This window comes from Oncorhynchus nerka, linkage group LG9b, assembly GCF_034236695.1.
Source record: "Oncorhynchus nerka isolate Pitt River linkage group LG9b, Oner_Uvic_2.0, whole genome shotgun sequence".
NCBI lineage: Eukaryota > Metazoa > Chordata > Actinopteri > Salmoniformes > Salmonidae > Oncorhynchus > Oncorhynchus nerka.
This window is the reverse complement of record NC_088424.1, coordinates 21,793,949-22,053,979: the sequence shown is the minus strand read 5'-3', so window position 1 is coordinate 22,053,979 and position 260,031 is coordinate 21,793,949. Positions and strand designations below refer to the sequence as shown.

The 260,031-nt window shown below is 43.6% G+C and overlaps 6 protein-coding genes across 14 annotated transcripts; 4 read left to right on the top strand and 2 right to left on the bottom strand.

The window, feature by feature from the left end:
- Positions 1-2,917: 2,917 nt before the first annotated feature.
- On the top strand, positions 2,918-76,737 carry LOC115114437 (XK-related protein 4-like). The gene is made up of 3 exons (XM_029642669.2): positions 2,918-3,747; positions 62,006-62,205; positions 73,599-76,737. Exons 1-3 carry the CDS (start codon positions 3,062-3,064, stop codon positions 74,555-74,557), a joined length of 1,845 nt encoding a protein of 614 aa, XP_029498529.1. The 5' UTR covers positions 2,918-3,061; the 3' UTR covers positions 74,558-76,737.
- Positions 76,738-84,571: 7,834 nt separating this feature from the next.
- On the bottom strand, positions 84,572-88,224 carry LOC115114434 (DGAT1/2-independent enzyme synthesizing storage lipids-like). The gene is made up of 8 exons (XM_029642667.2): positions 88,126-88,224; positions 87,621-87,675; positions 86,944-87,344; positions 86,442-86,609; positions 86,078-86,271; positions 85,801-85,861; positions 85,564-85,703; positions 84,572-85,447 (listed from the first exon to the last, which is right to left on the bottom strand). The coding sequence occupies exons 3-8, from the start codon at positions 87,266-87,268 to the stop codon at positions 85,343-85,345; spliced, it is 993 nt and encodes a 330-aa protein (XP_029498527.1). The 5' UTR covers positions 87,269-87,344; positions 87,621-87,675; positions 88,126-88,224; the 3' UTR covers positions 84,572-85,342.
- Positions 88,225-88,260: 36 nt separating this feature from the next.
- On the top strand, positions 88,261-106,524 carry LOC115114435 (trimethylguanosine synthase-like). Of its 5 annotated transcripts, none has more exons than XM_065013430.1 (10): positions 88,261-88,464; positions 88,699-89,685; positions 90,058-90,426; positions 91,365-91,534; positions 92,937-93,156; positions 93,296-93,453; positions 101,232-101,344; positions 101,558-101,751; positions 106,081-106,159; positions 106,343-106,524. In XM_065013430.1, the coding sequence occupies exons 6-9, from the start codon at positions 93,431-93,433 to the stop codon at positions 106,084-106,086; spliced, it is 336 nt and encodes a 111-aa protein (XP_064869502.1). In that variant the 5' UTR covers positions 88,261-88,464; positions 88,699-89,685; positions 90,058-90,426; positions 91,365-91,534; positions 92,937-93,156; positions 93,296-93,430; the 3' UTR covers positions 106,087-106,159; positions 106,343-106,524. The 5 variants fall into 5 exon arrangements, with proteins under 5 accessions (XP_064869502.1, XP_064869503.1, XP_064869500.1 ...); XM_065013431.1 differs by having other exon boundaries at positions 88,261-88,468; XM_065013428.1 differs by lacking the exons at positions 106,081-106,159; positions 106,343-106,524 and having other exon boundaries at positions 88,376-88,464; positions 88,699-88,841; positions 88,946-89,685; ... (1 more) ...; positions 90,317-90,426; positions 101,558-101,746.
- Positions 106,525-111,111: 4,587 nt separating this feature from the next.
- LOC115114431 (tyrosine-protein kinase Lyn-like) lies at positions 111,112-123,121 on the top strand. The gene is made up of 13 exons (XM_029642665.2): positions 111,112-111,267; positions 114,161-114,297; positions 114,803-114,857; positions 115,023-115,128; positions 115,309-115,407; positions 115,577-115,680; positions 115,801-115,950; positions 116,365-116,517; positions 118,132-118,314; positions 118,480-118,556; positions 120,648-120,801; positions 121,634-121,765; positions 122,203-123,121. Exons 2-13 carry the CDS (start codon positions 114,166-114,168, stop codon positions 122,403-122,405), a joined length of 1,548 nt encoding a protein of 515 aa, XP_029498525.1. The 5' UTR covers positions 111,112-111,267; positions 114,161-114,165; the 3' UTR covers positions 122,406-123,121.
- Positions 123,122-123,457: 336 nt separating this feature from the next.
- LOC115114433 (uroporphyrinogen decarboxylase-like) lies at positions 123,458-129,061 on the top strand. The gene is made up of 10 exons (XM_029642666.2): positions 123,458-123,637; positions 124,375-124,487; positions 124,641-124,720; positions 124,813-124,875; positions 125,084-125,281; positions 125,488-125,649; positions 126,744-126,878; positions 127,436-127,536; positions 127,774-127,840; positions 128,466-129,061. The coding sequence occupies exons 1-10, from the start codon at positions 123,615-123,617 to the stop codon at positions 128,625-128,627; spliced, it is 1,104 nt and encodes a 367-aa protein (XP_029498526.1). The 5' UTR covers positions 123,458-123,614; the 3' UTR covers positions 128,628-129,061.
- Positions 129,062-133,858: 4,797 nt separating this feature from the next.
- Positions 133,859-200,189, bottom strand: LOC115114430 (zinc finger SWIM domain-containing protein 5-like). Of its 5 annotated transcripts, none has more exons than XM_029642660.2 (13): positions 199,627-200,189; positions 148,633-148,989; positions 147,596-147,744; positions 146,892-147,042; positions 145,024-145,233; positions 144,629-144,805; positions 143,980-144,171; positions 143,623-143,760; positions 140,944-141,201; positions 139,459-139,594; positions 138,206-138,363; positions 137,862-138,025; positions 133,859-137,741 (listed from the first exon to the last, which is right to left on the bottom strand). In XM_029642660.2, the coding sequence occupies exons 1-13, from the start codon at positions 200,123-200,125 to the stop codon at positions 136,797-136,799; spliced, it is 3,534 nt and encodes a 1,177-aa protein (XP_029498520.1). In that variant the 5' UTR covers positions 200,126-200,189; the 3' UTR covers positions 133,859-136,796. The 5 variants fall into 5 exon arrangements, with proteins under 5 accessions (XP_029498520.1, XP_029498522.1, XP_029498521.1 ...); XM_029642662.2 differs by having other exon boundaries at positions 144,025-144,171; XM_029642661.2 differs by having other exon boundaries at positions 145,057-145,233.
- Positions 200,190-260,031: the final 59,842 nt, after the last annotated feature.

Sequence of the window (260,031 nt, the reverse complement as noted above, 5' to 3'; positions counted from 1 at the left end):
ATAAACATGAATATGTGTGAGAATTCATTGCTGCAGACAGCTATGAATAATGTACCTTTTCAGTTACTTCAAATCAAGAGGTGAGGGCTAAAGGTAGGAAGCACAGCTATAAAACATGGGTGAGATAATGTGGGGGCTGTCCCTAGTTCTGTGAGGTGGCCCTTATTTCATCATGGCAAAAGTTAAACAGCTCACAGCAGCCCTCCTATTTAATGAGTTCCATCTAATGAGAAGAAATACATTGTTGAGGTTCTCTACTACAGTAGTGTTGGTACCCGGGACCAGAAACCATCCCGGGCATTGCAAACACACCGGCCCATTTTTCCCTTGTGGCCACCAAACAGGCAATTGTTTTCTAGAGGCCCCCGTTGTTATCCAAATAAACATTATGCGCAAAAAAAGCTGCAATTCAGACAGGCCCACTGGGCCAAAGATGGACCAACTTATCTGACATTTGTCCAAACTGCATTTAGGAAAGTCTGTTTCTGGTTGGTACGGAGTGAGCCATTCCTCCACAGTGTGTTGTGTTTATGATGTGACAGGTGAGCTAGGAGAGGATCCAGCACCAGGTGACAGCTAGCCTGACAACTCACACTAAATTCTCTCGCTACTCTGTCGTTCGCTACATACTTTAGTCTGAGACTGCCATCATTGAAGTTCTTTATGGTGATGAGGTGCACGAAAGGCATTGTCAGGGATTGGATCGTCTCTAACCAATCAGAGTATCAAAGCCAATGACTCATTGTATAACCCATCGAAGCAGGCTTGAAAATAAACGCCTGAAACTAGATCCCCTACATCTTGACAAGATGGGAAGAAAACTTGCACAGGAGATTTTCTTCTGCACTGTTCAACCAATCCAGTAAATGTGGAGGAGGAGTTAAGATGGAGTGTTGCCTTCTTAATGTCCAAAAGAGGAAGCCACGCCACAGGCTCTCTTTCATTTCCCCTGAAAACCAGAACATCTAGTTGTTGTGGACTTGGCAGAGGCTACGCATTTCCAAACCGCTGCTTTACCTACGTGTGTTCTGGCTCTGGCCCAACCCATCGGTTTCTGGACCTATCAGACGGCCCCGAATGTGTTCACATTCGGTGAAGGGTTGGGGAGGTACTCAGATCCAGACTCATTGCGGAGAAGAAACTAACGTCTGTGGGTGTGGCGTAGCGTTTGGCCAGAGCAAGGAGTCTGGGTTGCCAGGCAAGGTGACAGCACCATCATTCTGGCCTATTCACCCATAAGTGGTGTGGCTGTGGCAGTCAGAGAGATAGAGAGAGAGAGAGAGAGATGGCCACAGGTACAGCAACACGGCACAACACTGGCCAGTGGTGGAAGGAGATGTGTGACGCTCATCTTCACGTCAGTGGGGCTTGAAATGGGATCTGCCAAACACTAGCAGTTCGAGTCACGCCAAGGTATTTATCCTCCCCTGCACCACTAATGACAAATGGTCACATCTTTGAAGATTTACCATGCGTCGCAGATTGGCTGCCTGGGAGGGAGGCTACGGTTGTCATTCGGGGCCCCTAGGTGCCGCAGTGCCACTGTATAAGCCATTATGAGTGTGTTATAGTGTTTAGGAATATAGAGCTATAGAGTTGTCCTCTTTCCCCCATCTCCTCATTCTCACTCCTCTGTAGCATCACCTGTCTGTCAATCAGTCATGGCATGGATAGATGTTTCTTTGTGACAGGGTCCATATTTATATCTGGATGCTCTCCACCTCTCACACAGGCACACAATTTATTAACTATTTCCCTCATTTTAGACAGCTAATACAATCAATCTCTCAGTTTTAAATCGCAAATAATAATATTTTCGTGTCACTGTTCAGCATTTCAACAAAATACCATTGAATTAAGGTTGTGGTCGTGTTTTGAGGTTGTGCAGTTATATAGCGTGGTCGTCCTCTGGCCATGCGTGCAGCCAAGCTGCGAGGAGGGCGTGTCAAAATCACAGCGGTTGTGCGGCTGTGCTTCAAATAGCCTATGGTGCGGTCAAGGCATAGCCTGTTATAACTGCGGAGATCATTCATTAAAATCGCAGTCAATGACAGTGTCGGGACCCTCTAGTAATAAATTACGGGACTTGATTGCTTACCGACGTATTCTGTATGAGGGTAGCAGTAGGCTACAGTATGAAAGTGAGTTGACGGGGAGCTGTCCATGGTGCTGAACCGTTGTACGCACTGTACCAGAATACCCAGATGAGAAATAGGCTACATATGTGAATAGTGGGATAATTGACTTAACCACAAATCAACACTTTCTATTGGGTGCGTGCGTCACTGCTCCAGTTATTTATAGCTATTGTATTATTTCATATTGGCAGCAGGAGAGCCCTATTCCCTCCCCACTGGGCACAGACGTCAGTTCAACGTCTAGTTTTTATTTACATTTGGTTGAGTTGTCAACTAACATGAATTCAACGTGATTTAGGTTCAAGGTTGGGTGAAAAAATACAAAATTCTCTGAAGTTGATGACTTTTTGCAAATCCAATCAGTTTTCCACATTGATTCAACGTTTAAATTATGTGGATTCGACGTTGATTCAACCAGTTTTTGCCTAGTGGGTCTGGATTAGGTTAATAGCCTATTATATTTTGCTCATCGTTGGTCAAGTATAACCTACCTGAAATATTGGCAAAGGCCTTCGATTCATTTTATTGAAGTGCTTTGGAATATATATATATAGCCTATTTATATATATTTTTTAAAATTAGCCTATACATTTGGTTTAATTAGGCCTATCAAGAGTGAATTGCAATATGCTGTAGCTCTATTGTGGCTATTGGGGAGAAATGTGAGGTGAGGAGCGACTGAGGAAGAGTTGCGAAGCAATGATGTCATAGTTTCAAGTATGTGCCATGGGAGAGCATATGGTTCGTACCCGCTGCCGAGCGGTAGGGTTGCTTTGTTATGAACAGGCGGCGCTGTAGCTGGCGGAAGAGGAGGTCGCCCAGCCCAGTATCTCTTCGCCTGGAACACAGAAGCCGAGGGGGAGACAAGAAAACGGGAGGAGAAAAGACGGTGTTGGCTGGAGGAGAAAGAAAAAGCTACGATAATGGCCGCTAAATCTGATGGGGTATTGAAAATTAGAAAGAGCGATGTAGCGTTCACGCCTTTGCAGAATTCGGACCACTCAGGCTCAGTACAAGGACTCGTTCCAGGATCGCAGCCGGATTCGGGAACCGGGGATGGGGAATTCGTGAATGGGGAATCGCGGTGCTGTGGTTCTAATTCGACATGTCTTCGCCTTGGCAGAGAGCAGCAAACAAAATACACGATATGGGACTGTCTATGGATTCTCGCTGCAGTGGTTGTGTATTTCGCCGATGTAGGCACCGACATTTGGCTTTCTGTCGACTATTACCTCCGTCGCGACTACTGGTGGTTCGGGCTCACGCTATTTTTTGTTGTGCTAGGGTCGTTCTCCGTCCAAGTCTTTAGTTTTCGGTGGTTCGTCCACGATTTCAGCACCGACGAGGGCTCCAATGCCGCCGGTGCGGCAAACTGCTCATCCCACATGGACGGGAAGCTGCTGAGCGGTTCGGCTTCTCATGGAGATGTGGGCGCCCAACCGTCCACACCTCAAAGACAGGCGTCCACCGCGAGCAAGAGCAACACCACAACCAACAGCAACAGCAGCACGGCAACCCCGACTAATAAGAAACGGTCGGCGTCCTGTTCAGTATTCATATGGTCTGCGCAATCCGTCACGCACATCTTGCAGCTTGGACAGATATGGAGGTAAGTGTTAAATATGCTCTTTGGAATGAAGAGAGTTGCAGCCCATTAGCCTACGTGTGTTAACTTCTGACTGCACGTACCTCATAGCCTACACTTAGCTCCCATCATGCCCAAGAGGGTCTACTGTTATTAATTATTAGGCACCAACTGCTATAGAACGTACACCATTTCAGGTTTTACGCTCACTGCAAAGCATTTTGAGTAGCATACCCTGAGTAGTTTCTTGGTGGGTTATAGGTGTTACATCTTAAATAAGCAATCATACGGATAGAAAATAATCTGTCGCAAAACAAAATGGTATCATGTTTCATGATGTGATATCCTTGTGAATGTGTTTGGTCCAATGGCGAGCTCGACGTTGTGCATGTTCAATTGAATTCCTCACACCATACAGTATAGGGCTAGATGTATGTAGCCCAGTTTAGCATACAAATGGGAAACTCTTTATAACTAGGCCTATTATTTACAAACAAGTACATTATGTGTGAGGAAAGAAACAGTAATAAACCACATTGTTCTCCCTAAATTAAGAATATATCAAATATGTATCGGAGACATTTGGGTTCTGAACATTGTGTGTGTGTGTGTGTGTGCGTGTGTGTGTGTGTGGTCGGTCCAGGGCGTCAATACACAGTCTTTTTTGCAAAAAGCATGTCATGTCAGAAGAAATGGATTGTAAATTCACCCACATCAAGTTCAAAATCTATTGATAGAAACATATACTGAGGCATGATCGAATAAAATCACATTGCAAATCCATTATTAATGACATTGAGCTTTTAACTTCAAGAATTTCTTGAATTAAATACAGGGGGCGTAACAAGCTATTAATGGATATTGCTTCCATTCTCAATTCAATTTCTCTCTGGTGCCATCCTATTTTTGTATCCATTCTGTTCCAGTCACACACATGTTATCTGCCACTGGGCTAATTTAATGTGGGTGTGTTCGCACATGCATTATTATTTGCATGTGATACTATGTTTTATTGATTTCCTGTTTATCTCCTGGCCATGCATGATAAGGGCATCACATCATCTACGATAATGTACATTCATGACTCCTTATGTAACTCCTTGACACTGCCACACTTCAGCACTTGAGCATTTAGGGAAAGAGGAAATTCAGTAGTACAACTGAATGCCTTCAACTGAAATGTGTCTTCCGCATTTAACCCAACCCCTCTGAATCAGAGAGGTGCGGGAGGGCTGCCTTAATTGACATCCACGGCGCCCGGGGAACAGTGGGTTAACTCCCTTGCTCAGGGGCAGAACGACATGTTTGTTCTACCTTGTCAGCTCAGGGATTTGATCCAGCAACCTTTCGGTTACTGGCCCAACGCTCTAACCGCTAGGCAACCTGCCGCCCCATTTAGTTTCATCATTGTTATGTCACATTGTCTGGTGCATTGAGAATACTGTAGATCTGACTCCACCAGGGTGTGTATCCTCAGAGAGTAGACAGGGTATTGTTGAGACACGGCAGTGAGCACAGTAGTCTGGGGAAATCAGGCAAAGTTGAGGGTGGCATCCCAAATGGCACCCTATTCTTTATGTAGTGCACTACTTTGGACCAGAAGCCCTGGTCAAAGTAGTGCCGTATATAGGTAATAGGGTGCCATTTGAGACACAGACAAGGTTTTATAAATGGCTGAGTGTTAATGAAGTTCATCAGACCCCATGTGAGCCATGTTGGTTCCTGACAACGGTTATGACATGACATCATCACCATGTATATTATTAGCACGATGACTCTGTAATTGTTTGTCCAAAACAGGTTTCCATCAGATATTTCTCCAAACACTCACATTGGAAATGGTTTATGGTTTGAATAATTCAGTTATTTCTGAATTATGAGTAACCTTTTTTTAAATGCATTTTCTGTATTAGTTTCCTCTTATTTCACACACACAATGTAAAGTTGTCAGTAAAGTTTTGCCCTTTCAATTGCAGCTGTGGGGTTAATAATATGTCTGTCAAACCTCCCCCTAAGTGTTTGTATTTATTATGGATCCCCATTAACTGCTGACAAGGCAGCAGCTACTCTTCCTGGGGTCCAGCAAAATGAAGGCAGTTTTATACAATTTTAAAAACATTACGATACATTCACAGATTTCACAACACACTGTGTGCCCTCAGGCCCCTACTTCACCACTAGCACATATCAACAGTACTAAGTGTGTGTGTGTGTGTGTGTGTGTGTGTGTGTGTGTGTGTGTGTGTGTGTGTGTGTGTGTGTGTGTGTGTGTATAGTGCATATGTTATCGTGTGTGTGTGCAGGTGTCTGTGCCTATGCTTGTGTTGCTTCACAGTCGCTGCTGTTCCATGAGGTGTTTTTTATCTATTTTTTAAATATTATTTTACTGCTTGCATCAGTTACTTGATGTGGAATAGAGTTCCATGTAGTCATGGCTCTATATAGTACTGTGCGCCTCCCATAGTCTGTTCTGGACTTGGGGACTGTGAAGAGACCTGTTGTAGCATGTTTTGTGGGGTATGCATGGGTGTCTGAGCTGTGTGACAGTAGTTTAGACAGACAGCTCGGTGCATTCAACATGTCAATATTGCTCATAAAACAAGTAGCGATGAAGTCAATCTCTCCTCCACTTTGAGCCAGGAAAGATTGACATGCATATCATTAACATTAGCTCTTTGTGTACATCCAAGCGCCAGCTATGCTGTCCGTTTTTGTGGCACCTGACCACACGACTGAAAAGTAGTCAAGGTGCGACAAAACTAGTGCCTGTAGGACCTGCCTTGTTGATAGTGTTGTTTAGAAGGCAGAACAGCCTTATTATGGACAGACGTCTCCCCATTTTAGCTACTACTGTATCAATATGTTTTGACCATGATAGTTTACAATCTAGGGTTATTCTAAGCAGTTGAGTCAATTCCACATTATTTATTACAAGATTTAGTTGAGGTTTAGTGAATGGTTTGTCCCAAATACAATTCTTTTAGTTTTTAGAAATATTTAGGGCTAACTTATTCCTTGCCACCCACTCTGAAACTAACTGCAGCTCTTTGTTAAGTGTTGCAGTCATTTCAGTCGCTGTAGTAGCTGACGTGTATAGTGTTGAGTCATCCGCATACATAGACACTCTGGCTTTACTCAAAGTCAGTGGCATGTTGTTAGTAAAAAAATAAAAAATAAAGCAAGGGGCCAAAAACAGCTGTCCTGGGGAATTCCTGGTTCAACCTGGATTATGTTTGAGAGGCTTCCATTAAAGAACACCCTCTGTGTTCTGTTAGACAAGTAACTATTCATCCACATTATAGTAGGGGGTGTAAAGCCATAACACATGCGTTTTTCCAGCAGCAGACTATGACCGATAATGTAAAAAGCTACACTGAAGTCTAACACGACAGCCCCCACAATCATTATCATAAATTTATCATCAGTAGTCCAGATGTTTGTTGTATACGTCACATCTTTGGATTGACACTTACAGTACCAGTCAAAAGTTTGGATACACCTACTCATTCAAGGGTTTTTCTTTATTTTGACTATTTTCTACACTGTAAAATAATAGTGAAGACATTAATACCATGAAATATCATATGGAATCATGTAGTAACCAAAATGTTTTTACACAAATCAAAATGTATTTTATATTTGAGATTCTTCAAAGTAGCCACCATTTGCCTTGACAGCTTTGCATTCTTGGCATTTTCTCAACCAGCTTCACCTGGAATGCTTTTCCAACAGGAGTTTACGAACATGCTGTGCACTTGTTGGCTGCTTTTCCTTCACTTTGCGGTCCAACTAATCTCAAACCATCTCAATTGGGTTGAGGTCGGTGATTGTGGAGACCAGGTCACCTGATGCAGCACTCCATCACTCTCCTTCTTGGTCAAATAGCTCTTACACTGCCTGGAGGTGTGTTGGGTTATTGTCCTGTTGAAAAAAAAATGATAGTCCCACTAAGCGCAAACCAGATGGGATGGCGTATCACTGCAGAATGCTGTGGTAGCCATGCTGGTAAATAAATCACTGGCAGTGTCACCAGCAAAGCAACCCCACACCATCACACCTCCTCCTCCATGGTTTACGGTGGGAACTACACAGCCGTTCTACTCTGTCTCACAAAGACAGGGCGGTTGGAACCAAAAATCTCAAATTCAGACTCATCAGACCACAGGACAGATTTCCACCGGTCTAATGTCCATTGTTCGTGTTTCGTGGCCCAAGCAAGTCTCTTCTTATTATTGTTGTCTTTTAGTAGTGGTTTCTTTGCAGCAATTTGACCATGAAGGCCTGATTCACGCAGTCTCCTCTGAACAGTTGATGTTGAGATGTGTCTGTTACTTGAACTCTGAAGCATTTATTTGGGCTGCAATTTCTGAGGTGCAGTTAACTCGAATGAACTTATCCTCTGCAGGTAACTCTGGGTCTTCCTTTCCTGTGGTGGTCCTCATGAGAGCCAGTTTGATCATAGCGCTTGATGGTTTTTGCAACTGCACTTGAAGAAACTTTCAAAGTTCTTTGAACTTGGTATTTGGATTTGGTCTTTTACCAAATAGGGCTATCTTCTGTATACCAACCCTACCTTGTAACAACACAATGATTGGCTCAAATGCATTAAGAAGGAAAAAATTCCACAAATTAGTTTTTAGCAAAGCACACCTGTTAATTGAAATGCATTCCAGGTGACTACCTCACGAAGCTGGTTGAAGGAATGCAAAGAGTGTGCAAAGCTGTCATCAAGGCAAAGGGTGGCTACTTCAAAGAATCTCAAATATAAAATATATTTTGATTTGTTTAACACTTTTTTGGTTACACATAATTCCATATGTGTTATTTCATAGTTTTGATATCTTCACTATTATTCTACTATGTAGAAAATAGTAAAAATAAAGAAACCCAGGAATGAATGTGTGTACTGTATTTAACAATGGAATACACCTGATTGCATTTCAAATGAGCAGCCAGGCAGCCTCAGTGTATACAGTATATACAGTGCATTCGGGAAGTATTTAGACCCCTTGACCTTTTCCACATTTTGTTACTTTATGGTCTTGTTCTAAAATTGATTACATATTTTTTTCCTCATCAATCCACACACTATAATGACAAAGTGAAAACAGATTTATAGAGATTTTTGCAAATGTTTTAAAAATAAACAGCTACCTTTTTTACATAAGTATTCAGACCCTCTGCTATGAGACTCGTAATAGAGCCCGGGTGCATTCTGTTTCCATTGATCATCCTTGATGTTTCTACAACTTGATTGGAGTCCACATGTGGCAAATTCAATTGATTGGACATGATTTGGAAAGGCTCAAACCTGTCTATATAAGGTCCCACAGTTGACAGTGTATGTCAGAGCAAAAACCAAGATGTGAGGTCAAATGAATTGTCCATAGAGCTCCGAGACAGGATTGTGTCGAGGCACAGATCTGGGGAAGGGTACCAAAACATTTCTGCAGCTTTAAAGGTCCCCAGGAACACATTTGCCTCCATCATTCTTAAATGGAAGAAGTTTGGAACCACCAAGACTCTTCCTAGAGCTGGCCGGCCGGCCAAACTGAGCAAGCGAGGGAGAAGGGCCTTGGTCAGGGAGTTGACCAAAAACCTGATGTTCACTGACAGCTCCAGAGTTCCTCTATGGAGATGGGAGAATCTTCCAGATGGACAACCATTTCTGTAGCACTCCACCAATCAGGCCTTTATTCCAGATGGAAGCCCCTCCTTAAAGGAACATGAAGCCCACTTGGAGTTTGCCAAAAGGCAGCTAAAGACTCTCAGACCACCAGAAAAAAAGATTCTCTGGTCTGATGAAACCAAGATTGAATTCTTTGGCCTGAATGCCAAGCGTCACGTCTGGAAGAAACCTGTCGCCATCCCTATGGTGAAGCATGGTGGTGGCAGCATCATGCTGTGGGGATGTTTTTCAGCGGCAGGCACTGGGAGACTAGTCAGGATCGAGGGAAAGATGAACGTAGCAAAGTACAGAGAGGTACTTGATGAAAACCTGCCCCAGAGCTCTCAGGACCTCAGACTGGGGCGATGGTTCTACTTCCAACAGGAAAATGACCCTAAGCACACAGCCAAGACACCGCAGGAGTGGCTTCGAGTCACTGAAGGTCCTTGAGTGGCCCAGCCAGAGCCCAGACTTAAACCCGATCGAACATCTCTGGAGGGACCTGAATATAGCTGTGCAGCAACACTCCCCATCCAACCTGACAGAGCTTGAGTTGATCTGCAGAGAAGAATGAGAGAAACTCCCCAAATACAGGTGTGCCAAGCTTGTAGCGTCATACCCAAGAAGACTCGAGACTGTAATCGCTGCCAAACCTGTTTTTGCATCATCATTATAGGGTATTGTGTGTAGATGGATGAGAAGTAAAAAAGATTGAATACATTTTAGAATAAGGCTAGAACGTAACAATATGGAATAAGTCAAGGATTCTGAATACTTTCCGAATGCACTGTGTCGTTTTTTAGTGTCGTTTTTTAGTGTATCTGTACTTTACTATTTCTATTTTTGATGACTTTGTTTTACTCCACTACATTCCTAAAGAAAATAGTCTACTACATACATTTCCCCTGACACCCAAAAGTACTCGTTACATTTCCAATGCTTAGCAGGACACGAAAATGGTCCAATTCACACACTTATCAAGAGAAAATCCCTGGTCATCCATGCTACCTCTGATCTGGCCGATTCACTAAACACGTGCTTCTTTTGTAAATGATTGTGGAAGTGTTGGAATGTTGGAGTCTGCCCCTGGCTATCCGTCAATTAAAACAACAAGTAAATCATGGCGTCTGGTTTGCTTAATATAAGGAATGTGAAATGATTTTTTACTTTTGATACTTATGTACATTTAAAGCCAAATACTGTTTTTCTTTTTACTCGAGTAGTATTTTACTGGGTGACTTTTACTTTTACTTGAGTCATTTTCGATTAAGGTATCTTTACTTTTACTCAAGTGTGACATTTGGGTACTTTTTCGACCACTGTCTACCAGCTGGACCAAACCGTTGAGGTTTTGCTCCAGATCCTCTTGTGCCACCACCCACCTTCTTCTACGATAGCTCACTGGCAATTGGATTCGGAACACAGAATTCACTGGCGCTGGAAGAAAACATCTAGAGTTCTGCTTTCTGGTCACGCCCAGTGTCCATGTTCTCTCTCACTACTGTAGAAGTACACTATCTCTGGAAGATTGATCATCATCAGAGTGATCATATAACGGTTGTATAGTTTAACGAGTCAATGGGCCAGGCTTCTGCTATACAACTAACTTCATGAGTCAGTCCCTTATGTATAGAGCTTGTAGAGAGCTATTATATACATTGCAATGTATACAGTACAACACTCTTTATTGAATCCAATGCATTCTCTAGCTGCATCCTCATTTTGTCAACCGTTGTGTTCATACTGAATCCTGTCATGGAGATGATGCCTTTCCTTCGATACGTCCCAAATATCACCATATACCTTATGTAGTGCACTACTACCCTATGAGCAAAAGTAGTGCAGTATAGTAATAGGGAGCCATTTGGGACGCAGACCTTGTCTTGTGTGTGAAGTATCATTCTTAGGACGCCATGTATAAGTGATTTATGGTAGCATCAGTGCATCTTCAATCTGTACTAATGACTACATTTTGTGTAGGATGATGCTGGTAGGCTATTTTGTATTTGGAAGACTGTCATATTTCTAATCTGTGCATAGTATGCATCACAGGTTGTAGTTTCAAGTTCTGGTCACAGAGAATGAGGCATATTTGCTGTTGATTTATTTTTGGAGTACAATTGTCAACACTTTCACAGAGTTCTGAATTAAAACACGTACATAGTCTTCAATGGTAATAGTTTTCATGTTTTGATTGGTTAACAGTCCCCTGTTCGTCAGGGGCGCTGTGAGAGTTATTTAAGAACTATTCAAAGAGGTAGGGTTTCAGACTTTTCTGAAGATGGGCAGGAACTCTGTCATCTTGACTTTAAGGGGGAAGCTTGTTCCATCATTGGGGTGCCAGGAAAAAGAAGAGCTGTGACTGGGTTGGGAGCTGCCCTCCTGTAGAGGTGAGAGGGCTAAGAGACCAGATGTGGCGGAACAGAGTGCACGTGTTGGGATGTAGGGTTTGAGCATACCCTGAAGGTAAGGAGGGGCAGTTCCCCTTGCTGATCCATAGGCAAGCACCAGGGTCTTGAAGATGATGCGAGCTTTGGCTGGAAGCCAGTGGAGTGTGCAGAGGAGCGGAGTGACATCAGAGAATATAGGAAGGTTGAAAACCAGGCGGGCTGTGGCATTCTGGATAAATTGCAGGGCTTTGATGGCACAAGCGGGGAGTCCAGCCAACAGAGTTGAAGTAGTCTAGACGGGAAATTACAAGTGCCTGGATTAAGACCTTCGCCGCTTCCTGTGTGAGGAAAGGTCGTACTCTACGGATATTGTAGACTATGATCCTGCAGGAGTGAGTCACTTTTTAAAATGTTTGCAGAGAACGACAGGGTGTTGTCCAGGGTCACGCCAAGGTTCATTGCACTCTGGAAGGAGGACACTGTGGAGTTGTCAACAATGATTGAGAGATCTTGGAGCGAGCAGGCCTTCCCAGGGAGGCAGAGCAGCTCTGTTTTGTCGAGGTTGAGCTTGAGGTGGTGGGCCGACATCCAAGCTGAGATGTATGCAAGGCACGCATAGATGTGTGTCCCCACCTGGGTGTCAGAAGGGGGAGGGAGAAGGGTAGTTGAGTGTAATCCGCAAAGCAATGATGGGAGAGACCATGTGAGGATCTGGCAGAGCCGAGTGACTTAAAAAAAACATTAGGGGGTAGATCAACTTTAATATTGCAGAAAGACTATAGCTTCCACCAATGTAATTGTCTGCATCACTTCCAATCCCCCATATATTGTTTTTGCAAATACACATACATCCGCACACACATATCTTAAAAAATATATATTTCCTTTATTACCCTCCAACCTTACCACCCCTCCCCCAATTGGAGTAAACTAGTGAACAACAACGTTTAGGCCTGTATTTCCAGCTTATACATCCTATATACATTTTATGGACACAGTCTATTTTACAATAGTTTCATTTAGTTTGTTTTTAACTCTTGTCCTTCCTCTAACCTCAACCTCTCCCATATATTTCTGATGTTCATCCGGTTTGATTTCTATTTGCCATATCTTTCAAACTGCTCTTTTCACCAAAGTTCTGAACCCATGTACATTTTACAGACACAGTATGTTTTACATTAGGTATCTTGTTGTTCTTAGTTGTTATTAGTCCCAACCTTCAGCTCCATTCAATCCCTCCCATCTGTCTCTTAACACCATCCATATTGGATTTCTATTTGACATAACTGTGCTGTGATGTTTCACAAAAGTTCTGAACCTTTCTATTCTCGTTGTTTCTACACATTGTAAATTGAAAGTATTATTATATTATTAATCGATTGACTATTACTTTTCAGATCGCCCAGTAGTGCTCCAGGTAAATATTGCAAGTCTTCAGCCATTCCTGGACATGTGACCAAAAATAAGCTTCATATGGACAGTACCAAAACAAACGATCTAATGGTTCTGCCTCTTCGCAGAGGCAGAGCTGGGAAGGTTGTATCCCCCATATAAATAACATTCTATTGGTTGAAAGAATTCTGTATAATAAAAAATAAAAAAATCCAAGTTTTGCGCATCAGTTCATAAACCACGTGCCATGGAATCGGTACCTCAAAAATCTCTTCCCAACTATTTTGCAATCTATATGTCACAGCTGTCAATATTTTGGTCCTTAAATGAAACTGGTATACTTTTTTATTCATCACAATTTTCTTGAACCAATTATGTTCTTTAATGCAGGGCCGACAGACAAGTTCCTTACTTGTATGACACCTCCACCAGTCCTATTCATGATTACGACAGAGCCTGGGCGCGAACCAAGAGTCTCTGATGGCACAGCTGGCGCTGCAGTAAAGCGCCCTTAACCACTGCGCCACCCGGGAGGCCTTTATTCATGATTTAATTTACAAAGATTATACCTTTTTAAAACATTTAAAAAATGTATATCTGAGTTTTTGTTTGTTCTGTCTTTTCTGGTGGATTAAATTGAAATTGAAACCAACTTTCTATGGCTTAAAAATAGCGAGTGACTTGGTGAAAAGAGAAAAAAGGAGAGGACCTAGAACCGAACCCTAGGGGACACCAGTAGCGAGAGCACATGGTGCAGACACAGATCCTCTCCACGCCACCTAGTAGGAGTGACCTGCCAGGTAGGATGCAATCCAGGAGTGTGCAGAGCCTGAGACATCCAACCCTGAGAGGGTGGACAGGAGGATCTGATAGTAAACTGTGTTGAAGGCAGCGGATAGATCTAGGGGGATGACAACAGAGGAGAGAGAGTCAGCTTTGGCAGAACAGAGAGCCTCTGTAACACAGAGGAGAGCGGTCTCAGTTGAGTGAGCTGCCTTGAAGCCTGACCGGTTAGGGTCAAGAAGATAAGTCTGAGAGAGATAGCGAGAGAGTTGGTCAGACAGCAGGCTCAAGTGTTTTGGAAATAAAATAAATAAGGGAAATATATATATTTTTAATTACCCCCCTTTTCCTCCCAAATTTCAACCTTGTCACATCGCTGCATCTCCCCACCGGGCTCGGGAGGCGAATGTCGAGTCATGCATCCTCCGAAACATGACCCACCAAACCGTGCTTCTTAACACCCGCTCGCTTAACCCGGAAGGCAGCCGCACCAATGTGTCGGAGGAAACACTGTTCACCTGGCCAGCCGGACATCACTAGTCACAGGATTTAATCTGTCAAGAGAGGGGAGAAAGAGGTCAAGGTGTAGGGTAGTTCTGTGTGAGTGGGATTAGTGGGCTCAGTAGGCTGAGTGAATGAGAAGCGGATGCCGTCAACCTTTTTTTTTCATTAGTGGTTGACAAAGTTGTTCGCAGAGAGTGAGGGAGGGGGGGGAGGAGGTGGAGGATTAAGGAGGGAAGAGAAAGTGGAGAAGAGTTTCACAGGGCTGGAGGCAGAAGCTTTTAGAGTGATAGAAAGCAGCTTTAGCAGCAGATACTGAGAAAGAGAAGGTGGAGAGGAGGGAGTGGAAGGATGATAGGTCCTCCAGAAGTTTAGTTTTCCTCCATTTCCGCTCAGCTGCCAGGAGCCCTGTTCTGTTAGCACGCAGTGAGTCATTTGGCCATAGAGCAGGAGGGGAAGGTCGAGCCGGCCGGGAGGATATGGGACACTGAGATGCAGACAGGGAGGAAAGTATGGTCGAAGAGCCAGAATCAGGAGACAGGAGGGAGAAGGATTTAGCAGACAGAGGATAGGATAGAAGAGGAGAGAATAGTGGGAGAGAGACCGCAAAGATTGCAGTGGCGCATCTGGGTAGGGATGGAGGAGAGAAAAGGAAACAAAGTAGGAATCAGAGACACGGAGGGGGGTTACAGTGAGATTAGTAGGCAAACAGCCTCTAGTGAAGATGAGGTACAACATATTGCCTGCGTTGTGAGTATGAGGTGACTGGGAAAGAGTGAGATCAAAAGAGGCAAGGAGGGGAAAGAAAATAATTGAAGTCAGGCGTCGGGGGGTCGAAGCCGCCTAGTACAATGAGTGGTGAGCCATCATCAGGAAATGAGTTTATCAAGGTGTCAAGCTCATTGAGGAACTTTCCAAGGGCACCTGGTGGGCAATAGTTGACAACACTGTTAGGCTTGAGTGGACAAGTGACAGTGACTGCATGGAATTCAAATTAGGAGATGATCAGGTGTGTGAGGGAGAAAATAGAAAATCTCCAGAAATGAGTAGCACGGTGTCACCACCATGACGACCAGATGCTCTCGGACTATGAGAGAACACCTAGTCAGATGACGAGAGAGCAGCTGGAATAGCAGCGTTCTCTGGGGTGACCCATGTCTCTGTCGGTGCCAAAGTGTAGGGACTGAAGGGCAATATAGGCTGAGATTAACTCCGCTTTATTGAACGCAGATTGGCAGTTCCAAATGCTGCCGGAGACAAAAAATGATAAGGGTTGCAGTCACCGGGTCGTGAGCATCTTTAAAACCTACAGAGAGAGGAGCGAACTGGGATAGAAATCACACACATACTTGCCAAAGCTACAAAAGAGCTAAATGAGAACAGAAAATAACTAGGTAAGATACTCAAGTGAGAGAGTGATGTGGAGCCTTCCTCTCTTTACTTCCTCAAACAACTCGGCAGAACAACTCGGGAAGAACGTCTTTGTTTCGGCGACAACATTGTCGTTTGACAATACCACCGTTTACAGCTGCCACTGAAAAATGAGGGGGAACTAAAAGTACTAACACAAATTCCTAGCAAAGGTGAAAGACATACCTCCCAGAACTGATGCTGATTGCCTAGTAGAGGTGAAGAAAACACCCCCTAACATACAATACACCCACAAATTAGCAAGACTGTTAGACAAATAGGCCTGAGACTAGTCCACAGCAAGTCACAAGTACCGAGCAATGATTTAAGTAGGCTACTATGTAAAAGACAGCAATTAAATTAAATTGCCCTAGCAAGACAATACCAACAGCTAAAAATGCCGCTGGAGAAGAAGGCATGTGCCCAACCGATTGTGTTTTTTTGTTTGTTTATTTGTAACTTATTTTGTACATAATGTTGCCGCTACCGACTCTTATAACCAAAAATAACTTCTGGACATTACTCACCACGCGATTATTCACCACAGACTGGCAGAATCCTTTTTTTCCTTTAACGAGTCAGACGAGCCCAACGATAACAATCTACTGCTTTCTCGGGAACAGGCCCAATCCCCGTGATTTGTGTGAAGAGGAGGCAGAGAAAAAGGGGCCAAAGGGAGGTCTGCTTTCTGGGAATTTGTAGGCAATCAAATAAACCCCCACTTCCTTCCATTCTGCTAGCAAACGCTCCATCGTTGGAGAATAAAATGGATGACCTACGAGCAAGATTAAACTACCAACAGGACATTCAAAACTGTAATATCTTATGCATCACGTAGTCGTGGCTGAACAACGACACTATCAACATACAGCTGGCTGGTTATACGCTGTACTGGCAGGATAGAACAGCGGCGTCTGGTAAGACAAGGGGCGACGGGCTATGTATTTTTATAAATAACTATGGAATATCTAAGTAAGTCTTGAGCTATTGCTCGCCTGAGGTATAGTATCTCATGATAAGCTGTAGACCACACTATCTACCTAGGGAATTTATCTGTATTTTTCATAGCTGTTTTACATACCACCACAGTCAGAGGCTGGCACTAAGACAGCATTGAATGAGCTGAATTCCACCATAAGCGAACAAGAAAACGCTCACCCAGAGGAGGCGCTCCTAGTAGCCGGGGACTTTAATGCATGGAAACTTAAATCAGTTTTACCTAATTTCAATCAGCATGTTAAATGTGCAACCAGAGGGGGAAAAAATCTCTGGACCACCTTTACTCCACACTCAGAGACGCATACTAAGCTCTCCCTCGCCCTCCATTTGGCAAATCTGACCATAATTCTATTCTACTGATTCCTGCTTACAAGCAAAAATTAAAGCTGGAAGCACCCGTGACTAGATCAATAAAAAAATTGGTCAGATGAAGCAGATGCTAAACTACAGGACTGTTTTGCTAGCACAGACTGGAATATGTTCCGGGATTATTCCAATGATTTGAGGAGTACACCACATCAGTCACTGGCTTCATCAATAAGTGCATTGAGGAGTACACCACATCAGTCACTGGCTTCATCAATAAGTGCATCGATGACGTTGTCCCAACAGTGACCATACCCCAACCAGAAGCCATAGATTACGGGTAGCATCCGCACTGAGCTTAAGGAGCAGGTTGACACCTTCACGTTCCTTGGTGTCCACATCAACAACAAACTAACATGGTCCAAGCACACCAAGACAGTTGTGAAGAGCGCACAACAAAACCTATTCCAGCCACCCTAGTCATAGACTGTTGTCTCTTCTACCTACATGTACATATTACCTCAACTAACCGGTGCCCCAGTACCCCCCTGTACAGTGCCTTGCAAAAGTATTCATCCCGCTTGGCATTTTTACTATTTTGTGGCATTACAACCTGTTATTTAAAATGATTTTTATTTCAATTTCATGTAATGGACATAGACAAAATAGTCCAAATTGGTGAAGTGAAATGAAAAAAAGAACTTGTTTCATAAAATAAAAATGTAAACGTAAAAATGGTGCATTGCTATGAAGCCCACAAATAAGATCTGGTGCAACCAATTACCTTCAGAAGTCACATAATTAGTTAAATAACGGACCACCTGTGTGCATTCTAAGTGTCACATGATCTGTCACATGATCTCAATACACCTGTTCTGAAAGGCCCCAGAGTCTGCAACACAACTAAGCAAGGGGCACCACCAAGCAAGAAGACCAAGGGGCTCTCCAAACAGGTCAGCGACAAAGTTGTGGAGAAGTACAGATCAGGGTTGGGTTATAAAAAAATATCAGAAACTTTGAACATCCCACAGAGCACCATTAAATCCATTATTAAAAATTGGAAAGAATATGGAACCACAACAAACCTGCTAAGAGAGGGCTGCCCACCTAAACTCATAGACCAGGCAAGGAGTGCATTAATCATAGAGGCATAAAAGAGACCAAAGATAACCCTGAAGGAGCAGCAAAACTCCACAGTGCAGATTGGATTATCTGTCCATAGTACCACTATAAACTGTACACTCCACGGAAGAGTGGCCAGAAAAAAGTAATTGCTCAAAGAAAAAAATAGGAAAACACGTTTGGTCTTTGCCAAAAGGCATGTGGGAGATTCCCCAAACATATGGAAGAAGGTACTCTGATCAGATGAGGCTAAAATTGAGCATTTTGGCCATCAAGGAAAACGCAATGTCTGGTGCAAACACAACACATCCCATCACCCCAAGAACACCATCCCCACAGTGAAGCATGGTGGTAGCAGCATTATGCTGTGAGGATGTTTTTCATCAGCAGGGACTGGGAAACTGGTCAGAATTGAAGGAATGATGGATGGCACTAAATACAGGGAAATTCTTCAGGGAAACCTGTTTCAGTCTTCCAGAGATTTGAGACTGGGACAGAGGTTCACCTTTGAGCAGGACAATGACCGTAAGCGTACTGCTAAAGCAACACTCGAGTGGTTTAAGAGGAAACATTTAAATGTCTTGGAATGGCTGAGTCAAAGCCCAGACCTCATTCCAATTGAGAATCTGTGGTACATTTACATTTAAGTCATTTAGCAGACGCTCTTATCCAGAGCGACTTACAAATTGGTGCATTCACCTTATGACATCCAGTGGAACAGTAGTGCATCTAAATCTTTTAAGGGGGTGAGAGGGATTACTTTATCCTATCCTAGGTATTCCTTAAAGAGGTGGGATTTCAGGTGTCTCCGGAAGGTGGTGATTGACTCCGCTGTCCTGGCGTCGTGAGGGAGTTTGTTCCACCATTGGGGGGCCAGAGCAGCGAACAGTTTTGACTGGGCTGAGCGGGAACTGTACTTCCTCAGTGGTAGGGAGGCGAGCAGGCCAGAGGTGGATGAACGCAGTGCCCTTGTTTGGGTGTAGGGCCTGACCAGAGCCTGGAGGTACTGAGGTGCCGTTCCCCTCACAGCTCCGTAGGCAAGCACCATGGTCTTGTAGCGGATGCGAGCTTCAACTGGAAGCCAGTGGAGAGAGCGGAGGAGCGGGGTGACGTGAGAGAACTTGGGAAGGTTGAACACCAGACGGGCTGCGGCGTTCTGGATGAGTTGTAGGGGTTTAATGGCACAGGCAGGGAGCCCAGCCAACAGCGAGTTGCAGTAATCCAGACGGGAGATGACAAGTGCCTGGATTAGGACCTGCGCCGCTTCCTGTGTGAGGCAGGGTCGTACTCTGCGGATGTTGTAGAGCATGAACCTACAGGAATGGGCCACCGCCTTGATGTTAGTTGAGAACGACAGGGTGTTGTCCAGGATCACGCCAAGGTTCTTAGCGCTCTGGGAGGAGGACACAATGGAGTTGTCAACCGTGATGGCGAGATCATGGAACGGGCAGTCCTTCCCGGGAGGAAGAGCAGCTCCGTCTTGCCGAGGTTCAGCTTGAGGTGGTGATCCGTCATCCACACTGATATGTCTGCCAGACATGCAGAGATGCGATTCGCCACCTGGTCATCAGAAGGGGGAAAGGAGAAGATTAATTGTGTGTCGTCTGCATAGCAATGATAGGAGAGACCATGTGAGGTTATGACAGAGCCAAGTGACTTGGTGTATAGCGAGAATAGGAGAGGGCCTAGAACAGAGCCCTGGGGGACACCAGTGGTGAGAGCACGTGGTGTGGAGACGGATTCTCGCCACGCCACCTGGTAGGAGCGACCTGTCAGGTAGGACGCAATCCAAGCGTGGGCCGCGCCGGAGATGCCCAACTCGGAGAGGGTGGAGAGGAGGATCTGATGGTTCACAGTATCGAAGGCAGCCGATAGGTCTAGAAGGATGAGAGCAGAGGAGAGAGAGTTAGCTTTAGCAGTGCGGAGCGCCTCCGTGATACAGAGAAGAGCAGTCTCAGTTGAATGACTAGTCTTGAAACCTGACTGATTTGGATCAAGAAGGTCATTCTGAGAGAGATAGCGGGAGAGCTGGCCAAGGACGGCACGTTCAAGAGTTTTGGAGAGAAAAGAAAGAAGGGATACTGGTCTGTAGTTGTTGACATCGGAGGGATCGAGTGTAGGTTTTTCAGAAGGGGTGCAACTCTCGCTCTCTTGAAGACGGAAGGGACGTAGCCAGCGGTCAGGGATGAGTTGATGAGCGAGGTGAGGTAAGGGAGAAGGTCTCCGGAAATGGTCTGGAGAAGAGAGGAGGGGATAGGGTCAAGCGGGCAGGTTGTTGGGCGGCCGGCCGTCACAAGACGCGAGATTTCATCTGGAGAGAGAGGGGAGAAAGAGGTCAGAGCACAGGGTAGGGCAGTGTGAGCAGAACCAGCGGTGTCGTTTGACTTAGCAAACGAGGATCGGATGTCGTCGACCTGCTTTTCAAAATGGTTGACGAAGTCATCTGCAGAGAGGGAGGAGGGGGAGGGGGAGGAGGATTCAGGAGGGAGGAGAAGGTTGCAAAGAGCTTCCTAGGGTCAGAGGCAGATGCTTGGAATTTAGAGTGGTAGAAAGTGGCTTTAGCAGCAGAGAGAGAAGAGGAAAATGTAGAGAGGAGGGAGTGAAAGGATGTCAGGTCCGCAGGGAGGCGAGTTTTCCTCCATTTCCGCTCGGCTGCCCGGAGCCCTGTTCTGTGAGCTTGCAATGAGTCGTCGAGCCACGGAGCGGGAGGGAGGACCGAGCCGGCCTGGAGGATAGGGGACATAGAGAGTCAAAGGATGCAGAAAGGGAGGAGAGGAGGGTTGAGGAGGCAGAATCAGGAGATAGGTTGGAGAAGGTTTGAGCAGAGGGAAGAGATGATAGGATGGAAGAGGAGAGAGTAGCGGGGGAGAGAGAGCGAAGGTTGGGACGGCGCGATACCATCCGAGTAGGGGCAGTGTGGGAAGTGTTGGATGAGAGCGAGAGGGAAAAGGATACAAGGTAGTGGTCGGAGACTTGGAGGGGAGTTGCAATGAGGTTAGTGGAAGAACAGCATCTAGTAAAGATGAGGTCGAGCGTATTTCCTGCCTTGTGAGTAGGGGGGAAGGTGAGAGGGTGAGGTCAAAAGAGGAGAGGAGTGGAAAGAAGGAGGCAGAGAGGAATGAGTCAAAGGTAGACGTGGGGAGGTTAAAGTCGCCCAGAACTGTGAGAGGTGAGCCGTCCTCAGGAAAGGAGCTTATCAAGGCATCAAGCTCATTGATGAACTCTCCGAGGGAACCTGGAGGGCGATAAATGATAAGGATGTTAAGCTTGAAAGGGCTGGTAACTGTGACAGCATGGAATTCAAAGGAGGCGATAGACAGATGGGTAAGGGGAGAAAAGAGAATGACCACTTGGGAGAGATGAGGATCCCGGTGCCACCACCCCGCTGACCAGAAGCTCTCGGGGTGTGCGAGAACACGTGGGCAGACGAAGAGAGAGCAGTAGGAGTAGCGGTGTTGTCTGTGGTGATCCATGTTTCCGTCAGTGCCAAGAAGTCGAGGGACTGGAGGGAGGCATAGGCTGAGATGAACTCTGCCTTGTTGGCCGCAGATCGGCAGTTCCAGAGGCTACCGGAGACCTGGAACTCCACGTGGGTCGTGCGCGCTGGGACCACCAGATTAGGGTGGCCGCGGCCACGCGGTGTGGAGCGTTTGTATGGTCTGTGCAGAGAGGAGAGAACAGGGATAGACAGATATGGTATGACTTAAAGATTGCTGTACACCAGCAGAACCCATACAACTCAGTTTTGCCTTGAAGAATGGGCAAAAATCCCAGTGCCAAGCTTATAGAGACATACCCCAAGAGACTTGCAGCTGTAACTGCTGAAAAATGTGGCTCTACAAAGTATTGACTTTCTGGGGGGAATAGTTATACACGCTCAAGTTCTGTTTTTTTGTTTATTTCTTGTTTGTTTCACAATAAAATAAAATAAATTGCATTGCCAAAGTGGTTGACATGTTGTGTAAATCAAATGATACAACCCCCCCCCCAAAAAAAATCAATTTTAATTCCAGGTTAAAAATGCCAAGGGGGTGAATACTTTCTCAAGCCACTGCATATAGTCTCGCTATTGTTATTTTACTGCTGCTCTTTAATTACTTGTTACTTTTATTCTTATCCATATTTTTTTAAACTGCATTGTTGGTTAGGGGCTCGTAAATAAGCATTTCACTAAGGTCTAACTACACCTGTTGTATTTGGCCCATGTGACTAATAAAATGTGATTTTATTTTATTGAATCATATGATGCTACATAAGCTACTTATCATATGATGATCATATGATGCCCTCCCACATACTGAAGTATACCTAAAGGTGCACAAACTGTATTTTTTTGTGTAAAATACAGTGTGTACTGTGTCAAACCTACTTCCTCTCACTTACACATTGCAGTATATTAGTACTTGCCCACTCAATCCCAGTAGACCATGTATTTATTTATCTAGTGTGGGACAAGCTGTTGCTATAACATCAGAACACCATTCTAGAGGATAACTCAGCAATGCAATGCTGTTGAGGCAGCTGAAAATAAACCACAGCAATTACACTTTTAATTAGTAGTTTTCCGATTACCTCATACTATATGCTTACCTGTTGACACCTGCTGTTAGTCTGGATGAGTAGACTGCCTACCTGTATCGTATTGTGGTGTGATGTTGGATGGTGCTGGGAGGGAGGGAGAGAAGGAGGGAGGGGGAGGGAGAGGCCACACACACCAGATGGTCTCACACTGCCCACCCAGCATCAGGAAACAAACACCCCAACAACTGGTGTCGCTCTCTCCTAATTGCCCCATAGTGAAACAGGATGTTTCCGCTCCCTTCCAGTACTGCAGTTTGAGTGCCTTTCTTTTAATTAATGTTGCAACATGCCTCATTTAACAAACAAACAACTTCAAAGTGAATCAGTGCTGCCATGGTGCGCTGTGTACATCATGTGTATTTATTCACTGCAGACCCCCATCCTTCCAAACGGATGTCTTACTAGGAAACACCCTGTGAAATGCATGTTGTTGTTGTTTTTGTTTTTTACAGTTTCCTGCACGTATGTCCTGTCTGCTTTGGGATGGTCAGCCTTTGGACAAAACAATGATGACAAACCTACTTAGCTACCACTTTTTTATTAAATTCACTGTGAGGCTAATACATTTAATGACCGACTGACGTAGTGGGGGCGACTTAATGACACAGCAGTATAACCCTGTGCATTCCATATTGATCTTCATTAAGAATCCCGACTTAAAGAGCAACTTGATCCTGAATGTTTGTGATGCATTTACAGCCCTCTTTAGTGGGTCTTGATGCTCCTGATGGTTTATTGGCAGTTTAATATTTCATTTCTGTATGGCTTGATTGCGTCTTACAAGGTGGACTATAAAGTATGATTGCGTCTTACAAGGTGGACTATAAAGTATGATTGCGTCTTACAAGGTGGACTATAAAGGATGATTGCGTCTTACAAGGTGGACTATAAAGGATGATTGCGTCTTACAAGGTGGACTATAAAGTATGATTGCGTCTTACAAGGTGGACTATAAAGGATGATTGCGTCTTACAAGGTGGACTATAAAGTATGATTGCGTCTTACAAGGTGGACTATAAAGTATGATTGCGTCTTACACGGTGGACTATAAAGTATGATTGCGTCTTACAAGGTGGACTATAAAGTATGATTGCGTCTTACAAGGTGGACTATAAAGTATGATTGCGTGATTGACCGTAACATCCCCTGTGAGAGTCATCAAACCATAGATTGTGTAGAAATTAAACAGATAATAGTTATTCTGTATAATGCCGTTTGTAAGTTAGCTGTGGGAAATAGTGAAAACAATATTATACCTCTGACTCAATGTGCAAAATAAGGTGTGACAAATTTAAACCTCTGTTTTATAACCATATTTGTTTGAATATGGTGTATTGAATATTAACTTGAGGAATTACAAAGCAACTGGAAGTTGATTCAATTTATATCCCGGTGAACAGAGGAAAATTCCTAAGCGCTACGTACCTCAGAGGAAAGCTGTTTCCTTAAACTGCCACATTTCAGAGAGACTGCTTCTTATACCAGTGAATGGCCCAACAAGTAAGCCTCCTAAATGTATTGCTGTGGTCATGAGTGGAGCAGCTTGCTTCCATTGAGCTCTTCCATTACAGAGAAGGCATTCTGTAGGCTTTAGCAGCATGGGGGACTTAAAGCTGATACATACTCCCCATTCAAGGAGTAGAAGGATTGTATAGGATTGGAACCCACTGCTCCAGTCAATACAGAGCGAGAGCAAGCAACACACTCTAAGTCCCATAATGCACAAGGCTCCCAGGGGGATACCTGGCTGGAGTGTTCCATCAACAACACTGCTCCAACACCCCTCTACCACTTTCATCCATGTCAGTTTTTTAAATGATCTCCCTACCAGCCAATGACACACAAGGTTCCATAAAGACTATGACCTGTGCTTCTTTTTCCTCTATTTCCTATAATCAGAACACCAGAGGAAGTATTTGCTCTCCCACTGACGACATAACACAGAACTTCTTGTTCATGAAGGAGTCACAGAGAGAGTAGAGGAGAGCAGTGTCTCCATCAGGGAGGGATGTCCACCTTGGATGAACATTTAACCAGATGCTCAGCCTATCGAATCGCTCTTTCTCCGTTTTCCCCTCTCAACCCACCCCCTCCAGTTTTGGATGGACCTGTCACTGTCCATTTGTTCTCTGGATTAAAATGAAGACCCCCCCCCCCACACACACACACACAGTGGAGGTGCAGTGTGATGAGGCCCATCCGTGAAGCCCAGGGGGGCCTGCTTCTGCTCCAGGTGGCTCCAAAGCTGCAAAGATTCCAGACCCTCCATTTACCATCCCCATTATATACAAACCTTTGTTTGTTTTTTTGCGTTGTTCTTAACTTGTTTTGTATATACAGTTGAAGTCGGAAGTTTACATACAATTAGGTTGGAGTCATTAAAATTCATTTTTCAACCACTCCACAAATTTCTTGTTAACAAACTAAAGTTTTGGCAGGTCGGTTAGGACATCTACTTTGTGCATGACACAAGTCATTTTTCCAACAATTGTTTACAGACAGATTATTTCACTTATAATTCACTGTGTCACAATTCCAGTGGGTCAGAAATGTACATACACTAAGTTGACTGTGCCTTTAAAGAGCTTTGAAAATTCCAGAAAATGGTGTCATGGCTTTAGAAGCTTCTGTTTGGCTAATTGACATCATTTGAGTCAATTGGAGGTGTACCTGTGGCTGTATTCCAAGGCCTACCTTCAAACTCAGTGCCTCTGCTTGACATCATGGGAAAATCAAAATATTTTTAAATCTATACAAACAATCGTATGCAAGTATGCAAGCGACGAGAGGCTAATCTGCCCTTGCCTTCTGTTCTGATAGCTAACGTTGAATCGCTGGAAAATAAATGGGATGAACTGAAAGCACGTATATCCTACCAACGGGACATTAAAAACTGTAATATCTTATTTTTCACGAAGTCGTGGCTGAACGACGACATTAAGAACATACAGCTAGCTGGTTATACACTCTATCGGCAGGACAGAACAGCATTCTCTGGTAAGACACAGGGCGGGGGCCTATGCATATTTGTAAACAATAGCTGGTGTACGATATCGAAGGAAGTCTCAGGGTTTTGCTCGCCTGAGGTAGAGTATCTCATGATAAGCGGTAGACCACACTATCTACCTAAGAGAGTTTATCTGTATTTTTTGTAGCGGTCTACATACCACCATAGACCGAGGCTGGCACTAAAACCGCACTCAATGAGCTGTATTCCGCCATAAGCAACAGGAAAACACTCATCCACTCATCCAGAGGCGGCGCACCTAGTGCACAGGGACTTTAATGCAGGGAAACTTAAATCAGTTTTACCTAATTTCTACCAGCATATTAAATGTGCAACCAGAGGTTAAAAAAGTCCACCTTTACTCCACACACAGAGATGCGTGCAAAACTCTCCCTTGCCCTCCATTTGGCAAATCTGACCATAACTCGTATACTCCTGATTCCTGCATACAAGCAAAAATGAAAGCAGGAAGCACCAGTGTCTCGGTCAATAAAAAAGTGGTCAGATGAAGCAGATGCTAAACTACAGGACTGTTTTGCTATCACAGACTGGAATATGTTCCGGGATTCTTCCGATGGCTTTGAGGAGTACACCACATCAGTCACTGGCTTTATCAATAAGTGCATTGAGGACGTAGTATCCACAGTGACTGTACGTACATACCCCAATCAAAAGCCATGGATTACAGGAAACATTCGCACTGAGCTAAAGGGTAGAGCTGACACTTTCAAGGAGCGGGACTCTAACCCGGAAGCTTATAAGAAATCCCGCTATGCCCTCCGACGAACCATCAAACAGGCAGCCACCCTAGTCATAGTCTAGTGCCAAGTCTATGTCCAAGATGCTTCTAAACAGCTCCTACCCCCAAGCCATAAGACTCCTGAACAGCTAATCAAATGGCTAGGGATTTTTAGGGATTTGCTTAGAACTGCATTGTTGGTTAAGGGCTTGTAAGTAAGCATTTCACTGTAAGGTCTACACCTGTTGTATTCGGCGCATGTGACAAAATTTGATTTGAAACTACTACAGCTACTTCTCCGAAATGGCCTCCCAGAGTAGAGCCAATAATAGAGCAGTCATGGTGCCAACAAGCTCTTCAGGCTGGCCAGCAGGTTGCATATCTTTCAAAGATGCGCACCCGCCCTCCCAGGCTCCATGTCGGTGTGAGTGTGCGTGAGTGTGTGTGCCAGAGTCTTGAATTGGCACATAGAGGCTCCATTTGAAAACATCTGTCTCACGTGTGCACGCGTGCGTGCGTGCATTATAGAATTATAGGATCTCTATGGTGTGTGAGGCTTGGGTATCGGCCAACGTGCCAGGCAGTCCTGGGTCCATTCCTCTACAATCTGCCCACCACGTGACGGGACGTTAGGATCTTTCTCCACCACCTTGATGTTGAATATACCCCTGGCTTAGAGCTGACACAAGATAGTCAGGATGACGTATTTCAGGAGCTTCTTTATCTATTAATAAATGCAGTAACTTCTGATTATGGGCCATCACAGAATAGATCCACTTCATAGTATTGTAGCGACCCGCACAGACAGCTGTGTGTTATGTGCTAGGCTAGGAGGTGGTTGTGTTGTACTGACCAGTACCCGGTGTTCGCGGGGTCCGACATGTCAATCAACCTGCTATCTGCCAATCACGGGAATGCCTGGAATGTTCTGATGCCGGGCATCCTGGTGGTTGGCGGAGTGGCGTGGAGGGGGGTTGGGCAGGGGGGTGGAGCCTTGGAAGTTAAGACCAGGTTCAGCCTTTGTTCTCTCTCTCTTACGTCTGGGCTTCACAAGAGAAGGTCACGATTGGCTTGTGGGTTATCTGTCATCTATTTGGCGTGTGCTACGGCCCAAACAGTAGCCTGTGTAAAGTTGGTTTAATAAACCGTCAATTCGCAAACTCAAGCCTCTGTCTGGACAATTGTTCATTTATGATCTAGTCAGGTCATTACAGTATATTAACCCTTGTAGAGATGAAACGGTATGAACATTTCACATGACGATTATAGTGACCAAAATTATCACGGCTATCAGTATTTTCACAGTATTATTCAAATGTGCTGAACATTTTCAAAAAGTACTGATAGACACACTGAAATCATTTCACCAAGTTTTATATTGAAAACCAATAAACAACAAATAAAACTAGCAGCACTATGAAATGTGTGTGTGCATAAACATTCAAATAATAATGTTAACATTAAAGATGCCACCATGTGGCCATGAGAGGTAAAAGATTCCCTAGTGCAGATTTAAATGAACACAACCTTAAGTAAGCAAATCAAATAAACAAACAACAAATACAATTAGCAGCGCTGACTTTGTATTGAGGCACGTCAACCTTCATCAGCCTCAGAAAGCCAGGCCTCTCAACAAATTGAAATTGCATCATGTCCTTTGCAATGAGGTCTTGAGCATTTTTGACGTGGGTGCATAAGCAGCCTGCCTTATAAATGTTTGCTCAAGTGTCTGTCACAACTGTAGATGAGGGACCAGTAGCATCACAGGGTTTGCCTGCTGCTCGCCCACTCTGTAAACAAGGGAATAGCAAATGTATTATTATTATGTTACATTATTATTAACACACACAATTTACATAAATACCAAATGAGTCTTAAGAAGACAGTGATAGTAATTGCAATGAGCCCGACAATTTACATAAATACAGGAGTCTTTTATAGGAGTCTATAGTGTTCCTCCTGTTGAAACACTTTTACAACCAAGTCGACGTCAGCCGGATTTTAAATGAACAAATTATGTTGGTTGGGTATCGTGTGCATCGTGTGCAATGGACGAATAGAGTCTGCAGACACCCAATCATACAGCAGCATAACAACGTGTAGTGCTTTTACAAGACTAGGTAACACTGAACGCTTCAGTTTACATTATTGACAAGCTATTAGCAAGTCAGACAGACAAACCATGACATTTTCCCCCATTCCGAAGTCCCCACATCATGCATTGAGCTAAAAGTTAACTTACCTTGTGTAGGCTATAACGTAGTGGGTGGTGATCACGAATATGACTCAAGAGATTTTAAGTGTTGCCCCCTTTCGCAGCGATTGTTTTTGCATGTTCTGCAGACAGGGTGACCATCTTCGATTTAAGTTTCCCTCGGCACTCTTGTAAAACCAGAAATACGACCACACTTCACATTTGGTCCTCTTAGAAGGCTGAAAAATCTCCCGGCGCTATCACTGCCTTCCGCCATGTTTTCACACAAAACAAAACACACGTTTCATTACCACGGTTTTAATGATCATTCAAATTTGAAACGGTAATATTAATCATTTCATCCCTGCATTATTGCTCACAGTTTACGAATGTAGTGATAATAGTGTTCTTTGGAAAAAATCTGACCGACTAAAATATTTCAAACACATGAATGACTTCAGAATCGTATTACATTATGATGAACTGCCTACATTAAGACTTCAGATCTCTATATTATTTTATTATTATTACAGGGGTGCGGTTGGCAGGCTTCTGTCCTGCGCATCTCAGATTATGCTCTTTAACATAGGCTCCTGCCGAGTTGATTGGTCTCCATGGCAATAGAGGTGGAGACTAATGGCTTTTTCTTTGTCTTTCTTTCATTTCTGATGTTGTTGAGAAATTAACCTGGCAGTGAACAGCTAGCTACCTGTCTGTCTGTATGTCTGTCTATCTGTCTGTCCGTGTCTTTCTGATGCAAAAATGTACTTTCTATGCCTGTGATATGTGGTTGTCCCACCTAGCAATCTTAAAATGAATGTACTAACTGTATGTCGCTCTGGATAAGAGTGTCTGCTAAATGACTAAAATGTAAAAAATAATGTCTGATATGTAAGAATGTGCTTCATTAGTGGTCTTTTGTGGTGATAGAATTACATCAGCAGTGATTGTCATCACACACTCTCTGTTGTTTGATGGTAACAGGCAGAAATTTGAAGAAAAAAAAATGTTTTCACAGAAACAGAGTACAATCACCTACATACTGCTATCAAACACCCACACTACTTTCAAGCTCACAATATTAAGGCTCTTCCTCTGATATATGAAATGGCCTAAAGCAAAGCAGTTGTTGTATTGCATGTTTTACATATTATATTTTGTACCGAAAATAGATACTAGATTTTACATGGCCATTTCATAAGCAGACACTTTCTGTCATTCCATCCTTTACCTGTACTAACATATGAGGTGTTTGTGTATGTGTGACAGAGATACTCTCTAAAGAGGCCCTGTGCTTTGTGCGTTTTGAAGATTGTCACTCCCTGAGTCCTCAGTCAGAGCAAGGCTGCTGTGTGTGTGTGTGTGACTATGGCTGTGTGCAGGCCAGGTCAGGGAACAGTGCGTTGTCAGCAGGACAGCTGCAGCGTGAGCCATGATGTGCAGGCAGTCAGTCCTCTCCTCAGAACCAGGATACTGCTGTTTGCTGCTATCCAAACACGGGCCTGGGGGGCCATTTTAGTGTCAGGGGTCCCGGCACCTTAGGCTCACTAGTCAACCCTACACTCACAGGACACCATCCCCCTGACCTTGAGTGTGTTGTGTGTGTGATCGTGAATGCACACTTTTCCAATATTATATCAAACTGTTAAATACAAAATAGTTCTCATTTCTAAAAATAGAAATGTAAGATTGGACCACTGTAAAGAAAGAAACTAGCACACCACACTTTTTCCATTATCAACCAATAGCAGGCGAGTGACAGGGGCTCTGTCGCTGCTGCAGTAGTCTAGTTTGCTGCTGTCACTTCTCGTTGATTGTGTTCTCTGAGTTTGTCTCCAGGCGGTGTAGAGGCATGCCGAATCTCACCATGACAGTTCTACAGAGGTAACTCTGGGTTTGATTATTCAGGCCAAGGCTCTGGTGTTGATGCATTCACTTCCTGCTAATCCTACTGCTGCAGTCCCCACTGTCAAGTCAAACCATTCTGACCTCATCATGCCTGCCTTAAAACCACTCACCCCTACTGTCACAGTAAACTATAACGACACAAGGCGAGACCCAGATACAGACACGGGAGGCAGATGGTTTGAGCTCTTATATATTTATTATAGTCCAAGAGGTAGGCAAAAGGCAAGTCGGGGACAGGCAAGAGTTCATAACCAGTTCAGAGTCCAAAACGGCACAGGGCGGCAGCAGGCAGGCTCGAGGTCAGGGGCAGGCAGAATGGTCAGGCAGGCGGGCTCAGAGTCACGACAGGCAAGGGTCAGAACCAGGAGGACGAGGAAAAACAGGGACTGGGAAAAACAGGAGCTAGGAGAAAAATGCTGGTTGACTTGGCAAACAAGATGAACTGGCACAGACAGACAGAAAACACAGGTATAAATACACGGGATAATGGGGAAGATGGGCGACACCTGGAGGGGGATGGAGACAAGCACAAGGACAGGTGAAACAGATCAGGGTGTGACAGTAAACATTACTAAGGACATGCGCATGAAGTAAATCGATAGGCCCTCGTGCTTATTTGATGGATGAGAAAGAGTTTTCATTGTGAACATGGTGCTAAACACACTAAAAAAAGGGTTATTTGGCTTGTAATCATAGTGGATCCCTTTTTGGTGCTATATACAGTGCATTCGGGAAGTTTTCACACCATGAACCTTTTTCCACATTTTGTTGCGTTAAAGCCTTATTCTAAAGGGGATTAAATAAAACATTTTCCTCATCAATCTACACACAATAACACATAATTACAAAGCGAACACAGGTTTTTAGATTTTTTTGCAAATGTAATAAAATAAATAATAATAATACCATTTTTACATTAGTATTCAGACCCGTTGCTATAAGACTCTAAATTGAACTCGGGTGCATCCTGTTTCAATTGATCATCCTTGAGATGCTTCTACAACTTAATTGGAGTTCACCTGTGGTAAAAATTGATTGGACATGATTTTGAAAGGCACACACCTGTCTATATAAGGTCCCACAGTTCACAGTGCATGTCAGAGTAGAAACCAAGCCATGAGGTTGAAGGAATTGTCTGTAGAGCTCTGAGATCTGGGGAAGGGCACAGATCTGGGGAAGGGTACCAAAAATATTCTGCAGCATTATAGGTCCCCAAGAACGCGGGCCATCCTTCAATCGAAGAAGTTTGGAACCAAGAAGACTCTTCCTAGTCCTGGCCACCCTACCAAATTGAGCAATCAGGGGAGAAGGGCCTTGGTCAGGGAGGGGACCAAGAACCTGATGGTCACTCTGACAGAACTCCAGAGTTCCTCTGTGGAGATGGGAGAACCTTCCAGAAGGACAACCATCTCTGCAGCACTCAACCAATCAGGCCTTCATGGTAGAGTGGACAGACGGAAGCCACTCCTCAGGAAAAGGCACATGACAGCCCGCTCTGAGTTTGCCATGAGGCACTTAAAGGACACTCAGACCATGAGAAACAAGATTCTTTGGTCTGATGAAACCAAGATGGAACTCTTTGGCTTGAATTACAAGCATTACATCAGGAGGAAATCTGTCACCATCCCTATGGTGAAGCATGTTGGTGGCAGCATCATGCTGTGGGGATGTTTTTCAGCGGCAGGTCCTGGGAGACAAGTCAGGATCAAGGGAAAGATGAAAGGAGCAAAGTACAGAGAGATCCTTGATGAAAACCTGCTCCAGAGCAAAGGTTCACCTTCCAACAGGACAATGAACCCTAAGCACACAGCCAAGACAATGCAGGAGTGGCTTCGAGACAATTTTCTGAATTTCCTTGAGTGGCCCAGCCAGAGCCTGGACTTGAACCCAATCGAGCATCTTTGGAGAGACCTGAAAATAACTGTGCAGTGACGCCCCATCCAACCTGACAGAGCTTGAGAGGATCTGCAGAGAAGAATGGGAGAAACTCCCAAAATACAGGTGTGCCAAGCTTGACTTGCCTAGTTAAATAAAGGTTACATGAAACAATAGAATGGTGTGTGCGTATACAAGTCATTAAAAATATTAACACAAGTAGATTGATGATTGGCCAGCTCATCCTCCTCTAGACCGCGGATTGGCTAGCTGCTCCTCAGGGAGATGACATGTTCTATAAGGAAATAGCAAGCATTTTTTAAATGGTCTGTTTGAGATACAAGTTTAAGTGTTTTTTTTCTTCTCCAATTCATGCTTTGGCCACATACAACTATAGGACAAGTCAACAACATCATTTGGATATGAGTTGAAGGGATTCTCCGGTACTTTTCTATACTTTTTAGCCAGTAGTTCTGAAAGTAGCATTCAGGAGCCAAAAGTGGTCCCTGAAAATTGCGTACTACGTCACATATGTGCACCATGTAATAGCGCTCTCTCTCGCTCTTCTGTGTGTGGATGATTTGCGTCTTGCTAGCTGTCACTCGTATGGTGAGGTGCTGAAGCTCATTGTTTGAACTCAAATTGCAATGGTGCTGGACCAGGTGGGGAAAATGTAGGGAAAGGGCACAGCACGTTTCCCAGAAAAACGTTGCTTTCAAACTAGTGATTTCATGGCTAATTGAGGTAAGACAGTAATTCTGCTCATAGATGATGCATGTATGAATTACACATTGGCACATCCAGCCCAAAATGGAAGGTTTAAAAAATACTTAGTAGTCGCCTAAGTTCCATAGCATGTCTTTAACAGTATATATATATATAGAAAGTGAGATGTTCACTGGTCAGTTACTTTCATTCACAAGTTGAATCCAGTGTACTGGAACGAGATCTGGAATGGCTGGGGCTCACTGAGCATAGAATTGAGAACCACTGATTTAGTCGTTTCTCAAAACACCATTACTGGCCATAGTGATGTTTAACATGTAATGACATAACACAACAGATTAGGTCAACTGGAATCAAATTCTCACTCACGGTTGCACAAAAAGAGCTGTGAGCAGACTAAGCCCCAAAATATTTGTATGTCCCTACATTTTAGTTATCACTAAAAGATGAAAGAAACCTTTTATGATCTGCAAAGAACTGTTGAAGGGCTCAAAGGGTCATTTGCGTCATTATGGTTCCACATAGAACCATCACCCTGACCAAATAACCAAATAGGGGACAAAGCTCTTTATCTAACAATGAAACAGCTGTAGCAAATTACTCAGACAGAGTGCTGAGTCAGTGAAGAGAGAAGGCTTATTCCTTAATCTTGGAACTACCCATCCCGGATCCGGGAGAATTGTCATCAACTACACTAATTAGCATAGCGCAACGGTCAAAAGATATTACTAGAAAATATTCATATTCATGAAATCACAAGTGAAATATAGTGAAACACAGCTTAGCCTTTTGTTTAATCACCCTGTCATCTCAGATTTAGAAATTATGCTTTACATTATGCTTTATAGCCAAAGGAAGACAAGCGTTTGTGTAAGTTTATCGATAGCCTAGCATAGCATTATGTCCAGCTAGCAGCAGGAAGCTTGGTCACGAAAATCAGAAAAGCAATCAAATTAACCGTTTACCTTTGATGATCTTCGGATGTTTTCACTGACGAGACTCCCAGTTAGACAGCAAATGTTCCTTTTGTTCCATAAAGATTATTTTTATACCCAAAATTCACCGGAAATAGCGGTCACGACAACGCAGAAACATGGCAAACGTTTTTTATAATCAATCCTCAAGGTGTTTTTCAAATATCTATTCGATAATATATCAACCGGGACAATTGGCTTTTCAGCAGGAGCGAGAGGAAAAATTACGACCTCTGTCTTTTACGCAAGAATCACTCTGAGAGCCCTCAGCTGGCCACTTACGCAATGTAGTCGTTTACGCTCATTCTTCAACATAAAGGCGTGAAACTAAGTCACAATGTTGTAGACACCTTAGGGAATACGTAGAAAAAGGAATCTGGTTGATATCCCTTTCAGTGGCCAATAGGGGTGCATAGGACCACAACGGTTTCAAAACATGAGTCACTTCCTGATTGGATTTTCCTTAGGCTTTCGCCTGCAATATCAGTTCTGTTATACTCACAGACAATATTTTGACAGTTTTGGAAATATTAGAGTGTTTTCTATCCTAAGCTGTCAATTATATGCATATTCTAGCATCTGGTCCTAAGAAATAGGTGGTTTACTTTGGGAACGTTATTTTTCCAAAAATAAAAATAGTTCCCCCTAGTTTCAAGAGTTAACTAGCTGAGCCTTATTCCCATACTTAATGACAAGACATGATGACTAGACTTACAGTGGGGTGAGGTTGCCAGAAATAGTACTTTTTATTCAACTTTTGAAGTAGAATAAAGTTGTTTACTACCCTCCTTCCTGTGGATAAAATTGTTCTATGTGATCATGAGCGGCAAATGGCTGTCAGCAAACAATGCATAGTTTCTCTCACAACTATTTTCTCCCATGCTCCTTATGGCTTAGGGGGGACGCAGCGTTTATTAGCCGGTGTGCGGCGAGGCGGTGACAAACTTTGAGGGATACGAATGCATCTCAAGTCAGGGATTAGACTTGGGCTAGGAGGAATCCCAAACACCAGATTTCCTTTTGATGTCATAGAGAGCTATTTATGTTGCCTTTGATGATATGTAAACGTCCTTGCATTTGACAATGGATATCAAAGGGTTTTGGTCAAGGGGACTGTTGGACGTATTAAATGACAGACAGTGTTTCATACATTGCTTGGAGAAATATGAGGGACAGCTGAGGTATGTGGAATGTAATTTCTGAATAAAGTTTGTTAGGATATAATACATGTCTCTTATGCCTCAAATGTTCAGTGGTTTACTACTGAAAAGAACATTGCATATTTCAGTATATGACGAACATCTATAGAAATGTTTACTCTCTCTATTTCTATCTCTCTATGGAATTGTGAATGGCTTGCCTTGAACGTCTTTACCTACCGCTATAGCTACAGCTAAAAAAAAACTCAGTTAACCTTCAGTAATATTCTGAATAGAACTGAATCCTGAAGAGAAGTGGTTAGGTTGCAAGCTTGCTTTTTGTCGTAGAGTATTATCCAAATGTAACATTCAGGTTTAATTCCAAAATAACTCAATCAATGTTTAGAATGTTTTCTTCACTTACTAAAAATCACTATTTTCTATGTGTTGGTAGCACCATTGGTCATCTCCGGTCTGGGTGTGTAGTAAGCGTTGGTTAGAGAGGTGGTGAATGTTCCCTAACAATCCTGGGCTGTAAACAGATATTGACTGATGCCCTCACAGTGTTCCAGCCAAGTCAATGGGAAATCTGTTCTTCAACTTGATCTGTAGCTGGAGACAAGCTGCATTTAATGGCAACCTGGGGCACAATTATATTTCTTCCTGTCAGGATGGGGCTTAGCTGACTGTAGCTGTGGCCCTTTATCTGAGTCTGTAGTACTCCTAATCACTGTATACTGTTTACCTAACCGCAACGGTCCACCACTGATCTCAGATCATCTGACCCACATCTATTCATCTTGATCCAGAAAGTGTCGCCGCTCGCTACATATGCCCAATTTATGTTCTGTTTTGTATCTTTGTTCCAAAGCAAACACCAAACACGTCACTATAACCTACACTCATATATCATGCACATACTGTATATATGTAAGCTGTCTGGCGAAACTGGCAACCAACTGCAAGTGTTTGTAGTGTTGTCACAGTGCCAAGCCTGCCCACGGAAATGATCCCATGGTGATAGCACATTTTTATCAATGCACTGCTGAAGGGCACTTAGTGTTAGGCTGGGCATAATCAACCCAGGGAAAGGGCTTCCAAGGACGTAATACCAAGTGCCTTATGTCCAGCTAAAGGACATCTCCTTCCTTTTCGCAGATTTAACTTTCAAATACTTTGTCGAGAATGAAGTGTATGGATGATATTTCGAAAAGTAACCTTACATTGCTTTGGAACTGAAAGAGCTCTGCTGCAAGGGATCTCTGCTGCAAGGGAGAAAAAGTCGGTAGTTAAAGGCCCAGTGAAGTCAAAACTTGATTTCTTGTGTTATAAACTCAGCAAAAAAGAAACGTCCCTTTTTCAGGACCCTGTCTTTCAAAGATAATTTGTTAAAATCACCAAAACTTCACAGATCTTCATTAAACACTGTTTCCCATGCTTGTTCAATGACCCATAAACAATTAATGAACAGTCGTTAAAACGACTGACTGGAACGGTCGTTAAGACACTAACAGCTTACAGACAGTAGGCAATTAAGGTCACAGTTATGAAAAGTTAGGACACTAAAGAGGCCTGTCTACTGACTCTGATAAATACCAAAAGAAAGATGCCCAGGGTCCCTGCTCATCTGCGTGAATGTGTCTTTGGCATGCTGCAAGGAGGCATGAGGACTGTAGATGTGGCCAGGGCAATACATTGCAATGTCCGTACTGTGAGACGTCTAAGACAGCGCCACTGTAGGCCTGTTGTAAGGCAGGTCCTCACCAGACACCACCGGCAACAACGTCGCCTATGGGCACAAACCCACCGTTGCTGGACCAGACAGGACTGGCAAAAAATGGTCTTCACTGACGAGTCACGGTTTTGTCTCACCAGGGGTGATGGTCGGATTTGAGTTTATCGTCAAAGGAATGAGCGTTACACTAAGGCCTGTACTCTGGATTGGGATCGATTTGGAGGGGGAGGGTCTGGGGCGGTGTGTCACAGCATCATCGGACTGAGCTTGTCATTGCAGGCAATCTCAACGCTGTGCGTTACAGGGAAGACATCCTCTTCCCTCAAGTGGTATCCTTCCTGCAGGCTCATCCTGACATGACCCTCCAGCATGACAATGCCACCACTGCAAGACAGGAATGTCAGTATTCTGCCATGGCCAGCGAAGAGCACGGATCTCAATCCCATTGAGCACGTCTGGGACCTGTTGGATCGGAGGGTGAGGGCGCGGGCCATTCGCCCCAGAAATGTCCGGGAACTTGCAGGTGCCTTAGTGGAAGAGTGAGGTAACATCCCACAGCAAGAACTGGCAAATCTGGTGCAGTCCATGAGGAGGAGATGCACTGCAGTACTTAATGCAGCTGGTGGCCACACCAGATACTGACTGTTACTTTTGATTTTGACCCCCCCTTTGTTTAGGGAGACATTATTCCATTTCTGTTAGTCACATGTCTGTGAAACTTGTTCAGTTTATGTCTCAGTTGTTGAATTTTATGTTCATACAAATATTTACACCTGTTAAGTTTGCTGAAAATAAACGCAGTTGATAGTTTCTTGACGTTTCTTCTTTTACTGAGTTTATGTATATATATATATATATATCCACACTATGAGGTTGTAATAATACTGTGAAATTGTGAAAATGATGCTAATGCTTTTTTAGCGTAAGAGGTGCTTGAAAAAAGAGCCTGAAATTTCAGGCTTTGGTGGGATGGAGTTTTGGCCTGCCTGGTGACATCATTAAATTAGTTAGTAGACCAATAAGAGTGTTCCAAACCTTTCGGCCAATAACAGATCGTTTTCAGTTTCCCCCTCCCCACTCAGACCACTCCCAGACAGTCCTAGCAAAATTAATGCTTGAGAAATTGCTCTTTGCTAAGAAGCTATTTTTGTTTGTTTCAATTAAAATGGTAAAAATAATCAGAGTAAGGCACTTTAAGTGAGACACTAGTCTCCTTTTCACCTCATGTATCATCTGATTTACTTAACAAAAGGTACACCTCAATAGGTGGTCCAGGTAAGTCATGACATAGCACAAGCCTATCCACTTTTGTTCTCTATTGCTCCTTTATTGTTCCTCAAGAAAGGGGGAGGCCAATGACATTACGACTTCCCATCAGACCAACTCCTTGAATGCCCTATTCCTTAAACTTTGCAGTTGTGTGTAAAAAAACATTATTTTGTGCAAAAATATTTTTTGACCCTTAAGTGTGTGTACTTTACTGTATTTATACTTGGGATATCGCTTTTCAACAGTAAAAGATTTTTAAAAATGCTGGAGGACGTATCTAATTGTTACGATTGTTGTTTGTTATTGAAATGATTTGAAGTTAGATAAACATGGCTGCAATGGACCTTTTTTAAAGCAAAATCTTAACGTTCAATTTGCCAAATGTTTAATTCCCTTTGTCTTTGTCTCAACAAAATGTCCAGTATCCTTTATTATTACATGACTGATAGTCAAATTACAAATTAGACAGAAATTCAGCATTTGAACAACAGGCATAATGAACAGAAAGGGACCAATTAGGAAAATTACAAAAAGTCTTAATCTAGTAATTTATCACTTAGTATCAGAATGTTTCACCCTGATAATGTTTTTCATCTATATTCTTATAAGACAGATCTAGTTGGCATGCTATATGCTTATCATTGTTGTGTAAATTATGTATCAATCAAACCATAGTTTCAATGATCAAATGGGACTAAGCTGCTGTGTCCAATGTCACTTTGTGATGGATGGACCTTGTGGAGTAGCACTGGGCATGGGGACCAGGCAGTGATGGGCCTCCTGTGCCCAGACTGGGACATTATCGTCTGGGATCCATGGTTGCAGACAGCTGTTGTAATGTCCCCCTGAGGAGGGCCTCAGCCCAGCCTGTGTGCCGGAAAGGGCCGGGGAGGGGAGACAGAGGGGGAAGGGAGATGGAAGGGTGGAAGAGGGAACAATGGTGTGCAACTGCAGCCTGCAATTCGGGGCATTTCTGCATGTGGGAATTCTCCCATTGGTTCCTTTTTGAACACTCCCCTTCTATCATCCCATTGGTTTACAAGCATTTTGCTACACTCGCAATAAGATCTGCTAAACACTTGTATGTGACCAATAACATTTGATTTGATTTGCATGAACACATCCCTCCTTGAGCATGACATCCTCATGCTTGTGACACTTTTGAATGTGGGTCAAAAGGGAAATAATTATTATCTGAGTGTCTTTCGCTTACACCTACTGAACACCTGCCCTTACCATCGTTAACAGAACTGCGGGAAAACATTGCCCGACAGGCAGGGGCGGAAGGACACTGTCTTGGTGTCACTCCTGCCTACCGCTAGCACAGCAGGTGGGAGGCTGGGGCGACATTGTGTGCTAGCTAACTAGCTAGCTTGCTAGTTAGCGACACCGAGTGTCAGCTTACAAGTTAGCTAGCACATGGTGTTGCCCCCGCCTCCCACCTGCTGTTATCTGGAGAAAACCGTGCCAGACATGTGGGTGAGAAGGACACTGTCACCCCCTACTACCGCTAGCACAGCAGGCGGGAGGATGGGGCGACACTGTGTGTTAGCTAACTAGCTAGCTTGCTAGTTAGGGACACCACGTACTAGCTAGCATGCTAGTTATCTAGTTAGCACACGGTGTCATCCCCACCTCCTGTGTACCGGACTAGCTGGCTAAGCTAGCACACAGTGTCTACGCTCCGGCCTGCCGAACACCTGCCCTCGCTGTCCTTAACAGAACTGCAGGAAAACAGTGCCCGACAGGCGGGGACGATGCACACTGTCTACCATTGTCGCCCCTGCCCCTGCTTCTGTGGGGTTTATCGACGGCTGGCATTCAATGTTATTGTGCATTAACACCATCTACTGTACTAGAGCGTCCCCGCCTCCTGCCTGTCATAGCTTTAAAAATGTATCAATAGAAGTATAAAGAGGGGTTCCTGCAGATGCAAGAATGCCCACATGCAGGAACACCCCGAATTGCAGACCGCAATTGCACCCTTCTCAAAGGGAAGGGTCGGTGGGGGAGGGGCAGTGAAATGACCAAATGGGTCAGACGGACCAGCATCCTCCAGGGGGATCACTCCCTCCCATCCTCTTGAGTGAGCTACTCCAACACACAGGCGAAACCACACATATTATGACCACAGTAATGACAATGACGTTCAGGTGAGATCAGCCCTCGTGGGTGACCCTACCCCGATCACATCTTCTGTCACAGCTGATGGATGGACATACACCACACCCTGATGTATGCAAATACACTCTATTGTTGATTTCAAGGTGTCATTGTCAGTGTGTTACCGGTTGAAATCACGCAGACAGTATTGCATTTGTGTCAACCTTTGTTGTCCCAGGACAGGAGAAATAATACAATGTATTAGAAATGTTTTATCTTTCAACAATTAATGGAATTTCTTTGTCTCTGGATAGATGATATAGTAGATTAGCCACACAGCAAGTACAGTATGTACTTTAGCTTGTTCTTTGTCTAGGGTTGCATTTCGTCAGCCCTTTTTAAGATGAATTATACTTAACAATACATATTCCAATTATGATTTCTGCTATTTCACCTTATAGTCGGCACCCTGCATGACGTCTATGAAGACCAGTGTTCCTTCCCAAGATATATTGTACATCAATACTTAATGTTTAAAGGGCAGCACTGCATCTTATGTTATGACAGTACTGGTTCAATGAAAGTCCTCCTCAGCCAGCCAAAGCAGCGCAAGCACCAAAAGGTGTTCTCATGTCTTTAATCTCTATCATTACCCCCCTGAGGAAATGAATTGGCCTGATATCTCATATTTGGGATTACAAAGAGTGTTAAGGCAGATTTGCAGAGGAATCCGGTCCATCCATCTGGGTTTAATAAGTGTTTTTTTTATTCCGTTGACCATCCATAAACACGCACACAAAACCCCCTGCATCCATAGTCATACATCACTAAATGTTAAATGCAGCGTACCAAGCATGAAGATATTATACTGTAGGCCCTATGTGGTTTGTATTTATATCTCACATCCATGTGTTTTATGTGTAGTTCAAACACTGGTGTTCTATGCATAATTATTGTTATTATTATTGAGTTAACAAATGTTAATGCGATGAATTTGGATAATTAAGGGTCAGATGTTTTTGATATATGTACTGCTGCACGAAACGCATGCTCTCAGTGATGATCAACTTTCAACTCTTGAGTCCAGTAGCTACTCATAAGCCACATGGGATGCAGAGGAGTTAGTCTATGCGATAGTGTTTAATGTAGTACCATCGGAAGCTATTCAAATGAACTTTAAGCAGTATTAAGTTAGTGGCAAAGGGGAAGAAGATGGAAGAAACAAGGATTTTTCTTTTTGTTTTCAAACTAAGATTCTGCAGGTTGCCCCAAAAGATCTCAATACCCCAGCTATTTGTCATAGAGCCAATATCACAGTTACAAATTTGGGCCATCTGTTACATTGCTTTAGTGACAAATTGCCCTCTGGTCTTAGGAATCATTGCTTGCACAGCAAAAAAAAGTGCTTTTCAGGGAGGCCTGTTTGCCATAAATGCTTTGGAAACTGTGGGTGTCTATGCGTAACCCTGTGTATTGTACCTACTATAATATGATGTTATACTTAATGGCTGTACAGGACCATAGGCATTATACACCTCTATTTGCTAGCCTCAGTATAGATTCCATCTCTGCATGAATTTCAACTTGGAACTTTGCTTATCTTCACCGATCTTCTAATCCTAATCTTTACTGACGATAAAATGGTCTCAAATCCACTCCGCTATAACCAAGAAAATATGAACAAGACCAAACGGCCACAGGAGAGAGAGAGAGGGAACATCTTTGGCACCTTGAGGGTGAATCTCAGAGGAACCATGGGAGAGAGAGGCTTACGGCTGCTGGACATGCCTGGATGTCACTACTGGCTGAATGTAATCTTCTAGGTTACTCATGTGTGCACTGCTCTGGGTGCATATGCCATGTGCACGCTGCACCTCACACACTCAGCCATTTTGTTTCAGGGATTTTAATTGGGATGATAACATGGAGGGAGAGGGGAGGGTATTGGAGGGAAATTTGCAGGTGTAAGAGTACAGTATCTGTACTGTCTGGTAATGTGGCCCATACAGTATGACGATTGTGCTGAAGCACCCATAGTCCACACTCAGCACTATGAGCAGTCTGACCTGAGGGGACAGGCTCTCCATGTGCCTAATGAGGGACACATTAACTGGAAAGGAGGATGCCTTGTACAGCTGTGTGTGTGTGTGTGTGTGTGTGTGTGTGTGTGTGTGTGTGTGTGTGTGTGTGTGCGTGTGCGTGTGCGTGTGTGTGTGTGTGTGTGGACTCAATGTGTCCAGGAGGCAAAGCACTGACAGCAGAGCCCCTTTATGCCGGCTGATTCTCAGGCTAGGAGGGGCTGTGCTAGGCTAGGCTGGGCTTCTATCTGCCTCACTGGAGAGTGTAACAGTTACATGCCACTCTCTCTGAATAGGGCTCAGTGTAGACTGAAGTTTATGCGCTGTGACATAGCAGTGATAAAATCTGTGGGTCCTGGCATGCAGAGCAGTCTGACAGAGGCCCAGGCAGCCCAGCCAGCTCTCTGACTGACAACATGGCTCTCTGTGGCTTCATGGTTAGTGCCTCCTCCTTCTTGTCCTCCTCCTTGTCCTCGTCCTCCTCCTCCTGAACACATACTGCGATGGCTGTCCTTCTGTCTATAGATAAGACACATTTGGACGAAACATGAAAACGCTACAGTCTATCGATCTGGAATACTGGTGGGAATAGTGTTGAGAACTATGAGGTCCAGTCCACAGAACTGCAGGATTTATTTATCTTATATGCATCCACTGATAAAGTGAATGAGATTTTAAATGACAGAATGGCATACAGTGCCACCAAGTGAACCCATTATTAGGTGAGGAAAACAATTGAAGGTGACGTACTGTGTTATTTTAATGGATTGCATTTAAAGACTGGAGTGACAAGCCATCTGGTTCCACCGTCCAGTTTATGCTTCAGGTACATCCTTAACATCAAGTGTGGCTGTCAATCACTCAAGGTTTTCTCTGTGACATTCTACCTCCAGACCGCCAATGGCTATAAGCCTGGAACCTATGTGTCTGCTGTGACTGGTAAATGCAGGAAATATGGCCGTGTCAAGAATTTAGTGCACAATAATATCCCGGCGAGAGTTTTATTTATGGCGGTGAATCCCATTGACCTTTTTCATTGGGCATCATGCAGAAAAAGTGCTCCTTTTGATAATTGCTGAATAACAAGGTTCAATTGATTGGGTTCCTCTTGGCAGCGGCACAGGATGCATTCATCATGTATGGTAAGGAGGTAGGACTGGACTGGGCTGAGCTGCAGGCTGGGGAGACGCTGGCTCCGGCTCCATGTGGCATTGATTGAGCCATGAAGGACACACACACACACACACACACCATCAACCAAAAATGGATGTAGAACCTAAGGATTTTAGCTTTAAAGGTTTATTAGTATTAGAGGTGCAGTATTTCTGTGTTGTGATCTCACCCTGGTCTTCTAATTGACTTCAGCGAGCACGGTTGTAGTGTGCAGTGTGTCTCGTTGTAGTGTGTCTTTCTCTGATGTTCTCTGATTGACAATGAGAAGCAGGAAAAGGCAGTAATTAGCAGACTTAGTTGGTCAACAGTGGTGTGGCGGTGAAGCTTTGATTTACTGTGAGAGATGGAAATTCCCTCCACACTTCTCCTCCTGGGTGTATCGAAATCCTCATGAATACGATGGTAGAGGTAAAGTGGTTGCTGTGTTTACCAGTCAAAATGGCATTCAGATCGATAGGGAAATAGTCCTTGCAAACCATTCGACTCAAGCCCATGTTGGTAATTACGATGAGTGTTTGCTGTCTCTGCGTTACCCCAAGGATCCTGAGTGGATGCATGAAATCGTGCCACTATACGGTATAATTCACTATAGAAACACAGACCTCTACAGAGGATTGCATACATGCAGCTGATGGTGATGGTGGTGCTTAGCAACGGAGGGAGCGCTTAAAGATCAGGTGTGTTCCGGCACTACAGCCTCAGCCTGTGGCTGCGTCCCAAATGGAATCATAGTCCCTCCATAGTGCACTACTTTGGACATGGGTCCATAGGGCTTTGGTCAAAAGTACTGTACTATATAGCGAATAGGGTGCCATTTGGGACATTGCCTGTTCTGTTCCTTTCTTCCATGGTGTTTCTGTCTCCCAGGGCTTGTAGCCTGTCTCTGCCAGTCAACCTCAGAGCCTGGCTCTTACCACCTCAGTCTCCCTCATAAAAGCAAAGGCTTGTTCCACTGACCAGTTACCATTCTCCAGCAACCATTAGCAGGTCAAGTGCTCTCCAACTGTGAAGGATGAGTGTCACTCAATACTTGAGACTGTCTGAACTAGATATTTGACTATACAGTGCTGTATAGATGGGATCACCAGTTGAAATGTTTGAGTGGCTTGATTTGACAGACAGACAGACAGACAGACAGACAGTATAAAGTTTTAAAAGATAGTGTAGTCTGGTCTGGCTCTTTTGGAGGTGATTGACAGGACCCAGAGCTTGGGGAATAGATGAGGCTTTGGCAGCAGAGAGATATATTGGTGGGGAGAAAGTGTGCGTGCCTGTGTGTGTTTCTGGAGCTGTGAGTGGGAGTGTGTATGTGCGGGGGAACGTGGGTGATAACAACACTGGGCCACTGATGGTTGGGGAGGGATTGATTAAAATTAGACAGTGACGAAGGGGACGAGGCTGGACGCTACAGTATGATGCAAGAACCAGTGAGACATGAAGGATAGAGCCATCGGGAGAACAGCTCAGTCACACAGAGAGAGAACAGAATAGCCACTGCCACCGGCCCCAGAACCCACAGAGAAACAGCAAACAGAACAGAGCCAGAGGCCCAGGCCAGCAGCATGAGAAGTAACAAACAGGACGAACTAACCTGGGTCGTGTTCATTAGAACAGAGCCAGAAGCCCAGGCCAGCAGCATGAGAAGTAACAAACAGGACGAACTAACCTGGGTCGTGTTCATTAGAACAGAGCCAGAAGCCCAGGCCAGCAGCATGAGAAGTAACAAACAGGACGAACTAACCTGGGTCGTGTTCATTAGAACAGAGCCAGAAGCCCAGGCCAGCAGCATGAAAAGTAACAAACAGGACGAACTAACCTGGGTTGTGTTCATTAGAACAGAGCCAGAAGCCCAGGCCAGCAGCATGAGAAGTAACAAACAGGACGAACTAACCTGGGTCGTGTTCATTAGAACAGAGCCAGAAGCCCAGGCCAGCAGCATGAGAAGTAACAAACAGGACAAATTAACCTGGGTCGTGTTCATTAGAACAGAGCCAGAAGCCCAGGCCAGCAGCATGAAAAGTAACAAACAGGACGAACTAACCTGGGTCGTGTTCATTAGAACAGAGCCAGAAGCCCAGGCCAGCAGCATGAGAAGTAACAAACAGGACGAACTAACCTGGGTCGTGTTCATTAGAACAGAGCCAGAAGCCCAGGCCAGCAGCATGAGAAGTAACAAACAGGACGAACTAACCTGGGTCGTGTTCATTAGAACAGAGCCAGAAGCCCAGGCCAGCAGCATGAGAAGTAACAAACAGGACGAATTAACCTGGGTCGTGTTCATTAGAACAGAGCCAGAAGCCCAGGCCAGCAGCATGAGAAGTAACAAACAGGACGAATTAACCTGGGTCGTGTTCATTAGAACAGAGCCAGAAGCCCAGGCCAGCAGCATGAGAAGTAACAAACAGGACGAACTAACCTGGGTCGTGTTCATTAGAACAGAGCCAGAAGCCCAGGCCAGCAGCATGAAAAGTAACAAACAGGACGAACTAACCTGGGTCGTATTCATTAGAACAGAGCCAGAGGCCCAGGCCAGTAGCATGAGAAGTAACAAACAGGACGCACCAATCTTGGGTCGTGTTCATTAGAACAGAGCCAGAAGCCCAGGCCAGCAGCATGAGAAGTAACAAACAGGACGAACTAACCTGGGTCGTGTTCATTAGAACAGAGCCAGAGGCCCAGGCCAGTAGCATGAGAAGTAACAAACAGGACGAACTAACCTGGGTCGTGTTCATTAGAACAGAGCCAGAGGCCCAGGCCAGCAGCATGAAAAGTAACAAACAGGATGCACCAATCTTGGGTCGTGTTCATTAGGCATTGAGCTTTCTTGTTAGACAAGTAGCTCCTCCTCGGTTTAGAAATGTTTCCTCCTTTGTGGTGCCTAATGAGCACGACCACGGTTATTAAAAGCCGATGAGAGACCTGGAACGACTAGACAAGTATTTGATTAAGCATTTGTGCTGTTATGTTTGAGAATTGTATATGTGTTTTGTGACATTGTTTAGTTTGTTTCAAGGACTGATAGAAACATTGAACAGACAATGACTTGATTGTTTTGTATTGTGTCACAGCAAGGAGTCATATCTAAGACATATATACAGTATCTAGAAATGAATCAAACAAATAACTGCCTATTTTGCAGTGAGTGGGAGTATACTTTACAATACTCTTCTTGATCCTTAAGAGGAGCAAACAGACGTTTTTAGGAGAGTCTTAGGAATAGTGATTTGTGATACGGTGGTCAAAGGTCCGAGCTGGTGGAGCTATCAGAGCTCGGTCTCCACTGATCCTGTGAGTTGGCATGCATGGCCTGTGAGGATGCTTCCCTGTCCTGCACGCCTCACACAGTCAGTCAGTCACACAGCCCTGTGTGGAGCCTGTCATCATCAAGTTTCTCAGTCTGGTGCTATTTAGACAATGTCAGTGTTTCTTAGCTCAGCCCTCAAACATAGACGCAGGCCTGCTTTGTGTGTATTGTATTATGGGTGTCTACTCAGGCAGGCGTGTTGTGTGTACACTGTACAGTAAGCTATGGGCCCATCCACAGGCATTGTTGCTCTATGCACGTCTCTTGAGCCACTCTTCAGACTGGCATTGGCTGAGTGGTAGAAATAATCCCATTTCAGGGAAGGATGCACAACAACATTTGGCTAATCCCATTTAGAATGGCAATTTATCAGCACACCATGCAAAGCCCCCCTCTCCGCAGCAGGAATAACATCATCCAGAGGCCAGTTACCCGTCCAGTTATCCAGCCACACCCAGCTTTTCACATACTGGGGGGCTTGGTGCTGGGGACGATATGAAATGGGTAGTTACCATGAGCGGGATATGTTTTCAAAGGAAATAGCAAACGAATGGGCCTACTGATGTCCACTAATTCAGTACTGCAGTACTATTCGCTTCTATGGTATTGCACAGTATTTCATCATGGTAGTGTCCTGGATCAACCTGGAAGATTAGCTTTGTTTTTCATCGAGAGAACATGTGAGCAGTAATCTGTTGAGACAATCTCCAGATTAGCCTTGACAATGTGGAGAAGCAGTGAGTGAGGAGGGCTAGTGTTCGTTCGGTCTTCATGGCAGTGTTAAGGGGATGGGGTGGAGTGTATCATTATGCTGTTCAGGGCCTGGAGCCCATTCATTGAGAAGGTCAGGAGGAAGATTTCACTGAGACTCCCAAGTGCAGACCTGGGCCTTGACTAACACACACACCAGTAAGACTATTCCTGTTTTGATTGATAAATCATGAATAGGTCATTGGATCATTGACAGGGCAGGAGGGAAGTATTCTTGTAGTTTGCACAATACTTTACCTCTATAATAATCATGCATGTATGTAGATTTTGTAGAGCTTCCATGCCAGACATTGTTATACTAAAGTATAATGTATCAGCAGAGGACTAATATACAGCTTATCATTTCAATTAATGTACATCATAGGCTCCTATTTAAAATTCCCTCATCCTATCGTCTCTCTCTTTAAGTCTAATTAATTATCCATTACCATAACAGAAACTGCTTCATTTGACCCAAAGATACTATTCAGCAAATTGCTCAGTAAAAAAATTATCTAAATTTCCGTGCAAGATTCGACTCATCTAAAAATAGGTCAGGATTCAAAATAATATATATTTATCCTGGCACTTCTAGAACACACTTAATGCAAATTAGAGGCATAAATGCAAGAGCAATGGAGGGTTGTAATAATTCTGTATGACACAGAGGTTCTCTTCTCCATACATCTCTGCAATAAGAACGTTTGTGGAAGAAGCCATTTAGTTATTCTATAAAATATTTGCCGACTGGACGAAGGAAGTTCGATGCTTGGCTTGTACCTAAAGCAATGGTTGGACCACTTGAATTCTAGGTTATTTATAACGCAACAGTATATCTTTTGATGATGCTCCAATTAGAGAGAACCCAAAGCAAGTACTGATTCCATCGCCATCATTTGACTGTCCTTACTGTACAGTAGTACAGGCCAGGGGTTATGATGAGTGGCTTCCTAAAGGGAGAGGCACGCAGTTCTTGACGGGGAAAAAGGCCTCCTTCCTCATGATCAAATCAATTGATGAAATGAACTAGCATGATGTCACTAAGAGGAGTGATGCATTTCCCCAGATTCAGAAGATGTTTCGCCTTAGCACATTGAGAAAGGCAAAAGAGAACTTAATATGCATATGTCTGGGTTTTAAGATAACTCATCATGGGTTCGCTTGGTGGAGATATTTGTCATGAGTTTAGATATTACAAAAGACTTGTTTAGTTGTGAGGAATGATGTGACGCTCAGTTGTGAAACATAATCCTTTCATTTTCATCATTGTAGTTAGAATACCTCATGGTAGGCCTCCCGAGTGGTGCAGCGGTCTAAGGCACTGCATCGCAGTGATAGAGGTGTTACTACAGACCCGGGTTCAATCCCAGGCTGTGCCACAACCAGCCATGGCTGGGAGTCCCATAGGACAGTGCACAATTAGCCCAGCATCGTCCGGATTAGGGGAGGGTTTGACCTGTGGGGCTTTACTTGGCTCATTGTGCTCTAGCAACTCCTTGTGGCGGACCGAGTGCCTGCGGGCTGACACCGGTCGCCAGTTGAACAGTGTTTCCTTCAACACATTGATGTAGCTGGATTCTGGGTTAAGTTTGGGTTAAGTTTGTGGGTATTCAGCAATGAGATAAGATTGAAAGTTGGAGAGAAAAAGGGGGTAAAAAATATATACAGCACCAGTCAAAAGTTTGGACACACCTACTCATTCAAGGGTGTTTCTTTATTTGTACTATTTTCTGTATTGTAGAATAATAGTGAAGACATCAAAACTATGAAATAACACACATTTAATCATGTAGTAACCAAAAATAATATTCAAAGTAGCCACCCTTTGCCCTGGTGAAAGCTTTGCACACTTCTGGCATTCTCTCAACAAGCTTCGTGAGGTAGTCACCTGGAATGTATTTCAATTAACAAGTGTGCCTTGTTAAAAGTTAATTTGTGGAATTTCTTTCCTTCTTAATGCGTTTGAGCCAATCAGTTGCGTTGTGACAAGGTAGGGGTGGTATACAGAATATAGCCCTATTTGGGAAAAGACCAAGTCCATATTATGTCAAGAACAGCTCAAATAAGCAAAGTGAAACAACAGTCCATATTTACTTTAAGATATGAAGGTTAGTCAATTTGGAAAATTTCAAGAACTTTGAAAGTTTCTTCAAGTGCAATCACAAAAACCATCAAGCGCTATGCTGAAACTGGCTCTCATGAGGACTGCCACAGGACTAGAAGACCCTGAGTTACCTCTGCTACAGAGGATAAGTTCATTAGAGTTACTAGCCTTAGAAATTGCAGCCTCAATAAATGCTGCCCAGAGTTCAAGTAACAGACACATCTCAACATCAACTGTTCAGAGGATACTGTGTGAATCAGGCCTTCATGATCAAATTGCTGCAAAGAAACCACAACTAAATGACACCAATAATAAGAAGAGACTTGTTTGGGCCAAGAAACATGAGCAATGTATATTAGACCGGTAGAAATCTGTCCTTTGGTCTCATGAGTCCAAATTTGATATTTTTGGTTCCAACTGCCATGTTTTTGCGAGATACAGAATACAGAATGGGTGAACGGATGATCTTTGCATGTGTGGTACCCACCGTGAAGCATGGAGGAGGAGGTGTGATGGTGTGGGGGTGCTTTGCTGGTGACATTGTCAGTGATTGATTTAGAATTCAATGCACACTTAACTAACATCGCTACCACCGCATTCTGCAGCTATACGCCATCCCATCTGGTTTGCGCTTAGCGGGACTATAATTTGTTTTTCAACAGGACAATGACCCAACACACCTCCAGGCTGTGTAAGGGCTATTTGACCAATAAGGAGAGTGATGGAGTGCTGCATCAGTTGAACTGGCCTCCACAATGACCCTACCTCAACCCAATTGAGATGGTTTTGGATGATTTGGACCACAGAGTGAAGGAAAAGCAACCAACAAGTGCTCAGCATACAGTGGAGCAAAAAAGTATTTAGTCAGCCACCAAGTTCTCCCACTTAAAAAGATGAGAGAGGCCTGTAATTTTCATCATAGGTACACTTCAACTATGACAGACAAAATGAGTAGAAAGAAATCCAGAAAATCACATTGTAGGATTTTTAATGAATTTATTTGCAAATTATGGTGGAAAATAAGTATTTGTTCACCTATAAACAAGCAAGATTTCTGGCTCTCACAGACCCGCGCTTCGGTCTCATTCGGTCTGCAGGTTGTATAACTTTTTCATTACATTTCATTACATTTCATTATAGTACAACGGTCTGATTTGTCTAATCTTAGCAATTTCTTCTTAGCTAGCTACATAGCCGTCGTTGTATCAAAGATAATTGCGTAATTATCGTATTTCGTCGTCCTCCTATCTGCCCAACACGTTAACCGTCTACCGTAGCACTGTAGTAACTATCACACTCAACTGAACGACTTGATTAGTGTAGTGTTAGCTAGCTACATAGTTGTCTTTGCTGTCTTCGTATCCAAGATAATTGTGTAGTTTAGAGCGTGGAGTCTTAGAGTGATAATTGCGTTATTATCGTATTTCGTCGTCCTCCTATCTGCCTAGCAGCTAGCCAGCTAGCATACGTTCACCGGCTACCGTAGCACTGTAGTAACTATCACACTCAACTGAACGACTTGATTAGTGTAGTATTAGCTAGCTACATAGTTGTCTTTGCTGTCTTCGTATCCAAGATAATTGTGTAGTTTAGAGTGTGTAGTCTTAGAGTGATTATCTTAATTTACCGAGGTTAGCTAGCCAGCTATTTTGTCGTCCTTAACGTAGGAGACACTCCTAGCTAGCCAACAGCCAGCCAACGTCTACTGAATAGAACTTTCGCATTCCGGTCGCATTCCGCTTCGCTCCACAGGTAGTATCACATTTTCATTTCATTTCATTACAGTCCCAACGGTGTGATTTGTTTGATCGTAGCTAGCTACATAGCTAGCTACATAGCCGTCTTTGTTTCAAAGATAATTGTGTAGTCTAGAGCGATTTTCTAGGTTAGCTAGCCAGCTATTGTCGTTCTCCTAACGCAACGTAACGTAACCAACACTGCTAGCTAGCCAGCTAGCCCCCGAATAGCAGCATTGTAGAAACTTCACACTCAACGGAACGACTTGATTAGGGTAGTGTCAACAACGCAGCTAGCCTACCTCAGCAGTACTGTATCATTTTAATAATTTTAGTCAATTAGATTCTTGCTACGTAAGCTTAACTTTCTGAACATTCGAGATGTGTAGTCCACTTGTCATTCCAATCTCCTCTGCATTAGCGTAGCCTCTTCTCTAGCCTGTCAACTATGTGTCTGTCTATCCCTGTTCTCTCCTCTCTGCACAGACCATACAAACGCTCCACACCGCATGGCCGCGGCCACCCTAATCTGGTGGTCCCAGCGCGCACGACCCACGTGGAGTTCCAGGTCTCCGGTAGCCTCTGGAACTGCCGATCTGCGGCCAACAAGGCAGAGTTCATCTCAGCCTATGTCTCCCTCCAGTCCCTCGACTTCTTGGCACTGACGGAAACATGGATCACCACAGACAACACCACTACTCCTACTGCTCTCTCTTCGTCCGCCCACGTGCTCTCGCACACCCCGAGAGCTTCTGGTCAGCGGGGTGGTGGCACCGGGATCCTCATCTCTCCCAAGTGGTCATTCTCTCTTTCTCCCCTTACCCATCTGTCTATCGCCTCCTTTGAATTCCATGCTGTCACAGTTACCAGCCCTTTCAAGCTTAACATCCTTATCATTTATCGCCCTCCAGGTTCCCTCGGAGAGTTCATCAATGAGCTTGATGCCTTGATAAGCTCCTTTCCTGAGGACGGCTCACCTCTCACAGTTCTGGGCGACTTTAACCTCCCCACGTCTACCTTTGACTCATTCCTCTCTGCCTCCTTCTTTCCACTCCTCTCCTCTTTTGACCTCACCCTCTCACCTTCCCCCTACTCACAAGGCAGGCAATACGCTCGACCTCATCTTTACTAGATGCTGTTCTTCCACTAACCTCATTGCAACTCCCCTCCAAGTCTCCGACCACTACCTTGTATCCTTTTCCCTCTCGCTCTCATCCAACACTTCCCACACTGCCCCTACTCGGATGGTATCGCGCCGTCCCAACCTTCGCTCTCTCTCCCCCGCTACTCTCTCCTCTTCCATCCTATCATCTCTTCCCTCTGCTCAAACCTTCTCCAACCTATCTCCTGATTCTGCCTCCTCAACCCTCCTCTCCTCCCTTTCTGCATCCTTTGACTCTCTATGTCCCCTATCCTCCAGGCCGGCTCGGACCTCCCCTCCCGCTCCGTGGCTCGACGACTCATTGCGAGCTCACAGAACAGGGCTCCGGGCAGCCGAGCGGAAATGGAGGAAAACTCGCCTCCCTGCGGACCTGGCATCCTTTCACTCCCTCCTCTCTACATTTTCCTCCTCTGTCTCTGCTGCTAAAGCCACTTTCTACCACTCTAAATTCCAAGCATCTGCCTCTAACCCTAGGAAGCTCTTTGCCACCTTCTCCTCCCTCTTGAATCCTCCTCCCCCTCCCGCCCCCTCCTCCCTCTCTGCAGATGACTTCGTCAACCATTTTGAAAAGAAGGTCGACGACATCCGATCCTCGTTTGCTAAGTCAAACAACACCGCTGGTTCTGCTCACATTGCCCTACCCTGTGCTCTGACCTCTTTCTCCCCTCTCTCTCTAGATGACATCTCGCGTCTTGTGACGGCCGGCCGCCCAACAACCTGCCCGCTTGACCCTATCCCCTCCTCTCTTCTCCAGACCATCTCCGGTGACCTTCTCCCTTACCTCACCTCGCTCATCAACTCATCCCTGACCGCTGGCTACGTCCCTCCCGTCTTCAAGAGAGCGAGAGTTGCACCCCTTCTGAAAAACCTACACTCGATCCCTCCGATGTCAACAACTACAGACCAGTATCCCTTCTTTCTTTTCTCTCCAAAACTCTTGAACGTGCCGTCCTTGGCCAGCTCTCCCGCTATCTCTCTCAGAATGACCTTCTTGATCCAAATCAGTCAGGTTTCAAGACTAGTCATTCAACTGAGACTGCTCTTCTCTGTATCACGGAGGCACTCCGCACTGCTAAAGCTAACTCTCTCTCCTCTGCTCTCATCCTTCTAGACCTATCGGCTGCCTTCGATACTGTGAACCATCAGATCCTCCTCTCCACCCTCTCCGAGTTGGGCATCTCCGGCGCGGCCCATGCTTGGATTGCGTCCTACCTGACAGGTCGCTCCTACCAGGTGGCGTGGCGAGAATCTGTCTCCTCACCACGCGCTCTCACCACTGGTGTCCCCCAGGGCTCTGTTCTAGGCCCTCTCCTATTCTCGCTATACACCAAGTCACTTGGCTCTGTCATAACCTCACATGGTCTCTCCTATCATTGCTATGCAGACGACACACAATTAATCTTCTCCTTTCCCCCCTCTGATGACCAGGTGGCGAATCGCATCTCTGCATGTCTGGCAGACATATCAGTGTGGATGACGGATCACCACCTCAAGCTGAACCTCGGCAAGACGGAGCTGCTCTTCCTCCCGGGGAAGGACTGCCCGTTCCATGATCTCGCCATCACGGTTGACAACTCCATCGTGTCCTCCTCCCAGAGCGCTAAGAACCTTGGCGTGATCCTGGACAACACCCTGTCGTTCTCAACTAACATCAAGGCGGTGGCCCGTTCCTGTAGGTTCATGCTCTACAACATCCGCAGAGTACGACCCTGCCTCACACAGGAAGCGGCGCAGGTCCTAATCCAGGCACTTGTCATCTCCGTCTGGATTACTGCAACTCGCTGTTGGCTGGGCTCCCTGCCTGTGCCATTAAACCCCTACAACTCATCCAGAACGCCGCAGCCAGTCTGGTGTTCAACCTTCCCAAGTTCTCTCACGTCACCCCGCTCCTCCGCTCTCTCCACTGGCTTCCAGTTGAAGCTCGCATCCGCTACAAGACCATGGTGCTTGCCTACGGAGCTGTGAGGGGAACGGCACCTCAGTACCTCCAGGCTCTGATCAGGCCCTACACCCAAACAAGGGCACTGCGTTCATCCACCTCTGGCCTGCTCGCCTCCCTACCACTGAGGAAGTACAGTTCCCGCTCAGCCCAGTCAAAACTGTTCGCTGCTCTGGCCCCCCAATGGTGGAACAAACTCCCTCACGACGCCAGGACAGCGGAGTCAATCACCACCTTCCGGAGACACCTGAAACCCCACCTCTTTAAGGAATACCTAGGATAGGATAAAGTAATCCTTCTCACCCCCCTTAAAAGACCTAGATGCACTATTGTAAAGTGGCTGTTCCACTGGATGTCATAAGGTGAAAGCACCAATTTGTAAGTCGCTCTGGATAAGAGTGTCTGCTAAATGACTTAAATGTAAAAATGATGTAAATGTCTGTAACTTCTTCTTTAAGAGGCTCCTCTGTCCTCCACTCGTTACCTGTATTAATGGCACCTGTTTGAACTTGTTATCTGTATAAAAGACACCTGTCCACAACCTCAAACAGTCACACTCCAAACTCCACTATGGCCAAGACCAAAGAGCTGTCAAAGGACACCAGAAATACAATTGTAGACCTGCACCAGGCTGGGAAAACTGAATCTGCAATAGGTAAGCAGCTTGGTTTGAAGAAATCAACTGTGGGAGCAATTATTAGGAAATGGAAGACATACAAGACCACTGATAATCTCCCTCGATCTGGGGCTCCACGCAAGATCTCACCCTGTGGGGTCAAAATGATCACAAGAACGGTGAGCAAAAATCCCAGAACCACACGGGGGGACCTAGTGGATGACCTGCAGAGAGCTGGGACCAAAGTAACAAAGTCTACCATCAGTAACACACTACGCCGCCAGGGACTCAAATCCTGCAGTGCCAGACGTGTCCCCCTGCTTAAGCCAGTACATGTCCAGGCCCATCTGAAGTTAGCTAGAGAGCATTTGGATGATCCAGAAGAAGATTGGGAGAATGTCATATGGTCAGATGAAACCAAAATATAACTTTTTGGTAAAAACTCAACTCGTCGTGTTTGGAGGACAAAGAATGCTGAGTTGCATCCAAAGAACACCATACCTACTGTGAAGCATGGGGTGGAAACATCATGCTTTGGGGCTGTTTTTCTGCTAAGGGACCAGGTAGACTGATCCGTGTAAAGGAAAGAATGAATGGGGCCATGTATCGTGAGATTTTAAGTGAAAACCTCCTTCCATCAGCAAGGGCATTGAAGATGAAACGTGGCTGGGTCTTTCAGCATGACAATGATCCAAAACCCACCGCCCGGGCAACGAAGGAGTGGCTTCGTAAGAAGCATTTCAAGGTCCTGGAGTGGCTAGCCAGTCTCCAGATCTCAACCCCATAGAACATCTTTGGAGGGAGTTGAAAGTCCATGTTGCCCAGCAACAGCCCCAAAACATCACTGCTCTAGAGGAGATCTGCATGGAGGAATGGGCCAAAATACTAGCAACAGTGTGTGAAAACCTTGTGAAGACTTACAGAAAACTTTTGACCTCTGTCATTGCCAACAAAGGGTATATAACAAAGTATCGAGATAAACTTTTGTTATTGACCAAATACTTATTTTCCACCATAATATGCAAATAAATTCATTAAAAATCCTACAATGTGATTTTCAGGATTTTTTTTCTCATTTTGTCTGTCATAGTTGAAGTGTACCTATGATGAAAATTACAGGCTCTCTCATCTTTTTAAGTGGGAGAACTTGCACAATTGGTGGCTGACTAAATACTTTTTTGCCCCACTGTATGTGTGAACTCCTTCAAGACTGCTGGAAAGGCATTCCAGGTGACGCTGGTTGAGAGAATGCCAAGAGTGTGCAACGCTGTCATCAAGGCAAAGTGTGGCTACTTTGAAGATTCTATAATATAAAATAAATGTTGATTCGTTTAACACTTTTTTGGTTACTACATGATTTCATATGTGTTATTTCATAGTTTATGTCTTCACTATTATTCTACAATATAGAAAAACCCTTGAATGAGTAGGTGTGTCCAAACTTTTGACTGGTAATGTATATATATATTTTTAACAAATACAAAGAATACCTCATGATAAGCTGTAGACCATACTATTTACAGAGAGAGATTTAATCTATATTTCTTGTAGCTGTCTATTTTCCACAGACCGATGCTGGCACTAAGACCACACTCAACGATCTGTATAGAGCCATAAGCAAACTAGAAAATGTTCATCTAGATGCGATGCTCCTAGTGTTCAGTGATTTTAATGTCTTATCTAATTTCACCCAGCATGTCACTTGTGCACCTAGAGGCGAAACAACTCTTGATCAACTTTACGTCACACAGAAATGCATACAAAGCTCTCCCTCGCCCTCCATATGTCAAATCTGACCATAACTCTATCCTCCTGATTCCTGCTTACAAGCAAAACTCAAGCAGGAAGTACCATTACCATGGCTAATACGGAAGTGGGATATAGCCAAGTTACTATTACTGATTGTGTCACGGTTGTCGTAAGAACGGTACCAAGGCGCAACGGATATTGAGTTCCACATATTTATTCCAGTGAAACAATAAATCAAATAAACGAACAACGGAACGTGACTACGTAGTGCACAAACACAAAATAATATCCCAGAAACACAGGTGGGAAAAATATCTACTTAAATATGATCCCCAATTAGAGACAACGATTACCAGCTGCCTTTAATTGGGAATCATACAAAACACCAACATAGAAAATATAAACTAGAATAACCCCTAGTCACGCCCTGACCTACTACACCATAGAGAAACAAAGGCTCTCTCTGGTCAGGGCGTGACAGATTGTGTATTTATTATTACTTTTATTATTATGTGTTATTACTTTTGTAGTATTTCTCTATTTTCTTTCTCTCTGCATTGTTGGGAAGTGCCTGTAAGTAAGAATTTCACTGTGTCTACACCTGTTGTTTACGAAGCATGTGACAAATAACATTTGATTTGATTGTACAAACATCAAAATAAAATCATTAGTGCCAAAAACCATACTTGGGAATATTTTGACTTAGTTAAAAACAAAGACTTATGGTAGCTGAAGACTGAGACTAAGTATTTGGGTTTGAAGTGCATTCATGTCATAATACAGGGGACGGTTGAGCTAACGTAGGCTAATGCGATCAGCATGAGGTTGTGAGTAACAAGAACATTTTCCAGGACATAGACATATCTGATATTGGCAGAAAGGTTCAATTATTGTTAATCTAACTGCACTCTCCAATTTACAGTAGCTATTACGGTGAAATAATTTTTTTATTTTTTTATTTCACCTTTATTTAACCAGGTAGGCTAGTTGAGAACAGGTTCTCATTTGCAACTGCGACCTGGCCAAGATAAAGCATAGCAGAGTGATCAGACAACACAGAGTTACACATGGAGTAAACCATTAACAAGTCAATAACACAGTAGAGAAAAAAAAGGGGGGGTCTATATACAATGTGTGCAAAAGGCATGAGGAGGTAGGCGAATAATTACAATATTGCAGATTAACACTGGAGTGATAAATGATCAGATGATCATGTACAGGTAGAGATATTTGTGTGCAAAAGAGCAGAAAAGTAAATAAATAAAAACTGTGGGGATGAGGTAGGTGAAAATGGGTGGGCTATTTACCAATAGATTATGTACAGCTGCAGCGATCGGTTAGCTGCTCAGATAGCTGATGTTTGAAGTTGGTGAGGGAGATAAAAGTCTTCAACTTCAGCGATTTTTGCAATTCGTTCCAGTCACAGGCAGCAGAATACTGGAACGAAAGGCGGCCGAATGAGGTGTTGGCTTTGGGGATGCTCAATGAGATACACCTGCTGGAGCGCGTGCTACGGATGGGTGTTGCCATCGTGACCAGTGAGCTGAGATAAGGCGGAGCTTTGCCTAGCATGGCCTTGTAGATGACCTGGAGCCAGTGGGTCTGGCGACGAATATGTAGCGAGGGCCAGCCGACTAGAGCATACAAGTCGCAGTGGTGGGTAGTATAAGGTGCTTTAGTGACAAAACGGATGGCACTGTGATAAACTGCATCCAGTTTGCTGAGAAGAGTGTTGGAAGCCATTTTGTAGATGACATCGCCGAAGTCGAGGATCGGTAGGATAGTCAGTTTTACTAGGGTAAGCTTGGCAGCGTGAGTGAAGGAGGCTTTGTTGCGGAATAGAAAGCCGACTCTTGATTTGATTTTCGATTGGAGATGTTTGATATGGGTCTGGAAGGAGAGTTTGCAGTCTAGCCAGACACCTAGGTACTTATAGTAATACTATGATACTATAATACTATGCTATTGTTTGAGAAGGGAGCACAATTTTGAACATAAAAAGTTATTAATAAACAAATTAAGCATTTGGGCAGTCTTGATACAACATTTTGAACAGAAATACAATGGTTCATTGGATCAGACTAAAAGTTTGCACATACACTGCTGCCATATAGTGGCCAAAATGTATATTGCACCTGGGCTGGAATAATACATTATGGTCTTTCTCTTGCATTTCAAAGATGACGGTACAAAAAAATACAAAAGAACGGTAGGTTTTTTCTTTGTATTATTTGTATTTGTATTTGTATTTACCAGTTCTATTGTGTTATATTCTTCTACATTCCTTTCACATTTCCGCAAACTTCAAAGTGTTTCCTTTTAAATGGTACCAAGAATATGCATATTCTTGCTTCAGGGCCTGAGCTACAAGCAGTTAGATTTGGGTATGTCATTTCAGGCAAAAATTGAGAAAAAGGGGCAGATCCTATTGGTTTACCTCTGTTGCCTGTGAGCGTGAGTATTTTGGCTGTGTGCCTAGGTGGGTCAAGGGGATAATGTGTCTGCGTGAGGACCCCAGACACTCTATGGGAATAGGGCATCTGGCACCGCGGGGCAGGACTGGTGCTGGGATACATTAGGGCACAGCTAGCAATTTTTAAAAAAAAGCGTTCATCAATTGAAAAAAGAAAACAAGTGCTTCTTATTGTACAAGTTTAGGAAGTTGCTCCCTGTTCCAGTCCTTTTCTTTCTTCGTTTGGGACCAAATTAATACAACTCAGGTGCCAGTAGGCAGGGCCTCTGTTGGAGACAAATTCAGGGCTCCTCCAGTAGCTGCGTCCTGGAAAAACAGGAGTTGGATCAGTCGGTGTATCAATTAACAGTCTGGCTACGTTTCATTAGGGCCATATTCAGTCATTAGACCTTTAGCAATGACCGTAACCCAAGTCAGAATTTCATAAGGACCCTGTCTACTGTGTTCTGTTTTAAAGCAGAAATGTGATTCTTAGAAACCTCTGAAGTGCAGTTACCCTAATAATCACTAGCTAACCCTGGAGACTTGAAGGCCTACACAGAGTCATAGAAAGTTGAACTCATCTTAAGAAACCGTTAATTCATATGACTTAAATGTGCAACACTGACTGTTCAGATGTGGTCGTATTTCTGCTAGGGAAATATAAATGTGGTACAATCACAGATGAGATGTTGTGATAAGTACAAATGTATAAACAAAATCTACATGTTCAACCTCAGTCCTTTCAAAATGTTGTCGCATATAATCCACATTTAATGAGGCACTGACGGAAAGTATTATCAGTCAAAGCTTACACCTACACTAAGTTTGAAAGCAGCAGTTTGGCGAATACATCCAACTGCAGTTCCATAATTTCCACATTAACTTTACAGATGTGGCACTTGTATGTGGTTATTTGTGACAAAATGAGTTTAATATCAGTGCTCTTAATGTAGAGAGCTACAAAAATGATAGGGGCACCAAAACACAGACACTAATTGGTCACCATGTTGGCCTCCCCTGAACATGTTCCCAGGTAATGGAGTAGTAGAAGCAGTGTACAGTGCTGTACTCAAATAGCCCTGTGGTGAGCAGGTAGATTCTGGACGGTTATGTTTGGACGGTTTCCCAGACTGTCAGTGGAGCATATTATTTTTGTGTGTGTGAGGATTTCATAGATTGGTGGAGCTGTAGTCAATAGCTAGCCTCATCTTAATTCTGCGCATGTCTCTCTCTGACAGTAAAAGTGTATGTTTGAGAAATAAGCTCTTTCAAGCCTTTATGTTTAAATGGCTAGATTAGCATTGTCAATATAGATGTAGTTAATTCGCTGGGAATAGCTAGCAGCTTAAAAGTGATGTTCCATCTACTTGAAGCTTCTGAGTCTCAAATGTCACCATATTCCCTATAGTTCACTACTTTTGACCAGAGCCCTATGGGTAGTAGGGCTATAAATGAAATAGGGTGCCATTTGGAACTCAGCCTAGAACAAGCAAGCAGATAGCTGTTTCTGCCAATGCTGAGGTTAACTAATCTTAAGTGCCACTTGAGACATTTTCACTGTGTAACAATTAAGTCCACTTTTAGAAAACAATTGGTCTTTAATTGTTTAATAATTTGCAATGACAGGTTAAATGTACTTGTAAAATTGGAGGTTCGAGCCCTGAATGCTGATTGGCTGATACCACGCGTATGACGAAACGTGTATTTTAACTGCTCTAATTACATTGGTAGCCAGTTTATAATAATACGGCACCTCGGGGGTTTGTGATATATGGCCAATATACCACGGCTAAGGACTTTGTCCAGTCACTCTGCATTGCTTTGTGCCTAAGAACAGCCCTTAGCCGTAGTATATTTGCCATACACAGTACCACATCCCCCTGCGACTTAAATGTATCATAATCATTATTCTAGCTACAATACCAAGCTGAAGTGATGTAACAATGACATCACTTTCTCTGTGTTTATTGTTTCTAGCCACACTATGTCTGTATTCACAGAATCAACTGCAACAGCACTAAATAATTCACATCAAATTCATGTGCATCCTTAGGCATAGCTAACACACAGGATAACCCAACACAACATCAGAAACCCTCTTACTACTGAATGCAGTTTGTTGGATAGGAGCTGTAAGACACAATTTTAGAAGTTCGACTTGGTGAAATGCATTCTAGATAGGATTATATGGAAATGAATGAAAAACATTTGAGTGGGACATATAAACACACATATAATATGACTCTCTATGTACATGCATAACCAAAGGGAGTCGACTGTGGAGTCGAGTGGCAGCGCATTAGCTGCGAAGCCAAGGGATCCAAGCTTTTTGACAAGGTCACTAGGTGTCCTGTAATTTGATGTATTGTGGATGTATTGTTTCCTTTTGTTCCAGGTATTTCCACGCCATCTACCTGGGCATCCGGAGCCGGCGCAGTGGGGACCATGACCGCTGGAGGTTCTACTGGAGGATGGTGTATGAGTTTGCTGACGTCAGCATGCTGCACCTCCTGGCCACCTTCCTGGAGAGCGCTCCTCAGCTGGTCCTGCAGCTCTGCATCATCATCCAGACCCACAAACTGCAGGCCGTCCAAGGTACTGGCTGGAACCACACCCTGTATTAACACTCTCCCACCTCATCTATCTGCCACTGTACACATACTGTAAATACACAGGCCATCCAATGTACTTCCTGAAACCACACTTTCACATACTCTCTCCATCCCCCACTATTCCCATTCATTGCCTCTGTCTGTTGTAAATCAGTCACATTGCACTGTTAGGGTTTCCCAAGTTGGGATACGGCTGTTTAAAAGAACACCACCACCCAAGTGTTCTATTGTGGCCCGGGCCTGTGTGGAATACTTCTTTGTTAGTGTGAACAGAAGCACATCAATGTAAAGTCTGCTCTTAGAAATGCAGGCCTAATGTAATGTTAAGTACAGAAAGAGTGTGGTCCTCTCTCCGGGGCAATGAATCATGTTTAATTACACTGGCTGGGCTGGCACACACACACCTTGCATGCCTCACACACACAGACACACAGACAGACACACACAAGCAAACGCACGCAGGGGGGAAGAAGGCTGGCCACATTTAGGCCAGTGGAAAGCTTCCAGGTCTGCTGTGGGCTTGAACACTCACAAGTCTTCCCCTTGTCCATCGTCCCCACAACTCCATAGCCTTGCTTTGCTCTACCTTCTCCTCTGCTGTGCTGAGCCGCGGAAAGCAGAGTATTTGCTGCACTTTAGAGGCACTTATGCTCTTTCTGCAGTGCTTAAGAAGATTGGACCTCCTCTGACGTTAGCGGTGAGGAGGGTTTCGAAAAATGTGTGATGCGCTTGAGAGGGAGAGAAAACAATGGAGAGGATGCTGACGAGTCTGTGGATGTAGTCACTCGGTTGTATTTCCTCTTGTCAGTTTCTCTCCAGCCATCATTTCAAAACAATTATATTCATACGGTGGGAGTTGCATAAGATTTACAAGTGGAAAATGCACATAATGCAGGATGTTAATCACTGTAGCTACTCTGAGTCTAGGAGCCTTGGGAGAAGAAGAGAGAGTGTATTTATAGGTTCCTCTTCTTCCATTTGATATTCACAGGCTGCTATAGTACAATGGGACAGAGAAATGTGGATGGATTGATGGGGAAAGTTAATTGCTCTGAAAATCCCATCCTCGGCTCACCAAGACTTGAGGACATTATGGCGGATTTATAGAGCACCTAAAACCCATGGCATCGCTAACCTTGGCTTGACCTAACCATTTTAGTCCCCCATTCAGTTTAGCTCATTAACAATTTTCTATAAAAATACATGAAAATATGGTTGTTCAATATCGGGATGGGTTTTGACGAATAAACAAGTTGTGGGTGTGTCTAGGCTTTGCCCCTTACTGGCCAAACAGAACGTGTAATTACGGTATTTTATGTATTGTCTTGGGATCAACTTCAATTCCAATGTTAGTTTGTTAAATTACTTACACAAATGAAATAACAAAATGTAGACCTATCTTTGCTAAATATGTTAACTTGAACCCATTTTCAGTCCACATTGTTCTAAATAATTGCATGGCTTCAATAGCATTCACACTGATATTTTATTTATTTCACCTTTATTTAACCAGGTTGGCAAGTTGAGAACAAGTTCTCATTTACAATTGCGACCTGGCCAAGATAAAGCAAAGCAGTTCGACACATACAACGACACAGAGTTACACATGGAGTAAAACAAACTTACAGTCAATAATACAATAGAAAAATAAGTCTATATACAATGTGAGCAAGTGAGGTGAGATAAGGGAGGCAAAGGCAAAAAAAGGCCATGGTGGCGAAGTAAATACAATATAGCAAGTAATACACTGGAATGGTTGATTTGCAGTGGAAGAATATGCAAAGGAGAGATAGAAATAATGGGGTGCAAAGGAGAAAAATAAATAAATACAGTAGGGAAAGAGGTAGTTGTTTGGGCTAAATTATAGATGGGCTATGTTACAGGTGCAGTAATCTGTGAGCTGCTCTGACAGCTGGTGCTTAAAGCTAGTGAGGGAGATAAGTGTTTCCAGTTTCAGAGATTTTTGTAGTTCGTTCCAGTCATTGGCAGCAGAGAATTGGAAGGAGAGGCGACCAAAGGAAGAATTGGTTATAGGGGCTAGGCCTACCGTAAATTACATTATGGCTGAGCGTGGACATACCAAACATTGTCAATAAGCAAGATTAAATTAATTATTGATAAGGCGTAAAAAGAGGTGAATAATTCTAATCAAATTCTAAACAAAACAACAACTTGTTTTAATAGGCTATGTCACACTTACAGGCACCATCATTTCTCCGTGTCGGCATGTAATATTAAAACAACGCAGACTATGGAGGGTTTCACACACATCCAAAACGGGACCTGCATGGTTAAAATAATGTGGGCCTGACTACAATGCTTAGATAAAAAGAGAATGCCGGTGATTTGCTTTGGTGATTTAAGATTTATTTTCCAGGAGCCAAACCTTTTATCGACAGTCTCGACTACTTCAAAATGGCAATGGGCAGACCAAAAAAAGCCTTGTTCTTTTAATGTTTCTAAAAAGGAAGTATACAGGCACCAAAAGCACATTAGGTCACTCTTGTTCAGTGGTGGAAAAAGTTCCCAATTGTCATACTTGAGTAAAAGTAAAGATACCTTAATAGAAAATTACTCAAGTAAAAGTCACCCAGTAAAATACTACTTCAGTAAAAGTTTACAAGTATTTGGTTTTAAATATACTTAAATATAATTAAATAAACAAAAGTAAATGTAATTGCTAAAATATTCTTAAGTATCAAAAGTAAAAGTATGAATCATTTCAGATTCCTCATATTAAGCAAACCAGATGCCACAATTTGTGTTTAAAAAAATGTATTTACAGATAGTCATGGGAAACCTAACACTCAGACATAATTTGCATACAAAGCATTTGTGTTTAGTGAGTCCACCAGATCAGAGACAGAGATAACCAGGGATGTTCTCTTGATAAGTGTGTGAATTGGACCAATTTCCTGTCCTGCTAAGCATTCAAAATGCAAAGAGTACTTTTGTGTGTCAGGGAAAATGTATGGAATAAAAAGTACATTATTTTCTGTAGGAATGTGGTGAAGTAAAAGTAACATTTGTCAAAAATATCAATAGTAAAGTATAGATACCCCGAAAAAACAACTTATGTAGAATTTGAAAGTATTTTTACTTAAGTACTTTACACCACTGATCTTGTTCCATGTGCAGTGTACGTCACGGCTGGATAGGATGCGTTTCCGCTGTCAAAATTCATGCCATAACCAACTGTGTTACTGCTAAAACCAGCATTAGGTTGGTCTTAAATATCCCTGTCAGCGCTGCCTGAAATTAGCACTTTGGATCACGTTTTCAAGGACACACCTCAAATATTTCCACACTGCCCATCTGAGCGCAAGCTAGCTCATGTAAGACAGGTATATTGAGGAACCTGGCGTTAGGGCTGGAAAATGCCAGTGTGCAAGTTTTTACATGACAAAATTGCAAACTAATGTGCGTTTGACACTAGTGCCGTCCTTAACGCCAGCCAAAAATAGAGCCCTCTATCTCTTCCTCTCCACCTCTCTCTCTTCCTCTCCACCTCTGTCTCTTCCTCTCCACCTCTCTCTCTTCCTCTCCACCTCTCTCTCTTCCTCTCCACCTCTCTCTTCCTCCACCTCATCTCTTCCTCTCCACCTCTCTCTCTTCCTCTCCACCTCTGTCTCTTCCTCTCCACCTCTCTCTCTTCCTCTCCACCTCTCTCTCTTCCTCTCCACCTCTCTCTCTTCCTCTCCACCTCTATCTCTTCCTCTCCACCTCTCTCTCTTCCTCTCCACCTCTCTCTTCCTCTCCACCTCTCTCTTCCTCTCCACCTCTCTCTTCCTCTCCATCTCTTCCTCTCCACCTCTCTCTCTTCCTCTCCACCTCTCTTCCTCTCCACCTCTCTCTCTTCCTCTCCACCTCTCTCTCTTCCTCTCCACCTCTCTCTCTTTCTCTCCACCTCTCTCTCTTCCTCTCCACCTCTATCTCTTGCTCTCTCTCATATTCTCACTCACTCTCTCATTCGTTCTCATTATATTTCCCTACCACTCTCTCTCTCTCTAAGTGAAGTTGCCATAGCTACTGTGGTTTTAGCCCACACAAGCAGTGAGCCAGACTCCATCAGTCGTCAGCCTTTTTTCCTCTCTTACACTCTGTCAGAGTGACACACTTCCTTCCTGGGAAAAGGATTATTCTCCAGGAGGCCTATCTAACCAGCACCTGTAAGTGAGCGATTCTTCAGCTTGACTGTATTTCTTGCAGCACTTTTCCTGAATTATATCTATCCCAGGTGAAAAATAAGTGGTATTCAGCAATCCCTCTCGGGTCATAAGTCAAGGGTACATCACTGTTGGTTACCTATTGCTTGAATATGCAGTCACATTTGACTTGGTGACTCTCGTGTTGAAAAGAACAAGAGAAATGAGAGATTGTTTGCATCAACACACTGCGCTATCACAGGGAGCTAATATGGAGAGCTTTATGAAATGCAAGTCAAGTCATGCATTCTGTGTGGATTTAAGAAACCATTTAACCCAGTGGCATATCACACACCATTCATTTGTCTGAACTATTTAGGTAAAACAATACATCCTATAATCTGATGAACTGGGCAATGTATTTAAAAACCCACCATGGTTGGGAAGAGCTTGCTTTCTCCTTTTCCAAATAAGCTTGTGTTAATGGTTTGATACGGCTGCTTCAGACCTGTCCCAGGCCCTCTCTGTGTGCTCTTCAAATCACTTGTCTTCATTCCTCTCTCTGCTAGATACGTTAATTGAGGTAATGTCTTCTTCCTTACCACAACAGTATGTCTGACTCTCTCCCCTTGTTCTGGATTTATTTTAGAAGGCCAATCCTGGCAGTTTTTTTTAAATCCCCGAAGTTAAGAAAAGTTATATTTTGATCATGCGGCCATGGCCACAGACATTCACCTCTCACTCACCCACTCACTCACTGACTTAAAGTATCACTGAGAGAGTTATCCAGATAGTTAGTTATCCAGCTCTGTTGCTTGCAGTGAGAATACCATAGGTTGCCTTCTTATAAAAGCAGTGACAAATCAGTGAAAGAAACTGTCAGCAACTCAGTGACAATGCCAAAGGCATGAGTCTATGAGGAGAAAACCACTCGCACTGAAAAATCTCAACTGTACAGTATACCAGGAAGCAGACACTCATCAACGTTTTATTTCCACAATATCCATTTCCCAGTACTGCCGACAGTAATGACCCTGCTGCTTCTGAAGCAGGTATTTCCACACAGGCTACATCTGAAATTTAAACCTATTCCCTACTTAGTGCCTATACTATATAGTACCCTGTTAGTACTTTTGGCCAAAGCCTTTGCTGTCTGAAATGGCCCCCAATTCCCTTTAATATAGTGCACTAGTCTGGCTAAAGGTAGTGCACTACATAGGGGATAGGGTGCCATTTGGTACATTGCAGCCCCAGTGCTGCAGTGATGCTGCTGTGGTTTATGTAACCCTGCCCCTCCCTGGTCCCCAGCCCGCCTCCTTTCCCAAATTACTGAAGCTTCTGTGAGAGGAGAGGAGGAGCATTACATCACCAGTTAAATCACACTACCCAGTAGCCAGGCAGCACGCTGCTGGACTGTGGCAGCCCGGCAGATTCCTCTAGCTTCCCTCCCCTCCTCCTTCTCCTCGAGGGTGTGTGTGTGTGTGTGTGTGTGTGTGTGTGTGTGTGTGTGTGTGTGTGTGTGTGTGTGTGTGTGTGTGTGGGCAGAGGAATGGCTTTGCTTCCTTCCTCAGACACACACCCACACACTCACGTGCATGCACTAAACTAAATGTGCACAAACACACACGCGCAGGGCCTAGCTCCAGAATAAGAATGGCATCCCCCTCCCAGTCCCCTGCCACTCCTGGCCTCAGCCTGTTAATCAGCCCACTCCACACAGTAGTCATTAAACCCTTTCATCACGCCCCAACACCTAATGGCCTGGCCTGCATCTAACTGGGTTAAAGACTGTTATTAATCAATGACAAACAAATACAAATGTGTAAATAGATAGGCCAATCAATATAGTAGATAGATACAGTTGATTAAAAAAACTCTGCTCAGGGCATAGCTATATTATTGATAGGCATACAAAGAGAAGGAGACAGACATACCTGATTCTCTCAGCTCAATGTATTGTATACACTCTTAGAAAAAAGTAGGAACATGACAGAACATCATTGTGTTCTTCCACTTCTGTCTACGCAGAAACATGCTATCTAGAACCTAAAAGGGTTATTCAGCTGTCCCCATAGGAGAGCCCTTTGGAAAAACTAGTTTTGGTTCCAGATAGAACCCTTTCCACAACCAAAAGGCTTCTACTTGAAACCAAAAAGGGTTCTACCTGGAACCAAAACTAGTTTTTCGAAGGGCTCTCCTATGGGGACAGCTGGTTCTAGATAGCATGTTTTTGTGTAGACAGAAGTAGAAGGACACAATGAATTTCTGTCATATTTCTACTGTATACATCACGCCATCCAGTTCTGACATCCTGGAAAAGAGAGAGTGGACGTCTCTCTCAACAAACTGACTCGGTTTGACTTTGAAGTGAAAATCATTTAGAAACCACAGGAGTCAGCCATATGTTAACGCCTGATTACAAAATGCAATTGACTGTAATGGTCCTGGGTGTTAAAAGCCAGGAACAGGGAGATAAGTAATGCATATACTGCAGTTACACTTAAGCCCATAGGGACTATTTGGGAGACATTACACAAAGGGTATCTACAGAAAGGGTAATTGGGTAACACTTTGCTGTACTGCAAGACTCCTTGAGTGAGGTGACAGGATTGACATTGGTTCCAGATACATATCCATACACAAGGAGCCATAGAGTTTTGAGTGAGGTTCTAAATAAGATATTGATGCTTTGATATGCACATGCATTGAAGTTGTCCTATATTTTCTCTATCATCTCAAATCTTCATTTACATTTGAAAGGGTGTTTGGATGGCTTTCATTTTCAACTTTTGAAGCTGGATTTATTCATCCAGCTCCAGGATAATGAATTGGTTTATGTATAAGGTTGTTGCTACATGGACAACAATGTCCATAGCAGCCAGTCACATCATCATCCATGATCTAGATTAGACAGACAAGTATCCTGCCCACAACAGTCTTTGGTCTAGAGAATGTCAAGTATGGATTTCGTTTTGTGCCCCATCATCAAAGCCATCTCTGGTAAAAGTCAAACGGAAATATCCGGGACAGCTCTACCACCAGACAGAGCACAGCTTGTTGCCAGATGTTTTTGTGGGTAATTCACAGTAGTAACTCTTTGTTATGAGGAGCCAAGGGAGCTGCGTTGCAATGAATAGTGATCATCTCCATTTTAAATGTGGTCTGATCTATTATAACCTTTAAAGCCACAATATGATTACAGGTTGACCAAGAGCTAGTCCACCCAGCCAGGCCGCTAGACTATTGGTTAAACTGGGGTCATGAGGCACAGCTCGACCAGTATTAATTTCCCAGTTTGCTTCACTCTCTCTTTGCTCTTGCGGATGTAATAAAACAATGGAGCAAGTGTGTTTTCTGAGTGGACTCTGGCTCACTTTATGGGAAACAGTAAGTAGCTGTCATGCCCCGTAATAACGACTGTTCCTCACTTTTCATTTGCACATGATTGAATAGCGTGGTTTATTAGTGGTCGGATGGTGACATCCCGTTCTGCTGCTCGTTGTGTTAATAGGAAGCAGTCTTCATTATGTATCAACCAACCGCACTATTGTATATTCACCGTTCCCTATATTGTGGGCTGCTCTTTTTTTATTTAACTTTATTTAACCAGGCAGGCCAGTTTAGAACAAGTTCTCATTTATAACTGCGACCTGGCCAAGATAAAGCAAAGCAGTGCGACAAAAACAACAACACAGAGTTACACATACAGTAAACAAATGTACAGTCAATAACACAATAGAAAAATCTGTATACAGTGTGTGCAAACGAAGTAAGGAGGTAAGGCAATAAATAGGCCATAGTGGCGAAGTAATTACAATTTAGTAATTAACACTGGAGTGATAGATGTGCAAATGAGGATGTGCAAGTAGAAATACTGGTGTGCAAAGAGCAGAAATAAACAAAAAACAAATATGGGGATGAGGTAGGTAGTTGGTTGTATGAATGGGCTATATACAGATGGGCTGTGTACAGCTGCAGCGATTGGTAGGCTGCTCTGACAGCCGATAAGTCTTCAACTTCAGTGATTTTTGCAATTCGTTCCAGTCATTGGCAGCAGAGAGCTCAATAGGGCTTTGGTCAAAAGTAGTGCACTATATAGGACAGGGGTATTCAATTCTTACCCTAAAAGGTCCGGAGCCTGCTGGTTTTCTGTTCTACATGATAATGAATTGCACACACCTGGTGTCCCACGTCAAAATCAGTCCCTGATTAGAGGGGAACAATGAAAGAACACAGTGGAACTGGCTTCCAGGTCCAGAGTTGAGTTGGAGGGCTATAGGGAATAGGGTACCATTTTGGATGTATCCCAGGATATTCATGGGGTCCTCCTCCATGTGATTAAGGGGTCGCATGAACTTGGATGGCTGCCAATGAACCTCCGTATTGCTCCTACTTTCAGTGTTTACAGTCAGATTGTAGTGTAAAGAGTTTCCATTGAATCCCTAGGGCAGGGGTAGGCAACCCTTGCACTTCATGCTTTTGATTTAACCGACCTGGAAGACCAGGCGTGTTGAATTTAGGCCCTGAACTGATCAATTAGCTCAGTTGGTTAGGTGTGGTGCCTAGTTGGAACAAAATCCTGCAGTACCTGCAGTTACGGAGAAATAATAAACAGTAGATACAGTATATTCAATAGGATTTAACAAAGATAGTAAAATGCAGTCAATTCAGTCTGTCCACTTGTGCTCTTTGCCTCTTGCACTTGTCAGTCAGACCTAGGGTATTGTGTGTGTGTGTGTGTGTGTGTGTGTGTGTGTGTGTGTGTGTGTGTGTGTGTGTGTGTGTGTGTGTGTACATGCAAGTGCGTGTGTAGGCTGTTGTCTCCCTCTGGTATCGAGTCCAGGAGAGTGAGAGTCTCCTCTCACTCTTGATAGAGGACGATCACTCCAGCGCCATGAGCACTTGGCACTTGAAGCATGGCACCCAGCTCCTTAGAGAAACCCAGTGTCAAACCCAGTGTCATACAGCCAGGGATCCCTGGACCACAGCCATCTTTACTGGATTTTACTGAGTACAAAGCAACAATACAGTCCCTCAGTTCAGATATTTCAGAGCTAAACGCCACCAGTGGGCCTTGTGAATTGCTGTATTTTACAGGCAGCTTGGATAAGAATGGGTTTCATATTGAGCTAATTGCGCTGCAGAGAGTCACTGAGTGGAGGAATATATAATGTTATGCCGTTCCTCCTGAAGGGTTGTTTGTCTCCCAAATGTGCTTGTGTTTGTGTTTTGGTGTAAAAAAAACTTTTGTTTGGCTCCCGGTTCTGTTTGGTGTTGCGTTGCTCTTTGAAAAGTGTTCTTCTTTAAATACTTCCTGGGAATATCTTTTTTCTTCACACATTTCTTGTGACTCATCCATTTGAGACATTATACATACCGGTACAGTATCTATTAAAGAGTCATCACATCATGGCAGACTTACAGGAACAAAAAACTCCACACATTACTCCCATGTAGTTAAAAAAAAATGTATTTAAAAAAATTAATAAAAACTTTATTTAACCAGGTAGGCCAGGTGAGAACAAGTTCTCATTTACAACTGTGACCTGGCCAAGATAAAGCAAAGCAGTGCGACAAAAACAACAACACAGAGTTACACATGGGATAAACAAACGTATAGTCAATAACACGATAGAAAATCTTTATACAGTGTGTGCAAATGTAGTAAGAGGGAGGTAAGGCAATAAAAAGGCCATAGTGGCAAAATAATTACAATTTAGCAATAACACTGGAGTGATAGATGTGCAGATGATGATGTGCAAGTAGAGATACTGGGGTGCAAAGAGCAAAAATAAATAACAATACGGGGATGAGGTAGTTTGGTGGGCTATTTACAGATGGGCTGTGTACAGGTGCAGTGATCGGTAAGCTGCTCTGACAACTGATGCTTAAAGTTAGTGTGGGAGATATAAGTCTCCAGCTTCAGTGATTTTTGCAATTCGTTCCAGTCATTGGCAGCAGAGAACTGGAAGGAAAGGCAGCTAATGGGGGAGTTGGCTTTGGGGATGGCCAGTAAAATATACCTGCTGGAGCGCGTGCTACGGGTGGGTGTTATGGGTGCTATGGTGACCAGAGATAAGGCGGGGCTTTACCTAGCAAAGACTTATAGATGACCTGGAGCCAGTGGGTTTGGCGACGAATATTAAGTGAGGGCCAGCCAACGTGAGCATACAGATCGCAGTGGTAGGTAGTATATGGGGCTTTGGTGACAAAACGGATGGCACTGTGATAGACTACATCCAATTTGCTGAGTAGAGTGTTGGAGGCTATTTTGTAAATGACATCGCCGAAGTCCAGGATTGGTAGGATAGTCAGTTTTACAAGGGTATGTTTGGCAGCATGAGTGATGGAGGCTTTGTTGCAAAATAGGAAGCCAATTCTAAATTTAATTTTGTACTGGAGATGCTTAATGTGAGTCTAGAAGGAGAGTGTACAGTCTAACCAGATACCTAGCTATTTGTAGTTGTCCACATATTCTAACTCAGAACTGTCCAGAGTAGTGATGTTAGTCAGGCGGGCGGGTGCGGGCAGCAATCGGTTAAAAGACATGCATTTAGTTTTACTAGCATTTAAGAGCAGTTGGAGGCCACGGAAGGAGTGTTGTATGGCATTGAAGCCCGTCTGTAGGTTTGTTAAGTGTCCAAAGAAGGGCCAGAAGTATACAGAATGGTGTCGTCTGCATAGAAGTGGATCAGAGAATCACCAGCAGCAAGAGCGACATCATTGATACACGGAGAAAAGAGTCGGCCCGAGAATTGAACCCTGTGGCACCCCCATAGAGACTGCCAAAGGTCCTGACACCAGGCCCTCCGATTTGACACACTGAACTCTATCTGATGAGTAGTTAGTGAACCAGGCGAGTCAGTAATTTGAGAAACCAAGGCTGTTGAGTCTGCCAATAAGAATGCGGTGATTGACAGAGTCGAAAGCCTTGGCCAGGTCGATGAAGAAGGCTGCACAGTAATGTCTTTTATCGATGGCGGTTATGATATCGTTTAGGACCTTGATCGTGGCTGAGGTGCACCCATGACCAGCTTGGAAACCAGATTGTATAGCGGAGAAGGTACAGTGGGATTCGAAATGGTCGGTGATCTGTTTGTTAACTTGGCTTTCAAAGATTTTAGAAAGGCAGGGCAGGATGGATATAGGTCTATAACAATTTGAGTTACCATACTCTCTGATTATGTTATACCTGTGAATGAGTTTTTTTGTCCTTTCTGTGTCTCCATAGGAATGACAGCGGCTGCCTCCCTGGTGTCTCTGGCCTGGGCCTTGGCATCCTATCAGAAAGCCCTACGAGACTCCCGGGATGATAAGAAGCCAATCAGCTACCTGGCCGTCATCATCCAGTTCTGCTGGCACTTCTTCACCATTGCCGCCCGGGTCATCACCTTCGCCCTGTTCGCCTCCGTGTTCCAGCTCTACTTTGGTATCTTCATCGTCCTCCACTGGTGCATTATGACCTTCTGGATAGTCCACTGTGAGACCGAGTTCTGCATCACCAAGTGGGAGGAGATTGTCTTCGACATGGTCGTGGGGATCATCTACATCTTCAGTTGGTTTAATGTAAAGGAGGGTCGTACTCGGTGTCGGCTCTTCATCTACTACTTTGTGATCCTGCTGGAGAACACTGCTCTGAGTGCCCTGTGGTACCTGTACCGCGTCCCTCAGAGCACCGATGCCTTCGCCGTCCCCGCCCTCTGTGTCATCTTCAGCAGCTTCCTCACCGGCATCGTCTTCATGCTCATGTACTACGCCTTCTTTCACCCCAACGGGCCCCGATTCGGACGCTCACCCAGCCTCGTGCTGGACGACCCCACGGCTGCCTTCATGCTGCCCGCTGAGGGGGCCACCAACTCGTTGAGGTCCAACCGTGGTGTGCCTCTTATCTCGGGGGACGGCACCATTGGCAGGGACAGCAAATACACAGAGAGGGACGGCTGCATGCCCGTGTTTCAGGTGAGACCCACCGCCCCCTCCACGCCGTCCTCCCGTGCCCCACGCATCGATGAGACAGTCATCAAAATAGACCTGTGTCGGAACCGCTATCCGGCCTGGGAGAGGCACGTATTGGACAGGAGTATACGCAAGGCCATCCTGGCCATCGACTGCTCCCCTACGCCGCCCAGACTCCAGTACAAAGATGACACTACAGTTCAGGAGCGCCTGGAGTATGAGACCACGTTGTAGCCCTACACTGCTGCCTGGATGTTGGATGCTTGGATGTTGGATCCTTGGAAATGCAAAACCGTAACAAAGGATGACCATCAACTTGGATTTACAGCAGGACTGTGGCAATAATAAGTTATTAGCTCTCTCTCACTCTAGATACTAGCATTGAACCATGATGTTGATTGTCGTGGGCAAGAATAGACACAATTTATTAGTTGATGTGACGGAGGGATATATTCATGTTTTCTAAACAGAGTTCCTCTTTTTGGGTTTATTTGGTTGATGTTGATGTTGTTGTTATTGTATTTTTTATTTATTTTACTTACGTCCGTCAGGGAATTTCTTATTTGATAAAAGGCCATTGCGCACACACACACACAAAGAAAATGTAGCCCAATAGTCTATCAGAATAAAAGCAGTGTTCTAATGAATGATATCATGCCCTTTCATAACAGATCCTTATGAAGGTTCGTAACAGGTTACAACAGGTTATTAATGTTTACCTACGATATCTCATATTTACATTAATTTCTATTACCAACATCTTAGACCTGCAAATATGTACTTTACATTTATAGGATACAAGTAATATCCCCTGATATAGTGGACGTGTTGATTAACAAAAATAAGAATAAAAAGGTCAGTTAATGGTCCTGATTCATATTTAGGATGGTTCTAGTTATTTCTAATTCAAAGTAAACAGGTGACAAAGTAGTACACGCATAGTCCGTGATGTAATTAGCGACATGAGTAGGGCGTTGTGTCTGTCATACTTTACATGTGTACTGGCCCATGACTTCTGATCTGATTTCATCAGCCATGTTGTCCTAGTGCCAAAAGGTCTGAAACTACTGGATTTTGTGGCTGTGACTGCCAGTAACTGGATATTAGTAGATTCAGGCAGGGCAGAACTGCTATTTACTTTGAAGAAGCTTAGTACTGTACCTGTTAATCATGCTGTTTATATGCTAAATAAAACCGGAATGTTCGTGTATTGTGGAGAGACTGAAGGACAAACCTCATCTTTGTTCTCGCCTGGTTAAAAGGCGGCATGCCAAGAAAACCTTCCTGGCAGCTCCTATTTACAGTCCAGCCTCGTCCAGCTGTGGTCTGGGCTGCCATGCGTCCATATGGCTGATAAGGATCAGTCTGCTGGGCCACATAGTGCTGTTCTGTACGGAGAGGAGGAGAGGATAAGAGACAAACGAGCAGCCACTTCAGCCAAACTACTCTCATAACTGAAGCACCTGCAGGATCTACTGTCATCATAGATGCCGCATTCTTTTTTACGTTTTACCTAACTGATGTAAAAGTGTATTGCCATCCGTGTGTGTGGGAGGAAGTGTGTGTGTGTGTGTATGCGTGCGCGCTCATGCGTGCTTGTAAGAGAGGAAAAGCATGGCGCAGGATGGTATGTGTAGATGCTACAATCAGTGGTCAGTTTGTCTGCAGCTATATATTGTAGTGCAATGAACTAGAGACATGCACTTCAGCACTATGGTGTGAAAGGCTGCTGTAGCCTATACTCAACACAAGATCAGTACCGATTCTAGGGTGTATACCACTATCATTGTAGCTGTCAACATCCAACATCAATGGTGTCAAGATGGTCTTTTGAGCAGGAAACAACAAGTATTTCACCTTTTATGCTCTGACTTAAGCCCCAGGCACTATGACTGTGGATGTGATATCTAAAAATATCTTCAAATATCTTGCAAAGGTGTCTTCACAAAAAAGAAGTGTGTAGCTTCTCTTTCAGTTCTAGGTCACAAGCGCTTCTTTTTTATGTCTTGTTCGTTTGAACTATGGAGAGAAGAGGGTGACAAGGAGGAGGGGAAAAAAACAAGCACAAAACTTCTGTGGAATTAATCAGAGCACATTGAGGGAAGGAAACCATGATATTCAATGTGAGAGTGAGAAAAGGCCATTGATCAGTCCAGAAAGATGTGCCTGTTGTTTTCGACTAGAGCTAGATTTTAAATCTCTACTGAATGGCTCAGATTTATTTTTGTTGAATTGTTTTTGTTGAAATGTCTTATTTGAATTATTCATATCCGTTCGAATGTGGGAAATTCTTAGTTTAATTTGCTTTCACATCATTTGCCTTGTTGTTGCGACATCACACAAATTGTCTTAGTTATGTCTGTTCCCTTCTGTTCTGTGGCATGTTTTACTCAACTCCATTAAATATTCAGAAGTGAATGCCGCTACACATTCAAGAAACTCTCTAAAAAGTTTTTGGGGGTAATACATGCAGAAGCACTGGGTAAAATCATGTCCACAGCTCTTCTTCTGAGTTGAATTCAGTGTGGATGAGCATAAATGGTGCAACATGTTTTATTACAACTTATCTTTTCAGTTTCTCTCATTAACCCAGGGCTGTCATATGGATCCGGCCCGCGAGCCCCTTCAATCCGGGCCTGTTTGTGTGTTTTTTTATTTATTTTTATTAATAACATTTTTTGAATTATTTCTGAGGAAAAACAATCTCAATCGACATAGAAATGGCAACAACAACAACAAATATGAAACTGTAGAAATGATAATGGACTTACATTTATAGTCTCTTTATGCTGCTCTACACTGAATTCAACTCCAAGAAAACAGAGCTGTGAACATGATTTTACCCAGTGCTTCTGCATGTATTACCAAAAAGAAAGTTTTTTAGAGAGTCTCTTGAACATGTAGCGGCATTCACTTCTGAATATTTAATGGAGTTGAGTAAAACATGCCACAGATCAGCCACCGAAAAGCTAGACAGTCAGGAAGCATAAAAAATTCCAAAAGCGATGGATAGACAGCAATTTTCAGCAAACTTTGACGGTGAGGAAATATAACCAATTTTAAGTGTGGCTCTCCGGACCTTGGTGAAGACTGAATGCAGCCTGTGGGGCAAAATGAGTTTAACACCCCTGCATTAACCTGTCTGTGTTTTAAGGTTCATTTTTAAAAAAGCAGATTTTTATTTATTTACAATGAAGACAGAAACCAAATGGCACAGGGGGAAATCAAGAAAGCACAGGCTTAGAAATGAGCAAATTATCGTGAATGGCACAACACTGGTGCTTTTGTTCTATTTTATCTTGGGATCTCTTATTTAGGTCTGCTATTGATGATACACTTAAAGAGGTCAAATGAATTGCTCATCATTAACTAGTGAATCATTGAAGGTCACTTGGCCTGGTTCCATCTCCTCATCAATAAAACATGTAGTAAATTATTCTCTCAATGTCACCTTGCACATCTTTAGCTTGTGTTGCTTTCCTTTAGTCAATCTGATCCATGTTAACATGAGATTTGATCATGTTTTGTTCATATCCCATTATTTGCTTTCAACTGCTATTTTCATTTTCAGTGGGAGTCCCAGTGTTTATGATTTATTGGGGTCACTGCCACAAATAGACAACGCGAGTCTTGTTTTTCAGAATAGTGGTGTGTCTGACTGTGTCCTCATACAGTGATATCCACATAGGTTTCCTCAGTATTCATGTACATTGCTAAAAATGTACAGATACAACAACTACTGTCAGTCCCGTCCAAATGAACACCCACTGGACTCACCTAGTACACCACCTCTACAGTGGCTTGTGAAATTATTCATATTTTGTTGCCTTACAACCTGGAATTAAAATAGTTTTTTGGGACGTTTGTATCATTTGATTTACACAACATGCCTACCACTTTGACGATGCAAAATATGTTTATTGTGAAACAAACAAATAAAACAGAAAACTGGAGTGTGCATAACTATTGCAGCAATTACAGGTGCAAGTCTCTTGGGGTATGTCTCTATACATTTGGCACATCTAGCTACTGGGATTATTTTTGCCCATTCTTCAAGAAAACTACTCCAGCTCCTTCAAGTTGGATGTATTCTGCTGGTGTACAGCAATCTTTAAGTCATACCACATATTCTCAATTGGATTGAGGTCTGGGCTTTGATTAGGCCATTCCAAGACAGTTAAATGTTTCCCCTTAAACCACTCGAGTGTTGCTTTAGCAGTATGCTTAGGGTCATTGTCTTGCTGGAAGGTGAACCTCTGTCCCAGTCTCAAATCTCTGGAAGACTGAAACAGGTTTCCCTGAAGAATTTCCCTGTATTTAGCGCCATCCATCATTCCTTCAATTCTGAGAAGTTTCCCAGTCCCTGGTGATGAAAAACATCCCACAGCATGATACTGCCACCACCATGTTTCACTGTGGGGATGGTGTTCTCAGAGTGATGAAAGGTGTTGTGTTTGCGCCAGACATTGCGTTTTCCTTAATGGCCAAAATGCTAAATTTGAGTCTCATCTGACCAGCGTAGCTTCTTCCATATGTTTGGGGAGTTTCCCACATGCCTTTTGACGAACACCAAACTGTGTTTGCTTATTTGTTTCTTTAAGCAATGGCTTTTTTTCTGGCCACACTTCCATAAAGTCCAGCTCTGTGGAGTGTACAGCTTAAAGTCGTCCTATGGATAAATACTCCAATCTCCGCTGTGGAGCTTTGCAATTCCTTCAGGGTTATCTTTGGTCTTTGTTGCCTCTCTGATTAATGCCCTCCTTGCCTGGTCTGTGAGTTTTGGTGTGCGGCCCTCTCTTGGCAGGTTTGTTTTGGTGCCATATTCTTTCCATTTTTTAATAATGGATTTAATGGTGCTCCGTGGGATGTTCAAAGTTTCAGATATTTATTTTCTAACCCAACCCTGATCTGTACTTCACCCCCACTTTGTCCCTGACCTGTTTGGAGAGCTCCTTGGTCTTCATGGTACCCCTTGCTTAGTGGTGTTGCAGACTCTGAGGCCTTTCAGAATAGGTGTGTGTATATATACTGAGATCATGTGACACTTAGATTGCACACAGGTGGACTTTATTTATCTAATTATGTGGGCAAAGGGGGTGAATATATACGCACACACCACTTTTCAGTTTTTTAAAATTTTATAATTTTTTTAAACAAGTAATTTTTTTCATTTCACTTCACCAATTTGGACTATTTTGTGTATGTCCATTACATGAAATCCAAATAAAAATCATTTAAATTACAGGTTGTAATATAACAAAATAGGAAAAATGCCAAGGGAGATGAATACACTGGCACTGTAAAAATACGAGACTTGTGCGAGACTTACAATCTAGCCAATGTTCTACGATTTCTATCTTTAGAAAAAAGCAGTGTTGAGCTTAGGGTCAAATGTGAACATGTGTCAGTCACTTTTATAGGGCAGAGGGTCAGGAAAGGTCAAAAGAGTCATTATTAGTACATCAGAAATACATTCCCTGTTGTCACAACGGAGTGGGAAAATCTCCTTTGGTCTTGTGGTTGATAATGATGAAATTATTATTACACCATCTGTAAAACCCATCTATACAGAACACTTTTCAGGAAGGCGTATTATTCTTTAATAAAAATAAATAAATGTTTTAGCACATCCAGGGATTAATCTCAGACTACCATTGTTCATCATCATCTCTGAAAAAGTGTGTAAATTGTACATATACCTACCTCAACTTGGTTTCTGAACAGAATACCCTCCTCTGACATCATTGATACATGATACTGTACTGATCTTCTTACCAAGAGCATAAATCCAAATGTGAAACAAATGATAAGGCGTTCAGTGTTTTGATGGTGGATGGTATTCTGTTTACCACTGTAAGTGCATCAGCAAGCAGACTGAGACAACAAGAAAATGCACTTGTCAACAAACCCGCTTCATTGTTTAAGAGGAATTCATGGTTGTGACTATTTAAGCTGCTTAGGCCTATATCTGTTTCGTTTGCCTTAAGAAAATATTTCTATGCTTTTGTTTAATTTATTTCAATCTCATAAGGAATTGTTTTTGTCCTCTGGTTTTGTGGTTATGATGATCAAAGTGGTGTGAGGTCTCTAGGTTTATCAAAGTTCTCTGTTCACGACCCAATAGCAATGTGTTTCTATACAGTTACTGTGCTTATACTATTATATAATGATCCACAATGCAAGATAGACCTATTAAACTCACAGTTTAAATGAGAACCCTTGACCCAGGAAATGGAATTGTCCTTCTTGTAGTACTAATATTATGTATTGATTTGGATCCATTATTGGGGGTTGAGTTTTGTTCTGAGGTATTCATCAACATTAGATACTAGTAATGTAGACAAATAGCAGTGATGTATTGTATCATACTATTCCAGCCCTACTGTAGCCAATATAACATTAGTACAAGCACAGTAACAAATGAACATAGGAATGTCATTCCATTTTGTTAACTTCTTACGCATAGTGTACAGATGTCCTTAGTGTCTCAGTTGCAAATGGAAGATCACAATAGTAATTGAAAAACAAAACTATATAACTGTAAATAAATGTATGCAAATGTACATGTTAAAAGAACATTCCTCTCAGAGTCCTGATTGTGAAGGGTGTCTGTTGACTGGAGGTCGCCGCCACAAGACGGCAGTTACATATGATGTAATACAGATTAAAATAGTGTGGTGTATGTGATGTATTAAATGACAAAAATGCAAAAAAACTAAAAAACTGCTAATTATTGGTATTTTAAGTAAGTTGCATTGTGTAATGAAAGTCTGAAGTGCTTGAACTGCATTCAATCAGAATTAAACTAATGTTATTATAAATTGAACAGTAAAAACAGAACATGACATTTTTGTATATATTGAATTTTTGTACATTTTTATTTGATTCTAATGCAACACAAAGTACCAAAATTAATTTAATAAAGTACACTGTGGCCATTTCTTCAGCCTCCACTTAGATAATTTGTGTTTTGGTAACACAGGTTGTCACATTATGTGCATGCAACTCTAAAGATATGGGTATAATGGTAATGTATTATCCCATGATTCATATATGTTCACTAGAGCCACTGGTTATACAGCATTCCAACAGCATTGTTATTGATATAATGCAGTGTTTGCAGAATGGGCAGTGAATGAACAAAAGATCAGCACATTTACACACCAATACATTTAAGTGCATTGAGTTCTTGGCTTTGAATACTGTGTGTATACAGTATGCAAATAGGTATGTGTGGGTAAAATGTACATTCTGCATGATGACATACTAGATAATAGGTGCAATTTACCTCTTCATTCATTATTGAAGAGGCTGTATCCACTGACAATGTATGTGTCCCAAATAGCACCTTATTCCCTATTTAGTGTACTACTTTTGACCAGACCCTATAACCCTATGGGCCCTAGCCAAAAGTACTGCACTACATGGATGAGGGTGCCATTTGGGACACAACCAGTGGCTACTGCAGCCCACCAGAGGTGAATAGGTGAACAGGATATCAGGACAGACAGGGAGAGCTGTACAGGTGTCAAAGCCTCATAACTAGACAGTACTGGACTGAAATAAGCTGTACAATATGTGATGTGGATACCAACAATGTTCCATAAGTCAGATCTCTGCAGGCCTGAGTTTGTGGTGTTGCTCATCACTGTGAGATGTTAAGTGTTATGGAGTTTGTCTGCTGAGAAATATCCCCAAAAGCCATTGAAGAAATCCCATCATTCTTTATTGGAAATATTAGGTCATTCTCACCTTTGGATTGGCATCAGTGGGCCGTGTTCTTATTCGACATGTTAGTACAGAAAAATACACTAAGTGGGTTTTAGCATAGGCTACACATTACAGTGAACTTAAACATTAGTTACATTTGACTTACAGTATATCACAAAAGTGAGTACACCACTCAAATTTTTGTAAATATTTGAGTACATCTTTTCATGTGACAACACTGAAGAAATGACACTTTGCTACAATGTAAAGTAGTGAGGGTACAGCTTGTATAACAGTGTAAATTTGCTGTCCCCTCAAAATAACTCAACACACAGCCGTTTAATGTCTAAACCGCTGGCAACAAAAGTGAGTACACCCCTAAGTGAAAATGTCCAAATTGTGCCTAAAGTGTCAATATTTTGTGTGGCCACCATCATTTTCCAGCCCTGCCTTAACCCTCTTGGGCATGAAGTTCACAAGAGCTTCACAGGTTGCCACTGGAGTCCTCTTCCACTCCTCCATGACGACATCACGGAGCTGGTGGATGTTAAGAGACCTTGCACTCCTCCACCTTCCGTTTGAGGATGCCCCACATATGCTCAATAGGGTTTAGGTCTGGAGACATGCTTGGCCAGTCCATCACCTTTACTCTCAGCTTCTTTAGCAAGGCAGTGGTCGTCTTGCCCTGCGGCCCAGTCTCCGAAGGGAGGGGATCATGTTCTGCTTCAGTATGTCACAGTACATGTTGGCATTCATGGTTCCCTCGATGAACTGTAGCTCCCCAGTGCCGGCAGCACTCATGCAACCCCAGACCATGACACTCCCACCACCATGCTTGACTGTAGGCAAGACACACTTGTCTTTGTACTCCTCACCTGGTTGCCACCACACACACTTGACACCATCTGAACCAAATAAGTTTATCTTGATCTCATCAGACCACAGGACATGGTTCCAGTAATCCATGTCCTTAGTCTGCTTGTCTTCAGCAAACTGTTTGAGGGCTTTCTTGTGCATCATCTTTAGAAGAGGCTTCCTTCTGGGACGATAGCCATGCAGACCAATTTTATGCAGTGTACAACGTATGGTCTGAGCACTGACAGGCTGACCCCCCACCCCTTCAACCTCTGCAACAATGCTGGCAGCACTCATACATCCATTTCCCAAATACAACCTCTGGATATGACGCTGAGCACGTGCACTCAACTTCTTTGGTCGACCATGGCGAGGCTTGTTCTGAGTGGAACCTGTTCAGTTAAACCACAGCTCAGTTTCAGGGTCTTGGCAATCTTCTTATAGCCCAGGCCATCTTAATGAAGAGCAACAATTCTTTTTTCAGATCCTCATAGAGTTCTTTGCCATGAGGTGCCATGTTGAACTTCCAGTGACCAGTCAGTATGAGGGAGTGTGAGAGCGATGACACCGAATTTAACACACCTGCTCCCCATTCACACCTGAGACCTTGTAACACTAATGAGTCACATGACACCGGGGAGGGAAAATGGCTAATTGGGCCCAATTTGGACATTTTCACTTAGGGGTGTACTCACTTTTGTTGCCAGCGGTTTAGACATTAATGGCTGTGTGTTGAGATATTTTGAGGGGACAGCAAATTTACACTGTTATACAAGCTGTACACTCACTACTTTACATTGTAGCAAAGTGTCATTTCTCAGTGTTGTCACATGAAAAGATATACTCAAATATTTACAAAAATGTGAGGGGTGTACTCACTTTTGTGATTTACTGTATATGCCAGAAATAGTTACTTGATCAGTCTTATTGAAACATTACAATCCTGAAAAACACTAGCGCAGAAAAGTTACCCAGAGGTTTTATTAAAGAAAAATGTATATTGTTTGAAACCACTTCCCAAATACTGTATCTTGGAATGGCTGTCTGTGGCTCCATTTGCATATAAGAGTACTGAACAAAAATATAAAACGCAACATGCAAGAATTTCAAAGATTTTACTGAGTTACAGGAAATGTCAATTGAAATAAATAAATTAGTTCCTAATCAATGGATTTCACATGACTGGAAATACAGATATGCATCTGTTGGTCAGACACCTTAAAAAATGGGCCTCACAATGGGCTTCAGGATCTCATCATGGTATTTCTGTGCATTAAAATGCAATTGTGTTTGTTGTCCGTAGCTTATGCCTGCTCATACCATAACCACACCACCACCGGGCACTCTGTTCACGTTGACATCAGCAAACCGCTGACCCACACACCACTATACATGTGGTCTGCGGTTGTGAGGTTAGTTGGATGAACTGCCAAACTCTAAAAGACGTTGGAGGCAGCTTATGGTAGAGAAATTAAGTTCTGGTGGACATTCCTGCAGTCAGCATGCCAATTGCACACTCCCTCAAAACTTGAGACACCTGAGGCATTGGGTTTTGTGACAAAACAGCACATTTTAGAGTGGCCTTTAGGTGCATCTGTGTAATGACCATGCTATTTAATCAGCTTCTTGGTATGCCACACCTGTCAGGTGGATAGATTGCCTTGGCAAATAAGAAATGCTCACTAACAGGGTTGTACCTTTTTTATTTTATTTGTACATATAGAACATTTGTTTTATTTTATTGCAGTTCATGGGACCAACACTTCATATGTTGTTAAATTTGTTCAGTGTATAAAGAGTATTTTTAAAGGAATTACTTGTAACCAGCAAAACTCATTAAAACATGTTTATTGAAACATTACAAATAACTTCCGTCTTGAATCACACTGACAATGGACCTCAATAGGTTTTAAAAGTGCATAGGCTACAGTACATACCTACTACATAATACAATGTACAAAATCCCCAAATTAAAGAAATGATAGAATTATTTCAATCAAAAGGCAAACATTGTACACAGATGAAAGAAAATAAAACGGCCTAGTCTCCATACCTATATTGTTCCATGTATATCAATTGCTATATTGTTCCAATATTTACAGTTGTTAAGCAAAAGAAAGGCCTCTTAAATTGAAATTGTTGCCAGTGGAACTTTGAACAATTTGTGCAAATCAATTGTGGGATCATACAACAATGCACAAATGTCTTCAATTTGCACATTTGACATTAACCATTATAATTACAGTTGTAGGCTATATGACACCTTTACAATTTACCTTATTTTCTGTACTTGGTTTGTGACAAATTGAGTGTAAAAAGTACTAATATAGTGAAATAACAGAAACTGGGAATCAGTTAAACATTCAATTGATCACCTGATAATACTCTTAACAGTTTGTCTTAAAAACAAGGAACTGCTTCATTTAACTAACAAAAGGCTATTCAAAAGGATATTTATTTGTCTTTATGCCTGCTGTGGAATCGCTCTAGTAATGCTCGAAGGACATTCCCAGGAATTATTTGGTGTCTGTCAATGAGTGCTTGAACTGCTTGCTGTGTCTGCAAATCAGAAAAGGAAAATTCTCTGACCCCGTCTTTCCCAATCATTTGACTTTTGTGTGCACTACATGTCAGACAGTAAGTAACCATTAAATTACAGTTGCATAATGACTTACCTTTTCTGCTAATTCTGCTGCACTAATGTTATGGTCGTATGGGATGGGGTTGCCTAGGTATGTACGAAACTTCACAGGAAAACCCCCATAGACAGGGGCCATCGGCACGCGGAACTTTTCATATGACCATCTGAAAATGCCTGAGAAATATAAAGTGTTCATGTTAATTTGAGCTATAATAAAGTTCAAATAAAATAAGTTACACTGCAATTAAAATTAATAGTTAAGCATACATACTTAATCCTCCAAGAGATCGAAATCCTTCCCTGACGTTTTGAGTAAACATCGGAATTATTGGCTGAAAAATGTAAAGAAGATATTAAATATCTAAGAGGATTTCAGATAAAGTTATGCTCCTGTGTGAGAGTAAGAAGTGACATGTACTGTCTGTCCCCAAATGGCATTCTATTCCCTGTAGGGCTCCAGTCAAAAGTAGTGCACTATATAGGGAATAGGGTACCATTTGGGACACATCCTGTGAGAACAAAGACAGAAGACAAAAACCCATATGTACCACTTTGGAATCGATAGCCACTTGTGCAAAGCCCTTTCTCTTCCCCCAGAGCAGTGGATAGGTCTCGTCACTGAGGAGGGCTTCCCTCACGCCTCCAGGTGAGATGCCCAGGAGGTGACCACGTTTTAGGGCCTTCACACACTCCTTCTGGGGCCCGTGGATGACACTGAACACCTCCAACAGCAGCTTGAACCCTACAGAGAACAATAAAAAGGTCCTGCTTTTAGGGTCTAAGTGGCTCATGTAGTAAGAATGGACTACAGCAGCTATAGGCTATACACTTTACTGATCAACTACAGAGGGCTGAATGTAACATCTCACTTTTATATTTAGATACTGGGAAATGGAACTGTGAAGATCTTACCTGGAACTTTGAACAGAAAGTAATCAGCGACTGAGTGAACAATCCGTCCCTTTTGAATGAGGACCTTTGCCAGAAAGTAATAATAGTCAATGGGAATAGCCCCATGATAATAGACTATAAGAGCTGCTCCTTCATCGGGAATCTTCTCCATACCATGGATTTCATATCCTGTTTTGAAAAAGACACATTTATATAAGCATTGGCAATAGTCATTGTCATGGTAAAGCGGAAGTAAACAAGCAATAAACAAACACCCTGCAACATCCCCTGACATAAACACAAATTATACGTGTGTGTATTTATTTAACTAGGCAATTCAGTTAAGAACACATTCTTATTTAACAATGACGGCCTACCCCGGCCAAATCCTAACCCGGACGACGCTGGGCCAATTGTGCGCCGCCCTTTGGGACTCCAAATCACGGCAGGTTGTGATACAGCCTGGAATCGAACCAGGGTCTGTTAGTGATGCCTTAGACCACTTCGCCACTTGTATAAATACCGTGCCAGATGAACCCGTGGCCATCCCATAACGTTGCCAGCGTTTTTCTAGCACCATCCCACAGGTTGTTGGAGTAGGCCTCCCTGAGCTGGTTCTTGTGTTTGTACACATGGAGGAAGAGGATGGAAAGGTAGAGGAAGATCACAATGAGGAAGGGTAAGATGAAAACGACAACCAGAGGGGTGAAAACCCAGGCCAGGTACTCCAGATAGCTCAGATAGTCTTCCAGTGGTCCTAGTCCTGACCATTCCTCAAATGTGTGAAAGAGGCAGGCTAGAAAATCATCTCTATCACCAAACATGCAGGACTCGTTCCCATTTGACATACTGCCTGCCTGCCACAGTTAGCCTCTCCCAAAGGAAGCCAAGTCAAAAGAGGACACCATCTGCCAATGGGCAGGCCTGGAGTATAGAATGGAGAGAAGAGGACTAATGTAAAATAGCAATACATTAAAGTAAACCAAAATACAATGAGAGCATGTTTTACACATGCTGGTTAATATGCAAATAATGAAATCAGCATGCATAAATTAACAATTAGCTAGATGAAGTTCAGCTATTTGATAAACAACCCAAATAGCAAGTAATCAAATGGTATTTTACAGAATCACTGAATGAAAAATTATAAAAATGTAGCTAGCTAGCTATAAGTTCTTCAAAGGGTAATACGTCACAAACCTTTTATTCTTCCAGCGTAAATAATACTGGGGACAGATCATTCCAGGGCCAGACTCTAAAGAGAAATGAAAGTAAATGCCATTCATTCACCCCTTGTGACAGCTGAGTTAGCTAGCTACGTTAGCCGTGTACTGTCTTGACGCCACTCGTTAATTAACGCGCTGTAATAACTAGCTAGCGAATAGCATACTAGCTAGTGAGCTACAACTTTAAAGTCCAATTTAAAACTAGACATCTTAGCAAACTAGACACAGTAATGAAAAAGCTGCTCGTTATGAATCGCATTTCCCTCGATTACCTAGCAAACGTTTAATTTACACAGTAGGTACAAAGATATACATCTGTCTGTGGTAACGTTAGCTAGTTCTTGAGACTGAATGACCTCAATTACGTTAGCATTGACATCAATGCATAACGAGCTAACGTTAGTACAGCTACTGCATGGACACCTATACTAGTTATTGCATAAATAACAATACCATATTTTAATGAAATAATTACATACTTTTTTTAGCACTGGTTTGATCCCTTTGGAAAGTCGATAGCAGGAAAATTACAGATTATTTTCTTCTTTGTTCAACCGGTTCCTTATTCATGTGACACAAGCAGGAACGAATGTCATCGAGGCAAAACAACTTGCGTGGAATGAACTGCAGTAGAATAGGCTTTATGTTAGCTAGCTTGTATATTTTATGTCTGGATTTGATCGGATAGCAAGTGTGAACCACATGATGATTGATAATGGAAGATCGAATGTGGTTGTCGACATTATTTTTTGCCAAATGAGCTTGGCTGGAGATGATCATGGGACGATACACTGATTGTGCTCAAGAGCTTTTGTACAGTAAGTAAGTTAGCTCACAACAAGTACAACACTCAATGTCAACTGTGTTGCACTGTTTTCACTTTTCACTATCTTCTATTTCTCCCGGTGTGTAGGGATCGTAAATTGGTATAGATCATTGGACATACCTCACACATTTTAATGATTGACATTGACATGCATTTTGATGACTTTTTCACAAGCTTTGAAAACTGAAGATTTTGTCTGTAACTCTGCCTATTGTTGCACTCTCAGAGGCAGAGGATGAGCATGGAGAAGAGCTGTCAGAAGATGAAGAGGCTGAAGAGGAGGATGGACCGATCGATGAAGAAGCCCAACTTAAGGCAAGCATAGGACTGCCTGTGGAGTTCATAAGTTCCTCTGCACAGAAAAGAGCTGTACGTAGTAGCAAGTAAACATTGCCTATGTCTGTCCGTCACCATAGAGTCCACCTAAAAGAAAGAAAAAAGATCATGTTGCTCCGATGCTCTCTCTCTTGAAGGGGAGAAAGTTGATGAGGAAGAATGCCATCCACTGGGAAGCAGCTCCTGAGAATTTGGATAAAGAAGATCCACCTTCACTCCAGGTGGAGAAGAATGATTTCACTGTTGAAAGCACCAAGGTTGCATTTGATTTGATCTCAGTGAGGGGCCAGGAGGAAAAGCAGAACCTCCACCCTCCCAGGCAAAAGTAGTGCACTATATAGGGAATAGGGTGCTATTTGGGACACATCCTGTGAGAACAAAGACAGAAGACAAAAACCCATATGTACCACTTTGGAATCGATAGCCACTTGTGCAAAGCCCTTTCTCTTCCCCCAGAGCAGTGGATAGGTCTCGTCACTGAGGAGGGTTTCCCTCACGCCTCCAGGTGAGATGCCCAGGAGGTGACCACTTTTTAGGGCCTTCACACACTCCTTCTGGGGCCCGTGGATGAGATAGACATAGACACATTTATATAAGCATTGGCAATAGTCATTGACTAGTCAAGCAGCGCCGATGGAGAGCCGACTCCCTGTCGTGACCCAGGGGAGTCAGAGTTTGGAGGAAGGCTGAAGTGAAGTCAGACGGGCACTAGTGAAGTGATCGATCTGATTGGGCAGACTTTTGTCAGTGGTAGCTGACCAGTGTGATTAGGGCCAACAGCAAGCAGACCATGTCAGTGGAAATGATGATAAACCTTGTGATGGTGGTAATCGCAAAAGAGCTTCCTCCTCAAACACCAAGCCCACTGAGTCAAGAGGTGAGTCCCCCCACCAACCTATATACATGCCTTTTCTGTTTCTCAGTTTAGTCAACCATTCTGTATCGTTGAGGAGTCTGAAACTATATTGACATAGCAATGATTTCTATCTCCCGAATGATTATATCAAGAACCTAACAATGTCATTAGAGTAGCCAGGCAGCCCAATGTTCTACTCAAAATGACTTTATGTCCAACAGACCTCGTTTTTAAAAACGTATTTTAGTCCTTGTAATTCTGGGCTTTTTCCAAACTGTGCATTGATTCTGTCAGAGTACTTAATGCGTCATACTATCAAAAGATGTGTTCCTTTTGAATGAAAGGACCATGTGACACAGGCTCATGCATTTTTAATGGCTCTTCTTGTCATAGAGAACAGTGGCGCGCACCACTGCCTGACTCAACGTCTCCCTCTCCTCTGGGATTTTCCATCCTGTCCGTGACTGATCCCATACAACACGACACTGCCCTCATTTATATGGCATAGTATATCTGTTTTATCCGGCTTTGTAGCAATGTTTTATACCACATGCCGACTTCCTTTTCCCTGTTTTATCCTTTTGATCAGAAAACATGAATGTAGAATGTAATGTTGAAGGGATAAATGAATGTACACGTTTCTTCCCTCCAGACACAGGATGGGTGTTCCCGGAAAAATAACAATGGATCAAGTGAGAGAAGAGCATCTAATAGTGAAGGTGATGAAACGCCACATAGAAGAATTGCAAAAGTAAAGTGGAGGTAAGCTACATGACATCATTTATCCATATATCCATACCTTGCTGCATTTTTCAGTATTGTCCTCTATTGCTCAACCAATAAAGTATTACTGAATATCACTGCTTCAATTGACTGCCATATGCTGACAGTGATTGACATATTTTTTCCTATGGGTTTGAATTGGACTATGGTTCAAGCTGTAAAGGTTTGAAATATTGACTATGATGCATTGAATGTAAAAGTGTCAGCCCGGGGAAGGAATGAAAGTGCTTATCCACTGTCTTTTTCAATTTCAGTTTGATCTAAGGAGATGTTTATGTCCAATGATAAACACTCCATCGTGTTTCAATTAACCAAGGATTCTGTAAATAGATTCTGTAGAATCTGTATAGATGTAAATCAGTAAGAATCACATGGTCCATTCCAACCCAAAGGCTGGTATTGGGGACTGATATATGATTAAGCCTACACAATTATTTGTGAGATTTAACAAAATTGTTCTGCATGAATCGCACCCCCGAATGGCACCCCATAGGGCTCTGGTCAAAAGTAGTACATTATATAGGGAATAGGGTGCCATTTGGGATGTAGCCTTGTTCAATCATTGTGATTGTTTGTTAGGCTAATGATGTCTACTGATCTATTGATTGACACCGTCATGAACTGGATGTGGAGGAGAACCCTCAGATGTCTGTAGAGGAAGCCTGGGATAAACTGTGATTAAAGTGCAGCCACGACCCCATGTTAGTGAGCATTACTACATGAGACTTGGGCTACATCCCAAATGGCACCCTATTCTCTATATAGTGCACAACCTTTGACCAGCCTGGTCAAAAGGTAGTGCACTTTTACAGTATGTGGGAATAGGGTGCCATTTCGAACAGAGACCAGTTATCTGTATGACATTCTAAGAGGACAGTCTCACATAATCAATCTCTTTTCATGTTTTGGTGTATTAGGTTTGAGAGTGTGCTGAAGTTTAAGCCCCAGTCACCACCAGGGTGGGAAGGCTGGGAGGAATAGGAAGCTACATGGCGATAGGAGAGCATCCTGCCACATCAACAAGCACACTTTCTTTACTGAAGAGGGAGATGCCACAGAGCCCAAGCTGAGCAAGACCTTTCAAAAAGTAAGCCTTGTAAACATTTGACCAATTATTCTGAAATGATTTTTGACAGCAATACCAATTGTCAGCCTCCCTTTTAATCAAATCAAATCAAATTGTATTGGTCACATACACATATTTAGCAGATGTTATTGTGGGTGTAGCAAAATGCTTGTGTTCCTAGCTCCAACACTGCAGCAGTATCTAACAATTCACAACAATGCTCACAAATCTGAAGTAAAATAACCTAGTTAAGAAATATATTAATATTAGGACGAGCAATGTCAGAGTGGCATTGACTAAAATACAGTAGAATAGAATAGAGTATATACATATGAAATGAGTAAATCAGTATGTAAACATTAAAGTGACCAGTGATTCCATGTATATAGGGCCGCAGGGTTGAGTAACCAGGTGGTAGCTGGGTAGTTATAGCACACACCCACAGTTCATAGCAGCTTCTGACTAGCAAGTGGATGAGTGTGGTGAGGAGGAGGATGTGCTGTGGTTGACACCGGGGGAAGCTTTGTCAGAGAGGTCCGCATCATGTCTAACTCAGCTGCCTGTAGCCTCAGCCTTAGTGTTCACTCAGTGTCCGCTGGCAGAGGAGAGAATGGGAGAGCAGCCAAGACTCCACAGGAGCCCCTCCTATCCCCCCCAACCCCTCCCTGTCAGTGCTGCCCTCCTCTGACACACTGCATCTCTTTAAACGTGCAGCCACTGTTTTCGTCCGACTGAATTTATTTACAATGCGCCGGCACACTGCACTGGTTCAAGGGTAGCCGTGCTGTTTAAAGTTCATGTATCATCCGCGTATTTGAGTCAGTCACATTTCATTGGTAAGACTACCTTTGGACGGCTGATGTAGAGGAAGTTCACATCACTGGCTGACCTTCAGAGGGTTCAGTTAGTTGCTATAAACTCAGATGCTTATTCACACCATAATAGAGAAGCTAGGAAATGCTGCTTTTCTCTGTTTGCTGACTGTGCTGGATTTGTTTTATCCCAAAGAAATTGAAACTTGTCAAAGTACTTGAGTGTGCACAAACAGCACTTCAAACAAGGAGAAACTTAATGACTCTCTTTACCTACAGTTATAGGTTCCCCCACCATTGAAGAAGATATCCGTGTGTTTCTACTGAGTTGGCACTGAGTTGAGACATTATAAAGTAGTGTCACACTGTGGGAGGTCTTAAATGCAGTGCTTTTCCACTTCTCTCTCTGTATGAGCTCACTGAATTGATCTTCTGGGCAAGACTTGCTGTTTTTACTGTCTGCAGCAAATGGCTCCATCATCCAGCAGGCCCAGTAGAAATGACTTCAGCACGAATTAAGCCGATTGTAAAGTATTATTTTGTTGTCAAACTTGTCATGCTTCTCTGTTGATGTAGTGTTTATTGCTCATGTTTGTGTCTTGTACTTGCAGATCACATGTCCTGATCTGTCTTCAGGTTCAGAGGTTCCTCCAGAAAGTTCAGAGAGGAATACCCCTCTGGAGTTGGATAGTACTGAGCAACCCTCTCATCAGAACCTCTTCACCAGAATAGAAGATGAAGAGGATGATGAGATTCAATTCAGAAGAGAGGTGTACTCACTGGACATACCAGACTACTTAGTTCCCGGAGCACCTGAACACAATAACACAGGTGAGTTTGCGTCAACAGCCGGTTTAGACCTTTTTCTAACCCGGGGTTTCTTCATAAACAATTCATGTCAGATCTACGTTAGTTTATTTCTTGTTTGATTGTAGAAGTTTTGTACAACTTTTGCACAACCTATTTCCAGAGGCTACCGGGAAGAAAAAGAAGAACAATAATACCAAGAAAACAGAGAAATGTGGAGTGATGCCAGCTGAGATTGCAGTGGAGCCTGAGCTGGCTAAGTACTGGGCCCAGCGCTACCGGCTCTTCTCCTGGTTCGATGAGGGCATCAAATTGGAACAAGTTGAGTCACAGAGCAAACCGAACACACACACACACTTCAGGAAACACAACCGATTTCTTCATACAGGCTCAGGCAGAAAGGGTTAGTGGTATTTTGGAATGACTTTACGTTATTATTGTTGTTACCGTGTTAATATTTCTCTAGTTTGAGAACAACTATTGTGGTCTTCCAACCACTTCTATTCGTGCAGCCCAAATGGAGTGTTGTCAAATGTGATTCAGGAATGCACTTTATTCTGAAAAGAAAAGGATTTGCCTCAAGGTGACTGAATGTTATCTTTCTCTCCAGTTGAGAAACAAATGGCTGTTATGTCCAAGGTAAAAGCTACAGTTTGGCTGCTCTTGAAGTTTAACATCATGTTGTTTTCAGAGAAGCAGAGGGAAAGAGAGGCAGGGAGGTTGAGATGGTGGTGTAGTGAGTGCATGGATTTGCTGGCTGGCAGACAGGGCACTCCGCTTCCTGTCTGTAGGGAGAAGTGCTGACGCCGGTGAAGCACACCTCACCCTGTGTCACATGACATGACAGCATCAGGCTCTCTCCCTGTCTCCCAGCAGAGCAACTCTTTCATGACTCTCGAGTCTCTCCTTTCCTTTACTTAGTTTACTGCAGCTGAAACAGGTGTCACAGGTTCTGTTCCGAGTGCATCTGCCCACCTGTCAGTTTCTCCTCCCTGGGAGCTGTGCTCGATTTGGCTCTTCTCTCCATTGGTTTGCAGGAACTGTTCCATATAACAGTCCTAGTGAATACACAATCGTATTTTTTTTTTTGGGGGGGGTGTATCTGCCGACGGCCTGTACAGATCCAGAAAGATACATGGTTGTTTTATTCTTCCTGTAAACACGCTGGATGATTGAGAATCCATTGAAGAGCTTGAACGATTCATTGACGAGAGATACTTATGCACTCAAAGAAAAATTGTCGCTGGTTTCGGAGGATTCAAACACTGTTAAGGACAACAAACCCAATCAACAAACCAAAGCCAAGTTGGCCAAGCGGTATCAACGATGGCATAAAACCATCCACAAGCAAGAGGGCGTGAGTGGGGAGTGGTTTACAGATATGGATGTTGACTTGTTGAAATTCATCAATAAAAGGCTTGCCAAACTTGATATGTTACGAGAGGACATCAATGCATTATGTGCCGGTCTATAATTCAGCTAATGTCAGATTGATGATCTAAGGAAAGAGAACACTGCGCTGAAAGGTACTGTAGACTCTATTCATAGCAAGGTGGAGCTGAAAGGTACTGTAGACTCTATTCATAGCAAGGTGGAGCTGAAAGGTACTGTAGACTCTAATCATAGCAAGGTGGAGCTGAAAGGTACTGTAGACTCTATTCATAGCAAGGTGGAGCTGAAAGGTACTGTAGACTCTATTCATAGCAAGGTGGAGCTGAAAGGTACTGTAGACTATTCATAGCAAGGTGGAGCTGAAAGGTACTGTAGACTCTATTCATAGCAAGGTGGAGCTGAAAGGTACTGTAGACTCTTCATAGCAAGGTGGAGCTGAAAGGTACTGTAGACTCTATTCATAGCAAGGTGGAGGTGAAAGGTACTGTAGACTCTATTCATAGCAAGGTGGAGCTGAAAGGTACTGTAGACTCTATTCATAGCAAGGTGGAGCTGAAAGGTACTGTAGACTCTATTCATAGCAAGGTGGAGGTGGTGCAAAGGGAGAACAAACAACTTAAAGAAACATTGCTTGATGTACAGTGTCAATCAATATGGGGAAACTAATATGTTCAGGGATGCCAGAGAATGACAACAGCAAAAGCTGTGAGGACACTGTCTGAGACTTTATGTCAACTCAACTAAAACTGCCCACAGATGTCGTGCGTAAAGTCACTGTCTCCAGAGTCCATAGAATGAGTAAGGCCTCTGGGAAAAGGCCCAGGGCTGTTGCATGTTGTGAACATTGTAAGCAAATGGTGAAGAGCTGGGGCAGAAAACTCAGACACACTGATTTTGGAATGAATGATCACTTCCCCACGGATATCCCATCATGAAGGGAAAGCGTTCCCGGAATCAACGAGTCTCCTTGGTGATGGATAAACATTATATCAACAGGCAACTGTATCAGGACTCTAGAGTAACTCCCTGGCTATTTTAATCCAACTGTATTGGGACTCTAGAGTAACTCCCTGGCTATTTTAATCCATTATTTAAATCAGAGTTTGTGTGTTATAGTGTATCATTACAACTTCAACTATAATGAATACATGCTCTATTGATCTCCACTTGACAAGGAAAGGGCTGCATATAGCTCAGGTTAATGTATGTGGCCTACCTAACAAAATACACTAGGTTTTTAACTTGGTCAACATAAATAATATTCATATTATAGCTTTGACCGAAACACATTTGGATGCATCTGTACATGATGGGAAAATGAACATCTATGGATATAGTCTACGGAGAAGGGACAGGAATCATGGATATAGTCTACTGAGAAGAGACAGGAATCATGGATATAGTCTACTGAGAAGGGACAGGAATCATGGATATAGTCTACTGAGAAGGGACAGGAATCATGGATATAGTCTACTGAGAAGAGACAGGAATCATGGATAATGAGAAGGGACAGGAATCATGGATATAGTCTACTGAGAAGGGACAGGAATCATGGATATAGTCTACTGAGAAGAGACAGGAATCATGGATATAGTCTACTGAGAAGAGACAGGAATCATGGATATAGTCTACTGAGAAGGGACAGGAATCATGGATATAGTCTACTGAGAAGGGACAGGAATCATAGATATAGTCTACTGAGAAGGGACAGGAATCATGGATATAGTCTACTGAGAAGGGACAGGAATCATGGATATAGTCTACTGAGAAGAGACAGGAATCATGGATATAGTCTACTGAGAAGGGACAGGAATCATGGATATAGTCTACTGAGAAGGGACAGGAATCATAGATATAGTCTGAGAAGGGACAGGAATCATAGATATAGAAGAAGGGACAGGAATCATAGATATAGTCTACTGAGAAGGGACAGGAATCATAGATATAGTCTACTGAGAAGGGACAGGAATCATGGATATAGTCTACTGAGAAGGGACAGGAATCATGGATATAGTCTATGGAGAAGGGACAGGAATCATGGATATAGTCTACTGAGAAGGGACAGGAATCATAGATATAGTCTACTGAGAAGGGACAGGAATCATAGATATAGTCTACTGAGAAGGGACAGGAATCATAGATATAGTCTACTGAGAAGGGACAGGAATCATGGATATAGTCTACTGAGAAGGGACAGGAATCATGGATATAGTCTACTGAGAAGGGACAGGAATCATGGATATAGTCTACTGAGAAGGGACAGGAATCATGGATATAGTCTACTGAGAAGGGACAGGAATCATGGATATAGTCTACGGAGAAGGGACAGGAATAGGAATGGCGGGGGTGTAGCACTGTACATTCAGAATCATATACCCTTTAAGAGAAGGGATGACCTTAATGTAGGTCAAATAGAGGCACTATGGGCTCAAGTACATCTGCCTCACCAGGCACCCATATTAGTAGGATGTGTGTATAGACCTCCGAGCTCTAAGGTGTCCTATCTGGATGACTTATGCACTGTGTTTGACCAGGCCACAAATAGTAACAGAGATGTATTTATATTGGGTGATTTTAATATACATTGGAAGGATCATAATAATTCAAATATAACTAAATTAATGATATATTCCGAGAGCTGTGGTTTGAAACAAATGATTCATTATACTACTAGATCATCAACTAAGTTGGGTCATCGTTCAGACACATGCATTGATCTGATATTCTGTAATATACTATTGCAATGCTTAAAAGCCAGATCAATGCCAGTGGGCTGGACAGACCATAATATTGTGACCATAACTATGGTCAAGAGAAATTTTAAAACATTTAATCATGAGCTATTTCAAAAATGATTTGGCCGCTGTACCCTGGGAGCTGAGTTATCTAGAGGATGATTTAAATCACGCTAAAGAATGTTTTATTGATTTGCTCACTGAGGTAATGGATCATCATGCCCCAGTAAGAAAGAGTACAGTTGGGGCTCGTCTATCTCCATGGATTGATGATTAACTGCCTGAGGCATTTTCTCAAATAATATGGCAAGAGTCTTAGCAGCCAAATCTAAACTGGAAATTGATTAACAGAATTATAGAATACTACATAATTATGCAGTTAAATTCAATCGTAAGAAAAAAACATTATTTTACAAAAAATATTTTATTGATTGTAAAAAATGATTGTAGAAAGGTATGGAATACAGTTAAGGGCCTACTTGGAACATCTATCTCATCATGTCCATCTAGTGTGGAGGTTGACGGGAGAATAATAACAAAACCAGCTGACATTGCCAATCATTTTGCAGATTTATTTATTTTTTACAAAGAAAATGAATTTACTGAGCGATAATGTAAACACCCATTCTCCCAAACAAGCAACTGTCCAATGGATTGATGATCATATCATGAGCAAAAACACCTGCTATTTTAGTCTACAAATGGTATCAGTAGAGGTGTTAAAGTCATTGCCCGATGGTAAATCTATAGGTTATGATCTTTTGGACAATTTTTTACTTCGCTATGCTGCGCCCCAGATTGCAGCTCCACTGAAATATATATTTAATTGGTAACTGGAAAAGGGGACATTTACAAATGTATGGAAGCATGCTAAACTGTGTCCTATTCCGAAAGACAGCAAAGAACCCATTACTCCTGCCAATAGTCGACCAATTAGTCTACTCCCTTCACCCAGTAAGATATTGGAGGGTATTGTGAGTAGACAAATATGGGAGTACATGGAAAAGAATGATCTGATTACAGCCAATAAGCATGCTTATCGCAAAAAAAGTTCCACTACCACTGCATTGGTTGACATGACTGACCAGTGGCTTAATGCTATGAATAATGGCAGGTTTGTGGGTGTACTATTTTTAGATTTTAGTGCAGCATTTGATTTAGTGGATCATGAAATACTTTTGACAGAATTATCGCATTATGTTTTTAAGGAGGCAGCATGGAATTGGGTACAGTAATATCTAACTGTCAGGAAACAGTCCTCCTATATCAATGGGTTGTTTTCTTCCCCTCATGCTTTTAACTGTGGAATACTGCAGGGCAGCTGCCTTGGGACAATTCTTTACTCAATATATACCAACGACCTTGCTTATGCCTTATCTGAAACTCAACCTACTATATTTCCAGATAATGCTACAATTTTATACAGCAAGACAATTAATTCAACAGGTTCAGCAAGCTCTACAAGTAGATCTGGGAAATATCAGGGAGTGGGTAAACTACTGTTCTGTGGTCTGGGGAAAATGCATCAGCAAGTGAAATTAGGAGGCTGCAGATTGAACAGAACAAAGCAGCAAGGATTGTTTAAAGGTGGATATATGGTTATTCTGTTGGAGTCATGCTCAATGCTCTTGGTTGGTCATCAATCAACAAGATAATTGAGAAAAAAAACATGCTTATTTTATTTCACAATGTACACCATTTAAAACAGCCAAACTCTATTCACAACAGTAATCAGTTGGTAAGAGACAGACATTAAGTAAATACTAGGAATATAGTGTCCATCATCTGTGTTATCCAGACAGAAAAGAGAAATAGGCAAAATAACATTTCAATTTAGAGCAATAAAGAGATTTAATCATTTATCGGAGAAAACCAGAAACATTTCAACATATAAATTCATAGAATACTGTAGAACCATTTAAAATATAATACATTGGAAGGTTGTGCGGAACTAGGGTCGATGAAGGAATCACTCTATATTTTCAGAATGTTAGAGTATTTATCTGGTCAATATGTCAGTGTATTATGTATGTTTGTAACAGTGTGTTATATGTGAAAATCAGATCGTATTATAAATTGTATTTGAATGTTTAAGGACTCTTGGAAGATTAGTCCAAATGAGGATTAAAAGAGATAATAAATTCTAAATCAAATCTCTCTCCCAACAAAAAGAGCAGAGACTATAGCAGAAATAAAAGCAACCTTGTACTCTAGAATGACAAATATTCATACTGTTAGTTAGGGTTGGGCGGTATCAGATTTTCATACCATTTCTGTACCATACCAGGGAATACGGCATTACCGGAAAAAACCAGGGGCACTATTTCACCAAAACAAAAAAAAACAATTATGTCTATTGTAACCAAGGAGCTTTATCTTGACATTTAGCTAGAAGGTTAGCAAACCAAATGCATAGCTGGAGCCCTGAGCTGGATATAAGTTATTTTAGATGTCTTATATTTATACTTATAGTTCTAAGCAGAGGCATAGCATCCCCACCTACTGTTAGTAGGGTTATAAAAGTTTTTTTTTTTAAAGCTCAGTTTATACCTCACTGACGGCCTTCTCCAACCTATCTGGGAAAGAGTTTATCGGTTATCAGAGAGCCTATCTCATCCTTCCGAATCTCCCTATTCTCCAAAGTATTATGACTAATATGTCTTTAGTCTACCTAGCTCAAATAAGAAGTCTTTCACAGAGCATTCTGAATTCTGTTTGAAAACGAGATCAGAGCCTTCATAACTATTCAATTATTCATGTCAACAGAGAAGAGCCTGGACACATACCGTAGCATGGCTGAAACCCACTGCAGATTACAACCTACTCCTATCAGATTCCTATGGTGTCTATTGCTCAATTAGTCATAGGGGTAAAGTCTGAGAAAGTGCCTGTACAGCTTCATCATGTGTAGCAGTGCCTGGCTAATGATAGATAGCAGATTGTGAAGAGGGGTAGTCTAGTCTTCTGGGACTGAAGTGATGTAGCTCGGTTTTAAAACTTCCGACGTGATGTTGTCTTCCCTTCAAGATCTGTTTGAGAATACAACGCTAACTAGTCGCCCATAGACATAGTTGCCAATAGACATTAGGGGAATGCATGAGCTCAATATTTTGTTTGGACCCTCCCTTGAGCCCCAGTAAAGTTAGTCCTCTCCTCAGTCACTTTTCTCAGGATGGATGGGAAGGAAGGCATAATAAAAGAGTGAGAGACGTGAAGCGCTAAAAACAAGTAGAGACCACTCCCATCATTGTTTGGCTTAACAGGTGTTTATTCTCTGAGGAGGCTGTGAAAACAAGCAGCGGAACAGAGAACAGCAATGACTGCTAGACTCAGTTAGAGAACGATGGCAGATGGTCTAGGGGTCTCCGAGGGGAGACAGGAGGACGTGGTCTATGAAGCATCCCAGTCTCTCCACATAGTCTAATATATCTCAATATCCACAGCATACTTCTTGAATACTTTTTGTGTTGTCTTGTATAGTATAATCATAACTAGGCTTTTCCTGTTGTGATGGCAAATCCACATCCACTTTATATTCCAGCAGGCCTAATATTAGTATTTTGCCTGCAGTAAAATGTTGTGAATGACAGCTGTTTTGAAATGTAACTCTCACTGATAGTGTTTTGGTTCTTTTGGTGAAGTTGCGCATGGCACTAGCATGACTTCATGAGCTCACAAAATAAATCAACTAGATTATATATTATATTTCTGGACTTGGCTTGAATATCAGAATGGCAGTTTGAACAAAACCATTTGACACTTGTCTGACCCCTGGTGGCTATGCTGGGCAATGGGGACACCTACAGGATTTCTCTTTGCAAAACCCCCCAAATTCTGATTTATTAAAATGCACTTAATTTGCCTTGTATTATAGTAAAATTACAGAAATTAGAATATATATTAATTGTCTCTGTCTGTCTGTCCGTCCATGTGAAAATGTGTCCGCCCGTCTGTCTGTCTGTGTATGTACAGAGGCCTGGTTCTCCGTCACCCCAGAGAAGATAGCCGACCACAGTTTCCACTCATAGACACCTTCTGTGGAGTGGGAGGCAATGCCATCCAGTTTGCCCTCACTGTGAAGAGAGGTACATCAATGTTTGATATAAACTTTAGATATTTTTGCTTATACTGTATCTGCATTTGTCTTTATAGATAGGGCGAGAGTTTTTCCTGACCCTGTGATGTGACCAGGAAAATATCTGGGCCCTTGTTATATCCTATAGGTTAAAAGTTATTGTCCTGAGTGGTACTCCCTGTGTGTCTGACTCTCTGTCCTCCCTGTCCCTTCCACCTTGTAGTGCTAGCCATTGACATCGACCCAGTGCGTCTGGCCCTGGCCCAGCACAACGCCCAGGTCTATGAGGTGGCCGAGCACATCGACGTTGTGCAGGGAGACTTCCTAAAGCTGGCACCACGTCTTAGTGGGGATGTGGTGTTCAGACTACCTCAGCGCAGACGTCTTCGATATCAAGAGCATGATGGCTCCAGATGGATATCCTTTTTTCCTCTCGTTGTAGCTGCTCTCAGGCTTTTATAGTCAGGCAACGGGCCAGACTCCAGCACTCCGGGCATTGCAGGGTAGAGGTAGAGGCAGAGGGGTAGAGGTAGAGGCAGAGCGGTAGAGACCGAGGCAGGGCTTTTGAGAACAGGGCAGAGTGGTTGAGGCCAGGGCAGAGCGGTAGAAACCCGGGCAGATGAAGAGCAAGACATGCCTCTGTATTCTGGGTCAGCTGCAGCTTAACTAGGTATTTTTTTGCAGAACCTGACAATAGTACTGGACAATAATCAAGATAAGATAAAACAGGAGCCTGCAGGACTTGCTTTGTGGAGTGTGGTTTCAAAAAAGCAGAGCATCTCTTAATTACGGACAGACTACTCCCCCACCATTGAATCTATATGTTTTCACCATGACAGTTTACAATCTAACGTTACACCAAGTTATTTAGTCTCTTCAACTTGTTTAACAGCCACACCATTCATTACCAGATTAAGCTGAGGTCTAAAACTTATGGAAATATCTGTACCAAATACAATGCTCTTAGTTTTAGAGATGTTCAGGACCAGTTTATTACTGGCCACCCATTCCAAAACTACATGCAACATTTTGTTAATGGTTTCAGTGACTTCATTAGCTGTGGTTGCTGATGCGTATATTGTTGAATCATCAGCATACATGGACACACATGCTTTGTTTAATGCCAGTGGCAGGTCATTGGTAAAAATAGAAAAGAGTAGAGGGCCAACAGAGCTGCCCTGCGGTACACCCCACTTTGCATGTTTGACATTTCAAGAAGCTTACATTAAAGAAAGCTCTGAATCCATGATATGGCTGAGGTTGAGAAAACTAACTAACACATTTTCTCAACAACCGGTTATGGTAAATAATATCGAAGGCTGCTCTGAAATCTAACAGTACAGCTAGTGCCCACAATCATCTTATTATCAATTTGTTTCAGCCAATCATCAGTCATTTGTGTCAGTGCAGCACATGTTGAATGCCCTACTCTATAAGCATGCTGAAAGTCTGGTATTAATTTGTTTACAGAGAAATAGCATAGTATTTGGTCAAACACAGTTTTTTCCAACTGTTTGCCAAGAGCTGGCACCAAGCTGATAGGTCTGCTGTTAGAACCAGTGAAGGGAGCTTTACCACTCTTGGGTAAGTGGAATGACTTTTGGTTTCCCTCGAGGCCTGAGGACAAATACTTTCCTCTAGACTCAGATTAAAGATATGACAGAAAGGAGTGGGTATAGGAGTAGGTAACCCTACCATCCCAAGTAGCTTTCCATCGAAGTTGTCAATTCCAGGAGGTTTGTCATTTATTCATAATTTTTCCACCTCTCCCACACTAACTTTACAAAATTCAAACTTACAATGCTTTTCTTTTGATTATATGTTTTTTTATGCATGAGTACGATGGCTCACTGTTTGTTGGCATTTTCTGCTTAGGTTTGCCCACTTTGCCAATTAAGTTATCGTTAAAATAATTGGCAACATCAAATGATTTTGATGAGTAAGTCATCTGATTCGATGAAAGATGGAATTGAATTTGTCTTTGTGCCCATAATTTAATTTAAAGTACTCCAATGTTTTTTTTCCCATCAATTTTTATATCATTGATCTTGGCTTCATAATACAGTTTTTTCTTCTTTTTGTTGAGTTCAGACACATTATTTCTCCATTTGCAGTAAGTCAGCCAGTCAGATGTGCAGACAGACTTACTAGCCACTCCTTTTGCCCCATCTCTTTCAACCGTACATTTTTTCAATTCCTCGTCAATCCATGAAGCCTTAACAGTTCTAACAGTCAGTTTCTTAACAGGTGCATGTTTATCAATAATTGGAAGAAGTAATTCCATAACTTCATTCAGTGCAGCGTCTGGGTGCTCCTTATTAATCACATCAGACCAACAAATATCATCCACATAAGAGTCACAGCTAATTATTTTGTACTATCTCTTATACACTATTTTAGGCCCAGCTTTTGGATCGTTGGCTCTCCTGGATATAGGCACTATATTGTGATCACTGCATCCAATGGGTATGCTACAGTATTAGTAAAAATGTGATCAATACATGTGGATGATCTTGTTCCTGTAGTGTTTGTAAACACCCTGGTACGTTGCTTAATAACCTGAACCAGGTTACAGGCACTGGTTACAGATGAAAACCAGTCAATATTCAGGTCCCCATGAAAGTAGACCTTTCTGTTTACATCGCATACACGATCAAGCATTTCACACACATTATTTAGATACTGAATGTGAGCACTGGCCTATAGCAACACCACAAAATAAAAAGCTTTAGATGTGCCAGGTGAACCTGCAACCACAACACTTCAATAACACTTGACATAAGATCTTCTCCAAGCATTACAGGGATATGGCTCTGAATATATACAGCAACTCCTCCCCCATAAGCATTACAGGGATATGGCTCTGAATATTTTCAGCAACACCTCCCACGTAAGCATTCCTGTATTTTCTATAGATGTTATATCCTTGTATTGCTGCTGCTTTGTCATCAAATTAAATATCGAAATGAGTCTCAGAAGTGGCTAATATACACTATATATACAAAGGTATGTGGACAGCTCTTCAGATTAGTGGATTCAGCTATTTCAGCCACACCTGTTGCAGACAGGTGTATAAATCGAGCACACGGCCATGCAATCTCCATAGACAAACATTGGCAGTAGAATGGCCCGTCCTGAAGAGCTCAGTGACTTTCACCCGGGCACTGTCATAGGATGGCACCTTTCCAACAAGTCAGTTTGTCAAATTTCTGCCCTGCTAGAGCTGCCCCGTCAATGGTAAGTGCTGTTATTGTGAAGTGGAAATGTCTAGGAGCAACAACGGCTCAGCTTCAAAGTGGTAGGCCACACAAACTCACAGAACGTGTCCGCCGAGTGCACAAGCGCATAGTGCGTAAAAATTGTCTGACCTCGGTTGCAACACTCACTACCGAATTCCAAACTGCCTCTGGAAGCAACGTCAGCACAAGAACTGTTCATGGGAGCTTCATGATATAGGTTTCCATGGCAGAGCAGCCGCACACAAGCCTAAGATCACCATACACAATGCCAAATGTCGGCTATAGTGGTGTAAAGCTCACCTCCATTGGACTCTGGAGCAGTAGAAATGCGTTCTCGAGAGGGATGAATCAGTTTGGCGGATGCCAGGAGAACAGGAATAATGGTCTGGGGCTGTTTTTCATTGTTTGGGCTGGCCCCTTAGTTCCAGTGAAGGGGAATCTTAACACTACATTCTAGACAGTTCTTAGCTTTCAACTTTGTAGCGACAGTTTGGAGAAGACCCTTTCCTGTTTCAGCATGACAATGCCCCCGTGCAGAAAGTGGTCCATACAGAAATGGTTTGTCGAGATTGGTGTGGAAGAACTTGACTAGCCTGCACACTGACCTTTACCCCATCGAACAACTTTGGGATGAATTGGAACGCCGACTGCGAGCCAGGCCTAATTGCCCAACATCAGTGTCCGACCTCACTAATGCTCTTGTGGCTGAATAGAAGGAAGTCCCTGTAGCAATATTTCAACATGCAGTGTAAAGCCTTTCCAGAAGAGTGGAGGCTGTTCTAGCAGCACAGCGGGGTGGGGCTACTCCATAATAATGCTCATGATTTTGGAATGAGATTTTCGACAAGCATGTGTCCACATACTTTTGACCATGTAGTGTATGAATGTTAGTGAGTTATTGATTTCATTAACCTTATTTCTAAGGCTAAATATATGAATATGGGCTATTTCCAGCCCTTTCCTGAGTAGCTTATCTGAGAAAGATATAATGTGGAAAAGAGCAGTCAAAGCAAGAGAAAAAAGTATACATTCAACAGTTCATGAATCAGTTGGTGTGTGTGTTAAGAGTGTGCTGCAGGGTTGAAGCTACGAACCCATAGGCTTGGCTCTCATCCACTCCAGGCTTTTTGGTAGGGAGGGTGGACAATGAGCCTGTCATAGCGTATGTAAGAAATGCCCCCTCTTGCTCTGGCCGCTTTCATGGCTGGGATAAGTTCTTTCCTCTTCTGGCACGCAGAGGCGCAGAGAGGCAGAGAGGCAGAGACAGACAGTGACAGGGCAAGCAGTATGATGGCTAACTAGCTAGGAGTGAATGTAAAGGCAGGAACTTGGGATGCACTGTTGGTTTTGTTGGTGGGCTGTTCTTTGCTGGACAAAGTAAGTTAGCTATCTTTTATATTTCACTAGTATTTAACTATTTACACGCATTGTAGCATTCTATTATATTGTTGTGGAAGACTTGAAATGCCCTCTAACAGACACAGTTGTTTTCCTTAACTGTTAATACTTTTGACATTTTCAGGTTGTCCAAAATGATATCCGATAATATTGTGTACTTCCTGCCACTTAATGCAGACATGTATCAGGTAGGTTATATGAACAAGTGTCACTTGTCCTTGATTGTCCACCCCCTTCAGGTGTCACTTTTTTCCCCCTAGTGTATTTATCCCTGTGTTTCCTGTCTCCCTGTGCCAGTTTGTCTTGTGTGTCCAAGTCAACCACTGTGTTTTTCCCGTGCTCCTGCCTTCTCTATTCTCTTTTTGCTATAGTTTTGACCCGTGCGTGTTTCTCGGACTCTGTACCTGCCTGCCCAACCATTCAGCCTGCCTTGACTTCGAGCCCGCCTGCCACACTGTACCTACTGGACGCTGAACTGGTTGTGACCTTTTGCCTGTCCACGACCATTCTCTTGCCGAGCCCTTTTTGGATCAATAAACATCTAAGAGTCCAACCAACTGCCTCCTGTGTCTGCATCTGGGTCTCGCCTTGTGCCCTGATAGACAAGTAGAGGAGTATTGGTTGTTTGCATCTTATTTTGATTTACAGTCTTTGTGCATGCTAGTCTTGCTTGGCTAATCGTCTACCATTGAGTCAAGATGTACAGTGCATTCGAAAGTATTCAGAAATGCACATTTCTAAAAACCTGTTTTTGCTTTGTCATTATGGGGTGTTGGGTGTAGATTGATGAGGATGTTTGTTGTTTAATCCATCCAAAATAAGGCTGCAACGTAACAAAATGTGGAAAAATTGAAGGGGTCTGAATACTTTCCGAATGCACTATATTTGTTGATATTTCAGTGTAAATGACATAACAGTAATAGTCTGAAGGCCTTTAGAGGTGTGAGGTTTCTGCAGGGCCTCTTATCTGGAGGAGGATAAAGGCTACGTCCCAACTCTCCACCCTTCTCCTAAAGTGTGCACTTGCACACTTCCCATTTAACAATGGTGGGAAGTCCCTCCAGACAATGCTTAACACCAATCCATTGCTTTTAAATCCATGACAGTGGATAAGTGCAAGTGCATAGTTTGGCTGAAGTGTGGAGAAATGGGACTTAGCTGTAGTCAGAGCTGATGATGCCAGGCGTCAGCCTGCCCTGCTGAGCCTGTACTGAACGTGTTCTTGGGAATAACCATACTTCTCCTTTTTATTTAGATCCCATTACTGTGCTCTGCTATCCAGTGGCCTGGGGCTGTATGTGTTCACACTGTCAGATCACAGGCTCCCAGAGCAGGAACAGGCCTCATACTGTAGACCTCGTTGATATTGTATTCTGCCACCATCATGTATTTTATCAGCAGTGTAACAAAGCAGACCATCACCTATTTGGTAACACATTGACCTGGTTACTTAGCAGTGGGAGATCTAGCGATAGCCTTTTATTGCATATCTACTACTATAAAAAGCTACGTCCGTGTTTGCTGTTATTAGAAGATAAGAAGTATACTGAGTATAGAAAAAGTATGTGAACCCTTTGGAAGTACCTGGATTTCTGCATAAATTGGTCATAAAATTTGATCTGATCTTCATTAGCTTTTGGAGAAGTCATTCGCCTCGGGGTTCACCTACTTTTTTATTAGTTTAAGCACACTGTGTTTGCCTATTGTTGTGACTTAGTCACAACAATAGGCAAACACAGTGTGCTTAAACTAATAAAAAAGTAGGTGAACCCGAGGCGAATGACTTCTCCAAAAGCTAATTGGAGTCAGGAGTCAGCTAACCTGGAGTCCAATCAATGAGACGAGATTGGAGATGTTGGTTAGAGCTGTCCTGCTCTCTAAAAAACATTCACAAAATTTGAATTTGCTGTTCACAAGAAGCATTGCCTGATGTGAACCATGCCTCAAACAAAATAGATCTCAGAAGACATGCATAAAGTTGGGAAGGGATACAAAAGTATCTCTAAAATCCTTGATGTTCATCAGTCCACGGTAAGACAAATTGTCTAAAAATGGAGAAAGTTCAGCACTGTTGCTACTCTCCCTAGGAGTCGAGGTCCTGCAAAGATGACTGCAAGAGCACAGTGCAGAATGCTCAATGAGGTGTCAGCTAGACTTACAGAAATCTCTGGAACATGCTAACGTCTCTGTTGACGAGTCTACGATACGTAAAACACTAAACAACACTTCAACTGAAGAAAATACACCTGACCTCAACCCAATTGAGATGCTGTGGCATGACCTCGAGAGCAGTTCACACCAGACATCCCAAGAATATTGATGAACTGAAACAGTTTTGTAAAGAGGAGTGGTTCAAAATTCCTCCTGACCGTTGTACAGGTCTGAATCCGCAACTACAGAAAGCGTTTGGTTGAGGTTATTGCTGCCAAAGGATGGTCAACCAGTTATTTAACGCTAATAAAACTAAATGCATGCTTTTCAAACGATCGCTGCACGCACCTGCCCGCCCTACTAGCATCACTACTCTGGACGGTTCTGACTTAGAATATGTGGACAACTACAAATACCTAGGTGTCTGGCTAGACTATAAACTCTCCTTCCAGACTCATTAAACATCTCCAATCCAAAATTAAATCTAGATTCGACTTCCCATTTTGCAACAAAGTTGTATACCCTCGTAAAACGGACTATCCTACCGATCCTCAACTTTGCCAGGTCATCCATAAGTCTTTGCTAGGTAATGCTCTGCCTTATCTCAGCTCATGATAACAACACCCACCCATAGCACACACTCCAGCAGGTATATCTCACTGGTCATCCCCAAAGCCAACACCTCCTTTGGCTGCCTTTCCTTCCAGTTTATTTATTTAATTAGGCAAGTCAGTTAAGAACAAATTCTTATTTTCAATGACGGCCTAGGAACAGGGGCAGAACGACAGATTTGTACCTTGTCAGCTCGGGGATTCGAACTTGTAACCTTTCAGTTACTAGTCCAACACTCTAACCGCCCCAGTTCTCTGCTGCCAATGACTGGAGCAAATTGCTGAAGTTGGAGACTTATATTTCCCTCACTAACTTTAAACAACAGCTACAGTATCTGAGCAGCTAACCGATCGCTGCAGCTGTACACGGCCCATCTGTAAATAGCCCATCCAATCTACCTACCTCATCCCCATATTGTTTTTATTTACTTTTTTGCTATTTTGCACACCAGTATTTCTACTTGCACATCATCTGCTGCACATCTATCACTCCAGTGTTAATTTCTATTTTTCTATTGTGTTATACGTTTCTTTATTCCATGTGTAACTCTGTGTTGTTGTTTGTGTCGCTTTGCTTTATCTTGGCCAGGTCGCAGTTGTTAATGAGAACTTGTTCTTAACTGGCCTACCTGGCTAAATAAAGGTGAAATAAAAAAAATATTAAATCCAAGGGTTCACATACTTTTTGCACTGTGAATGTTTACACGGTGTGTTCAATAAAGACATGAAAATGTATAATTGTTTGTGTGTTATTAGTTTAAGCAGACTGTGTTTGTCTATTGTTGTGACTTAGATGAAGATAAGATCACATTTTATGACCAATTTAGGCCGAACTATACTTTTTCTTGCCACTGTATTTAGAGCTAGCTACATTAGCCCAAGTCATCAGTTGATCAATTGATACTACTTGACATTAGATAATGGCACTAGGCCCCTATTTATTTTATATTAGAGTTAGTGAGTCTAGTTCTTTGTATGTTTCATTCTCTATAACCAGAGTCTAGGGGAGTCTGGCTCTGTGTGTGGCCTCAACTGTTACTGTCAGACCAGTGTGGTCTAGCCAAATGGAAGCTTACATGTCAATGCACAGAATAGTTCTTCTATTTTGAAGACGTGCTGGCTACTCTGTCAAGAATAGCCTTGGCAGTTTTGCAGTGATACATGTTTTACTCTTTATTTTGATTAAAGAACACATTTTCTTGGATGATCTATTGTATTAAAGCTAACCATGCCATCTTACTTTGCCCTGTTCTCAACATTGGCTTTTTTTGTGTGTGGACATTTTCGTTTACATGTTAGCTACACACTGGATATACATTTGAGTCATTTAGCAGACACTCGTATCCAGAGTGATTTACAATTTGTGCATTCATCTTAAGATAGCTAGATGAGGCAACACATAAAAATTGTATCAAGTACATTTTCCCTCAACAAAGTATTTATCCGCATAGTCAGTGCTTGGAAAATATGACATGGTCATCAGGCTTCAGCAAATAGACAGTCAGCTGAGGGAGGACGTGTTGAAGTTGGCCTCGGTGATGCTTGGGTCAACATATGTGTCTCTCTCTCTCTTAATGAGCTCAGCACCTGCTGGGCAGGCACCCTGCATCACAGCAGTGACCAGACCTGCTGTTTGCAGCCTGGCCAACAGTTAAACCCTATTGATTCTGCATCAGTTGAGCTGATGTGTTGATAGCTATTAAGATATCTCTATGACACTGAAGCCTCCCACTGGGCATAGATGTCAATTCAACATCTAGTCCATGTTGGTTCAATGTAATTTAATTGAAATGACGTGGAAATAACGTTGATTCAACCAGTGTGGGCCCAGTGGTCTGGGCCTGCCTACCGAAGAAGAGTGCATGCGTATCTAAGCAGACAATAAAAATCACATATCACACTATCATGTTTTTCAGACAGCTATTATATTATTTAGTATGTCTTATGATGTCACTAGATTGTTTGTTTTTTTGTCTATTTTTTTAGCTTGAAAAAGAATATTGGCCCCTGCAGAATTGCAAGAGAAACATGGCCACATCCTTATTTCTAGTATCTTTTGGGGAAATTAATATATTGTTTTGGCTGACTCTTCGTCATACTGCTTCTCACTAATAACAACACACAGGCAGTAGTTCCACAATGTCCCCTCTGTCCACTTCATACATTGTAGTGCCTTTGACTTTATAAAACAAATAACCAAGTGTAAGGTAAAGGGTATGTAGTAAATATATGACTTTGACCTCAAACGACCTGCGTAATTAGCATGATGTTTGAAGATGTTGGACACTCAAATGTGTTCAGTTGTGCGCTATTATGCAAATACTTTGGACGAATGAACATTGTACCAGGAAGTTACAGTAACAAAAAAAAATCCCGACAATTTAACATGAATTTCCTCATTGTGTTCGGTGAATGTAACAGTCTATGACAGTCCATTCTCGGCTCTAATGAAGAGCAAGACATACGAAAGTTACGGATTACAACTATTTTCTTTATTTGGCCAAAACGCATCTATAACTAGTGACATTTGACAGGTAAGTCTAGCCTACATTATGGCATTGCACCTCTGTTCTATAGCCTAGCTGTTTAAAAAAAAGTTATCAGCAGTTTAAAAAGAAAATCAAGCATGACTTCATTTTTATTTCTATAGACACTAGGCTAGTCCGTTTATTTGGCAAAATAGTCCACCTTTTCTGTTAAAAAAAATCGTGATACGATCCACATAGTTTAGTGCGCAAGTTTAAATTGTTCTGAAACCTTTGTCTAAAGAAATTGGTGTGTGTACAAACTTGGCGTAGCCTGTATTTTCAAGTTGGGATGTTTTAAGCGTGGACATATTATTACCTCAAAGTATGTGTTTTAAAGAAAGAATTTCAACTGTAGACTGCACTGTGCAGCTTGCCTCGTAAACCTGATCCCAGTAGCGGTGATACATTGTCCGAGGCAACAAGTCTGCGGTGGGAGACTTCTATGCAATAGGTTCCTATCACCACCCCGCTCACACTTCACAATGGTGTGATGGACATTCCTGTCGTGTGCACGCCCACACGGGCTGTGCCCTCTAAAGTGTATGAGGCATGGTCTAAGTGTGTTTTTATGTATTCAACATTATTAAATGGAATTGCATTTTCTGCACTGTTTAACCAACTTAACTCATATAGAAAATGGAATATTCCTTGACCTAAATAACACCAGACAGAAATACATGCAGAGGGTTTTTCACTTTTCTGACAAAAGACAGTGGCTGGTCAAATGAGGAAGTGTACCGAAGCCACAGTAGCACATATCCTCTGTATTTGTCTTCTTCTACGCTGTCTGCAGCCATTTCCTGGCTGTCGTATAAATAACCAGGCAAGATCAGCCTCAACACTTGTGACAGCCAGAGCCCGAGACCCGAAGGACCCAACAGGGTTGTTTTCTTATCACAGATATCTTGCTTAATGGTCTAATGCATTGCCCATATCATCCAACAACAGTGCATTAGTACAACCAAATGCTACGGTTCACAATCAGACGTCCATTATATAAACGCAACATGTAAAGTGTTGGTCCCATGTTTCCTGAGCTGAAATAAAAGATCCTAGAAATGTTCCACATGCACAAAAAGCTTATTTCTCTCAACCCAGACCACGTGTAACCACGTCAGCCCAGGACCTCCACATCCGGCTTCTTCACCTGCGGTGTAGTCTGAGGGGGTGCTGAGGATTATTTCTGTCTGTAATAAAGCTCTTTTGTGGGGGAAAACTCATTCTGATTGGCTGGGCCTGGCTCCCAAGTGGGTGGGCCTATGCCCTCCCAGGCCCACCCATGGCTGTGCCCTTGCCAAGTCACGTGAAATCCATAGATTAGGGCCTAATGAGTTTATTTAAATATACTGATTTCCTTCTATGAATTGTAACTCAGTCAAATCTGTGAAATTGTTGCATGTTGCATTTATATTTTTGTTCAGTATAGTTTCTGACCTGGTTTCCATTTGGGGTAAATGAAATACAAGACTAAGACAAATGAATGGTGTGCCTTTAAGCTGTTAGTTGGCCAGAAAGAAAAACGGATAAATATTTTTTTAGGGATCCGAAGTTTGAGGAAACAGCAAAGGAAGAAAACACCTCACACTCTGATAAAATCAATTTGAATTTTGACTGGAATAGTTCATAACAAATAAATGTTTTCCCTCCCTCAGTTTCAGTGACCCACTGGTTTGAGATCAAACGATAGGCCTACTGTGTTAATCATATTATTTTGTAGCTCTTGATATAAGACGATATCTGTAACTTATAACTGAAATCATTGGAGAATTCTCCTGGACACTGAGCATTGGAGTGTCATGGGAGTGTCATTGGAGTAAATGTGTTTTGACACAGGAAATCATGTGTTGCCCCTGATATCAGTGAACCAGCTGTACAACCCTGTTTCCTTCCGGTAGGATACAAACTGCGGCTTGTATCGTATGTCTATGGTATTAATGTACTGTACATAGAAAAGCATGTACACATCTAAGATCGTTACCTTCACAGTATTGTTGTTACACTCAACCACTGCTGCTCCAAACTCCACGCACATGTGTGTGTGTGTGTGTGTGTGTGTGTGTGTGTGTGTGTGAAAGAGCGTGTGTGAGAGAGAGAGAGAAAGATACTGATTTACAACCACTGCTGGTTGTATATATATATAAAAACCCACTCTTCTATTTTGAGATGTAACTTAATTTTCAATCCCCGCTGAATCAAGTGGTGTTGTAGTGTAGTACAGTAAAGACCTCAACTCCCCTGAGCTATCATGTCTAACTGATCCCAGCTGTTGAGACAGAAAGAGCCTAACTCAAATATCCCTAGTTAGTGCCTACAGGCTTGTTTCTCAGATATGTGTACATGGTCTGAATATGAAACCCTTTTTAATTTCCAAGCCGAACAAATCAGGACTTAAATCAGGACTTATCAGGACTTGACCATGTACAAACACTGTTAATGTTTGTGAATATATAAACGTTAAATTAGCGAGTGAGGTTTGATCTGTGTTAGGTTGCAGTGCTGTTAATGTTAAGGCAAATAAATAGGCACAGTTGAATCCTGATCAGTGCACTTTGATTAATTGTCAACTCTGTTGTGCACTGTCATTATGACATAGACCCAAGCCATTACATTTATCAGGACTTCTCTCAGCTACTGTATGTATTAATAAGTCATTTGTGTTTATGAACAGTGGTCATGTGTACAGTAGGTCTCACACACACAGCCACACTGTCAATGTTTATCTATGTTTGATTTTGTTTCTTGATAATCATCTGGGTTAGGTTTCTCGCCACTCATTCCTTCATGGGCATTTTGTTGGAATATTGAAATGATGAATAGCAAGCTTTGCTCAAAATTCTATGTGCCCATCTGTGGTTTTAACCAATGGAAAAAAAGTTAACTTCTGTGTCTTTCCCAACAGACACCATGGGTTGTAAAAAATCCAAGCTAAATGACGGTCTGAATGGAGGTGTGCTTGATGGCAAGAACCAACGGCCAGTACGTCCTGACCAAACTGTATATGTGAGAGATCCCACCTCCAGTAAACCAAATGCTACAGTAAGTAGTACTGTCAGTGGAAACAGTATTTCGTAGTGATTATTCTTGTAGTGATTACTAATGTAATCACTGCAAAAAAATCCCTGACCTGGAAACAATTGACACAAATGGTTCAAGTGTGTTATTAATGAATCTTTGAAAATTGAAAAAGTTACCAAATTATCAATGTTTTTATTTAAATGGACCCAATAGCACAAATGTAAATTTCCAGCCCTCTCTCTCTCTCTCTCTTTCTCTCTCTCTCTCTCTCTCTCTCTCTCTCTCTCTTTCTCTCTCTCTCTCTCTCTCTCTCTCTCTAACTCTCTCTCTCTCTCTCTCTAACTCTCTCTCTCTCTCTCTCTCTCTCTCTCTCTCTAACTCTCTCTCTCTCTCTTTCTATTTCATCTGTTCACTTTAGATTATCCTTTGATCCAAACTACTGTTCGTAGATTAGCACAATGAAACCATAACAACATTTGGAAAACTACTGTTCAGAGTAGTGATTTGAAATCATCTCTTGATACAGAGTAACTCACCTCCTGGAGGTCTCCTGCCTGGTCAGGTGTTCATGAAAATGGAAGGTATGCTTGTTGTATTTCTTTATTGCACATTATTACAGTAATATTTGATGCAGAGCAAATATTGTATGGTGGTTCCATTTCTTCTGCAGTGCATTGTGCAGTGCATTATTCCAATACTATTTGATTGCAGACAAATGTTCCCACTGTCCCTCTTATCTCACACAGAGCAATCTGAGTCTGGTAAAATAGTTATTGCACTATACCCATATGATGCAAAACACAAAGACGATTTGGGATTCAAGAAGGGGGAAAGGCTTAAGGTTCTTGAAGAGTAAGTGCCTGTTCTCCATATTTGAGTGTGTTGGATTTTATACATAAACCAATCCAATGTAGGACTAAGAGGAATATTGCTTGTTCAAGCATTTTATAAAAAGATAATAGTGTCATCATTGAATAGGTATATTCTTGTTGTGCCCTTTATTGACATCATATGAATCAAAACTGTTCTCAGGCATGGTGAATGGTGGAAGGCTCAGTCTCTGACCTCTAAGAAGGAAGGGTTCATACCCTCCAATTATGTTGCTGAGGCCAATACCATGGAGACAGAGGAGTGAGTGTCGACATCACAATTACTTTTACACATTCCTCTCAGAGCCAACAAGGTTTTCTATTCACTCTTAATAGATGCACATCCTGTAGCTGTTATTTTCCGTTCATTTCAGGGGAAGATTGGATTTCTAATTTGTGTCACTATAGTATTGTTTTTCTGTTCTGTGTAGATGGTTTTTTAAGGATATTACAAGGAAGGACGCAGAGAGACAACTTTTGGCGCCTGCAAACAAAGCAGGATCTTACCTCATTCGTGAGAGTGAGACATCAAAGGGTAAGGACCCACTGGAGAAACTATGTCTTTCTAAGGAAAATAGATGGTCCATGAATCACTCTATTGTATTTGGATGTCTGAATATGAGTATAATTGCGATGTTGTGTTTCTCTTCGCCAGGAAGTTATTCCATGTCTATCAGAGATGTGGATGCCCAAGGGACCGACGCTGTGAAACATTATAAGATCCGCACGCTGGATAACGGAGGCTTCTACATCTCTCCTAAAATCACATTCCCTGACATTGGCAGCATGATAAAACATTATCACAGTGAGTACCACTGTATTGGAGCCCACCTGTAATATGACACAAACTTAAACATTTTTATTTTACTAGGCAAGTCAGTTAAGAACAAAATCTTATTTTCAATGACGGCCTAGGAACAGTGGGTTAACTGCCTGTTCAGGGGCAGAACGACAGATTTGTACCTTGCCAGCTCGGGGGTTTGAACTTGCAACCTTCCGGTTACTAGTCCAACGCTCTAACCACTAGGCTACCCTAGTGGTATCTTGCTTGATTACTCTTCACTTAGACCAATTATGTCCATAAACTCTTCTTGGCTTCTTTCAGATTTAAACTTTCAACTTCTCTATTCACTAAAAGTAAATAAAGAATATCTTGTCTAAAGAATATAGTAATGTCACTCTGCTATGTCTCAACATTGGTTTGTTGTGTGCTTGCCAGAACAATCGGATGGTCTCTGTCGAAAGCTGGAGAAGGCCTGTGATAAACCCAAAGCTCAGAAGCCATGGGACAAAGATGCCTGGGAGATCTCCAAGGAGTCCATCAAGATGGTGAAGAAACTAGGAGCCGGACAATTTGGTGAAGTGTGGATGGGTGAGTCAACGAAAGATGCTCCCTGTCTGTTGGAGGAGTGTGTTATGTATGTGTGTGTAAGTGTACAGCAGTGGTTCCCAACCTTTTTCGGTTACTGTACCACCAACGTGATTTTGCTCTGCCTGGAGTACCCCTGAGGTACCCCCTCATGTACATTTTATCAGTAGGCCTATGGTCTCTTGAGTCTTCCTAAGTACCCCCTGTGGATAGGCCAAGTACCCCCAGGGGTCCTAGTACCACTGGTTAGGAACCACTGTTGTACAGTATGTGACTGTGTGTCATTTCACCAAGAACATAGTAGTGGTGATTATCAGATATCCCAAATTAGTAAGTCATCTTTATTGTAATGTAAGTGGATGCATGAGTCATGGCAGACCTTTGGTCAGAATTCTCCATAGTTTTTGAATGGTATCACTTTATTGTGGTGTAATTGTATCAGGGTTAGGGCAGCTGAGACAGACAGACAGTCAAATGTTGATCCTACTGTCTCTATGAGATTGTGAGCAGCCGTAGAGAGTGGAGGGATGGGACTGGTACAAGGAACTGTTGGTGCTGTTATCAGAGGCATCTATAGAGGAAATGTGAGTATGTCTGACTTCGAATTTGCATTGGATTTTGTTATTATTCAAGTCCTCCCTTCCCGCACCTCAGCCTTGATGAATTGCAGGAAGTTGTCATCTTTGCAAATATCCAAATGGACTGTGGGGCTCCTGTACGGCGCTCAAGATGTTTCCTTTGTTTTCTCTGAACTCATTGGCTTTAAGGGCTTTTCCTATGGCACAGTGAGCCAGCCAGCCAGATGGAGCTGTCGACAGTCCTGTTTCCTCTCATTCACCTCTTTGCATTTGTTATGTCTCTGTAGAGTTTAGTCCCCTCTTCTCTATGAAAACGAGGAATTAAGAGGCTTAGATTAGGATGAAGTTCAGTGCTTGTTCAGCTAGCACCGTGGAAACAATAAAATTGTTGGAGACTTATGTGATAAAGGAATGCTATTCTGGACGGAGGGTTCAAAATGCTCAAACTTGTACTGAAACTCCCCTTGTTAATCAGTAATATATACAGAGAAACTCCCTAGCTTGTATTTTATTATGTGCATTCCAAATAGCACCCTATTCCCTACATAGTGCACTACTTTTGACCAAATCTCTATGGGCCCTGGTCAAAAGTAATACACTATATTGGGAATATGCTGTCATTTGGGACGTACACTTAGAGTTATTGTTTTGAATCAATGGTCTCTCTAGCAGTTCTATCATCATTCCCCTGAGGCGTCTTACAGTTGATGTTTGTTCAGAGTGCAGTGAAGCTGAAACATGAAAATGTATCTGTCTCAAGGCTCCTGCTGTCTACTTTTAGCTCTCTCAAACAAACAGTTTTTTTCTGAACTGTTACAGCTTAATTCCTTCGTTCTATTTATTGAGTATGAACTGCGCTTCACTACTCGATGTCACTGCCATTGGTTCCCTTGTTGCTTAATCGTGTGAAACTGTTTATGTGAAATCTTCCAATCAAAATGTCATTCAAATAAAAAGACAAACAAATACAGTAGATAGCCCTAGAGGTCAGAAGACATTTTTATATACTTCATACTGTGTAAATCCCTCCTTGTTGCAGCGTTCTACAACAACACGACTAAGGTGGCAGTGAAGACACTGAAGCCAGGCACCATGTCAGCTGAGGCCTTCATGGAGGAGGCTAACCTGATGAAGACCCTGCAACACGACAGACTGGTGCGTCTCTACGCCGTCGTCACCAAGGTCGAGCCCATCTACATCATCACAGAGTACATGTCCAATGGTAAAACACCCTTCATGTCCAATTCCTAATCATTTTGCCGACATGTTTTCATCAATACACACCATTTGATGTTACATAAGTTATATAAGTGTTCTGTAAGTCACCTTTGCACATTTTCATTGGTTTGATTTCTATTCCTCCATTTTGTTTCTTTCCTTTTTTTAGGTAGCCTCTTAGATTTCCTAAAAAGTGAGGTAGGCTGCAAAGTTCAGCTACCTAAGCTCATCGATTTCTCTGCACAGGTAATGCATGTTCTTCTTTACATCTCTATATGTCACAAGGATTGAGATTATTGCTCAACTTTACAGACATTTCCACTTAAGAAATAGATGATGATGTCAGTTTTTCCATTGGTAAACCAGAAAGAGGAATAGCAACTAAATACTATTTGGTGAAGTACTTTCCAAATGAGTTGCAACAAACTAAGAACATAGAAGTGACAAGTGAAGACCATCCTGTGGTGCCTCACACACGCCTATTAAAGTATGCGCCTCATGGAAGTATAAGAAATGTGATTCAACCAAACAGTCAATACACAAAATGATGATCCATAAGGTACCATTGATAACATGCCTCCCCAAAGAAGTAAACTACCTAAAAAAAGGTCACACATTTTGAAAGGAATATACCTCATTCCATGTAGATCAGTACACTTGAGATACTAATTAGTTCAATAGAAATTCCTAATGAACTTTAATCAAGTCTTTGTGGATTGACTGAGAGGTGTGGTCAGTTCAGGATTGGGAAAACTGCATCTAGCCACAGTTGCACAACGTGTTAGACAAAGTGAAAGAGGATGCAGTTGGGGAAATGAAACAATTGTCTGATTACCAGATCAACCCTTTCCCAGAATGGACTCAGCCAGCTCACTTAAACCTGTTGAGTAATAACCAAGTCAAATGGTTGGTAGCTAATTCAATTCTACCAAGAGGTAAAATACAAACATTAACTACTCTATGTATACAAAGGTATGTGGACATCCCTTCAAATGAGTGGATTCGGCTATTTCAGCCACACTAGTTGCTGACAGGTGTATAAAATCGAGCACACAGCCATACAATCTCCATAGACAAACATTAGCAGTAGAATGGCCTTACTGAAGAGCTCAGAGACTTTCAACATGGCACCGTCATAGGATGCCACCTTTCCAACAAGTCAGTCATCAAAATTCTGCCCTGCTAGAGCTGCCCCGGTCAACTGTAAGTGCTGTTATTGTGAAGTGGAAACGTCTAAGAGCAACAACGGCTCAGACGCGAAGTGGTAGGCCACACAAGCTCACGGAACGGGACCACAGAGTGCTGAAGTTTGTAGCGTGTAAAAATCACCTGTCCTCGGTTGTAACACACACTACCGAGTTCCAAACTGCCAGCTTCATGAAATAGGTTTCCATGGCCGAGCAGCCACACACAAGCCTAAGATCACCATATACAATGTCTAGCATCGGCTGGTGGCTTAATGGAAGCAAGTCCCCGCAGAAATGTTCCAACATCTAGCGGAAAGCCTTCCCAGAAGAGTGGAGAATGTTATAGAAAAAAATAAAACCATTATTTAACTAGGCAAGTCAGTTAAGAACAAATTATTATGTACAATGGTGGTCTACCAAGAGGCAAAAAGCCTCTTGCGTGGACAGGGATTCATAAAAAAAAAATAAAAAAAAACATAGGACAAAACACACATCACGACAAGAGAGACACCACAACACTACATAAAGAGAGACCTAAGACAACAACATAGCATGGCAGCAACACATGAAAACACAGCATGGTAGCAACCCAACATGGCAGCAGAACAACATGGTAGCAGCAGAAAACATGGTAGAAACATTATTGGGCAGAGACAACAGCACAAATGGCAAGAAGGTAGAGACAACAATACATCACGCGAAGCAGCTACAACAGTCAGTAAGAGTGTCCATGATTGAGTCTTTGAATGAAGAGATGGAGATAAAACGGTCCAGTTTGAGTGTTTTTTGCAGCTCGTGCCAGTCACTAGTTGCAGCGAACTGAAAAGAGGAGCGACCCAGGGATGTGTGTGCTTTGGGGAACTTTAAGAGAGTGTGACTGGCAGAACGGGGAATGAGATGTTTGACGAGCAGGTGTCCACAGACCTTTGGTCATGTGGTGCATGTTGTGCAGCATTGCACATTTGCCATACTGAATTTTTGTCAGAAGAGAAGTCTAGTTATTAACCATTTTCAGTACTGTTTTATGGGAACGAAACGACACAAGTCAGTCGGAAGGTTTGACTAATTTGGGTCGAATGCTGAATTGAGTTTCATCTCAGATAGATAGGTACTTTATTAATCTCTGAGGGGAACTTTCATCAATTTTCAGATTGCGGAGGGAATGGCTTACATTGAGAAGAAGAACTACATCCACCGTGACCTGAGAACAGCCAATGTCCTGGTGTCTGAGAGTTTGCTGTGTAAAATAGCTGACTTTGGCCTTGCTAGAGTTATAGAAGATGACCAGTACACAGCCAGAGAGGGTGAGCCTTCCGTCTGTGCATGCTAGAATTAGATAGTACAATATTAATACTGTACTTTGGCCATACTGTTATACATATGTGTGATTCATGTGATAACATTCATGACTGATTAATTATGCATCATGAGTTTTTCCCAAAATGATTTGTCTAGTGTCACATCTTTGGCTGAGCAAGACAGTATAGAGAAATTCCCTGTTGCTCTCTAGAGTTATTACAGTAGTGTAATTGTGTATATTTTGTAAGATCGTATCTGTAGAGACTAGTACCGCTGAGGGACATGATGTTGATGTTTATCTAAGGGACTTGGATCAGGCTTTGCATAGTGTGTTTGTTTTTTGTTATGCCAATGAGGAAGTAGAGGTACATATCAGCAATGTAAACATGCTAGAAGCAAACTGGTTATCATTGCATATTGGTTTGTACAAGTAACAGTAACAGTATAAGTAACAGTATAACTTTAGACCGTCCCCTCGCCCATACCCGGGCGCAAACCAGGGACCCTCTGCACACATCAACAACAGTCACCCACGAAGCATCGTTACCCATCGCTCCACAAAAGCCGTGGCCCTTGCAGAGCAAGGGGAACCACTACTTCAAGGTCTCAGAGCAAGTGACGTCACCGATAACTAGCTAGCCGTTTCACATCCGTTACACAAGAATGCTTCTGTCAGCAGTCCAAACATGTACTAGTGTATATAATTTACATTTACATTTAAGTCATTTAGCAGACGCTCTTATCCAGAGCGACTTAATTGTACCTTGGTTGGTTGGTTAGGCAGATAAGTGTCAAACTATTCCGTCCTCTGAATATGTGAGTGTTTGCCCATTACAGGTGCAAAGTTTCCCATCAAGTGGACAGCACCAGAGGCCATCAACTATGGATCCTTCACTATCAAATCAGACATGTGGTCCTTTGGAGTCCTCCTGTATGAAATCATTACCTATGGAAAAATACCTTACCCAGGTAATTACATGCAACCTTATACACATAAACACACACGATACTTTCATATTTAAGACTAGCTACTCAAGCCTGATTTCCCCACGATATGCTGCCAAATATAGAGTTTGAATTAACGGAATAATAGGCGTTAACATATATTTATCGCCATCTGCTGGCTAATGACAGATATTGCATGAGATCATTGAGTGGTATTCTCCAGAGAAGGACCCTGTATTTGGTTTGATGTTATTTATTGTGATGCGTTAGGAAATACCAAATACCTGCTGACTTTATTTGTATTTTTTATTTGTATTTTTTTCCGCTATTGATCAACCATTTTCCCCACAGAAATAAGAATTGGTCACATTTGCTTTTTTTTCTCAATTTGGGTCGACCTGCATTTCAGAGTATCTGCTTCGTCTCACTGAATCTTTCTGTTCCCTTTTTCCTTTTTCAAGGGATGAGTAATGGTGAGGTGATGACTTCAGTGCAGAGAGGTTATAGAATGCCCCGCCCTGAGAACTGTCCCAACGAGCTCTATGACATCATGACCAGTTGTTGGAAGAGCAAGCCAGACGACAGGCCTACATTTGACTACATCCAGAGTGTCCTAGATGACTTTTACACCGCCACAGAGGGCCAGTACCAACAGCAGCCCTAGGAAGTCAATGTTTGAGTCCCAATAGGGCTCTGGCCAAAAGTAGTGCACTATGTAGGGGATAGGGTGTCCTTTGGGATGTACATGCATCTGCCAATGTGCATACATCTACCAATGTGCTAGTTTCATTATGAAATAGTCAATCCACCAGCAACAATATCAGCTATTCAGCGGAAGTAGAGATATTGTCGGACAAGTTGACTGCTTGTTTATTTGTTAGGCAAGCCAAAGATGAATCTATGAACTCAACTTCATATTGAAGTATAGACCTGCTTGTGCATTTCAGCATTTCACAGAAAATGATTGAATAACAAATGGCTTACTGTTGACTGACTCTGATCAAACCTGTAGAATAATTATCACATTCAACAGCACAAAATAGACATTCTACCACATATTTATTATCACTTTAGCCATATCTGTTTGCCATGTTGAATTCAATCATACATTTTACCAGCACAGATGCTTACCTTTTCATCTATTACATTTCTATTTTTCTTTGTATTTCAAGGTACATTGATTTATTTTAGCAGCTGATCTTTTGGGTTATTTTCTGAATTACAGAAATAATGAGACTAATGATTTATTTCATGTATATTTGTTGTATTTTCGTTTTTTTTAAATGAGATATTGATGTGTGACATCACGTGATTGTATTAACCTGAATAAATGCAAATGATCTGTATCAATAAAAATACTTATTTGCAGATGTTTTATAATTTTGGCCTATTTTAAGTTATTTGAAAAGTGTCATCAGCACTAGAAATTATATTATATGCTATCAACTATTTATCGTCAGACAAGACAAGTGGCGTTCCATGTCCTCTTTTTGTACTAGCGCTTTTCAATTAATTCACTTCTCCATGCGATGTGAGATCTGATTTAAAATCAGATCACTTGAGTCAGTGAATTGACTTACAAAACATGAAAAGTATCAATCAAAAGATCTTATAAACGGACAACTACCGATAGATATCACAGTGCGCAATATACAAAATTCGGGGTTCGCGAGGCAAAAAGTTTAAACGTAACCATATTGGTCACATGACTTTCTAAAGATGGCCGCGCCCTGTAGCCGAGGGGTGTGACATAATTTTAGTTGTACAACATTCTGGATGATAGTTAAGAAGCAGGCAGCATTGTGCCACTGACATCTAGGACACGTAAACATAATTTATACACTTTCTCAACCATTGTATCATCTGTCCCATCATGGAAAATGACGATCTAATACTGTACGTATATTCTGTATACCTAGCTACTCTAAAGCAAGCAATCGTTAGCCGACTAGCTTACCATTTAGCTTGTATAGAATAATATACATTTTATTGGAAGCGTTACAAAACACTGAACCATTAGCTATCTATCTATTACTTCGACATTCAAGTGCATGCAGTGTTGTTTGTGTTCTTCTCATGCTTGATTGTAGCTAGCTAGTTCTTTTTTTAATTGTGTGCTAAGAAGCTAGCTAGTTAGCTACCCACCATTAACAGCTAACTGATCCAGCCAACTTTGCCTCAGTCACTAAAGGAACACGATGAAGACTTGCAGCATGTCACATTGAAGTATTGTCAGGGGTTAGGCTTGGTACGTAAAGCATTTGTGACAGTGTCACTATGAAGTTGCATGAGAAAGAGAGAACCTGCATAATTTCATTCAACCGTTTCACAATGTGCAGCTGATAACAGAGAGGGGGGACTTATCTTTTCAGATCACATGCTTCTACAGCACTCTATAGTGGGTGTGGCCAACACGATAGCTAGGATAAGGGGAGGAGTAGGCCTTGCCTCTGATAAGAATATGACCTCATTGTTAAAGTGGTGAAGAATATTACTAACTAAATGTGTCTGTACCTACCATCTACCTGTTTGAGTGAATGGGTGGGTTGGGAGGAGAAAAACTTCATGTTCTGTTTACATTGCTTTGACAATGTCTCATTCCATCTTTGACTTGATATTTTGTTTTTTTTTAGCCCCAAAGACTTCCCTAAGTTGAAGAATGATGCATTCCTCCGTGCATGCCATGGCCAGGAGACCAATCATGTGCCTGTGTGGTGTATGAGACAGGCTGGACGCTACCTGCCAGGTGGGCCTCACGACACCCTCATATTCACTTCACTGACATAAGAGACTAACATTAACAAGCACTAGGCTAAATAAAATATGAGTAGGTTGTTATTGTTTGAGGGGACCCATCCATCCTTTAATGAGTTGCTGGTATTGACATGTCTGTTTGTAGAGTTCCGTGAGTTCAGAGCTGGGAAGGACTTCTTTGAAACTTGTCGGTCACCTGCAGCCTGCTGCGAACTCACTCTCCAGGTAGCTATGCAGTACAGGTATAAAACGATCTACAAAACATCTTAGCCTTGATTAATAACGTTCACCTATTATTTTTTGGGGTCTTCTCACAGCCATTGAGACGTTTCCCATTTGATGCTGCCATCATCTTCTCAGATATCCTGGTTATCCCACAGGTAAGACTAGTCCTTGTCTGACAAAGATTTTTATTTGCCATTACTTTACTCACTTCAATTACAAGTGTTCTTCCTCCTTTTCCTCCTCAGTAAGAAGGTCATCTCTTTGTGTAGTATGTGGAGAGGAGGAAGCACATAACTCAGATACAGTATGAGGAATGGGAACTGCCCAATGAATGTCTGGGTGTATGTGTGTTCCTGCTTCCAGGCCATGGGTATGGATGTCCAGATGGTGGCAGGAAAGGGCCCTACGTTCCCAGAGCCCCTAAAGGAGCCAGAAGACCTGCTGCTCCTGCAGCCCAAGGTGGACGTCAACAAGGAGCTGGGCTATGTCTTCAAGGCCATCACATTGACACGCCACAAACTGGATGGCAAGGTCCCTCTGATCGGCTTCACTGGTGCCCCGGTGAGATCGCACGCACACACACACACACACACACACACACACACACACACACACACACACACACACACAGACGAAGAGAATACTTTTCAATAAATAATCTATTGGTTGCTTCAATCGTCAGAAGAAAAAAATGTGTTGTATTTTGGTGTTCTTAGACTAGTGGCTTCGGTAAAGTGGCCCATATCATCATCTGTTTTCCCTTGTAGTGGACCCTAATGGCCTATATGATTGAGGGGGGAGGTTCAACAACCCACTCCAAGGCTAAGCGCTGGCTGTACCGCCACCCTGAGGCCAGCCACAAGCTGCTAAAGATGCTGACAGATGTCATCGTAGAGTACCTTCTGGGACAAGTGGCTGCTGGGGCACAGGTAAGCTAGGCATCATGGGAGATTGAGTTCCAGCTGTATCTTACTACAGTTTATCCTCAGGTGCACTGCTAGCTCAGAGTTCTTGCAGATGGGAAAATTTACATTTACATTTAAGTCATTTAGCAGACGCTCTTATCCAGAGCGACTTACAAATTGGTGCATTCACCTTATGACCTCCAGTGGAACAGTAGTGCATCTAAATCTTTTCAGGGGGAGGGGGGGTGAGAGGGATTACTTTATCCTATCCTAGGTATTCCTTAAAGAGGTGGGGTTTCAGGTGTCTCCGGAAGGTGGTGATTGACTCTATTCAGGTGAATAGAGGGTAGATCATTTTATTTACAGCACTTAACTGGACAAGGAGAAGATGTTACACTTGCCAGATGACCATTAATTATTTGATAGCTCAATATCTAGGAACTGATAGAATGTTGATTTTATTCATGCAGGTCTCTTATAGGGCCCCTGGCATAGGCACATTATACAAAAGACATACACTGAGTGTACCAACCATTATGAACACCTTCCTATTGCGTTGAGCCCCCCAGCCTCAGTTCGTTAGGGCATGGACTGAACATGGTGTTGAAAGCGTTCCACAGGGATGCTGGCCCATGTTGACTCCAATGCTTCCAACAGTTGTGTCAAGTTGGCTGGATGTCCTTTGGGTGGTGGACCAGGAAGCTGTTGATTGTGAAAAACCCAGCAGCGTGGCACTTTTTAACACACTCAAACCGGTGCGCCTGGCACCTACTACCATACCCCGTTCAAAGGCCCCTACTACCATACCCCGTTCAAAGGCCCCTACTACCATACCCCGTTCAAAGGCAGTCACATATTTTGTCTTGGCCTTTCACCTTCGGAATGGCACACAATCCATGTCTGTCGTCTCAAGGCTTAAAAATCCTTCTTTGACCTGTCTCCTCCTCTTCATTTACACTGATTGATGTGGATATAACAAGTGACATCAAAAAGAGATCATAGCTTTCACCTGGATTCACCTGGTCAGTCTGTCATGGAAAGAGCAGATGTTCCTAATGTTTTGTACACTCAGTGTAGTGCTATGTAGATACATCCCCCCCATCCCTGTGTTTCCCCAGGCCTTGCAGGTGTTTGAGTCCCATGCTGGCTGTCTGGGCCCAGTGGAGTTCCAGGAGTTCTCCCTGCCCTACCTCAGAGACATCGCCCGTAAGGTCAAGGACCAGCTGAAGGAGTCAGGCCAGGATGTCCCCATGGTGAGCCCACACAGACTGTCATTCACACATCAACACAGACCTCCATTTTGTGGATTTTATGTCACTAGATTTTCAAGACAATCTTTTGTTTATCATCTCCTACGTTATAAAAGGCTTGCCGTTATTGCAGTGAGATATGTTGGCCAGTGTGATGTGATATTTCACCAGTAGATGGCACTATATGGTCAGATTTGTCTCTACAGGCGGCATCTTAAATAGTCAGAAATACATTAGAGTTTTTTTTTTATGCCTTGAATCATTATATAGCATGTCGTAGGTCTCAGAATCAGCAGTGTAGTGGCGGGTAAATGCAAGTTAACACAGTTCACCCAACTTTTTCTTGCCCAACAGTTAACCCACTTTTTTGCTGAAAAACGCAATGAAACGGTTACTTTTCTTTTCATGCCGACCTGAAGTCTTCGTTTTACCTGTACAACACTGCTCATAATTAAATATTTCACAATTGTTTTGTAATTTTAGTTTTTCACGGGTGTGTCTTTAAAGTTCCCTGGACCATTCTGTAACCCCCCCACCGTGTCCTGTATGTTCTGTTCCAGATTGTGTTTGCCAAGGACGGCCACTATGGTCTGGAGGACCTCTCTCAGTCCCACTATGAGGTTGTTGGTTTGGATTGGACCATCGATCCACGCTCAGCACGGTAATGGACATGAACCCTTTTCACAGAAAGCAATTGATGATTATGAATCATTCCCAGAGAGTTAGCTTCCTAGACAGTCAATGGGCGAGCCAACGTTTGCAAAAGACATTTTGTGTCATACGTTTAAATTGTATTGGATTCACAAGTTTATCCTGTCAACAGGGATGCCTGGCTTTGTCCACTGAACAGCTTGTAAATGAACTCTTCCTAACGAGCCTATTGTCTCTGTGATTTCAGAGAGCGGACGGGAGGAAAGGTTAGTCTCCAGGGGAACATGGACCCCTGTGCACTCTATGCCCCCAAGGTAAGCACTGGGTTTTTTCTGGATCAAAATGGGGCTTAGGTGGTGGGCGTGGCCAATGGTGCAGTCTCCAACTGAACATTTAAGGGCCCTCTTTGCCGCAGACAAACTTTTTGCTTTTTTAAAGCTAATTTCCTGCAATTTGACACTTTTTGCCATGGGGCGAAGAGAACATTTGACAGTTTTAAAGCAATATGAGTGACTCAAAATCAATGGGGGGCCCCATGACAAAAATACTCCTGAATGCATCATTTTTTTTGAATGCTTGATTCTCCCTGACTGTCTAGTTTTGGAGATGGTTAGTTCTCAAAGATTATCTTATTTAAAAATATACAAGTCCATTATCCTTTCTACATACTTCATATCTGGTTTTAGTCGTTTAAGTTTACACTGAAAACGTTTGACCATCCCGAAAATGATTTTATTATATTATTTAAAAAATAAATCTTGAATATTGACACGAGAAAACACATGGTACAGAGAGATGTTTTAGTACAAAGGTACTGTACAGTACAAGCACATGACCCAGCAACCATTGTGTTCTTGAGCCAGGCACTTGCTAACCCTGCTGCTCTTACTTATACGGCACACTTTCAAAAGCGATGCTCATTTGTCTCTGTTTCTACAGGAGCGTATATCAGAGATAGTGAAGAAGATGCTGGAAGGCTTTGGGACCAGAGGGTACATAGCCAACCTGGGCCACGGGCTGTACCCTGACATGGACCCAGAGAATGTGGGTGCCTTTGTAGAAGCTGTCCACACTCACTCTCGCCACCTCAATCTCAAGTAACACCCCCGTCACCAGGCAACATTGACCACAGTCATCATACTAGCAGAGAGCAGCGCCCAAAGAACTAAGCAACATTGCATTGGTTTATAGAGACAATGTATCATGTATTCACAGAAATCCAATCTACCAACAGGTCTTATCAAGTATGTTATCCCAGGACAAATCCAGACTATTCCACAAACAATCGGCCGTTTCCAGCTACAATAGTCATTTACAACATTAACAATGTCTACACTGTATTTCTGATCAATTTGCTGTTATTTTAATGGGCAAAAAATGTGCTTTTCTTTCAAAAACGAGGACATTTAAGTGACCCCAAACTTTTGAACGGTAGTGTGTGATTTTTCTTTTCTAAATAATATTTTGGTTATATTCTATAGATAATCCTTGGACAAAAGAAAAACATTAAAGTAGTGCACGACCTTGTAATATTTCCTATGTGTACCTCTGCTCCGTTTTTTCATCAGGTAGTTCATCTTACAACAACATGAAGGGTTTGTGATTATCTTGAAAGGTTGTGTGTTGGTCTCATGGCCAACACTGTTGTTTGACTGTGACAAATGTACTAAAGCATAAGCACTAGTGTTTATTTCGCTCTTTGTTTTTATTCAGTCAAAAGCCTTCATCCAGGACTGTTGGTTCAGCTTGTTGTGCTCCATAGATTTGGACCTCTGCAGTTCACCAAAGCTCTCAAGGGAAGCTCCCAATTTGAGATGAATTTGCAATCCTATGTCCACACATCTACCACTATACCACTGGTGCTTGAAATTATCAGGGGAAACTCTTAAATGACAAATGAGATGTAGAGTCGTGGCCAAAAGTTTTGAGAATGACACAAATATAAATTTTCAGTCTGCTGCCTCAGTTTGTATGATGGCAATTTGCATATACTCCAGAATGTTATGAAGAATGATCAGATGAATTGCAAGTCCCTCTTTGCCATGCAAATGAACTGAATCCTCAAAAAAACATTTCCACTGCATTTCAGCCCTGCCACAAAAATACCAGCTGACATCATGTCAGTGATTTTCTTGTTAACACAGGTGTGAGTGTTGATGAGGACAAGGCTGGAGATCACTCTGTCATGCTGATTGAGTTCGAATAACAGACTGGAAGCTTCAAAAGGAGGGTGGTGCTTGGAATCATTGTTCTTCCTCTGTCAACCATGGTTACCTGCAAGGAGACGTGCCGTCATCATTGCTTTGCACAAAAAGGGCTTCACAGGCAAGGATATTGCTGCCAGTAAGATTGCACCTAAATCAACCATTTATCGGATCATCAAGAACCTCAAGAAGAGCGGTTCAATTGTTGTGAAGAAGGCTTCAGGGCACCCAAGAAAGTCCCGCAAGCGCAAGGACCGCCTCCTAAAGTTGATTCAGCTGCGGGATCGGAGCACCACCAGTACAGAGCTTGCTCAGGAATGGCAGCAGGCAGGTGTGAGTGCATCTGCACGCACAGTGAGGCAAAGACTTTTGGAGGATGGCCTGGTGTCAAGAAGGGCAGCAAAGAAGCCACATCTCTCCAGGAAAAACATCAGGGACAGACTGATATTCTGCAAAAGGTACAGGGATTGGACTGCTGAGGACTGGGGTAAAGTCATTTTGTTTGAATCCCCTTTCCGATTGTTTGGGGCATCTGGAAAAAAGCTTGTCCGGAGAAGAGTGCTACCATCAGTCCTGTGTTTTGCCAACAGTAAAGCATCCTGAGACCATTCATGTGTGGGGTTGCTTCTCAGCCAAGGGAGTGGGCTCACTCACAATTTTGCCTAAGAACACAGCCATGAATAAAGAATGGTACCAACACATCCTCCGAGAGCAACTTCTCCCAACCATCCAGGAACAGTTTGGTGAAGAACAATGCCGTTTCCAGCATAATGGAGCACCTTGCCATAAGGCAAAAGTGGGGAACAAAACATCAACATTTTGGGTCCATGGCCAGGAAACTCCCCAGACCTTAATCCCATTGATAACTTGTGGTCAATCCTCAAGAGGCGGGTGGACAAACAAAAACCCACAAATTCTGACAAACTCCAAGCATTGATTATGCAAGAATGGACTGCCATTAGTCAGGATGTGGCCCAGAAGTTAATTGACAGCATGCCAGGGCAGATTGCAGAGGTCTTGAAAAAGTAGGGTCAACACTGCAAATATTGACTCTTTGCATTAAATTCATGTAATTGTCCAAATCTTTTGACACTTGTGTAATGCTTGTAATTATACTTCACTATTCCATAGTAACATCTGACAAAAATATCTGAAGACACTGAGGCAGCAGACTTTGTGAAAATGTATATTTGTGTCGTTCTCAAAACTTTTGGCCACGACTGTAGTGAGGGGCTGGGAGTCGGGAATGTAGTGGGGGACTGGGAGTCGGGGATGGGTATGGTTGGCACGCTGTACATGATTTTGTTTCACCATTTCCAGAACAAATCTATCCAGACTTAATTTGTTTCCATTTTGAACAGGCATATAAAAAATGGCTAAATTTTATTACTTATTTTGGTTTAAAAGGAAATGATTATCATTACAGACTGATATTTACACGAGGAATAAATACAGTTAATCCCAATGGGTGTTTTTCTCTGAAAGGAAGCTAAGCACTAGAGATAAGTAGAGTGGTACAAATCCAGTTGTTTTTGTTGTTGGAATTGTGGGCATAGGATTCCACAGAAATGCATCACGTTTTGGTTAGTTGTCCTTTACGGATGCTCCTTGATTTGCTGTGTGAAACATTGATAGAGGAAGTAGCTCTGCCTAGGAGTCTCCTGATTGGCTTGATGTCTGACCCTCAAGCCGCGGCGGTGGCACACTCCTTTTCAGCTGGACCCAAACGGCAAGTTGTTGTGACAATGCAGGATTATCCCGACTTTGTGTTGTGAGGTGCTGTTCTCTGTCAGCCGATGTGAAGAAAAAAATAATAATTTGCTGATCAGTGCTATCATTTTACACTTCGCTGTTTAAGGACCAAGTAGAGCAAGGCTATGTTTTCTTGTTTCTCCCCATGTGCATGCGTTACATCATGGGCTTTTCAGGCATTATTTTTTAAATGCAACAAAGAATCTGGTGCTTAAAAAAAAACTCAAGGCCTCCTTACAAAGAGGACCAAGGGGATGGATTGTGGGTGTCTCAGGCACAATCTCTCAGCAAATCAGCAGGCCTGAAAATCCAATCTGCTCCTGGAGACAGCAGGCTGTACATCATTTGTCAGGGACTGGCACCATCAGTGCTTTATCGTATGGGCTGCCGTAGACTGCGATTGATTTGAAATATTAACATAGGCCAATGGAGAAGCCCACATCAGACTTCTCAGTGAGGAGTCGCTGGCTGGCTCCAATGTTTCATACTGTAGCCGCTATGGAAAAAGTGAAGACAATATTTTGTGGGAATGTGATATTGGCACTGTCAGTACGCAGTCTTTGTGTGGATTCCATCTTGTGACCTGTGCTTTAGAAAGCCACTGACATGTCAGTGTTAAGGTCACTGTCCCTTGTAAACCTTAATCTTTGTAATATATTCACACTGTATGAGTTGTGCCATTACACAAAGTGGGCGTTGAAAGAAATATGCTTGTCAGTCCCCAACTTGGACAGAGAGTAATGTGCTGTTTGTTCCTGTCACCTTATCACTAGTTGACATGGAGCCAAATGATGGTGGAGCTGGATGACACAGATACTATCAGAGGGAGCCTAACTCCCTGTGGTCCAGCCTTGACTCATCCATCACCATCATCTCTATTGTTCCACAGCTAAGACCACAGTCATTCATCTCCCCAGTCCCCACACCCAAGCATTTCTCAATAAAGGATTCAATTCAATCCAAAATGATCCAAAGAAAGAATCATTTGGGATGGATAGAATCATAAGGCCACTGCAGTTACTCCTTTTCATTAGCTCTCCCCCAAGCGCCTTCCTCCCTGATCCCTCCTTCACCCCACCCAGCCTCTCACACACCCCAATTACTGAGGGATGTTAGAAAGCCAGAGCGGCAGGACAAAGCTCTCCAAATCAGCTCCCTGAAGAACGAGATGTTTGTTAATGCTGACAGCACAACCTACCATCCAAGAGAGAGAGAGAACTTAAGACTCACCTGCCAAACAGTTCGTAGTCAGAGTGCTCTCGGAGCATGAGTTTGTGCCAATTTGGAGGTGGACTTGGCCACCGGAGGAATTTCCTCCACCTGTTGGTCCTTGCTGGGGTTCGACTGACCAATTGTTTACTAATAAACATACAGCGCAACCCTAGTGTTCGAACGAAGCACCTGCCTTCAGGACCACATAAGCAATCTGGTGCATCCCAGCATTCGTCTCACATCGATGCCTGTTCTCTCCACTCTTTCCCCCAGCTGACAGCCTCAGCAGCCGACACAGGAACCACACAGCAAGGTGGGGGAGCCAATTACTCGTCTGTCTCTTCCCTACATGTCACTTCAGCTAAATCACCCCCCTCTACAGGAGCACAAACACTCCCCAGTGGAGCAGGGGGGGGCGGCCCAGCCGCCATCCATATTTCAGCAGGCAAACTCTGTGCTCCCTGTCCAAAACACAATGACAGAGCCCATCTGTGAAGCACTCCCCCATGGATAGGCCAGGGGAGAAGCCGTGTAGTTTGTACAAGCAGGTCCGAAGAGTATTGGGCTTGTTGACAGCATCACCACCCAGCGTACCAATCACTCTGACATTTGGTTTTCATGGTGTTTACAGTTGTAACAGATTGGCTCGTACAGCAGCAGCAAAAAAAACACCCCTACCTTTAACCCAGGATAAAATTAGAGCTAAACCAACCTGTCAGTCAACAAGCACGTGCAGCACATTCAATATCAGCCAACATATATTCCGGTTTTTGGTCACCACTGAATCCCAAAACCGATTCATAGAATTCACTGTCAGTCAAATCCCATGTGTAGGAGGTAACAGAACAAATTGAGGTGGTGTTATATTAAGAACAGAATGGGAATCGGACAGTTGTGAGCTGTCTGCTGCGATAATTAATAAGCTCATTTAGAGAGGCAATCAATCTGGGCTGGAGACGTGCTGCCTGCCTCTCACACACACTTAGGATTCTTTATGACCTGATTCACAGGTTTGGCTCCATGAATGCCCTAATGAATGAGAATTGCAATGAGATAGATGAGATCGAGAGTCTTATTAGAGGAGAAATCACAACTACACCGACAGGAATAGAGTGGCACCTAAAGTGAGAGAAGACCGTTTTTAGAAAGTAGCAGGAGTCCATATACGTGTTTCACACTTTATTCATAGAAAAGCACTGAGATTCCAACACAAATGATATAAAATGGTAGTAGCGTTACATAAATAGTAATAAATTGTTTTATAGACATTAGCTCAAGAGGTTGCACAAACAAACTGTTGATAAACTATACTTCTGTGGCAACAAATACTGGATACCTTTTTTTATTTTTTTTATAAATCAGTAGCACAAAGAGGCAACAAACACTTTCCCTTAAATTTAAAAAAAAAAATCAAACCGTAGATGAACTAGTGAACAATCTACCAGTGATTATTACTTCCTTGTAAATTCTAGTGCCAGGTCAAAACACTGGTACAGTTAACACAGACACAGAGTATGGGAGAGAGAAATGAAAAGCCAGAGGAGGTCCCCCCCCCCATTTTTTTTGCAATGCTGTAGAACCAACTACTTCAGCGACAGAAAATGCTTGTTGTTTGACGTTTGTGTGTGTATATAACAGGCAGGTTTACATTAAACTGCAATCTTGTTTTGTCCACTCGTTGTAACTCACAAATCTCAGATTCAAGTAGTGGTTCATATTTGTGGCAGCTAAGTGAATGACAAAAACAGAGGAGGCTGCCGTAGGTTGGTTTAGAAAGCAGGTGTTATGTCGTGGTGCATATGGCACTGGTACAGGCAGCGCTGCAGTCTTACTGAATCCTGTGACTAACGTTTGGGAGGAAGTTAACATCATCTTTTTAAAAGAGAAGGAATAAAGACCAGCGATGGAAGGAAGGAGCAGAATAACTCAACTGCTCCGTAGGGGTTGTAGGTTAAGAGCCATGGCCGTTCAGGTGAAGTGAACTGAATAGGCTTAAAAGCATGAAATACAAGGGAGGACGATAGGGGTTGTTAAAACAGACTCCCCCACTCATATTCTCTGCCAGTTCCTTATTTTGCGTGGGGCATGCAGGGTTTTTATTTTCATTTATTTTGGACCATTGTTCTCCTTAAACTCTCGTTGCCATGTCAGGCGCTGACACGGGTTCTTTGAGAAGACACTAAAGGCTTAAGTCTAAAGAGAGTCAGGCGCTGACACGGGTTCTTCGAGAAGACACTAAAGGCTTAAGTCCAAAGAGAGAAATTGTACATTAAAATTGGTCAAAGGCAACGTCCGTCCCAATTTGCAGCATGTGCAGGCTACTTACGAATACAAACATGCCGTGTCTTGCCTCGTCTGTTCTCTTTAGGATAGTGACTCCAGAGAAGGGGACCAAACCACCAAGTGGTTTCTGCATAGTCGGGTTGCTTTCTTTTCATAATGGTATGCCTGCTTTTCTAATTTCGAAAATAACATGCTTCCTCTTAGAAAACACTGCAAAAACTAAACAAAACATACAAATAAAATTTAAAGACGACTCAAAATTCAGAGAAATGTACACAGGAGCACCTGAGAAATGTATTTTCATCTAACTGCCCTCACATTCCCAGCCCACAACACATTCAAGTATCCCACAAAAACAAAAAAACACACAGTTATCATAAATAATTATAACTTTACAATTTTCTTAATTGACACTTTCATATTTACAATATCTTAAATGCTTATGCTACTACTTTTTGTGGTTGTTTTTGTTTCTTTAAGTGATTCCCTGAGAACTGAGTTGAGCATCTCTTTTCTCTTTTCTGTCGTCGTTTCTTTACTGCACTACTACGCCAGACAGACGGTGGACTTCTGTGGCCCTAGGTCACCTGGAATGTGGAAGCTGACATGGAACGCTTTTCATAGCCTCAACATTTATCCTCAAATGTTTGTGTCTAATATTCCTATTTTTGCATGTTAAATATAGTTATGCTGTTTGTATTCCTAGTATTCATTCACACACAGATGATTCTAATGATCGATAAATAATTGCTCAAGCAGACAGAATGGTGTCGAGAGTACATGACATTTATGAAGTGCTTGTATAACAATAATACTATGGCTAATATAAAACTTTCCCCACAGGGTCTGAGAGGTTGATAGTTATATTTAGGCTTGTATCTGGAATACTAACCCCAACCGGCTACACCAAGGCATGTTGTCAAAAAGTACACGTTCATACACGTTTTGCTTTGAAGGATACAAGATGTTTTTCAGCAATGGTATTTCCACATGTTATAAACCTAAACTCTGACAACACAAGCCACCCCTCACAGACCCAAACCCACAGTGGCAGTATCACTCTCAGGCCAGTCAATCCATCTTTCCGTGATCTGATCCAAATACCAATCTGCCGCAACCTGTCTCTCTCTCTCTCTCTGTACATCGGTCTCTTTTTGAAAGGTACCTTCACTAGAAATAGGAGATACCAGACAAATGGATCAGGCTACACTCAGGAAAGGTGGTAGAGAATATGTGAGAGATATGTGAGGAGGACTCTGTATGTACCTGATGAGTCTGGCATATTTAGGCTTGGCTCCTGGACCTGACAGATCCAAGTTCAGCATTCCACCTCCTCCACACATAATGCCTTGAAACGAGGCCTTTTAACAGGAAAAGTTTGACCCTTGGAATACGATCGAGGTATAACAGTAAGTCAACACTATGTGCGTCAGTGTTTTTGGAATGACAGGTTTTCTTTCCTTCAAAAACCACTCGTATCTCACCACAGCAGACATCATTCCCTGGCTCAAAATACCCTATACATCATTTGGTTTTTCATTATTTGCCACCTCAATGTTTTTTCATCATTATCATAATCTTTTTCAAACGTTTTTGTATTCAGACCCCCCTCTGCAGTCTTTACCTAGCAGAGTAACATTGCGAACAAACATTGGTTGTCGCTCACAAGAAGAAGACAGAACTGACAACCCCCCCCAGACAAATATAGTATTTGACACGTAAATGACAAAAGAAATGGAAATGAAAACTTAAATAAATGATTAAATGGAAATAAAAGGAGCTCCCCATATTGCCTGTCCTGTTGGGGGAACCCCAGGGGTCAGCCGAAGCGTTCCCGTACCAACATCATGAGTTTCTTCTTGCCCTTGTAGATCTGTTTGAGGTTGTCTATAAACTGGGCAAACTGGATGTGTCCGTCCTGGGCCAGTAGGAAGGTCTCTCTGGCCTTACTGAGGAACTCTATGAACTCTCCGTAGTGTCTGGGGCTGATGTGAGTGAGCCGGGAGTGGGTTGTGTTGATGTAGGCGCTGATAGTGGCGTCCAGCAGCTGCCGGAGCGGAGCCTTGTCCGTGGACATGAGCTTCCCAGAGTTCCGTCGCCCGGGGATACCGGCCAGGCCCGGGGCAGTCATGGTGCAGCGACGCAGGATGTCCGAGAGCACAGTGGCGCAGTGCACGCTCTTCACCACCAGGGGGATGATGGCGGCCAGCTCGTTCTTGCCCAGCGAGTGGGACAGGGCGCAGGCCCAGAGCACGTCGTTGATGGCTGGGTGGGTGTCCTGGTTGTAGGCCAGGTTGAGGTGGGTCATGGCCAGCGAGGCCAGCTTGAAGGCTCGAAGCGGGTAGCCGCGGTGCTCCATGTAGCGGGCGATGGTGAACAGCTGAGAGTACGTCATGCCTGTTGATGCTGCGTCGATGACGATCTGGTAGGCCGTCTCGAAGGCGATGTGGTCCTTCTCGCAGAGCGTGAGGGCAGAGAGGGCGCAGTTCTGGGGGTCCTTCATGGCACACTGCAGAGCCAGCGTCCGGGCGCAGCTAGCCAACTCCTCTCTCTGGGGGTAGTCCAGGCTGAGGCGCAGGATGGTGTTGTGGGACATGACGGTGGCTGCAACGATGCTGGTGGCCTCGGTGGGGGTGAACAGGGTGTACCAGCTCTGGAGGATGCTCACCAGCGCTCGCAGACCCACCTCTGTGGCACAGGTGACCAGCCAGCGCACCATCTCCCTGCGTCTCCAGTTCAGAGTAGACAGAGTCATCCTCATTACCTGCAGAGAGAGAGACATGTTGAAACACTTCAGACAAGGCAGGATGCACAGTAATTCAACACCCACCAGCACATTTTTTCAATGTCACACACTGCTTACTATCCATCTAGCCATCAGTACCTGCAGGCCCAGCTCCAGAGCTACATTGAGCAGGGTGATGTCTGGGGGGTTGTCAGCCGGAGTGGCGATCTTGAAAGCATCCTGGGCCAGTTTGAAGATGAGGGAGGAGGAGTGGATGTTCTTCTGGATGGCCTCCAGCACCGTCCGCAATCTCAACATATCTCCTGGAGGTACAAACAACAGAGTATTAGATTGAAAAACAATATTTGTCATCCAACAGTTTGTATGTGTACTGTGGTGTTCTGTAGTGGTGGACAAGTCCTTGGGAGTGTTTATCTGGTAGTGGCGTGGTTAAATGTTTTGGGTGTGTGTGTGCGCATTGTTGTAACTAGAGCTGAGCTGACCTTTGGCTGCGGTGAGCATGGTGGAGGCCAGCTCACACTGCTGAGACTCCAGGTGGCCCAGGGTGAACCAGCGCGGGTAGCGGCTGGGCACCATGCTGATGCCATGGTGGGGGTGACCCAAGTCTCCAGAGGGACCAGTCGACTCTAACACAGGGAGCCTAGAGGACACACACAGAGAGACAGAGAGTGATGAGATGAGTTATTATGATAAAGAAAAAGTTTCCTATTCAAAATTGAACTGTAAAAAGGTTTCCAAGCCTACAGCATTATTACACTGCCTCGTCCCATCTCAAGTCTGTATAGCTGCATTAGAGGTCTCTGAAACACACACCAGTCTGTATAGCTGCATTAGAGGTCCCCCCCCCCCCCCTGTCTACATATGCACGAATGTGTGTACATCCGAGCTTGCACGTGTGTGCTTGTGTGCAGCCCTAAGCCCCGTTATGGATTGTGTATTAGCCAGGACCCTGAGGAATCTCAGCAGGATAATCATACCGCAGTACAGATGGGGATAATTCAGTCATAGGGATTCATCATCCAGCCTCTCAATATATAGATACAAGTAGAGGGAGGGAGCCCCCAGTGTCCGGTCTGGTGTGTGAAGTCATGAGCTCGGCTGGTCGGCTAATGCATAGCAACCTAGCAGTGCCAAAAGCCCTGGTCTGCCATAAAAAGACTATATAAATGATGATCGCCAGAACGGCCCAAATAAAATCATTTTGACAGCAGTTTTGGGCTCTAAAATATATTATGAAGTTTGATGCCCACAGTGAAGTTGCTTCAAATGGAGATATTTCATTAAATAGTTATCCTCTCTGACTACTACATTTGTCGTCACACAGGACCACGTGCTGTGACACAGACCAATCACGGGCCAGGCAGGCTACGAGGAGGCTCTCAGTCGACTCCGGCAGGATTAAAACGACCACGTCGACAATGACTCTTTGCTAGTTACGGTCTAATCGTTCCGACTTCAGGCTGGAGTTTTCCTCGGGAGTTCATGTGGATGACGTCAGCACTATCATTTATCTACTGGTTTGAATGTCTAGGACTCTGACACTGACGCAGCCAGATAGACGCATCACATTATGTTGACAATAAAACATGATACGTTTCTAAGTGTTAATAGTCAAATGGTGTGTTCTTTTTGTAATAGCTAAATGGTTTTGAATGCCAGAGACACATACAGGTGCTTGAAACAGAGCAATGAGCCTGAATAGGGTTGGATATGAATGTAGGTTGGGGGATCTTACCTCATGGCCCGCAGTGCTAGTTTGTAGGCCAGGTCTGTGTCATGGGGAAGCAGGGCTGAGAACAGGTACTTGGCAAAGGTGTGCATGGGAACGCTTTCCCTGTGGATGACTTCACCCAGGCCACTGAACGGACCCCCTGAACACACAGACAGAGAGTTATCAGAATTGTCTTGAATTGAATTGATATCTTGGAGTCCAGCCACACACACTTATGATTTGGCTCAGTTTTTTGATGAATATTCAAAGTATACCAGTATAAACAGCTAATGGCTCAAAGTAGAGCAGTGAATAAAAGCAATATTAGGTTATACCTCTCCCAACCTGATGGGGGCGACAGAGCAGACAGCAAACCATACACTCACTGCCCATTGGGTATTAACCAAATCTCTCCTCCCTAGCAGCGACAGATGTCTGCTCTAGGATTACACCGCTAACATTCCCTAAAGCCCCAGATGGGGGAGGGCTATAGCATAGCTAGCATGGGGAAGCAGGAGAAAGGGGGTTAGACCGTGTTAAAAGGCCAGGGTTGAGATCCATTTTCAGCTGGGTGTTGCGAGGCAGGACCAGTGGAGGGGAGCCAGGTGGGAGAGAGGGATGGGACAGCTAAAGAGAAAGGGTGACATGAGATAGAGGCAGGGAGGGAGAGGCAGAAGGAGAGAGAGAGAGAGAGAGAGAGAGAGGGGAAGGAAGAAATAGAGTGAGAGCAGCAAGCAGGGCAGATAGAGAGATATGGAGGGTGAAAGAATAGAACGAGACCGCGAGGGAGGATAAGTGAGACCGCGGGGGAGGATAAGTGAGACAGCGAGGGAGGATAAGTGAGACAGCGAGGGAGGATAAGTGAGACAGCGAGGGAGGATAAGTGAGACAGCGAGGGAGGATAAGTGAGACCGCGAGGGAGGATAAGTGAGACCGCGAGGGAGGATAAGTGAGACCGCGAGGGAGGATAAGTGAGACCGCGAGGGAGGATAAGTGAGACCGCGAGGGAGGATAAGTGAGACCGCGAGGAAGGATAAGTGAGACCGCGAGGGAGGATAAGTGAGACCGCGAGGAAGGATAAGTGAGACCGCGAGGGAGGATAAGTGAGACCGCGAGGGAGGATAAGTGAGACCGCGAGGGAGGATAAGTGAGACCGCGAGGGAGGATTAGTGAGACCGCGAGGGAGGATTAGTGAGACAGCGAGGGAGGATAAGTGAGACAGCGAGGGAGGATAAGTGAGACAGCGAGGGAGGATAAGTGAGACAGCGAGGGAGGATAAGTGAGACAGCGAGGGAGGATAAGTGAGACAGCGAGGGAGGATAAGTGAGACAGCGAGGGAGGATAAGTGAGACAGCGAGGGAGGATAAGTGAGACAGCGAGGGAGGATAAGTGAGACAGCGAGGGAGGATAAGTGAGACAAAGAGTGAGGGAGATTGAAGGCAACAGAGAAGATAGACAATGAAATGAGACAAGTGGAGGACAATAATATAATAGAAATAGCCGTCATACCTTCCAGTAGGAGGATAGCCTGTTTCCTCAGCGTCTGGACCAGCAGATCATCCAGCTCCATCTCCTGCAGCTTGGCCACGATCTGCTCCTCGTTCCGACACACCTTGTCCTGGGCATAGAGACCTTCAGGCATCACACGCTGCTGCCCCATGCCCATCAGCGCCACCTCCAGGGCCAGTGCCAGGTAGGACTCCCCGCCATCCGGGCAACCCCACACGGGCACATGATGGTACACAGGCGGCTTGGGCTCTCCAGAGTCTGAAGAGACAAAAAGAGGTTTTTAGTTTACACGGATGGTCATGGAAGTGAGACTTCACTCTACTAAACCTTTATTCAAACGTTTAGGTCAATTAGAACCAATTGTCAATTGCAACAATGATCTAGCAGGGTTATGAGACATTGCTAGAAGCTAACACTAATCCAAAACGGCTGTCTGGTTTCATTTTTTTTTTTTGCCTGAAAGGTGCTGGGTGTGGAAAGCAGCTGCCACAGACAGGAACCTCTCTCTAGCTCCACATCTACAGGAACCTCTCTCTAGCTCCACATCTACAGGAACCTCTCTCTAGCTCCACATCTACAGGAACCTCTCTCTAGCTCCACATCTACAGGAACCTCTCTCTAGCTCCACATCTACAGGAACCTCTCTCTAGCTCCACATCTACAGGAACCTCTCTCTAGCTCCACATCTGCAGGAACCTCTCTCTAGCTCCACATCTACAGGAACCTCTCTCTAGCTCCACATCTACAGGAACCTCTCTCTGGGGCAGCAGCGTGTGATGCCTGAAGGCCTCTATGCCCAGGACAAGGTGTGTCGCAACGAGGAGCAGATCGTGGCCACATCTACATGAACCTCTCCCTAGCTCCACTTCTCCCCAGGCAGCTGTGGATGCCAGGCAGCACCAGAGGTGTCCCTGAGGTCCCAGAAAAACACTAACATCTGCTGACAGGAACTAAGATCCAACCCACGGCCGGCTTACGCTTAAATCCCCCTGGCAAATTATCCCTCCCCCCTACGACAATCCTGTTTATTACAGGGGGAGGGGAGAGGATATCAGTGATTTTCCCTTCATGCCTCTGGATCAAAACAACCTCTAGTCACCAATGGAGCGTCCAGGAGCTTTTCAATAACACGCCGCTTTGTTGTCATGCCTCTGGAAATATTTGACCTCTCGTATTACATGTAGGTCTGACCCATTTACGCTGTATATGTACTGTACCCCTCTATGTACTGTACCCATCTACTTCAAAAAATATACAAACACGTTTTAGGCAACACTGGATAGATGCTATAGAACTTCTTTGTCCATAGGAGTTGCTAACTAGATGCGAAGGAGGTTTGATATGAGTGGACGTAAGCCTTGGGCTTCTAGGTTTGTTGGCATGTGTTGTGTGAGGTCAGTGCCAAGGTGGATTTAACCATGTGGAATCCCTGGCGACCTGAGTTTGTTCTCATACGGCAACCACAGTAGTTAGCCTCCATGTTTCCCTCCCTCCACTGTTATGGCTCAGGCTCTGCTGATGTGTAAAGACTGTGGACAGCTGCTCCCTGATTGGTCAGAATTCAAGTTAAGTCCGGCCTCCATACCAGATGTTTCCAGCTACTCACCAGAACCAAACAAAGGACTGTGATGATGACGGCCCTATAAGCCATAAGCCACACACTTCCTCGCTCCCTCTCTTGGTCTCTCTAACACACACGCTCTCACCCTCTAACACACACGCTCTCACCCTCTAACACACACGCTCTCACCCTCTAACACACACGCTCTCACCCTCTAACACACACGCTCTCACCCTCTAACACACACGCTCTCACCCTCTAACACACACGCTCTCACCCTCTAACACACACGCTCTCACCCTCTAACACACACGCTCTCACCCTCTACACACACGCTCTCACCCTCTAACACACGCTCTCACCCTCTAACACACACGCTCTCACCCTCTAACACACGCTCTCACCCTCTAACACACTCTCACCCTCTACACACACTCTCACCCTCTAACAACACACTCTCACCCTCTAACACACTCTCACCCTCTAACACACTCTCACCCTCTAACACACTCTCACCCTCTAACACACACACTCTCACCCTCTAACACACACACTCTCACCCTCTAACACACTCTCACCCTCTAACACACTCTCACCCTCTAACACACTCTCACCCTCTAACACACTCTCACCCTCTGCCCACCCAAATCACCATACCACTCGCCAGGATTGTTCCGGCACACAATGCCTCCCTGTAGGCTTGTCACAATAGGCCGTATCAAATCCCTGCTCTCTGTTTGGCTGGGCTAAAGAATGTATGGAATGCAAATGTTGTTGGACTTGATCCATTTTCCACCACTGTGTAGGCTGGATGACCTTTCTGCAGCACAGCCATTCATCTCAGGGCTGCTTACAAGAGGACCATGAGGAGGGTGACAGACCAGGACTGGACTGAATGGGTGACTTTGCAATTGATTCGTTTTGGGACAAAATAAAACATTTTGACCAGTTTTGTTTAAGTTGAGTGAAATGGTTGCTGGTTGCCTTGGTCAAATTGTACGGGACTGTACTGTATGGGTGATCAGTTGTGGTTGCTGGACTGACACCATGTTGACCAGTTCGATTGAAGTGGAATGTAAACGTTGCCTGGGTAGGCCCGGGCCTGGCCAGATGCGTACCTCCAGTGTCCATTGCGTTGTCGTCCTCTACCCGGCAGGTCTCAGTGAGGGTGGTGAACAGACAGCCGATGGGATCCAGGGGGTGTCCCACCCAGCCCTCCAGGTTAGTAGTGCTGGTCATCCCCTTCTGGAGCAGCTCTGACACACACAGGAACAAGATCAGACCGCATCGTACTATACATCTTATCACATGAACAAAAGTAGAACAGTATTCAGGTTATGTAGGGCTAGGATATTTTCCTAACCATATAAAAATGCAGGGCCCCAATAATAGGCTACACAACAAGATGACACCAACATACTGCACATTGTATTATAAAATGCCTTAATTCTGTTACGTATGGCCCAGAGGCTCACCTAATGAGAACAGTGAACTGTCTCCAGGCAGACAGGGGGCGCTACCTTTCTTTTGGTGCTTGTAGATGTCCAGCTGGCGGTGCTGCTGCAGCCGGAGGGTGTTGATGATGGCCACGCCCAACCGCAGTGCCTCGCGGGGGTAACCATGGGAACGCAGGGCATCGACCCGCGCGCATGCCGTAGGGACGTGATCTACGGCACAAATCACATGACACGGGCTGAGCACAACACAATGTCCCGGCAGGCTGACAGGCAGGATGCAGCCTCAGCAGAAAGAAACCCACGACTCTGATACCCAGGCTTACGTTGCATAATGAGGACAAATCTTCCCCCAGAACTTGCTTACTCCAGCTACAGGATTCAGTGGAAGTGGATTTACAAGAGGCTTAGAACACTAAACAGTGGTGGTGTTCAGAGACTAACATTTGAGCCCCAAACCCAAGAACTGGCACTGAACAAACGGATCACTATCATGGCACAGAGCTTAAACTGCCGGGAGCTGGGCCTGTTTGTGTGTGTGTGTCTGTGTATATGGTTTAAAAAACATATACTGAGAGGGCCTACCAATAGCATCTGGAATTGATATAACATCTAGTGCTAAGACTGTGTACTGTGCAGACCAGATTGAATCTGGTTGTGTAGTTCTCACCTAGCCATAGAGGCAGGCCCTGGGGGTTGAAGAGCAGACTCTCTCCCTCTCTCTGGTAGGCTGGGGACATGTAGTAGTCACAGCTGATGATCCTCTGCAGGTGGCTGTCCTGCCAGTGGAGGTCACAGGCCTCCATGGCCCGCGTGAACACGGTCCGTCTGGGCCGGGCCAGGGAGTCTGGAGGGGGACACACAGGGAGGGGGACAGAGCACAGTGCAAAAAAAATACCTTATATTAGTGATATTTTGAGTTGAACTACTTTTACTAGAGGCAACCAAATCTGAAGACAACAAAAACAGTGCATCAGAACCATGGTTTGGGACAGGGAAGGGGTGTAGCTGTAACTCAAGTGGAAGTGTACAGGCCCAGTGTGAGTACTCTATGTGTAGGTATACCCGTGTGTGTTACTGCTCCAGACTGCGACTGACCCTGGGCGAGGTTGCTCTGTGGCAGAGCGTTGGTAATGTTGGGCAACTCACTGCCGTAGTTGCCGTCCTCCAGGGGACAGATGTCCATGTCGCCCCACTTCTTCAGCTGCTTCAGCCAGCCGCTCTTCTCCTCGCTCTTACAGTGCGGGTTCAGCACGATGCACACCCACAGGGCACCTGGGAAAGGACACAAGTCAGGGGGCAAAGGTCAACGGGCGGAATAACCATTGTTTGACCACTTGGGTATGGAGAAGGAGCCATAACAGCAGTTAATTATCCTATGTTAATGTATATTTGGGTATGGAGGAGGGAGGAGTCGAGGAACTATACAATACAGAAAGCATGTTTAATCCAGCACGGTCCTCCTGGGTTACAAAAGGCCCAGGGTATATTTGGACATGTGACAGGTATTTAGTATAGCCTCAGGAATGTGAGGGGTAAACTAGTTCAGTTCCTTTCACTACCTCCATCACCGGGTAATACATGACCAGAACTTACCCCCTTCTGTTTGCTTCCTTTTAAACCCTGGTTTCAGAGCACTTTGTTAGGGTTCTCAGTCCTGATCACACTGACAGCCATTAGTGCAGCACGGTCGCTTTAAACCCTCCAACACCACCACCACCTTTGATTGGGCACTTTGGTGATCATGCTGACAGCCTGTGGCAGCCCTAGCCAATCAGAGAGCCCTGTCCTGCCGCTCCCCGGTAACTAAACATAACCCCTGAGCCGGGGTTTATCATGCGGAGGGGCACAGCAAACCTCTCTCTGCTCTACTGTTGCTCTCCAATGAACTTCCTCAGGATGTGTAGTTTGCAGTCATCGACCCCTTTAAAATGCCCCGATCAATACCAGGGAGGCTGAAAACCCCATTGATCCCAGCCCTTTTTCATGCAATCCCAATCGAGGGGAGTGCTTGGCCATGATGTATGCACTGCTGCACAGCCACCGACTGACCCACAGATATGGCCACACGCTTGGGGATTTAACGGGCAGGTCGCAGTGTACACACACACGAGAAAGATACCTCACATCACATGTACCATGGTGGCTTTACAGTTAGATAATAGTTACACAGCTGTGCTGATCGAAGTGGTGAGGCCACATTCCGTTTGGAATTGCTCTTTGAGTAGCAAGGTTTTCCAGCTGTGTTTCAGGACCTGCCAGTACCCACAGTGCTTTGGACAAGATTTTTCCAGCTGTGTTTCAGGACCTGCCAGTACCCACAGTGCTTTGGACAAGGTTTTCCAGCTGTGTTTCAGGACCTGCCAGTACCCACAGTGCTTTGGACAAGGTTTTCCAGCTGTGTTTCAGGACCTGCCAGTACCCACAGTGCTTTGGACAAGGTTTTCCAGCTGTGTTTCAGGACCTGCCAGTACCCACAGTGCTTTGGACAAGGTTTTCCAGTTGTGTTTCAGGACCTGCCAGTACCCACAGTGCTTTGGACAAGGCTTTCCAGCTGTGTTTCAGGACCTGCCAGTACCCACAGTGCTTTGGACAAGGTTTTCCAGCTGTGTTTCAGGACCTGCCAGTACCCACAGTGCTTTGGACAAGGTTTTCCAGCTGTGTTTCAGGACCTGCCAGTACCCACAGTGCTTTGGACAAGGTTTTAAAATGGAAGCAAATCAATAATATCCAAGCAGCAATAAGACAGTTGGTCAGTTACCATTTCTATGAATACCCTCTTCATAATGCATTATGTATGCATGTATATCCTTCTGCAAATGCATTATAATGCAGAACATAGGGGCTTAATAGCCACTCATAATCACCTAGAACTGTGTTCTGTGTGAATTGGACATCTACACTGTACATTTAAGAAAGTGAGAGGGACTTACCCAATTCGTCCCATAGCTGCCGGCACTTGTCCGTCATGCCTGTCCCCTGCTGCCGCCACAGAGCGAGGCGAGGGTCGGCCATGAACTGTTCAGTGATTAGGGTCAACATCCTGGCACCGTTAGAGTCACGCATCCGCAGCATCTCCCGCACCTACAGAAAACATCCATTGACAGTAATATACAGTGATAGGTTTGTTTCTTTTACCCCTTCTTCTTCCCAATTTCGTGGTATCCAATTGGTAGTTAGAGTCTTGTCTCATCGCTGCAACTCCCGTACGGAGGCAAAGGTCGAGAGCCGTGCGGGCCTCTGAAACACAACCCAGCCAAGTCACAATGCTTCTTGACTCAATGCCCGCTTAACCCGGAAGCCAGTAGTACCAATGTGTGGGAGGAAACGTAGTATACCTGGCAACCGTGTCAGCGTGCACTGCGCCCGGCACACCACAGGAGTCACTAGTGTGCGATGGGACAAGGACATCCCTGCCGGCGAAACCCTCCCCTAACCCGGACGATGCTGGGCCAAATGTGCGCTGCCCCATGGTTCTCCCAGTCGCGGCCGGCTGCGACAGAGCCTGGACTCATACCCAGAATCTCTAGTGGCACAACCAGCACTGCGATGCAGTGCCTCAGACCACTTCGGGAGGCCCCATCTGGGATTGATTTTGATACCGAATGTTCAGACATAGACAGACAGACAGCCGTACCTTGGCGAACATGGAGTTGAGCTGCTTCCCAGAGCCGTAGTACCCTCCCTGGGACAGGAACAGTTTGACCTGCTCCCTGACCTGCTCCTCGTCCAGGTGCCAGCAGTTGTCGTCATCGATGCTGGCCCCTGCCGTGGGGTCCGGGGCCCCTGGGAAGACACACAGAAAGGCAATGTCAGACCAAAGACTAATTAAACACATAACCAGAAGCTAGGCTCCAAAAACATGCCTTCTATCAATCCCGCCTGAAAACGAACCTCATAAGACATCAAACCAGGATTTTGTTAAACATTTTTCTAATTAAGCAAACACCTAAAGAACAGGAACAGAGGGTGAACCCTAGGTGTGGTGGCGTCATATAGGTAACCCCAACACCCATTTGATCTGCCTAGAACTACCAACTGAAGTCCTGCCAAGGCACTGTTGCATCCAAACGTTCACATTCCACAATCAAAGCCCCAACTCATAGCACTGACTCCCCACAGCAAACAACCTGGAAACTGGGAGATGGACTTCTTTGTTAAGAGGCTGGGGTGGGTAAATATTTAGAGAGTGATGTGGAGAGATGGCAGACTGCAGAGGTCCTCTGTTTTCCAGACTAGAAGGATAACGGGGGGGTCATGCCAGGTTAAAGTAGTTCGCAACGTTAGAACGTTGGCTCGGGGTCTGACTGACTTTCTTCATTTTACTATTTTTCAGACTTTCAGAAATGCAAAGCACCAGCAGGCTGGGAGACTCAGACATCATACAGGCTGTTTGAAGCCTTGGAGTCCTCGCTGCTGCTTTTGGTAGACTGGGCCCACCTTGCTGTTCAAGCCCACCAGAGGATGATTGAAGTAGAAACTAAGGAGTGTAAGAGATTGGCAGAGGCTCTGTGTGAAGCACAATATGTGGCCATCTTGTGACTTGTAGGTCCTAACGGCTCTGAGACCCTGGCGTTCTAGGTCTACACACCGGTGCTAAATGTGAACAAACTCTTCACCAAAACGTGAACAGAGGGACCTTATGTTATGTCCAGCAACATGTGTCTTTCTTACCGTGGACCTGGTTGATCTCAGAGTTGGATGAGAGGATCTCGTCGGCCAGTTTCTGAGCGGTGGGCAGCACCTCTGTGTGGTGGGCTGTGATGAGGTACTGCACCAGCTTCTGTAGCTGGTCTCTGTTCATCTGGAACAGGGTCTCTGAGATGGGCAGCCGCAGCTTGACCTGCTCCGGCTTCCTGATGCGGTACAGGGACAGCGCCACCACGTGGGCGCAGTAGAAGATGTCGCGGTTGCCGCAGCCGCAGGTGACCGAGGTGATCTTGCAGCGGTCGAAGCTGATGGCCACCTTGTGGGTGACCTCAGGCTCCGACTGGGAGGCGGGCTCCATGACCGTGCCACTGAGGTGGAAACCTGGAGAGACAGAGAGAGAAGACTGGTGTCAGCAGACTTGATCAACATTTAAATGACACCTTCCCCTTTAGTTCAGATGAAGGACAGTTGTGACTCAGCACCCTAAAAAAAAAGTCACATGAGCAATGAAGGGGTGATCAAACCTTTCTGGCAACGTACCCACAAACCCATAGAAAGCATCCTGCGTAGCACTATGTGAGAGTTTCCTTTTCATTGGTGCTCTCTTTGTAAAGGATAACTATCTACCCCAAAGCACTCTGGGATTGAGGTAGCAGTATCACAATCAGTTCACGGGATGGCAGAAGTTCAAGCCACGTAACACAATGGTCTTAGAATAATACAAACAGAGAGGGCAGAGTATAGTTCATAAAGGGACTCGAAAAGAGACGGATTATCTTATCAGTTAACTACAAAAAGGGAGTAGATAAGATAGTGAAGTAGAAAGCTGATACTAGTTAAATACGTCTGGACCACATGAAACAGCTTTTCAAAAGGAAATGCTCCTGCCTGCTAGCTGGTGACATATTTGTGGCTTGAAGTCAGTCATTCGGTCTGTGAGGGCCAAAGGGAGGGGAGAAGGGGAGCGCATGCAGCAGGGGAAGGGAAAGGGAAGTGTGTGTCTGATAGAAAGTCTGGCAGCTCACTTTGACTGGTAAATTATTAATGATGGGAGGCCCAGAGAGGGGGCTGGGAGAACAGAGATGGATTACTATATCACAGTACCACACTAAACCATAGCAACCAGGCCTGCTACAGTCACACACACACACACGTCGGGGGTATGTTCTGACCCTAAACACACTACTCATTTAATTTCTATGCTCACTGGCTGCATGGCTATGGTAACATACATGACTACCCATAGTACACACAGGACAGAGGGTACACTACACACACACCATTGAGGATTTGATATATATATATATATATAAATAAATAACTTAGTGAGCTCAGCAAGTCGAGGCTAAGCTAATTAACGCCAAATGGGTTCCTGTCTGTCTGGCTTCAGAAGATCACTGCTATCATAGCGAGTGAACTGTAACAGACCTGGAATGCCTAACACACACACACTTCATTCTAGGGTTAGAGTAGTGAGACAGGGGTGCCTCATAAGCATGAGTAAAGCCTGCCGTTCTCTTGCCAAGTCCCACAAAAGGCTTTTCCAGACGAGTTCTTCTGAGAAACTCGCCCCCCCCCCTCTTACCCAGTTCTTTTTTTCTTCTCCGGGGAAAGAAATCCAACGTCCAATTTACTGCCAAGCCCTTTCAGGCAGAGCCAAAACCACAGGCCCATCTGATTAAGGGGAGTTTATGGTGATGTCTGTTTTCATTTTGATAAAAGAAAAGGAAAGCAAAGGGGCTACCCCTATGTGTCACAAATTACTCGCAGCACAATGCAAAGTTCAAAGTGAATTTGGTGAAAGACAACGATGCATTGAAACCTCACGGCGGAGAAAATGGCGGTGTTTACCGCGTACATTTTTCTTCGAGGCATCGGCAATCAAATCTTGTACTGTACAAGTATGCTCTTGTCCATTTCCAAGGCAGTCTTGTAGAACTGGTGCTGTATATCAGGGTGACAGAAACAAGGGAACAAAGTAGTGAACGAGTAAAGATGTGGGACACTATTCTTTCTGATTATCTGCGTTTTTCAGCAGATGAATAGACTCAACTGGAGAATGATGGTTCTCATGTTGGATTTGAGTTATTTCACAGCAGACCTACAGCACTTATGTCATCTCCTTAACCTACCTAATAATATTATAAATCTATGCTGAAACATTCCAACAATCGTAATGAACCCAGCAGAGACTAAGGGGGAAAAAATTGTCATCTCCGTTACTAACAGGACTTTGCTCTCCTCATGTCAGCTCTGTTACAACTCATCACCATGCTCCTCTTCTATTGCAGCTCTGTCACAGCTCATCACCATGCTCCTCTATGGCAGCTCTGTTACAGCTCATCACCATGCTCCTCTATGGCAGCTCTGTTACAGCTCATCACCATGCTCCTCTATGGCAGCTCTGTTACAGCTCATCACCATGCTCCTCTATGGCAGCTCTGTTACAGCTCATCACCATGCTCCTCTTATGGCAGCTCTGTTACAGCTCATCACCATGCTCCTCTATGGCAGCTCTGTTACAGCTCATCACCATGCTCCTCTATGGCAGCTCTGTTACAGCTCATCACCATGCTCCTCTATGGCAGCTCTGTTACAGCTCATCACCATGCTCATCTGTTACAGCTCATCACCATGCTCCTCTATGGCAGCTCATCACCATGCTCCTCTATGGCAGCTCATCACCATGCTCCTCTATGGCAGCTCATCACCATGCTCCTCTATGGCAGCTCTGTTACAGCTAATCACCATGCTCCTCTATGGCAGCTCTGTTACAGCTCATCACCATGCTCCTCTATGGCAGCTCTGTTACAGCTAATCACCATGCTCCTCTATGGCAGCTCTGTTACAGCTCATCACCATGCTCCTCTATGGCAGCTCATCACCATGCTCCTCTATGGCAGCTCTGTTACAGCTCATCACCATGCTCCTCTATGGCAGCTCTGTTACAGCTCATCACCATGCTCCTCTATGGCAGCTCTGTTACAGCTCATCACCATGCTCCTCTATGTCAGCTCTGTTACTGCTCATCACCATGCTCCTCTATGGCAGCTCTGTTACAGCTCATCACCATGCTCCTCTATGGCAGCTCTGTTACAGCTCATCACCATGCTCCTCTGTTACAGCTCATCACCATGCTCCTCTATGGAAGCTCATCACCATGCTCCTCTATGGCAGCTTATCACCATGCTCCTCTATGGCAGCTCATCACCATGCTCCTCTATGGCAGCTCATCACCATGCTCCTCTATGGCAGCTCTGTTACAGCTCATCACCATGCTCCTCTATGGAAGCTCATCACCATGCTCCTCTATGGCAGCTCATCACCATGCTCCTCTATGGCAGCTCTGTTACAGCTCATCACCATGCTCCTCTATGGCAGCTCTGTTACAGCTCATCACCATGCTCCTCTATGGCAGCTCTGTTACAGCTCATCACCATGCTCCTCTATGGCAGCTCTGTTACAGCTCATCACCATGCTCCTCTATGGCAGCTCTGTTACAGCTCATCACCATGCTCCTCTGTTACAGCTCATCACCATGCTCCTCTATGACAGCTCTGTTACAGCTCATCACCATGCTCCTCTATGGCAGCTCTGTTACAGCTCATCACCATGCTCCTCTGTTACAGCTCATCACCATGCTCCTCTATGGAAGCTCATCACCATGCTCCTCTATGGCAGCTCATCACCATGCTCCTCTATGGCAGCTCTGTTACAGCTCATCACCATGCTCCTCTATGGCAGCTCTGTTACAGCTCATCACCATGCTCCTCTATGGCAGCTCATCACCATGCTCCTCTATGGCAGCTCATCACCATGCTCCTCTATGGCAGCTCTGTTACAGCTCATCACCATGCTCCTCTATGGCAGCTCATCACCATGCTCCTCTCTGTCAGCTCTGTTACAGCTCATCACCATGCTCCTCTATGACAGCTCTGTTACAGCTCATCACCATGCTCCTCTATGACAGCTCTGTTACAGCTCATCACCATGCTCCTCTATGTCAGCTCTGTTACAGCTCATCACCATGCTCCTCTGTTACAGCTCATCACCATGCTCCTCTATGGAAGCTCATCACCATGCTCCTCTATGGCAGCTCATCACCATGCTCCTCTATGGCAGCTCTGTTACAGCTCATCACCATGCTCCTCTATGGCAGCTCTGTTACAGCTCATCACCATGCTCCTCTATGGCAGCTCATCACCATGCTCCTCTATGGCAGCTCATCACCATGCTCCTCTATGGCAGCTCTGTTACAGCTCATCACCATGCTCCTCTATGGCAGCTCATCACCATGCTCCTCTCTGTCAGCTCTGTTACAGCTCATCACCATGCTCCTCTATGACAGCTCTGTTACAGCTCATCACCATGCTCCTCTATGACAGCTCTGTTACAGCTCATCACCATGCTCCTCTATGTCAGCTCTGTTACAGCTCATCACCATGCTCCTCTATGGCAGCTCATCACCATGCTCCTCTATGGCAGCTCATCACCATGCTCCTCTATGGCAGCTCTGTTACAGCTCATCACCATGCACCTCTATGGCAGCTCATCACCATGCTCCTCTCTGTCAGCTCTGTTACAGCTCATCACCATGCTCCTCTATGACAGCTCTGTTACAGCTCATCACCATGCTCCTCTATGACAGCTCTGTTACAGCTCATCACCATGCTCCTCTATGTCAGCTCTGTTACAGCTCATCACCATGCTCCTCTATGGCAGCTCTGTTACAGCTCATCACCATGCTCCTCTATGTCAGCTCTGTTACAGCTCATCACCATGCTCCTCTATGACAGCTCTGTTACAGCTCATCACCATGCTCCTCTCTGGCAGCTCTGTTACAGCTCATCACCATGCTCCTCTATGGCAGCTGTTACAGCTCATCACCATGCTCCTCTATGGCAGCTCTGTTACAGCTCATCACCATGCTCCTCTATGGCAGCTCTGTTACTGCTCATCACCATGCGCCTCTATGGCAGCTCTGTTACAGCTCATCACCATGCTCCTCTATGGTAGCTCTGCTACAGCTCATCACCATGCTCCTCATGTCAGCTCTGTTACAGCTCATCACCATGCTCCTCTATGGCAGCTCTGTTACAGCTCATCACCATGCTCCTCTATGGCAGCTCTGCTACAGCTCATCACCATGCTCCTCTATGGCAGCTCTGTTACAGCTCATCACCATGCTCCTCTATAGCAGCTCTGTTACAGCTCATCACCATGCTCCTCTATGGCAGCTCATCACCATGCTCCTCTATGGCAGCTCTGTTACAGCTCATCACCATGCTCCTCTATGGCAGCTCTGTTTGATGTAACGGTGAGCAATCGAAGTGGACGACATCGGAGTGGACAACACAGAGAAGCGAGAGGAGGTGACTAATGCGTTTTAATTCTCTGTTTCACAGCTCTGAAGAGATGGGATCTAGCCCCCAGAGAGCTGATGAGAGGAAAGAACTGCTGCACTGAAAGGTTTTGTTTACAGAACAAACGTGATCTTATGAACTGAAACACGTACATGGAATACTGCTGACGGCCATCACTGTCTTTGGCAGTTGCACAAGAAGAGACGTGCATGGGGTGTAGAATCATATCAAGAGGTCTCTTTAACTAGAAAAAACACAAGGCCTGACAACAGTAAGTAGAGTACCGCTACAATGTTCCACCTATGCAGGTCTTCCACAGAGTCATTAGTTAGACCCAGAGGCCTCTCTCACCTCTGTGGTCAGTCAGTGTATGCAGAGTGGGTGCAGACTGCAGTAAGGGGCCCGTGCTGGGGGTGATGACTAGGAGGCCCCATCTCTGTTCTGCAGTGTGTCTGAATCTGACAGTTGCTGCAGTGCCACAGCCTGCTGCTGGGGTTATGAGGGGCAGGTAGGGTGGCTCCTCATCTCCTTTCACACTTCTCCCTTCAGTAGAGAACCAGGCATCTGCCGCTGATGGACGTGAAGGGTCCTCCTCGCCTTTCAGCCAGGGGCTCCCGTTTCAACCCAGCCACCCCAACCCCCGCCCCCTCGGCTCGTCTTTTGTTGGCCGACCACGATGCTGAATGTGATCCTGCCGTCCCTTTCCGCTGCTCTTTTCTTTATGGTCCGTCTCTAGAAGCTCAGAGAAATGGAATCCCCCTCTTCTTTCAATCCTCCTTCCTTCTGCACTGTGTGTATGTGTCCTGCCTGTACCTGGCCCAGACCCTGTAAATACTGATGCTCTTCTAGATGAGGTGTGTGTGTGTGTCCTGCCTGTACCTGGCCCAGACCCTGTAAACACTGATGCTCTTCTAGATGAGGTGTGTGTGTGTGTGTGTGTGTGTGTGTTGAGGAGGGTCGTCAGCAAAAGGAGTGTAGGTGACAGTACAGTCACAAGGCAAGACACTGCTGCATCGGTCGGTCGGTCGGTCAGTAGTAATCAACACACTGCCACTGCTAATATGGGTCAGACTGTCACTCCGCAGCAACTATCAATTGGCTCCTTGAAGAGTCCCAGCAGGATGCCATGGCCAGCCAGGCATAGAAGAGGACAGCTGATTTTGGAGGTTGGGGAGGGAGGGCGAGGAGTAGGAAGGGGTGAGGAGGAGGAGGGACCATGTGGCATAGTGTGGAACGTATACAAGCTTGTGCGGGTCGGACCAAAACAGCACGGAGAGAGAAGTGGCTACAGAAAAACAGGTGAGGCCTGCGTCAGAGACCGGGCCAGGGCCAGCAGAGTGCAGATGAATTAGTGTGGCACCCGCCCTAGTCACTGCAGCACTAACTACAGTAAGAGGCTCTTGACACTGCAGTGTAAATCACCAGCTCCCTGAACCTCCCTTTTCTCTTTGCCAGAACACTACTGGGGCTGTGATATCACACGATAGATGTCCCTACCCTTCTCACCACACTGGCTTTGTTCATTATGACAGCGATATGCAAAACCATCACAGCAACACAGTTAGATATAGCATTTCTTATCTTTGGTTATTCGGTTCTGTTGTAATCGAGGGGCCGGGTGGGTAAAGCCCCTAAACAGATAAATGAATGTATGGTTCTGGGAGCGCTGCCAGCCCCACAAAGCTGATTTGATCCTGAGCAGAAGCACATGGCTGTCTGCCCCTGGGGAAGAGCTGTGAGGTGGGGGAGGAGCTTGAAGGATGCAGCCTGCATATGGATGCTACATGAACAATATGACTGAGCCAGGGGAGGGAGGGGGTTCCTTTCATTAATCTTACTCTACACTTTATACTATCCATCCATCTCAAGCGACTTGGTTTAAGCCTCTATAGGTAAAACGAGTCGTGATATGTCTGAGTAGGACGAGGCGGAGTTAGGCAGTAAGACATTGAGACGGCGGAGATCAGCTCATTGATCCGTACGCTGCAGTGTCTAATAGTCATAATTCATCTGTGGGGGATGCTGCTATTGTAGCTCCCTCAGCCTGGGCTTTTAGACTCCTCCACCAACCATCTGTCTGCTCACTGGATGCAGTGGTGAGGTTATACACGGAGGCCTTCCATAGCAGGTGAGCGAGGAAGGGAACGAAAGAGATGAGGGAGAGAGAGAACCCCCTCATTTGTATGTATTAAGGATCCTCATCAGCTGCTGCCAAGTCAACTCTTCCTGGGGTCCAAACTAATTAAGGCAAAAACAATAAAACAGTGGATAACATTATTACACCACTATCTAACATACAACATTAGTAATACCACCATTCATATATATATGTGCTCCCTCCCTCACCGCTCCACTCACTGGGTCTGCACCATCTGCCACTCCGCCGACCCTCCCACGCGGGACCCGCCAACCAATCAGAGGGCAGTCCCTCCCCACTCTTAAACCATTAACCTCTAATCAGCCGTGGAGGCTGAGCTGGAGATCTGTATGGCAAGCAGGCAGGCAGACAGGGAGCTGGGGCAGGGCCAACACAGCACACACAGTACAGCCTAGGACCCCCTCTCTCTACCCAGCCTACCCCAGCCCCAGCCCAGCTTACCCCAACCCACCCTCCATCTGTTCCAGCAGCAAGGAGGTTAACACAGCCACCCCTGCCCCCCACCAGTCCATCTCCACACAACACGCATGTATATGTACATTCAGCATCACACAAGGCCCCGGCTCCGCTGATCAGATAAAAGCCTGATTGATTCATTTGCGGTTTCCCAACACCATCATGGCCCCAGCACTGGGAGCCATGTGGGGAATGCTCTACTGGAAGTGAAGATGGTGTGTGTTTTATGATCGTGTTTTGTAATTTAAGTATTTTGTGTTGATGTGTGTGTTTGTATTGTGCAGGGCTCATTGAAAAAAAAAGAGAGAGAGAGAGAGAGAGAGAGAGACTTTGTCTCAATGGCACCCTGTTCAAATAAAAGGTTAAAATTAACATTTTATCATGATCACATTCAATTTATTTCTGATTCGCTGCAATTATATGGCATGGAACAGAGGAGGGATTTTTTTCAATCAACTCCCTTTCACTGGGCGTCCCTTACAACACAGGCACTGACGTCTATGGAAATCTAAGATAAGATGTCTCAGCCAATTACCAATTACCTTGTGATGTGTATTAAGCTTGTCGGCTAGTCCTTGGGTTGGTAGCATTAGCATTAGCTAGCAACGCAGCACAGGGGAAGATCAGAACAGTCGTTCAGCACCCGATGCAAACCAGACCTGGCTGAAGTCTATTCTACTGCTGATCATTCATAGATGCAGGCGGGAGAGAAGTCTTAGAGGAAGAGAGAAATATGAGAGCTAGAGGGAGGCAGGGTAGCCTAGTGGTTAGAGTGTAGAGGGAGGCAGGGTAGCCTAGTGGTTAGTGTAGAGGGAGGCAGGGTAGCCTAGTGGTTAGAGTGTATAGGGAGGCAGGGTAGCCTAGTGGTTAGAACATTGGACTTGTAAACGAAAGGTTGCAAGATCGAATCCCTTAAATGACATGGTAAAAATCTGTCATTCTGCCCCTGAACAAGGTAGTCAACCCACTGTTCCTAGGCCACCATTGAAAATAAGAATTTGTTCTTAACTGACTTGCCTAGTTAAATAAAAGCTAATTTTACAAAATACAGAGTTGAGAAAGCATATATTCAATCCCCTTTCCCCAACTAAGTTAAGACATTGTAGTGGGGCAACAACAGTGGAGGTTCCTTGTGTGTTGGAGGTAAATTGAATTCCCCTTGAATGGCGCTGTGCAATCAGAGAGCAAATGGGGGGAAAACATTTCAGTTTATCCAATGTTCCTCGGAAACAAACACCCGGGTTATTCCAATCAATGCACAGTACAGCACTTACAGGGCCTTGGTGGTGTGTACAGAAAGCTGGCCAGCCTTCTCCTCCTCCTGTGTGTGTGTGTGTGTGAGCAAACATCTTACCCAAGGCCAAAATAAAAGATGGAGATCTGGTGTTTTGCAGCCTTTGTTTGCGTACTTTCGCATTGTGCCTTGGCCTTGTGTGTGGAGGGACGGAGCCGCGGTTAGCTGAGGGGCAGCTAGGGTGCAGAAGAGAAGCTGACAGCTCCCAAAAGGTCACAAAGCCGCATTTATCCCCCAATTACTGATAGATCGGGCCAGCCCAGCCCCGCAACACTACCCTGCCACGATGCTCATGTCAACCGCCTCTAGTCTCTCCAGTCTCTACAGAATGGCCCCTAAAGCACCCATCTAACACTGGATCGCTCATCTTTTAAGGCATGTTGGCCTTCTGTCATGCATGCCCTTAAAAATGTAAGGATTCCTGTTTACTATGCAAGCACGCACGAAACCATCTGCCGCCATCTTGTTGTGATTGACAAGGAGCAGTCAAAGCGGCACAATGCCTCTTTTGAGGCGTGTTTGTTCTTGAAGCACGGTCTGCAGAACTAGATAATGCTCAGTTAAGAGGCTTATATTTCATAAAACTCACAAAAGCAAAACATTGCCATCAACGATGTGAAAATGTGCAAAGAATGGCAAGTGACTAAAGACAAACAGGCTCTGAAGTTAACATGTGTTCTGTTGACAAAGCAAAACATTTGTGGCGCAAATACACAGAGCAAAAACCCATCATGAACACCTTCCTAACATTGAGTTGCGCAATGAGCCTTGTCTCAAATGGAAACAAACAGAAGTAAACTTCAAGGAAGGACAAGAACCTTATAAGAAGCTTAGAAAGTCTAAATATACCGGGAGATTGTCGAGACTCCAACCTCATCCTCACCCCACCTCACACGCCAAACCATTTATCTCGCACAACAACGGCCATAATGACACAGCAGTTAAGATGTACGACTGAGGTGAGATGACATCTCCATTGGTCCAATAACAAGCTAGCAGTCTCCGATCCGCAATTGGGCTTCTGGTCGACGTCATAAAATGCTCATCAAGCCAAGCATAGCATATGGACAATGACAAAACCAGAGGGCCTGAAAACAAAGAATGGAGCTTGATGTGAAGCTTTGTCTTGCATGCATTATGATGCTGCCTGGGACCTTGAAGGTGAGTTGTGTTCTGTAAAGACAGGCTTCAGATCAGCAGAAGCGAGGCAATGTAATGGCGGCATCTCTAATTACCCCTCCCTCCTCTTAATCCCCCTCCAACTCAAACCCCTCCATTGTCTGCCCCCTTCTCTAGGCCGTCTTCTTTCACCCCTCCCTCTCTTTTTCTTTCTTTCTTTCTTTCTTTCTTTCTTTCTTTCTTTCTTTCTTTCTTTCTTTCTTTCTTTCTTTCTTTCTTTCTTTCTTTCTTTCTTTCTTTCTTTCTTTCTTTTTCTTTCTTTCTTTCAGGGGACTGCCTTGCCTTGTGAGCTGGCACGCACCCTGAAAAAAAGCCCAATGATGCGCTCGCTCCCCTTCACATGCACACAGTGCAGTCTTAATCTCACTGTGACCTGCTTTATTCCCGCTGCACCGGCTGCCCACTGGGCCCCAGGATTCACAGGGACCCTTTGTTCTCGCCGGGTCTGTCTAGGCCTCAGGCAGAGGCCTGGCCTGCCATTGTTGCCCACAAAGCCTAAACAGCGGTTAGCAGGCGTCAGCTTGGAAGCAGGGCCTTGGAAACCACTGCTGCTGCCACTGAGATGCTGCATGGCAAAGAAAGAGAAGGAGGAGGAAGAGGAAGAACAGAACAGAAATAAGATATGCGGTGCCAAAGGATATTGATGGCGCCCGGAACACAATCCCCCACGGTTACCTAGCACTGCGGTGAAACATTCCAACAGTAATTCCGCAGTCACTTAACCGACCTTACATCTCGTTGATATGACGCCAGTTTCAGTAAGTGAAATATCAGTCTCACTTCGGCAAAAAAACACGGAGTCCACAATGTAAAAATGAGAACAGCGAGCCCAAAAAAACAAGTCAGCTCAATAACCTGGGGGACATCAGCTCATTCAGGCCCGCACCAAATAATGTCAAGCGTTCACACATGCGCATGCAGCAGAATAAAAGGCTCAGTAAACAATACCACAATGCAGTTTGGCTCTGCTATGTTTACAAAGAAAAGGCCCTATCCCTAGACAGCCATGATTCATTCACATGGCCCTGACACTCTGAAAAGAGCAGCTCACCAGTGACAGCCCCTCTAAGGCAAGCGCTGAGAGACACATAAAGCCAGCCCACTCAATGGACCCACATTCTAAAGTACCAAATTCCATCCAGACAGAGGGACGGTCATTAGTAGAAACTAGCCTGCAATGGAGACAGAATTCTCTGTCTACCTTTGTGTCCATCTACAAAGTCCTGTGGAATCTGTCCTTCGATGTCCCCATTTTCATACTGACCCAACATTCAGAAAACATTGTGAACAAAAGTCCATGAGACATGGACAAGGAGCCTCACAACACCCTCAGAGCTCGTGAGCCTGAGCCATGATACGAGTGTTGGGTGGTATGTTGTCTAGGTTCTTACTCTTTCGTTCTCTGTCCTCCTTTCCACATAGGGCGCCTCTGCTTTGTAGGCGGTCTATGGGTAAATAGAGCCTTTCCATGGCACTCCATTCACGGCAGACAGAGGCCATGTCATCAGAGGTGGCAGATCGAGAGTCAGGGGATGGTATGCATTCAGTGCCCATTAGGCTGCGATGCCTGTATTGATAGGCACACCCCAAAAAACAATAGGCCAGTGGAGAAAGACAACTTCAGACTAAACCAACAATAATACAAGCTTTACAATTCTGGATGTATAGACAATGGGTGCCAGTAAAAACAAGCATGGCCAGTGTTGAAATCCAAGAGCTGAGCAGTGTGTATCATGCTGCAGGGAGGAGGGGAGGGGAGGCAGGGGAGGCGAGGCAGGGAGGCGAGGGAGGGAGGGGAGGGAGGGGAGGCAGGGAGGCAGGGAGGGGAGGCAGGGGAGAGGAGGCAGGGAGGTGAGGGAGGGAGGGGAGGCAGGGGAGAGGAGGCAGGGAGGCGAGGGAGGGAGGGGAGGCAGGGGAGGGGAGGCGGGGAGGGAAGGCAGGGGAGGGGAGGCGAGGGGAGGGGAGGCGAGGGGAGGCAGGAGGCGAGGCAGGGGAGGGGAGGCAGGGGAGAGGAGGCAGGGGAGAGGAGGCAGGGAGGCGAGGGGAGGCAGGGGAGGCGAGGCAGGGAGGGGAGGCAGGGAGGGGAGGCAGGGAGGGAGTGGAGGGAGGCCAGGGAGGGGAGGCAGGGAGGGAGTGGAGGGAGGGGAGGCAGGGAGGGAGTAATTCAAATATGCACTGCACTATACACATCCAGCACCTAACATTCTCCATTCTCTCCACCCGTACTCCAATGTACACAAAAGTATGTGGACACCCCTTCAAATGAGTGGATTTGGCTATTATTTCAGTCACACCCATTGCTGACAGAGGTATAAAATTAGACACACATTGGCAGTAGAATGGTCTGTACTGAAGAGCTCAGTAAGTGTCAAAGTGGTACAGTCATAGAATGTCACCTTTCCAACAAGTCAGTTCGGCAACTTTCTGCCCTGCTAGAGCTGCCCTGGTCAACTGGAAGTACTGTTATTGTGAAGTGGAAACGTCTAGGAGCAACAACGGCTCAGCCGTGAAGTTATAGGCCACACAAACTCACAGAACAGGGCCGCTGAGGGCTGAAGTGCTTAGCACATAAAAATCATCTGTTCTCCATTGCAACACTCACTAACGAGTTCCAAACTGCCTCTGGAAGCAACGTCAGCACAAGAACTGTTTGTCGGGAGCTTTGTGAAATGGTTTTCCATGGCCGAGCAGCTGCATGCAAGCCTACGATCACCATGTGCAATAACAAGCGTCGGCTGGAGTGGTGTAAAGCTGGACTCTGGAGCAATGGAAACACGTTCTCTGGAGTGAAGTGATAAATCACACGTCACCATTTGGCAGTCCAACGGACAAATCTGGGTTTTCGGGGATGCCAGGAGAACGCTACCTGTCCCAATCCATAGTGCCAACTGACGGTTGGTGGAGGAGCAATAATGGTCTGGGGCTGTTTGTTAAGGTTTAGGCTAGGCGAATCTGTTCTTCCAACTTTGTGGTAACAGTTTGGGGAAGGCCCTTTCCTGTTTCAGCATGACAATGCCTCCATGTACAAAGCGAGGTACATACAGAAATGGTTTGTCAAGATCAATGTGGAAGAACTTGACTGGCCTGCACAGAACCCTGACCTCAATCCCATCCAACACCTTTGAGATGAATTGGAACGTCGACTACAAGCCAGGCCTAATCACCCAACATCAGTGAAGTGGTGGAGAAAGTACCCAATTGTCATACTAGAGTAAAAGTAAAGACACCTTCATAGAAAATGACTCAAGTTAAAGTCACTAAGAAAAATACTGCTTGAGTAAAAAAAAAGACTGAAAGTATTTGGTTTTAAATATATTTAAGTATCAAAAGTCAAAAATAATTTCAAATTGCTTATAATAAGAAGAGCAGACAGCACAATGTTTTTTTGTTTTTTTGTCCTGCTAAGCATTGAAAATGGAACAAGTGCTTTTGGGTTTCAGGGAAAAATGCATGGAGTAAAAAGTACATAATTCTGTTTAGAAATGTAGTGAAGTAAAAGCCAACAGTATAAATAGTAAGGATACCTAAGTATTTTTACACCACAGCATCAGTGCCCGACCTCACTATTGCTCTTGTGGCTGAATGGAAGCAGGTCCCCGCAGCAATGTTCCAACATCTAGTGGAAAGCCTTCCCAGAAGAGTGAAGGCTGTTATAGCAGCAATGTTCCAACATCTAGTGGAAAGCCTTCCCAGAAGAGTGAAGGCTGTTATAGCAGCAATGTTCCAACATCTAGTGGAAAGCCTTCCCAGAAGAGTGAAGGCTGTTATAGCAGCAATGTTCCAACATCTAGTGGAAAGCCTTCCCAGAAGAGTGAAGGCTGTTATAGCAGCAATGTTCCAACATCTAGTGGAAAACCTTCCCAGAAGAGTGAAGGCTGTTATAGCAGCAATGTTCCAACATCTAGTGGAAAGCCTTCCCAGAAGAGTGAAGGCTGTTATAGCAGCAATGTTCCAACATCTAGTGGAAAACCTTCCCAGAAGAGTGAAGGCTGTTATAGCAGCAAAGGGGGAACCAACTCCATATTAATGCCCATACTTTTTAGCCATGTAGTGTATCTCATTTAAACTGTACGTGAAGAGAATGGACATTGATACAAGTGCTTTAAAAATGGCCTTTGGCTTCATCCAGCGGGAGCGTTTGAGTAGCTTTTGGACCAGCCTCAGCCTTCTCTCACAAAGAGAGCTTGATTAATAAGCATGGCTCCTGTTCCAGAGAGCAACAGAAAGGAAAAAGCCGTCTGAAAGGCACTTAAAGACAAATTATGTAGATTTAAAACAGCGCCTTGGTCACCAGGGATGCTGGGGTGAATATTCATAAAGTAGCACTCCAGACTGGTTAAAAGAGCCTCGCCTACCAGAGGACACCGCACAGAGAGACGGCCAACCAAACAACTCCTCCGAGTTGGCTTGAACCCGCCTCCTCTCCACTGAATAATTAAATAGACAGAATGGCAGGAGAAAAGTTTCTCTTTAGCATGTAATAACCTTCCGTGCTTAAAGACCCATAGCAATCATACTGCGGTGGATGGAGATGTTTTCCAGCCAGTGTCACACAGACATAAGCCCCGCCCCAAAGGAAGTGGCATCAGATAGGCTGAGGACTTTCATGTTATTGAAAGGTTAGGCTATTTACTAGTCGTCATCCTCTTTTTCAAATACTTCAGCTGTCTGAGGACTAGTAACTAGTAATAACCTTCACTCGCTTCAGGCAGGAGCAATGTGGTTTCCTTCCGGTGCCTTAAACCTTAGTGGCTCTTCTCATTAACATGGCTTAGTTAGAATACAGGCTGTTCGGTTCACCTCCTCCCAGTCCCTCCTTTCCTCCTCACATCAAGGTCGTTGCCATCACAAAAAGACAGTGAAAGCTAACAACAATGTTTGCCGTGGACTGAATACTGAGCGTGGTAAAACAAAAGCATGGGCAAGTGCCAGCTGGACCCGCCTGACTTGGCACACGTCGCCGCCCGTCCTAGATTGAGTTAGCTGGGCAATAAAGCCACAACTCTCCAGGTACATAAATGCCCTGCTTTTCAAAAAGGGGTCCTCGCTCAAATAAACCTTTTTTTATTTTCCTTCCTTGTGAGAAGTGAGGATGTTTTTCAATTATACATTTTTTTTTCTTTACCCAAGTGAATGAATAAGAGGAAGTCAAAACAAAGGCTTTCGTTTGGGCTCTGGGCTAACTAGCTGCCCCTTTGTTAAAAAATGTATGTTTTTAAACCTCAGACTAGGACCTAGCCGGCAGTTAGACAAACACTGGCCACTCCAGTAAACACAACAAAACACAGGTAATAGTACTACACACTACTACCAGCACCAGGCAATTAAACACACCACACACACACACACACACACACACACAGTAGAGGACTATGCTCACGAATGTGGTCGTGAATGTAGATTATGAAACAACTCCATGCTGCAGGGTAACGAATGCCAGGAAGCTCCACCTTGAACAGATTTTCTGTCTGTTCAGACATATCGCCTGGAGAGGAGAGCCAGGGTAGGGTTACTATGTGAAATGAGGGAGAAAAGGTTGATCCCACAACTAGATTAAACATCTGCTATTTCGCAAAAAAAAAGATATTGACTTATGGGTAGGAAAGAAAAAATGGAATTTGTTTAAGGGGGAGATATAGACAGTCTGAACTACCGCACCACATGGGGTATGGAGGAGTGTGGTAATGAAAAGTGATTGTTTCATCTTTCTCCTGCCCCCCCCACAGCCCTCCAGAATAGAAAATGATGGGCATGGTTGTAGCAGCAACAGTAGCTGCCTATCTATTTAGCCTGACTACAGACAGAGAACAAAAGAGATGCTCCGTTCCTTACTCAGCAGGAGCTGTCTGCCAGGGACCAGTGGAGTCAGGCAGGGGGTAGAGGGGATGCAGGGTGGTGGGACACCCCCCTACCCAGGGCCACGTGCCAAACACAATGACCTACAGAGCTGCCAGGGCACTGGTTGGGTGGGTGGTGGGTGGATGTCTCCTGTGTGTGTGTGTGTGTGTGTGTGTGTGTGTGTGTGTGTGTGTAGGAATGTGCATGCTTGCATTCCAAAGTGGTATGCTGCCTCCCTCGCCACAGCAACAGCGAGAGGAGAGTTTGGTCTTTGCTGAAACCGAGGGAGCAAACAGAGCAGAGTAGGGAGGGAGAGAGAGACATCAATGGATGAAACTGGGCACTGAGCCAAGATCCGGCATTACAAAACAAAGAAGAAAAATGTAGAGAGGGAGAGAAAGGGGCAAGAAGCAGTGTTCTAGTCTGTTGTGTATCAGGGGGTGAGGGCAATTCAATCATCACTAGTCGGAGGTTAAGGGTTGCTCTCTGGTGGGCTATAGGGGACGGCTGGCAACACAGCCCCTCTACACAGAGAACCAATAAGGCCATGACACTGACAGGCCACGACTGGAATAGGAACAACAAACTGAAAGAGGAAATACAATAGAATAACAACGTACAGTGCAGAGTACACCGTTCTAAATCTACCTTGCAGCACAACCCAATGTTTTCAGTATTTTGACCCAAACTCCTTTGTGAAAACGCAGTAAAGATCATCTCAGCCAATGTCTCCACCAGGCACCATGGCAGACAGTCAGTTAGCCTCCTCCAGTAACAAGTTGTTGCAGTAGCTATTAATTGGCTACTCTTTCCCCCCCGTGCCAGGCATTCGAGGCATTGGGAGGCAGGGAGCAGGCAGCGGTAGCACACGTCGAACTGGGTTTCATTAGCCTCTGCAGTATCTGACACTTCAGATGTGCTGACATCAAAACCACACAAGGGCTAGCTACAGCTGCCTGCCAGACCTGGCCAGCAGCACACAGAGCTAGATTAGAGGCATGTGGGATAGTAGACTACAGAGCGGCTCCATCTGCTGCAATCAGGTCAACCCTGGCTCTCACACTTAAGACACAGACCTACACACTCATATTCTAGGGAGAAAAAATGAAATCACGCCACAGGCCCAACCAGTTTAGATGTGCTACACACCTTATCCTCTCTCCCCCTCTGAACAGACAGACAGACAGATGGTGAGTAATGGTCAGACCACTAGACTGACAAGTATTGACATATAGCTTTGGAGGAGGATTATCCTACCTACTGCTGAGCTCTTCTGCACCTCAGTCCATAGACTGAGAATCTAAGTAGGCCTTCTTAGAACGGGCCAATGTCGAAGAATAAGCTTTAGTCCTAGAAGTGCAAATCACCCTCCAAAAATAGGGGACATTACATGTCTATTTGGGTTGCATAGCGTTAATTACATTATCAGTCCCCTGCATGTCTACTGGGTAGGCCTATTCTTTGAACTTGTGGCTAACCAGCCACAAGCAGAGAGTGACGTACTTCATCCCAACTGTATGCGTTGGAGCTGGCGAGCCCAGAAAGCTAGTATCCAAGCCATGCAAGAATGATTGGACTTGGCCCAAAGAGTAAGCTCGTCTCCTCCCACACCCGGTAAGAAAGAAGAGTTTATATTGTGGTTGGCAGCGCAGGTCCCATCTGGCCTGCACATATACACAGGAGATCCCTCCTTATCTCCTAGCACTGGGACTGTGTTCCTGGCCTCATTTAGCAGCTACACACATACGCACGCAAACCCAATGTCTCAACCATTGTCTGCGGGAGGGAGCTTCACTGTTACAGTAGGAGGAGGGGAGCGCCTCTCTTTACACTGGCTCCCAAATACAAAGACGACTAATCCTGTTATACACATCCAAATAAGAAATGAATGAAAAGCCAGCTTCATCACAAAAGGGGAGGAGGCAGCAGTGGTGCTGGGCTAAGTGGGCCCGGGGGTTTGGGTGTCACAGACTCAAAAGTCATGGGCGTCTAGGCTAGTCAGCAACCCAGTGTGCTTTAGGTTTAAGTCTAATTTGTGCAGGAGTTGTTCCTTTAAAGTGGCCCGGGGCCTTTGGGAAGGTTCTAATCAGTGTGTGAAGGCAGATCCATCAGATATGCTAATCAGAGATCTTACCTGATCAAATATCCTCAAGAGCAGTTTCATCCATTTTAATTGGTAGAGGGCTCGTTAATAATGCAGGCTAGGCAGGGAGGGGAGGCTGAGGGGAGCTCTGCAGATATTAATAGAGGGATACTGCCAGTGTGGTTTTGTTTCTAAAATCCACAATATTCATATCGAGAAACCACAGTAGCCTAACATGCTGACCGCAAAAAGTATTCAGAAAGAATTCACACCCCTAGACTTTTCCACATTTTGTTGTGTTACAGCCTGAATTTAAAATTGATTGAATTGAGATGTTGTTTTACTGGACTACACACAATGCCAAAGTGGAATTATGTTTATTAGAAATGCTAACAAATTAATACAAAATTAAAAGCTAAAATGTCGAGTTAATAAGTATTCAACCACTTTCTTATGGCAAGCCTAATTACGTTTTAAAACGGGGCTCCCGAGTGGCACAGAGTTCTAAGTTATTGCATCTCAATGCTAGAGACGTCACTACAGACCCTGATTCGATTCCAGGCTGTATCACAACCGGCCGTGATTGGGAGTCCCATAGGGCGGCACACAATTGGCCCAGCGTCGTCCGGGTTAGGGTTTGGCAGTCATTGTAAATACGAATGTGTTCATAACTGACTTGCCTAGTTAAATAAAGGTTAAATAAAATTCAATGAAAAGTTCAGGATTAAAAATGTGCTTAACAAGTCACATAATAAGTTGCATGGACTCTGTGTGCAATAAGTGTTTAACATGATTTTTTTTTATAAATACCTCATCTCTGTAACCCACACAGAATTATCTGTAAGGTCACCCAGTTGAGCAGTGAATTTCAAACCAGACTCAACCACAGGGAGGTTTTCCAATGCCTCGCAAAGAAAGCCACCTATTGGTAGATGGAAAAAAAATCTTTAAAAAGAAGCAGAAATTGAATATCCCGTTGAGTATAGTGAAGTTATTAATTACACATTGGATGGTGTATCAATACACCCAGTCACTACAAAGATACAGGCGTCCTTCCTAACTCAATTGCCGTAGAGGATTTCACCACAAGGCCAATGGTGACTTTAAAACAGTTGAGTTAAATGAAAGCTGAAGATGGATCGAAAACATTGTAGTTACTCAATAATACTAACCTAATTGACAGAGTGAAAAGGACGCCTGTTCTGAATAAAAAATATTCCAAACATGCATCCTGGGCCTCCCGGGTGGCGCAGTGGTTAAGGGCGCTGTACTGCAGCGCCAGCTGTGCCACCAGAGACTCTGGGTTCGCGCCCAGGCTCTGTCGTAACCGGCCGCGACCGGGAGGTCCGTGGGGCGACGCACAATTGGCCTAGCATCGTCCGGGTTAGGGAGGATTTGGCCGGTAGGGATATCCTTGTCTAATCGCGCACCAGTGACTCCTGTGGCGGGCCGGGCGCAGTGCATGCTGACCAGGTCGCCAGGTGCACAGTGTTTCCTCCGACACATTGGTGCGACTGGCTTCCGGGTTGGATGCGCGTTGTGTTAAGAAGCAGTGTGACTGTTGGTTGGCCCAGTGTGGTTGGGTTGTGTATCGGAGGACGCATGACTTTCAACCTTCGTCTCTCCCGAGCCCGTACGGGAGTTGTAGCGATGAGACAAGATAGTAGCTACTAACAATTGGATACCACGAAATTGGGGAGGAAAAGGGGTAAATAAGAAATAAAATAAAAACATCCAACAACATGCATCCTGTTTGCAACAAGGCACTAATGTAATACTGAAAAAAATGTGGCAAAGCAATTCCCATTTTGTCCTGAATAAAAAGTAAAAAGTTTTATGTTTGGGGCAAATTCAATACAACTCATTACTGAGTACCACTCAGCTGCATCATGTTATGGGTATGCTTGTAAATCTTAAGCACTGGGGGGTTTTTCAGGATACAAAATAAAAACGCAATGGAGCTAAAAATCCTACAGGAAAACGTGATTCAGTCGACTTTCCACCAGACACTAGGAGATTAATTCACCTTTCACGAGGACAATAAAACTAAAAGCACGAGGCTAAATCTACACTGGAGTTACAGTGAATGTTCCTGAGTGGCTGTGATACAGTTGACTTAAAATGTATATTGAACAAAAATGCAATATGCAACAATTTCAAAGATTTTACTGGGTTACAGTTTATAAGGAAAAAAAATCTGTCAACTGAAATACCTTCATTAGGCCCTAATCTATGGATTTCACATGACTGGGAATACAGATCTGCATCTGTTGGTACTTTTTTTAAAGGTAGGGGTGTGGATCAGAAAACCAATCAGTATCTGGTGTGACCACCATTTGCCTCATGCAGCAAGACATCTCCTTCGCACAGAGTTGATCAGGCTGTTGATTGTGGCCTGTGGAATGTTGTCCCACTCCTCTTCAATGGCTGTGCGAAGTTGCTGGACATTGGAGAGAACTGGAACACGCTGTAGTACACATCGATCCAGAGCATCCCGAAAAGGCTCAAGGGGTGAGATGTCTGGTGAGTATGCAGGCCGTGGACGTACGCTGCGGTTGTGAGACCTGTGTAATGATCATGCTGTTTAATGACCTTCTTGATATGCCACACCTGTCAGGTGGATGGATTATCTTGGAAAATGAGAAATGCTCACTAACAGGGATGTAAAGAAATTTGTGCAAACAAAAAAGCTTTTGTGAATATGGAACATTTCTGGGATCTTTCATTTCAGTTCATGAAACAATGGGACCAGCACTTTACATGTTGCGTTTATATTTGTGTTCAGTATACTTGAAAATCTATGATAAGATCTGAAAATGGTTGTCTAACAATGATCAACAACTAAATTTGACAGCTTGAAGAATTTAGAAAATAATAAAAAGTGGGCAAATGTTGCACAATCCAGGTGTGGAAAGCTCTTGGTGACTTACCCGGAAACACTCACCACTGTAATCACTACCAAAGGTGTTTCTACAAAGTTTTGACTCAGGGGTGTGAACATTTACGTAAAGGAGATATTTAATTTTTCAATACATTTGCAAAACCATGTTTTGACTTTGTCATTATGGGGTAGTGCGTGTAGATGGGTGAGAAACAAAGCTATTTCATTTAGGCTGTAACAACAAAATGTGAAATAAGTCCAGGGGAATGAATCCTTTCTGAAGGAACTGCATGATGTAAACCATAGACATTACTATAATAGGAATCCAGTGTTCCATAACTGGAGTGAAACTACATACTTTGAACTAGGGGCTGGCACAAAGGCTGCCTGGTGTACAAAAGAGGTTTCTCGGTTTTCAAACTGGGGGAATTTGAGAAGCAGGCGGCCATTGTAGGAGCTCAATTGACTTCAAAGCTCGGGGAGTGTTTATCACACATGTGCACCATTTGAGGCGGCTTTAACCTCTATTGGAAGTGAGGACCCGAGGGAGAGCAGGGATACAGGCAGGGAAAACCCCTTTTCCCTAGACAGACATGACCAGGAAGACTACTAGGAATAAAAGAGGTTGAGAGATTAACTCACACATTAGCTTTGTCTTACTTCAAGCTCAGATATCGCCTCCTGGACGAGTGTCCACGGTCAGACAGTGGTACTGAATGGAGATACAGTTGAAGTCAGAAGTTTACATACACTTAGGTTGGAGTCATTCAATCTTGTTTTTCAACCACTCCACAAATGTCATGCTAACAAACTATAGTTTTGGCAAGTCGGTTAGGACATCTACTTTGTGCATGACACAAGTCATTTTTCCAACAATTGTTTACAGACAGATTATTTCACTATTTCACTTTCACTGTATCACAATTCCAGTGGGTCAGAAGTTTACATACACTAAATTGACTGTGCCTTTAAACAGCTTGGAAAATTCAAGAAAATTGGGTCATGGCTTAAGAAGCTTCTGATAGGCTAATTGACATCATTTGAGTCAATTGGAGGTGTACCTGTGGATGTATTTCAAGGCCTACCTTCAAACTCAGTGCCTCTTTGCTTGACATCATGGGAAAATCAAAATAAATCAGCCAAGAACTCTGAAAAAAGATTGTAGACCTCCACAAGTCTGGTTCATCCTTGGGAGTAATTTCCAAATGCCTGAAGGTACCACCTTCACCTGTACAAACAATAGTACGCAAGTATAAACAGCGTGGGACCACGCAGCCATCATACCGCTCAGGAAGGAGAGCATTCTGTCTCCTAGAGATGAACATACTTTGGTACGAAAAGTGCAAATCAATCCCAGAACAGCAAAGGACCGTGTGAAGATTCTGGAGGAAACAGGTACAAAAGTATCTATATCCACAGTAAAACGAGTCCTATATCGACATAACCTGAAAGGATGCTCAGCAAGGAAGAAGCCACTGCTCCAAAACCGCCATAAAAAAGCCAGACTACGGTTTGCAACTGCACATGGGGACAAAGATCGTAACTTTTTGGAGAAATGTCCTCTGGTATGATGAAACAAAAATAGAACTATTTGGCCATAATGACCATCATTATGTTTGGAGGAAAAAGGGGGAGGCTTGCAAGCCGAAGATCACCATCCCAGCGTGAACACGGGGGTGGCAGCATCATGTTGTGGGGGTGCTTTGCTGCAGGAGGGACTGGTTCACTTCACAAAATAAATGGCATCATGAAAGAGGAAAATTATGTAGATATATTGAAGCAACATCTCAAGACATCAGTCAGGAAGTAAAGTTTGGTCGCAAATGGGTCTTCTAAATGGACAATGATCCCAAGCATACTTCCAAGATTGTGGCAAAACGGCTTTAGGACAACAAAGTCAAGGTAATAGAGTGGCCATCACAAAGCCTTGACCTCAATCCTGTAGAAAATTTGTGGTCAGAACTGATAAAGTATGTGCGAGCAAGGAGGCCTACAAACCTGATTCAGTTACACCAGCTCTGTCAGGAGGAATGGGCCAAAATTCACCCAACTTATCGTGGGAAGCTTGTGGAAGACTAGCCGAAATGTTTGACCCAAATTAAACAATTTAAAGGCAATGCTACCAAATACTGACTGAGTGTATGGAAACTTTTGAACCACTAGGAATGTGATGAAAGAAATCAAAAGCTGAAATAAATCACTCTACTATTATTCTGACATTTCACATTCTTAAAATAAAGTGGTGATCCTAACTGACCTAAGACAGAGAATTTTTACGAGGATAAAATGTCAGGAACTATGAAAAACTAAGTTTAAATGTGCAAAATATGCAAACTTCCAACTTCAACTGTATGAGCTGGTTGTAGTCTATGTCAAATGCATTCTTTAAGCCTTGAATCACATAGCCAAGGCTAGCAGTAGCAGGACAGGCTTCTTTTCACTAACAGTGGCCTAGCAAAAGCACCTAGCAACAGACAAACACTCTTCTATTTCACTAGGCTGTTTCCAGTAGCAATAACTACATTTGTTCAAAGAAAAGGCCAGGTTAGTACCGCAGTTAGCTAGGTGTTTGGCTGGCTGGCCCAAATATGTTGGACTTGACAGAAACCCAGGGAGGAAGGAAGGGGCGGGACTTGACAATTGAGAAGGTCTGATGATAGTTCAAGGTTTCCCACAAAGCTCCACTATTGACCCCAGACGGAGTTCCCTGGGGGAGTTCCCAGCATGACTGCTTTTGTTCCAGGAGTGGATAGCACGGCACAACTTAACTTTCAAAGCCTCAGTCATCGCAGCTATTTCAGCTGCAATACTGGACCAGCCTAGAGGCACTAGTGCACAGCAGTTGCCATTGGAGGATGACTGTTCTGATACACAAAAGGACACCCCACAAAATGAAGACTGGATTAGCCATAATTGGATTTGCAGGAGTGCTGTTGTTTTGTTTGTTGTTGAGCATGTTAATGCAAGTTGAATGTGATGAAGAGACAATCTACTCAAAATGGAGCATAATAGCCTGTTTCCTCAAGTGTATGGGTTTGTGTGACAAAAGTAGATGGAGAAACAGATTAAGTAAGCACCAGGTGAGACGAAATCACCAGACAACCCACAGAGAAAGTCACACTTCAACATGCATGGCTTCCGTTAAGATGGTCAAAATGCTGTTCACCGAACAAAATATGGAAACATTTCATTCTGAAAGCAGGAAAGAACTGAAAACAAACCCTTAAAATCAACTATAACTGCAACTAATTGTGCCCGCGGTGAGCTCTACCATCAGGATACATCCGGAAGTGTATTCCTGCTAACTCTAATGTCAGAGCCCAGTCGTGATGGACAGAATACAGTGGTGATGAGGGGAAGAAGCCAAGGAGAGGACAAAGGGGCCAGGGTGAGGGCAGCCAGGTATAGCAGAGCGAGAGAGAGAAGCGGTCTGCCGGGCATTTAGGCATGGGCCTTCCTTCTCCTCTCCCTGTTTGGCTGTGCTAGTAATGAGAGCCTGAGTCTCCAATCAAACGGAATTATCCAGGAAAGGCCTCTTCAATCACCCGCTGATTTACTTGCTGAGGTTTCTTCTCCCCCCCCCCCCCCCCCCCCCCCCTCTTTCTCCTCCTTTCTTTTCACAGCCCCCGGAATCAAGAGATGAAAAACGATGAAAGGTAGCGGTCATGAATATTAGCTCAAATTGTTTTTTTTTCCCTCCTTCAGTGTGAAAACTCTTCTCCCCAGCCCAATGCAGCCACGATCGGTCATGGAGGAACACCTGTTTCCAGCCAGGTTTAGTTGTGTGTGTGTGTTGATGAGCAAGGCCACAGCCTTTCATTAGCCAGCCATTGTGTGGCTCTAGGGTAATCCACCATTTACTGTTGATGAAAACAAAAATGTGTACGGCCATAGAAAAGTATCATTCTGAAATGTTCTCTGTATAGGTTTCCATGAGGACTAATATCACATTTAAGTCAAAATAATGTTTTTTCACCTGGACATAAAGGTAAGGGATTGCAGAACAATTCTAAAACCAACGCAAACAGTGGCACACACACACTAGCATTGAAGGTTCTGATCTGGCCTCCAACAGCATCAGAGGAACTCAGAGAAAGGGTAAATGATTGGTGTGTGAATTTACATTCATCTATTCTCTTGATCACTGCATTACTATTGTATGAAATATGTTCCAGAGCTCACGGCCTGGTCCTTTCATCAAGACATTCGTCTTACCTGTCAGAAACTCTCCCCACTACCACTATGGCTCAAGAGGATTATAAGAAGAGGTGGAACTTCAGAAATAAATGCCTTTCTGGGGTAATCGTATCAGATAATGTTTAATTGCTTCTTTCATCCGTTGTGCTTTAATCCTATTGTTGCAGCAGGCAGTTTCATCCCCAAGATAACGCACAACACTTTCAACACTGATTTACATTTTCCAGACGCACACTGGCTGCTTCTTTCTGCTGCCGCAGCACAAAAAGTGCTTAGCGCGCGCCCCTCTCCCTCTTGAGGCAAAATTAAACTAAGTAAAAATGTGAATTTAAAATCAAAAGTGGTGGTGGAGGAATAGAGTTTGGGACTGCATGGGGATGAAACGAGATGGGGAAGGGGGGAGTCAGATAAGAAGATATCGCTTCTCTTCTACCCTCAAACCCACCACAGCAAGTGTCAACGGAACAAATTGGACCACTGTATTTAGCTAGCTACTTACTCGCCCTGAAACACAAACAGGACGCTCAGCGCTCACATGGCACCATTGATTAAAATGGCTGCGTGGCCTCATTGTTGAAATGTTTCTACAGCTGTGAGTAACTACTAATGGTAGTTATTATCCACGAAAATCCATATTTCTAATTTAAATAAGCGCCTGTGGAGTGTAGCTGATGAATGATTGGCTAGTCTGTCGTTGTGGCTGGGCTTGCTCAGCACTTCTGACATCATGAGACCAGAGACGGTCAGTATTGTATACAACAGGCTTAGCACATTTCTACTAGGCCCAAACCTTACCAGTCAACTAACAACTAGGGTCCGAGGTGTATTAAGTATAATGTTTTTACAACCATGCTTATAAAACACCAGTATCATCTCCACTGCTAGTGCTTTTCATAATACCACTATGCTAAGAAAAAGGGGCTTAGGGAGTGAGGTGGTGGTAGTGTGTGTGTGTGTGTGTGTGGGGGGGGGGGGGGGGCAGCCTGATCATGTTAGACCATGACATCTACCAGAATCTCTCCATTCAAACATACACTCACCCGGGTAGGTAGCCTCCCCTTCACCTCTGGCCATCAGCAGCGCTGGGCAGGCAGACCAGGGCTTTCCATGGTTGTCTATCCCCTTACTCCACATATATGACCTCTGTACAGTGCAGACACTCTGGAAATGCAGTGTAAAGTGAAGGACAGGAAACTAGATACACATTGGGAGCAGGGGGGGGAATGTTCTCAAGTACCAGTTCGGTATAATGACAGGGGAACACCAGTACCATTTATAAATGTCCAGAGGAGTCACTATACTTTCTGAGCTCAATTTAAACAGCCAACCTTGTGGTTTGGTTTCACGGTATTTGTGGGGGGAACAAGAGGTGAAAAGAGCCAAGCCAATGACTATTTCTGAAATTGCACCTTATTCCCTATTAAAGTGCACTACTTTTGACCAGAACCATATATGTGCACTGTGTAGGGGATAGGGTGCCATTCAGACACAACCAGTGAGTTCCACCTCCGTCTCCTTTCAATGCAGGGCAGCTAGGCTGCAGTCAGAGGCCATATTGGATTATAATTCCATACTGCGTCTTCAGTGGCACCACCTTTGTTAGTCAGCCGAGCGACCGGGAAAGCTGGGGCGTTGGAGGGGAGGAGGAGGTGCAGCTTGAGGTTAGGGGGCTGTGAAAGAGAGTGCGGGGGCTAGGGGTTCAGACACAGCCCACAGCCTTGCGGCTGTTGCCCACATTAATCATGTTGCAGGGTAGGGCAAGAGGCGTACTGGCTGTTCTGTCCGTGTCCCCTCTCGCTCTCTCTGTGCATGTTTGCGTGTCCCATCTCCCTCTCTCCGTGGCATGCAGTGTGTCAGTCAGGGTTGTGGGAGACTAATGAGGTGTCTCTGACGCCAGCTTCCTTTGCCGGGGTGCCGTAGCTTTTTTTGTCACCACTGGTGGGGGAGGTGACAGGTTGCTTATTTACTCTGCCTTTCATATTTGCCTTTCAGTTATTTTTTCCCCTTACCCCTCCTCTACCCTCCACCCCTTTTCCCCCCTTACCCCTCCTCCTCTACCCTCCACCCCTTTTCCCCCTTACCCCTCCTCCTCTACCCTCCACCTCTTTTATCCCCTTACCCCTCCTCCTCTACCCTCCACCCCTTTTATCCCCTTACCCCTCCTCTACCCTCCACCCCTTTTATCCCCTTACCCCTCCTCCTCTACCCTCCACCCCTTTTATCCCCTTACCCCTCCTCCTCTACCCTCCACCCCTTTTATCCCCTTACCCCTCCTCCTCTACCCTCCACCCCTTTTTCCCCCTCCCCTACCCTCCGCCCCTTTTTCCCCTCCTCTACCCTCCACCCCCTTTTTCCCCTTACCCCTCCTCTACCCTCCACCCCTTTTTCCCGCTTACCCCTCCTCCTCTACTCTCCACCCCTTTTTCCTGCAGTCATCTGTTCATTCAGCTGCCTGGCTGTGAGAACCAAGTGCCTAATGGGCCGTATCAGCAGAACCACTGCAGGGAAACGCAGCCCTGTCATTAGCCCATATTGAAAAAGAGAGCCGGTAGGCAGAAGGAGAGAGAGAGAGGAGAGAAGAGAGACCAGAGCAATTGGTATTTATATTGTGTTCATTTAATAGACAAGCCTGAGTAATGAGTAGCAGCCCCACAATACAATTATGCACCATTTCTACTTAGCCAGGCTTTAGCTTGAGGAGGCTATCAATATTTAACAGGGAGTACAATTTTTCAATGCAAAAACAGGGACTGGTTTTAACTGCTTTGAATAACTTCGAGCTAGATATTCACTCCCCCGTCTCTGGTGTCGGCCTAATAACTGACTATTGAGCGATGCTGGCGTAACGTTACTGCGTATTTGTTCATGGACAGGTGTGGGCATGTATCGGCTGTGGTGTTTCTGCTTCTTCGTGTTTAGAAATAGAGTTGCTAGCAGACCCTAATGCTCTATGACAATAATAAGACCTCACTCACACGAACACCTATAAACTCAGAGAGGACACAGTCGGCTTGGACAAATTACCATTAAAACACAAGAAAACAGAGGTGGAATCCAGTCCTCTTTATTTCCTCTCGCTTTAACTATCGGCAATTGTAACGCTGAAGAAGCTAATAGACATTTTCCATGACAACTGGAAATGGCTTAACAGAACGTCATGCTAATGTGCTCCACAATAAGGAGCTATATGGGCTGCAGTTACTGTCTTGCTTATAGTAACAGCACCCCATTGGCAAGGCCTCCTGTGCAACACGTGACCATTGCAATAGTAACTGCCGGTTTTTGATAAGTGAAACGGACCTTCGGACCAATATCTGTTCAAATGACTACAAATAGCATTACCCAATTGCCTTTCAGGTCTGGGGGGAGATTGTTTCATTTCTATGGAAAGGTTGAAGAGTTACCACTGTAATGGCCCTAGGTCTGTGACATTGACATTTGCTGTTCGACACAGAACAAACAATGGTGACCAAACACAGCTATAATGGACAGAGTTAAAAAGGCCAAATCTAATTGGCTTAGAAAATCCTTGATGCTCATCTTGCAATCTCTACCTCATCCCAGGTTGCACCCCAAATGGCACACTACTCACTACATAGTGCACTATGGTACAAAGTAGTGCACTATAGAGTATAGGGTCCCATTTGGGGCGGAACCTTCGTCTCTAGAGCAGTACGGAGACTGGGCGATACTCATTTATATGGACAGCAATTACAGGACATATCCCAGACAGAAAAAAGGTCATCAGGTGGCTTCGGAAGAACAAAATTTGACCTCCACTTTGTGGCCATACCATGAATGTTATAGTAGAGACGTGCTGTGGTTGAATCGTTTAGTTTGCATCAATATTCAGAGCTGCTAAAACAGCACATTAATTCAACGAAACACAAAAATATTGGCTGAAGAGAAATTACATTTTTTTGGTCAATAAAATGAAGAAAGGATCTTAAAGTGCACCGCATCAAAAAGATCCCTCGGTGATCCGGACGACGGTGATCACGCTCTTCACAGCCGATGTGAGTAAGACCTTTAAACAGGTCAACATTCAAGGCCGCAGGGCCAGACGGATTACCAGGACGTGTAAGGAGCACAGACTGACAAACTGGCAAGTAACCTCTCCCTGATTGAGTCTGTAATACCAACATGTTTCTAGCAGACCACCATAGTCCCTGTGCCCACGAACACAAAGGTAACCTTTGGGCTTGCTCCTACCGATCTCTCTGATTTGGTCCTGCCGTACATACGTGCGCTACGGTCACAAGACGCAAGCCTCCTAATTGTCCCTAGAATTTCTAAGCAAACAGCTGGAGGCAGGGCTTTCTCCTTTAGAGCTCCATTTTTATGGAATGGTCTGCCTACCCATGTGAGAGACGCAAACTCGGTCTCAACCTTTAAGTCTTTATTGAAGACTCATCTCTTCAGTGGGTCATATGATTGATTGTAGTCTGGCCCAGGAGTGTGAAGGTGAACGGAAAGACTCTGGAGCAACGAACCGCCCTTGCTGTCTCTGCCTGGCCGGTTCCCCTCTTTCCACTGGGATTTTCTGCATCTAACCCTATTACAGGGGCTGACTCACTGGCTTACTAGGGCTCTTTCATACCGTCCCTAGGAGGGGTGCGTCACTTGAGTGGGTTGAGTCACTGATGTGATCTTCCTGTCTGGGTTGGCGCCCCCCCTTGGGTTGTGCCGTGGCGGAGATCTTTGTGGGCTATACTCGGCCTTGTCTCAGGATGGTAAGTTGGTGGTTGAAGATATCCCTCTCGTGGTGTGGGGGCTGTGCTTTGGCAAAGTGGGTGGGGTTATATCCTTCCTGTTTGGCCCTGTCCGGGGGTGTCATCGGATGGGGCCACAGTGTCTCCTGACCCCTCCTGTCTCAGCCTCCAGTATTTATGCTGCAGTAGTTTATGTGTTGGGGGGGGCTAGTGTCAGTTTGTTATATCTGGAGTACTTCTCCTGTCCTATCCGGTGTCCTGTGTGAATTTAAGTATGCTCTCTCTAATTCTCTCTTTTTTTCTCTCTCTCTCTCTCTCTCTCTCTCTCATGGTCCTAGGACCTGAGCCCTAGGACCATGCCTCAGGACTACCCGACATGATGAATCCTTACTGTCCCCAGTCCACCTGGCCGTGCTGCTGCTCCAGTTTCAACTGTTCTGCCTGTGATTATTATTATTTGACCATGCTGGTCATTTATGAACATTTGAACATCTTGACCATGTTCTGTTATAATCTCCACCCGGCACAGCCAGAAGAGGACTGGCACCCCACATAGCCTGGTTCCTCTCTAGGTTTCTTCCTAGGTTTTGGCCTTTCTGCAGAGTTTTTCCTAGCCACCGTGCTTCTACACCTGCATTGCTTGCCGTTTGGGGTTTTAGGCTGGGTTTCTGTACAGCACTTTGAGATATCAGCTGATGTACGAAGGGCTATATATACACATTTGATTTGATTTAACCTGTCTAAATGACTACTGACCCATAGCACTCACGTCTGTAGCCATAAAGTGCTTTGAAAGGCTGTCATGGCTCACATCGACACCATATCCCAGAAACCCTAGAGACACACTCCAATTTTGATACTGCCCCAACAGATCCACAGATGATGCAATGTCTATTGCACTCCACACTGCCCTTTCCCACCTGGACAAATGGAACACCTACGTGAGAATGCTATTCAATGACTACAGCTAAGCTTTCAACACCATATTGCCCTCAAAGCTCAGGACCCTGGGACTAAACACCTCCCTCTGCAACTGGATCCTGGACTTCCTGACGGGCCACCCCCGGGTGGTAAGGGTAGGTAACAACACATCTGCCACGCTGATCCTCAACGCGAGGAATCAGGGATGTGTGCGCTCAGTCCCCTCCTGTACTCCCTGTTCACCCATAACTGCATGGCCAGGCACGACTCCAACACCCTCATTAAGTTTGCCGACGACACAGTGGTAGGCCTGATCAGGGACAATGATGATACAGCATATAGGGAGGAGGTCAGAGACCTAGCAGTGTGGTGCCAGGACAACAACCTCTCCTCAATGTGAGCAAGACAAGAGGAGCTCATCGTGAACTACAGGAAGACCAAGCATGCCCCCATTCTCATCGACAAGGCTGTAGTGGAGCAGGTTGAGAGCTGGTGTCCACATTACCAACAAACTATCATGGTCCAAACACACCAAGACAGCCATGAAGATGGTACGACAAAGCCTATTCCCCCTTCAGGTAACTAAAAAAGATTTGGCATGGGTCCTCAGATCCTCAAAACGTTCAACAGCTGCACCATCGTGAGCTGGTTGCGTCACTGCCTGGTATAGCAACTGCTTGGCCTCCGACTGCAAGGCACTACAGAGGGTAGTGCTTACAGCCCAGTATATCACTGGGGCCAAGCTTCCTGCCATCCAGGACCTCTATACCAGGCGGTCAGAGGAAGGCCCTAAAAATTGTGAAAGACTCCAGCCACCATAGTCATAGACTGTTCTCTGCTACCGCACTACAAGCAGTACTGGAGCACCAAGTCTAGGTCCAAAAGGCTTATTAACAGCTTCTACCCCCAAGCCCTAAGACTCCTGAACAGCTAATCAAAGGGCTACCCAGACCCCTCTTTTACACTACTGCTACTCTGTTTATTATCTATTCATAGTCACTTTAACTCTACCTACATGTACAGTTGAAGTCGGAAGTTTACATACAAGTAGGTTGGAGTCATTAAAACCCCTTTTTCAACCACTCCACAAATTTCTTCTTAACAAACTACAGGTATTGGCAAGTTGGTTTGGACATCTACTTTGTGCATGACAAGTAATTTTTCCAATAACTGTTTACAGCTTGGAAAATTCAAGAAAATTAGGTCATGGCTTTAGAAGCTTCTGATAGGCTAATTGACATCATTTGAGTCAATTGGAGGTGTTCCTGTGGATGTATTTTAAGGCCTACCTTCAAACTCAGTGCCTCTTTGCTTGACATCATGGGAAAATCAAAAATAAATCAGCCAAGAACTCTGAAAAAGAATTGTAGACTTCCACGAGTCTGGTTCATCCTTGGGAGCAATTTCCAAACGCCTGAAGGTACCACCTTCACCTGTACAAACAATAGTACGCAAGTATAAACAGCGTGGGACCACGCAGCCATCATACCGCTCAGGAAGGAGAGCGTTCTGTCTCCTAGAGATGAACATACTTTGGTACGAAAAGTGCAAATCCATCCCAGAACAAGAGCTAAGGACCGTGTGAAGATTCTGGAGGAAACAGGTACAGAAGTATCTATATCCACAGTAAAACGAGTCCTATATCGACATAACCTGAAAGGCCGCTCAGCAAGGAAGAAGCCACTTCTCCAAAACAGCCATAAAAAAGCCAGATTACGGTTTGCAACTGCACATGGGGACAAAAATCGTACTTTTTGGAGAAATTTCCTCTGGTCTGATGAAACAAAAATGGAACAGTTTGGTCATAATAACCATCGTTATGTTTGGAGCGAAAAGGGGGAGGCTTGCAAGCCGAAGAACACCATCCCAACAGTAAAGCACGAGGGTGGCAGCATGTTGTGGATGTGCCTTGCTGCAGGAGGGACTGGTGCACTTCACAAAATAAATGGAATCATGAGGGAGGAAAATTGTGTGGATATGTTGAAGCAACATCTCAAGACATCAGTCAGGAAGTTAAAGCTTGGTCGCAAAGGGGTCTTCTAAATGGACAATGTTCCCAAGCATACTTCCAAAGTTGTGGCAAAATGGCTTTAGGACAACAAAGTCGAGGTGTTGGAGTGGCCATCACAACGCCCTGACCTCAATCCCATAGAAAATGTGTGGGCAGAACTGAAAACTGTGTGCGCGAGCAAGGAGGCCTACAAACCTGACTCAGTTACACCATCTCTGTCAGGGGGAATGGCCCAAAAATCACCCAACTTATTATGGAAAACTTGTGGAAGACTATCCAAAACGTTTGACCAAAGTTAAACAATTTAAAGGCAATGCTACCAAATACTAATTGAGTGTATGTAAACTTCAGACCCACTGGGAATGTGATGAAAGAAATAAAACTCTGCTATTATTCTGACATTTCACATTCTTAAAATAAAGTGGTGATCCTAACTGACCTAAAAACAGGGAATTTTTACCAGGATTAAATGTCAGCAACTATGAAAAAGTAAGTTGAAATGTATTTGGCTAAGGTGTATGTACATTTCTGAATTCAACTGTACATATTACCTCAATTAACCTGTGCCCCTGCACATTGACCCTGTATATAGCCACACTACTGTTATTTTACTGCTGCTCTTTAATTTGTTATTTTTATTTCTTACTTCCTCCAGCTTTATTTTTACCGAACACTTATTTTTCTTTAAACTGCATTGTTGGTTAAGGGCTTGTAAGTAAGCGTTTCATTGTAAGGTCGACCTACATCTGTTGTATTTGGCACGTGTGACAAATACAATTGTATTTGATCAATTCCAGACTGGTCACTTGACCAGCAAGTAAAAAGAAGAGCATCTACTGTATAAAAGAGGATGTATCCATAGCCAAAACATCTGAACAACAATCTGAGTCTCCCCATTAGAAATGTGCATAATGTTTCACACATAACTGACTGCCACAGAGGCCTCGCTCTCATTCTTTCTTTGCCTTTCTCCTGTTTCTACCCTCAGGATATTTGACCCCTTCTTCAACACATTAGCCTTCCCTGCAGTCCAGATGGAGAAAATTAAGTTTCCATGTGAACTGGCCACAACTCCCAGCACACAGAAACTCAGCTGGATAAAAGGCTTGCATGGGAGAGGCTGGTTGCTCTGTGGCTGCATTTCCTCCTCTCCAAGTTTTATGTTACATGGCCAGTGACGATGCCACTCTCTAAATTTGAAGACTTTGACAGAAGGGAAGTCGGAGGAGTTTTTGCTTGGCTTCACACAATCCTTTAGGAGCCCAGGATATGGGTTGATTGATGATCTCTCCCTTACTCTCAATCACCTTTTCCATTCCTTGGGCTGATTTGCCTTTTCTTTCCATGGCCTTTTTATTACCCCTGGTGATATTTTTGCATTTCAAATCAAATGACATCTTATTTGTCACATTCCTGGTAAACAGCAGGTGTAGACTAACAGTGAAATGCTTACGGAAACTTCCCAACGTTGCAAAGAGAAAGAAGATAGCAAAACAATAGAAAAGTAACGATAACATGGCTATATACAAGGGGTACCAGTACCGTGTTAATGTGCGGGGGTATGAGATCATTGTGGTAGATGTGTACATATAGCTAGGAATAAAATGACCGATTGTAAACAGTAGCAGCAGCATGATGAGTCAAAAAAAGGTTGTACAAAAGGGGTCAATGCAGATTAACAAAATAGATAGACTAACTATTTAGCAGTCTTATGGCGTCCGGGTAAAAGCTGTTCAGGGTCCTGTTGGTTCCAGACTTGGTACCTCGGTACTGATTGACATGCAGTAGCAGAGATAACAGTTTACGACTTGGGTGGCTGGAGTCTTTGACCATTTTTGGGGCTTTCCTCTGGAGCTTGGCCCCAGCGATGTTCTCGATCGTCCACATTACCTTCTGTAGCACCTTGCGGTTGGATGCCAAGCAGTTGCCATACCAACCTGTGATGCATGCTCTCAATGGTGCAGCTGTAGACATTTTTTCAGGATCCGAGGACCCATGACAAATCTTTTTAGAGTCGTTCCACCTCTAAAAGCACAAGAAAGAGGATTTCGACCCACACCATCCCAGATTGTTCTGAAATTGTTTCTGTGTTTAGGAACAGATAAGATTAGCATTCCTGCAATATATTATTTGTTGAAATATAAATTTGATCTCTTAGAAATTAAGTTAAAAGTATTGCACCCAAATCGATCATTTTACATTTATAGGATTCCTATAAATATAGTACCTAACATCCGATTTGGTCCAAACCTTTTTTGAAACAATGAGTAAGACATGAGGAATCCAAAGAAATGGTGAAAGGCCACCCACAGACGTCAATCCCACTCCAACAACCAGTATTAGCTCTGTAATAATAATCTCCAAGCTGGCCACAATAAGTCACATTACAGCAGCAGCAGCTTGTGATAACAACTGTATAATATATACCTGCTGGAATGAGGACTAACAGGATAACTCACCACTGACGCATGATGGCATCAATAGGAACTCACTTTTGCAGTCATTCTCCTTGACCCTGTGTTGTTGGTTTGAGCAGGGAACAGTGTATGTGTGTGCGGAAAGCTGTTAGCTCCAATAAAACACGGATAAAAGGCGGAATGGTTAGTGACTGACGCACATGACACACCAGCGGGTATGAGCATGGGGCCCTCGGCGCCAGCCAGGGAATGGAGAGGAGGAGGAACCTAAACATTACCACTGGGCCCAACCTATCAATATGGTGGAAGCTAGAGATCAGTGATAGATCCGTGGAATGAATAAACCCATTATCTCCCTGTAGAACAAGCAGCATATTCTTCCACAAGTCAGGTCTGTGAAAGTGTGGGATCTGGGCTGAGCAGTGTGATAAAGTCAAGCAATCAGAGGGTATTGCAGGGCAGGAGGCGGGCAACAAATGCAAAGGGGGCAAAGTCACATTGATTTTCAACATTTGAGAATGCACCGAACCAAAGGTAAATCATTGTTATGAAACCCCTACAGACAACACGTTATATGAGAGGGGTGGAATGTGAATGGTGCTGGTTATCATCTGGTTCCAGTGTAAACATGAAAACAAGCAGCAGTAACTGGGGACTCGATCTGAATACATGTGGCACATGAGAGGAAGAAGCATGGCTATAGAGTCAGTCAGTCAGCATGGCTCTTCTTTACATGGTCTGTCCTCAGGGTCAGTCAGTCACTAAAGCTTATATAACACATTCCCACAACAACATTGTGTTGGCCTAGCAACTATAGAGCCTGTGTGTGTGTGTGTGTGTGTGTGTGTGTGTTCACCTTGCTTTATCAGAAGGAGCATTTTGTACTCTCCCCTGATTAATCCTTTTGCATACTTAAGCCCCCCCCTCCCCACCTCTCCCTTCCCCTGACCAAATTAATTTCTCTCCTTTGATAGAGACAGAAAGGGATTTTAATGGCTGTGCCCTTCAAACCTGAGAGTTCTAATAAGTGTGAAGAGAAGATCTGTTTGACTGATTTTCTTTAAGGCTTGCAGGCATGGAATTAATTGTCTTGATTAAATATCGTCTGTCTGGGCGATGAGAGACGGAGCAGAATTAGTGGTCCCTTTTTAAAAACTTGTATAGGTTCTGAGTAATATTTGACCTAGAATACAAAGACCACAATGAGAGTAACCACTCTTAAGACAAAGACCTTCAGAAATATCCACCTCATTCTCGAACGCTTTTATAACATGGAAACTATGCAACAACTTCCTCTGCACACTCACATTGTCATAATTCATATGTGTGCCACTAGAAATCCCTGCATTAGCATGTTTCTGTTATCTGATAGATCCTGAAAAAATAAACCATATTACTGGCCTGCTAAAGTGCCTGGACCTTGAAGGCTAAATTGACGATAAAAAGAACCATAACTGATCCAAATGACTCCCCAATTAGGCAGGCTAGATGCAGTTATTTCTTTTTTTTTGTATATATTTTGTTTTTATTGTAGGAACACAAAGAAAGCACAAATAAAGTCAAATAAAAGAACAACAAAAAAAGATCTGGCAGTTACAGTGCACTTCATACCTTCATCATCATATTAGTTACATTGACATCTTTGAATTAGACCTTTTCCAAGTACGAAACCCATTTTTTACCAGTATTCTTGACCTCTCTCCTGTTGAGTTCTTAAAGCAAAGGTCATACGCTCCATGTGGTGTATTTTTTCTGCAATGTCTATCCATTGTGTCACTGTGGGAGGGTCTTTTTGTAGACATTTCCTAGTTATAGCCTTTTTACTGGCTGCCAGTAGGACATTCAAGAGGTACTTTTCTCTATTGTGTAAGTTATCAGGTATTTCCATGTACAAAGAAATGAATGTTTGTTCTATGTCAAATCCCATTCTTTTTCCAATGTTAGATCTTATTTCTTCCCAGTAAGTTACGATTGCGGGGCAAGTGCAAAAGATATGAGAGTGGTCCCCCCTCAATAGACCGCATTCTCTACAACAAGGGTGTAGTGAGCCAGTCTGTTTTGATTTCAGTTTAGGTGTTAAGAAGAAACATATAACATTCTTTAGAACAGAATTCTCTCCATGACCTTGAGTTGGTGGAGCTTTGTTGAGTCTCTAATATTTTCAACCATGTTTCATCAGTTATTTCAATGTTAAAACCTCTTGGAACTTACCCATCCCGGATCCGGGAGAATTGTCATCAACTACACTAATTAGCATAGCACAACGGTCAAAAAATATTCCCAAAAAATATTCATAATCATGAAATCACAAGTGAAATATAGTGAAACACAGCTTAGCCTTTTGTTAATCACCCTGTCATCTCAGATTTTGAAATTATGCTTTACAGCCAAAGCAAGACAAGCATTTGTGTAAGTTTATCGATAGCCTAGCATAGCATTATGTCCAGCTAGCAGCAGGAAGCTTGGTCACGAAAATCAGAAAAGCAATCAAATTAACCGTTTACCTTTGATGATCTTCGGATGTTTTCACTGACGAGACTCCCAGTTAGACAGCAAATGTTCCTTTTGTTCCAAAAATATTATTTTTATACCCAAAATACCTCTGTTGGTCACGTTATGTTGAGAAATTCACCGGAAATAGTGGTCATGACAACGCCGAAAAACATTCCAAATTATATCCATAATATCGACAGAAACATGGCAAACGTTTTTATAATCAATCCTCAAGGTGTTTTTCAAATATTTATTTCATAATATATCAACCAGGGCAATTAGCTTTCCAGTAGGAGCGAGAGGAAAAATGACTACCTCTGTCTTTTACGCAGGAATCACGCTGAGAGCCCTAAGCTGGCCACTTACGCAATGTAGTCGTTTACGCTCATTCTTCAACATAAAGGCGTGAAACTACGTCAAAATGCTGTAGACACCTTAGGGAATACGTAGAAAAAGGAATCTGGTTTATATCCCTTCCAATGGCCAATAGGGGTGCATAGGAACACAACGGTTTCAAAATAAGAGGCACTTCCTGATTGGATTTTCCTCAGGGTTTCGCCTGCAATATCAGTTCTGTTGTACTCACAGAAAATATTTTGACAGTTTTGGAAACAGAGTGTTTTCTATCCTAAGCTGTCAATTATATGCATATTCTAGCATCTGGTCCTGAGAAATAGGCGGTTTACTTTGGGAACGTTATTTTTCCAAAATTAAAAATAGTGCCCCCTAGTTTCAAGAGGTTATTAAGTTCCTCCTCCCATTTCTTTTTAATATAGTTTGTAGAATGTTTCTTTGAGGATTGAATACCCATGTAGAGATTTGAAATAGTTTTTTTTGTTACTCCAAGTTGTATGCGTTAGTGAATACTTGGATTAATTTGAGAGGTGCTCGAGGGTCAGTCACTTTTATCTCACTTAAGAAATAGTGTCGAACTTGTAGAGATCTGTAAAAATCTTGTTTATCCAAGCCATGTTTTTTACTTAGGTCCTGGAAGTTATCTAGGTTCCCATTCCTTATAATTGTACTGAATGATGTGATGCCTTTCTGCATCCATTGTTTAAACCTGCTGTCCTGAGTTGCAGGGATGAAGCTGGGGTCGTATGCGGGCCAACTCAGCAGTTTGAGCTCTCTGTCTAAATTATTTTGTTTATCTACCCTAAACCAGGTCTTCAGAGAGAAATGAATCCACTGATTTTGTCTATTGTATATTTATTTTACCACACCCTCATTTCCCAAAACTGACTGTATGGGTATCTCTGTCAAAGTAGTCTTCCATTTGGATTCGTATTCTGAATTGCACCAACACACCAGAGGTCTCAATTGGGCTGACACATAATAATCTTTTAGGTTTGGTAAGGCCATACCCCCACAGTTTTTTGGTAACTGTAATGTTGTATATCCAGTTGTTGGTCTTTTACTGTTCCAGATAAACCTTGATATCCGTTTATCCCATTCCCTAAACTGTTTAGGTGGGATTTCTATGGGCAGTGATTGGAACAAATACAGTAACCTTGGCAGGATGTTCATTTTGATGGTTTCAATTCTACTACTAAGATCTAAGGGAAGTGAATTCCACCTGTCTCGGTCATCATATATTTTCTTGTTAATGTGATCGTAATTCATGCAATAAAGTTTGGGAGTATCTTTTGGTAGATTTACTCCAAGATATATAATGGATGAAGAGATCCAGGTGAAGTTATACCTACTCTTCAACTCTTCCTGCGGGGTATAATTATATACTAGGGCTTGGGTCTTGTGTACGTTAAGCACATACCCTGAATATGTTCCAAATGTTTGTAAAACATCCATCAATCTAGGTACAGTTGAGCCTGGGTCTTTAAGGAATAACAGAACGTCATCAGCATACATGCATATCTTATGTTCACTGCCTCTTATTGTTATTCCCTGGTTGGGTCCTGTCTTATTGCCTGTGCTAATGGTTCGAGGTACAAGGAGAAGAGCGTGGGTGAAAGACTACAGCCTTGTCTTGCCCCTCGCTCTAATTTTATCATTCGTGTCAAATGTCCATTTATCTTTATTCTAGCGGTCAGACATGAATACAGTGTTTTGATGCACTGTATCACTTATTTGTTGAAACCAAATCTTTCCATAACTTGGAATAGGTAATCCCATCCCACTGAAACAAATAATTTTTCTGCGTCTAGGCTGATTAATATTGCACTTGTCTTATTCTGAGTAATGTGGTCCATGACATGTAGTGTTCTCCTTATATTGTCCTGTGTCTGCCTATTTTGTATGTTCTCCATTCTTTTGGCTATTATTGATGCATATAGTTTATAATCAGTGTTAAGAATTGCGATAGTTCTATATGAACTGCATTCTTTCTTATCTTTACCCTCTTTTGGGATTACTGATATGATGGCCTATTTCCATGACGGTGGGAGACCCCCCTCCCTCAGGGTCCAGTTAAAACAGGCCTTAAGTAGAGGTGCTAATTGTTCTCTGAAGGTCCTGAACCATTCTGAAGGGAAGCCATCAGTGCCTGGAGACTTGTTGACTTTTTGTTGAGATATTGCTTTATTAATTTCTTCGGTGGATATTTCTAAAGTTACTCTATCATGTTGCTCTGTCCCAATTGACGGGAGATCAAGTGAGTTCAAAAAGTGCTCTATTGTCTGTGCATCTGCCTTCTCTTGTTGCTTGTACAGATGTGTAATATGATTCAAATGCATTCTGTATTTCATCTAATTTGCATGTGATCTTTTTTGTTTTGGGGTCTTTTATTTTGAAAATGGTATTCTGTGCTTGTTGTTTCATGAGTCTCCATGCTAGTAATTTGGTTTCCTTTGAGCCTGCTTCATAATATCATTGTTTCAGGAACCTAAGCTTTTTCTCTACTTCTTCTCTATAAATCTGGGTAATTTCCTGTTTTACCTTTTGAATCTCTCGTAATATAAGAGGGTCTTTGTATTGACTATGAGATCGTTCTAAGTTTCTTAGGGTTTCCTGTCATTTCAGCAGTTTCTGTGCTTTAATCTTTTTCTTGAGAGATGATGTGGCTATGATCTTCCCTCTAATAACCACCTTAGCTGCATCCCACAATATAGCAGGAGATACTTCCCCATTATCGTTATTCTCCATATAGATTCTGTCTTTAAATCAAATCAAATTTTATTTGTCACATACACATGGTTAGCAGATGTTAATGCGAGTGTAGCGAAATGCTTGTGCTTCTAGTTCCGACAATGCAGTAATAACCAACAAGTAATCTAGCTAACAATTCCAAAACTACTACGTTATAGACACAAGTGTAAGGGGATAAAGAATATGTACATAAAGATATGAATGAGTGATGGTACAGAGCGGCATAGGCAAGATACAGTAGATGGTATTGAGTACGGTATATACATATGAGATGAGTATGTAAACAAAGTGGCATAGTTTAAAGTGGCTAGTGATACATGTATTACATAAAGATGCAGTAGATGATATAGAGTACAGTATATACGTATGCATATGAGATTAATCATGTAGGGTATGTAAACATTATATTAGGTAGCATTGTTTAAAGTGGCTAGTGATATATTTTACATCATTTCCCAACAATTCCCATTATTAAAGTGGCTGGAGTTGAGTCAGTGTGTTGGCAGCAGCCACTCAATGTTAGTGGTGGCTGTTTAACAGTCCGATGGCCTTGAGATAGAAGCTGTTTTTCAGTCTCTCGGTCCCAGCTTTGATGCACCTGTACTGACCTCGCCTTATTGATTCCTTGAATGCTAGATCATTCAGCATGCTTGTATTAAGTCTCCATATAGTATTTCTTGGTTTGCTATGAAGGTGAAAAGTTAAGTAAACTCCATTATGATCTGATAAGTCGCTCTGCCTGATCCTACAATCCTTAAGCCTGTGTCTATCTGCACTGTACATAACAAAGTAGTCTAACCTGGAGTTTTCAGTGTGGCGGGCTGAGTAAAAAAGTATATTCCTTATCGGTCTTGTGGGTGTCACGCCATACATCGAGCAGTCCTAGATCCTGCAGTATCCCATTGATCTTTTTGGCAACTAGGCTCATTTTCCTATTTTGGTTTGTGCTGTCCAATTTTGAGTTTAGAATTGTGTTAAAGTCCCCTCCACAGATAAGAGTGCCAGTGGTTTCTGTTGCATTTAAATCAAACACCTTCCTGTAGAAGACCATGTCACTCCCTGGGGGTGCATATACATTAAATAATGCAACTTCCTGTAGAAGACCGTGTCACTCCCTGGGGGTGCGTATACATTAAATAATGTAACTTCCTTGTTATCCAGTTTACATTTAACAAGTATAAATCTACCCTCCTTGTCTTTTATTTCTGACAAACTCTAAATTAACTGAATTTGGGATCAAGATTGCAACTCCCCTTCTACCCATTTTGTAAGAAAAAAAAAGTGTTCCTATATCCCGTTTTCTTGAGTTTCTCGTGTTCAGGTGGATAAGTGAGTTTCCTGCCAGAATAGTATGTCACCTCTCTCCCGTTTCATCTTTGCTATTACCTTACTTCTCTTGATGTCACTCCCCAGTCGGTTTACATTGAGACGTATGACCTTACTTCTCTTGATGTCACTCCCCAGTCCGTTTACATTGAGACTTATTACCTTACTTCTCTTGATGTCACTCCCCAGTCCGTTTACATTGAGACTTATGACCTTACTTCTCTTGATGGCACTCCCCAGTCCGTTTACATTGAGACTTATGACCTTACTTCTCTTGATGGCACTCCCCAGTCCGTTTACATTGAGACTTATGACCTTACTTCTCTTGATGGCACTCCCCAGTCCGTTTACATTGAGACTTATGACCTTACTTCTCTTGATGGCACTCCCCAGTCCGTTTACATTGACTTATTACCTTACTTCTCTTGATGGCACTCCCCAGTCCGTTTACATTGAGACTTATTACCTTAAATTGCCCGTGATGCATCGATATAAATAAAATAAAAACTGTGCACCATATGTGCCGCCTGCTTATCATGAACCTAAAAATGAACGACAAATCAAGAACGATAATAAAGTAAACCAAAGTGGGAAAATACTTTGGTATTTGGACTCATGTCAGAGGACTGTCTCTTGCCTCTGGGGTTTGAGGAGGATGAGCCTGTCCGCAGGACGGGCCCCTCGCTCAGATATGAAAATGCTTGACGTAGTCACAAACAAGACCTGGTGGAACTGAAAATAATAAGGGTGCCTATTTTGTCGCTTATACACATCGGTTAATTACAAGTGAAACTATATTGGTCGTGCTTGCATATCATGAATCCTCCCCTTGATATGCCCTTCTGTCGCCCCGTTGTCAATGTGTCATTAATCCTTAGCTAATATACAGTGGTGCAAAAAAAGTATCTCACGCCGTGGGGTCAAAATGATCACAAGAACGGCAAAAATCCCAGAACCACACGGGGGGACCTAGTGAATGACCTGCAGAGAGCTGGGACCAAAGTAACAAAGCCTACCATCAGTAACACACTACGCCGCTAGGGACTCAAATCCTGCAGTGCCAGACGTGTCCCCCTGCTTAAGCCAGTACATGTCCAGGCCCGTCTGAAGTTAGCTAGAGAGCATTTGGATGATCCAGAAGAAGATTGGGAGAATGTCACATGGTCAGATGAAACCAAAATATAACTTTTTGGTAAAAACTCAACTCGTCGTGTTTGGAGGACAAAGAATGCTGAGTTGCATCCAAAGAACATCATACCTACTGTGAAGCATGCGGGTGGAAACATCATGCTTTGGGGCTGTTTTTCTGCAAAGGGACCAGGACGACTGATCCGTGTAAAGGAAAGAATGAATGGGGCCATGTATCGTGAGATTTTAAGTGAAAACCTCCTTCCATCAGCAAGGGCATTGAACATGAAACGTGGCTGGGTCTTTCAGCATGACAATGATCCCAAACACACCGCCCCGACAACGAAGGAGCGGCTTCGTAAGACGCATTTCAAAGTCCTGGAGTGGCCTAGCCAGTCTCCAGATCTCGACACCATAGAAAATCTTTGGAGGGAGTTGAAAGTCCGTGTTGCCCAGCATCAGCCCCAAAACATCACTGCTCTAGAGGAGATCTGCATGGAGGAATGGGCCAAAATACCAGCAACAGTGTGTGAAAACCCTGTGAAGACTTTTGACCTCTGTCATTGCCAACATAGGGTATATAACAAGGTATTGAGATAAACTTTTGTTATTGACCAAATACTTGTTTTCCACCCTAATTTGCAAATAAATTCATTAAAAATCCTACAATGTGATTTTCTGGATTTTTTTTCTCATTTTGTCTTCATAGTTGAAGGCCAAGGCTATGCAGTTATTTCGGCATGAAACAAAACAGGATGTTTGAGCGGTTATTCAAATTAGCCTAGATCACTGCAGTTTACTAGTCTTGCTAACAACCGCCTCGCTGTGTGGTCACGTGGGTTGCGAGTCAGCCAGGCTAGCAGTTTACAGCCTATAGACAATACTCACTTGTTAACAATAACACATTTCTCATTGCAGTGTGTTTTTGTAGCCCAGGTAGAAATAATAATTTTCTCGTCTAAAAATGTAGGCCTAGGGCTAATCAATAGTGGACAGAGCCAGAACTAAATCAGTTGGGAGAGTTGATTTCTATAAGCAGGCCCGTTTTTTCCCCACAGGACCACGCATGCACGTGCATGAATTTAACATTTTAAATTATACTCCACATACATCATCTTCACACATTTGAGATGCTTTTTCCTGACAGATGCAACTCAGTAATCAACTAGGCCTATTACCACATGCGTTGCCCATAAAGCTGGCTTGACAAATAGGCATATTCAGTTGTGATTTGAAACAATCCACAGCTGTTTTTTTAAACATTTTTTAAATAAGCTAAATGGTGCTCTGTGGCCAAGTCAAACTCTCTGGTAAAGTATTTTGAAGGATTTTAGTAAGTAATTATTATATACATTTTGGCAAAACATTAATACACTATAGGGGAAGCCAGCATCCGAACAGTGCATTGTTCACCCGCCAACTTTCCTTTTTAATTTGCAAGTGTCTGAAACCAGAGATCTGTATATAATGATAAGGTGATCATGTCTCCTCCCTAACAACGTGAGTCGTTGGTCCAAAGTCGAGAATGCAGGCGACAATGTTAGGTCTGCATATTAGAAACGCATTGTGCTTATTCAGAGCAGATTTTGGCAAAAGTGGGTTCTCTCGCTTCGTTTCTTCCTCTCTGCTGAAACTGGAGGGCAAAACAGCACCCCTTTGTCTTACTATAAGTGGCCCATGTATCTGATGCTGTCTGGCCAGAAAAGGTATGACATGCCATACTCTTTTTGCCCAGACAGCATCAGATACAATACATGGTCTACACCAGTGGAGGCTGAGAAAGGGAGGACCGCTCATAATGGTTGGAGCGGAGGGAATGGAATGGCATCAAACACATGGAAACCATGTTTATTGTGTTTGATACCATTCCACTTATACCAATCCAGCCATTACCTGTCCTCCCCAATTCAGGTGCCACCAACCTCCTGTGGTCTACACATACTGAGACAGAGGGGCACTGTTTCGCTCACTTGGATGCTTAAATCTGAGATTGATTAATCTTTGTCGGCATGCGTCTCGGTCAAATAAATAAATATTTCTATATTTATTTGGACGGGCAAGGGGGTCCGGTAGGGCGGGCCAGGCCCCCTGGGGCCCGTCCATAATGCCGGCCCTGATAGTGGAGCAGACTTGCTCTTGCCGATTGCCTGAATGTAAAACAGGCCTACAGAAAATGAACTGTCATGGAAAGTTTAGGAGAGAAAGTGCATTGGTGTGATCACTTTTGGCCAGTTATGATAACATTGTTTTACTGATGCATTGCCATTTGCAAACAGTTGAACAGGACAGACAGAGAGATGAGCACAGTAAAACAAGACCCAAAGGACTTGACAACCAATAGAAAAATGGAAATCACTCTCAAACCATTTGAGCAACGAGGCAATATTGACATGCTGTAAAATATGTGCAGGTGAAACGGCGTCATTTAAATACGAGTTACTATATTATTTTTCATTTGGCCTACACATGTACATTGAAGTAGCCTATAATTATCAGTTGTCAATATGACAAAAAACACACACTGAATGGACTTGTTACCACATTATTAATAGGCAGCATACAGTAGGATATGTTGATCAGATGATTGCAATGGTGGAAAAAGTATACTTGAGTAAAAGTAAAGATACCATGATAGAAAATGACTCAAGTAAAAGTGAGTCACCCAGTAAAATACTACTTGAGTACAAATCTAAAAGTATTTGGTTTTAAATATACTTAAGTATCAAAAGTAAGTGTAAATAATTTCAAATTCATTATATAAAGCAAACCAGACGGCATAATTATAATTATTATTTTTACGGATAGCAGGGGCACGCTCCAAAAGTCAGACATAATTTACAAAGCATGTGTTACGTGAGTCCGCCAGATCAGAGGCAGTAGGGATGACCTGGGATGTTATCACGATACGTGTGTAAATTAGACAATTTTCCTGTCCTGCTAAGCATCCAAAATGTAACGAGTACTTTTGGGTGTCAGGGAAAATGTATGGAGTAAAGTACATCATTTTTTTAGGGATGTGGTGAAGTAACAGTAAACGTTATCAAAAATACAAATAGTAAAGTAAAGTACAGATACGCCCCCAAAAACTACTTATATCAAATCAAATTTTATTTGTCACATGCGCCGAATACATTGGATGGCCTATATAAGTAGTACTTTCAAGTATTTTTTACTTACGTACTTTACACCACTGGTTGATTGACAGGTGTAGGACTGTAGAACAACAAACTCTCCTCTAGTGTTAATACTCACAAAGGAGTTATAGTTAGGCTATGTAGCCTATAGTTTATCGTTACACTTATACATGTTTACTTTACTTTTATGCTCTATAAATTGACTCCTAATAATTTACTCCAGCATCTTGAGGCAAGTTTGCCACCGGCGGGCTACAGTAGGGAAGTAAAGTGGAAGTCGAATCCATCACTTCTATTGTTTGGCTGTCCCATAGCAACATTTGAAAATGAGGTGGATAAGGCTAACTATGAGTAGTGACATGAGGAGCAACAAATTAATATCTGCCTCAAATCGAGCCAGGAAAATCGAGCCAAGAAACAACCTCCAAACTCACTTGAGTTTGGGAAAACATACAGTAAGGGCACAAAAATCAAAAGATGGGGTCTGCATCAAAAACAAATAGCCTAAGTAGTCCATTAGCAGATGCACACATTTACTAACGATACATATCCATTTTATAATGTAGACTTGACACTATGGGTTAGTCATTAGTGAATGGGTCGTTTTCATTTTGTAGTAGGGAAGTAGAAGAGCCCAAATGTAACAGAATGAGAGGAGAGAGACAGACAGTTAAACAGCCGCCTACCCACAGCATTAACATGGCATCATCTAGTATAAACAACTTATTTTGCCATGTGTCATTTCTAACGAAACCCCCAAAACACACAAAAATGCCTTCCACAATACAGGTGTTACAAATGAGATGCCAAGATGGAAAAACAAAAAGACATGATCGTACTCGGCCCGCACCCTGCCACACAAAAATCCAAGAGGTGGGTGACTCCTGTTTGAGTCATGGCTGAGGTACATCATCGATGACTAGGAATGGACCTGGCTGAGCTCAATCACTTCCTTTTACTTACACTTTAGTCATCTAGCAGAAACTCTTATCCAGAGCGATTTACAGGAGCAATTAGGGTTAAGCGCCTTGCTCAAGGGCACATACAGATTGTTTTTCACCTAGTCTGCTCATGGATTCAAACCCAACAGGCCCAACAGTCTTAACCGCTAGGCTTTCTGTCACCCTTAAACCCTCTCTTCATAGCAGAAGCCCCACATGACTTGAACCCCCCCAAACATTGTCACAGGAATCTCAAGAGCTAAATTGCATAATCCAGCATAAGCATGGCTTCGTCTCTAGTGGAAGTCGGTGAAGCTTCAAAGAGGGGGACCTATTAGGGCTTTATGAAACAACGTGGTGAGGTAGAGAGAGGACCATGTTTATAACAATCGCCCCCACCACACACACCCTCCTCCTCCCCATTCTGTGAACAAGGGCTTTTTCTACAGCTGGGTAACAAAGCATGACCCAATAATCCTGAAGCCTGACTCAAAGCTGGAACCTCCTCTCTGAGGACTTTATAAGATTCTGCCTGGTGATGAGGAGACTGCTAGGCATGTGTGGGGGATTATACACAAACACACAACCAGCTTTGATTATTCTAATTATGACTAAAGCCCTGAGTAGATTATGAGCACAGGCTAATATGCGCAATGCGATGAGTTCACATGCAATACGGGACTTTAGAGTTAAGCACACCAGACAAAGGCATTATCTGGGCCAAACTGGCATTCTTGTCTTTCAACTGATTACGCAGTTATACTAATTAATTTTTAAAAATCCAAACACTGAATTTATTTATGAGCCTCTGCATGCTAACTGTCCTGACTGCAGATGAGTTTGCCCCCATCGACACAAATAAAAAGCGCTGACTAAGGACTTTTGGGCTTACTGTTGCAGCATGTGAATTACAATTCTGGTGAAAAGAAGTGGTGGGCCCATCCAGACATGAGGCAATGGAGAGAGAGAGAGAGAGAGCTAGCAACAGGCCTGCTCCTGTCCTGACAGTTGGCTAAATGTCTCAAGGCAGGTAACAAGGTTTTGGATGACTAGGAGTGGAATGTTCTGTCTGAACTATCAAACAAGCAAGGAAGACGTGCCGGTCGTTGAATCTAGACTCACTGAGTACACCAAAAGGTAGAACATAAACGGGCTGCATTCCCAAGGAAGACGTGCCGGTCGTTGAATCTAGACTCACTGAGTACACCAAAAGGTAGAACATAAACGGGCTGCATTCCCAAGGAAGACGTGCCGGTCGTTGAATCTAGACTCACTGAGTACACCAAAAGGTAGAACATAAACGGGCTGCATTCCCAAAGATGACATGTTCCTGGGTTTCTCCACCGCTTCATATAAGCTGTTAGTTTGTAAACATCCCATCTGCTTTGCAGGCCTGGAGCACCAGGCAGAAGCCTCTAAATTAAAAATCACGTGCCAGGAGACCCACAGCATGGTTAAGATACAGGGAGCTGGTTAGTTCTGGCAGTCACAGAGAGCAAGTAGAAAACTATCATAAATATTTTGAAGGCACAAGCAACCCTCATCTGTAGCTGGTTTTATACCATAGGAATGTATACACTTTGTAGAAAGGCTTGGTGGTGTAAACAAAGTTAATGTACCATAGTATTTTTTAGACAAATATAAGAATGTAGAGACAAGATGCACAAAAAAAAATGGCAGAAAAAGATTTCATTTCTACTTTAAAGAAATCTCAGGGACCCATATGTGAACATTTACCTGCTTTCCATTTTGCTCATAAAAAGGTAAACACAGGCCTGTATTGACCCGGAGGGAAAATACATTATTTACGGCTAACTCTGGTAAGTGTCTCTTTTGAGGCACATTATAGCCTATATTTCAAGGGACAACTCAGACTCCACTGTGCTGAGGTTGGTTGTTTTTTCCATACTCAGCCACACATTGCCATAGCGAAATCACTTGAGTTCACAAATTGACTCTCGTCAGACACAGATCTGCATAATTCATGTGGATTTTATATTTCTACATGCTATCATATTTCCTTATGCCTTACTGAACTTTGGGATTTATCATCATGTTTTTAGAATATAATATGGTGTGCTTTATTATTTTCAAGTAATATTGTACAGAAACAATATGAAATCAAAACATTTCCACATAGGCCAATAGCCCAGTCTTTGCTGTAACCTATAACAACGTGTTCTAGGCCTATTCCGTTGCCAGTTGTCGGGATGTGTAAACCCATGTTTATCTGGCTCTTCGCCCTAAACAAAAGTTAATCAAACCCTCCATTGGTTTAGATAATGAGGATTTGATAAGTCTAACATTTTATGGAGGCAGACGCATGAATAAAACAATATTTCGTTGGAGAGAGGAGCCGCTGAATTGTCCCTTGGTCGAAAATAACCCTCAGTGGTGGCTATTTTGCAGTGATCGCATTGGAAATGCGAGACGGATATTGATCATCTCAACTGGAAAGCTATAGTGTAGCAGAGGAGCTACCCCGAGACACATTTTCCCAGCACTAATATGATTTGGTCAAATGTAAGGCATCCGGATCTATTTGAATACTTCTAAACTTGCGTTCGATGCTTGATTAACATTGCAAAAAAAATGTCCATACTAGATTGGATACGAGTCCTTTGTCTTGTCCAACTAGCAAATAAACAAAAGATATAGGATTTGGATCAAAGCGGCTTATGTTGGTTTAATTATAATAAGATAACCAATAACCGCCTTTGTCTAACACAAACTACCCTTTATCTATCAAAAAGACACAATCGAGTTGTAAAAGAATAAAAATGTAAAACTGACTAATGGAGATCCATTTTATTCGCGTGTGTTAGATCCCCTCAGCGGCCAGTCCGGCGCACGGAAAGCGTAGCCTTCCATACTGTAGCCCTAGACGACGGAAAAAAGTGCTAAATGTTGCCAACACATAGCTGGGTCGGCTCAATCGACTCAACGTAATATGAAGCGAGTCAGTGCTATATTGAGGCTATGGAAATTATACTTTTCTCAGTTCGTGTGGTTAAAACCACAGTCACATTTTAACAAACGGCTACAATAAAGGCTCCTCTTTAATTTATTAACAGCTAAACTGATACAGACCAACGTATCCTGGTTTCTACTGAAACAGAGTAGCCTAGCCAGACATCTGAATTTGCAAATCGAATGTAGATCATTCTGCTCACTTAATTTGAACCGAACCAAATTAATATTGGCGTATGGTAAAATTGCATCAACATAGACCAGGTTTTCAATACTTTTGTTTGTATGGAAAAACTTATAATTCCTAGAAGCCATCCGACCCTTCCTTGACCGAGTTAGCTGGTACAGATTCATGTGAAAAGCTGTTCAAGAGGAGGGACAAGGGCAAAGTGCTGCTTTTGTTCCACTTACCGACTTGTAAGACATTTTCCACACAACCAGTCTCCAAAAGCCGTATGCCTCGGCGGAAAGGCAGTCCATCTCCGGTGCCCGCTGCCCCGGCGGCGGCCGTCGTATTGGTAACCCCTCCAGGGACAGACCCGGATCCAGCGGGAACTACTGTGCCCACCGCCGGACCCTCTTCGCCAGCGACGCGGCACTGAAACGACGAATACATACATATTTCCCTTTCGTTCCTCGGAAAGGACCAGTAGACTATACGGCGCTGTACGGGTTCTGGGATCCGCTCGAAGCGCTCCTCCACCCTCTCAAAGGCCCATTTCTCCGCTACAGCCTTCGCGGCACAGTCCAACAGAGATTCCGGGCAGCGAAACCGAGAGTTCGGAAAACCCGGACCAGGCCCCGGACCAGGCCCTCGGGGAGCCGGGCGCAAGCACGGTCGCTTGCTGGCCGGGGGTAAAGATAGATGAAGTGGCGGCTGAGGCGGTAGCTCTCCACGTCCCTCCGCCATGACGTCCAGATAAACACTGAGAACAGACGACCAGCTTCAAAATTGCACAAATGAGACACTGCACAACCAGGGAGGAGGGAGTGGGGTTGAGGGGGTGTATACGTCACCACCAATAACAAACACTCCCCAATCGCGATACTGCACTGACAACGCGCCACCGCTACTGGCCTCTTGGTGTGTGTGTGTGTGTGTATGTGTGTGTGTGTGTGTGTGTGTGTGTGCGTGTGTGCGTGCGTGCGTGCGTGTGTGTGTGCAGTGCCGCCTCCAGCCTTCTGGGGGCCCTGGGCGAAATTATATCATTTATTCCATGGTGAGAAAGTTTTGAAGCTAATTTCCTGCAATTCTACACATTTTGCCATGATTTATGCCATGTTCATGTGATATCTGTTTGAGAGTGACTACAAAAGCAATGGGGGCCCCCTGGAGGTTTAGGGCCCCTGAGCACATGCGGTTGGTAATTTGGTAATGAATAGGCCTACTACAAGATTTAGATAGCTGGCTAGACTACCTAACCTAGCAATTTAAAATAATTAGCTGACATTTGCTAATTGGGTGACTAGCATAACAACTGGACAACTGCTGATGCACTAGCAAATTCCGAACTTGCACCCTGTGTATTTATACTTTTCTAACTCTCAACAGTAAACTGACACTCTGACTGAGTCCATAAACCAGACGCAGCGCGTAGTCTGCCTGTTGGTTTGGTTGGTGTATAGGAAGAGGCGGCTCTATGTGTGTAGTCTGCAACAAGACAGACGCATCATGCTCACCTCAATTTCAACCATAGCCTATATATTCAAATTATGAATGACAACCAAAATAACCACATTAGTGTCCAATAAATCCTAAAGAATGTTTTGAAATAAACATGACATTATGGAAATAAAATGAACACATCCAAGTAGTGAAAACTTCCCTCCAGTAAATCCCTGCCTCTGCTGTATAGACCTATTTTACTAATAAGTATCTTTCTTTAAGATGTATTACAAGCACTGACTTGCAAATCAAATTTACACCATTTACTTCTAGAATAAATGTCAATGTTTCCAATGCAGCAAATACATATCCTCAGAGTACTCACTGGGTGTCAGATCTGGTGAATTGACAGGCCATATGCCAGGACTGAGAAGAGGACATATATTCAAACATTTAAATTCATTAAATAATATCAATAATAATATTCACCAAGATACAGTGCATTTGAAAAGTGTTCAGACCCCTTCACTGTTTCCACATTTAATTACTTTACAGCTTTATTCTAAAATTGATTCAATCGTTTTTTTCCCCTCATCAATCTACACACAATACCCCATAATGACAAAGCAAAAACAGGATATAACAACAACAAAAACTGAAATATAACATTTACATAAGTATTCACAGACCCTTTACTCAGTACTTTGTTGAAGCACCTTTGGCAACGATTACAGCCTCAAGTCTTCTTGGGTATGACTCTACAAGCTTGGCACAAATGTATTTGGGGAGTTTCTCCCATTTTTCTCTGCAGGTTGGATGGGGAGCGTCGCTGCACAGCTATTTTTACGTCTCTCCAGAGATGTTTGATCGGGTTCAAGTCCGAGCTCTGGCTGGAGGGCTGGAGCTCTGGCTGGACCACTCAAGGACAATCAGAGACTTGTCCTAAAGCCACTCCTGTATTGTCTTGGCTGTGTATTTAGGGTCGTTGTCCTGTTGGAAGATGAACCTTCGCCCTAGTCTGAGGTCCTGAGTGCTTTGGAGCAGGTTTTCATCAAGGATCTCTCTGTACTTTGCTCCGTTCATCTTTCCCTTGACATCTGACTAGTCTCCCAGTCCCTGCCACTGAAAAACATCCCCACAGCATGATGCTACCACCACCATGCATCACTGTAGGGATGGTGCCAGGTTTCCTACAGACGTGACGCTTGGCATTCAGGCCAAATAGTTCAATCTTGGTTTCATCATACCAGAGAGTCCTTTAGGTGCCTTCTGGCAAACTCCCAAGCGGGCTATCATGTGTCTTTTACTGAGGAGTGGCTTCCGTAGGGCCACTCTACCATAAAGGCCTGATTGATGGAGTGCTGCAGAGATGGTTGTCCTTCAGGAAGGTTCCCCCTTTATCTCCACAGAGGAACTCTGGAGCTCTGTCAGAGTGACCATCAGGTTGTTGGTCACATCTCTGACCAATGCCCGATTGCTCAGTTTGGCCAGGCAGCCAGCTCTAGGAAGAGTCTTGGTGGTTCCAAACCTTTTCCATTTAAGAATGACAGATGCCACTGTGTTCTTGGGGACCTTCAATGCTACATAATTCTTTTGGTACCCTTCCCCAGATCTGTGCCTCGACACAATCCTTTGTCGGCGGTCTACAAACAATTCCTTTGACCTTATGGCTTGGTTTTTGCTCTGACATGCACTGTCAACTCTGGGGCCTTATATAGAATTTGTGGAGTGGTTGAAAAACAAGTTTTAATGACTCCAACCTAAGTGTATTGAATTTACCACAGGTGGACTCAAATCAAGTTGTAGAAACATCACAAGGATGATCAATGGAAACAGAATGCACCTGAGCACAATTTAGAGTCTCATATCAAAGGGTGTGAATACTTATGGAAATAAGATAAACATTTCTAAAACCCTGTTTTCGCTTTGTCATTATTGGGTATTGTGTCTAGATTGATTAGTGAAAACAAATATTGAATACACGTTACAGCCTTTAGAATAAGGCTGTAACGTAACAAAATGTGGGGAAAAAGTGAAGGGGTCTGAATACCTTCTGAATGCACCGTATGTCAAATACTCATATTGTATATACAACTGGCACATTATAGTCAATACCGTATGTGGCGTGAGTAACTACCAATGTAAAAAATAACCTACAGTATGTAGTCTAAAACCTCTTTAGCAGACTAATACACGGATCATTTAGGACGACCTCTTGTGCACTCTTTTCTTCGAAAATGTAATGGGTGGGTGTTGGTGGCAGGGAAGTCAGGCGCAGGAGAATCGAACTTGGTATAAACGGTGCAGTTTAATCAGTGCTTCACAAAACTCCAAAAGAAAAATGACAAAATAATAAAAAGTGGGTACAAAACCTGTCGCGCACCAACACATAAACATACAATCAAACAATCACCGACCAGGACATGGGGGGAAACAGAGGGTTAAATACACAACATGTCATTGATGGGATTGGGACCCAGGTGTGAAGGAAGACAAGACAAAAACGGATCAGTGATGGCTAGAAGGTCGGTGACGTCGACCGCCGAACACCCCCCGAACAAGGAGAGGGACCGACTTCGGCGGAAGTCGTGACAGAAAACTGAAAACACTGGTAAAAATAAGCATGGTACATAATCAGAAAGCCCTGAATAAGTATACATATTATCTCCAATAATGAAGTTTAAATCAGCAAGTGTCTCTGATCAATCATGCAGTCCTCATTTAGAGACAGTGACAAACATTATCAATGCTCGATTAAACCCAGACTGAGTGACTGAGTGGTATTTGCTCCAATTAACATTGTTATGAATAATTCATACAATGGGAATTCACAAACTGTACACACAAAATGAGGCTGTGTGTGTTTGGGAGATTCATAACATTGCCTTGGCTTGTCACGATATACTTTTTAAAACCCTTTTTAAAGTCGTCATTTTAGTCACCCAGGACTAACTAGGTGAATAGGGAATAGGGCATCATGAATTTACAGTTGTTTTACTTTTAATCAAACACCTTTTTAGTCAGTCTGTATACATGAAAAATAAATATGTTCATATATATTTGAAGTCACTCGAATACTATTCTGGATTTTCACCCATTGAATTTTTCAGCCAGCCTTTTCCATAAATATTTGACATGAAACTGTGAAAGTCGAGGTATTATTCTTTATCAGTGATGAAGAGCATAGATGTCCTTGGGATCCTTTCCAGACCTTAAAAATATATAAATGCATCTCAAGGGTGAGAGGGATCAGAATCAGAAAGCCCTCTTCGTGAAGAGAGAGGTACGACTTTTACAAAAAAATTAAAATAAAAGGAGATTGGCATGAGGATGATTAGCAACTCAATGTCTGTGGTCAGGCGATAACAGCTCCTCTCCTCCCTACATGCCACCCCATGACTATTTGTGATGAAATATAATAAAGTTTCTGAAAGTTTTTCACTAGCTGACAATGACTCACACACACACAAAAGGCAGAATATGCAATTGTGTGTGTGTGTTTTGAGGCCCTGGCCCCTCACCTTATTCCCCTACAGGGACAGGGACACTTCTGGAGGCTGCTGTTGTCCCTTCTCTCTCTTTTCTCTCTCTTCTCTTTTCTTTGAGGAGGTCGTGTCTCTTTGAGGCTCCCAAGCCAAGGAGCTGTTTTGTCAGTCAGTGGAGATGAGATTGCCTGGCCTCATTGTGCTTCGAAGCTCACAGGGATCTATAAAGCCTCTTTCTATCTTAAAGACGGCCAGTTCTGGAGTCCAGCTGAGAGCTGTGTGAAGGGTGTGAAAAGGGAATCCGAAAGGTTCTTCCATCATGGGTGGCCCCCAGCAGTCCGTCCATGCTCCTTGTGGGCAAACACCCACAGATACTACGTATGAGCCATCCTTGTATAAGGAAGATAATGTTTTAGCACAGGCTTACCTGACTGGACGGTGATAGTTAATGAGGGAGATCAGACATTTTGTGGCGTTTGAACGGGGAAAACGATGACAGCTCTTTCCACGGCAAAGATAAGAGATGACAGTGATACAGGAGGAGGTTTTGGGTAAACACAGTGTATGTTTGTTGGTGTGTTCTTAGACAGAGCAAACAGCAGGTATGAGAGTAAGTAATGACAGGACTCCCAGCATGCCTGCTACGGTCCAGTCGAGTGCATAGAGGGAAAGATAACAGGATGACAGCCCACCACAGAGACAGGACACCATCTAATGCTCTGCTTGTGTGTGTGTGTGTGTGTGTGTGTGTGTGTGTGTGTGTGTGTGCCCGCTTGCACAGCTCTTCCATAATCCTCCCTTCATATTTGTTCTGTCAGGACACTATTCCTTGCAGTGTTCGATTGTGATATTGATACAATTGAATGACCAAAAAAATAATATTTTTTGTCCATGTATTCCATTTCTACCTAAACATTGTTAGAACAAGTACTTGGAACCACCTCAGCCTCTATCGCCCTCCACCACATCCCTGCTCTCTTTGTATACGTCTGTGTCCCCTGTCTCAAAGAATCCCCTTTTGGCGCATAATTACATCGAACAATGGCCCAAACCCAATGGTGGATGCAACCAGTTACCAAGGCAACGATTATGATAAATTAAGGGGAGACAAGACAGGTAATTGGAAAAAGATTGATAGGGGACAAGGGAGAGGAAAAAAGCCTATCAAAGGATATCTCAGAGGGAATTACAATTGCATAATGACAAGGCTTCTCTTCTTCCAAGCTGATAGGCCTTCGTTCGTCTGCCACAAGATAAAGGCCAGAACTGCTCTCTTTGTCATTCTCCTGCTATATTGACATCCACAAATATAGGCTTAGTGTTGTGTGATGACTTAATGGCAAACAAGGAATATTCAAATCAGGGTTTGAGGTATAAGTGATCTCTCAGGCAGGTGAATGTGCTATTATGGTGTGGTTAGTGTGTAATGCACTAACCAAAGCATTGTGTTGCATTCTACAGACGTATCTACAATACATGACATCTGTAATGATGTATAGTCTTATTCAATCCCCTTTTTTCTAATTCCATTCTTTTTTTCTGACCACCATTTCCTCTTCTCGCAAGAGAGAGAGAGAGAAAGAGAGAGAAATGCAGATATAGTTTCCTCCCCCTCTGCAGGTTCGGTTTAGACTTGGCCTGTACACAACATAGACTGGGGTGTTGTTCACTCTCTTCTCTCTGACTCTCACCCTAAGAATGCACTTTATGTGGCTTGGGAGGTGTCAGCAGAAGTCCCTATCAATTTACCTGTCTCTCTGTGTATATAGCTGCATGTGCGTAGCTCGGATATAGACTTGGAGAGAGATATGGAAAGACACATCAGAGAATTCCCCTGGGACGTTGGGGTGGAGGACGGTGGTGAAAGCCCTTCGTCTTCTGCTCGGTGACATCAGCAGTTTGTGGGCAGGTTGGGGCTTTGCACAGCGGCGGTTGGCGTACAGCAAACAATGGCTGTGTTGATAGAGGACCCAACACTACCCGTAGGGCCTAATTTCTATCACAAAGGCAGCAGAGAGAGGCCCTCCTCAACCCCATCCTCGGGGCCAGAACTGTCAGCAACCTATCAGGAAGGCCCAGACAGCCATCAATACGACCATGTGAGTCAGAGTGGACACCGAGGAGCACAACACTACTCACCCGGTGTGAATAGGGAATTACCCACACAACCTTTTGTTTCACAATGACTCGACTAGAAGGGAACGTATGTAGCTGTGGAATGGGCTAGTGTTGCCATAAAATACTTTTGTCTCTAGGAAGGAACATATTTTTTTGCCCTCTACTTAGGTGTTTGCGTATTGGCACGACACAGCTCCATAAAAGGCACAAGACATGGAGGTGATTTTTTACAACAGATAGCTCTTCCCAAGTGTGCCTCGCTCACCTTGGAGGACTTCCTCCCTTTGCCGCCTGATCCCCCAAGCCCCCCCAACTAGCCACACTTCCCCAGTCCTGGTTGGGTGATGAGAAGTTAATTAGTGGAAGTAGAAAATAGGCTACCCCCTCCTCCATGGCAGTGTGCCCATCATGTCCCCCCTAACACCAAAGGTGGTAGAAGCTCTTAGCAGCCCTTCAAGTCTCTGTCCTCCTGTTCTGCACCCGTACTACTGAAAGCAGTGGCTCTGACCACTTCACTGCAGTGGCTCTGTCCTCTGTCCACTTTTTACTCTGTATTGTACTCCTCCTCTCTCCTAATCCCCACCCCTCAGTCTCTTCTCTCCTTCTCTTTTCTTTCTCCTCTTTTCTTGAGGCCCTTCTCTATTGTTGTGGCCCAGAGGGTATTTCCAGCAGGAGGAGAATGGACGTTCCAGCAGGAGGAAGAGAATGGATGTTGGTCTCTGGAGAGGCCTAAACACAAACACAGGGAGTGACCGGCCACTGATCTGGCTTGAGTGATGGGTGTTATCTAAAGGACACTGGCTTTTATTTTGGGATTCCAGTCAGATGACCGAGAGGCTCTATGGTTACGGCTGCAGAATGCTCAGCAGCAATTTAAGTAAAAGGGGGAAATGTGTCCAAATTGAGGCCATTTACTTGAATTCTTTCTCCAGTAATATCTTTCCCTGCAATCCATCTGTTATGAGATGCTCTCAATGTGTCTCTCTGTTCTCTCTCCCTCTGCTATGAACTGAAGAAGCAGGAAATGACCAGTCCCTCCTCTGTTCTTGTCTAAAATGTAGCATTCCACCTCGCCTCAGCTTAATTGGATGAACATGGCATGTGTTGAAATGGCTGTTGCCTGTCTCAGGCCTATGGTGTCTGATTGGTGGGATATCTCTAATGGTGTTAGGGGGTGATTTCATACCCAGCAGCAGGTCTCCGGACTCCATCAGCTTCCATGCTGGCAAAGTGGCCTATGTGAATAGTGCGGTTGTGGGGAGGGGGGAGACCCCCTTTATGGTGATAGGCAAGATGGGTGTATTTGATCAAGGCTGATGCCCAGGTCCTCATTTGCATGTCCAAACAAGATTAAATATATTGAAATCAACTGAAATAAATACCATCCTTTAAAGTAGACAAATAGGAGAGATTAGCAATGTAGATAAGGCATCATCTTGGAGAACACTGGAATTTAGACTTGTTTTCCCCCCATATTTGGCAGTGCAATGACAGAGGAATAATGTCATGTGTGGCATTTCTGTTTGAAAAGGTCCATTTTACCCTTCACCCTCCCATAGCTACTGTGTACGGACATTTCCTCACAATTTGACATGATTGCAACCAGCTTGATTTTATTGCACATTTTAGTATAATGGTCAGTGTTGCTTCAGTGGAACAAATTGTGTGGAAATTTGAGTTCTGAACTGATCCTGATGTACTTGCTCCAGTGTTTGTCCCTCAGTAATAGTCATTGACATGTGTAGACATTACACAAGCAGACTACAGCCGACCAAGGCCCTGCCCACTGTTACCATGTGATTACTAATACACAGGTCATGTTCCATGCCGACTACATTCCAGACGTGGCAGGCATCTGCAACGTACTCAGCCTGGAACATAGCCACAAGCAACGAGTGGGGCCTTGCCATTTCTTTAGTTAGCTTTCTGAGGCCCTTGGTTAATTCTGATGTTGGTGAATATATGGGTGGCGTGACTGGTATGGGTCCACGCACTGGTTAGGGATAGGAAGGACAAGGAGGGTTGGGTTTAAGAGCGCCCCCAAGAGGAAAATATGCTTGTTTGACTTGTTCCCATCCACAGCATGACACATCTGTTTGGTATAGGCTATGCTTTCTAGTGTTCTATTCTGAAGCTCTCTTTTTATTTTATTTTATTTTTTACAGCATCTGAAAGCAAAAGGCTATTCTTTATCAGATGATTTGGCAACATTTTAAATGTGTGCCATAAATAGGCCAACAGGATTCTGTGTCCTTTTGCTTTTGAAGTTCATAGCCCTATTTAAGCTCCAGAGTCATTAACATTGAACATTAACAGACATTTATGTTGGTACGAAGTGTCAAAAACTGTTTCGAAGGTACACATTTCATGATCTAGTCTGTTTTTTTGCTCTGTTTAATTGAAGACAATAAAATTAGAAAATAACTTGCATAGAAATCCGGTAGTGGCAAAGTTCTGTTGGGCAAAACAATTAGGTTTTTGTGACCATCCTGATGCGGCATTGAAGGTAACCCTCAGTTAACTGTCAAAAGGGTCCCAGAGATAATGGTAAAGAAATTGTTAAGTGAAGAATATACTCTACAGGCCTATGATGCAAACAATGCTACTTGAAATGATCCATTTGCTCAGAATGTTATTATACTGTTGATTTTCATTTCCCTTTTTCATGTATTTCAGTTGATCAACAAAAAAAAAACATTACTTCAGAGTCTGTTTGTGACAGTCTATTCAAACTGTTGTTGACAAGCCTTATATTTACACATAACTTTATTTTATGTTCTTGTCATACGGAAACAAAAATAGTTATTCACATAGTTGCCCTTTACGTGGTCCTTCACATGTGATGCCACTGTTGTATCATCATACCCAAGAAGACTTGAGGCTGGAATCGCTGAAAATGTGCTTCAACAAAGTACTGAGTAAAAGGTCTGAATACTTATGCAAATGAGATATCATTTTTAAAATCTTTAATAAATTAGCGAAACATTTCAAACACCTGTTTTTGCTTTGTCTTTATTGGGTGTTGTGTATAGATTGATGAGAAAAACAACAACATTTTAATCCATTTTAGGAAAAGGCTGTAATGTAACAAAATGTGGAAAAAGTCAAGGGGTATGAATACTTTCCGAATGAACTATAGTATCTCGAAATTTAGAATTTTGAGATTAGAAGTCTGAAACTTGGGTAGGACCAATATTTGGTGAGGTGTATGCTGTCTGACAAAATCACTATTTGAGTAGTTCTTCAAAATAAATAAAGCATACTTTCATGACTGCTAAATACCAACTATCAATCACGTAGATCATGTATTTTCAGGATGAGATACCTCGCGAAGCAACTCTCCATCCCTCTTGATCGCACATTCTTCTCTCTTCTCTGTCTCCAGACAAGCACGCACAATGGATTATGGTCATTGTAGTTATTGTAGTTATTAATTACCTCTTTTTATGTGCTAATTTGTAGAATATTGGCCTGTTGGACTCCCCACCACATCGTACAGTTCGGGTTTGATCTGATTTATCTACTGAGCTATAATAGAGTAACACAGTGGAGGTGTCATAATACCCATAAAACCTAGCGGTCAAACAGGAAATCCACCATTCACATTTCCCATAAGCTATTTTAGAAACACTTAAAATAAGGGCTGTGTTTCATGTAGGCTTACCCTGGCGTGACATTTTGATAACCATGTAAATCTCGGACAGGGTGACTTTTATCAATATATTTGGCTCTATTTATTCTCAGTTTCTAAAATGCCAATTAGCATGAAAGTAGACATCATGCAAAACTACAAATCCCTGCGATCTTGCACAAGACAGTTCACAGAATTGTACATTAAAATAAATGTAGCCCGTTTGTTCATTACTACATTTAGCAAACATTTAGCAAACATTAGATAGTTAATCCAGAGATTCTTACCTTTGCCTCGATTCAGCAGTCTCGTCCAGATCATCATGGTATTGTAGTTCTTTATGATAGCCACATTAGCATCTAATTAGCATTTCATTTTTGGTGGGTACATATAGGCAAATATGTTGATAAAAGTCACCTTGTCCTAGAGATATTTGCCTGCACGAAACGCAGTGTTCCGAAAAATCCCTTATGGGAAAAATTAATGTGGTGGAATAACTATTGGAACCATTTCCCTGTGTGACCGTTAGGTTTTATGGGTATTATGACTCATACTGTGGTACTATATAGAACTAAAGACAGCCTCCAAGATGGCCAACCATTGTTTTCAACATAATCTACTCACAGTTGCATACACTGCCGATTCGTGGGGGCAAATATTTTGCTAGTTCCGGTTTCAGGAGCCCATTTAGTAGGCTACATGTGGATATTTCTATAGATAAGTGTGCCAATGTGTGACATTGGAATCAACATTTCGAAATGATTTGAAACAAAATTAAATGGATTTTCATGCAGTTCCACATGTGTACTTAGAGGAATAAAAGTGAATATATGCAAATTGGCCCATAACATTTATACAACATAGCCCTAGGACAATACATAATTTAAGCAGGGCTCATCCAGATATTGGCAAATCAAATTCAAGGTCTTTTCTGGCACTTAATTGTAATTTCCAAGGACCTCAAAGTTATACAATTGTATAATTTATATAATTGTACATAGAGGGCCCCAAAAAATACATGCAGAAATTGTAGGCCATTACCACTTTAAGAATTAGGTTGTTCTTTTTCGGCCTTGGCAATGCATGATATTCAAATTATTATTACATTCTAAAATAATGTGGACATTGCCTGACTAAATAGATTGGATGCATGCATGCCGATGTGTCTTTAGCCTATGTGGCCGACACAGGCACACATTAAAGACATGAATAAGTTTAAGTTTTCATCACAAATTGAAGTATGGGGCGTTTCAGGCCACGAAGTGAACATAATTGTACACTCGCAAATTAGGGCCGAGGGGCTTACTTTGCGATGTTCCCTTGTTTGGCTAATCGTTTGGACCGATGGCCAAGATGGTGATGGGGATTCCCCCAAGGGCATAAGGCGAGGGTAAGTGTGGGAGGGTATGTCTTTTATGAGTTTGAAACGCAGCCTATGACACCAGCACACTGTGTGGTCTTAAACGTACTTTCCCCCATCCTGATGAGAACTTCTACAGTTTACCCTCCTGCTCAACTTTTCCTCCTGTGGACTGAATCCCTATATGTCTGATGTTTAATTGTGCGGGCATCTAAACGTAAGTGCCTTGAGATCTGTGTCATTATGTGGAGCTACGTTTTGTGGTCTATTGTGTATAATTACTGTGTGTTGGGCTTGTTAGCTAACTCACGCTCCCGCTAACACTACTGTTAGCATATTGCATTAGAATGCATGAGAATTTGCAAAAATAAAATTTGCATGAAAAAGTTTATTGTACACAGAGAGATGTGGAGTGCAGAACCTGGGTAGCGCAGATGAGTGGCAGGAAAAACAGAAGTGTAGAGTGAGGTTGGAGTTGACTGAGTTGAACAGGGTAAACAGGTCCTGAGGGGAATCCAAGGCAATGGTGGTGAGTGAAGTCCAGAGCAAGGTGGTTGGGTGGTGAGATGTGGTACAGGAGACAGGAGCCAGAGACAGAGCGGGAACTGCACCGAGAGGACAAAATGGTGTGAGGCAGGGAAACAAGCACAGCAGAGCAATAGGATCTTGAGAACAAACAAAAGGCTAGGATAACACTGACAGCAGAGATTACAATCTGGCAGAGTGCAGGTGGCAGTAATTAGTATATGTAGGGGTCTTGATTTATGGGACGATTTGCAGCTGGTAGGGATCTTCTTTGACTCCAGCACATCTGTCTCCAACCACAGACAGAGAGAGAGAGAGAGAGAGAGAGAGAGAGAGAGAGAATACAAGGGGAGAACTGCAGGTTAGCAACGACCTGTGGAATAGTTACAGGGGGAGAGCAGGGGGATGACTGAGCCAATTGTAAGCTGGGGATGATTAGGTGACCGTGATGGTATGAGGGACAGCTTGGGAATTTAGCGAGGACACCAGGGTTAACATGCCTACTCTTACAATAAGTGCCATGGGATCTTTAATGACCTCAGAGAGTCAGGACACCCGTTTAAGGTCCCATCCGAAAGACAACACCCTACAGAGGGCAGTGTCCCCTGCCCTGGGGCATTGGGATAAAAAAAAATGTAGACCAGAGGAAAAAGTGCCTCCTACTGGCCCTCCAACACCACTTCCAGCAGCATCTGGCCTCCCATCCAGGTACTGACCAGAACCAACCCTGCTTAGCTTCAGAAGCAATCCAGCAGTGGGATACAGGGTGGTATCATAGTGTGAAGAAGCCAGTAGGCTGCAGTATCTCATTTGTTGTCATTGTATCCAGAATAATGAATAGGAATAGCATTGGGTGTTGCACAATACACTTAGAAAAATGGGTTCTTCGGCTGTCCCAATAGGAGGATCAACCAATCAAATGTATTTATAAAGCCCTTCTTACATCAGCTGATGTCACAAAGTGCTGTACAGAAACCCAGCCTAAAACCCGAAACAGCAAGCAATGCAGGTGTAGAAGCACGGTGGCTAGAATAAACTCCCTAGAAAGGCCAGAACCTAGGAAGAAACATTGAGAGGAACCAGGCTATGAGGAGTGGCCAGTCCTCTTCTGGCTGTCCCGGGTGGAGATTATAACAGAACATGGCCAAGATGTTCCAATGTTCATAGATGACCAGCATGGTAAAATAATAATCACAGTAGTTGTAGAGGGTGCAACAGGTCAGCACCTCAGGAGTAAGTGTCAGTTGGCTTTTCATAACCGATCATTCAGAGTATCTCTACCGCTCTTGCTGTCTCTAGAGAGTTGAAAACAGCAGGTCTGGGACAGGTAGCACGTCTGGTGAATAGGTCAGGGTTCCATTGCCGCAGGCAGAACAGTTGAAACTGGAGCAGCAGCACGACCAGGTGGACTGGGGACAGCAAGGAGTCATCAGGCCAGGTAGTCCTGAGGCATGGTCCTAGGGCTCAGGTCCTCCAAAAGAAAGAAAGAAAGAAAGAAAGAAAGAAAGAAAGAAAGAAAGAGAGATAAAAAGAGAGAGAATTAGAGAGAGAATTAGAGAGAGCATACTTAAATTCACACAGGACACCGGATAGATAGGATAAATAATCCAGATATAACAGACTGACCCTAGCCCCCCGACACATAAACTACTGCAGCATAAATACTAGAGGCTGAGACAGGAGGGGTCGGAAGACACTGTGGCCCCGACCGATGATACCCCCGGACAGGGCCAAATAGGCAGGGTATAACCCCACCCACTTTGCCAAAGCACAGCCACTACACCACTAGAGGGATATCTTCAACCACCAACTTACCATCCTGAGACCATCCGAAGACAAGGCCGAGTATAGCCCACGAAGATCTCCCCCACTGCACAACGCAAGGGGGGGTGCCAACCTGGACAGGAAGACCATGTCTTGTGACCGTAGCGTACGTGTAGGTATGTACGGCAGGACCAAATCGGAAAGATAGGTAGGAGCAAGCACATTTAATGCTTTGTAGGTTAGCAGTAAAATCTTGAAATCAGTCCTTGTCTTAACAGGAAGCCAGTGTAGAGAGGCTAGCACTGGAGTAATATGATAAAAGTTTTTGGTTCTAGTCAAGATTCTAGCAGCCGTGTTCAGGGATACATGGCTAGGGAAACATGGCTAGGGAAACCCTTCATCACCCAGTAACTCTCCCTATGACCATATTCTCCTCCTTCCTCTATGCCCCCAGGCACAGAGAAGAGGGATCACCAGCTCAGCTCATCAAACGGTTCAATCTCTGGAGGGGTCAACAAACATTGCTCAATCTGTGCAATGTTCGGCCCATGTGCCACTCAGCCGAACGGACTAATGTTTTAATGCATAAAGCCTTTAGCTATTGTATTTTAACATTTTGTATGTATTTCATACAAGCTTGCAGGTTGTGATATTATTGCTTTGTAACTCTTAAACTAATCTGTAAATATACCCTGTAATCGTGTCCCTCAGGGCAACAATGTCAAACGGATGGACAGTGGAACAGCAGCAGTCATTATGTAACCTGACACCACTGGAGGTCTTGATTGTATTTGTGTAGAAGAAGAAAAAAACAAGTAGGAGGCCAGTACAAGCAGACAACTTTAGAGAACTATTTACAAATGCCATATGTAGAAGAATACAAATAAGTTGGAGCAGATCAGCCTATAGTTTACAGTAAAATGAACGTAACTATATATCTGGCCAACGCCAGTAGCTCAGACAGTTCCATCCCAACGCTGATGTCCACTTACCCCAGAGCTCTCTGATCCACATACCACTTCTCCTCCTTTATGCCCTTATGAGGGCCCTGTGAAACTCCCTTGTCTTCTCCTGCATCACCCAGGGTGCCGGTGGAGGGCTGGCGGGCCATGCAAAATAGACAAAGTAATGACATTTGTAAATAATGTGCTTATCACATTTGTTCAGGGTTTGGAAAGGCACTGGGTATGCCATCTTCATGTAAAACATAATAGCCCTGGCCCATTTCTGCGTGACAGAGTTCATTTCACCCTTTTGGGCAATGATATGCAGTGGCAAGAAAAAGTATGTGAACCCTTTGGAATTACCTGGATTTCTGACTAAATTGGTCATACAATTTGATCTGTTCTTCATCTAAGTCACAACAATAGACAAACATAGTGTGCTTAAACTAATAACACTCAAATTATTTCATTTATATTTGACTATATTGAATACATAATTTAAACATTCAAGGAGTAGGTTGAAAATATGTGTATGTGAACCCCTAGGCTAATGACTTCTCCAAAAGCTAATTGGAGTCAGGAGTCAGCTAACCTGGAGCCCAATCAATGAGACAAGATTGGAGATGTTGGTTAGAGCTGCCTTGCCCTTAAAAAACATGCTTCACTACAGCCCCGTCGATGAGAATGGGGGCGTGCTTGGTCATCCTTTTCCTGTAGTCCACAATCATCTCCTTTGTCTTGATCACATTGAGGGAAAGGTTATTGTCCTTACACCACACGTCAGGTCTCTGACCTCCTCCCTATATCATCATTGTCGGTGATCTGGCCTACCACTGTGTCATCAGCAAACTTAATGATGGTGTTGGAGTCGTGCCTGGCCGTGTAGTCATGTGTGAACAGGGAGTACAGGAGGGGACTGAGCACATACCCCTGAGGGGCCCCCGTGTTGAGGATCAGCGTGGCGGATGTGTTGTTACCTACCCTTACCACCTTGGCACGGCCCATCAGGAAGTCCAGGATCCAGTTGCAGAGGGAGGTGTTTAGTCCCAGGGTCCTTAGCTTTGAGGGCACTATGGTTTTGAACGCTGAACTGTAGTCAATGAATATCATTCTCACATAGGTGTTCTTTTTGTTCAGGTGGGAAAGGCAGTGTGGAGTGCAATAGAGATTGCATCATCTGTGGATCTGTTGGTGCAGTATGCAAATTTGAGTAGGTCTAAGGTTTCTGGGATAATGATGTTGATGTGAGCCATGATCAGCCTTTCAAAGCATTTCATGGCTACAGACGTGAGTGCTACGGGTTGGTAGTCATTTAGGCAGGTTACCTTGGTGTTCTTGGGCACAAGGACTATGGTGGTCTGCTTGAAACATGTTGGTATTACAGACTCTGACACGGAGAGGTTGAACATGTCAGTGAAGAGACTTGACAGTTGGTTAGCGCATGCTCGGAGTAGACGTCTTGGTAATTCGTCTGGCCCTGCAGCCTTGTGAATGTTGACCTGTTTAAAGGTCTTACTCACGTCAACTGCGGAGAGCGTGATCACACAGTCATCTGGAGCAGCTGATGCTCTCCTGCATGTTTCAGTGTTACTTGCCTTGAAGCAAGCGTAGAAGTTATTTAGCTCGTCTGGCAGGCTATGGTCACATGGCAGCTCTCGGCTTTGCTTCCCTTTGTAGTCTGTAAAAGTTTGCAAGCCCTGCCACATCCGACGAATGTCGGAGTCGGTGTAGTACGATTCGATCTTAGTCCTGTGTTGATGCTTCGCCTGTTTGATGGTTCTTCGGGATTTCTTACAAGCTTCCGAGTACCGCTCCTTGAAAGCGGCAGCTCTACCTTTTAGTTCAGTATGAATGGTGCCTGTAATCCAAGGCTTCTGTTTGGAGTATGTACATACAGTCACGTTGGGGATGACGCCCTTGATGCACTTATTGATAAAGCCAGTGCCTGATGTGGTGTACTCCTCAATGCCATCGGAAGAATCCCGAAACATATTCCAGTCTGTGCCTGCAAAACAGTCCTGTATTTTAGCATCTGCTTCATCTGACCACTTTTTTATAGACTGAGTCACTGGTGCTTCCTGCTTTAATTTTAGCATGTAAGCAGGAATCAGGAGGATAGAGTTATGGTCAGATTTGCCAAATGGAGGGAGAGGGAAAGCTTTCCACTCTGCATGTGGAGTAAAGGTGGTCTAGAATGATTTTTCCTCTGGTTGCACATTTAACATGCTGATAGAAATGAGGTAAAACTGATTTAAGTTCCCCTGCATTAATGTCCTCGGTCACTAGGAGCGCCGCCTCTGGATGAGCGTTTTCCTGTTTGGTTATGGTGGAATACAGCTCATTGAGTGTGGTTTTAGTGCCAGCCTCGGTCTGTGGTGTTGTGTAGACAGCTATGAAAATAGAGATGAAAACTCTCTAGGTAGATAGTGTGGTCTACAGCTTATCTGAGGTAGAGGTAGAGCTTATCACTCTACCTCAGGCGAGCAAAACCTTGAGACTAACTTAGATATCGTGCAATATATCTAGCTATTGTTTACAAATGTGCATAGGTCCCCACCCCGTGTCTTACCAGAGGCTGCTGTTCTGTCCTGCCGATAGTGTGTATAACCCGCCAGGTGTATGTTCTTAATGTTGTCGTTCAGCTACAACGGTGAAACATAACATATTACCGTTTTTAATGTCCTGTTGGTAGGATATAGGTGTTTTCAGTTCAGCCCATTTATTTTCCAGGCAGATTAGCCACTCGTCTTCTGATCCTCACAAGGCACCCTGATCTCTTTCCGCGAAACCTCAGTTTCCTTTTCCAGCGAATAACGGGGAGCTGGGCCTGATCGGGTGTCTGTAGTAGTATATCCCCGCTGCATTTCCCATGATGTCAAGCAAAGAGGCACTAAGTTTGAAGGTAGGCCTTGAAATACATCCACAGGTACACCTCCAATTGACTCAAATTATGTCAATTAGCTTATCAGAAGCTTCTAAAGCCATGACATAATTTTCTTGAATTTCCCAAGTTGTTTAAAGGCACAGTCAACTTAGTGTATGTAAACTTCTAACCCACCCAATCTGTCTGTAAACAATTATTGAAAAAATTACCTGTGTCATGCATAAAGTAGATGTCCTAACCGACTTGCCAAAACTATAGTTTGTTAAAACCTCTTGAGTGTAGTAGGGGGCAGTATTTTGATGTTTGGATGAAAAAAGTACCCAAATGAAACTGCCTATTTCTCAGGCCCAGAATCTAGAACATGAAATATAATTGTCAGATTAGGATAGAAAACACTCTAAAGTTTCCAAAACGGTCCAAATATTGTCTGTGAGTATAACAGAGCTGATATTGCAGGCAAAAACCTGAGGAAAATCCAACCAGGAAGTGCTGTTTTTCCTGAAACCTCTCTGTTCCATTGCATGCCTTCCTCCATTTAAAGGGATATCAACCATATTCCTTTTCCTATGGCTTCCACATGGTGTGAACAGTCTTTAGATATAGTTTCAGGCTTTTATTCTGAAAAATGAGCGAGAAAGATCACATTGCGTCAGTGGATGGCTGGGTGCCAGGAGAGTTTTGCATGCGCGAGAAGCTTGGAGCAGACATTTTCTCTCTCACTCCTATTGAAAAAGCTACGGTCCGGTTGAAATATTATCGATTATTTATTGTAAAAACAACCTGAGGATTGATTATAAAAAACGTTTCTACGAACTTTACGGATACTATTTGGAATTTTCGTCTGCCCCGTCATGACCGCTCGAGCCTGTGGATTTCTGAGCATAACGCGCCAATCAAATGGAGGTTTTTGGATTTAAACAGAATTTTTATGGAACAAAAGGAACATTTATTGTGTAACTGGGAGTCTCGTGAGTGCAAACATCCGAAGATCATCAAAGGTAAGAGATTCATTTTATTGCTTTTCTGACTTTCGTGACCAATCTACTTTGCTGCTAGCTGTTTGTAATGTTTTGTCTGCTGAGAGAGATGTCCTAACATAAACGCTTGGATAGTTTAAATCTGACACGCCAGGTGGATTAACAACAAGCAAAGCTGTGTTTTGCTATATTGCACTTGTGATTTCATGAACATGAAATATTTTTTGTAATTTAATTTGAATTTGGCGCTCTGCAATCCAGCGGATGTTGCCAAAAATTATCCCGCTAACGGGATGGGTGCGCCAAGAAGTTTTAACAGGACATTTTAGGAGTGGTTGAAAAACGAGTTTAATGACTCCATCCTACGTGTATGTAAACTTTCGACTTCAACTGTACATCTGTGTGTTTGGTTTAGTCACGTTTTACTTACTTACCTACTTAGTTGTGTCATAGGATAGATATTGTTATGGACTCATCTGTCAAAATTAACATCATAAAACAGATCTTGATTTTTGTTGGAGTGGTCCCACCCAGAGACTTAAAGATATATAATTTGGAAAATTCTCCCTTCAATCTCAGTTGGTCCAAGGTTCAAGGGATGGAGACATTCCCACAGTGCTTCCTAATTTCCTGCTCTAGCCCTAGAACATATCTCTGTTCAGACACTACTGAGGTCTGACACAAAAAAAATAACTGGCTTGAAACCTGGTACTGAGTACACTGTCAGTGTCTCAACTTTGCTGAACAATGGGAAACAGAGTAAACCTGTCTCTAAAATCATCGTTACAGGTAAGAGATCTCCCTCACCTTATGGCAACACATAATCTCTTTACCAGTGCGACATCTGTCCTGTTTTAGCTTATTTCTTCCTATACCAAAAGCAATTGGAAATACATGTTAAGCCATGGATTTATTATACACTTCCTCTTATAATATTGGAGTTACTGTAGCACTGACAATAATGTATTTTCCCTTAGTAATCCCTGCACCAGATAAGCTAAATGTTGACTCGGTGGACACCACATTAGCTACTGTGAGCTGGAGCCAGTCAGATGGAATCAAAGAAACTAAAAAACATTACCAGATCTCCTACCCCTGTCCAGGGACCGAACCACTGGACAACATCACTACCACATTCTCAACTAGTATCACTCTTTCAGATCTAGAGCCTGCCTCGGAGTACTGTATGACTGTCTGGACTGTGCTGGAAAATGGGGAGAGAAGTCAACCTCTGTCAACAACCTTCAGCACAAGTAAGGAAGAATAGTAACTATGACTAGTGTCAACTATTGATCAAAAGTGTAGGTCTCCTTGTTTCTTAAATAATTACATTGATTCATAAAGTCATTGTTAGTTTTCTCAAAGTTTATATTCTGCAGACCCTAAATGTTATGTCATTGCTGTCAAGACGCAGTGTGAAACTGAAAATGCAGCTTAGTGTATTGCTACGTATGCTGGCACAAGCAAGGGAACCTCTGCAGAAATTGGGGTGATGTTTCAGTTTAATAGTCTTCACTCGACAAATGAAAGAAAGAATGGGACACCTCCACTTGCATCAACCACAATAGAACTCGTAGGACTGTGAAAGGTGTAGTGGATGGGTCTTAGTTGTTGAAACTCCAGGTGTGTTTGACACCAAGCATATCAGAGGTACTGGCAGAGCTTCTCCTTCTCTACTCCTGGCCCACATGTGTTCCTGATTGTCATTCCGTTGGGTAGATGCACACAGGAGAAGGAAACAGTGAAGATCCTTAACACAATTTTAAGTGAACAGGCAGAAAAGTGTGCAATGGTGCTATTTACATATGGACATCTACTGGGGGAGAAATTAATTGAAGACTATGTGAAAGGGGACTTATATCTTCAGAAAATCGTGGGATATCATGTCTTCAACAACGAGAATCACTCCCAGGTCATTGAGCTACTTAGGAAGATAGCAAGATGACCATGAAGCATGTAGGAAGCTACTACACCATTAGGATGTTTGAAGAGGCTGAGAGAGAAAAAAGGGTTGCTGTATACAATGAATATTACTCTACTGCCATCCATCAATGTCGATGTGCCATGTCCGCGTGGAAATATGTGATTTAATCAGCGTGTTATTGATTCAATTCCATGTATGATGACGGCCATTAGCCTTTGTGGTGGATGGGGGCTGAGGAAGGGCGGTAATTTCTGAGGATCCCGAAAATGGTTCTTGAAAAATATAAAAAGCTGAGACTCACGAATGCGCATGTTCTTTTTGCCATGTGTGTGTGTGTGTTATTCAATGAGTTTCTATGGGCAAATAGCAGTAAATTCAATGTTTAATATATTTTTTGTACCTACAGGGGTCCTAAAATACTAAATGAAATAGCTAGATGGTACATTTTATTATCTTACATTTTTTTTCCATATGTTAGGTTAGTAGAGATCATAAAAAATAGCTTAGATCTTGAATATTCAGGGCCTTGAAAAAAACGAATATCTCAATGAGACTCACCTAAATAAATAAAGGATTCAAACAAATGTAATAAATTAATGAATTATAAACTGAGTCTACAAATCAATAGGAACACCTGCTATTTCCATGAAAGACTGACCAGGTGAAAGCTATGATCCCTTATTGATGTCATCTGTTACATCCACCAATCAATGTAGATAAAGGGAAGGAGACAGGTTAAAGAATGATTTTCAAACCGAGAGACAATTGAGCCAAGGATTGTGTATGTGTGCCACTCAGAGGGTGAATGGGAAAGGCAATATATTGATGTGCCTTTGAATGGGTTATGGTAGTAGGTGCCAGGCGCACTGGTTTGAGTGTGTCAAGAACTGCAACACTGCTGGGTTTTTTAAAGAATGGTTCACCACCCAAAGGATATCCAGCCAACTTGACACAACAGTGGGAAGCATTGGAACGCTTTCGGCACCTTGTAGAGTCCATGCCCCAACGAATTGAGGCTGTTCTGAGGGCAAAAAGGGGATCAACTCAATACTAGGAAGGTGTTCCTAATGTTTTGTACACTCAGTGTCCCAGATTCCAATCAGATTATTTTGAAGAATACTTATTTTTTTCTCTTTATTTACTTTTTGTCTACTGAGGTGGAACTACTTTATGGGGAGGTAGTGCTTAGGCTGCATTTACAATAGACAACTGTTAAATATACAATTAATTCATTTAAAAAAAGTATTCTATTGCGCTATTCTATCAACATTATTGTTTATCATGTATTATCTTTTCAATTGATGTGAATTAGCATTTATGTAGATTTTTTTTTCTCTTGCTTGTTCATTATCTTCTAGACTTTTTTTCTGTTACAACCATCACATTGATATGTTGATGATGGATTTGTGTGTAATGTTTGAATAGTGATATAAATCCCCATATATTGAGCACATTGTTTCCTTGTTATTGAAAAGTCAATAGCCTCCATACTCTTTTATCCATAATACTGTGTGTGTGCAGTAATAGTGGAATGATAGTGTTTCACAGTATTACTTACCTGCCAGTGTTGTGATTGGCTGTGATATTTGCCTATTGATTTCTCTAGCTTGAGAGGCATCTGGCCAATGTAGAAATCGTCATTTCCTGGTTGCTACAATTCTCCACTTTTCACTTAATTTCAGTTTGTGAGAAAACAAGCACTGAATAGTTTCGTGAATCACTGTGCCATCTAAATCGCTGTGAAATATATTATCAATAACAAAAATATAGTTTTTACAGCTTTTTGAAGCTGGTGGACCAAAACGGAAAGTAAAAGGCTCAAACACCCAATGTCTGCGATGTTATGGGGAAATGTAATGCGGGGTAGGGGGTAGATTTGTTTTGATTGCAGCCTAGTCCTGTTGCAATTCACCTAACTTTCACATACTGGAGAAATTAAAACATATGTTTTACAAAACATTATTTTAATCTCTTTTGATTTTATATGTAATTTTGAAATTCACAAGCACTGGAATACATGTTTGCTTAAAAGCTATAACTAACCTATATTTTTACCAGTTGTTAATCTACTCATTAACCCTGACCCTAACAAACATTGCATGGATTTTTCTAAATCTGTGATACATATAAGGGATAGTTAAGTGATTTTATGTCCTTAGATTGAACATTCTGCAAACAATTAGCAATATTAGCACTTTGGGAAAATTTAGATTGCGTCATCTGTGGATCTGTTGGGGCAGTATGCGCATTGGAGCAGGTCTATGGTTTCCAGTATGATGGTGTTGATGTGAGCTGTGACCAGCCTTTCAAAGCACTTCATGGCTACCGATGTGAGTGGTACGAGGCGGTAATCATTTAGGCAAGTTACCATTCGCTTTCTTGGACACAGGGACTATGGTGGTCTGCTTGAAACATGTAGGTATTACAGACTCGGTCAGGGAGAGGTTGAAAATGTCAGTGAAGACACTTTTCAGTTGGTCCATGCATGCTTTGAGTACACGTCATTGTAATCAGCCTGGCCCTGAGGCTCTATGACCTGTTTAAAGGTCTTGCTCACATTGGCTATGGAGAGTGTGATCACACAGTCATCCAGAACAGCTGGTGCCTCTCATGCATGCTTCAGTGTTGCTTGCCTCGAAGCGAGCATAAAAGGCATTTAGCTCATCTGGTTCGCTCACTTCACTGGGCAGCTCGCGGCTGGGTTTACCTTTGTGGTCTGTGATAGTTTTCAAGCCTGCCACATCTGACGAGCATCAGAGACGGTGTAGATTCAATCTTGGATTCAATCTTAGTCCTGTATTGACACTTTGCCTGTTTGATGGTTCATCTAAGGGCGTAGCAGGATTTCTTCTAAGCGTCCAGATTAGTGTTCTGCTCTTTGAAAGCGGCAGCTCTAGCCTTTTGCTCGGTGCAGATGTTGCCTGTAATCCATGGCTTCTGGTTGGGATATGTACTGTATGTAAGGTCACTGTGGGGACGATGTCGTCGATGCACTTATTGACGAAGCCGGTGACTGAGGTGGAATAATCCTCATTGGATGAATCACTGAACATATTCCAGTCTGTGCTAGAAAAACAGTCCGGTAGAGTAGCATCCGCATCATTTGACCACTTCCGTATTGAGAGAGTCACTGGTACTTCCTACTTTAGTTTTTGCTTGTGAGCAGGAATCAGGAGAATATAATTATGGTCAGATTTTCCAAATGGAGGGTGAGGGAGAGCTTTGAATGCGTCTGTCATGTTCGTTATAAGAATCGGACCAAGTCGCAGCGTTGTATGTGTACATTCTTATTTATTTAAAGAATGAACACTGAACAAACTAACAAAATAACAAAATGAAATGTGCCGCTATAAAAACCGAGTGCTGACAGGCAACTACACATAGACAAGATCCCACAAACACCAAAGGGAAAGGGCTACCTAAATATAATCCCCAATCAGAGACAAAGATAAACAGCTGCCTCTGATTGGGAACCATATCAGGTCACCATAGACATACAAATCACCTACAAAAACCCTAGACATACAAAAAACCCTAGACAATACAAAAACTAGCGTACCCACCCTAGTCACACCCTGACCTAACCAAAATATAAAGAAAACAGAGATATCTCAGGTCAGGGCGTGACAGCGTCTCTGTGTGTGGAGTAAAGCTGTTTTTTCCTTTGGTTGCACATGTTACATGCTGGTAGAAATGAGGTCAAACGGATTTAAGTTTACCTGTATTAAAGTCCCCGGCCACTAGGAGAACCACTTCTGGATGAGCATTTTCTTGTTTGTTTATGGCCTTATACAGCTGGTTGAGTGTGGTCTTAGTGCCACCATCGGTTTGTGGTGGTAAATAGATGGCTACGAATAATATAGATGAGAACTGTCTTGGTAAATAGTGTGGTCTACAGTTCATCATGAGGTAATCTACCTCAGGCAAGCAATACCTCGAGACTTCTTTAATGTTAAACATCTCGCACCAGCTGTTATTGACAAATAGACACACACCCCCGCCCCTTGTTTTACCAGATGTAGCTGCTCTGTCCTGCCGATGCATGGAAAGCCCAGCCAGCTCTATATTATCTTCGTCGTCGTTCAGCCACGACTCTGTGAAACATAAGATATGTGACCCGATTCAGGAAACTAGGCCTATGTTGCAAGTCACGACTTCACAGGAGAGCCGTTTGAATGTAATGGCTTTTTTTTTATCAAAATGCCTTATTAATAACATGTGCCTCATTAACAAACTTGTATGTCATCTGTAAATACGAATACAATTGTTAAATTCCGAGCCTTGTTGGATAAGCCACAGAAAAAGGGAGCAACCTTCCCACTAGCCATGATTGGCTAATGAGTGGGCTGGACATGTAGAGAGAGGACTTTTGATTGGTCTGCCATATTAAAGGCTTCTGTCTATTTGAGCTCATCAGTCTGTGTTGGTAATCCTGTCGAACACGGCTTTAAAAAAAATTGTATTGTGTAGTTGAGCTGCATACGTGTTGCTCTCCACTTTCTGGAGGATCAAGTTTTGAAATCAGTGGAATTACAGTATGCTAGCTAAAGAGATGGAGAAAACACCTGTCTCCAGATTACATCTTCAAACTAAGGGCAACCGTGGTATGGCATTCCTGAGAGGGAGATGCGTCCATCATGCATGATGATGTATACAGGTAAGATAGTCTAGTGTTAGCTAGCAACATTTTCAGATATTACACATTTCTAATTTTGTCAGAAAGTGGTTTCATTTCAAGTTAAAGTGTACTGTTAGCTGGCTGGCTCCCTATGTGACATTGTTATTCGTTTCCCAGAGCCGTTACTTTTCTAGTTAGAGTCTAATGTTAGCTAGTTAACATTGCACCTGGTTTGTTAGCTCCCAGCACTGTGGCATTGTTGGCACTTTGTTCATTGTTGTTTAACTAGCTAACGTTAGCTGGCTGGTTGTTCGCTTACGTTACATGACGTGTGTGATCTTAAACGTTGTTTACCTAGCTAGGTTCATTGTTTCCCTAGCTAGTTAGCTATATGTCTTAAACTAAAGTGTACTGTTAGCTACCTAGCTAACGTTAGCTGGCTGGCTCCCTGGCAGATGTTATTATTAAAGCGTAATGAAATTGTTGCCAACAGAGTTGTTTTGAACGAGGCTGTTTTCATGTTATCCAGAGGTAAGTGTGCATCAAGTGTGCGCTCCAAGATGCGAAACGAGACGGATGGGGCTAAAGCTTAAGAGGGTGTGAACGATGCTGAATGGGTGTAGACAAAGAAGAGCTCTTCACCAGATACCAAAACATTCAAAGGCGACTTTCTCAAAAGGGAGTTTACAAGTTGATCAACTTACAAAGCAGAATTACTTTCCCATTGTTCCTCAAATGCAGTGTATGATATACTTTTTCGTATCTCTGTGTCTCTACATTTATCCAATGTAAGAAACACCACTTCACATTTTGGTACATAAGAGGGAATCCAGGTGGTGAGCCACATATTACAGTTTTGAATGTCCCACTGGTAGGATAGTCTTAATCATAGATCATCCAGGTCATTTCCCAATGATTGAATGTTGGCCAATAGTACGGATGGTAGTGGAGGTTTACTTACTCGCCTCCAATTTCTCACAAGGCACCCCGACCTCCGCCCCCTTTTATTCCATCTTTTCTTCACGCTAATGATGGGGATTGGGCCTGATCTTGAGAAAGCAGATATATCCTTCGCATCGGACTCGTTAAAGAAAATATCTATGTCCAGTTCGAGGTGAGTAATCGCTGTTCTGATGTTCTGAAGCAACCACAACTTACTTTTGCAGACCGTGAGAGCGACAAGACAGATAAATAACAGCGCACAGCTTCTGATGTGATCAAGCAAAAATGGCCTGCCTATATGAAAGCAAATGTGATCAAATGCATGGTTGTTTCTAATTGAGGTAAACTACAATTGAAGTGTCCTGGCTGCATATCAGTTAAAAAAAGAGAGACTATTGACCTCCTGGGACTGTGTGTGTTTGCCTGCCAGCTTTGCTTAAGCAGCAGACGTAACTGCCAATGACTGGAACGAACTACAAAAATCTCTTAAATTGGAAACACTTATCTCCCTCACTAGCTTTAAGCACCAACTGTCAGAGCATCTTACAGATTACTGCACCTGTACATAGCCCACCTATAATTTAGCCCAAACAACTACCTCTTTCCCAACTGTATTTAATTTATTTATTTATTTTGCTCCTTTGCACCCCATTATTTTTATTTCTACTTTGCACATTCTTCCATTGCAAAACTACCATTCCAGTGTTTTACTTGCTATATTATATTTACTTTGCCACCATGGCCTTTTTTGCCTTTACCTCCCTTCTCACCTAATTTGCTCACATTGTATATAGACTTGTTTTTTTTTTTTACTGTATTATTGACTGTATGTTTGTTTTACTCCATGTGTAACTCTGTGTCGTTGTATGTGTCGAACTGCTTTGCTTTATCTTGGCCAGGTCGCAATTGTAAATGAGAACTTGTTCTCAACTTGCTTACCTGGTTAAATAAAGGTGAAATAAAAAAAATAAAAATAAAAAACTGAAAGACGTTATAGACCAATGAGAGGATTGCATGAAACAATATGCTAAACCATGCATGCTTATGATTGGACAAAACAGATGAAAAGGAGATTTCATGTCAAGTTGAATGTCCATTAGTCTCACATGGAATTCTCATCTCGTTACACTTGTCAACTAAAATGAAAAGTAATTTGTAATAGTAATCGTTTTTTCCGGGGCATCTCATCTTGTTATTGTCATTATTTTTCGTCAGGAAAAACAAGTGTGATGCCGCCAGGTGATGTCGTCAGTGTCTCCGGATGATGTCATCGGAAACAGTTCTCTCTGATACAGAGGGTTTGGGTTAAATGCGGAAGACACATTTCAGTTTAAGACATTCAGTTGTACAACTGACTAGGCATCCCCCTTCCCCCTTCCTTTCTTTTATCTTTTTGACTACAAAACATAGAAACCAACCATTTTCACATATGTTGATCTTGGCACGTTGCTGAAGATGATACATTTGATGGGGGCGGCAGATGGCCTAGTGGTTAGAGCATTGGACTAGCAAACAAAAGTTTGCAAGATCAAATCCCTGAGCTGACAAGGTACAAATCTGTCATTCTGCCCCTGAACAAGGCAGTTAACCCACTGTTCCTAGGCTGTCATTGAAAATAAGTATTTGTTCTTAACTGACTTGCCTAGTTAAATGAAAAAGGGCAATGTGCACCTTTTAATAATAGTTTTCCAATATAAGTTCTGCATAAACATTCAGAACGTTCACATATTTAGTGCAGGCAAGACTTTCCTCACAATGAAATGTGACCATGTTGGCCACATCTCAATTGTAGCCTAGGAATCCAAAGGGTATCTATGCCTGAAACACAGGGTTAGGGTCAGACCTGAATAAAAAAAGCCATGTCGTTCTAGTGCAACATTATATTTTCAGTAGACTAGTTTTACATCATTTTTGTAATCTAAAATCTACGCACATACTCACTAAGCACATACTCACTAAATTCTGCCAACTCGTATCTGCATGCTGTCGTCACCCATCTTTATGTCCACAGAACTGCAAGTGACCTTTGACAAATTCTACCTCTGTGTTGATATTGACATTGTCCAACCCTGTTATTTGTCAAAAAAAGATAAAGACATTCTTCTTTTGAAGGGATCCTCCATGTTTGCCACATACTGTAAGTAATAAAATCCCCTTCTACAATGGATTAGATTTTTACCTTGGAGGCTGAGAGAAAAGACAAACAATAGCCTGCAATGGATCTTCCTGAGTTAGGGCTCTATTCAGTCTGTATCGCTGAAGCATTACAGATTGCATGATAGAAATGTGAAGGTCCTTTCCAGTTGAGCCGACATATTCAGCATGTACCGTGAATGCAGTCTCCGCTAGCACAGGAACATTGCGTTTAAATTTAAATCACGTTGTAACACTGAATTTCCGCATTATGGATTGAATAAAGCCCTTAGACTCTTTCAAGCCCCTCGACTACAGAGGTTTGAATTGTTTAAATTTTAGTGTAATTGACACAGTCTACTGCCCAAAATACACTGAACAAAAATATAAAATGGAACAATTTCAAAGATTTTACTGAGTTACAGTTCAATTGAAATACATTCATTAGGCCCTAATCTATGGATGTCACATAACTGGGAATACAGATATGCATCTGTTGATTACAGATACCTTCAAAAAAAGTAGGGCCGTCAATCAGAAAACCAGTCAGTATCTGGTGTGATCACCATTTGCCTCATGCAGTAGGACACATCTCTTTCACAGTGGATCAGGCTGTTAATTGTGGAATGTGGAATGTTGTCCCAGTCCTCTTCAATGGCTGTGCAAAGTTGCTGGATATTGGCGGGAAACTGGAACACTCTATCATACACGTCGATCCAGAGCATCCCTAACATGCTCAATGGGTGATATGTCTGGTGAGTATGCAGGCCTTGGAAGAACTGGGACATTTTAAGCATTATCATGCTGAAACATGAGGTGATGGCGGCTTATGAATTGCACGACAATAGACCTCAGCATCTCATCATGGTATCTAGGTGCTTTCAAATTGCCATTGATAAAATTAAATTGTTTCGTTGTCAGTAGCTTATGCCTGTAACCCCACCGCCACCATGGGTCACTCTGTTCACAACGTTGACGTCAGCAAACCGCTCGCCCACACGACGCCATACATGCTGTCTATAATCTGCGCAGTACAGTTGAAACCGGGATTCATCCATGATAAGCACACTTCTCCAGCGTGCCAGTGGCTATTGTAAGTGAGCATTTTCCCACTGAAGTCGGTTACGATGCCGAACTGCAGTCAGGTCAAGACCCTGGTGAACACGACGAGCACCCAGATGAGCTTCCCTGAGACAGTTTCTGACAGTTTGTGCAAACCCACAGTTTCATCAGCTGTCCAGGTGGCCGGTCTCACATCATCCCACTGGTTAAGAACCCGGATGTAAAGGTCCTGGGCTGGCGTGGTTACACGTGGTCTGCGGTTGTGAGGCTGGTTGGATATACCAAATTCTCTAGAATGAGAAATTAACATGAAATTCTCTGGCAACAGCTCTAGTGGACATTCCTGCAGTCAGCATGCCAATTGCATGCTCCCTCAAACCTTTAAACATCTGTGGCATTGTGTCGTGTGACTGCACATTTTAGAGTAGCAGACAGGTGGACCTTGTGCTGTTTTCCAGCACAAGGTCCACCTGTGTAATGATCATTTTGTTTAACCCTTGTGTGGGGTTCATGTTTTTGTTATTCACCCAATGTTTGCAGGTCTGATGGACCCACAACATTATTGGGTTTTTAAAACATTACAGCCATAACAATTTACGTAAAAATACAAGCATACTTGGACAGGATACTTGGTTAATATTTACCATTTACCTCTGCTAGATCACATTTATCAATACAAGTTTTTTTTGATAATTCGTTTTTTGTAGTAAACAAAAATCAATTATAATCAAGACATGGGTGAAATAAATCATGTTTATCTTGAATAAATTATAAATGAAACAAGGTTTTTATCACTATTGATGTTTATTGCTTTGAACTGAACAAATTGGAAGGACAAATACAGTACAGTATTTTATGGAAATGATAAATGATCCCCATTGAACACAAATTAAGGCCGGTCTACACACAACATGAGGGACAGATTTTGACTGTGTGTGTGTTGCAAATGTATTGTATTTATTGCACCTTATGCATGTGTTGTCACGTTCTGACCTTTATTTCCTTTGTTTTGTCATTATTTAGTATGGTCAGGGCGTGAGTTGGGGTGGGCAGTCTGTTTGTTTTTCTATGATTTGGGTATTTCTATGTTTCGCCCTAGTATGGTTCTCAATCAGAGGCAGATGTCATTAGTTGTCTCTGATTGAGAATCATACTTAGGTAGCCTGGGTTTCACTGTGTGTTTGTGGGTGATTGTTCCTGTCTCTGTGTTTGCACCAGATAGGACTGTTTTGGGTTTTCACGTTTCTTGTTTTTTGTTAGTTTGTTCATGTGAAGTGCTTTATTAAACATGAATCAAAATAACCACGCTGCGCTTTGGTCCGCCTCTCCTTCAAGTCAAGAAAACCGTTACATGTGTACTGTGTCTTCCTGTCCTTCTTGGATCCACACACATCGTAGCGCTTATTTTTGTTGCTACCGGCTGCAATCTAGAATGATGAAAAAGCTTACTAAATCTCACTCACTCACGTATATACTGTAGCTACAGCAGGCCAAGGTAGGCTAGTCAGACACGCACACATGCAACATCATCACTCACACTTACTTCCGGTATTGGAGTTGTTGGTTCTGTGGGTCGGGCGGATGGGGCACCAGCATCCTCCTCCTGAATCCTCCTCACGATGGCTACAGAAGCTGGCGTCCTTCTCTGGAGTTGAGGTCTTACCAATGCCTTACCCAGCTCCTCAAGAAAGAGCCGTCTCCTCTGGAGCTTCCCTCTGTTCCAATCTGGGTTCAACCCCAACCAAATGACAAACGCGTTATATGCCGAGATGTCCAAGATGTTGAAGAACATCACAAGAGGCCAGTGTGGGTTTTTTCCCCCGCAGCTCTAGTCAGACACCAGCTTCTCTCCATTATAATTGTTGTTTTTTCATGTTCCTGGCCACATATTCTACCATCCCTATGCAGCATACCACGTTTGCCTTTCTTTGGCATGTAGGATACTAGGGACGTGTCGGCCGTAAACACAAACTTAGAGGAATTTTCGTACTGTTCCTACCATCGTCAGCTTCTTCTTGGGGAGATCCTGTCCCAGCTTGTGTGAAGTAAAATGTGATGTCGTGGCCAGGACAACCTGCATCCCTTGGTTCTTCTCAGGGGCTCCTCCATCTGGCTTCCCCGTATACACTTACAAATTCCACCCATATGATGAAGTAGCATCACAGGTAGCCCAGATCTTGATTTCATATTTTGCGGGTTTAGATGGTATGTACTGCCTGAAGGGGCAGCTAGCTTGTCTCTCAGCTGCCGAGATGGTCTGGTGTCTCGGTTATCGAAGCGAATAATACTGGAAATAATGTGGAAAAGTTATCTGCCAGTTTCTGCATCCCACAGGGGTTCTGTGGATTCCCCATTGGATCTGAAAAAACCAGCAAGGATAAGAACCCCAAAGTATGCATGTAAATGAGTTTGATCCATCTCCTTCCATCTCTCTCCAAAAACACGCCTTCCTTCCAAATTAGTGCAGTCCAGAATGATTTCCTGGATGGTGTCTGGGATGAACAGTTCAAAAGAAGACATTATGTCCTGTCCATGAGTAACCACCATCTGCGTCGGCCCTGGTTGCATCCTTATCCCATTGGCAGCCATGCAGGATGGCTCATTCCTTGGGCAAGATCACCATTTAATTTCACAATTTTTTTTACATCCATATTTCTCCTCCTGCAGGCTGCTGATGAGCTGGTTGCTGACGGGCTGGTCCTGGGGCTGGCTGCTGACGGGCTGGTCCCGGGGCTGGCTGCTGATGGGCTGGTCCTGGAGCTAGCTGCTGACGGGCTGGTCCTGGGGCTAGCTGCTGACGGGCTGGTCCTGGGGCTGGCTGCTGACGGGCTGGTCCTGGGGCTAGCTGCTGACGGGCTGGTCCTGGAGCTGGCTGCTGACGGGCTGGTCCTGGGGCTGGTTGCTGACGGGCTGGTCCTGGGGCTGGCTGCTGACGGGCTGGTCCTGGGGCTGGTTGCTGACGGGCTGGTCCTGGGGCTGGTTGCTGACGGGCTGGTCCTGGGGCTGGCTGCTGACGGGCTGGTCCTGGGGCTGGTTGCTGACGGGCTGGTCCTGGGGCTGGCTGCAGACGGGCTGGTCCTGGGGCTGACTGAGGGTCAATCTCAGCCTCTTCTTCCAACTCACTGTCAGACTCCAGATTGACAGAGACATGATCCTCATATTTGTAAAATTCTTCATCTTCCATAGTGGAAGACGCTCCTTCCACACTACTGTAGCTTGTCTCTCTGCAAAAATGATTTCTAAGGCCCTCTGGGCAGAGATTTTTTTGCCATACTGATTGATTGTGGTAAGGAGCCACACATGCAAAGCTATTTATTTGATGTGTCCCTCTCCCAATTTGCACCTGGCTGGGGTAGAGTGTGGGAAAATACAGCACTTTTTACAGTGTATTGAAATAATATATTGTAATAACATTGTGAAGGTTCCCGCAAGACATTGTTTAGTTTCACACACTACAAAGGGTAAATATAGAGTGCAAGAAAGACAGGAGACAGGCAGACAGGCAGGGAGGCAGACAGGTTCTTGGTGCTATGTTGAAACAGCAGGCCCAGGGAGGAGGAAGACAGAGTGAAGGCACACAGCAAACCTTTTTGATAAATTTGTACTTGTTTTCACCTACACACACACTTTCCCACACTTTTATTACCCTTGGGTCCAGTGGACCCGAACACTACATATGCAATATAAATGTGTAGGGGAATGCACAGTGTACAATCAATGAAAATGTGTTCTTTTACATGTTCTTCACAGAAAATGAGCCAAGGCCAATGAGTCTCAGGTTGAAAAAAGTATTCATTTTTATTTGAGTAAACATTGAAAATGAGGCCTCTGTCACCAAAAGCACAACAAACAAGAAACACTTAGTCAGCACTGTGAAATTGCATTTACAAGCAAATACACGCTGACAGTTAGGGAAGGTTATTCCAGAGATCTGGGGTAACTGCCACAACCAGACAGGGCATTAGCGGTGAGGGGCGACACACGGCACGCTGGCAGCGCCCCTCCTGCTCCCTCCTACCGCCTACCGCCACTGCCTTTATCATGGAGGAGGAGGCTAGGGTCTGGAGGCCTGGGCCCAGATTTACAAAACGTTTTAAATAATATTTTTCTTCTTAACTGACATTTTTTCCTTAACTATAGACTAATGAAGAAAGTTAAGCAAAGTTGCTATTGCTCAAAAAGGTTCTTGGAAATGTTACTGTGCTATTTCTTATGTTTCTCCTTAAGCAAAAAGATAAGAAGAAATTTGATTCTTGAATATAAAGTTCTTAATTCCAAGATAGCTAAACCCTTGTCTTAAACTCTGGGCAGTGTGAGAACAAGCTCATGAAAGCAATTGAACATGTAATTCACTCACAAACTTCATCTGAAAGTTTCAGTATTGATTACTTTAAACCCAATAACATGTTTTCGAACAGTAATCTCAGCATGAAATATGCTAACATGATTGCCATTGGTAGCTAGATAACTAGCTAAATTGGTTGCTTGGCAACAACAATCTTCAGAAGATTCATAAGAAGATATTTGAGTTCGTAAGAAAATCATTAAATCGTAAGATATTGTTGAGGAATTACGAACTATCTAATAAACTTTTTTTTTTTTCTTAACTTCTTGCGTCGAGCCATCCCGGATCCGGTATCGTGACTACAGCCTCAAGCTCATTACCATAACGCAACGTTAACTATTCATGAAAATCGCAAATGAAATGAAATTAATCTATTTGCTCTCAAGCTTAGCCTTTTGTTAACAACACTGTCACCTCAGATTTTCAAAATATGCTTCTCAACCATTGCAAAACAAGCATTTGTGTAACAGTATTGATAGCTAACGTAGCATTTAGCGTAGCATTTAACGTTAGCATTCAGCAGGCAACATTTTCCACAAAAACCAGAAAAATCATTCAAATAAAATCATTTACCTTTGAAGAACTTCGGATGTTTTCAATGAGGAGACTCTCAGATAGCAAATGTTCAGTTTTTCCTGAAAGATGATTTGTTTAGGACAAATCGCTCCGTTTTCTGCGTCACGTTTAGCTACGAAAAAAAACCTGTATCCAGGATTGTGTAAATCTATCCGCAAGCTCATTAGCATAACACATCGTTAACTATTCATGAAAATCGCAAATGAAATGAAATTAATCTATTTGCTCTCAAGCTTAGCCTTTTGTTAACAACACTGTCATCTCAGATTTTCAAAATATGCTTTTGAACCATAGCTAAACAAGCATTTGTGTAAGAGTATTGATAGCCTAGCATTGCATTAAGCCTAGCATTCAGCATGCAACATTTTCCACAAAAACCAGAAAATAATTCAAATAAAATAATTTACCTTTGAAGAACTTCGGATGTTTTCAATGAGGAGACTCTCAGATAGCAAATGTTCAGTTTTTCCTGAAAGATTATTTGTTTAGGACAAATCGCTCCGTTTTCTGCGTCACGTTTAGCTACGAAAAAAACCCTGTATCCAGGATTGTGTAAATCTATCCGCAAGCTCATTAGCATAACACAACGTTAACTATTCATGAAAATCGCAAATGAAATGAAATTAATCTATTTGCTCTCAAGCTTAGCCTTTTGTTAACAACACTGTCATCTCAGATTTTCAACATATGCTTTTGAACCATAGCTAAACAAGCATTTGTGTAAGAGTATTGATAGCCTAGCATTGCATTAAGCCTAGCATTCAGCATGCAACATTTTCCACAAAAACCAGAAAAGAATTCAAATAAAATAATTTACCTTTGAAGAACTTCAGATGTTTTCAATGAGGAGACTCTGTTAGATAGCAAATGTTCCGTTTTTACAAAAAATATTATTTGTGTCGACTAATCGCTCCGTTTTGTTCATCACATTTGGGGAGGGGAAAAAATATATATGTATATATTAAGTCATTAAAACGCGAACTTTTTTCCAAATTAACTCCATAATATCGACAGAAACATGGCAAACCGATGTTTAGAATCAATCCTCAAGGTGTTTTTCACATATCTATTGACGATAAAATCCATCGTGGCATTTTACTTTCTCTTCTGAAGAAATGGAACGCGCATGGACCTACAGATTACGCACATAAGACACCGGGCGGGACACCAGGTAAATGTAGTCTCTTATGGTCAATCTTCCAATGATATGCCTACAAACAAGTCACAATGCTGCAGACACCTCGGGGAATAGACAGAAACTGCAGGCTCATTCCTGGCGCATTCACAGCCATATAAGGAGACATTGGAACACAGCGCCTTCAGAATCTGGGGCATTTCCTGTATGAAACTTCATCTTGGTTTCGCCTGTTGCATTAGTTCTGGGGCATTCACAGATAATATCTTTGCAGTTTTGGAGACGTCAGAGTTTTGTCTTTCCAAGGCTGTCAATTCCATGCATAGTCGAGCATCTTTTCGTCACAAAATATCGCGCTTAAAACGGGCACGTCTTTTTATCCAATAATGACATAGCGCACCCATAGATTGAAGAGGTTAAGAAACTTCTTAAGTTTTTGCATAAGAAGTGTTTTGTGAATCTGGGCCCTGGAGGCTGGGCTTGAGAGGTTGCGATAGCTAAAGGGAGGAGCTGAGCTGAGCTACACCTGAGCTACACCAGGGACGCTTAACATAATGCACTTAGAAGTGCAGTACATGAATTATCCTAAATCATACACAATTCACGAGAGACTCACTGGTACACCCTGCCCCATAACCAACCCCCCGTTAATGGAGAGTAACAGTAGCATGGTTCTGGAGGGGGCTGGAGGGACTAGAATTGCCTGGTCCTGTCAATGACCAGTGGTGGGGGGTTACTGATTGAACACAGTGTTCTGGACCACTGCACCCAATGAAGGTACTCCCCCCCAGCCCCCCTCAGCCATTTCATATGAGACCATTGTTTGTTGAATATACCACCAGATGGTTTGCACCAGATTGGTGGAGGTATCAATTTGACAAGGCAACCTATGTGGGAGGTAGCGTAGGCCCAGCTAGCAGAATGCAACTGGAGAGTAGTAACACATCCAGAAAAACAGGATAGTAGAGCTGTGTTTTCCTTCCTGGAATTCTATCATTGTTGATTTCAGTATTGGGGATTATTCTCTAAGCTCCCTTATTCAGCCATGCAACCATCCCAGGTATGGGGTGTAATATTAGAGGGCGAGAAGGAGAAAAGGAGATGTGTATAGGGAGAGAGGCAATCCACTGTAGCACAGGGTCACGGCCTCTCATAATCTGCTGCACTCTCACTAATGACTGATAACACGAGTCGACCAAGGTGTGTCAGCCTTCATCGCTCTTTTTAATTAGAGATTGCGTACACTCATTCTGTTTCCCTTGAGCCTGCCTTCTTTTTTCTCCACTCTGCTACACACACCTCGAGTCAGCCAATCACTCAGCAGCATCACTCAGCCTGCAATTCAGCTGAATGAGGACCCTCCCCCCTCTCCTCTCATATGGCATGGAGACCACGCGAGCTATTAGATCTGTGTTCTCAATCCCACCACGGAGCATCAGGGCCTCTGTCTGGCTCATCCATAACCCAGGTTGGAACATATGGGATAGGCAATATGAAAGCTTTAGCTGGTAGATAAAAACATACACATTAAGGTAGTGGTCTCAGCTATTACTCTTTTCTTCCACAGTTCCACCAGTTCCTGAATTCTATAACCTCTGATCTAAAAAACAGATGACCTGTCACTGTGTATCCAAATCACTGATTAGGCCTACATTGCATGTGTGTCGGCTATAGCAACACAGCCAAGCCCTCACAACTGTTTACATTCACTGACACACACCCCACTTAATGAAGGGAGCAGAGGAGAGTGAGCAGAGCAGTGGGGGTATGGATAATTTATTTTATATAACCTTTATTTAACTAGGCAAGTTAGTTAAGAACAAATTCTTATTTACAATGACAACCTACCGGGGAACAGTAGGTTATCTGCCTTGTTCAGGGGCAGAATAACAGATCTTTACCTTGTCAGCTCAGGGATTCAATCCAGCAACCTTTTGGTTACTGGCACAATGCTCTAACCACTAGGCTACCTGCCACCATCATTCATGACTGATATGGAGTGTTTCTTTTAAGCTAGTCCCCAGTGGGCCGCCCCCAGGTGGTGAGGGTAGGTAACAACATCTCCACCCCGCTGATCCTCAACACTGGGGCCCCACAGGGGTGCGTTCTGAGCCCTCTCCTGTACTCCCTGTTCATCCACGACTGTGTGGCCACGCACGCCTCCAACTCAATCATCAAGTTTGCGGACAACACAACAGTGGTAGGCTTGATTACCAACAACGACGAGACGGCCTACAGGGAGGAGGTGAGGGCCCTCAGAGTGTGGTGTCAGGAAAATAACCTCACACTCAACATCAACAAAACTAAGGAGATGATTGTGGACTTCAGGAAACAGCAGAGGGAACACCCCCCTATCCACATCGATGGGACAGTAGTGGAGAGGGTAGTAAGTTTTAAGTTCCTCGGCGTACACATCACAGACAAACTGAATTGATCCCCCCACACAGACAGCATCGTGAAGAAGGCGCAGCAGCGCCTCTTCAACCTCAGGAGGCTGAAGAAATTCGGCTTGTCACCAAAAGCACTCACAAACTTCTACAGATGCACAATCGAGAGCATCCTGTCGGGCTGTATCAGCGCCTGGTACGGCAACTGCTCCGCCCACAACCGTAAGGCTCTCCAGAGGGTAGTGAGGTCTGCACAACGCATCACCGGGGGCAAACTACCTGCCCTCCAGGACACCTACACCACCCGATGTCACAGGAAGGCCATAAAGATCATCAAGGACAACAACCACCCGAGCCACTGCCTGTTCACCCCGCGATCATCCAGAAGGCGAGGTCAGTACAGGTGCATCAAAGCTGGGACCGAGAGACTGAAAAACAGCTTCTATCTCAAGGCCATCAGACTGTTAAACAGCCACCACTAACATTGAGTAGCTGTTGCCAACACACTGACTCAACTCCAGCCACTTTAAAAATGGGAATTAATGGGAATTGATGTAAAATATATCACTAGCCACTTTAAACAATGCTACTTAATATAATGTTTACATACCCTACATTATTCATCTCATATGTATACGTATATACTAGTACTCTATATCATCTACTGCATCTTTATGTAATACATGTATCACTAGCCACTTTAAACTATGCCACTTTGTTTACATACCCTACATTACTCATCTCATATGTATATACTGCACTCGATACCATCTACTGCATCTTGCCTATGCCGCTCTGTACCATCACTCATTCATATATCTTTATGTACATATTCTTTATCCCTTTACACTTGTGTGTATAAGATAGTAGTTTTGGAATTGTTAGTTAGATTACTCGTTGGTTATTACTGCATTGTCGGAACTAGAAGCACAAGCATTTCGCTACACTCGCATTAACATCTGCTAACCATGTGTATGTGACAAATACATTTGATTTGATTTGATTTTGTTGGCTAAACATAGGGAATCAGAATATAGGGAGGGGGTAGTGCATCATAGGGTCAAAATATAGGGAGGGGGTAGTGCATCATAGGGTCAAAATATAGGGAGGGGGTAGTGCATCATAGGGTCAAAACCCAAGTCAACCAGTGGCAGGGGTAGTGCCAGGTCTTCAAGTGAGCCTGTATAATGTAGTGTTTCCAGTGGTGTGTAATCATTGTCATAAACAAAACCAGATAGCCTGACATTGAAACCTGGCATCCTTTTCTGTGGGTAGTATCTTAAAAAAACATAATTGATTGAGACAGAGAGAGAGAGAGGCCAGGAGGGCACAGTCATGCAGTTCTGTGGGTAGATAATATTGATACAAACCACAATCCCACCACCATGACTGTCTGAGCTAGACAGAGAGACAGAGACCAGAGAGACAGAGGCCTGGCTTTGGCCCAGCTGTTTCATGGCACCATCTTCACGACCTGCTCTCTGTTGAGACTCCTCTGGTAACAAACATAAACCAAGTGCCTGGCTGAAAAATGGAGCTGGGCTTTAACAATAAACAGCCACCTCGGCTGAGAGAGAGGGAGAGAGGTCCACATCCATCAGCTGTGATGAAACAAAGTATTCGGGCACGGCCGAGTCAGAGGACTGTGAATAGGTCTGTAGTAATGAACATGATCACCTCTGACCTAATGAAATGACAACGTTACTGAGACATTTGGCATTTGTCTGGAGAGGGGAGAGACTAGTGATAGTTTTGTCTATGGAGTAATGTAGTTTTGACATTATTTGTGCAAGGCCTTTAGTTAGCTGTTGGGGGTGGAAGAGTTGGAAAGTTCAAATTAGTTGGAATTTGAACTTAGTAGCAATCAGCACTCCTCGAGCCTCTGCACTTCTACTGTGCATCATGTGAAACTCACTTTAGAATTATTTAATTAAGTATAACCCATTGCTGTGTAAATAGACTCGATCCATTTTGGGAAGATACGACCAACGGTTTGCTGAAAATCACAGGCCTGCTACCTGGAATGAGAGCTGACATTGTCCAAATACCTCATCACATTGTGTTATGCAGACGGTGGGTAATTTCATGGTACTCAAGATATTAAAGTCAAAATTGTTTTGTTTACAAAACAGAGGATGAAAATGATCATGGCCGCAGTGACCAATCATAGATAATTATGAAAGCTTTTGCTCTTCCATAGTCCATATTAAAACAAGTGGGGAGCCTTTTTTTCCACAGAGATTCAGAAGAGGGCTTTTTTTAGCGAGGCAAATTTGGATTTCTCCCCTTAATGTCTTTCACAGTTTGTTTGTTAGTTGGCCAGCCATGCGGAATGCTCAGTAATGACACCACTGTGAGTGGAGACTGCAGGGATGATTAGCTAACTGGAGCACCAGCGACACCACACTCTGCGTGGACAGCTGTGGCATATACAACACACAGAAAGACACACAAAGTCTCGCCCTCGCAGACATGCACGTAGAACACCCATGTAACCCTGCTCAAAGAAACTTTACAAAGAAGGTCCCCTGAAGTCACAGGCACTGCTTCCTCTCTCTCTTTCTACACAACTTCCCAAAAGCCAACATCTCACCATCCTTTTCCTCTCCCCCCATTGAGCTCTGCCATGGGGGAAGTGCTTGTCTACATAGAGAGGGTAATCGAGCAAATTATTCAGGCACATTTGCAAGGGAGTAATTATTTATGTGCTTGTCAATGGACAGAGAAATATTTGCACACAAAGTGGCCTCTCTCTCTCTCTCTCTGACAGCGCTGATACACACACTGCACTCCCTGCACTCAATGCCATCTCTGCTACCCACACTGTACCCTCTAGACCAGTGACATTCAAACTTTTTCAGCAGGGACCCAATTCTTTTGGCAGAATTTCCGGGGAACAATTTTTTTTTTTCGCCTTAAAATTAGTACATCAACAAATACATTTCCTCTCTTATCAAAATGAAAAGAAACCAATGAATACATTTACTCAATAAAATACAATTTTTTTATTACCTTTCTCAAAAACTTTTGTATATTGTCTCATACAATAATCTGTACTCTTAATTTTTGGACTCCACTGCAGTTCTCCCACGACCCCACTCGGAGTTGTGACCCCTACCTTGAATACCACTGCTCTAGACCATAACCGCCACACATATGGCAGTGAACTCCCTGCACTGCCTCCCATCTCCGATGAAGATGAGGGGGAGGTTGTTTGCCCTTCAATTTGGGGTAGGAAGAGAGAGCCTTCTTTGCTGTGGTGGGTGACACGTTACTTTGTCTCTACGACAGCGCGTGACACAATGATGTCACCTACCAGATGTACAATAAATTGGCAGGAGGCCATAGCAGGTGCCATTGGGAGCAGCTGTCACTGTAGAGGACACAGGACAAGAAAAATTGGATGCTGTTTGCCAAATAAGGCGACAACAGCAACGACAACGGTTTGTGACAGAGGCGCTGTATTATGTAAAAGTATTCTTTGTATTTGGAGTATTATTCACGGACCCCTCTCTCGCACAAGCCCACTGCTATGGCTTTCATCAACAGCCATGCATAAAGGAGGATAGGTGCTTACAGTCTGAAATGGCTTTCGACAGGCCCACTTGCAATGGGAGACAAAGTAGACGGTAGATGGGGAGGACATTTCAGTGGGTTCCTCCAAACAATGCTCCAACAGAGTGAGTGCTCATGGGGCAGAGAGCTATTTGAAAGGATTCTGCGTGTAAATCTGGCAATCAAAGGATGATTCAAACTACAACACAAGCACTGGATAACAAGTACTGAGACATTCACCGCTCGATGGGCAGAATAATTGCGTTTCCTTTCAAAATAAGAGTTGTATCTACACATGTACCTCGTGAGTTTGATGGTAGTTTATCAGCTGCTCCCAATTCTCTTTGTATCCGTTGACATTTTTTTGCAATTTAGCAGACACTCTTATCCAAAGCAACACAGTAGTGAGTGCATCATTTTTTAACTTCTTCATACTGGTCCACAGTGGGAATTGAACCCACAACCCTGGCGGTTGCAAGCGCCATTCTTTACCAACTGAGCATCACGGCACCCCAAATTGATCCACCGCGGCATTACTTATACCTATCCAGAATCTTCAGATCTGCAAACATCGAAGGGTTAGGGCCAAGACAGAGGCGTACAGAGCGAATTGGAACCAACTCTATCGGCCTGTGCAGAGGTTGTCAGGGTTGTCAGGAGCTGCCACTTTGTGATCTATGAGGCTGTGTTGCATTCAGATTGTAGTGATGTTAGCGAGGAGCTGCCACATTGTGATCATATAGGGCTGTATTTAGACTGTAGCGTTAACTAGAAGCTGCCAGGTTGTGATCCATGGTATTGTCAGCAGGGAAGCTGCATCCTGCTGACAGATGTTACCCATGGATCACAGACCTGTTAGCCTGGCTCTGGGCTCATCCCTCCTTACTGGGCTTGGCTAAGCAGGACTGCTAATATTCCATTCCTCTCCTCTTCACTTTGATTCTCAGAAGCAGCAATCAGCTCCTATCAATGTCCATGCTCATTCTTAGGCAAACCACAATTACTTTCCTGCTGATTTCATTTCTCATAATTCTTTCTTTTAACTCAAGATGATATTTGGGTTTATATTACTGCATAGATGTATTTTAGATGTTGTGCCAGCAACATGCTAATGGGATGTTGTTGGTGAGGCAGGTAATATGCAAAAACTGCGTGATCTCTCCTAGTCATCCTCTATCAGGGTAGAGCACTCTCTCGCTCTACTATTTCTCTCTCTCTCTCTCTCTCTCTCTCTCTCTCTCTCGCTCTCTCTCTCTCTCTCTCTCTCTCTCTCTCTCGCTCTCTCTCTCTCTTTTAGCTCTGGGGCCTTTCATGTGCTCTTCACCTTTCTGCTCTTCACCTCTGATCGCATCAAAGGGCTGCTCTCCTCTGATTCTCTCTGAGCCTGACTATCACCTGACATCACCTCGTTCAGCCCTGAGAACACAGCTCCCCATACCTCATAGCCTTTACCCTACACTTCATAGCCTCTACCCCCCACTTGTTCTCCTGTTCTCATCCTTTCATTCATTCTCAGTCCATCTGATCTCTCTTTTCTGTTCTCTTCCAGAAAACAACATCCCTCTCTTATTCTCTTTCTCTATCTCTCTCTCTAGCCTCTCACCTTCTATAGCCATGATCCCTTCTATAGCCATGATCACCTGCCTCCTTTCATGTTCCCTTCTCTTAAGTTACCTGTTATATAAAACCTCAAACTTGTTCTTCTTCTTCTTCTTCTCCAACAATCCACCTTGTCCCTCCCTCCCACCACACAATCTCCAATCCCCTCTCTCTCTCCCAGTGCCTTGCTTCGATACCCTTCTCCGTAGCCCTCTACCCCACATTCCCTCCTGCTGTTGCTCCAGATATTAAAACAAATCAGCCGTGAAATAAGCTCCTTCCTCCATCCTTAGTCTAGCTGTCGGAACTCATTCCTGTCCACATCAGAAACATTTACCCACCCACCTCTCTGGATCACCCTCGTCCCATCTCCTCCTCCCTCCCTGGGCTAACTTCCCTAACAGGCTATCCTCCAACAGAGCCCAGTATTTGTGTGCAATACAGTGCCTTGTCAAAGCCTCACCTTTTTCATTATCTGGAATAATCACTGACCGTCAGGTACTGTATGTTATTTGTATAGCTTTGTATTTGTATAGCTTTGTATTTGTATAGCTAGACGTTCACTTCACAATCACACAGCTATGAACTAAACATATTTGAACAGAACATCTTGTCTCACCTGGCCTTAAATCCCTAAGAACACGTCAATAATTCTAATTAAGAACCTGTCCATCATCAGACTTGGTATTTAGTAGAAACGAGAGGTGCAGAAATAAATCCTGTGTGTTGTGGGCTAGTGTGGAGGGGAAAAGAGGGAGAAAAGAGAGCGTGGTCCTGGAGGGGGATGTATTTTCCGGTGCCGGTTGGTTGGATCTGTGTGCACTGGTTAGTACATCCTGGTGTGAATGATTTGTGATGCCAGCAGCGGGTAAATGTCATATTTTGGAGCACGTCCTTGAGATTTGTTACAGCTCAGTGTCCCTCGGGGGATGTACTCCTACACCAAATTTCCATTAAACAAATCCTTTGCGGGGACATCATGGCCTAGCCTGAAGTGTCCGCTCCAATTCTTTTGGATGGGAGAACAACAGCGGCCAGGGGGCTCTGTCTCAGATGGTCCTTTTCCTCTCAGGGAACGGAAAAACACATTGTGTACTATCAGGTTTTATGTACCTTACAATCAGATGTTATCTTTTTTTTTACTGTGGATTTAATGTGGACAGTCAAATGTTACACTCTATGATATTAATAGTATGTTTTTTTCCTCTTTTTTTTTACAGCTTTAAGCTAAATTCACAATTTTACATAAAACATCAACTGTTGTGTCTTCAGATAGCAACAATATAATTTCCCTCCTACCATTGACCTTTCTTTCTGTCTTTTAAGCAGAAGTCTCGAAAGGATCCATCCTTCCACCCTTCACTGTCCCCAACTCACTCCAATCCAGATGCATTGACCCTTTTATGTAGCCGTCTAATCCTGGATACCAAACGTCATGTCTTTCAATCGAATCCTTAGGGGTGTAACAACCACCTTCAAGCACCTCTGTCAAAAGCCATTGTCTGAAACTGCCATATTTAATGAGGGCTTGAGCCATATCACTGCTCTACTCTCAATGAGTATGCCTGGGGGCGGGATTTGGAAACCATGGTGTAGAAGAATGGGTCTGTTAAGCCTCGCGAGCTGCCTGATCTCGAGAGTTTACGTGAATGTTCGCTACCATGGAATCAGTCTGGTAATTATGAGGCTATGGCACTGTGTCCCTCCCCATGAACTCTGCCTTCCAGGGGACCCATGGCTGCTCTGGGAATGTGAGGCATGACAGGGGAACAAAGACCTCCACTGTCCCCCAGGAGGAGGCTGGCCACTGGGCTAGAGTTACCAGTCAGCCCCTGGCCCTGGTCAACAGTCCCACTGGACAAATTTATGAGAGTGGATTACAACAAGAGAGCTAAGTGGGGAGCTATGATGGAGTGAGCGGGTGGCCCATGGCCCTGGATGCGAGACGCCCGGCTGCTCAGAGGAGGAGGGGTCAAAGGACTCCAGGCAAGCATGGTAATAATAGAGAAAGCCTGGGTCTTACTGAGAAAGCATGGCCAGCTGTGGTGGGGTGGCGGGTGGGAGGGGGTCAAACGATGAAAAATAGGCAAATGGGAGTACAAACATGTTAAGAGAAAATGCTAGAAAGAAGATTTGTCTCTCGTCTTTTCTAAATGTGCTTGTAGTGTCCAGCCAGGAACGAATGGCACCTCCAGTCCAGCCTTGAAGAAACAGAGATCACAGATGGAATGAGACCAATGTGCGCAGCAGTACGGGCAAGAAGCAAGAGTGGTGGTTATTGTTGAAAAAAGTAGAGTATAGTATAGTATGAAAGAGATGGAAGAGAACATTCCTACAGCAGCCTGTGGCCAATACCTGAAATACAGTGCTTTCGGGAAAGTATTCAGACCACACGTTACAGCCTTTTTCTAAAATGGATTAAATAAAACTACCTCAGCAATTTTACACACAATAGCCCATAATGATTAGGCAAAAACTGTATTTTTATTTTTTTTTGCAAATGGATTAAAGATTTTAAAAACCAGAAATAATTTCTTTACGTAAGTTTTCAGACCCTTTACTGTGAAACTTGAAATTGAGCTCAGGTGCATCATGTTTCCATGGATCATCCTTGAGATGTTTCTACAACTTGATTTGAGTTCACATGTGGTAAATTCAATTGATTGGATATGATTTGGTAAAGCACACATCTGTCTACAGTTGAAGTCGGAAGTTTACGTACACTTAGGTTGGAGTCATTAAAACTTGTTTTTCAACCACTCCACAAATGTCTTGTTAACAAACTAGTTTTGGCAAGTCGGTTAGGACATCTACTTTGTGCATGACACAAGTCATCTTTCCAATAATTGTTTACAGACAGATTATTTAACTTATAATTCACTGTATCACAATTCCAGTGGGTCAGACATTTACATACACTAAGTTGACTGTGCCTTTAAACAGCTTGGAAAATTCTGGAAAATTAGGTCATGGCTTTAGAAGCTTCTGATAAGCTAATTGACATAATTTGAGTCAATTGGAGGTGTACCTTTGGATGTATTTCAAGGCCTACCTTCAAACTTAGTGCCTCTTTGTTTGACATCATGGGAACATTTTTAAAAATCAGCCAAGACTTCAGAAAAAAATTGTAGACCTCCACAAGTCTGGTTCATCCTTGGGAGAAATTTCCAAACGCCTGAAGGTACCACGTTCATCTGTACAAGCAATAGTACCCAACTATAAACACCATGGGACCACGTAGCTATCATAACGCTCAGGAAGGAGATACATTCTGTCTCATAGAGATGAACATACTTTGGTGCAAAAAGTGCAGATCAATCCCAGAACAACAGCAAAGGACCTTGTGAAGATGCTGGAGGAAACAGGTACAAAAGTATCTATATCCACAGTAAAACGAGTCCTATATCGACATAACCTGAAAGGCCGCTCAGGAAGGAAGAAGCAACTGCTCCAAAACCTCCATAAAAAAGCCAGACTATGGTTTGCAACTGCACATGGGGACAAAGATCGTACTTTTTGGAGAAAGGTCCTCTGGTCTGATGAAACAAAAATAGAACTGTTTGGCCATAATGACCATATTATGTTTGGAGGAAAAAGGGGGAGGCTTGCAAGTCGAAGAACACCATCCCAACCACGGGGGTGGAGCATCATGTTGTGGGGGTGATTTGCTGCAGGAGGGACTGGTGCACTTCACAAAATAGATGGCATCATGAGGGAGGAAAATTATGTAGATATATTGAAGCAACATCTCAAGAAATCAGTCAGGAAGTTAAAGCTTGGTCGCAAATTGGTCTTCCAAATGGAAAATTACCCCAAGCATACGTCCAAAGTTGTGGGAAAATGGCTTAAGGACAACAAAGTCAAGGTATTGGAGTGGCCATCACAAGACCTGACCTCAATCCTATAAAATATTTGTGTGCAGGACTGAAAAAGTGTGTGCGAGAAAGGAGGCCTACCAACCTGACTCAGTTACACCAGCTCTGTCAGGAGGAATGGGCCAAAATTCACCCAACTTATTGTGGAAAGCTTGTGGAAGGCTACCCGTAATGTTCGACCCAAGTTAAACAATGTAAAGGCAATGCTACCAAATACTAATTGAGTGTATGTAAACTTCTGACCCACTGGGAATGTAATGAAATAAATGAAAGCTGAAATAAATAATTCTCTCTACTATTATTCCGACAATTCACATTCTTAAAATAAAGTGGTGATCCAAACTTTTTACTGGGATTGGGAAAAACTGAGTTGAAATGTACTTGGCTAAGGTGTATGTAAACTTCCGACTTCAACTGTATATAAGGTCCCACAGTTGACAGTGCATGTCAGAGCAAAAACCAAGCCATGAGGTCGAAGGACTTGTCCGTAGAGCTCTGAGATAGGATTTTGTTGAGGCACAGATCTGCGAAAGAGTACCAAAACATTTCTGCAGCATTGAAGGTCCCCAAGAACATACTGGTCTCCATCATTCTTAAATGGAACAAGTTTTGAACCACCAAGACTCTTCCAAGATTTGACCGCCCAGCCAGTTAAGGGAGAAGGGCCTTGGTCAGGGAGGTGATCAAGAACCCAATGGTCACACTGACAGAGCTCTAGAGTTCCTCTGTGGAGATGGGAGAACCTTCCAGAAGGACAACCATCTCTGCAGCACTCTACCAATCAGGCCTTTATGGTAGAGTGGAAAGACGGAAGCCACTCCTCAGGAAAAGGCACATGACAGCCCGGAGTTTGCCAAAAGCCACCTAAAGACTCTCAGACCATGATAAACAAGATTCTCTGGTCTGATGAAACCAAGATTGAACTCTTTGGCCTGAATGCCAAGTGTCACCTCTGGAGGAAACCTGGCACCATCCCTCAGGTTAAGCATGGTGATGGCAGCATCATGCTGTGAGGGTGTTTTCACTGGCAGGGACTGGGAGACTAGTCAGGATTGAGGCCAAGATGAAAGGAGAAAGTACAGAGAGATTCTTGATGAAAACCTGCTCCAGAGAATTCAGGACCTCAGACTTGGGGCGAAGGTTCACCTTCCAACACGACAACGACCTTAAGCACACAGCCAAGACAATACAGGATTAGCTTCGGGACAAGTATCTGATTGTCTTTGAGTGGCCCAGCCAGAGCCCAGACTTAAACCAAATCTAACATCTCTGGAGAGACCTGAAAATAGCTGTGCAACAACGCTCCGCATCCAACCTGACAGAACTTGAGTGGATCTGCAGAGAAGAAAGGGAGAAACTCCCCAAATAGAGGTGTGCCAAGCTTGTAGCGTCAATCCCAAGAAGACTTGAGTCTGTAATCACTGTCAAAGGTGCTTCAACAAAGTTCTGAGTAAAGGGTTTATGTTAAATGTGATATTTCAGTTTAATATCTTTAATAAATTAGCAAACATTTCTAAAAACCTGTTTTTGCTTTGTAATTATGGCGTATTGTGTGTAGATTGATGAGGGGTGAAATGGTTTAGTCAATTTTAAAATAACGTAACAAAATGTGGAAAAAGTCAAGGTGTCTGAATCCTTCCCGAATGCACTGTAGTTTGGTTCCAAGAAAAACATTCTAACATATATGGCACCCTGCTTACTCGTCATTTCACCATCTACCTCCAACTACTGTCATTCCTTTGGCGCACATTATGAACAACATGCCTTGCGATCCCCCGCACCTCAGGGCTGCAAGGCAGGCAGGGAATGTACATTTGCATAATATCTTTATTAATCAGAAAATTCCTCCTGCCTCCCCGCATTAAATGTCCTGGCATTGAGACAGAGCAGGGGGAGGCAACCTGCCTGGGAAATGAGCGCTCAGACCCGATCGATATGACATCTCATGGCACAACTGTGTCACTCAACCTGGCAACGGCATGAGGCAAAGGAAACTGGTGTTGCTGGTAGTTTTAAACAAAGAACCGCTATAATACCTCTGGATAAAGAATAGTACTTAAAGGTAAATTCCACCACTTTTCAACCTCATATTCAACGTCTCTAGGACCCTACCAGTGTCTACATATGTGAAAACCGCACGTTTCTATGATCTGTGGATAAAGAGATAAGAAGAAAGATCCTATAAAATGGTCTCTGTGATATCACAGGGTATGATTAAAAGTAAGAAAAACAGTGGTTTTCAAACCTGCAACAAGTTTTTAGCCAGAGGGAGGTTATTTTCTTGCTCCCACATCCCTGTGAATCTCATAGTGTTTGAAAATCACTGTTTTTAAAGTGTTTTAACTTTTGATGGTTGTTACGGATACAGTTATCCTGTGTGTGTATGTATCCTGTGTGTGTTTCTTTTCTCTCCTTCTCCCCTCCTAGGTGAAAACCATCACTCCCCAATCAGTCAACAATCAATCATCAATCAGAAGACACACCTCCTCCTATTTCCTACCCTATCATAGTTCCTTCACCATGGTTTAAAAACCCCATCATTTGTTTGTTCTAGCTCAATCTCGAGCTCAATCTCGAGCTCAATCTCTCTGTAAATGCCATGTCTGTAGGTCTCTGTGTTTCACTCTCGCTTTGTGTCTTAACCTCTTTTTTGTTTAAAGCACCTCCATAGCACTTTGTCATCACCTGTGAGTATTGTTTTTGGTTATGGTGTTTGTTTGTTGCTGGTGGGAAAAGGGGGAAACCAAGACAAGTCGCCCATGGGCATACACTACCCGTAGGTGAACTTTGTTAAATACACTAGTTAGAACTGGGCGGACCACCCACTGTATTTTTGGTTAGTTAGTTAGCTGTTGTTAAAGTAGGCTAGTCTAGCTTAGGGGTGTTTTTGAATACTTATTGTTTCTTTCCTTGGGTCCAGCTCAGCCCCTTTTCCTGCTCCCCCCATTACCGTGTGTTTATAAATAAACCTGGAGTTTGACGGTAGATTTCTGTTGTCGTGGTTATTTCGTTCACACTTTTACTTTGTCACAATAATAATTTGCATGAGTTATGTTACGGGTCTCATTACCATCCCCCCTAGACTGTCGGGCCAAAAGGGATTCGTAACAATGGTCATCCAGTAGAACTATTTAACTTTATATTTTTTTCTACAAAACATAGAAATGTGTGGTTTTCACTTATGTAGACGCTGGTATTGTGCTGGAGATAATGAAAATGAGTTTGAAAAGTGATGGAATTGCCCTTTAAATTGAAATTTAAATTGAAATAATACTTACAACTGCCATACCAAAGGTGCCAGAGGATGGAAGCATGCTTTTGACTGCACCTACAGTGTTGCTTATGTACTGCAGTTTAACTGAATCACGGCAGAGAAAGACAATTCCCATTGACGGACCCACAGAGAAGTCCATTTGAGAACAAAACATCCATTGAATTATTCAAATTATAGTTGCCGAGGCCAAACATTTTTTTCATCATTACTTACAGCCAAAGATGTTAACATTTTATATTCATGCTCTGAGGTCATGACGCCAGCTAGCCAGGGAAGTGCTGGTTGGCTTGTTCTGCTGTCCGCATGTTCTCACAATACTGCTGTCTGTCCAGTGCACACAGAGTGCTAGTGCGCAAGTGGAGTAATCACAATAAGAAAAATGGCAGCAACCACCAAACGGCGTATGCGGACGTGTCTAGATTACGTTGAAAACAAAAGTTGATCAGTCTAGTTCTTATTATACCTCAGTGGCCACACCAGTCAAATACACAGATAGCTAGGTTGTAAGAATACCCTTCTCTAGGCCTACTACTACTACTACTACTACCAACAACACCACTACTAGGACTACTACTAGTAGTAGCACTACCACCTCTGTTACCTCTCCTTGAAATGTGGAGAAAAAAAAATATCCCAAAGGAAATTAAGAGATAAAAAAACACTCCCAGCATATATTTTTTAATTTTTTAGAGAAGCCATTTTGGAAAATAAGGACACCTTTCATGTAGGCAGATTGAATGCTGTGCCAGTACAATACATTATTTCCATAGCCTATACAAGTCTTATCTGTGGATTAAGTTGGGATTTGATTCCTTTTCAAAAGAAAAGCATTTCATAATCATAACCCTCGATACTAATGGCCTTCTTTAATGCCAGGAGAAAGGATCATGTAGAGAGCGCGCCACTGCAGTCCTTTGTGACACAAATAAATGGCCACAATGCATACAATGATATATAAGTTAAACTGAGCAAGGACTAATTTCTGACTCCCTTTTTCCCCCAAACCGCTATTTCTGAGACAAGAGAACTTTATGGCAATTACTCGGTTACCATGGTTATTTATGCTCAAAGTGCCAATCACGTCGAAGCTTCATCTGTTCATTATCTAAGCCAGGTTATTTCCTCCAACAGCAGAATGATTTAGCCTTGCACGATTGTAATCACAATTTGGAGCCTGTAGTTCATGGTAATTTGGAACTGTCTCTTTTGGGAGTGTAGATAGACACACTTGCTCATCAGAGAGACTGGGGCACAACAGCCTCTGTCTGACATTGTCATCATGGACGCCTATTGCTATCATGGTCACCTACGGTAGCCTTGTGTGATACTATAAAATGATCTGTCTGTCTGTCTGTCATCACTGGTGGATCTATAGTAGCTGAGGCAGATGATACAGGGCTGCTGGAAAATGGAACCATTTTGGACAGACAAACACAGAGTGGGTGTATTTGGATGTCACTCTTCCTCTACTGATGTCAAGCTGCCAAGATGGAGGAGCAGAGAACCAATCACGACAGCAGAATAATGCAGTCAATTGGGTTCGCTTGTCTGCAAAGACAATTGGAGATTGCAGGCATATTGCAGCACTCACTGTACACTACAGTCTGCCTTCCCAAATGGGAATTCTGCTTGCTATTTGACAACCTAATTTCCCAAGCATACAATGATTTGATTGTGTTGATGTGGCTATTGGGAAGTGAACCTTCCCATTAAACTTCAAAACAATATCCACCTTGGAGAGGGCTGCAGTCAGAGCAAATGTGTCCATGTTTAGTCTCTGGGATCATCTTAATCAGTTGGAAGAGCTTTTTCCCAAGGCCTCCCCCAATGCAGCTTTAGTCTGGCAAATAGATTCTTATGATGTTTACCTTTCCCCATCTTATTAATTAACCCATAAATGAGGGATTGCTTGCTTTAAAGTTCCTTTGAGGTGCTGATGGAATGAGCTGGTTAATGAATTTATTGTGCCTTTAGCTGGAAGCCATGGATTAGGGAGATATTGCTGCAGAGGCTGAGAGAAGACAAACGGCTGGTTTGTCTGGCTTGTGGGGAGCCCCTGGTGACATCCCCAGTGATCTCACACGTATTTATTTTAGCAGCGGCGAAAGGGATTGATTTCTGATCACTCAGGCTATTGGCGAGCCAGGGATTCACAGAGATGCATTGACGGTTTAGGCGCAGTGGGATGGACAGACATAAACGTGAAGGAAAGGAAGACAAAGAGAGAGTGGCAAGGCAGGGAAAGTGAGAGTGAACTCTAGATTATACACTTTCAAAAACATTCTCTAGCTCTGTATCTCTCTCTATGTCTCTTTGTTGCCCAACAGCAAAACTCATTCAAAAGGTTTTGATGGAGTGTTCCTCAAGGGGTGGGTGGCTGAGAGAATGACCATGATTGATTGAGCAGAGCTACAGAGTATGATGATAATTACAGGCTCAACAGAGAGAGAGAGAGAAAGAGAGAGAGAGAGAGAGGGCTGGTATTGTCACACTGACTAGCTTCTGTGTTTATTCGCCTTTCTTCCCAGTTCAGCTCACCCTGAGGGGGAACCAGCTCCCCCGCCCTACCCCCTTTCTGCATGCTTAGAAATCTCTGAAATTCTTGAGTCTCCCTGTCTCCCTCTCGGTCTAAGGCTACATCCGCCATTGCTCCCAGCCTTGCTGTTGTTGCACAATGTAGAATTTGTGACACTGTAGCAATGTGCTAATACCAGTGGTGGCTCGCCCACTAGGGCGTTAGGGGCGGCGCCCCACTTGTGATTGGTCCTTTTTAAAACATTTTTTACAATTTTCTACATTGTAGAATAATGGTGAAGACATCAAAACTATGAAATAACACATATGTAGTAACCAAAAAAGTGTGAAACAAATCAAAATATATGTTATATTTGAGGATCTTCAAAGTATTTTGCATTCTCTCAACCAGTTTCATGAGGTAGTCACCTGGAATGCTTTTTCAACAGTACAATACATATATATATATATATATATATATATACAGTGCCTTTTGGAAAATATCCAGACCACTTCACTTTTTCCACATTTTGTTACATTACAGCTTTATTCTACAATGGATTAAATAAATAAATGAAAAAGTGAAAACATGTTTTTAGAATGTTTTGCCCCCCAAAAATTCAGACCCTATGAGACTCGAAATTCAGTTCAGGTGCATCCTGTTTCCATTGATCATCCTTGAGATTATTCTACAACTTTATTGGAGACCACCTGTGGTAAGTTCAATTGATTTGGAATGGCACACACCTTTCTATATAAGGTCCCACAGTTGACAGTGCAAGTCAGAGCAAAAATCAATCTGTAAGGTCAAAGGAATTGTCCGTAGAGCTCCAAGGCAGGATTGTGTCGAGGCACAGATCTGGGGAAGAATACCAAAACATTTCTGCAGCATTGAAGGTCCCCAAGAACATAATGGCCGCCAATATTCGAAAATGGAAGCAGTTTGGAACCACCAAGACTCTTCCTAGAGCTGGCTGCCAAGCCAAACTGAGCAATCGTGGGAGAAGGGCCTTGGTCAAGGAGGTGACCAAGAACCCAATGGTCACACTGACAGAGCTCTAGAGTTCCTCTGTGGAGATGGGAGAACCTTCCAGAAGGAAAACCATCTATGCAGCACTCCACCAATCAGGCCTTTATGGTAGAGTGGCCAGACAGAAGCCACTCCTCAGGAAAAGGCACATGACAGTCCGCTTGGGAGTTTGCCAAAAGTCACCTAAAGACTCTTAGACCATGAGAAACAAGATTCTCTGGTCTGATGAAACCAAGATTGAACTATTTTGCCTAAATGCCAAGCATCACATTTGGAAGACACCTGGCACCATCCTTACGGTGAAGCATGGTAGTGGCAGCCTCATGCTGTGGGGATGTTTATCGGCGTCAGGGACTGGGGGACTAGACAGGATCGAGGCAAAGATGAACGGAGCAAAGTACTGCTTCAGAGTGCTCAGGACCTCAGACTTGGGCGAAGGTTCACCTTCCAAAAGGACAGCAACCTTAAGCACACAGCCAAGACAATTCAGGAGTTGCTTCAGGACAAGTCTCTGAATGTCCTTGAGTGGCCCAGCCAGAGCCCAATCGAACATCTCTAGAGAGACCTGAAAATTGCTGTGCAGCAATGCTCCCATTCCAACATGACAGAACTGGAGAGGATCTGCAGAGAAGAATGGGAGAAACTCCCTAAATACAGGTGTGCTAATAACACGCCCTGGCCATAGAGAGGCTTTTATTCTCTATTTTGGTTAGGCCAGGGTGTGACTTGGGTGGGCATTCAATGTTCATTTTCTATGTTTTGTATTACTTTGTTGTTTGGCTGGGTGTGGTTCTCAATCAGAGGCAGCTGTCTATCGTTGTCTCTGATTGAGAACCATACTTTGGTAGCTTTTTCCCATACTTTGGTAGCTTTTTCCCATACTTTGGTAGCTTTTTTGTGGGTTGTTATTTTCTGTTTAGTGTTTTCTGCACCTCACGGGACTGTTTCGGTTTCGTTTCTTCACGTTGTTGTTTTGTGTTTTAGTGTTCAGTCAAATAAAAATCATGAACACTTACCACGCTGCACTTTGGTCCACACCTTCTTCATGCAACAATGACCGTTACAGCTAAGCTTGTAACGTCATACTCAAGAAGACTCTAGGCTGTAATCGGTGCCAAAGGTGCTTCAACAAAGTACTGAGTAAAGGGTCTAAATACTTATGTGCATTTGAAGTCGGAAGTTTACATACACCTTAGCCAAATACATTTCAACTCAGTTTTTCACAATTCCTGACATTTAATCCTAGTTGAAATCCCCTGTTTTAGGTCAGTTAGGATCACCACTTTATTTTAAGAATGTGAAATGTCAGAATAATAGTTGAGAGAATTATTTCTTTCAACTTTTATTTCTTTCATCACATTCCCAGTGGGTCAGAAGTTTACATACACTCAATTAGTATTTGGTAGCATTGCCTTTAAATTGTTTAACTTGGGTCAAACGTTTCGGATAGCCTTCCACAAGCTTGCCACAATAAGTTGGCTGAATTTTGGCCCATTCCTTCTGACAAAGCTAGTGTAACTGAGTCAGAAGGCTTTTTCAGTTCTGTCCACAAATGTTCTATAGGATTGAGGTCAGGGCTTGTGATGGCCACTCCAATACCTTGTCTTTGTTGTCCTTAAGCTATTTTGCCACAACTTTGGAAATATGCTTGGGGTCATTTTCCATTTGGAAGACCAATTTGCGACCAAGCTTTAACTTCCTGACTGATGTCTTGAGATGTTGCTTCAATATATCCACATAATTTTCCTCCTTCATGATGCCATCTATTTTGTGAAGTGCACCAGTCACTCCTGCAGCAAAGCACCCCCACAACATGATGCTGCCACCCCCATGCTTCATGGTTGGGATGGTGTTCTTCGGCTTTCCTCCAAACATAACGATGGTCATTATGGCCAAACAGTTCTATTTTTGTTTCATCAGACCAGAGGACATTTCTCCAAAAAGTACGATCTTTGTCCCCATGTACAATTGCAAACCATAGTCTGGCTTTTTTATGGTCATTTTGGAGTAGTGGCTTCTTCCTTGCTGAGTGGCCTTTCAGGTTTTGTCGATATAGGACTCGTTTTACTGTGGATATAGATACTTTTGTACCTGTTTCCTCCTGCATCTTCACAAGGTCCTTTGCTGTTGTTCTGGGATTGATTTGCACTTTTCACAATGAAGTACGTTCATCTCTAGGAGACAGAACGTGTCTCCTTCCTGAGCGATATGACGGCTGCGTTGTCCCATGGTGTTTATACTTGCGTACTATTGTTTGTACAGAAGAACGTGGTACCTTCAGGCGTTTGGAAATTGCTCCCAAGAATGAACCAGACTTGTGGAGGTCTACAGTGGAGGTCTTGGCTGATTTATTTTGATTTCCCCATGATGTCAAGCAAAGAGGCACTGAGTTTGAAGGTAGGCCTTGTAATACATCCACAGGTACACCTCCAATTGACTCAAATTATGTCAATTAGCTTATCAGAAGCTTCTAAAGCCATGATATCATTTTCTTGAATTTTCCAAGCTGTTTAAAGGCACAGTCAACTTAGTGTATGTAAACTTCTGACCCACTGGAATTGTGATACAGTGAATCATTAATCAACGATTAATGTCTCCAACCTTAGTTTATGTATACTTCCAACTTCAACTGTAAATGTGATATTTCAGTTTTTTTTAATACATTTGCTAAAATAAAAAAATACAATGTTTTTGTCAGTATGGGGTACCTAGATTGATGAGGGAAAAACAATGGAATACATTTTAGAATAAGACTGTAAAGTGACAGCGCCTCCCGAATGATGCTGTGGTCTAAGGCACTGCATCGCAGTGCTAGCTGTGCCACTAGAGATCCTGTTTCGAGTCCAGGCTCTGTTGCAGCAGGCCGCGACTGGGAGAACCATGGGGCGACACAATATTGGCCCAGGGTTGTCCGAGGTAGGGGACAGTTTGGCCGGCAGGAATGTTCTTGTCCCATCGCGCACTAGCGACTCCTGTGGCGGAGTTCCATGTGAATCTGATAACTAGAATGTGTAGACTTTCCAAGATACAGTTTATGTCGTCCTATCATCAGTAATAATGTCTCAGACGACATCTGATCTGACATCATATTCTTTAAGTACCACGGACACTTTCAACTGGTTGGATTACATAAATATAGTTATTTTCCCCAACCTGTTGATGTTACAATACTCTCTCTATGTTAACGAAGGGCTTTCCAACAGTCCATTCTGTAGAGTGGAGAGAAAAAGGGGTAAGGTATTTATGGGGGGTCATAAACCTCCCCAACAGGGCAACGTCATGACAATAATAATGCTGTATATACATATTAACAACTGTGCACAAAGATACATGTCCAATGGGGTGGGGTCAGGGTAAACGTCCATTGAGGGGGGTGGGAAATGTCCATAGGGGGAGCAGCAGGGGGGAAAGACCGGTAGGAAGTGCGGGGGAGTGGGAGGGATGGGGGACGGTGGGAGCAGTAACTGGCTAGTGGTGGCTATTCAACATTTACATTTACATTTAAGTCATTTAGCAGACGCTCTTATCCAGAGCGACTTACATGATAATATTCAGCAGCCAGATGTTCTGGGGGTAGAAGCTATTGGCCAGTCCTAAAGTTTTTGCCATGATGCTCCTATACTGCCCGCTTCTGAGTGATGGAACGGGGAGAACAGACCATGGCTCAGGTGACTGGGGTCCCTGAAAATCTTCTTGGCTTTCCTGCGAAATCTGGTGTTCTAGGTGTTCTGGAGGGCAGGCAGTGTGCAACCAATGGTGTGTTCGTCTGAGCGTACCACCCTCTGTAGCACCTTGCAGTCCGCCGTGGTGGAGTTTCCATACCAGGTTGTGATACAGCCCAACAGTATTCTCTCGATGGTGCTCCTGTGGGCCCTTGGGAAAACTACACATTTCTTCAGCATCCTGAGGTTGAAGAGTCGCTGTTGTGCTTTCTTCACCACAGTGTCCTTGTGGTTTGACCATTTCAGCTCCTCAGAGATGTGTACGCTGAGGAACTTGAAGTTTTTGTCCATCTCCACGATGGCCCCTTTGATGAGTGTGGGGGCGTGTCCAGCCTGGTTCCTCCTGAAGTCCACAATCAGCTCTTTTGTTTTTCTGACATTGATGGAGAGGTTGTTTACCTGGCACCACACAGTTAAAGTGCCTAACCCGTCCCTGTAGGCCGCCTCGTCGTTGTTGGTAATCAGGCCTACTACTGTCGTGTCATCAGCGAACTTGATGATGGAGTTGGGTATGTGTGAGCCCATGCAGTCGTGGGTATACAGGGAGTACCAGAGGGGACTGAGGACACACCCTTGTGGGGCCCCCGTGTTGAGGATCAGTGTGGAGGAGGTAATGTTGCCTACCTTCACCACCTAGGGGCGGCCCGTCAGGAAGTCCAGGACCCAGTTGCATGGGGAGGAGTTCAGTCCCAGGGCTGTGAGCTTTGTGGTGAGCTTAGAGGGCACTATGATATTGAAAGCCAAGCTGTAGTCAATGAACAGCATCCTCACATATGCATTATTGTTGTCCAGGTGGGTGAGGGCAGTGTGCAGTGCAATGGCGACTGTGTCATCCGTGGATCTGTCGGTGTCGGGGAGGGAGGAGGTGATGTGGTCTTTGACTAGCCTCTCGAAGGATCTTCATGACGACGGAAGTGAATGCTACGGGTTGGTAATCATTCAGTTACTTTCCCTTTCTTGGGCATGGGGATGATAGTGGACATCTTGAGGCAGGTGGGGATAGCGACCTGAGCAAGAGAAAGATTGATCTCTACATGATCTGATGGCATGGCTAGGGATGCGAGGGTTAACAGGTTTGAATGACTAACACACATCCTCCGTGGGGTCTGTTAATATGTTGGGCATCCTCTGCACTCTGCGCTTCCGGGTTGGAGCGATCTGGTCGCATCCGCGCTTCGGTCTGCAGGTTGTATAACTTTTTCATTACATTTCATTACATTTCATTATAGTACAACGGTCTGATTTGTCTAATCTTAGCAATTTCCTCTTAGCTAGCTACATAGTCGTCGTTGTATCAAAGATAATTGCGTAATTATCGTATTTCGTCGTCTCCTATCTGTCCAACACGTTCACCGTCTACCGTAGCACTGTAGTACTATCACACTCAACTGAACGTCTTGATTAGTGTAGTGTTAGCTAGCTACATAGCTAGCTACATAGTTGTCTTTGCTGTCTTCGTATCCAAGATAATTGTGTAGCTTAGAGTGTGGAGTCTTAGAGTGATAATTGCGTTATTATTGTATTTCGTCGCCCTCCTATCTGCCTAGCAGCTAGCATACGTTCACCGGCTACCGTAGCACTGTAGTAACTATCACACTCAACCGAACGACTTGATTAGTGTAGTATTAGATAGCTACATAGTTGTCTTTGCTGTCTTCGTATCCAAGATAATTGTGTAGTTTAGAGTGTGTAGTCTTAGAGTGATTATCTTAATTCACCGAGGTTAGCTAGCCAGCTATTTTGTCGTCCTTAACGTAGGAGACACTCCTAGCTAGCCAACAGCCAGCCAACGTCTACTGAATAGAACTTTCGCATTCCGGTCGCATTCGTCGCTCCACAGGTAGTATCACTTTTTCACTTCATTTCATTACAGTCCCAACGGTGTGATTTGTTTGATCGTAGCTAGCTACATAGCTAGCTACATAGCCGTCTTTGTTTCAAAGATAATTGTGTAGTCTAGAGCGATTTTCTAGGTTAGCTAGCCAGCTATTGTCGTTCTCCTACGCAACGTAACGTAACCAACACTGCTAGCTAGCCAGCTAGCTCCCGATAAGCAGCATTGTAGAAACTTCACACTCAACGGTACGACTTGATTAGGGTAGTGTCAACAACGCAGCTAGCCTACCCCAGCAGTACTCTATCATTTTAATCATTTTAGTCAATTAGATTCTTGCTACGTAAGCTTAACTTTCTGAACATTCGAGACGTGTAGTCCACTTGTCATTCCAATCTCCTCTGCATTAGCGTAGCCTCTTCTCTAGCCTGTCAACTATGTGTCTGTCTATCCCTGTTCTCTCCTCTCTGCACAGACCATACAAACGCTCCACACCGCATGGCCGCAGCCACCCTAATCTGGTGGTCCCAGCGCGCACGACCCACGTGGAGTTCCAGGTCTCCGGTAGCCTCTGGAACTGCCGATCTGCGGCCAACAAGGCAGAGTTCATCTCAGCCTATGTCTCCCTCCAGTCCCTCGACTTCTTGGCTCTGACGGAAACATGGATCACCACAGACAACACCGCTACTCCTACTGCTCTCTCTTCGTCCGCCCACGTGCTCTCGCACACCCCGAGAGCTTCTGGTCAGCGGGGTGGTGGCACCGGGATCCTCATCTCTCCCAAGTGGTCATTCTCTCTTTCTCCCCTTACCCATCTGTCTATCGCCTCCTTTGAATTCCATGCTGTCACAGTTACCAGCCCTTTCAAGCTTAACATCCTTATCATTTATCGCCCTCCAGGTTCCCTCGGAGAGTTCATCAATGAGCTTGATGCCTTGATAAGCTCCTTTCCTGAGGACGGCTCACCTCTCACAGTTCTGGGCGACTTTAACCTCCC

Coding starts and splice junctions, on each gene's coding strand:
- LOC115114437 (XM_029642669.2), top strand. CDS start 3,062: ATGGCCGCTAAATCTGATGGGGTATTGAAAATTAGAAAGAGCGATGTA. Junction 3,748..62,005: donor CAGCTTGGACAGATATGGAG/GTAAGTGTTAAA, acceptor CTTTTGTTCCAG/GTATTTCCACGCCATCTACC. Junction 62,206..73,598: donor CAAACTGCAGGCCGTCCAAG/GTACTGGCTGGA, acceptor GTGTCTCCATAG/GAATGACAGCGGCTGCCTCC.
- LOC115114434 (XM_029642667.2), bottom strand. CDS start 87,268: ATGTCAAATGGGAACGAGTCCTGCATGTTTGGTGATAGAGATGATTTT. Junction 86,272..86,441: donor CTTTCTGTTCAAAGTTCCAG/GTAAGATCTTCA, acceptor TGTTCTCTGTAG/GGTTCAAGCTGCTGTTGGAG. Junction 85,704..85,800: donor TCGATCTCTTGGAGGATTAA/GTATGTATGCTT, acceptor TATATTTCTCAG/GCATTTTCAGATGGTCATAT.
- LOC115114435 (XM_065013429.1), top strand. CDS start 88,419: ATGATCATGGGACGATACACTGATTGTGCTCAAGAGCTTTTGTACA. Junction 88,465..88,698: donor TGCTCAAGAGCTTTTGTACA/GTAAGTAAGTTA, acceptor TTGCACTCTCAG/AGGCAGAGGATGAGCATGGA. Junction 88,842..88,945: donor CCTCTGCACAGAAAAGAGCT/GTACGTAGTAGC, acceptor TCTCTCTTGAAG/GGGAGAAAGTTGATGAGGAA.
- LOC115114431 (XM_029642665.2), top strand. CDS start 114,166: ATGGGTTGTAAAAAATCCAAGCTAAATGACGGTCTGAATGGAGGTGTG. Junction 115,408..115,576: donor AATACCATGGAGACAGAGGA/GTGAGTGTCGAC, acceptor TGTTCTGTGTAG/ATGGTTTTTTAAGGATATTA. Junction 115,951..116,364: donor CATGATAAAACATTATCACA/GTGAGTACCACT, acceptor TGTGCTTGCCAG/AACAATCGGATGGTCTCTGT.
- LOC115114433 (XM_029642666.2), top strand. CDS start 123,615: ATGGAAAATGACGATCTAATACT. Junction 124,721..124,812: donor GCTGCGAACTCACTCTCCAG/GTAGCTATGCAG, acceptor GTCTTCTCACAG/CCATTGAGACGTTTCCCATT. Junction 125,650..126,743: donor AAGTGGCTGCTGGGGCACAG/GTAAGCTAGGCA, acceptor GTGTTTCCCCAG/GCCTTGCAGGTGTTTGAGTC.
- LOC115114430 (XM_029642660.2), bottom strand. CDS start 200,125: ATGGCGGAGGGACGTGGAGAGCTACCGCCTCAGCCGCCACTTCATCTA. Junction 145,234..146,891: donor GCAGCTATGGGACGAATTGG/GTAAGTCCCTCT, acceptor GTCCTTTCCCAG/GTGCCCTGTGGGTGTGCATC. Junction 144,806..145,023: donor TGGAGCAGTAACACACACGG/GTATACCTACAC, acceptor GTCCCCCTCCAG/ACTCCCTGGCCCGGCCCAGA.